This window comes from Spermophilus citellus (assembly GCF_964194105.1).
Source record: "Spermophilus citellus genome assembly, chromosome: 19".
Lineage (NCBI taxonomy): Eukaryota > Metazoa > Chordata > Mammalia > Rodentia > Sciuridae > Spermophilus > Spermophilus citellus.
The window spans coordinates 1,964,392-2,248,911 of record NC_138201.1 but is presented as its reverse complement, the minus strand read 5'-3'; the positions used below and the strand labels follow the sequence as shown (position 1 = coordinate 2,248,911).

The following is a 284,520-nucleotide window of genomic DNA, read 5'->3' as shown; positions in this document are numbered from 1 at the left end:
CACTGGATGTGGGTGTTGAATTTGGTGGTGCCACGGTGGACCTAGGGCACCATTAAATATCTGCACATGTGGAGCACACAATAAATACACTGGGCCTCCCTCATGTGACTAAAGAGCCGGGCTCCTGTCCCACCTGAGCTTCTCTGAAGTCTTCTTTACCCCATGATCCTTGGCACATTTACTCGAGACTAATTTGCGTCCAGAGCCATATTTATTCTTCACAGTCAGAGGCCGATCTTGCCAAGGTGCTGCCCTGGGAAACCAGGACAAACACAGGAGGCTGTTGAGGTCCATGGAGGGACCAAGAGGCCCCTGCAGAGGGATGGGTCTCGGGGCAGGACTCTCCCTGACCCTCAGTGCCCCTTCCTGCCACAGGCCCTGCCCCATCCACTCCCCTGCGCTGGTCACCCCTTACCTCTGCTTGGGAATTCAGGTGATTTCCCCACTGTTGATTCTCACTGTTGCCCTTAATCACAGCTCTGGGAGGGGACAGAGACAGGGAGTCCTTCCCTAGCAGTACTTAGTGCACAATGAGGATAACTGTAGTTTGTCCAAGGTGAACCTCATGTCACCTGACCCATGGCTGGAGAAGCTAGCCGAGTTATTTAAGGGAAATTCTTTTGTGGGGCTACTGAGGGCTGAACCAGGACATTACTCTACCACTGAGCGACACTCCAGCCCTTTTTATTTTTTCATTTTGGAGCAGGGTCTCGCTAACGGCTGGCCTCGGATGTGAGATCCTCCGGGCTCAGACTGCTGAGTACCTGGGACTGCAGGCCTGGGCCCCTGTGCTGGCTCGCTGACCATAAGTGATAGTATGCGAATGTGCTGGATTCTAAAGCTCCTTTCTCTGAACACACGCTTACTGGATACCTGCTCTGTGTCAGGCAGGGTGCTAGGTGCTGGGGCTGAATATGTCATGGTGCCTGGCCTTACGGAGCTTCGCGTCTAGGAGGGGCCAGAGACCTCTGTTCAATACACACAAATAAACATGAAACTGCCGCTCTGGTGAGCACCTGGGGAAGAGGCCTGTGTGCTGTCCCTGTGGAGGACATGGACAGCAGGCTGGCTGTGTGAGACTTGAAGGGGGTTGGAGGGGATGGGGGTGACTCCTGGGCATAGGAAGGTGAGTTCTGGGGAGCGGTGGGCTGAGCACAGCCAGGAGCTGGCGGGGGGCGGGGGCTGGCCAGCCTCTATTTAACTAGTGAGTCAGGATTCCCCAGGAACCGCATTGCAAAAGTGGCTTTTGAGTTTGGAGAACTGACCTCTGTGCAGAGCTGCTTGTGCTTGGGAAATACGCCCTGGGCAGCTCCTGTCGGCCCTGTGGCCTTGAGGGTCTGGCCTTGAGGATCGCTGAGCTTTGGGTTGGTGGCCTTGGGCACCGACTCCTTAGTTGCACGTGTGTAAATTGAGGTGAGTTTTCAAGATGTCTCCAAGCTCTCAAACTGTGCCTGGCCCAGATCCCCAGGGCCACCGGTGCAGTAGATAAGACTAGCTGAATCATGCCAGCAAGTGGAGGGCATGTGTGTCCACAGCCTCTCCCAGGCCACACCCTCTCCCAGCCACTTTCCCTGGGAGGAATGAGCTGGCCCAGGGACTTCCCAGCATGATCCTCAGCTGCTGACCCCGACTGCAGGGACAGGTGGCTGGGAACGGGGAGGGGGCCCCAGAGCTGATTGCAGGATGGGTCACAGTTGGCAAGTGGCCCCACCCCGATTCTCTCTCCCTCCTCCCGGGTCCCTTGGAGGATGTTTCTTCACCTCTCTGGGCCTCGGTGCTTTACTGCACAGTAGGGTTGATTCATCCTTTAAGACCCAGTTAAAAAAAAAAAGTGTGATGGAGCCTTGACCACTTCTGGAACCATGAAGGGTTCCACCAGAGTCCAAACTGTTGCAGACAGGAGCTCACCCATGATTTATCGGAATGGGGTGATTTACACCGGAGTCTCTTGACTCAACAGAGAACACATTGCAGGCTTGGAATTGCAGGAGGAGGGCCCGGGTCCTGCCCTCTCCTCCATGGACTGGCAGTGAGTGAAGCTCCTGACCAAGCGCAGTGGCCGCGTCCACAGGAAGGATGAGGCCGGGTTTATGGAAACTGCTATCCCTGACGCGCTGGGGGCTGTGTGGACGGGTGTGACCAACAGCACAACTGCGGCTAAAAGCCTCTCCCCCAAGAGCTGCGCCCCAAATTCCTGCCCTGGAAAATGGACTCGTGTGGTGTGTGTGCGTGGTGTGTGTCTGTATGTGGTGAGTGTGTGTGTGTGTGGTGTGTGAGTCTGTGTCTGTGTGTGTGGTGTATGTGTGTGGTGTGTGTATGTGTCTGCATGTGATGTGTATGTATATGTGTCTGTGTGTGGTGTGTGTCTGTGTCTGTATGTGGTGTGTGGTATGTGTGTGGTATGTGTGTGGTGTGTGTCTGGTATGTGTGTGGTGTGTGTCTGGTATGCGTGTGGTATGTGTGTGGTGTGTGTGTGGTATGTGTGTGGTATGTGTGTGGTGTGTGTCTGTGTCTGTGTGTGGTGTGTGTCTGGTATGTGTGTGGTATGTGTGTGGTGTGTGTCTGGTATGTGTGTGGTATGTGTGTGGTGTGTGTCTGGTATGTGTGTGGTATGTGTGTGGTGTGTGTCTGGTATGTGTGTGGTATGTGTGTGGTGTGTGTCTGTGTCTGTGTGTGGTGTGTGTGTGGTATGTGTGTGGTATGTGTGTGGTATGTGTGTGGTGTGTGTCTGGTATGTGTGTGGTATGTGTGTGGTGTGTGTCTGTGTCTGTGTGTGGTGTGTGTCTGGTATGTGTGTGGTATGTGTGTGGTGTGTGTCTGTGTCTGTGTGTGGTGTGTGTCTGGTATGTGTGTGGTGTGTCTCTGTGGTGTGTGTCTACGTATGTGTGTGATCTTGCTCTAGGAGCTCGCGGGCCCCAGGGCGTGGTGCAGTGTGCATTTCCCGTCTCAGGATGATGCTGCATGCAATCAGAACGTGGAAGAAAATCCAGTGGCTTGGCCAGTTTTTTCCATCTTGGAAACTCAGTTATTTCTAATCATAGCTTGCGGCTGGGCGCGTGGTGAGCCAACTCCAGCCCATAGGAGGCTCGCTCTGCTCTTCTCGTGAACACGAGCGACAGGAGCAGGTGGAAAGCCAATCTGGGATCGCATGAGTCAAGCGGGACTTTTCCTGTCCTTTGTCCAACAGACCCTCAGCCTAGATGTCCACTCTGTCTGTGCAGAGGGAAAGGGGAGCTTGCTGGGCAGGGTGGCCAGCCTGTCATCACAGTGACCTGGGGGGCTTAGGCTGGGGGATCTCCAGTGTGAGGCCAGCCTCAGCAACTTAGCAAGGTCCTAATCAATTTAGCGAGACCCCGTTAAAAAAAAAAAAAAAACACATATAAAAAGGACTGGGGATGTGGCCCAGCGGTTGGTTAAACGCCCTGGATTCAATCCCTAGTACCTCCCCGACCCCCAAAAAAGAAAGAAAAAAGGAAAATCTCGACATGGGTTTCATGACATCATCTTGAACGGTTGTTTCAGTGAGTATTCTGGAAAGACACCTGGGAGACGTTGGTGCCCTCCGCCAAGCAGCCCCTGTTTGCAGTTTACACAGAGGCTTCTCCTTGAACTCCAACCCCCCGCATTTGTGTTACCTTGACCTCTGCTTTACAGTACAGCTGAGAAACATTTCTAGGTCTTTGCCAGGTCCAAGTCGAGGCTTTTATAAAACGCTGTGTTTCTTTGTCATTTTTTAAAGACCAGGCATTTTTTAGGTATTCAGGTAACTCGTGACCTTTGCCAAACTATTAAATAAAAATCAGGAACTGGGAGTAACCCCTTGGCTCCCCTGCTCAGGACCCACCGCCGGGTTTTGGTCTCTTTGCTCTCTCCCTCCGTCTGTTGCGTGTAGGAGAGGGATGGGTCAGGGAGGCTGCTGGGTCTCTTCTGCTCAGGTTCCGGCCCCTGCTAATGAGGATGTCATTCCTGCCGTTTTTCAGGCCTGTTAGGAAATTTTTGTCTTTCTCAAATCAGTTCCAGGGTTATATCAGAGACAAGGTATAAACCAGGTTAAAATAAAATAAAATAAGACTAGCAGTGCAGCGGCCAGGTAGCCTGGGGTGATTCAGAGGTGGGAGGGAGGGAGGCGGCAGACAGGGAGCCCGGGGCGTGGGGTGTTGGGCATCCTGGGGGGCCACGTGCTGCAGGCTGGCCCTGAGAGGTTCTGCCGAGGAGCGGGGGCACTGGGTCTGGGTTGCAGAAGGCACAGCTTCCTGGTGGTGCGTGAGCTGAATCCCATCTTGGAGAAACGGGCAGGTAGGTGGGGGCCATCGTGCCTAGCTGGGTTGTGGGTTGAGGACTGGATGCTTTCTTATTTCAGTGTTCTCTTTAAGTGTTCACTTTGTCTCTGATTACAAAGTCGGATACCAATGAGAGCCGTTCCTCCTGTGGGCTGACTCCCCTGGACGATAACTCCCTCTCAGGGAGAAGAGGGATTGCTGTAGCCTAGTCACTGTCTTCCCACAGTATTAAGGACCCTTCAGCTTCTTAGAACCGCTCTGTGTACCGGAGCTGGGGTGTGGCTCATTGGTGGCACCCTGGCCTGGCCTGTGCCAGGTGCTGGCCTCCACCTCCAACCCTGCAGACGAACAGACGCATCAATCAATCGGTAACAACCGCAGCCTCTTCTTGACTCTTGAGTCGGAACTCGAGTGCTCCCTGGACAGGCAGGTTGTAGGTGAGAGCCACTCAGGCAGCTCGCAGAGAAACGCAGGCAGGTGGCAGTCTGCCCTGGGCCTCTGCTGCCAGCTCGCCCTAGAGAGGGTGAGGGCTGCGGCCGCGTGGGGAGCATGTGTTCCCTCTGAGTGTGAAGGCGGAAGGCGCTCCAGCCCGCTCTCGCTCTCGGTGGGGAGGAAACTGGGCCCGGAGCGCCTAGATCGTCTTGTTCCAGGAGGAGCAAGGTGTGCCAGGTGGTCTGGATGTGTTTTTAATACCTAGATGGGGCTTCAAGTACAAGTTTTAAAAAACACTGTATCGGTGGGACTGGGGCTGCAGCTCAGTGACAGATCACTTGCCTTGCATGTGTGGGGCACTGGGTTCGAATCCCAGCACCACACAAAAATAAATAAATAAAGCTATTGTGTCCATCTACAACAACAACAACAACAAAAAAAACCCCACTGTATAGGAGAAACAAAAACGTGCCTGCAGAGTGTATCTGGCCCCTGGAGGCCCTAGTGTGGCTGCTAGTCTACATTCAGCCAACGGGGCCCGTCCTGGGAGGACTGGAAGGTGCCCCGAGAGCTGGGAAGCACAGCGCCCTGCGTCCTCGGGCCGGGGGGGGGGGCCGAGGGGGGGTGGGCATGATAGCCAGGCACGCCGCCTCCCAGAGAGGCCTCAGACTACAACTCTGGGCCTCAGGAAGGTGGGGGCCCCTGGCTGGGAGCCCGAGGCCCGGCAGGGGGCTGGGTGTCATGGGTTCTTATTAGAGAGAAGTACTGACCGTGTCCACTCCACGAGGTGAAAGGCTAAGGTTCTGATTCAGGTGAAGGGCTGAGTGCTCCCCGCCCCCGCCCCCTCCGCTGCCCCCTGTGCTGGGCCCCTGGCTCACCCCCTGCCCCCGTGTTGCAGGTTCCTGAGCCCCTTCAACATGATCCTGGGCGGACTGGTGGTGGTGCTGGTGTTCACGGTCTTCGTGTGGGCGGCCCACAATAAGGACGTCCTGCGCCGCAGGAAGAAGCAGTACCCCACGGCCTTCGTGGTGGTGGTCATGGTGGCCAGCTACTTCCTCATCTCCATGTTCGGGGGAGTCATGGTCTTCGTGTTCGGGATCACGTTCCCTCTGCTGCGTAAGTCGGCCCGAGTTTTCCTTCTTTCTTTTTTTTTTATTTATTTATTTATTTTTTTTTGTGGTGCTGGGGATGGAACCCAGGGCCTGGGACCCCCGAGGCAGGCATTCGACCAGCTGAGCTCTGTCCCCAACCCCTGAGTGTTCTTTCTCCCACGTCATAAGGAAAAGGAGCACCACTGTCCCGTGGGGTCACCTAACCCGTGGGCCCACCCCCTCTGGAGGTTCCTACAATGGGACATCAGGGCCCAGTGGCTCCTTCATGCCACTAACACGCGGGGACACAAGAATAAACCACGCTCCCAGGAGCCCTGCTTTAGTCACCATTTTCGCTGCTGTGACTTAAAGACCTGACCAGCACAATTGTAGAGGAGGAAGGTTGATTTAGGGCCTCACGGTTTCAGAGGTCTCGGTCCACAGACAGCAGGCTCCGTTCCTCGGGGCTCAAGGTGAGGCAGGACCTCTTGGTGGGAGAGTGAGGCAGAGGGAAGCAGCTCACGTGGTGATCAGGAGGCAGAGAGAGACTCCACTTGCCAGGTACAAATGGGTCCCAAAGCCACACTTCCCAATGCCCACCTCCTCTGGCCACCTTCAGTGGCCACCCAGTTAATGCCCAGTCAGTCACTGATTGGTAAAGGCTCTCACCACCCAGTCGTTTCTCCTCTGAACCTTCTGGCGTTGCCTCAGGCATGAGCTTTTGGGGACACCTCCCATCAGAACCGTGACAAGCCCCGAGTCCTACAGCAGGACCTGGCGCAGCCTCGCAGGGCTCCAGGTGTGTCTGGTACTGCGGTCGGCCGCAGCCTGCCCACCCTTCACATTGGCCTGACGCAGCACTGAACATGCTTGTCCTGAGGAAGTGGATGACTTCCCCTCTTACTGAGATCAGTATATTAGTGCCCAAGGGTGGGTAAGTCCACGAGAATACTGGACCCAAGCACTCCGGTTCTGGGGAAGAGCACTCATCATTTTCTAAACTAGACGTGCATCACGTACTCGGACTCCACACACTGGCAGCCTGAGGTAGCGGAGGGATAAGAACCCTGTCTCATCAGCAGAAATCTGATGGAAGTTCTAGTGCATTAAGAATGGCAGGAACGTCCCCTGAACTTAAAATAGCATCTGACCTGTGCACCATGATCGGCTGATCTGGGGTTTGGTGAGGTTAAGCTCAGAGCATCTCCGGATGGATCCTGAACCTTGGTGGACAGAATCAGTAAATTCAGACTTTGTAAAATGTCTTCAGCTTTTCCTTCTGTGGTAGAGGCTCGTGGTTAGTGGTTGTGTTTGAACCAAACCCTCACTTTAGCACCCTTCCACATACGAGCCCAAGGCTGTGAGCGTGACCCTGGGGCTGGGATGCTGCTCAGTGGTCAGCGCTTGCCTAGCACGAGCCAGGTTCTGGGTTCCATCCCCAGCACCACAAAAATTAAATAAATATGATCCTACGTGGGTAGATTCTGGAGCCCCACCTCATTCTTCATTGGAATCTGGGGTGTGGGGAGTGGGGTTTGTCTGTCCGCAGACTCTGCCGTGCCTGGATGTGCAGGAACGTTGGGCAGCCACTGGTGCAGGTCACATGACAGCCACTGGTCAGATGGGCATTGCCTTAAAAGACAGGTTCCCTTAACTTCAGGCTCAGGGTCAGCAGGTCCAGGAGAGAAGCCAACGAATCTGATGATGCTCCTCATGCTCACCAGCCCTGGAAAACTGACCCCAGGAGACACCTGGAAGGCGGCTTGCCCTGTGTGCCTCCCCAAGGGGGCATGCGGTGTTCCTGAGGGAGCAGGAGTCCCTGTCTGGAACACCTCGGCCCGTGGGTTTCTGTTGGGCTGCATTCACGTTGAATGTCGTGGCATTTAAGTAGCGTCTGCAAGGAGAGGGTGTCCGGATGAAGGGAGCGGGGTGGCTGCCAGATGCTAGACCTCGCTACTGAATTCCAGGTTCTGCTGCACACGCAGAGATGGGAGCTGCAGGGAGTTGGAGCGCCCATGGGGGCTTGGCCCAGGGAGGGCTGGCTGCAGTGTGGCCGCGCCGTGGGGCGTGGAGCGGCAGAGGAGTGGCAGAGGAGGGCTCTGACTCTGTGCTGACCATGGGTCCCTTCTTCGCAGTGATGTTCATCCACGCCTCGCTGCGGCTGCGGAACCTCAAGAACAAGGTGGAGAACAAGATGGAGGGGATCGGTCTGAAGAGGACCCCCATGGGCATCGTCCTGGACGCCTTGGAACAGCAGGAGGAGAACATCGGCAAATTCACCGAGTTCATCAGCAAAGTGAAGGAGTAGCCGGGAGCCGGGCTCCGGGCCGCTGCCCTGGGCCGCAGTCCCCCAGTCCACGCCCGCTTTCCTCAGTGTCTCAGCAGGAGGTGCCCGTCTTACCAGCCAGCTCTCTATGGCAGCATGCTCTACGGGCGTCCTCCTACCAGCCCCGATGTTACCCAGGGAGGCTCTCAGACACCATAGAAAACCACCTTCCTGCTGGCCTCGGGTTTCCCGTGTGTCTTTGAAAGGCACCCGTGGACTCCACAGCAAGCCAGCACCACGGAGCGTCCAGACAGCCGGCTGACCCCGCCGGGCTAGCCTGTGTCCCCTCCCGCACCCCTCGAGAGCCCCCGGGATGGCCCCGTGTGGGGTGTAAACTAGCTTAGTCTGTATTGTTATTCTTCTGAAATCAGAGGTGATCTCTCTCACCTGGCCACCTGTTGGATGTGCAGTGAAGGCTGGTCAAGCCAGTTCTTTCTACTTTGTTTATGGATATAAAGATAGCTGTTCAGGATATTTTGTTAAAGTTTTGTAAAATTTTTTTGAAACGCTCGTCCTGTTTCTTTTCACCAGCAGGTGGTTGCTGCAAACTTAATGTCCTCTTCCCTAAGGTGGTTACCCTGGGTAGCCCGTGTCACCCTGGACAGACTTGTTAAAAGATACAATAAAACCGAACTTGGATTCTGTGTGTTGCACATTTTAAGACACAATAAAACTGAACTTGGATTCTGTGTGTTGCACATTTTTTTTAAAGAGAGAGAGGAGAGAGAGAGAGAGAGAGAAATTTTTAATATCTATTTTTCAGTTTTTAGTGGACACAATATCTTTATTTTATTTTTATGTGGTGCTGAGGATCCGAACCCAGTGCCGGGTGCATGCCAGGCGAGCGCGTTACCGCTTGAGCCACATCCCCAGCCCTGCACATTTTTTTTGTTGTTGTTATAACACAGAGAAAAAGATGCCCGAGATCATGTTTCTTGTATGTTTCCCATGGTTTCATTTCCAACTGGAACATTTAGAAAAACACACGAACGTGCATTTTTATCAATTCCCTGGGGCACAAAGAAGCCGAGGGTAACTCCTCTGTTTGAAGTTTGAAAAGCGTCTTCAGACAGCCAGGTGAGAGGCTTCTAAAAGCACGAATGGTCACTGGTTTCTGTACTCCATAACAATCTGGGATAGCAATCGTGACAACTGTGTGCTTTGACAGACATTAGGGGTAAGAAAGCGTGTGTCTGTGTGTCCCTTTACTGCCATGTATATAAACAGATCACGAAGGATGTGGGCTTACTGATGGGACAACTCCATCCGTGAAGCGAACCATGAGGCTTTCCTACCTTGGAACTGTGCAGACACGGGGGAGGCACTTGCTGGGGAAATTCTCTGCATGTCCTAGAGTAAAGAGCACTGGCATTTCTGCTCTGGGTTCTTCTTGCATTTTAATTTCTCAGCCATCCCGGAGCGTCTGCTTAGCCCAGTGATACCACTAGGATCTCAGATGCAGAACACCAAGACAGGTACATGGTGTCAGTTAGCATCCCACTTTAAAAGCAGGTTAAATTCTTCAACCAAGCTCTTTAGCCTGGGAATGGTCAGCAGAGAAACCATCCCGTGAGCTGCCGCTCCTCTCTTGCCAAACCTGGGTACTGAGGCAGGGGATCAGGAAGCTGGATCATCTTTTCTTTGAGCATCCTCGGGTTAGAATCCTCTTTCAGTACCCGTAGCCCTTCTGAAACTCTGGACCTTGCTGTGGTCAGCAGGCACAGAGGCTCCTAGAACTTTGCCTGCGACATCCAGACTGTTTCTAAGTGTGTCTAGAGGGCTGGTCCTCAGAGGTTCGCCTTGGTACAGAATGTGCCAACTACTTAGGAAGCATTATTTTTGCAGCCCTTTCTTAACAATCCTGTTAAGAACAATCCTGTTAAGAACAAAGCTGTGGGCTGTTGTCTATTTTAAGTTACATACTGGGCTGGAAACTATTTGAATTTGGCTACTTTTGCATAAATTATGTTCAAAACAGAGACCTGCTGTGTTTTTTTAATCCTGGCTCATCCTTCCAAATCACATGTTGTTTGCCCCCTTTGAAGCTGTCCTCTCCCACCCCACTCTGCCTGCTGGGCATCAGCCGTGACCCCCACAGGGGGAGGAAGGCTGTGCCCGGAGTCTGTCCACCCAGATAAAGAGCCGACTGATTCCCAGCTCACGTCAGTCCTATTACTATAGAGCCTCAGATTGATTCTACGCACCTAGTGACCAGGATGGACAGGTAAGGGCTGTGGGTATGGAGCTGGAGCATCCAGGGATGTCCTTGTGGAGGAGATCGGAACTGGGCACCAGCTTTGGAGACCGGATGGGGCTTTCATATGTGGGGGCAGAGAAAAGCCTTTTGGGGACCATCCTGTGCAAAGGTCCTGGAGCATACAGAGATGTCTTTACCAAGAGGAGCATGAAGGGTTTGTGGGGCATGAGACTGGTAGTCCTCTGGGGCCAGTCAAGGGAGCTCTGAAGGGTAGGTTGGGGAATTCAACCCGTCAGCTTCCTTCAGAAGGTCTGGAGGTGAGCAAGATCAAGTCAGACTCAGAGATGGAAGTTAAGACACCGGATGTGTGCATATACCTACAATAGCCCTCACCTCTATTATTCATCTCCCCATTTCTTTTTCTACAGAGCTGCAGGTTGTCCCCCGCTGCCCACGTACGGAAAGGCTGTCGGGAAGCGTTTTCACAGATGCAAGGGTTACTCTTAGTATTACTGTTTTGGTGACACTCGGTCCACATCCTCTGGCTTCGGGTGGTGCTCCTGAGATAGCCCTCTCAGAAGAACACCCCAGAACATGGAGGGGTCTCCAGGGGAGAGAGCCATTTCCAAACCTGGGTGGGCCAGGAACCCACCTGCCCTTCACAGGTCGGGGAGAGGTGGCCTCCTGCCTGTGTGGTGTGTGGCGGGTGACAGCACAGGGGCTGGCGGGAGGAATAGCGTGAGCACCAAGACAACACCATCGCCATATTTATTGTTATCGACCACAAGAAAGCGAATGTTTACAAAAACGTTTCAAACTGCTGCTTTTGGAAGCAAGTCTCAAATCCCGCCCCAGTCACCCGGGCTGATTGGCAGTAGAAAGCGTGGCCCGTGAGTATTAGATTCTCTCTCCGTCCACCCTCCTCTTCTGCCTGTTTCCTGCGTGGCCCGAGCTTCGCGTCTCTTACACAGGCCCCAGGTGTTCGGGGACACGCTCCCAGCTGTGCCGCTGAAGCAGCCCCCAGCTCCAACCCCACAGCCGCTGCTTCCGGCTCTTGTTCTTCTAAATCATTCTGTTGCCACTTACGCCAGTTCTTTTGGCAGTTGCACCTGTGATTGAAGCATTGGAAGGAAAGGGGGAAAGAATGAATCCTGGAAATTCAAGAAGTTCACAGCAAAAGCCACAAACCCATGCCTCCATGGATACAGAATGGATAAGAGATCCTGGCCCGAGAGCCCTCCAAAGTCACGATAGAGGGTCTGGGGACATGCTCAGTGGGTAGAGTGCCTGCCTGGCATGCACAAGGCCCTGGGTTCAGTCCCCAGCGCCACCAAAAAATAACAAGGAAATAAACCAAATCACGATAAAACAGCAGCAGCCTCGGCCACCATGCATTGGGCTCTTTCTAACAACTGGGAGTGTGTCCGGGATTTTGGGCACGTGGAAAATGTCATCACAGGAAACAAGGGGACCAGGGCTGGCCCGGGCCTCAGTTCAAAGGTGTCACCCACATTTACGGTACGGGTGGTGCCGAGTATCGATTTCCCTAGTAGTTGTTGTTTTTAATATTTATTTATTTATTTATTAATATTTTTTAGTTGCAGTTGACACAATACCTTCATTTTATTGATTTACTTGCATGTGATGCTGGGGATCAAACCTAGCGCTTCATGCATGCTAGGCAACCGCTCTGCCGCTGAGCTACAGCCCCAGCCCTCAATTTCCTGAGCGGTAAAGCGACAATAACTATCCACTCAGAAGGGTAAAGATTAAGTTACAAAATACAAGAGAGTCCTCCATAGTAACACTGACTTCTAAAAACATCTCACTACATCCTACAATAGCCTTGCACAGCAGGAAATGGCTCAGAGAAGAAAGTAACTTCCCTAAGGACACACAGCTAGGAAGTGCAAGAGCAGGATTTGGACCAACTCTGTCTATAAACATGCCGCCACAAGATATATTATTTGTCCTCTTGGAAAGGTACTCATTTGTCGCTCGGTAAAATTCTAAAATATTACAAAAATTCACAAAGAGCAATGTAAGTCCAACTGCCAACCTGCTTCCCACTCCTGTTTCCTGGAGAAGAACAGTGCAGCAGAGGAAAGGGCTTCGGGGAGGGAATGGGGAATCCCTGCGGAATGCTGCTGACTACATACTGTCTCTCACACACGTGTACAGATACGTCACAGCGAATCCCACCGTTATGGGTAGTCAAACTGCACCAATGAAGACGGGGGATTAAAAAACCTCACCCTTCTCAACTCCAGTCCCTGGTGATGATGATCGTCAGAAAGAGACAGACCCACGGGAGGCCCCACGTCTCAGGAGGGTGACTCATGTACATACCTTCCAGAAGATGCTAAGAGAAGTTAAGGGGACGCTCTGTGACCAAGGCTGTTTCTCTCTGGACGGTCCATCTCCACCCAGGCTCCTCCCGCAGCCACGTCCTGCCCACGACCTTGCCTAGGAGAGTTACCCAGCACCCTGCCCACCTGAGAGGAAGGTGCATGGGCTGCCATCTGCCCAGCCTCAAGCCAAGGGTCCCCTGGGTACTGCCGCCCTGTGCCCTTGGGAAGGGTGGGACTGGCTGTACCTGGCGGGGCTCACCCATGGAAAACACCGATCATTAAGAGCACTGAGCAACAAAGAGGTCAGGTACTTAACTATACAACATGGTCGTGAGGTCACGGTTGTCAAAATGGGGTCCAGGAAAAGGCTGCACCAGCATCACCAGAGAACCAGCGAAGACTGGGAATCCCCAGGCCCCACCTAAGGCCTACTGAATCCAGGTCTCTGGGGTGGGCCCAGCGATCTACTAAATTTTGAGCATCTCCACATAGACTTTAGAAGATTTTATATCAAAAACCTTTCCCGCTAGCTATTATGGGAAGGTAATGTCTGGTCTAAATGGTTCCTGGATTATAGATGTTCTTTTGAGGTGACCTTGAAATGTCACCCCCCTTTTTTTCCCTGCAATCTCCCTTTTTAAGGATCATAGCATTTTCACAGTCATGGTTCACATTCAGCTTTGGCTCTCGTAGTTTCTCCTGATTTCTGTTGTGGGGGCAGGAAAAAGGACTTTGGAGGTAACTCTAAGGTTTTAGATCTGAATGCAAGAGAAAATGCACACACCAAACATGGTGGTCACTGTGACCAAACACCTGGCAGAACAGCTTAGAGGAAGATTCATTTTGGCTCACAGTCTCAGGGGTTTCAGTCCACGGACAGTTGGCTCCTTTGCTCTGGGCTCAAGTGAGGCAGAATAAGGGTGTGGTCAACAGAGCTTCTCAACTCAGGGCAGCCAGAGAGCAGAGGGAGGCGGCCAGGGACAGGAGACAGTCCCCAGAAGTCCACAAGGAATGGATCTGCTGGTGAGGTTACAGCCCTCAGGATCTGGTCACTTCAGAAACTGGCTGCGTTAGGGACCATACTGTCAAACCTTGAGCCTTTGTGGACACATTGCAGGCTCAAAGCATGACACCGAGGAAATTTGGGAACCAGATACAATAACCAGGTCTAAACAGGAAATCTCAGTTTGGGGAAGCTTTGAGCAAGAATGCTAAGGGAACCTTGGGGACCTGCAGGGAAAAGGACACTGGGGACCGTCCCGGATGACGTGGTCCTGACACAAAAGGAGAAGATGGGGAACAAACGGCAAAAGGATAGGACCTCAGAACCTGCCAGGAGAGAAAGAAGATCTTACAAGTGAGGCGAACAAGGAAGCCCAGAGGCAAAGATGAAGGTTCAAGTCTAAAATCCTTTTTTTTTTTTTTTTTGGCTGGGGGAGGCGGGTACCAGGGCTTGAACTCAGGGGCACACAACCCCTGAGCCCCATCCCCAGCCCTATTTTGTATTTTATTTAGAGACAGGGTCTCCCTGAGTTGCTTAGCGCCTTGCTTTTGCTGAGGCTGGCTTTGAACTCACGATCCTCCTGCCTCAGCCTCCCCAGCCGTTGGGATGACTTACACAAGTCTGGAATCTGAAGTCAACAATCACAGCAGGTGCTCGTTCACCCTGGAGCCTTAGGGTGAGGGAGGCTGCAGGTGACTCAACACACTGCAGTCATTTTGCAGGGTCCTTAAGCCAATTGCCTGGGAGCAGTTCAGAGGTGAACTAGATACATGAGGCCAAAGGCAATTGAGTGAATGTCCTTGCCCCATGGAACCTGGGGGCTCCTGGCAATGCAAGTTGGCCTCAGGACAGGCAGTTCCTGCAGTGGGCTCTGAATCTCAGTGAAAGGTGCCAACACTCCTGGGGCGGGGCGGCAGGGGCTGAAGTGCAGCACGGTGAAGAGGAGGGGATTGCACTTTCGCCAGGGAGGCGCCCAGGCCAGCCTTACGACGCCTCGGCTTTGTGCTGGGGCCACAGTGACCCAGAGCTGTGGGCTCGCGGGCCATCAGCAAGGCCTGAGTAGCAGGAGCAAAATAGGAACTTCCACAGGAGCCAAGTAAGGGATGTCAATGAGCGAAGGGTGGAAGGTGAAAAGAGCAAAGAGCCCTCCTGACTCCACGCCACCTCTCTTCTCCCGGGGTGCCTGCCCCAGGAGGACTCAGGTGCCCTCCAAGACTCAGAGGGAATTCACGTCGGATTTAGAAAACAAAGGACTGGTCACTGTGCTTCTATAAGAAATGCATGTACGTGTGCATATGAATAAGCCGCAATTGTCTTTTTTGAATGCAGGGTTAGGGAAGTAACCACTGTCTTATGTTAGAATAGCTCTTTAAAGCAGAAAAAATACAAGATTGTCTAAAAATATAAGATTACCTAAAAATAGAAGAATGTATAAAAAATATAAGATATGTATTCCACATATCTTAAAAAAAAAACTGTGACCCTCTAGGGTGAAATCGTACATCTGACCTCTTGGCTAAATCACCTGCAAGATTTTGAAATAATACAGCTCCGTATCCGTCTGAGGAATGTTCTTCAGCCTCTGTAAATACCAGCATCATGACAAAAGAACTCTCGTTTGTGCAACCTCAGCGGCAAGGAATACAGCTTCTTCTCCTAGTGGGAGACTGAATCAGCAGACTGAAAAGCTGGTAAGATCTCCTGAACCTGCAGGGATTCACGGACGGCAGCCGAAGTTCACCGTCTCTGCCCACCCGACAGGGTGAATGCACCTGAAGTGGCGTCTCCCCATCTGTAAAAAGCATCAACTCTGGGCCTTTTCCCCTCGCTACCCTCAAGCCTGTCCTCATGTCCTCTTTGTGCCTCCCAGCAGGTCCTCGGGGATCTCTGTCAGCTCTGTGTTTGTACTTGGAGGGTTCACAGTAGCAGGGTGAATCAAAGCCTGACCCTGAACTCAGAAGGGGAGTGATTTCAAGGTCGGCTCTGCCACTTCCGAGCTGAACCCCCTAGACGGGCGCTGAGCATCTCTGAGCCTCCGTCTCCTCTTTATAAAGTGGGGAGGACAACGGCACCTACATTACAGAAAGAAGATGATTCTGTGACTCAGCTCGGGCTCATGGGAAGTGCTCTGTAGACAGAGCTGCTCGGATTCAGGTCCCCACAACTCATCCAGGTATAGTCCTGAGGGAGGGATGGTGCTTCAGACCCACAGGGCAGCCCCCTGTGCTCCCCAGGAAGTCGGGACTGGTGTCTGCGAGGGTGGAGATACCAGGGACGGGAGCTGGGGCGCAGGTCATGCGATGCTGGCTCACTGCCCCCCTTCTACTTACGGGTTTAAGGTAGGCGACGTTGCTGTGACGGATGTCATTTAGGAGCTGGTCTCTGGGCGTGATCTCCACCAGGGGGGGTGGCCGGTTTCGGGGCACAGGTTTGAGCGTCTTGATCACGTCTTTGAGGTTGGTTTTCTCGGGCGGCTCCTTGGCCTCCGGCATGCGGGATTTGCGTTGGATCCTCTTCAGCTTCACCACCCGGAAGGAGTCGGGGTCTGTCTTGTACTGCGGAGGCTGAGCCGGCTTTTTCGCCATCTCGTTTCTGCGGCCGAAGGGGACCGCGTGGGGACCGTGGGGGCCGTGGGGGCTGTGGGGGCCCGGAGGCCCGGGAGGCGGCTGGAGGAACTCCTGCATCCTAGGGTCGGGCATGGGCCCCCCCAGCCTCTCCCACATCCCTGGGGGCAGCCCCAGGCCATTCTCCAGCATGGCTATGAGCTTCCTCTGCTCCTTGAGCTGCTGCTGTTTCTGTTCTTCTTGCCTTTTCTGCCTCTGTTTGTCCTGGTTCCTGGTGAGCAGATTCGTGACCACCATCCGGGGACCCGGGAGCTCAAAGTGGTAGCCCACCTTGAGCAGGGTGTGGTTGGCCTTCAGCAGCCGGGAGATCTCCATCTCGGCGTGGTGGCCCAGCATGTGCCTCTGGTTGTGGAATCGCAGCTCCGTGAGGGTCTCGTTGAACTGCAGGCACCGCATGATGGCCACGATGCCCTTCCCCGTGATGAAGTTGGACTCGATGTTGAGTGTGCGGATGCTCCTGTTCTCCCGCAGCATGTTGGCCAGGGCGAAGGCCACGCTCTCATCGGCACCCACGTTGGCCAGGCTGAGCATCCTCACGTGCTTGTTCTTCTTCATGGCGTTGACCAAGTCCAGCAGCATCTCCCTGGGGATGTTCTCGATGTTGTTGAGGTTGAGCTCCTTCATTTCGGGGTCGTTCTGCCTCACGCGCCTCAGGCTCCCGTCCAGGTCCGTCTGGTTCCCGGAGGGCCTCGCACTGACCTTCAGGAAGCTGGTGTCCAGAGCCAGCTTCTTGGGATCCAGTTTGGAGACTTTCTTCTCACTTTTTTCCTGGGCTGCGGTTTGGTTTCCGTGTTCCTCCGGAGCTCTGGTGGCCGTCCGGGGGCTGCTGCTCTCGCCGTTTCCGACTGGATTCTGTGCTTCCCCCTGCTCACCGTCGTCCTCCTCTTCCTCTTCTTCCTCTTCCTCTTCATCCTCCTCCTCCTCCTCTTCCCCATCCTCCTCATCCGCTTCCTGCACACTGTCACTGCTGTCGGATTCTCTTTGATGTGCCGCAATTTCGTCATTGAGCTTTTCTTTCAGGAACCTGAGCACGTTTTTATTCCCTGGGTGTCTGGCCTCCTGCCGTCCTTGCGTGTTTTCCTAAGAGAGAGTTCACGTGGGTTAGAGCCCATAGCAACCAGGAAAGACAGGAGAGAGAGATGGCTCCGTCAGAAACCACCAGGTGAAACCCGCAGGACCACAGAGCGCTCAAACGGGGTTCTCTTGCCTGTGCACAGAGGCTTGTGACTGTAGGTAGAGCAACAGTCGGCGGGCTCCTAAGGAAGGGAGGTGACCGTGTAAAAAAACTCCAAGGAGGGGAAGCATTTGGGGGCCCTTCACTTTTACCTTGTATAATTCTAGAGTGTTTGAGTTTTCTATATAAAGAAACCTCACATATTCTTGGCAACCAAAACAAAGACCCATCTTCAGTGACGATTTCAGCTGTGTCTGTCTCATCTCCTACTCAGTGGTGTCTGGGTATCCTTCGGTGACCGACACCAGGGTTCCAGGAGGTAAGGTGCACGATCCTTTATACAATGGTCTAGTGCTTACACCTACCCTAGGCAGATCTTCCCAAGGACAGGCTCTTCACGTCCTCTCCAGGTTACTTATAATAACTAACACAACACAAACTCTGTCCCGGTTCAGTCCACTTGCAAAAGTTTCCTTGCTGTGGTGCTGGGGATTGAGCACAGGACCCGGCACATGCTAGGTAGGTGCTCTACCACCGGAGGATGTGGTATTTACTTTGAGGCAGGATCACATTAAGTTATCCAGGCTGGACTTCAACTTGTGATCCTCCTGCCTCAGCCTCTCAAGTAGCAGGTGTACCTGTGCCACCACATTTGGCTTCAATTTAAAAAAAAAAAATTTTTTTTGATCCATGGTTGGTTGAGTCCAGGAAGGTGAACCCCAAGGATAGTGAGAGTCCATTGTAATTAAAGTAAAAATAAAACCTAGCTCACTTTATTGTCAGATTTTTAAAAATTAATTTTTTATGGTTTTTATCTGAATGTGTGGTGCTGGGGTGTGTGTGGGGGGTCAAACTCAGGACCCTGTGCATGCTAGGCAAGTAGAAACGACAACCCCAGCCTTGTTTTATTCTTAAAGTAATGTTCAGTTCCAGAAGCAGTAAAGGTTATTTGTTTTGCAAACTTTATACAGCTTTTATCAACACATTGAAGTCTTTGTTTGACACATAGCTGAATAGGGTCTTTGTATTCCTCGACCCTGGGTTACACAGTAGTTTCCTTATTGCTCTAAAATTTACATGCCTAAAATGTCTGCAAATGTTATACAACGTGCAGATCCCATTTCCCTGAGACTATCACACAATGTGGGGTCACTGAGAACAGTTTGGCAATTTGGAATACGTATTTTTTTTTTTTTTGAAACCTTGATTTGGATTTCATCTGCTCAGCTCTGTGAAAACTGCCCTGGCTGTTCCAGAAACCGGCTCACCGCTCTTGTTTCTTTTGAGGAACAGTGCCTAGAAGGAAGAGTGTTGTGCAGAGAGCTAGAAATTGCAAGTTTGGGAAGGAAAGTAGCTGTCCCTTGTCAGTGTTTTTAGAGACTTATGCATTATTATGCTTTTCTGTACAAGATGTGTATCTCATGGGTGTCATTTTGACAGTGAGTGCAGCAATCAGAGATGCAGACTTCTTTGAGCACAAACTCCATCTCATGATATGTGGCCGGTGGGGATGGACCATTGATCCCTGCCCTTCACTACCTAAGGCCCCTTCCCCTGCACTTCTCGCCTGTCCCAGCAGGGGGAGCCACTACCAAGCCGTTTAAAGTACATCAGCAGAACCAACGGAGGTTGAAAGTCCTCCTTTTGTTCCCTCTAACCCAGGTGTTCACATAGAATCACCTCCGACGTAAAAGGTCTATGAATTTTATCTTCAGCTCTAACCTCATCAAGCCAGCCATGCATTTTCCAAAGCTGAGTGCGTGTCCAGGTTCTCCTGAATGTGAAACCCGTTGTCCACCTCCCTGAATGCCAGCCAGTGGGACAGTAATGTGACAAGACACGTCTCTGTCAGCCAGCACATCTAAAAGAGACTCCACCTGGATGTCCACTGTCTTGTTTCTGCCAAATTATTTTTAAGTGGAACTTTTTTTAAAAAAAGAAAATTATGCTAATGCAAAGTAAATTTTAGAATCAGTAACAGTTCCATTTTTTCAACCTAAAAAATTTTGAGAAAAAACTAGAAACAGCTTACTACCTAACCAGTTTCTAAGTGTCGTCACGGATACCCAGTGCATGGAGGGAACGTTACACGTTTTGGGTTGTTTCACTCGGTCACTTGCAGGGTATGGGCTAGACCTCTGGGGTACCGTGAGGTCTTTGACATTGTGTGTGGAGTATTGCATGGGTGAGAATATGCCAGAGAGAGGACCCAGCGCTCCCGTGAGCCCCTCAAGGGGGCCTGCCAGCCAAACAAATAAATTCAATAAAGTGGGTGCTCAGAACACCTGCTCCTGGTCACGAGTTGGGGCCCCTGAGCATGGGGGCCACATCCACCAGCCTTCCAGCAAGCAAAACCGAGGGGGGTCAATGAGAAATGACCCGCCCTCCCCTTGCAGCTGCGCCAGGGGTTTCAGAAAGTTCCAGTCTGCAGTGGGGTCGAACCTGACAGCACACGCTAAGATGTGGCAAAACCGCAGGACCCAACGCCAGCGCCCTGAGCAATCCCAGGGGAGACACAGACAGCGACAGCCGGCCAGGGGCCACCTGTCAGGACAGGTGCTGGTTACCTCGGACCGCACAAAGGTGACGGGGACGCGCTCATCTTCCAGCATGCGCCTGGAGGCCTTCTGCAAGTACATGTAGTCCACCAGGGACCTGTGGTCGAAGGTCCCTGTCGGTGGCTTCTCGGTTTGGTCCTTCTGGATCATTCCCACGGGAAGGTGGGGGTCCGGGGCCATGACTTCCATTTCCGACTGCAGTTCCCTCAGCTCTTCGGGGGACAGGTTGGCCAAGAGCTCATCCTCGTCCAGCTCACCCAGCTCCTCTTGATCTGAATTCCTGCCGTGGCCCGACATGGTCTGTTTTTTTCCTGTTTGTTTCTAATTTCACTAGAAGAGAAGAACCGATCAAAGCTGATTTCAAAAAGAAGAGGAACACAGAGGCACTCCAAGCAGCTCTGCTGGTGAACAGGTGAGCAGGTCAACCCACCTTGAGATCTCTCCCCAGGAGCCTCAGTGGGTTTGCCGAGCGGCGTGACTGCAGCTCAGCCCCGGCAGATCTATATTAAGCAGGGCTGGGCTGCCCGGGGTCAGTTGATGGGGTTACTACGCTGCTCTCTCTTGGGCAACTCGGTCAGCTGTGCAAATCCGTCTGACATTTCAGCACAGCTGCTTAAGCCCGCCACTGAGCAACTGGTCCACGGGTCTCTGCAGGAATAAGCTCCTCTCCCCAGGAGCCCTCAGATGGCCACAGGGGCTCAGTGCAGCTTCAGCTGCACACCCTGGGCCTCCAGGGAGCCCACTCCTCTGTATTTAAGTGCTGAAAACAACTCACAAGCTGTCCGAAGGGAAACCCAACTACCAACCTCAATTCTCCTGGAGTAGAAAATTCACTAGGAGGTGAATGGGGTCCTCGGGGCTGGGGCTTTGCTTCTGCCTGACCCTGGAAGCCGGGCAGCCTGGGAGAGTCAGCAGCTCTCCACCCCATGTAAGCTGAACCCTCTCGAGGTGTCCTTATTGCACCAGGATCCTGTGATCCAACAGATGCGGATAACCAGCGCTAGAATTTCCACGACCAGCGAGGAGTCTGATGTCTTAAATTATTTTTCTTATGCAGCATTCATGAAATGGATTGAAAGTGAAATGTAAAGAAAATCTCAGACAATTAAAATACTCCAAGAAACCAGGAGAACTTTTTTTTTTTTTTTGGTAACCTCAGGAGGCAAAGTTTATCAACATTGCCAGTGCACATTTGCTCTGACCCTGGAATTCTACCTCTAGAAACACAGGAGGCTTCAGGAGGCTCCCACCCACAGGAAGTGGCAGGTGTAGAAGTTGACACAATGTAGCACAGCACAAAGGCTTGTGTGTTACATGGTATTTATGTGTCAATGGGTAAAAAGGAGAATGTGAGGGGCTGGGCCTGGGGCTGGGGCTGGGGCTGGGGCTCAGCCATAGAGTGCTTATCTCCCATCTGTGAGGCCCTGGGTTCCATCCTCAGCACCATATAAATACAATAAAGGTATTTGTCACCTACAACTAAAAAATAAATAAATAAAACATATGCAAACACAGAAAAGACACCAACATAACACATCTAGAAGAGGTATGCAAAAAAAACCAAAATCTTTTTTGTTTGTTTGTGGTGTTGCTGAGGAGTGGACCCAGGGCCTTGTGCATGCCAGGCAAGCACTCTACCACCAAGCCACATTCCCAGCCCTTTATTTTAAAATTTTAAACTTTACTGTAAATATAGTATTTATTCAGAAATATGCATTTATTACACAGAAGTTAGGATAAGGGTAGATACGGAGAAAATGAAAGTTTCCCCTATCTCACTGCTGAGCCTACTGTTGACATTTCAGTTGATGATTCCAGTTGTTTGTTTTAGGCCAGCCAACTCTGTGATCCTCTATGTGTCTTTGTTTTGCTTTCTTCTGAAGGGCTGGGAACAGAACCCGGGGCCTCCTGTTTGCTTGGCAAGTGCTCCTCCACAGAGCTCACCCCAGCCCTGTCTGACTTTGACCAAATCAGGAATCGGCTTTCTACTACTAGTTTTTAAAATCTCCCTGTTTAAGGGGTTTTAAGAGCTATTGTTTGTAACTGCATAGTTTATGTGACCAGTCCTTAACTGTTAAATATTTAGACTGCTTTCATTAGTCACAAGCCTGGTTCTCTAATAAATATACTTGTAGCCAATATTTTTAAACATTCAAATTTATTTCCTTAGGCTAAACTGGATAAATGCCAAAAGGTGAAGTTGCTGGGTCAAAGAATAAGAACACTTCACACGTGTATGGTAAGACACCCTTCATGTTACTGCAACCCATCCCCAGGATGTGGAAATCACTGTGTACATTATACACACATTACTGTTCCAATATTATATATAGGCAGCCCTCCACACTAGAGGGGTCTGCATCCACCGAGCCAACCAAATACAATAAAAATTTATTTTGGGGAAAAAAAATCGCACATGTAGACTTATTTTCCTTGTCATTTTCCCTGAATAATACAGCATAATAACTATTTACACAGCACCGACGCTGTCTGAGGCCAAAGGGAAGAAGCACACAGGTCATGTGCAAGTGCTGTGCTGTCTAACAGAGGGAGTCGAGATCTGCGGACCCTTTGCAAGGAACCCTAGACCCAGTCCCTGTAGATACCCAGGGACAACTGCATTTACATAATCTCAAAACTTGCAAAAGTGAAAAAGAATGTAAGCAGTTGTAAGTGGATATTCTAATACCTCAGGGGGCAGGAAGGCACCTGAGTTTGTGGACTGTGGTGTAGACCATCATTTCACAGACTTGGCTCACAGACCGATGGTCTTGAGAGACCCCACAGGGGCTGGGGCTGTAGCTCATGGTTTAGAATACATTCTCAGCATGCTTGAGGCCTTGGCTCAGTTGCTAGCACCACAAATAAATAGAGGCTCAGCTGAAAAGAGATCTGGGAAATGTTATATTCTGGTTTTTGCATTTTAGACATTTGTAAAGTGCATTTGCATTTAGAGTCTCCAAGAAACCTTACACTAAAGAAACCCATGTGTTTAACTGATATTCCCAACCTTTGAAAATCATCTACTAATATTCCATGACATTAACTTTCCAAAATATCTATACTTTGGCAAATACTGATCCAAATAGAAATGAAGAGGACCTGGGGGGAGACCACCTGGAGCCAGATTCCAGCTCCACCTCTTATTAACCAACTTCCTGCTATTGAGCAACCTACGGGTCCATAGCTAATAATAATGTACACAATAAGGAGTTGTGGAGAGAATTAAATGAGGCAATGTATACACACACAATTAAGTAGGAGAGTGCACAGCACAGAGCAAGCTCTCAATAAATGTTAAATATTGTTATTCTCATAATTCAGGGAGAACCACAGAAGCATTTAAAGAAACACAAAAACAATTATTAAAAAAACAAAAACATTTCTGGGGCTGGAGTTGTAGCTCAGTGGTTGAGCGCTTGCCTCGCATGCATGAAGCACTAACATAAATAAATAAATAAAACAAAGAAATTGTTTCCATCTACAACTAAAAAAATAGAAAAAAAACATTTCCATGACAGAAACCATTTTATTAACAGCAATAAACAAAAGAATGTCTTAAAATCTTGAAGCTTTTACAGAAAACAGTCGAGGGGGCATTTGGAGGCAATGGTATATAAAGAAAATAGAAACCCAGGATGTGCATATAAATGTGAATCTTTCCCAAGAACAGCATCTGAGTGTCTGCTTGGGTGCTTTCGAATTCCAGGTCTGCTCTGAGGAATTGCGCTTCCTTAAGTGCGACCCTCGCTCCTGCGGGCCAAGCTGACTGGGGGAGTTTCTGCAAGGGTCCTGCTTCACGGGACCGCTTCTTGCTGAAGGCAGCTACGCAGGGCCAGTCTCTGCCAGCTGCTCTCCCTCTGCATCTCGCCTTGGTGCTGACGGGAGGCTTCGCTGGTGTGGTTAGCCTCCTTTGACAGAGATGATTTAGTTGTGCTTTCTCTTAAAGACGCTCTGTCGCTGCCGCCTCAGCAGCTTCTCCAGCTTCTCGCATCAGAATCTGGCTATGACAGCAGAAGGCAGTGGTGGGCTGGAGGACAGTCGATGGCAGGAATGAGGCTGGGAGGGTGTCATGGGTCATTGGGCTTCGTGCCAGAGTCTCTGGAGGAAGTTATAGTGGATCGACCCCCTGGGCCCACCCAGAAGCTACGGAATCATAATTCTCAACCTGGGGAGTTTCTGCAAGGGGTGCTGCTTCTCGGGTGCTGCTTTCCAAATATACAGAATCTGCATATTTGGAAAACTCTCAGGGGATCCTGATGTGTAAATGGGGTGTCACAGGGCTCCTGCGGGCCACTCATTATGGGTTGGGACTAGACAGCTTAGGAGAATTGGCATAGATTCCTTCATTCACCCACTGGACGGTGTTTGCTGAATGGGCTTGGAGCCCTGCACGGTGCCAGGGTAGGGCTAGGGGCAACTGAAACAGTCCCTTCCCATGAGGTGGCAAGCAGGGATGAGCTGCTGGTAGCCGGGACACTGAGATGGGCACAGCACATTGGAGAAGCGAGGACTGCAGCCCCTGCCAGGAGCCAGGGAAAGCCTCCTCTCAGCAGAGCGCATCCAGGTCTGCAAAGCCTTGGGATGTTCTAGGAGGTGTCCTCGAACTGGACTGCCCTGGGCCAGCAGGAGATGGGCAGGGAGGTGGGCAGAGCCAGTCAGGTGGGCCATCCTTTCCTGGGGAAGCTGAGTCTTTCTGAGAGTGGCTGGGACCCCCCAAGGCTCCTACACAAGCAAGCGTGAGTGGCCTTTCTGCAAGGTGGCCTTGGCTGCTGGTTAAAAGGCTGGGAAGTGTCGGGCGACAGGTAAGAATTCAGGGAGTAAGTGAAGACCAGGCTTCTGAAGGCTGTGATGGTCGTGCCAGTGCAGTGTGTGGTACCTCAGAGGTCCCGGCATGTCACTCTGCAAGGCACACATAAAGCTTAAAAATGGCTGATAAATCCCTGGTGTTTCCACCTAGAGTTCAGATCTGTGTGGATTGCTCTGCTTGCCACATCCCTCCTCCACACCCTCCCAGCAAGGAGTCCACCAGACTCACAGGAGAGGGAGAAGGGAGGTGGGGGGATGGAGGAAGGGAGGGAGGGGAGGGGGATGGAGGGAGGGGAGGGGAGCCATTCCACCTGGGCACAAGGCACAGGTCTGCAATCCCAGTGACTCTTGAGGCTGAGGCAGGAGGACCACAAGGACCCTGTCTGGGAGGTGGCTCCCTGGTACAGCACTCCTGGGCTCAATGCCCAGTCCTGGAAAAAAAAAATATTGGGGAAGAAAAAGAGAAAGAGACAGACTGGCCACCCCCTTGGGTTCTGAAAACAGCTGCCTGTCTCTTCTGCTCCGTGGGCCTAGGGCTTCCCTTGCTGTTGCACCTGTGGCCTGGTTGGCTGGTGACTTGCAGCTTGAGGGGGGTCCTGACGCCATTTGCTGCTCTGCTGAAGCCCCTTCAAGAGTTCCTGCGGCCACAGGGTCAATCCGCGGTTCCTGCTGTGGTTCCTGCCGTGGTCCCTGCCGTGGTCCCTGCCCTGGTCCTTGGGTTTTCATCAATCTACGTCACTCTTTCTGTCCCACCCACAGCAGACCTAAGGACTCCAGGGGGTGCCGCTCTCTGCCACGCCCAGGTTTCACGCACCGTCTCCCCTGGGTGGACCAACCTGTTGCCCTCCATCTTTCATCTGGCTCTGGAGTCGCCTCCTCTAGGAAGCCCTCCCTGATCCCGAGAACCGGGCGTGGGGTTCTTCTGATGTCCTTGCTGAGAACTGGGCACTTTCCCACGGTCTTCTCCCTGCCAGCTCCCTGGCCAATCTTTCCTCTCAGGACTGAAACTGTCTTAGGACAAGGGTGGCCTTGTTTGTCACTGTACTGAGGGGACTTCACATAGTACTTGGTGATAACAGGATTTTTTCAGCGAAGATCTAAATTTTCCACCATAGGAACATCCAAATTTTTGCACAAAACAGGAGTCGTTTCAGGGTAAGTCCTTTATCTGGTCTTGCCACCTGGAAACCGGAGACATGAGACGTCTGCTTCCCTCGGTCTTTGCCTTGGACGCCTGAGCTCAGGAGGCCAACAGGTCTTGGGAGTCAGGCAATCCGGGTATAAATCCTGGTGGCATCACGGATGGGGAAAACTGGAAGTTCCTCCTCCCCTCTGCCTCAGGTGCCCCACATGATCGGAGCTGGCAGCCTTGCCGGTGGTTCACAGGACGCTCGGGTTGGGGTGCCTGACGGCCAACGCCAGCACTGCCCTGTCTGCAGCGGGAATTGGGGTAGCCAGCTCTCTCTCAGTTACTACCCTGTAAAAATGAGGTAGGCGTGTTCTACTTCAAAGGGTGTTTGAAAAAACTGAATGAGATGATCCATGGAAAACAGTAAACATCAGCCCTTATTATACTTTCGTAAGTAATCATCTTCTTCTGCCTGAAAACGCCCAACACCAAATGATATTCAGAACGGGAAAATGACGGCTCTTCCGTTTTCTAAAACATCGTTGGCAGTGCGGGTCCAAAACAGGGGGCAGCTTGACCCACACAGGGAGGTCTTGGTGGGGAAGCAGGCCTCCTGGCTGGGTGCCCGTGGTTTTTCCACTTGTGAAGGGTGATCCTGAGCCACTCCGTCTCCACCTTCAGCTCCATCCACTGGCTACAAATGGACATGACGAGAACGGTTTCCAAATGGCACTGAATAAATCCGCTCTGTCCTGTTGGTGGCCGGCTATTCTCTTGTGCCATTCCACTTGGGTCACCACAGCTTGCCTCCTGGTGCCCATGGCCCGGAGGCTCCGTGAGTGTAGACCTGCCTGGCTCCCTCCTCAAATTCCCTGGCCGATGGCTGCAAGGCCTCGGGATGGGCTTTACGCCTGGCACAGGAAGACTTCTTACAGCCTGCGTACCCAGCCCGCCTTGCTCCCACCAGACCCCAGGGCAGCTGAGGTTGCAAGAGGATATTTATTATTTTACCTTGATTTGAAGGTCATCTCAAATTCCTTCAGTGGGTTTGATGTTGTTTTAACGTCAAATGCATTCATTGTATATGCTTCTGAGGGGTGTGAGGATGTTACTACAGTGCTCCTAAGACGGCCACGAGATCAAACACCAGGTCAGTGCCACACGTCAGCACCCCCACAGCTCGCTCCGCTGCAGCTGCTGCCGCTGCAACCACACAACCGCGGCAACTATTGCAACTGCTGCTCCTGTGCGTGTGGACGCCGCACCTGCACTGCTGAGGCTGACACCACAAAGCACGGGATGACAATTAAAAGTACGAACATCTCTCACACACACCTGAAATGCACGCCGTTGGTAGCTGCCTTTGGCAGGAACCAGAGGTGGGCCACGGGCATTTGAACTGCTGCCCCTGAGGTCCGTGCTCTTCATCCGCATCTTCCGTGGCTTCCCATCTGTCCAGTCCACACAGCGGCGTTTCGCCTGCCTACAAGCTGGAGCCACAAAGCACCTAATGTGACAGCTCTGCTTATTGGGGCAGACAAGAAGTGTCACAGGCCGGAGGAGCTGGAGTCAAGCAATCATCCACAGCGATGTTACCGCCGGTCGAAACCTCTGCAACTTTTGAGATATTGTCTCAAAAAAGAAAATGGGACTGGTAGGAAATGTTGTAAAATGTTAAAACCCCAGGGGAAGGGATTACCAACACTGATCTTGATTTTCCTCTTAAACCGATATTTTATTTTATTCATTTTTTTTGATGCACTCCTTCTTTGTGTTTCCAAACATTTAAATGTAGTTTACATTTTAATGCACAGAAAATAACCCCAAATGACCTTTAATTCAATTTCAGAATAATTGCCTTTTCTTACCAAATTAGGCTGATGAGCATCCTGAGAAAACAGGAGAAAAATCAATGCAATCTGATCAGATTTGCAGATTTGAATACTTTAGCCCTTAAATCTTCAGCATCTACTAAGACAACCCATGATGTTTCTATGACATTTGTAAACCCAGAAGGTAAACATCCAACTTTCTTTTTTTTTTTTTTTTGTACCTCAAGGATATGACAAACAAGGACTTCCCAGCTACTTGGACATCAGGTGACCTTCTCAAAGGCGGAGATGCTAAAATAGTTGAAAATGATATTTAAATGTTTAGCGAGCCTTTGACTTTTTGAGAGCTGTCCTAACACGTTTCACCAGGACGAGTTGCTTCTGTGGAGCTTCGGGATGAGTGTGCACTCACGTCTGACTCAGCAGGTGGCCGTGCAACCGTGCCAACGTACCTGGGGGCATCAGAAGAACCTGTAAGCGTGAACACCCAGGTGACCCACGCACTTAGAGGAACGCCCCGTTCTGAATGGTTTCACAAGCTGGCCATGCCCAGGGTGCTCACCACATTCACGGCAATGACCCTGGACGATGGTGGACAGGTGCAAAGAACCTCGTCCTAGTCCCTCCCCTAAGGCCCTGAAGTCGGCTGGTGACACTGATACCCAGCTTTACTTAGCACGAGATGGCACCTGCAACTTAAGTAAACATCGCTTTTTATAAAATGGGATATTTTGTCACAAAAATAAAAACAGTCTGTATGTGTTGATTTATGTCACACCTAAGACAGTGAAGGGCCTGGCAAACTCCTTAGCAGTGATCTTGGTTTTCCTCTTAAACCTTTTAGGTAATTTGGATATTTTTCTGATGGAGATGTGGTTTTAAGATGAGGAAGACCTGAAACCATATTTTAAGGGTGTGTGTTCACAGACAGGTGATATTACTGTAGGGACTGTTTGATGTTGTTAAAATGTAGGCCATTCTGGTGTTATGAGGGAGCTAGTGGGTTCTTCTATTTGTTGTCTTTTTAAAAAAAATCTTTTTTTTTTTTTCAGTACTGAGGATTAAACCCAGGGCTGCTGTGCCACAGAGCTACATCCTCAACCCTTTGAATTTTTTGAGACATGGCCTCACCAAGCTGCTCAGGTTGACCTTGAACTTGTGATCCTCCTGCCTCAGCCTCCTGAGTTGCTAGGGTCACGGTGTGTGCCATGGCACCCAGCTATGTTCAGTTCTATTGAGGCACTACTATCCTGCTTCAGACAGCTGCCACATCATTTTACATTCCTGCCAGCAACACCCCACCTTCCCAAGTCTCTACGTTCTTCCAATACTTGCTATTTTCTTTCTTTCTTTCTTTCTTTCTTTCTTTCTTTCTTTCTTTTTTTCTTTTTCTTCTTCATTTTCTTTTCTTTTTCTTTCTTTCTTTCTTTTTTTTTTTAAGGAGAAGATAGTAAGTAAGTGGATCAGGAGTTCAAATTATACAGTCACAAAAACTGATGATCAACAAAAACAGTATTTTTAGCATTTTAACATTTGCTAATTTCAGGCAGAACCAATTTGTACATTTACACAATTTTAAAACACCTCTGCCTGGTGATACCTAGACACCTTGGAGTAAATCTGCAGAACTTCCAAGCAAGCACCAAAGAGAAAACACATTTCCACAATATCAAGAATCTGAGCGGCAGCAGACATTTCACCCACAATGACAGACGAAAAGTCAACAGAAGGATATAAAAAGTCAACAGAGGGACATAAAAGGCCAATAGAGGGGCATAAAACGTCCACAGAGAAGCATGCAAGGCGTGGCACAGCAAGGGGCGGGCGGGATATCACCCTCACTGGGGTTTGTAACCCTTCAGACATAACTGAGCCCAGTTGGCGGGAGCGCAGAGGGTGCAGGCGCCCTGGACATCACTGAGGTGACTCTGCCAGAAAAACAAAGCATGAGGTTCCAGGTGCCCTCACAACCCCACTCCGGGCAGACAGCCCCGAGAGCTGAAGCCAGGGTCCCCAGCGCACACGCCCATGTTCCCAGCAAGTCATTCACAACAGCCAAGGGGCAGTGGCCAAGTGTCAATCAACAGATGAAGAGATGAGCAAAACATGCAGGTAAAGGGGATGGAATACGGCTCTGTCTCAAAAAGGAAGGTGACCTGTCACCTACCACAGCGTCATGGGTGAACGTGAGGACGTTGGGTGAGATAGACCAGTGGAACCCCAGATGGTTCCACGGGATCGAGGTCCCTGGAGCCGTCAACCACACAGACAGAAAGTAGCATGGTGGGTGGTAGGACGGGCAGCGGGGAGCTGGGGGGAAGTTAATGGGTGTGCAATTCCAGTTCTGCAGAAGGTTCTGGAGATCCAAGCACAGCGATGAGAGTGCTGGACCTGACACCTCTGAACTGTACGCTTAAGATGATTAACACAGGACCAGGGTGTAGCTCGGGGTTGGAGCACAGAAAGCACCTGTAAGATCCAGCACTCCATCCAATAAAAGGATAAAGGGCTGGGGTTGTGGCTCAGTGGTAAGCACTCGCCGAGCCCTTGGGAGGCACTGGGTTCGATTCTCAGCACGACATATAAATAAATAAAATAAAGGCCCACTGACAACTAAAAAAAATTGTTTTTAAATTAAGATAGTCCATTTTTTTTATTATGTATCTTTCACTGCAATTAAAAAATATTAGAAAAAGACGTTGAACAAAAATGATTGAAGCAGAGCCAGGTGATCAGTCTGCTTGTATAAATGAAATCCTATTCATTTTCATATTATTTCAGAATATAAACAGTCGTATAAAAATTAGATAGCATTAAGTCCATCAACAGAGGAATGGAGAAACCAATTGTGTTGTAGGCGTAAAAGGGCAGACTGCTCAGTGATTAAAACCAACCCTGGATCCGCAGCAGCGAGACGGAGCCAAGTCAGAGGCAGAAGAGCCCAGGCGGCAGGGTGTGGCTCAGGTGGAGATCAGAGCCGGCAAGTGAGACCCTGGAGATGGAGATGCACACAGCAGCTGTTACAGAGCTGGGATTGGCTGGAAGGTTGACATCTGATTGGGGCTTTTGGGGGGCACCTGCTAAGTCTTAACTGGGGTGCCGGCTGCAGCAGTGAGCACATTTGCCAGATGGATCTATGCACACTTGTGATGCGGACACGTCAAGCAGGGCAAAGGGACAATAAAACTGTAAACAGAAGGCGAAACTTTTTAAAAAAGTAGGCGATTGACAGGTGGAAAAAAGAACCTCCAGGCTGTTGGCACAGGCACCCAAGGATCCGAGGCAAGACTACTTCAGTGGACTGAAACAGAAGGAGAGGGCTGGAGCCACCCAACTGTGTTACTCAAGAAGCACCCAGGACATTGGAGAAAAGCCCGAAGCTTCTGGAAACTCTAGAAGAGTAACCTGACGCTTGTGCAGCGTCTCGGGAATTTTATCAAATCTTACCAACGGACCCATAAGCCTCCTCTGGTCCACTTCCAGAGACGTGGCAGAAAGATAAGGTCACCAGAGGCAAGCTTCTTCGGTCTTTCAAATAACTTGATTTTAAGTACATGTCATCTATGTTTATTATAAAAAAAAGATATCTTCTAATGTGTATAAGCAAAGAGGAAAAATTAAAATCACAAGAGATGCTCGCTCTCAGCCTGTTGGAGTGCTTTCCGCCACGCTCTTAATCAATGTCACGACTTTCTCCTTTAAGGTTGTTTCCAATCTTGTCCCCGCCCGTCTGTTCTCACTTTGGGGAACCCGTGGCCGTCTTGCTGGGAGGAGCGAGCGTTCTGACTCTGTAATTAATCCAGTTTGTGCACAGACCCATGGTGACCCCCCCCCAAGGGCTCTGCTCAGCTTCCCCTTCTGCAAAGATGAATCTGTTGTTGGATGGGAGAGACCAGACCTGGGTTTTCATTTGTGACGAGGCGCAGGTTCTATAAGCCCCAGGGATTGATACTTTCCTGAGGGTGAATTTTTCCATGGATGTGCTTGTGTGTGAAGCATGACCATGGATACCTGCAGACAGGAGCTTGACAGTCCACGTGCTGCAGAGCCCAAACCCGGCTGAGCTGCTCCCCTCCTTCTGTCGTGAGGCCCGAGAGCCACGCTGAGCCTCGGTGGTATATTCTGTTAAATATTCCCCAGAGGCTGTGGCTGCCCCAGGACATTGTGACCCCCAGTAACAATGTTCCCCGAAGGAACAGGCTCAAAGCGGATGTGTTGAAGGAACGAGTGGGGTGGATCTCCACTTCCTGAGGGACAACGGATGCTGACAGCACCTGTCATTTCCCAGTGTGGCTGTTCCTGTGCCTCCCTCCCACCTCTCTCCAGTCACAGTGGGGGCTCCTAAGTGAGGACGACAGCATGTGAGGCAAATCTGGGGAGCTGAGAGGATCCCCGGCAATGAAAAACCTTGGAGGACATGGTGAGGAAGTCCTATTGTATGCTATGTGCCACCAGAAGCCACCATAAGAAGCAAAATGATCCTGGTGCAGGGACTCATGCCTGTGTTTCTATCAACTCGGGAGGTTGAGGCAAGAGGATGGCAGGGTAGAGGCCAGCTTGGGCGACTTGGCCAGACCCTGTCTCAAAAACTAAAAAAATAAAGCGAAAGGGCTGGTGGTTGTGGCTTAGAGCTAGAGCACCCCTGGGTTCAGTCCCCAGTTCTACAAAAATGAACAAATCAGCCCTCGGCAGGGAGACAACGGGGCTCATGGGACCAAAGTGGAAACAGGAAGACCTTTTAGGAGACTGCTGTGGAGGCCGAAAGAGAGAAGATGGTGCCCCGGGCTGCAGAGGTCACCATGCCAAGGAGACTGGGCTGCTTCTGGGTGCCCTCAGGCAGTAGCTGACGGGTTCCCTGAGCCTGCCCAGCAAGCACCTGGGCATGGTGAGAAGCTACAGGTGCAGGTGTGACACCTTCAGGATGAGGAATCCCCACGGCTTTGGACTGGAGGAAGTCTTCTCTCTCGCCCTCCCCTGTCCATGCCTCTGGACTGCACCACACTGGTCCACCTCCCCAGGTGGCCAATCTGAATGTCATCGGGTGACCCAGGTCACTCACTCCCCAAGGAGCCCCCGCTGTTCTCCCACCCGGCAGCCTGTCCACTTGTTAGAGCAGGGTTTCACGGTGCAACTTTGTGGACGCGAGGACTCCTCTCGCTGACCGTTTTATGGGGTGTTGGTTCTGTCTTGGGGTTTTGCTGTTTTCTCTCACGTCAGTTTTGTCATGTTTGATGATTTCTGTGGCATGAGCTCTTAGCGTGGACTGGTGATCACCTCTTACCCAGCCTGACAGGGAGCCCTAGGCGTGCCCCTGGACAGCAGATGTTTTCTGAATAGTAGTGACTTCAGTGAACACATCTGCCCCGTTTCCTCACAGTGTAAAAGGAAGGAGAGACGACATTCTAACAATAGAAGAAAACGGTTAGCAAAACCATCTATCTTGGTCATTTCTTGCATTCTTCGCAACAAAAGATTTGCCAGTGTCCTAAGGACCCGAAGTCTTCGTAACAACGAGGGCCAGACCAGTTCTTTAAGTCTTTGCACAGCTCAGCACCTACGAAGAGTAATCCAGCAGCCAGGCCTGTCATCTCGGACGCTCGGGAGGCTGAGGCAGGAGGATCACAAGTTCAAGGCCGACTTGGGTAACCTAGCAACATCCTGTCTCAGAATTAAAAAAGAAATAATAAAAAGGGCTGGGGATGTAGCTCAGTAGTAAAGTGCCCCTGGGTTCAATCCCTAGTGCCAAAGAACAGCAGCAACAAGGTTGAACATGTTATAAAACTATCAAAAAATTAATTAAATATTCTGCGTGAGTAAATGAATGAGTCACTCAGGAGTTTTGGGGAGAAATGCAAGATATGTATAGAAAAAATAATGTGATAAGTTTGAAAATCAAGGCCGGGTGTGGTGGTGCACTCTGTCCTCCCAGTGGCTTGGGAGGCTGAGGCAGGAGGATCGTGAGTTCCAAGCCAGCCTCCACAAAATCGGGGTGGAAGCTACTCAAGGAGACCCCATCTCTAAATAAAAATACAAAATAGGGCTGGGGATGTGGATCAGTGGTCAAGTGCCCCTGAGTTCAATCCCTGGTACCCCGTCCTCCCCCCGCCAAAAAAAATGTTTGCAAGTTCATGAGGAGCACTAAGAAATCCACCCCTTGCATCAGCTTCTGCCCTTCTCAGAGCCCTATGGTGCCGCTGAGCGCACCTCCCACGCCATCCAGACACATCTTTTTTTTTTTTTTAATTATAAAAGTATTTAAGTGTAAAAATTCCAAAATCATCAAATCAGTTTTCTTAGATTTTAACAATTTAACATAATAAACTCTAATCTACACTTTAATATATGACTTTCCAAGGTCTAATTCAACATAGTCATTTTTAAATTTATTTCCTCTCAGGTCATACTTTTTCTCATAATATTAATTTAAAATGAGTGTATAGCACATATTTTTTTAAATTTTTTTAATATTTACTTATTTATTTATTTTTTCAGTTTTTGGTGGACACAACATCTTTTGTTTGTATGTGGTGCTGAGGATCGAACCCGGGCCGCATGCATGCCAGGCGAGCGCGCTACCGCTTGAGCCACATCCCCAGCCCTGTATAGCACATATTAAATAATATGACACAAAAAAACAAAAAATTGTCTTCATAATGCCTAATATCATACTAAAATAAACTTCATAATTTCTTACATATTGATCTAAAATAAAACATTTTAGTTAGAATATCTATTTTTAAACAAACTTTTTAAAATTTTATCAATATATATAATTAACAACAAACTTTGGAAACAGTAATATACAGAATGAAGAAGAGGGGAGGGGAGGGGAGGGCGGATAGTAGAGGATAGGAAAGGCAGCAGAATACAACAGACATGAGTATGTCAATATGTAAATCAGGGCTGGGGATGTGGCTCAAGCGGTAGCGCGCTCGCCTGGCATGTGTGCGGCCCGGGCCCGGGTTCGATCCTCAGCACCACATACGGGTTCGATCCTCAGTACCACATACCAACAAAGATGTTGTGTCCGCCGAGAACTAGAAATAAATATTGAAAATTCTCTCTCTCTCTCTCTCCTCTCTCTCTCTCTCTCCTCTCTCACTCTCTCTTAAAAAAAAGAATTTTTAAAAAAATATGTAAATCAGTGGAAGTGTAACTGATGTGACTCTGCAATCTGTATACGGGGTAAAAATGGGAGTTCATAACCCACTTGAATCAAAGTGTGAAATATGATATATCAAGAACTATGTAATGTTTTGAACAACCAAAAAAAAAAAAAAAAAAAAAGGTTATGTCTATAGAGCCCTGAAGATACAGGTCAATGAAGTCTCTTCCCATCCAGATTCGGTGTCTCTATGTTTCTGCAACTGGATACCAGAGTCCTTTGTCATGCTGATGACCTGCAAATGCATTACTCTAATCTCTGCCCACTGAACACATCCACCTGAGTGTGACCTGTAGATACTTCACACTCATCACCTCAGAGATTGAATTTGCTTTTTTCCCATAGTGCTGTTCTTCCTTCTGTATTCTCTATCTCAATTACTTTTACCAACAAGATAGAAACCTAGGAATCATTACTGTTTCCAGACACATCTTCACCTTGTAATTGTGCCACATGAGGAGCCGGTGTCGGCTTACACAGCGGGCGGGTGTGACCTCATTTAAACAGCTTGGACCCCACATAACCAATCAATGCCCCAAAATGCCAGCCGTACTGTATCGAGGCTTTGAGCTGCAAAAGTCGCGCTGGCTCACCCTGCGTGCTCTTATGGATCCAGATAAACTTGTGGAATTAGAGGTGACAAAATGCCACAGAGGAGAGTCCGAGCCCCTTTCCCTGTGTTCTGCAGGCGCAGACAGAAGGCAGGGTTATCAGGGAGCTTTCCAGATCTGCTGGCTCATATTACATGCCCCTGCCAACCAGTGGGCCCTGAGCAACTCTGACAACACAGCTCTCACCCTCTTCAGAATTCCACGTTTGGAAATGTCTGTTCTTTCTAGGTCAGACTTGAACCCTCCCAAGGAGAATCGGCAGGAGAACTACTGGAGACAATCAGAACCACAGAGTTATTTGTGGTCACCCCCCACCCCCACCGCCATTTTCTTTTTTCCTGTCACTGGGTCCCTGATCCTGTGACAGATGTCATTCCCTAAGTACTTTGCATAGTTCCTGGTTTCTATTTTTAAGCGAATCAAAGTGGCATCTGCTAGATGCCTCCAAACAAACTTTGCCCGGTTGACTTCAAATTTTCTCCCAGAAAACATCATTAAGAGATGGATTTATAACCCTCGCTTCCTGGCTTTGGTTTACAGACATGCCCTGACTACCCAGCAAAGGTTTCCAAGGAACACAAACTGGCGTCACCTTAAAAAATACTTATGGGTATGATGGAAGCTTCTAAAATTGAAAAAAAAAAAATCTGTGTCCAACTGCAATCCATTGAAATGCAATCTGGGGATTACAGAACATCAGATGGTATCTAGCAACCACCACCCAGCAACCAGAGAACACCCGGAGAGGCTCAGGGGAGTAGGGGGGGCCAGGACACAGGGTTTGAACGTTAGTGCAGATGATACTTGGGGTGGACAAATTATTCTGTGGTGGTTTTGACTAGAATTAAGTTTGGGGCTCTTACGTGTCAGAGCATGTAGTTGTCTATCATCATGATCGTCCTCTTTTTGAATCATGTTTCAAGAATGAAGAGAGATGGCATTCCAAAGTCTCGTGGAAACCTAAAAATAACAATCACGGGTGTGTTTTGACTTAGTGTAAAGCTCTTGCATTGGTCCTCAGAGTTATTTCACCTTTATTTATCTCAAACTCCTCTTAGGAGCCCAAATACACACGTATTGTCCAGTTATTTAAATCAAATATAATTCCAATCGGTATAAAATTAGTTCTTGTACATTGGCGAGATAGATAAGCAGCAAAACTACCCAACTGCTTCCAGAGTGTGTGCTCAGACTCCAGGGCCATGTCAGGGCATGACCCAGCAGAAAATCAACTGCCACCAGCGGCCGAGGCTTGTATTACGGATCAGACATGGAGAGTGCGGCACTTGGATTCCCGGGGGCTTCTGTCATGTCCGAGGCAGACATTTCCAATCGATCAAGGTATTCCCGGCTGAGGAGCAACCTCAGGTTCCTCCAAGCCTCCTGCCGGCAGCTACTGTCAATCAAGCTGGTGTCTGGGGTGAAGCCGGTCTTCAGCCCCATGAAAGCCATTCGTGAAGAGCCATAATGCAACTATCGTTGGGAGTTTGGGGTACCACTCACCCCTTTTCTCCTTTTAAAGTTCTGACCCATGGAGTACAGATTCAGGATCAACAGCAAGGAAAGAGCCAGTGTATTTATTGCTAGGTAAGAGCACCGGGCCCAAGACGAGGCCCTGACAGGTCCAGCTCAGGGCTCCCGACGCTCCCTCTGCATCTTGGCACCTCTTCAGAGGCTGGCTGTGGAGCGAAGAGAGGGGGGAGGTACAGGAAGGAGAAGAGGCAGGACAGGGGAAGAATGAGTAGGCAGGTCAAACCCCAAGAAAATTAGTTTGCTGCTTTCACCCCATCTCCTTACAAATAAGAGCACAACCTCTCCCTCTTCCTCCTCCCGCAGTGCTGGGACTGAACCCAGGGTGCTGTACCCCTGAGCCACATCTCCAGCCCCTTTTTATTTTGAGGCAGGGTCTTGCTGCGTGGCTGACGCTGGCTTTGAACTTGGAATCCTCCTTCCTCAGCCTCCGGAGCCACTGCACCTGGCAAGACGACTTCTTAACGCCTGCTGTGTGGCAGGTGCTATGCTAACAGTGATGCCATCATCTACTTGGATCATCCCAAATCCCTCTGAGGGACTGTGGCAGCTAAAAATAGGCAGGTGATGAACAAATCGGATCACCTTGAGGCAGAGGTGGGGGACTGGCACAGAGAGGTTCCCACCCGTTCAGACCCACGGGGCAGCAGGAGGGGGCCTGTGGAGTTCAGGGAAGGAGCTGTCACCCAGGAGAGCCCGTCTGGCCGGAGGTGTGGCTTGTGGTGGAGAGTGCGCCTGGGCCAGCCGCTGGGGGTGGCGAGGAAGAAGACCTTCTCCAGCTCTCTGTTTCTGCCACGTCTCCATGCACCAAACCCCCGTGGACGTCAGCAGGCACGGGCCCTTTGTCGTGGTCTGTAAAAGGCGGCCTCCTTGGGGGATGGGAGACTCAGGACCCGGGCTCAAGACAGAGCTCCACTTGGTGGGGCAGGCGTCCACCCAGGCAGGTGGCAAAGAACCCAAACCTCCATGACTTAACCGTTAGCAGAGCAGACAGCGAGAGCCGCTCACCAAGACGGATCGTCAGCCCTCCTCCCGAGTCTTCTCTGTCCCAAAATGTCAGCAGTTCTGGGAATCCAGAGGACACCAGGGGACACAAGGAGGGCGCCCCAGGGATTACCCAGGTACCAGACGGACAAAGGCAGCAGGTGACGAGGTTCCCCTAAGGTCTGTCTGGGAGAGAAGGAGCTGTGTGTGCCCATGCACCAGCGCACTCACCAGCAACTTTGGAAGTTACTAGAGCATGTTGGGTGCCATCAGGCAACTATTGGTCGAAAACCTATGGCCGTATGTACCCAAGGAACTCGGCAACGTTGACTGTACTAGACCACACACAGGTGGAGAAGTCAGATTGATGACAGCAGCTAGGTGTTTCCCTTGGATCAGCCATCTGCCACAGTGCTCTTGCTGCTGTGACTTTACAAAATCAAGATGCACAAGATTAGCCGGGCACAGTGGCACACGCCTGTAATCTCAGCCTCTGGGGAGGCAGAGACAGGGGGATCGTGAGTTCAAAGCCGGCCTCCGCAAAAGGGAGGCACTGAGCAACTCAGTGAGACCCTGTCTCTAACAAAATACAAAACTGGGCTGGGGACGTGGCTTGGTGGTTGAGTGCCCCTGAGTTCAATCCCTGGTACCTGCCTCCCCCCCCCAAAAAAAAAAGTTGCCCCAAATTTGATCTTTTCAGACTGGCTTTGTTGTTGATTCAAGAGCAGTCTATGCCAGGGAATCATTATTGATAAATCAGTCTTTAATAATGAATTCATAATCAGTACATGTCTCTTGATCATTGATACATTGGCCTGTTTAAATTGATACATGCACGTACAGTCTTTCTCAGATTATAAGAAGGGATAACAGTAGCTTTATTAATGAGTAAATTACTAATGAATGAACAAAGGCAGAGGGCCAGGTTGGAGCCATTGTCCTACTTGTTAGAAGTCCGTTGTTGAGGGCTGGGGTTGTGGCTCAGTGGGAAAGTGCTTGCCTAGTACGTGTGAGGCGCTGGGTTCAATCCTCAGCACCCCATAAAATACATGTACTTTTTAAAAGTATATTTTGGTCAGAATCTAGGGACTCTGAGTTTGGAACTCTTTCCTTTCTCCTTCAGAGTCTCTGCGATTAGCTGGCTAGTCTGTGCCAGGGTAGCTTTCAATACTGCCTGGCTGGGACGCAGGGCTCACCATGCTGCACCCGTTGAGAGTCTTGGTAGATGCCCAGGCCACTTTATCCCCCTGTTGAGACCGAGCCAGTCCTGTCCCACAGGAGATGTCCCATGACCTTTGAAAAGCCATCCCTTTGTGGCTGGGCTAGCCCTTTATGCATCTAACCTGTAAATGACCATTTGCTGAGCCAGGAGCTGGTGGTAGCCAGAGCTGGAACTGTTAGCTTTTTAAAAACATGGACTTCAGGGGGGTTTTCCAAATGGGACTCTAGTCAAAGGGTCTGGTTACCGTAAGTAACTAAAGAGGATCTTTAGAGGCAGGGCTCATTTTCTAAAGTGGCTGTGTGGCACTACCCCAGGGAGGGCAACGGTGGGCATGGGCCACCCGCTCTGTGTGGTACTGGACCTGCACGGTCCCTGCCTCCTTCTCAGAGGGACTGGCTTTCTCATTCCTGTCTGCAGGATGGGAAAGGGACCTCACAAGGCCTGAGTGACTTCACCTGTGAAGTGGGAGGGACGCGGTACCTCCTCGGGGAAGGGAGCCGTTGAAAGGAGAGCCGCAGCGAGCCTCTCTGCACGGCCAGGCTGACCCTCTGTGGTCTCCCGTCACCGTTTGGGCCACCTTCTCTCTCTACAGCCCAGGCCTCCACGCAGCGGGAACTGGGCTTTTCGGCTTTCCAGCCATTTGCATGTGATGGTCACACAGCTCAGCACGCACAGGAGCCTTTTCCCACTTCACAGATTCGACTTATTCCCACAATTCCCCTTCCGTCCCCCAAAGAGAAGAAAGCTAAAGGCCCCCGGTCCACTCAACTTGTGTGGTCCCTAGTCTGAGGAGGATCACAAGTTCCAGGGCAGCCTGGGCAACTTAGCCAGACTCCGCCTCAAAACAAACTCAAATAAAGGGCAGGAGGTGCAGCGAGGCGCAGAGCCGAGGTCTAGCATGTGCAGACCTGGGTTCCACCCAGCATGGCCCAAAGAAAAAACGCCAAAAGGTGCTGAGAAGGGGTTTTTACATAGCCAGATCCCGTTAGTCTACGACGTGAAACAAAGCAGAACTTTAACTTTGGATCCGGCAGCTGGCCAGGTGGGTCCTTCTGGAGCCTCGAAGGAAGGAGCCGTCCGACCTCTCTCTGCCTGGCTTTGGCTCACTCTCCACCAACCTCGGCACTCTTGGCCTGCAGGTGTGTCCCTGGTCACCTGGCTGTCCCTCTTCTGGAGTCTGGCTCTGTCACTCTGTGTTCCATCTTATTGCAGAACCTCAACCCGTCCTGTGGGTGTGGGTGTCTTTCTCCTCTGGGTGTGTGACAGGTTGAACTGTGCGTCCCCCAAAAGTTCTGCTGGAACTTAACAGATAAGAGGTCATGAGGGCGGGCCCTGGGCCAATACAACCCTGTCTTCACCAGAGGGGAAGCTGGGGCCAGGGAACAGGCAGAGAGGGACCACGTGAAGACAAGGAGAGAGGGGGTGCTCCACACCTAGGAAGACCAAGATGGACAGCCAGTGGGCGGGAGAAGCAGGGCGCCACCGAGCCACCTCAGCCCTCGAGGGCTGCTCTCAGGGCCTCCATCTCCACCCGCAATGCACCTGGTGCCCATTGCTGTGGCTCAGATCACTTGGTTGGTGGCTTTCTATCCACAGCAGTGCCAGCCAACAGAAGTAGCATGTATGACCCGTGCACTTCCACCACCCGGCTGGGCAAGGGATTCGCCCCGATTCAGAAGGGAACACGCATTTACATAGGCAGGTCACCAGTCCCTGGGAGCCTGGAGTCCTGTGGGGAAGGAAAACCCCAGGCCCACACCAGCCAGCTGAGAGTGGTAGTTGTTAAAGGTCGTGGTTGGTGCCCTGCGTCTGTCTATTCAGGAGCGACCTGGAGGCATCTCGCTGGGTGGACGGTTCGGTTCGGATCACCAACTACAACAGCTGCTCACATCGGGCAATTACCTTAACACCCATCAAACATGCGCATTAGGCTCTTCCATCATTCAAAAGCTAATTCCTCTCTCTAGACGCCATGGCACACACCTGTAAGTCCAGGAACTCGGAGGCTGAGGCAGGAGGATGGAGAGTTCAAAGCCAGCCTCAGCAACTTAGTGAGACCCTATGCAACTTCGTGGGACCCTGTCTCAAAATAAAAAATAAAAAGGGCTGGTGATGTGGCTCAGTGGCTAAGCCCCATTCCCCCCCCCACACACACACAGAGAGAGAGAGAGAGAGAGAGAGAGAGAGACACTAGTTCCTGAAATTTTCTCCAGTTATAGGAATTATTCAGACAGTCCTGAAATATTTTCTCCTCCGTCTGTGTGCAGCAGCATTAAGAAGAACAAGTGACTGACAGTGGATTCCACCCCCTGAGCTCCAAGCGCTGTGGCTTGCTGACACTTGGAATCCAGGTGGGCAACATGATCCTTAATATTTCCAAAGGACGGATTTCTCACGTGCTCAGCCACTCCCATTGCACCGTGGAAGCTAATCATTGGGGCTGAGAATATTGTTCTGCCAAAGAAATAATTGACGTTGCTTGGAGCTGAAGATCTCAAACTAACAGAACTTTGCAGGACGGCAGACCAGAAACCCTTATTTTATTCCAACTCGGACCTGTCATTTCTTACACCACAGCCCCTCAGCCAGGGCCACAGAGGGGCTTTGCCTTTAAGCCTAAAATCCTAGGGTGGTTTTTGACACGTGTTGACCCTTCCTACTCTATTAAAGCCGTTTATTATTCCTGACCCGTGCTCTGTGCAGCAACGGCAGCCTAATCCAGCAGACCCACACCGTCCTGAAACTGCAAGCTCTCTTTATTGTCATGTCTGGTTGCCTGGGCGATGGGGCAGAGGGGTACACTCCAACCAGGTAGAGCACATACATGGGACAGACACCTGCACTGTAGAAATCATTCACTGTCCATTTCAAGTTCAAATTCAACTGGGCATTGTTTGTTTTTATTTGCAAAACACAGCACCCATAAAACTGCCCCCTGGAATAGGGAACCTGACCATGGGAAGGAAGAGGAGCGTGAGCCCTGAGAAAATTGGCACCTGGAGCTGGCCTGGTCTTGGCATGTGGCCGTGGGCAGTGTCTAGGCAGCTCCTCTGGGCTCTGTCCTCTTCTGGAGAGACCACATGTGACACTTGTCCCCTCCAGTTGCTACGCATTAGCACAGGGCAGAGCCAACCGAGCCGTCTCAGAGTCTGAAGCGGAGGAGAAATCAGTAACCTGAACCTGTCTTCCTCCAACATTTTTCTATTCTGTTCATCATGGTCTTTTTTTAGGGTAAATTTGGATTTTCTAAAAGGTTCATTTTGCCAATGGGGGCATTTTTTTTGGCACTGAGAGATTCCCTCACCTCACCCGAATCTTTCCCTTGCCGCCCAATGACTATGAAATGCTATTAAAGTTTAGCATTTAAATCTCATTAGTATTTTAATTTGATACTGTGGCATATTGTGGTCCATTGGCTGGCTGGGCCACCTGAGAAACAGTGATGATCACACATTTCCCCGGGTTTCCTTTGTTCTGGGCGCTTGGTTAACCCCTGAAGCACCCAGCCACACAGAATCCTGTAATTCTATGAGATGGTTACAATTAGGTCTGTTTTATAAAAAATGCTATTCCTAAACACGGAAACCACTACCCCAAGAAGACAGCTGGTTCCGTGGAGTCGATGGGAATTAGGAATTGAGCTTTGTTCTCCCTTTGTTTCCTAAGGACTGTTGCTTTCGCACACAGCGTTGCAGGAGAACCAGGTCAGCCCAGCAAACTCCTGCCTGCAGTAACCCAGGACGGCCGCTAGGTGTCCTCCTCAACCAATTTTGCGGGCTCGGAGCTCGAGGCCGCCGGAGGCTGTCAGGAAAGGCTCTGCCACACAGCTCCTAGGACTTGCACCTTCTGTGCACGCTGCAGACCAAGCCCCGCCTGACCCAGAAGCTTCTGCTCCAAAGAAAGGCGGTGAGATTGAGCAGGGCCCATCTCTACGCACCTTTGACCCCCAGGGGCTTCTCTGGTGTGGACTACTGTCCCGGCTGCCCCTGCAGGGATCTGGCACCAGGCTCTCCCCGTGTCCTGTATCTACCAGACGTGTTTGGTCCCCTGCATGCAGCTGTTTTCAGGATGTCTTCAATGACCTGTATTCAGCTTTCAAATAAATAAACTATAAAAAGTTGGCAGTTGTAGCTATTTTCAAATTTAATTGGCCTCTTGCAGCTTCATTGGCTTATTCTGGCCAGCTGTCTATGCCACAGAAAGGCAGGGACTTGCCTTTGAGCTAGCAGCAGGGCTAAGCCCAGGGTGAGGCCAGGCACCCCCCAGGGGCCCAGCATGGGGTGTGTTCACTCAGGTTCTCCCAAGGACGCCTGGGCCTTGTCCTGGCCTGGAGGGGAGGTGTGGCCCAAGGGTCAGGAAAAGGCCTTGATGGGCCAGGGCTCTGCACAGCCTCCCTCCACCATGGGCTCCAGAGCAGGGACTCACACTCCACCAAGGCTCCGTCTGGTGCATGTGTGGTTTGGAACCCGGGCTTTGTACCTTCTAGCTATGAACTTGGGCAAGCAGCCGGAAGATCCCTGAGCTTTTGTGTGGAATGAATAAAGGCAAGACTGCTTCAAGAATTAAAAAAAAAAAAAAAAAAGATTCCAAGACCTATAGCGGTGTCTGAGACGCGAATCAGTATTGTCATGTCGGTGGTTAAGTGAACGCAGAGCAAATCCTTGACTTTCTAGATGGTGCTTACTTCTCAACAGACACGCCTTTTTTGTGTGTGTCTTTTCTAGTTTATAGCACGACACACCTGCCAGGAACCCAGTGTTGTGCAGTGTACACCACGCCCTGGCGAGGTGGGCAATAAGAGGAAACTGAGTCCAGGACAGGCAGGAAACCCGTGCTTGCTAGTGCCCAGCAAGTGGCAGGAGGCTGGCAGAGTCCAACCTGGCCGCCCGTCTCCAGGTCCGCCTGACTTCAATGCCACACCGCTAACCACTACTTTATGGAGAGGGCGACGTCTGCAGACACCGTCTATCAGCCGCCCAGAGGCTCTCCCAGGCTAATTGAAGGGCTGGGGAGATGCCCTTCCCAGATCCGGGCTGCCAGCGCCCTGATGGGACCCGTCTTGCCCCGGCTTCCCAGCCTTTGATCTTCTGGGGAAGCCAGTCTCCTCTGGAGAGGAGAGAGCTCTGAGCTGTGGGGAGGGAGGGGGAGGGGCCAGAAAGCTCCCTGGAGACCTGGGGAGCCCTCAGCACCTCCGCAGAGGCCACCGAGCCTTCTCACCCTCTGCCAGGGTCGACTCCAGCCCTTCATCAGGGGTCATCTCCAGGCCACACCTGATCAGGAACCTGCCCGAGTGGCACATCCTGAAAGCCCAGTGCTGCAGGCTGCCCTGGGCTGTCCTTTCTACCTGCCCCGGGCCTCAGCCCTCCCCTGGGCTGCTCTCCTGCGGACTCCTTCCCTCTTCATTTCCACAGGTTTCTATGCAAGAGAGGTAAGGTTTCCCCCTCCCTCTCCCTCCCTCCCTCCTTTCTCCCTCCTCCCTCCCCTCCTTCTCTCTTTCTTCTCACTGTCTCGCCCAGCTGGCCTGCAACCCCTGGGTCCAGGAGATCCTCCGACCTCAGCCTCCTGAGGACTGCAGCCGTGCATGTCCCACTGCCTGGCTGAGCAACTGCTTTGTGTACAATGTTGTGGTTCATAAAGAGCATCGATGTGGCTGGGTGCGTGACCACACCTGTAATCCCAGTGACGCAGGAGGCTGACTCAGGATATCACAAGTTCAAGGCCAGCCTGGGCAAGTTAGCAGGGTCCCGTCTCAAAATAAAATTGAAAAGGGCTGGGGATGGGGCTCAGGTAGAGCGCCTCTAGTTCCATCCCCAGCAGCCCCCGTCCCTTAAGAGCAGGAGATGTAGGGCCCAGAGACGGGGGTGAGTTTAGCTTTACAGTGTGTGTGTGTGTGGTCACAGAGTCCCCTCCATCCTGACGGGAGGGTGAGACCCCTTTCTCAAAGCTGAGGGACTGAATGAGGCCACAGGGGGCGACCCACCATCGGGACTTTGGAGACAGCGGCTTTCCCATGACCGGCTCTCCTTGACACAGGCAGAGCCTGGCCGCTGCTTCTCTGAGTTTCTAAAACTGCCAGGTCTCCTGCACCTACAGCCCTGGTGACATCCACCACTCTCCCGCCTAGAAAGCTGCTGTTCTTTTTCTGGATCAGCTCTTCCTTCCGTGGAGCCCCTGGTGTCTCCTGATTCCAGGTGTCACTCATGCCCCTTCATCCCCTGTCACCACCCAGAGGCTTTGCAGGTGTGTGTTTCTCCCTCCCTGGGCTGTGAGCTTGGGGAGGCTACCCAGACCCCGCTGCACGGCCCGCGAGCGCGGCGTCCCAGAGCAGAGTTCCAGGACAGCTTCTGGGGGCCCCGGGAAGCACGTCCTATTTCACGGCATCGCACTGCCCTGGGCAGTCAAAAGCAGGGAAGGATCAATGGATGGTTTCAGAGCTGACCAATACTTAGTTCATTCTGGTCATCTGTGATCGTAACAAGTACCTCGCCAGTGTAAGACATTTTATGGACTAGGAAAGACCTTCAGAAGGGTACTAGGTCTGCGGATGAGCTCATGCAGGAATAAATAATTCAGCTGAAGCGGTCACCTGGGCCTGGCAGCATCTGCGCAGGGTGACCTTGCTCTGCCCTTTGGTAAACAAAAGAAATCAGGGTCTGTTATCTTTAAGTGATGAAGAGCCAGGAGAGGTGGCTGAGCCAGCTGTCACTGACCCACTGAGAGCCCTTTCTGTGAGGTATATCACAGGTTCTTACCCAACACCAGGCTTGGGCCTAGCGGACAAGGGACCCGGAGGGAGGGCGGAGACAGGGCGGGAGGGAAGGGGGAAGTCCTGGGGAACCATGTGGGCCAGATTATATTGTGTGCATGGATGAATGCGTAACAGGGAATCCCACCCGCCATTGTGCTCAACTATAATGCAGGAAAAAAAATGAAACAAAACAGAACAAAATGCTTGGGCCAAGAAATGTCTCAGAGTTCAGATCTCAATTTTTTTTTTTTTTTTTTTTGGCAATAGCTGCGTATTCGTAATGAGATATCTTGGGGAGAAGAATGAAGACCAAACATGGAACTCATTTGTATTGTCTATATACTTGAGGGCCTCGCTGGAAAGTGATTTTATACCATTCTGAAAAACAATTTTGTGCGTGAAGCAAAGCTGCAGGGCTTTTCCCCCTGGGGCACCAGGTTGCTGCTCAGAAACATGGGGGTTGGACCCTCTTGGATCCCCCATCAGGAGCCCTCAGCCTGGGGCGGTTTCAGCTCTCCTTCCTCTTCTCCTCCCCACAGCGCTGACTTGGTAAATTGCCTGGCCCTGCCGGTTCCTGGATTTGGATTCTTTGCCCGTAGAGGGGGTTTGTAGCCCTCCACTCCTCGCTGGCCTGCTGCAGGGACCAAGTGAGCCACTACCTGCGAGCACCAGAGCACCTGGCCTGGCACATGCAGAGCAGGGCTGGGCATTAGCAGCTCTCGGGCAGCAGCCCAGGCCGCCTTCTGTCTGTCCCCGGGTGGACAAGGGTGGGCTAGAGGGGACGCTGAGGAGGAGGAGGAGGAGGAAGGACCCCGGGGAACCCGGAGGCAAGGCTGGCGAATGGAGACAGAAGGTGAGGGGTCAGCAGAGCCTCGACGGGGGGACAGGGAGTCCTCTGTTATCCTCTGGGCTCTGATGAGCCTTTTCCTTATGGACATCAGGGTGTCCCCGGCCCTGCAGGATTGCCAAGGACAGCCCCCAACTTGCTCTTACCAAGGGCACTGACCTGGGTGGACTTCCAGGCAGCACCAGCGAGTGTGGTCTGAAAACTTGGTTCCTGGAATTCAGGGTAAGGAAGTGCAGAAACCGGGGGAGCACCTCTCGAGTGCTTGGCAGAGTACTTCGATGTGGCGTCTGACAGACAGAAGTTGGTTTAATCACCATTAATTACCGAGCCACTTTTACTCTTTTCTGAGTTAACCTTTTTCCAAGTAACTCAGCTTATTTCACTTTTTTATAAAACAAGAGGTTCGCTATGCACTGGATGTTTTAAAACCTGGTCTCTCACCACTGAGAGTTTGAGAAGCACAGTGGGCAAAACCAACAGGGCAGAACCGCTCCGTGCTCCTTCCCGCTTACGACCTTTATGTTTTCATGAGTACAAGGGAGAATTTTTTCAAGTATAAGAAAAAATATAAATATAAGGGAACAGAGGCAATTTAAAAAAAATCCACCTTGTAAAACATAGAGCTTTCTGAAATAGCTCAAAATGTATTAATAGAGAGGCCCCAAATAGGGGGAAAACAAATTTCAGGAATGTACATACTATGATGCTAGATTAAAAAAAAATCACACATGGAAAAAATTCAATTTCATATATGATAAACGAGCCATTGCTCTTTTTGTTAGGCCCACACCGCACAATTGCCTTTTTCTTTTGTGTATTTGCTTTCAGGTTTGTGTTTGAGATTTACACCATGTGTATAGAACGTTTTGCAATGAATCGGGAGGTGTGTGTTGGAGAACTTGGCATTTGTCACTTCTTGCTCTTAATAAACTCATCAACGTGGTGGACACTCGTCTTTTAGAACAGATAGGGGATCCCCCAGCAGACTGTCATGCTTCCAATGCTACACCCTCTGGGTCCCCCTTTGGGACCCAAGTTCCGGTGCTCTTGCAAGGTGGGCTTGCAATTCTGACCCTACCACTGTTTGGACAGAAAAAGGTTATTTTCATGTAAGACATATGAGAAATAGACACGTCAGAAATATCAAGCTCTTCCTACAATCCATTTCCCGTTCTGACTATTCTCTCCACTGAGCAGGATAAAAAGATGTCAAATGCAGTGGTCTCTTGAGTTGATAAGGCTCATCTGCCAGTCTCTGAACTGAGTGTGAGTCACTTGTTATGATGTGACTCCACATGGCCAAGGTTGGGAAGCCTCCGCCCACTTAGTGTATCTCACGCAGGCGGAGACAGCTTCATGTCACCCACAGGGCTGCTCTGAATCAATACCTTGCTGCCGAGCCAGGACGTGCCACCAACCAGGGGAACCCTGCTTTCAGAGGTAAATACAAAGCCATGTGCACCTCAGGGTCAAATACTAAAAACCCCGAAATCCTGCCCAGCGTTGAAGTGGGGTGCGTGAAACTGCCTCAGAGGAGCCCCAACATACACGGAAGGATGCGCAGACATGTTCAGTAGCACACCTTGAGTTTATTGACCTACGTAAAAAAATAATAGGTCTTAAAAAGTCAGAACAGTAAAAGAATATGCAAAAGGGCATTTCTGCATCTAGAAGGCTCTACAAATATGAAAAAAGGAATAAGTTATTATTATTATTTTTGTGCTCATGTTTTTTTTTTCCTCCAAATTTTTCCCCCAAACTTCATTTCTAATGATACAAATGACTAAGGACCGGTTTAACAAATCAGTTTTAGGTATATATTACATGCTTTGGGAATATGGATAGAAAATTGTTCCAAAAAAGTTGTTCAGAAACGTTTCTATTCACAATATGAACAAGAGACTTGTAGAAAAGGGGAGGGTCCAGGAGCACCGTGGATGGGATTGTGAAGCACAGTAAGGGTGACGATGATCGCTCTGGAAGACGGAAATCATGTGTTCAACAAACCAGCCAACCCTACAATAAAACACAGCCAATCGGTTCTTCCTGGGAAGGTAGGAGGTAGATCTAGCCTCATGGTTCAATCTACGGCAGCGGCAAGGAATTTTTTCTTTCAGTGTCAACCTTGTTTGTGACACTGGGGGATACGGAACTGCGGGTGGGATTGGACAATGTTGAATTCCCTCAGGTACACCATCTTTTTTTTCTTTTGGGGGGTGGGTACTGGGGATTGAACTCAGGAGCACTGGACCCCAGAGCCACATCCCTAGCCCTATTTTGTATTTTATTGAGAGACAGGGTCTCACTGAGTTGCTTAGCACCTCGCTTTTTGCTGAGGCTGGCTTTGAACTCGTGATCTTCCTGCCTCAGCCTCCTGAGCCGCTGGGATGACAGGCGTGGGCCACCACGCCCGGCTAAGGTTCACCATCTTAAGGCACACGGTTCACCTACGATGATGTGGCTTTTTGTTTTGTTTTGTTACTGTCTGGGGCCCTTTCTGTGTCATTGAGAATACTTTTCAATCTCTTGATCATGAAGACGCTCCGCACGGAGTCTACTATTTCACACGACAGGCAAGATGGGGAGTCCCCCGCCCAGACAAGAAGCGCTCATCATGCCCGAGGAGGGGGAAGAAAACAGGTGCTCCGGGATGTGGTACCTTAGAAAGCCCTCGAGGCTGACTCTGGTGCTCAGGGGCCTGCTTCATCCCCCCGTGGCTACCAGAAGTCATCTCGCAGGATGCGACGGCAGTGTCTGTCTAGAACCCACGCCATGGTGCTTTGAAAAAGGTCACTCTTCACAACAGCCTAAACACATTTACACGCATTCGGAACTTCATGAAAACCCAGCTTCTCTTCAAGTAATTTTCCAATACTGTCTACATGGTTCATGTCCGTGTCCCCACGGCAGGCTCCTCTCCGAGGCTCACAAGGTCACGCTGCTGATGAGCCGCGCGCGGCCCCGGACACCCGGTTTCCCTTCCTTCTGCATTCTCCATTGTGCTCTGAAACCCTGGCCTGCCCGCCCAGGGGACGCCCTCCCTGAACACAGTCATGGTTTTGAGGTCTGCCTTCCACGATTTACTCCCTCCCGAAGTGCACGCCGTGGGAGGGCGTCCGGCGGAGTCCTGTCCTGCAGGGGCCCCAGGTGGGCCTGGACCCGGAGCAGGGAGCCTGGGCTGCAGAGATTTGCTTTGCAGGCAGCCTGGGCCCTCAGCCCTGGGCACCCTCGGGTCTCTGGAGCCCACAGCCTTCCGGGGAGACACGCACATCTTGCAAGGCACACCAGGGTGAGACGCAGGCTTGGCAGAGAGCTCCGACGGCAGGTCAGACTAATGTCCCAGGCTTTGAGTCTTCGTGCCAGTACAGTCTCTGCTCCCCACTCTCCAGGCCGCCCTCCAGCCCGGGCCCAGCTGCACCGTCCAGTTGGTGGGCCTCTGGGTACTGTCTGTAGAAGAACCAAACAGTTAGGACTTGTGGGCACACAGACGGCGGTACTCAAAGTCGTTAGTAGGGGGCACCACTGAGCAAGGTTTTCCAGTCCTGGGAGACTGAGACTGAGGGGGGACTGCAGCCATCTCCGTCATACTGGGACCAGGGTCTGTCGGGCCCACAAAGGGGGGCCTTCCATTCCTGGGACAGGTGCCATTGCTGGGCTTATGTCTACCATTGACCTAGACCCGGAGGGCATGGATCACACACTCACTTGTAGGTGTTTGTCAGGAAGAAGTGCAATCACTTCTGTGTGGTAGGGAAGACTATGGGTTACAGGTTTATCACCCCCTGGGATTTTAACTAGTTTGGGGTAACTTTAGTAGCCTTATTCCAGCGATGTTTCTTTCATTGTCCAGAATTCTCTTTGAACCAGCATGAACAATCTGCTAGCTCCATGACTGATGATAGGTGAAATAAATCTTGGACGCATGCTCATTTAAAACTTCAAGAGTCATATTTTTTTTTTAACTTTTTTAAAAAATGGGGGAATGTGTCTAAAGGCAGCAGAGGCACCTTGGGACCCTCTCTACCTCTCAGGGGGTTTATGGGTCCAGTACGACATGGCGGTGACCCAGGAAACCACATCACGTGGAAAAACCGTAGGCCCCTGTGGATGATATTTAGTCACATAAGCACACCCCGTTACACAAACCATTCTGATAAGCCAAACCACGTTACTGTAACGGAAGGTTAAAACAGGTTAGAGGGTTAGCAGGCTTCTACTTGAAATCTCAACATCCTTTAGTACGGGTGATAAAGTCTGGAAGAACGGCTTGGGAAACAAATGGGTTCCGTAACTGTACACATCAGAGCAAGCACAACACCAGCTATGCAAGCGGCCACACACACCGTCAGGGGCTGTACTTACTACCGCTGGCTACGCTTAGCAAGAGGGAATGCAAAACTGATCTCATCTCTGGAGACACAACCAGGCTCCGGGACAGAGGCCCTGGGTTCTGCCTAGTGGTAGGCAGTTAGACATGGCGGGGAGAGGGACAGGGAAACAGGAAGGTAAAGAACAGAAGTTATTCCCAAACACAGGGTGCAGTGAAGTAGCAGAGCCGAGGAAGTGACTGTATTATATACTCTTTCACACAAGATCTTCCAGCATTTCTGCCTGGGAAGGTTTATACCGGTGACCCCTGTACTAAGTCCTACTGGGCAGAAAGGGTGTATTGGTAAAGCTTCATAGCTTGCCGTAGGACTAAGACGTGGATACTTTGGGGGAAGATTCTCTAAATAATGCACTCCTGATTTATTTTAAAAAAACAAAACTGATATGTTGCTAAGTATTTCACACCGTTAGCTAAAAGGAAAATCTAAAGTCTCTCATCAGGATCTTGGAACTTATTACGTCTCTTATTTTAAAAATCACATTTTCATAAAAACAACACATACAATCACACCTGCTTTGTTAGTAAATTAAACTGATTGGATTGCATCCTGATTAAAAATCCTCCATAAACATGCAGGTTGACGTAGGGACTTCTACCTCTCTGCAGGTGGGAGGGGAAGTGGGCCAAACTTTCTGTGAATCTGGAGCTTAAAAAATACACTTTCCAGGGCTGGGGCTGTAGCTCAGTGGTGGAGCACTTGCCTAGCATGTGTGAGGCACTGGGTCTGATTCTCAGCACCACATATAAATAAATGAAATAAGGGCCCAATGACAACTAAAAAAAAAAAAAAAAATACACTTTCCAGTTTAACCCATTAGCTCTGCATTTGAAATGCTAAGGAAATAATCTGGAATTCAGACAAATATTTTGCACAAAGATGTTAATAGCAGCATTACTGATGATTGAAAAAGGAAGAAAGAACTAAGAAATACCCCACTGTTCAAAAATTTGGGAGCTTTTAAAGAAAGAAGGCTATATTCATTAAGCAGAAAATCATATCAGTATATAAAAGAAGATTTAAAGAATTAAAAAAAAAGTTATGTGATGATGTTAAGTTTAAAAAATGGGATATGGAGTTTCCTATGACATGTGAAAAATGCACCTACAAAATCATTTAATACCATGTTAGAACTGGTACAGAAAAATGGGAAAAATATGCCAAACAGCTGCTGTCTCTGGGTGGCGGAATGATGGATGGACGATTATCAATCCCTTTATTATGTGCCGAGCTCCCACCCTGAGCTCATGTATGCATACACACATACAATAGGACCTTTAAATAGCTCAGGGCTTCCTGTACATTATGAACTCTGAAAACAGGGACTCCTCCACACAGCTGCCTGAGACACAGAGGCAGACTTGGGAAAAACAGGGTTTTCTCTAAAAATGCTGAGCACTTCCTGAGTCCAGTAAAAGAGACACGAAAGACCGTGGGGCTGTCTTACACACTGGGTCAAGAGAGAAGATGGTAAAATTAGAGAAACAAGGAGACTATCTGCAACTGTCCCGCAACAGTGCTTAGACCTGCCCTGGGAAGGTCCAGCCCCAACATGGGCCAGTTATTACGGTTCTTGCTCCTAACTCCTGATCAAGTACTATGCAGACAAGCCCGAGCCACCAGACTGTCCTCTGAAGTATATTTTCATTAGCAGTCTATTTTGAGCACACCCTTTGTTTAAGCTGAGACAATTGGCTCAACATCTCAAGCCAAGAAAAACTCTCCCTGAATGTGGAGAACACAAACAAGGTTTGGGGGTTGAATATCTGCCGTTGGCTTGCCACCCTACGGGCCTTAATAAGAAGTAACCTCTCCAATTCCCCAGGACAGAGCCCTGCAGATGTTAAGGGTCCCTGCGAGTCTCTTCTGCCTGAAGCAGTCTTAAAAAAGACAAACCAAAGTTTCTGAAAAACCCCCAATGGGCTCAGCACTTCTTGGCACCTGGGTGTGGATTATAATTTGTGACAAAGAAGGAGAAATGACCTCTCCCAATGGAATTCGTCCTTTGCACATAGTAAGAATGGAAAACCATGGGATTCAGAGTGTGCAGTTCTTTAAACCCATGGTTCTTGGGTGCTTCCTCTAACATTTACCAAGAACTGCTTTGGAAGACCAATAGGACAGGGTCCGTGGCTTCTTGGAACACGGGTCAGACACTCACAGGAGTGAATGGCTGACATTCAGCTGACTATCTGTGGGGACCTTGGGATAAGCAGCCTTCCGGCAGAGTTACAGAAGAGACAAGTGGACGTTGTCACTAATACAGTTTCAAGTACTGCCTTAACAAAACCAAACCAAACCAAAAACCACCACCACCACCGCAAAACCCCCTCAGCCTCAGCATTTCACGTACAGACTCTAAGACCAGGGCAGCATCTGAATCAACCATATTGGTGCTCAGGATACTTTTCCTTGAAGGGGCCACATTTCTTGGCTTTGCTGGTCATATGCTGTCTTTCCGGGCTTTTCAGCTCCGTCCTTGCTATGCAAGAATGGCCATAGCTAACATAGAAATGAGTGAGCAAGGATACTTTCCAATAAAATGCCATCTTACCAAAACTGGGTTTGGCCTGCAGGCTGCACTTTAGCAACCCCTGAGTTAGGTGGTTTAACATTCACGAAGTGGGGTAGGATCCCTGGCTTCTTTTGAACAGGACCAGGCTTTTAAGCACAGCTTCTCCTTACCTGCTGGGCGAGGGCAAAGGATGGTACACCGTGCCATAGCAGCTGGTGTACGGATGGGTGGGAGTCTCATATTCCGATAGCCCTATAGTTAACTGGGTCCTCCAGTTCCCAGAAGTGTTTGTAGAAGACACTGGAAATCAGAATGGAAAAGTGATAAAATTAGTTGAAGCATTCACAGTGAAAACTGTTTGGGTCACTTAGAAGCATGTGATAACCAGCTGTGTGGAGAGTAGACATTGTCCACGCTGGGGACTGATCCCAGGACTTTGCCTGGGCTGAGCACGTGCTCTACCACTGAGCCACAGTTGCAGCCAAGCCAGAACTTGGAATCCAGAGAGCTCCTATTCTAATTTGGGGATGAAATGACCAAGTGACACGAGGCAAATAGCCTATCCTCTTTAAGCCTTAGTTTTCTCATCTGTGGAGTGAGGTTAATAACATATATTCAGTATACCTATCATACCATAATTAAATAAGATGATTATGAACATCTTTAGTGCACTGTCTGATGGCTACAGAGTAAGCACTCAGGAAATGATAACTATTTGGGGGCACAGTAGTGCATGCCTATAATCCCAGCAATTTAGGAGGCTGAGGCAGGAGGATCACAAGTTCAAGGTCAGCTTAGGCAACTTAGCAAGACCCTATCTCAAAATAAAAAAAATAAAAAGGGCTAGGAATGGAGCTCAGTGGTATAGTACTTGCTTATCCCAGGTGCCATCCCTACACATACACCCATACTCACACAAACACATACACACTCACACACATGCACAAATGATAGCTGTCAATAAAATCCTAAACAGAGCAATAACTAGCAATGAGATACAATCAATAACAAAAGGCCTGTCAAGAAAGGAAAGTCCACAGCCAAGTGGATTCTCAGCTGAATTCTACCTGACCTTTAAAGAAGATCTAATGTTCTTCAAATCACTGCATGAAATAGGCAAGAATGGAAAACGTATGAATTCATACCAAAACCAGATAAGGACACATGGAGGAATACATGACCAATATCCCTGATGAACTTAGATGCAAACATCTTTAATAAAATACTAGCAAGTCATATTCAACAACATAGTAAGAGGATTGTACATCATGACCAAGTTGGTTTTATCTCAGGGATGTAAGGGTGCGAGTATGGTAGCATTCACACATTGATAAATGTAACTCACCACATAAGTAGGATTAAGGACAAAAACCACAGTTATCTCAATAGATGCGAGAAAGCCCTTGACAAAACTTAGCACCCATTCATTCATGATAAAAACATGGAAGAAACTAGGGATAGAAGGAACCTACCTCAACATCATAAACATTATACACAACAAACCCAAAGCCAACATCATAGTGAATGGAGAAAAACTGAAATCGTTTTCTTTAAAATCGAGCACAAGACAAAGATGTCCACTCTCACCACTCCTACTTGATATAGCACTAGAAACTGCAGCCAAAGCAATTAAACAAGAGAAGGAAATAAAAAGGATAAAAATAGGAAAATAAAAAAAGTTAAATTAATATTAGATGATTTCAATACACGTCTGTGAACAACAGGTAGGTTTTCTTAGGCAAATGGGCAAATGAGCTAAACAGATGCTTCCCAAAAGAAGAAATACTGACGGCCAACAAATATATTTAAAAAACCTCCACATCATTATAATTAGAGATATGCAAATCAAAACCACACTGAGATTTCATCTCACACCAGTCAGAATGGCGGTCATCAAGAGTACAGATCATAATAAGTGCTGGAGAGGATGTGGAGAAAAAGGAACACATTTACACTGTTGGTGGAATTATAAGTTAGTACAACAATTATGGATGTCACTATGGAGGCTCCTCAAAAGGCTAGTTGTGGAACCCACCAGATGACCCAGCTGTATCACTCCTGAGTATTTACCCTGAAGAATTAAGGGCATCTCACCACAGTGATACATATATACACACACCCACGTTCACAGCAGCACCATTCATAAGAGCCAAACCACAGAACCAGCCTAGGTGTCCATCAATGGATGAATGGATAAAGAAAATGTGGTACAGATAACCAACGGAGTTTTATTCAGCCATAAAGAAAAATGGAATCATGTCGTTTTTTTCAGGAAAATGGATCTTGAGAACATCATGTTAAGTGAAATAAGCTGAACTCGAAAAGTAAGGCTCAGATGTTTTCTCTCGTGTGTGGACACTGTACTGAGGCAAGGAAAAGAAAGGGGAGAGTCCATGAAAACCAAAGGTGGGTCAGTGGAGGGATGAGGAGAGGGCAGGGGACTGATACCGAGCAAATCACATGGATACGCCGTGGGCACGTGAGACCACAAGTCCCACCATCTCATACAACCACAATGCACCCATAAAAAAACATGGAATAGATTTTCAATTAAAATATTTTTAAAAAATTAACCCAAAGGTAAGGGATAAAAGCCTCTCAGATATGGAGAGAATCTTCCGTTTGCAGCCTGTGCTGGTTCAACACAGGCTTCTGGTGTAAGTAAGAGGACGAGTTTGAATTTGTGGGAGGCCTTTGGGGAATAGCCTTCTCTGCCAGTTGACCTGTTGGGACCTGACTGTTCCTTAGCCTGAGGTGACGCTGGATGCCAGCAAGATCAAGGTACTTTCTTTGTCTTAAAAAGTGGGGGCCTGGCACTCAGAAGGAGGAGGGTTAGCTTCTCAGAAGGAGGAGCTGGAATATGACAGGGTATTTGGAAGCCTTGTCACTGGGCGATAGGGCCCCATGAAACTAGTCCTGCTCCCTCCCTGGGACATACGCCCTGGCCACAGTGCCTGGTCACCCAAGACTCAGAAGTCCAGCACATCCTGCTTGCTTCTGCTTTGGTTCCTGCAACTGACCTACCCTCTTCTTTCACACCCATGAAGCACCTGAGATAGACACCTCTGGGGCCTCCTCTGTGGCCCTGGGGGCCACATGGTTTTGACCGACAGATGGAAGACTCTCGGTTTGAACTTGCAAGAAGGATTCCAAACTCTCAGTGGAGGCTCTGAGGTTGGTGTTTACGCTGTCAGGCTGGGAGAACCCCTGGTCTGCCATGCACCAGCTTTGAGTCTTGGGCAAAATCAGACCAATACCAAGCCTACCTCTGCTGCACCCACGGAGGCGAGAGTATGTGAAGTGCCCAGGGAACTTCGAGGGGCCTGGAGGTACACCTGCGTCTCCCCGGGCAGCCCTGTGACCCGCGCCCGTCCCAAGTATCTCTCCTTCCTTGCTGGCTTTTGGCCTGTGGGACTCTGCCTAGGTTGGGTCTGGGGACCCATGTCACACCCTGAACGGTTTTCTCAGGCCGAGCCATAAATACCAAGAAACAGGAGAGGAGCCCTTTGATGTGTTAGGTGCAGTCAGGATGGGACAGCCTTAGCGGAAGTCCAAAGTCCTGCACAGACCGGAGAGCACTGGAGCCCGAGCAGACATCTCCATGGCAACACCTCTTGTCAACACACCTGGGAAACTTTTAAAGGTGCAGTTCAGACTGACTAGTCATCGGCTCGGGAATCCCCACACCGTGACGCACACAGGTGTCAACTTGGGGGAAAAGGCAGAACTCACGACCTCAGTTTTTCATGTAGTTTGAGAATGCACTCATCCCTTAAGTTTAAAACATGCTTGATTTTCCCACATTCTGCTGAGTAGGCTCCGAGCACCCCAAGGCCAGGAGCGAGCCCTGAGCACACAGCAGGTGCCTGCTCATTGCTGAGGGAGCCCTGCACCCAGCAGGTCGGTGCAGTGGGTCCTTCAGCAACATTAGCATAAGAAGCACCTAGGTCCCACAGCTCTAGGGTCTGAAGGGAACCTCTCCTCCAGCAGAGCTAGCCCTGAGATAGACCTGACCCAGTCTTAGTGGTGAACGGGGACGGATCTGAACTCCCAGTGTTTTCTGCTCGCCTGAAAGGTTCCCTCTGTTCCTTTTAAAATGCCCAACACCTTTAGAGATATGGGTATCAACGAAAGACCCAGGAGGGACGCAGGTGCAAGGCGTTCAGTAGGTGTCTGCTGAGCCTGCAGGTCACTTCATCAGGCTCAGGAGGGGACATTCCAAGGGGGCATTTCTCACAGTGGTTGCTCGGAGTGGTCACCAAGGTGTGACCCCCGGGGCGTGGGTTTCCTGGAAAGGAGTGGGTCAGGGTTGGGGAGCCTGGCGGCCTTGACCCAAGTGGCCTGAGCTCCCGCGGGCTCTTACCTGAGGTGTAGGACGACGCTCGGCTGCTCGGGGAGCAGGGCACCTGCAGCCCGGCGAAGCCCAGGCATCGCTGCGAGCCCTTGTCTGAGTCGAAGCTGGTCTGCGGGCTGTGCCCCGGATCCTTCTGCCCCGAGGCCCGCTGGTACCAGCCACGCAGGTGCTCGGCGACCAGGGCCTTGTGGATGTTCTTGGTGATGTGCTCGGACTTCACGGCCGCCTTCCTGGGCAGCCGCAGGGTGGCGTAGGGGTTGTGGGGCGCGCGGTCCGCCTCGTCCTCGTGGAAGGACCTGCAGTAGTCCCTCTGGCGGTCATAGCCGTAGTGCGCCGAGGAGCGGTAGGAAGGGTTGACGCTGTAGTGTCCCTCCGTGTCGTTCTCGTAGACACAGCCCGCGTAGTAGAGGTCGCACTCGGCGTAGGGCGCGGAGCCGGCCACGTAGTAGCCCGAGGGCAGCTCCTGGCTCCTGCCGTAGAGGCCGGTCCGCGAGCTGTCCTTTTGGGCCAGGTTGGGCATGCTTCCCGAACTCGAGGTGCACACGTGCTGCTTCTTGGACCTTCTCCGGCCCCGCGTGCGCGTGTCCAGGGTCTGGGTGGTGTAGTAGGGGCCCGTGGTGGGCGTCACGCAGTAGTACTCGGTGCTGGACTGGCTGGTGTGCGAGGACCCGTCGTCCAGCACCTCGGTGCTGCTGCTTCTTTGGGATTTGGAGAGGGAGAGAAACGGCTTGTCGTCGTCCGTCTCGGACAGCAGGTGGGATCGGGACTCGAGGCTCCCGCTTCGTAGGCGGCAGTGCTGAGAGGAAGATTCCGGTCTGGAAGAGAAGCAGGCAAATGGGTAAGAGAAAAGGGGCTCTGAGGCCCTGGCTGACCGCACAACAGAGTCTCCCTGGGTGCCTAGTCCACGGGGCCACACCCCGGTGCGTGTCCACAGTCAAAGGGGAAAGAGCTGCGGTGGGTCACTTGTGCCAGCCTGTCGCTCCTCAAGGGGAGGGAACAAGCTTCCAAACCAGAAAACACCCTTGAGGAGTCGGGGGAGGGCTCCCTTCTAACAGGACATCGGGGGAGGGTTAGACCAGCCGGGGACACACATGCCGGGTAGCAGGGTCCCCGAAGGCAGAGACATCGGAGCTGCTGCCTCCAAGCCGCATGAGCTTGGGCATGACGCTTGGCCCGCCCCCGTCCTGCTTCTGTCTGTAATGAAAGCCGCACCTAACACCACTGCACAATAGGCTCGTCGTGGAGTAGCTGATAACATCGCCCACGTAAGACACTCCGTAGGCACCCGGCAAACACTTCAACGCGTGGCCCCTATTTGTGATCCGTCTCCTCACCCTTGAAAAATGAAGGGCATTGTCTGCCGGGGAAATAAAAGCACTCAACGTCCAAGATGTGCATGTTCTCGGCTGACATAGTAGAGACCGCACATCAGCAGAAAACGTGGAGGAACGGACGAGGCCCGACGGCAGAAAGTCCTCCGAGTGATCAGAAAACCCAAAACACAGCAAGGCGGCCGTCACGGGCAGAGCCAGGGAGCAAGGCACTTACTCCAAGTGGGTGCTGCTGTAGGCATTGCGGGTGAGTACGGGCGTGGTGGGCATGCTGCATCCTCCGGGGGGCCGCCTCTCCAGGGTCTTGTAGGGGCTGCTCTGTGTGGACAGCATTTCTCTGCGATGATTGAAAGAGAATTGAAGAAACAATGAGCCTCGCAACCCCCACCGCCAACTCGTCCTGAACTGAAGGGACACTTCCTGGAAGCTGGCGGGAAGGGAGGGGGGAGGGGTGTCTACAGCCAGCACCCTGGGGGGCCCCGGTGAGCTGCGGGGGGAGCATGTACAGCCTGACTCTCTGGGTCAGGAATACCGAGGTGGCAAGTTCCAGCCAGCCTCGCCAACTTCGCAAGACCCTGTCCCAAAATAAAAGGGCAGGGGTGTGGCTCTGTGGCCGAGCATCCCTGGGACCACCTGCCGCGGTAAACAGACCAAGAGCCACCAGAGAACGGGCCAGGCCAGCTCCCAGTGAAGGCTTCTGACTCTGAAGCCCAGATGGTCCTCAATCAACTACTTACTCTATCCCCGGTACAAAAAGAACCACGTGTGTGTTCGAATAAAACTTTATTCCAACCAACATTTTATTCACAGACACGGAAATATCAATTTCATGGAATTTTCTCATCTCACCAACATGAATGCGTGATTCTCTTCCCCCAGTTACTTAGAAATATAAAACCTAGTCTTAGCTCCTGGGCTGCAGGACGGATGGCCCATAGGCTGTTGTACACTGGCCCTTGGAGTAGACGGCCACAACCTTGAATTACTATGTCCGTTTTCCAGCACAGCAAGGACACACTTTGAGGTTAATTTTCTGAAATTAAAAATGACTTTCAAGCTGGGCACAGTGGCACATGCCTGTAAGCCCAGCAACCCAGGAGGCTGAGGCAGGAGGATGGCAAGTTCAAGGTCAGCCCGGGCGATTTAGAGAGACCCGGTCTCAAAATCAAATCAAAGGGGCTGGAGACACAGCCCAGTGGCAGAGCACTGGCCTGGTCTGTACAGGACCCTGTGTTCAACTCCTAAGATGGCAAACCAACAAACAAGCTCTCAAAGGGGTGGAGGGTAGCTCAGGGGTCGAGTGAGGCTCTGGGTTTGATCTCCTCCAGCACCTGGGGTCCCCTCGCCCCAAAACACTTTCTGAGTCAAATCTTTCTTATTATGAAGGTAGGTTACATTCATTATAGGAAAGTTCAAGCGTACGAATAAAAAAAGAGAATTTTAGATGCCCATAATCCGACACCCGAGCAAAGCAGGAAATATGGCAGTAAATGATTTCATGTTTTTTGTAACAATATACACAAAGAAGCATCTGTAGTTTTCAACAACAAAAATGACATCTTACTATGTTTCCTTCTTCTCTTTCTTCTTTCCTCCCTCTCTCTCTCTCTCTTTTCCTTCCTCCTGCCATAGGAGATTGAACCTAGGGGTGGCCCTACCACCGAACGACGCCCCCAACCCTGGTCTTTTTTTCTTTTAATTTTTTTTTAAATAATTGTAAATGTACAGAACGCCTTTATTTTATGTATTTTCTTATGTGGTGCTGAGGATCGAACCCAGGGCCTCACCCATGCTAGGCAAGTCCTCTGCCACTGAGCCACCACCCCCCTCCCCCCAGCCCTGGTCTTAATTAGAAAAAAAAAAAGAAATAGCATTGATCCGGGTAACCAGATCTGAGAACCACACTGACGGGTCACTTTTTACAATCCTGGCCTCATTGCCCTGTAACATTTACGGAGAACTTTGGGAACAAAGCTATACTCTGCCTCACAGACTGAACACTAAGTTTAAGTGCCAGGTTTCCTGGCAGGACCACAAGCTGGTCTGGTCACTGGGCTTGGCAGAGCAGTACTGAATGACCACTCCCTCTGAGCATGGGTCGTGGAACTGGACACAGTCCCTGCTCTACCTTGGGTCTGGAAGGCTTGCGCTGGTCCCAAGGGGTACCCCTGGGAAGCCTGGAGATGACAGGAGGTGAGGCCCGGGCGTGTGCCCTTGGAGGGATACTGGACTCTCCTCACCCCTCTTTCTCTTGGCTTTCTGGTCCCTGTGAGGGCAGCGGACTTGTTCTGCCACATGCTGCCACCTGATGTTCTATCACCCCAGGTGCAGAGCCAACAGACCACGGACTAAAACTCTGAAACTGTGGACCCAAACAAACCTTTCCTCTTTATAAGTTGCTGAATTGAGGCATTTTGCCACAGTAACACAAAAGTCAACAATACGGAACCCAGATCCAGATGATGATCAATGTCCCCATAACTTAATATAAATCAAACAGACTTTAAGTGAATAGTTAAATGCTTTTTTGAAAAGATCTCTTAAAAACACTTGCACTTGTTGCCAACAGTGAATCTCTGGGTTAGTTTCTGTGCCTTGGTTTTATAAGAGAACACCTTTCGGAAGGATCAATAAAACCAGCCCAGGGTCAAGGGCCTCTCACCTGGACTGCCTGCTGTCCACAAACTGCTCGCCGAAGGACGACTTTCTGAAGTGGACTCGCTCAATGCCCAGAGACTTGGGGGGAAGGATCCTTGGAGAGTGAGGTACTGAACTTGGTCGCTGCCCAGAAAGCGTGAAGGCATCATTGGCTAAAATAGATGCATGAAAGAATCAATAACCCGGAGGGAGACAGACCAGTGAATTAGCACCCTGCCCAAACTGTGAGACAAGAACCCAAGGCCTGATTCATTAGGCGCTCTGCCAAGATGGGGTTTCTAGGCATACAGGACTGTTCAGAAGGTGATTTTTTTTTTTTTAAATCTTATACGCTAGAAAAAAGGAATTACTAAGCACTCCCCTTAGGCCTGCAGCAACTTTTGCGTAGTATTGCCATATTACATCTTCTAAAAAGTCTACTGAAGACAATCCCCATGTGCCAAAGGCCAGGGAGGACCTGGCTGCTCACTGAGTTCGGCTTCAAAGCCCTTAGGCCTCTGTGGCCGGAGCTCACGCTGCCACACGGTATCGTCACCTTCTCAGGGCTGCTGAGAACAGTTCAACGGGAGACCCTGTCTCCAAATAAAACATAGAAAGGGCTGGGGACGTGGCTCAGGGGCTAAGCACCCCTGGGTTCAATCCCTGGTTCCAGAAAAAAAGAAATTAAATGTCCGCAGTGAGGAAGCCTGGTAAGGAACTCTGCATTACAGTTCTCTGCCGGTCTACACTAAAATGAGAAGTTAAAAAACATTCCCCAGGGCCCTCAAATCCTTATCGAGGACCAACGCCTTCCTGTGGTGGTTTCCTGTTTCCCTGAAGGCCTGGGATCTGGAGGGCTCTGTGTTAAATGTGGAATTAACCCAAGTAGATGAGTAACCCTGTGCCTCCTTTCCCAACCATTTCGCTTAAATGAGTTAGTGTATTATAATTTTCCCAAAATAAAAACCAAGTAGGCTTTCTTAAATTAAAAAAAAAAAAAATCACCTTGATATTTTAGGATAGGCCATATTTTAAAAACAAGTGCCACTTACGATCGTCATAGGTGGTGGTGTCCGACAAGGAGCTGCTCTCCGAGGGGATGATGTCATCTGTGAACAGAGACACCTGTCTTTAGGATCCTGGGCATCACAGCAGGGGGAAGTTCCGCAAAGAAGTTCCGCGTTTGATTTTCATTGGGATCAACAGGACTGGTTAAAGCGCATTAGGGACACTGAACTGCTCTATGACTTGGTCCCTGCACCACTGGAGGCAGAAACATCTGCGTATCGTACAGACGGCACAATGGACTGGCGGGAGATGGGTCCCAGGACCCCAAGGGCGCCCAGACCCAGGGATGCTCAAGTTCCCACGATGAAGTGGCCCAGGGTTTGCACTTTCCAGGACCCGTCACGTCACCCAAGAGCTTGCTTTGGGAGCAGTTGTGACACTGGTAGGGAGCAGTGGCGGGAGGAGAGACGGCCCACACTCAGCACAGAGGCCAGGTCCTCCCCAAGGGTTTTCCCCCTGGGGCTGGGGGAGCCGCAGGCCGTATTCTAAACTGGGGACAGAGGTCCAGGGGGTTGGGGTTTTTCTCGTTTTCACTGTTTCCTCTCCATCCCGATGTTAGTGCGTGACAACTAGAAAGAAGAGCTGAGCCTTCTTGTCATAGGTGTGCGCGTCGGTGAGCCGCGTGCACCTCACTTCAGATGGCTCTGCCAGGGGAACTCGGTCTGGGGCCCTCGATAGACAAAGGGGCCTTTTGCTCACGTGGTGTGGGGAGCTCTCCGAGTCGAGCAGGGGTCCCCCGGGCGGTGCTGCTGGCTCCGGGCTGGACACGCTGCTTGGGCACCCTGCCCGCCGCAGGCTCCAGCCTCTGGCCCGGGTGTCAAAGGAACCCCAGCCTCAATTTTGACAACTGAGAGTGTCTGCAAGCACTGCTAACGACTGGAGGAACCTGCCCCTGGTTCAGAGCCCTGAGTCAGACAGACCTGGTTAAATCCTGGTTTCTGCCACTCTCTGCAGGGAGACCTGAGGCAGATCACCTACTCCCTCTGGGCATCATCCGGCTCAAGCCTAAACTGGGGACGAGGACACTGTCCGTGACACAGTGCCCAAGTGGCACCCTGAGTGACATGCTGACATAAAGACCTAAGCCCAGCTCCTGGCACGTAGCAAATCCTCAAAAAGTATCAACGAGGCCTCGTTTTTGTCACCTACTGCTGCGAGCTGGTTAGAAATGACAACCCAAATGCTCTGAGCATCACTGGTAGTATTAGCATCTGATATTTTGGGGTTTTTTTGGTACTGGGGATTTAACCCAGGGGCACTTTACCACTAAGCCACATCCCCAGACATTTCTACTTCGAGACAGGGTCTCGCTAAGTTGCTGAGGCTAATCTCCAACTTGCAATCCTCCTGCCTCGGCCTCCCGAGTCACTGGGATGACAGGCGTGTGCCACCGTGTCTGGCTCAAATGTGAAAGACTGTGTTGGGTGAAGAGAGACAGCACACGTGTAGATGTCCTCCTGCGAATCCCACCGCCGTCAGTCTCGAATGCTTTGGCAAAAATGGTTCCAGGCAGATGCTACACCTCAACACAGCTTCAAAGCCATCATGGAGGGATCGCTCCATCCGGCCACAAAAGCCAATTTCTAAGGCAGAGCCTCTTCATTGGCCAGCCGTGGAACTTGAGGGTGCGGTGCCAGGACCGTCAGCTGGTGGGCACATTTAACAAAAGTTTCTGTCTAATGGAAGCTTTGCCATTGGCACCATCTGCCCTCAACACCAGTCCTGATGGAGAAGAGTGCTGGCACCCTGTGGTCTGAGGATGAATGGGTGGTGACAAATGGCACGGCAGCTAAGTGCCTCTCAAGCACCCATGTCTGTGGGCCAGCCTGTGCCAACTGCCACGGCTGACCCGCCTGCACATTCCCAGCCAAGCCGCCTGGAATTCCCAGCTGTAGTCGGCCGACACTTGCGTGGACGCCTACACGTGTGCCAAACGCCGTGGTGTCTCTGCTGCGTCAGTCACAGGCCCTAAACCCCAGCACATTCTCCACCCAGTCACCACAGTTCACTCAACCTGTTGTGTCTCCGTGAAAAAGAAAATCCTGCCAATTATGATGGCAGCACACCGGCTAGATCCCGAGCCCTCTCAATCTCAGACATCCAAACGTGAAGGGAAAAAAGAATTCTTGGAATCAAAGAGATACAACCATCTTTCAGTTATCAAGACTAAAAACCGCAGCATATACATGCAAGGCCAGTTAGACTTGAAGTCTACCTACGTGGGACTTCTTGGTCGGCTTTTTTTGTGAATGTAAAAGTCACAGATGCGTGATGGTGAGAAGAAGCTGGACAGGGCAAGCGGATGGTAATTGAAATTCCACGGCTATTAGTACTTTGAAGTATCTCCCAAGTGGGTTCCGTGTGCCTGCTTACAGAGAGGGGACCCCACAGCGGTCACGCCCCTGCCTCTGTCCTTTCTGCACTCCATTTACACCGTCCCCGTTGGTCCCCCTCATTAAACAGCCTCCACCAAGGGCAGTCACCGAGCCCTCTTCTCCAGCCACACACAGGGAGGGGACAGTCCCTCAGGACGGGGTCTGCGGCACTGAAAACCTCTCAGAAACTCTGGGGTGGGTGAGGCCCCTGCTCTCTTGAGACCCTGTTGCCAAAGTATTTCTGGCCATGACCTTAGCCCAGTTAAAGGGGACGACGGTGTCTTATAATGAACCGATAATGCCGCAAAAGCCCTTTCTTTCTGAAAACGAGAGTCTCACCATGGTCTCGTGTTACCCAGCCAGAGAGCCATGGCACATCAAGTCGGCAGACTCCAGCACCGAGATTCCTGAGAAGCTGGCTTTCCACCCTTTTTTCTTTCTTCACTCTCTTACCAAAGGAGCAGGTGTGGAAACGAATTCCACACACCAGGGCGCTCACTGCCTGTGGGGCTCACGGAAACCTCGCGCCTCACTCACCGGCCACCGCGCCCGAGGCTCTCGGGCTGCCCTTCTTCCCGCTTCGGATGCGGTACTCGTTGATGGCATTTTCGATCTCCTGCAGCTTCCTCACCGCCTCGGTGTAGTCCTGCTTCCGTCTTTTCCTCACCGTCTTGCACAGGTCGGGCTCGTTGGCAAGCTTCTTCGCGGCTTCGACCAACTTTTGCTGTATCAGGAAGTTGCTCTCCAGGCCTTGCAAAGCCGGGTCCTGTAGACACACAACAGCACTTTTATCTTTGCAGACACACACCCTCGCTCTCTCATGCTGGATAATAAAGAAGACTTCTTGTGCCTTCCTGAATCACATGCTTTCTGGGAGCAGGATCTTTTGAAGTTTTAATTCATTGACACCCTCGGATACCTTCCGAGAAGACGAGAGACCCCCCCCCCCCCACACACACACATCTTAACTTGAACCTCCCATTAGTCCAACCTCTTCCTGTTGTAAGGAGGGAGGCGAACTTTGAATATGCAAAGCCTAAGAGACAACAAATTTGGGTTTGGTTCCTGGTGGTATGACCTGAATACTTCATTGTTTATTTTTTTTGGTACCAGGGCTTGAACTCAGGGGTACACAACCACTGAGCCCCATCCCCAGCCCTGTTTTGTATTTTATTTAGAGACAGGGTCTCCCTGAGTTGCTTAGGGCCTCACTGTTGCTGAGGCTGGCTTTGAGCTGACGATCCTCCTGCCTCAGCCTCCTGAGCTGCTGGGATGACAGGTGTGCGCCACCGTGCCCAGCTTGAATACTTTAATGTACTGAAGAGTAAATGAGATAATGTATGTGTACTGCTTTAGCTCAGGGCTGGGTACACAGGTGAGCACTCATTTGATAGCAAAGCTCTCCCTGCTATTGACAGGAACGGCTACTGGTTTCTAAAGCTAAGGTGGTTGAATTTCTACAAGAAACATGGGTAGGGACACATTGGTTGATGACCTGCACTCTGAATTAACTCACAGCATCTTTTAATCACACTGAGTGCTGTGCACGGGTCACCTCACGTGATGCTCACTGCATCCCTCGGAGGGAAGAGCCACCGTTATTTCCGTTTTTCAGAGGAAGAGACGGAGTTCCGAGAAGTGAGACTTTAGAGAGATCAGACTATGTGCCCAAGCTTCGTTTTAAGCCAAAGAATGAATCTTAATTCTTACAAAACGATTTCTCAACTTATAAACATTTGGCGTCCGTGGGATGTGACGAGGGAGGGAGACACTGAGAAACAGCCCAGTTTTAACGGGAGTACGCGGAAGTGCGCTGCCCACTTCCACAGCTGAGATGAAAACGTGCAGCAGTGGCTCGTGGTGGACCCGCTGCCCTGGGCTCACCCCAGAACCCCAGAGAAACAAAACAGAAGGCGGGGAGCACGGGCCCCGGAACCGCAGGAGCCACCCCGCCACTCCTGGCTGCGCCTACCTCCTCGCTGGGCAGCAGGCTGTCCTCCAGCTTGAAGGTGGTGCCCACACGTCTCCTGACCTGGGGAGGCTTCTCGCCTGCGTTCAGGGGATACTCCTTGGGCACTTTGCCCGTGAGCTCCTGCAAAACGGGACAGGGTCCAGAGCTGGCCGCGGGCACAGGCCCCCGAGCGCCCGCCCGCCCTAGCCACAGGCCCCGAGGCAGGCGAACTCACGGCCTCGCGCAGGCAGATCTTCCTCAGCTCCTCCACCTTCTTCAGGAGCTTCTCCTGCAGCAGCTTCTCCTTCCTCCTGAGCTCCAGGATCTTCTCGCGCTTCTGCTCCTCGCTGGCTTCGGAGTCTTGAGAACCTGGCGGAGGAGGCAGGGAGGTTGGCCCCAGGCACTGTCCTCCCCAGGCTGAAGGGCAAAGGGTGGGGAGCCCAGCTGGCTAGCAAGTGGGGGGCTTGGGTCTTTTCTCCTAGTTCACAACATCGAAAAGGCAAAGTGCAGGACGTGAGACCAGTCCTCTGGGTGTCAGAGCCTCGAGCATCGGCTCAGTCATTCCAGAAGCAACACAAAAGGCTTGTGTTTCAGACCCACCCAGAACCCTTTCCTAAGAGGAGCTAAGGGAGGGCCCTTCCCGCCGAGGGGCACTTCCAAAGCTCCTTTGGAAACGCTCTTTGCAAAGGAAGGCTGACTTTGGGCTCAAAGCCCCGATGGGATTTTTGTGGGAGGATCATCACGCGACCTCAGTGCTAGGAGATCCCAGACTGTCCACCCAGGGAGGGCCGAGGGGCAGCCATTATGTTCTGCCTGGGATCATGTTTGCATTGCATTTTATATTAAAGAAGAATTAGCCAATGATCTCCAACGAAAACTAAATAACGGGAGAAGGTGATGATGGAATTGATGGGAAGAAATCTCCTTTCAAGCCGCCCTTGGATAATCCCTTTTTTTGCATCTAGTGTTACTTACACAGCCTATTTTTAATTTAATTTTCATTATACTCTCCTAGACATCATTTGTGGAATTACATTCAAAACCGTTACACATTGAAGGTTCTGATATATTTTGTTTCCAAAACAATGGATTGAAACATACATTTAAAAATGGTTTATAACCCCCCCCAGGGCCCCCCAAAAAAGTTTCAAAAAATAAAAGATGGCGCTGTGTGTTTTCTGATCCCAAATCTCACCTGAGGATATTAGGCTGCCATTGCTGGCCATGATGAACTGACCCTTCGCCTCCAGGGTCACCAGTTTGGACACCCTTTGTGTTCCAGTGTCTGTCAAATCCATTGCGATGTCGTCTAAACTCCTGGCTGTAGGAATTTTTGCCTACAAGGTAAACCACATAAACACAGAATTAATGCAATCAAGCATATCTTGAATTAATAAAGTGATTAAGCAACCATAACCATGTTTTAATGAATATACATGATGCTCCAGGCACGGTTTAGCACCGACTTTAAGACATCACCAGCAACCTCACCAACGCACACACACACACACAGGCATGGGGGTCTGCGACCTCGTGACTTCCAAAGCACATATCCACATATCTAGGGGTATATGTATCTCCCACCCTTTAGGAAACGTGTGGAGAGCTAAAACAGGAGCCAGAAGAACACAGACGCGTGTGTGTGCACATTTCCTGGGACAGCTTCCTTTCTGAAGCCCAGCAAGATGGATGGACATGTCCCCCAAGACCTGTGCTCACCACTTACCTTGCTCTGCTTGCGGTCCAGGTAGAACTGGTGCTGACTGATGGCCATGACCCAGATGGACTTGATGAGGGAAGAGTTCGCATACCAGGTTTGCACAAAGAGGCCGCTCTGCCCAAAGGTCCTTCTAGACACCGAAATCCTGGAGGATTAAAGAAAGCACTCGAGCTATTTGCCTCTGGGCAGCACCACACCAAGGGCTCCCGGAACAAACGCCCTCCCCCCGGTTGCCCTGATGCACACCCGGGTGACGGGGCCAAGCTTCTGACTTTCTCCTACGACAAAACTACCCAGACCTGGGCAACATCTTTCTGCCTAGACAAGCATAGAAGAAAACATGGTGCACACACTCAGAAGTGCATAGGGAATTAGCAGACGAGAAAACATAAAGATGTGTGGCCATCTCAAGTGGTACAGGGTAAAAATGATTTTTTAAAAATAGTGTCTCACTAAGTTGCCGAGGCTGGTCTTGAACTTGCAATCCTCCTCCTTCGGCCTCAGGAACAGCTGGGGTTGCAGGTGTACAAGCACCTTGTCTGGTTTTAAAGGTGCTGTTTCATTAAGGACACAGCAACCCACCCCTGTGGGGTCAGCACCTGTCTCCAGGTGGACAGAAAGCCTCGGAGGAGGAGGTGGACTGATGTAACCTGAGGGTGGACACCGTCCACTGAGGATCGGCAAGCCTGAGGCTGGTCCAGAGTGCTGTTGGCACAGCGGAGGAAAAGAGGACAGCAGGATGGGGGGAGGGCTGGCCAGCAGAGAGCAGGAGGCAAGCGGAGGCTGGGGGTGGGGGGGCTAATGCTCTTTGTAGGAATGTGGTCACAGCCATTTCCTCCTATCCCTCTGACCCAAAACATCCAGGAGTGTCGTCTGGGAACTCCAAAGCCACCACTGAGGACTGACCAAGAAGTTCTCTTGAAGCGTGGAGAACCCGCATCCTGACCCCCACTCACCTTCATAACTGCACAGTTGTTGTTGTTGTTTTTTTTTTTTAATGACCATAAATAGCAGAATTAAAAATGAGCCAAGGGTTCCTTCTCCAAAGCAGTTACACAGATCACCAATAAGCCCACAGGGACACGGACGGCTGTCATCAGTAGGAGACAGGCACTCCTCCTCACCAGGACGTGCGGCACACACATGCCCACGTGCACACACACAAGGACCCACGGAAACCGGACCCACACTGCAGTGGGGATGCTGGGTGGCCCGCGGCTCTGGGAGAGCCCCCTCCAAGGCCCACCACCAACAGTCCGTGAAGGCTGGACTCACGCACGCACCTGGGCCCAGATGGCCACAGGCCCCCATTTTGCTAGGTGACTAGGGCCACGGAAATATCTCGTGGGCTTACCTTCGCGGATCGTGGACCTCCACGGCAAACTTCTTCTCACGGAAATACAAGTTCTCCAGCTGCTTCCACTGGAACAACTGAAACAGTTAAGAAAAGAGAAGAGCCAAGCGGCTGCAGTTGTCTGTCCCTCGACTGAGCTGCTCCTACGTCGCTTGGGAAGCGAACCATCTCACATTCCTATGAAGACTCACGGATAAGGCCGGGGGTGATTCACCTTCTCACAAAGCACCTGAAACCCTGGTGGTGGTCAAGGTCTCCGGTTCAGCCTCACCTCACAGGTGGGTAAGGGTGCCCTGAACCATAAAATCAGGCGGCTGGCGGCCGGCCGTGGGAAGCTCCTGGTGTCCTTCCTCTGACTCAGCTTCCTGCGCAGCTTCCAGTAAGCGCTCAGCCCCTCCAGCGCTCATTTGTGTTTCAATGGAAAGATACTCACAGGCGGTTTCCGAGGTTAGATTACAAGCGCAGGCAAAGTGAAAGTAAAAGAAGTCCCCACGGCCAGCCTCTCACCTGGCCAGTCCCCCCAAGGCCACCAGGTGCGTGGGGCCCAGGGCAAGGTGGGGTGGGGTTGCCGGGGACTGCCCCCGCTGTTGGCTGAGCCTCGGGTTGTGGGATCGGCCTCCCACCTCTGCTCTCCCACTCCTGGTGCTCTGGGGCTGGACTCCCTGATTTGCCCGTCATCAGGGCAAAGAAAACTCTTAACAGAAATTCGCACAGGAAAACCAAGTAGCCTGGCCAAGGCAGGTCAGGGCAGAAGAGCCTGTCTCACTGGGTTTTCTGGACCGTTCCCAAGCCCTTCCATCGAGGTCCCGTAGCAGCCTGCGCTTCCCCAGCCTCCCAGCTGGGACTCTAGTGTGTAATTCCTCCCCCCCCCCCCCCCCCCGCCGGCTGTCCAGGAGGAGGGCAAGGGCGGCACTTGGACCTTGTGCTCAAGACTCTTTAAAGAGCATTCCAACTGACTCCTTGATTAGCACTCCCCCGTCGCGCACCGGCAGGCAGCGAAACCATTTCCTGAAGTACAGCAACCGAGACTTTTCACAAACACACCAACCTTTCAGCAAAGGGGCAGAAGGAGCCGCAGGTGCCCCGCAGGGGCAGCCTGGGGTCGGAAGGCCAGCTGGACCCCGGGAGCATGCCCACTCCCTCCAGCACTCACGAGGCTCCAGGGGAGTCCCCGAACGTGCAGAGCTACCTACCAGCTTCGACAACGCCCCCAGGGCCCAGGCTTTCCCTTCTTTGGATCCAGAAGTCCAGAAAGTCGGAGAGAAGCGTGAGGGAAGACCAGCACCCTCCCCTGGCCCCCTCCCGCCGGCGGCTCGGCGATTCTGAAGCCAGTTCCCTAAGACCCAAGGTGTAACTGGGTTTCACAAGGCGGGCCTCCCACGGCTCTGACGTGACTTCAGCAGCTCTGCCCGGGACACTCCCCGGCCTGCAGTCCCCTCCTTCCTCCCACAGGGTGGACGGCAGGCAGAGTGCTCGCTGCAGATTCTCCCAGAAGACAGACTTTCCTAAATCTGGGCACCTTGCACTCCGAGGACACCAGCCGGGGAAGCGCGTTGCTTTGGATCGGGTGGGAAGTGGACCGGGAGGCCTCCGGGCAGCTTCGGCCGGCTGTCGCTCACCGGGGCAGGAACAGGTTGGACAGGAAGGGGCAGAGCGGCCCAGCTGTGTTTTCCTCGGCCTCCATTCCCACACACAGGAAAGCCCGGACTGCACTTGAAACCCGATCTCGGGAAGCCGCCACCTCCCCCCTCTTATCGCTTACAAAAGGGAAAGGCTGGCGGCTTTGCACTCCCTCCGCCCAGCCCGCCGAGGGGCCAGGGGTGAGGGGCCGGGCTTAGAGAGATGAAATAATTAGACGGCAGCCGGGTTTGCAGAGGAAGCAGCGGGGAGGAGACCGGTGGCGAGTCCCTGAGACCCCCAGGCACCTCCCCAGTGGGAACCTTTAAAGTTTATGCAGTGTGACTTCAGATGGGTGCCCGGTTCCTGCAGTGGCACCAGAGGACCGGAAGGACCCAGGCCAAATTGCTAACAGTGGCTGCCTCTGGGCAGGAGGGTAGGGCCACCTCTATCTCATCATCTCTAGTCCTTTGTTAATAAAGATAAGAGGGAGGGAAAGTGACATGGTTTCTCTGATTGTCTCTGATTGTCCACTTGAGCAGTTCGGTTCGGCAGGTCCTGAGGTCTTCTTGGCCTTCCTCTGTACTTATTTCTCCAAATTCAAATGATGGACGTCATGTCAGACGAACGTGAGTACATTACACAGGAGTGACCCCGGCTCCCAGACCAAGGGGAGTCCCCCTGGACTTGACCACCGTGATTCTGACCAACCTTTGCTGTAGCAGCGCTTTTTAACCTCTCTGGGCTGCTGCGTAGATGCTGGTTCTGTTTGTTTTTCCTCTGAAATGTCTCGGTTCCTAAATATCAGAGGCCACCATCCAACCTGGGCTGGGGAGGGGGAGACGGAGCGTGGACTTCCGCAGCCTGTGGGACACTCCTTTCCCATCCACCAGTATTTTCTGAGCCCCCTCTGAGTTGAGGTCCCGATCTAGAGCCGGATGGAGAAGAGTCCCTTCCCTTGTGAGGAGAACCGTGCAGGTGGCCCAGGTGACCTCTGGCTCCACTACTTGTAGTTAGTGGCGCTAAACTGTCCGGAGCCTCAGCTTCCTGTCTGTGTGATGGAGCCAGCGCCTGCTCAGCACCCACAGCGGGCAGCTGGGCTGGTGGGGTGTGACAGTGACTCTCGGTCCGGTCCCTGGCTCTCTCCCCTTATCAGACCACCACGGTGGTTTAGGGGCAGAAGTGGAACCGGCAGCAGCTATCTGACCCCTACATCTGTGTCTCCACCAGGAACAGCTGAGTGGCTCTGTTGACAGAGCTGTGTCACTCAGGCCGCCACCCTGGCGGGTTTCATGGGAGGCTTCCTGATCCACCCGGTAGGTAGGAAATCTGCGCCAGGGCAGAGGGACGAGCTGACTCTTTAATGCCCTGAGCAGGGACAGGGAAGGTGTCACAGAGGCTGGGCTTCTGAATCGCGGCCAACATTCCAGGTTAATCGTTTACCTGCAGATTCACCTGAAAATGGAGAGTTGGGACGGTGGCACAGAGCAGGAGCCACAGGACATCAAACAATGAGTCACACGGGGCAACCCCCTGCTATGACCTGAAGCAAAACAAAGTCATGGACTACTTATTCCCTTTTCATTTAAAAAGGTGCCCCCTGATGAGAAAACGCACCCTGAGGACCTTCTCAGTGCCACAAAGGAGGACTCTGGCAGGACCCTGGCTGTCAGAGCCCCGTTGACCTAGCTTCCTTCCAACCCTCTGCCCTGTCCATCGGATGTGATGATGACCATCCAGGCCTCCGCCCTCGAGGAGGGTACAGCAGGGAGTCAGACACGCAGGGCTCACACCCATGGTACGTCTGACACGCACCTAGTGTGCAGGGGCCACCACCACCCTGACTCACGCCTCATCCCGTCCAGGGTCCCCGAAGCAGCGCCTCAGCCCCAGCTGCATGCCGACGAGAGGTTCTGGGCGATAGGAAATGTGCAGCCTCAGATGTGACTTCTGAAAGGAAGCTTCTCACCCAGGTTTCCTCTGCGGCCAAATCTCCCACTTCCAGGACGGCTGACCACTTCCTGTGGCCCCCTGCAGGGCAGCGGGTGCTCCCTGCAGGTGTGAGCTGCTGGGGTTAGGGCTGGTGGCTGGTGCAGTGCTCACCGCCCACGTCCCTGCCCACGCCTTGCTGTGCAACCTCTTTATTAAGTATCTTCAATGAGATCTCTGTTTCGGGTGTATTCTTTATTCCCAGATGAACTGCCAGGTCCTTCACCCCAAGGGGTGTGACTTTTTGTTAGATGAGATAAGGAAAGGAAAGTGCTAACGGAGGGGCCCGTGGAAAAGCAACGGGGCTTCGTCCATGCTTTTCTTGGGAAAACACAAAATCGAGTCTCTTAAGCTCTATTGTTAGAAAGCTGTTTGTACTAGTAGATGAACTGGCTATCTTTAGCTGATCACAGAAACCCTGCTGTCAAACCAGACCAAGTCCCCAACCAGTGGGGCATGACGGCACATGCCCGCAACCCCAGGGACTTGGGAGGCTGAAGCAGGAGGATCGAGAGTTAGAGGCCAAACTCGGCAACTTAGCGAGACCTTGTCTTGAAATAAAAAATAAAAAGAGTTGGGGGGTGCAGCTCAGTGGTGGAGCACCCTGGGTCCAATCCCTAGTTTCAAAACCAAACCAAACCCCTCCTGGATCTCAGCAGGAGGACCCAGGAGACAAGCCCACACTGAGGGACAGCCTCTTGGCCCTGGAGCTCCTGCAGGGGGGCCCTCGCGGTTCTCAGGACACGTGGCCTCCCTCCCGTCAGCCCACCCTGGTCTCTGACTAGAAAGAGTTGCTCATTTGTGTGAGCAGGGTGTCCCTCGGGTCTCAGCTCACATGCACCTTTCTCAGAGGTCCTTTCGTGGTCACTCCAATGGAAGGGGATCTGCTCGTGAGTGAAACCCCCCCCACCCCGACCACGGGGTCCTCCCACGGCTCTGTGAGGTCCACCGTAAAGGGAACTCTTTGACTTTGACAGATGGGAAGATGAAGGCCCAGAGAGACCGAGGGGCGGCCCGGGTCAGCCAGGTGGCCAGCAGGAGTGCAGAGCAGGTTCTCTCTTCAGATCCACACAGGGCTGCAGTTCTCCTCCCACGGACTGAGCAGGGCTGAACCATCACATTGATTATTGGGGTGGCTCAAGCCTAATTATATACCCACAAACAAGACGGACTGGTCTCCCGGTGACATTTTGTGATCCATCTTTTCCCTCCCGCATCGTACTTTATTTTGCTCTGATGTGGGAAGTGTGAAGAGGCTTCTGGTCGAGGCCTGTGGTCGTCCGTCCGTGGTGGAAGGAGCGAAGAGAGCTTCAGACGGTCAAGATGGTAGGTCAAGGTGGTGGCGCTGCTTGAAAAACGAGGCACGTCCCTGCCTTTCAGTCACAGGAGCCCCGTCCCTCCAAGCCAAGGGAACAGGGAGGCTTTTGTGCGTGCTCCTGAACTCACCTGGCTCCAGGCGGCAGGGAATTCCAGCATTTTATAAAAAAGATCAGTTTATTGAAGGCCAAGAACCTTTCCCACCGCAAAGGCCCTGGGCGCTGGGGCTCCTGCCAGCCTGACTTCGCCTGTTACCAGGCCAGGGGACGTTGATCTGGAAGGACATGCGTGCCAGCGTGGTCGGCCCGAGGCACTCCAACACGCCACCTCATTCCCCTGCCCGTCTCCGACAGGCTCTGGTTGGCCCCAGTGACTGCTTGCCAGAGGGGTAGAAGTCAGTCCTGGTTCTCAGCCACGACCTGCCGTGGGTCTGCTGCTTGGGGGAAGATGAGACATTCTTCCCTGAACCCCAAATAAATAAGGAACACCTACAAGGAACACGAACTCACATCTGTTCCGACCTGAGTTCTCGTGTATTTCCACCTTCTACAAGAGTTTGTGGTGCTCATTTCACGCACAAAGAGGATGAGAAAGTAAACTGGGTCTGATCTGGATCTTTAATATTCGGGATCAAGGTCTTCTCTCCACCTGCTGGGAGTGGAGGCTCGCACCTGTCATCCCAGTGACTCGGGAGGCCGAGGCAGGAGGACTGCAGGTTCTAGGGCAGCCTCAGCAACTTAGCCAGACCCTGTCTCAAAATAAAAGATAGCAAGGGCTGGGGGTGCCGCACGGTGGTAGGGCACCCTAAAATCCATCCCTAGTACCAGAGAAAAGTCTTTCTCTTTGTGGGCCTCATACCTTCAGGCATTACGGTGAAAGAGTTGGGAGGACAATGGCTTGTAGGGCCCTCAAAATATGGACTCCCTACCTCACTAGGACTGTGGACTCGGGGTGATGCTGGGTGCCTCTGTAGCCAGTGATCCATCCCGTCTCTCAAAACCTCCTTACTGTCTGCCCCCCTCCCTGCCAAGGAACCAATCAGCTAGTGAGGACTGGGTACCAGTGCTGGTCGTCAATGTCCTCGTTTAGCTCTTACACACACACTCTCCAGAGCTGGTGGCATCTCCACAGGCAAAGGAAGGAGCCAGTGGTAGAGACCAAACAACAACACGCCCCAGGCCATGGGGCAAAGCCACGCCAGAGACAGTGCATGGGTGTCCCAAGCTCCTGCCCTGCACAGATGAACTGTCCCCTCTGGGGCCTCCCCAGGCTGCAGAACACGTTTAAATCTAAAATGCATGCAGAGCCCTTGCAGGGTGCTCTGGTAAGTGGAACAAAAGCGTCCCCAGGGTGCAGGGTGACAAGAAGGTGACACTGCCCAGGAAGGCTCGTGGGCCCTGCTGGAGGGTCTTGGATGGGCCCTTTTCAGACCAGCCCCTGCCGTCCCTGTCTCTGTTCTTGATCCTGCTCCTGATTTAAGCCACTGTCATAACAGGGCAGCATTTTGGCTCAAGGGGCTGAGCCTCTAGGCCTCCCACTGTAGGGTGTCAATTTGACCTTGATTCCTGCCCAGCCACTGGCTGCCAGGCCGGCGGGGCCAACAGCTGAGGCCCGGTCCTTCCTTTCTGTCCGCGCTCACAGCCCTGCATGCCTTCCGGCCTTGTGCAAACTGGGCTGGGAGAGGGACCTGCAGAACCTGCTTCCTCCTGCTGAACCCTGGAGCTGTTTGGGCACAGAAAACCCTAAGTGCACAGAGCCAAGACCCAGAGTCGGATTTTCACGGGAGAAGAAATGAGGAAGGTGGAGGGGCAGCTTCTGAAATACGGGAAAAGACAAGCCGCCTGGTGCAGGGCCCTCCCTGAAGTGAGTGGCCCGCGTGGACAACTGCAAATGGAAAGGGGAAGTGACCTCCGACCTGACCTGGGCGGGACTGAACAGCCAACCTGACCGGGTGGTGCCCAGAGCTCTCCCCGCTGCTCCGAAGGTGGAGAGCGTCCTGTGAGTCACAGGCACGGGAGTGGACAGCCCGAGAGACACTAGGCAGACTCTGCTCCATGACCCCTGGACAGAGCCTGACCACTGTTGGGGACGCACTATCGCGTTCTGTGGGGATCTGGTATTATCTGGGCACGGTGGCTGAGAAATCACTGAGGAGTTAAGTCACCGTGGATACTCAAGATCAGAAAACCCCGCAAGACCTCCGAAGGGTCCTTCGTAAAGCACGATTCAGGAGAAAATTAAATTAGCCAAAAAAAAAAAAAAAGTTAACATGGCGAGTTGTGCCCAAAGAAAACCCGACAGGCAGTAATTTGTGAAACCGAGACACTGACCGTTGGCCTTGGCTGGGCTGATCAGGCTCTGCACGCCCTCCTGCCGCCCACCCCAGGGTGCACACCGCGCTGCTCATCCAAAGGGGAGTGGTCTCATAAATCATGTATGTCCACGTAAGGGAACACCAGGTGGCCTTCCAAAGACCAGGAAGAAAGTGGTTTTCCAGGGAGCTGGGGAAGACAGCCAGGCAGGAGGAGGGGCAGCGGGATTTCTCTCTTGGTAAAGACTCGGAATATTCACCAACCAGGTCTGAGGGAAGCCGTGTCATGCTCTCAGCAGCCATTTCCACGGAGCAGGAGGGAGACTGCAGAGAGGCTTCCTGCCCCAACAGACGGGCTTGGTGCTGTTTGCTTTTTTTAAAAAAACAATAAAAACGTACGACTTGTTGTAAATAGGCAATAATCAATGAGAGTGATATGGGAATATCTGAGAAAATTGGGTGCCCTTCATTTCTTTTCCTTTTTTGCTACCAGGGATGGAACCCAGGGGTGCTTAACCCCTGTGCCCCCTCCCCAGCCCTAGTTTGTATTTATTTAGAGACAGGGTCTCGCTGAATTGCTTAGTGCCTCACTCCGTTGCTGCTGAGGCTGGCTTTGAACTCACGATCCTCCTGCCTCAGCCTCCCGAGTGCTGGGGTGACAGGTAGTGGCTTCTGGAGGGTGGGTGCCCTTCATTTCTAAGGCTAATACTTAGGAATTTGGAACTAGAAGTAAATCTTCAAACGCAGACAGGGACGATATCACGCGATGTCCCCCGGAAATAACGGGCTCATTCCTTACGTCCAACAGATCGCGCTCACGGGGCTGCGGACACAGTGCCGAGGGCACGGCAGCCTGCAGCTGTCCCCCGTCCCTCACGCAGGTGGGGTGGCTGGGGAATGAGGCCGTCTTGCTTTCCTGAGCAACTTCTGGTGAGCGGCCTCCATGGCCAGATGGTCTGGTCCAGGAAGTCTGGGTGGCATGGGAAGGGCCATGGCAGCCTCAGGACACTCTTCTGTGCCATCCATGTGAGTGTCACAACATAAATGGGGACAAGGCAGGAGCTCGATTTGCATAACACGAGGAGACTGTGACCATGGACCGTGGCCACTCGGGAGCTGAGGGCTGGGCCTGGTGACAGGGCTGCTTGATGAACACTCCCGCGAGACACAGACAGGTGTGACCGTGATGTCCGGTGGCGATAACAGGTAGGGTGACCACGGTCTGTTATTAGATGTCACTGTGTCACTCCTGCAGCCTCCAGGGATGGCAGCAGGGCCCCGGGAGGTGGCCAACCAAGGAGGTCAGCAGGGTGGGTCTTAGGAGGCCAAGGGCGGCTGAAGGGTGAACCACGTGGACTCGTCCACCCTTACACAGGCCAGAGTGGACGGCAGGCGTCTGCTCCAGTCAAGAGAAGCAGCTGCTCCATAAAGCCTGACGTGGAACAGAGCGTCACCAACTCAGCCTCGGAAGCCCCAAAGCCGGCAGGCGATGAGCCTAAGAAACCGCACGCGACCTATGTTTCTTTACAAAAAGCAAAAGTGTTTCCTGCAGAGAACTCTAAGTGAAGGTCAGTTAGAAACAGCGGCACCTTAGGAAGAAGATCACGCGTAACCAGTGGGAAACAGCGAGAACCCAAGACTTTGGCTTCCGTCTTCATAATCCTGGGACAATCCAATGCAGATACGTGTGCGTGCAGGTGTGTGTACACTCACACACACACACGGTAACACACGGCGGCCTCCTGCTCACACTAACCCCAGCAGAAATCTTATTACGGCTGCCGTGGACTGAGCCGTGGCCCACATCCTCACCACTCAATCATGGCGCACAGCTTGGACTGGGTGACCGGTGTGCGATGGTGTGCGATGGTGTAAAGGGTGCGTCAGCGAGTTACAAAACGAATCTCACACTTAGCTTCAGCCTCCTCCCAACCAAGGTCTCACTCAGCGGTCAGGCTGGCTACGCAGAATCCTGGCCTGAGATGCTGCAGGTGCCCCTTGCGGGGACACTGCCAGCTCAAGAGCTCCAGGTCCCCGTAGGCGCCTGGGGGACCCACACTCACCTTCCGCGGCTTCACCTTGTCCTGTAAGTCATACTGGCCGATGCCCTTGTAGCTGATGCCAAGCCACCAAGGAAGTCCCTGTTTATCCTGGGGACGGAGGAGAAGAGGCCTCATTAGGTCGGGGAGAGGCGGGCCACCCTCTCCCGCCCTCAGCAAGTGTCCACGCGTCACAACAGCTCCCCTGCGGGGAACGCATTACTCAAACGCTCTGAGGGTCTCTCCAGCGAGACGTGTACATCCATGAGGCCCAGACTGAGCTGTGAATACACAGTGACCTCCTGTCTGAGGGCTGGACAGCAGATGGGAGGTGAGGCCACTCCACCGAGAGCGGGTCCCCTGCTTGGCCCATGAACTAGAACAAGAGGCCTCTGTTCTCGGCGAGCGGCCAGCTGTGAGGGCTGGGAGCTCGCAGACCACAGGCACGAGGCTGCAGACCCGGTGTTTGGGACATGATGAACAGGGAGTGTCCACACACCCTCACGTGCAGGAACACAGGGAGGAGGGGACACGTGCTTTGTTCACAAACGTGTGCTCTCGTTGCCTCAGAGGGACAGGCGTGGGGACACACGGGGACAGACGCCCAGGCTCCCTCATGCTGTGCCAGTGGCTCAGTCTCAGCAGAACTCGAAGGCAGAGGCTGGCTCTCAGCTAAGTGTGCAAGTGTCCGTCACCTAGTTCCCCGACACCTTGAGGGGCAGAGGTGACAACGTGTCCTGACATCAAGTCACTCCAAGCCTGTCCCTGGGGTGGGGTGTAGTGGGGGAGCACTCGCCCAGTGGCCTGAGGCCCTGGGTTCCAGAACCACAAAATACACCCCAATAACCAACCGGAGATTCCTCGTTCTGCCCAGCCCCCCTTCTTGGGCACCCCCTGGCCCTTATCATTTTAATTTTCACTTCGTTTTATCTTTCCTTGGTGCTGGGAGGGGAGGCCCCGGGCTCCCGCCCACCAGGCAGGCACTGTACCGCCGAGCCACGCCCCCAGCACTTTTTATTTTTATTGTGAGGCTTGGTATCACTCAGCAGTGAGGCTGGCTTCAAGCCTGCCATCCCCCTGCCCCAGCCTCTCCTGTAGCTGGGATTAATAGTCTCTGTCACCATGCCCGGCCTTAAAAACATTTCTTATTTGACCCCTCCCTGATTATAGACATTGAAAATACTATGTAAATACAAAACACGCTGATGGTATGCCAAAAATGGCCCCCGCTTCAATCCCCAAAATGAGAGAGGGAGGGAAAGAGAGAGAATGGAAAGACCTGAATATTTTCAGACTAAAAAAAGGCCACAGGGAAGCATCTGAATGTGGCAAATATTTTGCAAATAATGTGCTTTGTAAAGATGACAAGATAGAATCAGGCTTTGGAACGTTAAGAAAATCCATCCTCTGGTACACAGACACAATGGAATATTACTCAGCTATAAAGAAGAATGAAATTGTGGCATGTGTCAGTAAATGGATGGACCTGGAGACTGTCCTGCTAAGTGAAATAAGCCAGTCCCCCCAAACCACAGGCTGAATGTTCTCTGTGCTATGTAGATGCTGACGGGAAGGGACAGGGACGGGAATAGGAAAGACTGTGGCATGATCCGACGTGGCTTCCCTAGGTCCATGTATGAACACACACCATGGAGCACCCCGAGAACGGGAAGTCAGACTCCATGCCCTCTAGTGTCCTGTGTAACTGAAAAGGACAAATTAAAAAATCTTGAAAAAAAAAAAGAAGAGGAGGATCCATCCTATGCGAAACGGCGCGATTCCTAGAGACAGATTCACATATAGACGCACGTTGCACGTGACTTTGGAAAGAGGATGTCATTCTGTAACTCATAGATATCCCAGGCGCCCTGAAGGCCTTCTCACGGGGGAACTGCTCACCTTTACTGCGTAGTAATGGACCCCGTAGGTGGGCAGGGCCTCCACGATCTTCATGTACCTGCGGAAAATGAACCTACGTCATAAAACAGTCCCTGAGACTGTCAACTGGCCCCGCAGGGACAAGCGATTTCAGAAACACGTTGGTCTTGACGTTCGTCATTTTAACCCTGACCAGGGTCTTCCACTGCAGTAGATGCAGATCAGACCATCAAGGGGGGGACATAGCTCACCCCTTACCCACCGTTCCAGAGTGTCCCACGGAACTGCAAAACCACACGACACGGTGTTTTACGAACTTTGAGACTCGTAGAAAGGCTGCACTACACACTCAAAGGGCAAGTTTGCTTTAAGGTAAGCACCTGATGATTCAGGCAATGGGAGCCCACTTTGGGGTCCCGCTGACGAGAAGTCCAACAATCAGCCATTTCACGTACTGATGGCGGTCAAGGGAGCCCAGGCGGACACTCACCCGTGACGGCTCTTAGCAGTGAATTCTTTTAAAAGGGCGAATTTTATGGCTGTAAACCTGAGTTTGAAAAATGCACACACCCGCCCCCCCCCCCAAATAGACACCACTTCTTGCTACTTTTAATTCGAGAAGTGTTTCCTGTGCTCTTGGAAGGCTTTGCTGTGGACTGGACTGGGCAGGACTTTCCCTCCTCCTCCAGGGAATGAGGTTCCTGCTAAATTCGAGTGGGTTTCCACGGGACATTCGGAAGATCAACTGGTCTGCACACAGTGATCAATAACTGGGTGATTTCTTTGAGCAAATGGCTCATGTGTGTTAAGTGCACATGGGAGGCTAAGGACACGTGTCAGGGTGGCCTACTGCACAAGCCAGGCTGGCAACCCAGTGAACTGCACTCCAGGGCCAGAGTCCCCAGCAGGAGAAGCCCGTCTCGTCTGGAGCCCCCTGGGTGTCCTGACGGAGGAGGGACAGGGCTCCTCGGTGAGCAGGGCTCCGCAACCTGCCCACCCGCCTGACTAAAACCCATCAGGGGTCCTGTCTGATTCCCTCCCTCCTTCTTCTTCCCGGCTCCCCAGGTCAGAAAGCAGGGTCAGAGCTCAGAGGTCAAGGACTCAGGGTCAGGACGGCGGGTTCTCATTTCTGCCTCCAGGATCAGGGGAGCTGTGTTAGGATAAGATCCAGATCAGGGCCAAGGAGCGGGAGGTGAGGAGGGACCCGGCCCGGGGGATGCCCCTACCCCACACTGCACACTGGGCAGCAGCTGCCTTGATTTACAGCTCTACGGCCTTCAAAGTCATCCTCCGCGTCTTACGGCAGAAGCGCACTTAAAAGTCACCGGGTGGGACAATCTCGTAAGAGTGTCACTTCAGGAGAACAGGGCTGATGGTCCATGATGATCCTGTGTGTCCTGAACCGCAGGAATGACCACTCTGGACCGCCCAGCACCAACACGCTCTGAGCTCCCCTGGAAGCAGCGTCCCCAACCCAGTCTCCAGCGTCTCGTTGAAAGTGTCCGAGGGTCTGGCAGCATTGAGCACGGCCGTGCAGTGACCTCGCTGTGCCCTCCCTTCACGACGTCCCCCTCTCCCCGCCACCCTCTACCTGGCCACGCTTGTCCCTTTTGTCCCCTGCTGGACACTGGTGGGCGCCTGGGCTGGTGACACTCTAGGACGCCTCCACCCAGCCGAAAACTGCTTACCCCACACGAGATCTCAGAAACTGTGCCCAGTGACCACCGGGCAGGGCAACGTGACAGTGAGTCTGAGCAGAAGCAGCACTTACTGGACCACAGCCTGGCCCCGGGTCAGTCCTCTGACCTTCAGATAGTGCTCGATGGCCCGGTCCTCACTGCAAAACAGGAAGGAAGCGGCTCAACAGGCGGCCTCGCGGGCCCACCCCCCACCCCCAGGTTCACGGCCGCTGGGCGCTGGCGGGAAGTCCCTGGCCAGAGGACACGGATCCCTGACCGTCAGACTGACTAGCACCGTCGCGACCCCGGCCGTTGAATACACGCACACGGCATGAAGGGCGATTCTTAAAACGCCTTTGCTGGGAAAGGACACAGCCCCGTTCCTCCAGTGGGGAGTCAGGGTGACAGTGCACAGGGAGGCCCCCGGGGCAGGTGGAGAATCCTTCCCTGAGACTCGGAGCCCAAGGCCTCCCTGCCTCTTCTTGGTTTAAAACGGGAGACCAGCAAGCCCTGGGTGTCAGAGACTCTCCAACAGGAACACGAGTCCGCGTGCAGTCTAGCCACCAGCCACTCACAGCCAGCGTCGTGCACCCGCTATGGCAGGATAAAGGCCCGCATGGCCCTCCTGGCCAGCAGCTGGACTGCCAGGAGGCTGCAGCAGCACCAGCCACCACGCCCCTCCTCCAGCCACATCGCCAGCACCACCTGGAAGACTCACTCCACCCCTGGATGACCAACAATCAGCCTTTAGTTATTGATTTTTTTTTTAAAGAAAATATCATTGGATGATGATTTGTTCAGAAGGTTCCAGAGTCAAGATGCAATGCAGCCTTAATCTCGCTATAAATTTGAGAAATATTCCAACTTTCAAATTGAGGCTAGAGGTTGAATATTTTATTCTATTTTATTTGGCACTTGGCCACTGAGCCCCATGCCCGGCCCTATTCTGTATTTTATTTAGAGACAGGGCCTTGCTGTTGCTGAGGCTGGCTTTGAACTCGTGATCCTCCTGCCTCAGCCTCCAGAGCTGCTCGGATTACAGGTGTGCACCATTGCACCGGGTGAGGTTGAAGATTTTATCATCTTTGCTTTCTCATGATTTAGAGGAAAGCAAATCTGTCTTCAGCATTTCTAGGCAGAAGCCGTGGTCACTCTGTTTAATGGACTCTGTGGTTTGGAAGAGAAAAATAGTTTTCCAGGAAAACTGTGGGATGGAAAATAGGTACCAGGGATTCATTTAAAATACAAACTAACTACCAAGATGGCTAAAACCGCCTGATGCTGTCCAGCTGTAGAGAAGACCACTGGCCGTCAGGGAGGCCGCCGGGCAGGGCCACCCGAGTTCTGGAATCCTTAACTCCGACACTGTGCCCTGCCAGGGGGAGGCTGGGCCATGCGAAGGCCACACATGCAGGGTGTGCGCTCCCCTGCACGTGCTCAGCACCCCACTCACCTTGAGGACAGGCACACAGTCCCCCTCTACCCGCGGCTGCCCACACGTCTTGGCACAGTGACCTCAGGGTCCTGGGCCAGGGCTCCTCCCCTCCAGGACCCGGCTCTGCCTATGGTCTGACGCGTTTGATGGACAGTTTGCTCCTTCTCTCACCCAAGTGCTGGTGAGCACAGGGTGCTGGCGGGGTCGGTACCGGGTGGGGCGTCCGCGGCTCGGGCTCACCAGTAAGCGAGAGATGGGTGCTCCTGCAGAGTCCGGGTGGGAAAGACTGCCAGGGCCTTCAGGTCCTTCCGGGCACTTTCGTCACTAGAAAGAAACACAGTTGGTGACGTCAGACACCGTACCTAAGAGGTCGTCCACGTGATCGCCCGAGGAATGAGACCCGAGAAGTGACCACTAGGCACACGTTGGGTCTGTGGGGACGTCCAGAGCCGCACACACGGGCTTCATGCTCAAGCAGAATCAGCCTTGGACCTGACACCACGTCACAGGACGTCACATTGAGGCTCATGTGCGTCTACGTCATCATGTGAGGCGATGAGAGTTGTGCGGTCCCGTGCTGTACGGTATGCAGCGCTCTCCACACGCCCTTGCACACCTCCCCATGTCCCTCAGCCGCCTCCTCTTCAGGGCTACGTCATATTCACCGCGGTTCTGTCATGAACACCCGTGACAGAACCGCTTTTCACCATCGACGTTGCAAGGAAACGGTTTACGCAGACCTTTCCGATTCACCTCTGTTGGCTCCCTACCACCCTCGAGCTACAATGGACGGCTCAGCCATCTCTGGAAACTTCGTCTCTTGGAAATCTCTGGGAGGGAAACCCACGGTGTCCCTCGAGTTGCATCAAGTGAACTACAAACGTCCCCATGCCAGGTGCTGCGTTCACAGGAGGGAGAATGTGAGCTGTCTAGACAGGGACGGTCTCTGTGGAGGTTGGCGAAGAGAGCGACTCTGGACGGGAGACCCTCCGACAGGCCGAGCATTTCAGGGGGGTCCACAAGGGAGCAGGCGACTCTCCAAGGAGAGAGTGGGTGAGCGGGTCCAAGGGCCTGGCGCCAACCGGACACCCTCATTATCGTCAGGATGGCGGGTGGAGAGCTTTCCCAGGCAGAGGGCACCGCTGGCCCCCGTGCCTTCCTGGGAACACACCCAGCGTCTCCCTGGGTCTCACTGTGCGGGACCAGGAGGGGCCGGTCCAGTGGGCTCCAGCGGCATGCTGCAGCTGGACCCCCAGACTGACAGACCCTGGACGGACGGTGGACATTCCACTCTGGGAAGGCGCAGCCCTCACCACCTACACCCCAGGACAGGCGCACTGCGTCACCATGAGGGGGTTTCACCCGCAAACCCCCGCTCCCCGGGTGCCCAACGGGGTGAACCCCACATGGAGGACCAAACCCTGAACCCGGGCAAAGGAGCTTCCAGCACCTGCGTCCGCGCAGCACCCAGACCCACGGCGGCCTGGGATCAAACACTCAGGCGGGCTCTGTCCGGCCAGCAGGCTGCCAGGCTGGGCACCGGCAGCCCCTCTGGGGCGCGATGGGCTGGGTCACGTGCTCCTCCTCCAAAGCCTCACGAGGGCTCCACAGGCAGCAGAGTGGACTCTCTGGGCAGACCCCTTCGCTGCCCGCCTCCCGTGAGGACAGAGCAGAGCGCCCACCACCTCGCTGCGAGACACTGTGATCTACACCCGTCAACGCTGAGCTTCAAAACCAGGGTCCGGGCCCTTCCTGCAGGCCAAGTCGGCTTTCTGAGTTACTACAGGAAGCGGAGAGTCGGAGAGCCGCTGGGCCCCGCTCTTACATAAGAATAATAAGTCTCCTGTCCTTTTGAAATCTGAGCAGCTCGGCTTAATCACACTGACAACCTTGGGAAACTGGTTTGGGCTTCCTGAAAATCAAAATATACCACAATCCAATTTATTCATATTAAAGGTCAGCTGTCAACTCCCAGGATTAATATTTATTTTTCTTAATAATATCTTTTGTGTTCTGAGCTTGAAGACCATTCTCTCTCTCTCTCTCTGTTTTGAAGTGCTAGAGATTGAACCCAGGGCCCTAGGCCTGCTGGACAGAGCCACATCCTCAGTCCCACTTGGCACTGGGCATGGTGGTGTGCACATGTAATCCTAGCTATTCAGGAGGCGGAGGCAGGAGGATTGCAAGTCAGAGGCCAGCCTGTGCAATTTAGTGAGATTCTGTCCAAAATAAAAATTAAAAAAAAAAATGGGGAGGATTGGACAGATATGGCTCAGTGTTAGAACACCCCTGGGTTCAATCCTTTGTATCCCAAGAAAAAAGAAGACAGTAATGATCTAACCACAGTGCATTCCTACAGTGGAATAGCATGCAGCAAAGAAAAAGACCGCAGCCACACACAACATGGGTCAATGTCACACACACCCAAAGACCCGAGAGACCCTGCGTAGGAAATGTATGACTTCATGGACATGAAGGGCCAAATGGAATAGAGACAATCTTACTTGGGTGTCCACAAAGCAGGAGAAGACAATGGGTGCTGTAGCCAGAGCCCCTCTAGGGGGGAGCTTTGTTGACCTGGGTGGGGGTTCTGGGGGGAGGTGCTCAGCGGGCTGTGAGTCCCCACAAGGTCGCGCCTCAGGCATGGGGCTGTGGACAGTGCCCTCTCACCCATGTGTGTTTTGTGCATTCCCGTGTGTGATAATGCACAACGAATCCAAATCAAACACAGCCCCTGTGGGGACGTGGGGGCCGAAGAGCGGCCGATGGCCCTGCAGAGGAGGACCGTGCCGCTATCCAAGGGAGAGAACTTACTGCCCGAGACAGGAACCACCGGGTGCTGGGATGGCTGGGCCTGGTGCTAGGGAGGGTTGACTGACCTTTGGAATTTAGGACCCAATGGGATTTCACGTTTGAGTGGACAGACGGGAGCTGAGGGTTTCTTTGTTCACCCTCCTGGGAGTCTGAGCCCCTGCGACCAGAGCCTGCGGGGGCAGCTGGGTCTGGCTGCAGCAGGAGGCCCCTCCCTGGCTGGCTGGCTGGGCAGCGTGGCTCCTATAAATCAGGATCACCCCAAAGCAGCTGGGGAGGCGAGTCGGCCCCGCCGGGACGTCTCTGCCTTACACGGGCAGTAAACCCTCGCCCGTCTGGACGTTCCTGACCTGGCGATGCTCCTGACCACAAGGGTCTGGAGGGACTGGTCTCTCCTGGTCCTCGCTGGAGAGAGTGCCCGTAAATCGACACCACTTGCCACTTCTCAGGGACCAAACCGGCCACCGCTTTCTCTGTCTTCGCAGCAAGAACCTGAGGTCCCCAGAGAGACCTGATCTGATCACCCAGGCTGCCAATCCCTAGGCACGCCGGACTCCAGCTTCCAAGACTTTCCAGGACGCCACCCAGACCCTCTGCTGGCACGGCCAGCAACTGTTCTCAGGGGGTGGATCCTGCGGGCCTTCCGAGCCCACCCTTCCACGGGCTGTTGTTTTTCTTGACTGACCTCAAAAGCCCTGCTGGAATGTACCCACCCCACTCATGGCGAAACCAAGGCCACCCTAGTGTGTGGGGCACGTGTGGAAAGAGCCGCCCGCGGCACATGTGTGCGCCTGCTGGGCTCAGTGCGGGCCGCCGGGCACCCCCACAGCAGCTGCCGGCCACCTGCCACCAGGGCGGAGGGCAATTAGCAAGCCGAGCCTGCTGAGGCTTCCCAGGGAGAGCAGACACTGCTGTCCACACCTGGGCTGGGGCCCCTCTCCGTTTCTAGAACCGTGGACGGAAAACACAGCACAACAAAAAGCCCAGGCCCCGCACTCCCCAACGCCCTGGCTCTTCCTCCCCGAAGCCCCAGCGAAGGTGCACAAGGAGCCACGTCCACTCCACTGACCGCCTGCAGACCTCTGCAGGAACCTCTCCCCCCAGAGACCTCAGCCACACCCCCAGACGTCAGCATGGACTGGAGTTCTGCCCGCACCTCCACACGAGCACCGTCCACTCCTTATTTCAGAAAGAGGTGGACGTCCAGAAGCTGCGGTTCAAGGTCCCACCCAGCCCGGAGGTCATCAGAAAGCAGCCGCAGGCCTGCACAGGAGTCCCTGGGCAGGTCAGCCCTCGGGGGACTTGCAGACCACAGAGTTACTCTTCTTAGAGAACAGAGCTGACCCCACACGGCCAGCGTCCCCCTGCCCTGTGCAGGCTGCAGGAGGCAGCTCCTCCTTCAAGGACCGTGCTAACCTGCCCAGGGTTTCCACCACCATGAAGGAGTGGACAGGGCTGAGGACCCCGACAGCCAGGGAAGCACATTTAATGTCCCGTGAACAGGGGTGAGAAGTGCCGCCTTCTAAGCCCTCTGAGCCGGACCCCGTATTTAAGGGTGACAACTGGCCCAAACGTGCGATTATTAAAAGGATCTCGGTTACTCTTAGAAACACCAATGTCACTGACCAAAGCCGGGCAGTCTCTGACCGCCGATGTTCACCTTATGTGGGCTCAACTTGCATTTTTTAAAAGTCTTTGGCACCGGGGGTCTAACCCCGGGGTTGCTGTGCCACTGAGCTATATCCCCAGCCCTTTTTATTTTTTATTTGGAGAAAGTCTCGCAGAGGCTGGCAATGACCTTGAGATCCTCCTGCCTCAGCCTCCCAAGTCGGTCGCTGAGGTTACAGGTGTGGGCCACCGCACCTGGCGACTTAACAGTTTTTCAGGGTGATGTGGCGTAAAAGTGAGACCCATTCAGCAGAAACCTCACTGTGGGTTGTGCTCTTTTCCAGGGCTGGGGGTGGGGATGGGGACATGTCACCTGAGCCCCTCGCAGTGGGCCAGCTGCTGAGCGGCAGGTTGGGCAGGAGAGCTGGATTCACGCAGTTTGACTTACACTTTGAACTGACAAGGGTTCATCAGGACATGCCCACCCTCAGCCAGCTAGCACCGGGGAGAATGCTCCAGAACCCCCAGACCCACTGAGTCAGGGCGCCAAGGGTGGGGCCCAGCCACGTGTAGTAACAAAGGTCTGGGAGCCACTGCCCTGGGGTGCACGTGACACAAAACAGAATTCCAAGACGGAGCTGGGAAGCCACCATCAAACCCATCACTGAAGATGGAGAGTCGGTCAGGGAGGCTGAGCCCGGCTGTTTGGGTGGGTGGGGAGCCAGATGTGGGTTTAGGACACTCTAGGTGACCTGAGGCTGTCACTCCCCAGGGGAGGTCTCTGTGGACCAGAGTTCCTGCTCACGGGGTTACGAGGTGGCAGAGACTGGCCACACCTCTCTGCACAGGGCCTTGGGCTTCTCACTGTCTGAATTCCTCTTCCTGGGATGTGAAAACAGCTTCCAGAGACGAAGTCACTTAGACTCCGCAGTGAGGAAGAGGCAGATGTGACTCTGAACCCTGCTATAACCACAGAGCCACCCCCTCCTGGGTCCCACGAGGGGGGACAGAGCAAGACCCTCGGCTTTGCTGGAGGACTCAGAGGGTCCTGTTCTGCTGGCCTCTGACTAACTCCACGAGAATGTGTGTTACTTGGGTGAGGACAGGCTGCCTTTCAACCAGATCAAACGGGATTAACTCAAACTGGATTAACTGCCCAAAGACTCCGGAGCGCTAACAAGACTTCAAGCGGTATCTTCCCTGACCAAGTCCCGCATCGCATCGAGCGGCACGTAGCTGGGCTCTAGGAGCAAAGCTCTAGTTCACCTTTAAAACGACAGTTTTAACCAGGCTCAGTGGCCAGGCCCGAGATCCCAGAGACCCAGGAGGCTGCGGCAGGAGGATCTAAGCCAGCCTCAGCAATTAGACCCCGTCTCAGAACAAAAACAGAGCTGGGGATGTGGCTTCGTGGTAGAGCCCCCCCTGGGTTTCACGGCCAGCACTGAGGGGCAGAAAATTTTAAAATGTACTCTACAACCAGAGCAGACTGCAGTTATTTGCAGCAGCATCTGAAAATGGGGAGTCCAAACTCTTCTGAAGCCCAGCACTGCACAAAACTCTCCAGCCCACACAGGGGTCCATCGGGCAGCCTTCCACACTGACAAAAAGCTCAAGGTAGGATCTCCACCCTGTGAGTACTCCCTGCTCTGGGAGGGATGGGGACCACCAGTCACAGTCCTCCGACAGCCAAGGCTACTCCTGATTATCTCAGCTAATTTAGAAAAACGGCCTATAAACAGAGCTAACTCCAAAATAGCTAACGTAGAGCACCCTCCTCATCCTCCGCCCATCCAGACCAAATTTCAAAGACAGCAGCTCCAGCCGGTCGGGTAGTGAGGGGAGCTTACGGAATGCACCCTGCTGCGTTCACAGACGGGGAACCCTGCCCTGGGTGTCCCGAGACTCACCGAAGCCTGCTGGGAGCTGCGGGTAGATCCAACAGACGTTAGACCAGGAGACGTCTCCGGGCCCCACAGGAGGGGGAAGGGGAGATAGTGGAGCGCTGGGGAGGAGCCGCAGCGCAGCCAGGGGCCGCACCGCCCCTGACCACACCTCCCCTGGCCGCAGGGTCTTCCCATTCCTGGAACCCTCCCCGCCCCACCTAAACATTTCTGGATCACACCTTAAATCCACTCAGCTCGCAGCTATTTCCAGAGCGTCGGCCATTCTCCTGGCAGGGTGAGCAGGGAGGGATGCAGCCCCCTCCCCACGGCTACTTCCTGCAAAGCGGGGGAGGGTTGCCCTTTCATCCCCACAACAGAAGCTCCGGACCAGGCTCAGGTGTGTGCACCCTGCTAGACTGGGGTTCCCCTGCCCCCCACCCCCAGACCTTCAGCTCCATCCTCACAGAAAATTTAAAAATAAATAAACAAATAAACGAAAACCTTTGTGCTTCTCAGGAGACCGTCCTGGGCACTCCCCAGGTGGGGCGAAGGCCCTGTCCTGCACTCGGTGAACTCACAGGGTCTCCAGCTGCACCCCACAGAGCCAGGGGCTACTTGTATCTATTCCTAAGGTGCAGATAAGGAGCCCGAGGTGTAAAGAGGCCCCCACCTGCCCTGCAGCCCAGGACACGGGCAGCCAGAAACCAGCCAGCCACTAGTCTGCAGTCACAAGGCTCACGTGGGTTCAGTCCCAGTCCCTGGCTGTCACTTCTGGGGTCTTAGATGGATAGACCTTTACCACCCAGGGTTCCTCATGGCAGCAGGGCTGGTGGGCACATTATGATGCACCACCGAGAAGACACCTGCTGGGTTCAGGGAGCCTGGATCCCTTTCCCATCACAGCGCAAGGACACCAAGGGTCTTACCAAACAGCTCTTCCCCCCAGTCACCCCCTGAGCCAGGCGGCGGTGGGTTATGACCCCCAGAAGGACCACCCGTGGGTGATGGAGGTGAGACGTGCCAGTCAACATTCAGGGCATGCTTACACAGAATTGTCGTCCTTGATCTAAAATCCTGGTTTAGCTTGGCACGTGTCTTTTCCTTTGCTAAACCTGGCGACCCGAAGGGTTCAGAGTGAACCCCGGGGGAGAGGACCTGGGGAGGCGCCGGCCAGGTTCCAAGTGGTCAGCCGCTTCAGGACAGGCTGGAGGGGTCTCAGTGGAAGCCTTCTCCCCAGCTGCGGGCAGCCTCGGAGCGTACGTCACACCTGGTCTCAACACGCTGCTCTGTCTGAAGCAGGGGGCCTGCCAGGCTTCTGAAAAGTTCAGTGTCCTGTCCCCTGAAATCCCTTTGCCTGGTCTTCCTGGTGACCGAGGACAACCTACGGCCCCTCTGCACCCGGATGGGGATCAACTGTCACGCTGTGCAGGAATTCAGCTCAGAATGGAGAGGCGATGAGAGACTCTGCTGCCCGTCAGCCAACTTGCTGACGACTCTGATCAGCCTCCCTGGAACCTGCAGCCCTTCTACCCTCTGCTAGAAGAAGCAGAACCCATAGGATGATGCAGGCTGCGAGGCAGATTCACAGGAAAATCTCTGATCATCCTATCCCAAGTACAGGTACGAAGACACGAAAATGAAAAAAAGTTTCACCTGGGCACCCGTGACCCCAGCCACTTGGGAGGCTGAGGCAGGAGGACTTTGAGCTGGGAATAAAGAGCCATTGAATACATTCAGAGTTTCAATTTTGCAAAATAAATAAGTTTTAGAGATTGGGTGCACCACAAGGTGAATGTGCTGTAGACCACTGACCTGGTTTTTTTTTTGTTCCGGGGATTGAAGATATCAATGATTGATTGCTCTGGGGATGTGCCTCCTTTGACACTGAGCCACACCCCCAGCCCTTTTTAGTTTTTCTTTTGAGACAGGGTCTCCCTCCGTTGCCCAGGCTGACCTTGAACTTGTGACTCTCCTGCCTCTGTTCCTGAGTGGCCAGGCAACACCTGGTTTCAGTTTTTGTTATTTTGCTGGTCAGGAAGGTAGTGATTTTTACAAATCAGGGCAAAGTGCATGATGCTTGTTCCAACCAAGGGGCCACGATGCTTGTTCCACCCAAGGGGCCACTCTCCAGCCACGTGGCCAAGACGGCAGGCTTCTGAGGGCCCCAAAGCTCACGTTTCCTACCCGTAAAAGCTGGGTAGGTGGTGGCACCTCTCTTCCTGAGCTGTTGCCAGGGCCACAATAATAACTGTCACCACAGTGACTGTGCCCGAGGGAGGACAGCTAAACCTCCCTGTCATCCACTGTGGCCGGGCCTGGGTCTGACCCCAGAGCTCCCACCCCCAGCACCTCCCCATTCCCGTGAGGACTGAGCACAGCACCTCGGCCCTGGAGCTGCAGCCGGAAGGGAATATCGACATTTTATAGCTGTGCGTGCTCCAGAGGGGAAGGACTCCGGGGCAGACTCCTCGCAGGCTTTGACTGGTTCTCCTCAACTCTTCTCAGAGCATCTCAAGGGGTCCTGTCCCACGGGAGCTGCTCCTTTTTATGACCCAGCTGTAAACTGGGGATGTCCCCTTCCCCTTGGAAGGCGATGGTAATGCACCCCGTGAGCCGAAGCCGACACCGTGGCCACCGCTTTCCCCTAGAAACAGAAGCACCCCAAGGAAGCGGTTACTGAGGACTCCCAGGATCTTAACGAGGCAGACAGAACCCCGGGCTTTGGCCACTCTCCATGGCTGCGGCTCGGCGATAAGGCCTGGCCTCCTTGCCTGGTCAGCGTTCAGGAATTCTGTTTGCCTGCGTCCTGTCAGCAGAGGAGCGTGCTGTCTCTGGAGGGCCCGGGCTGACTTGGAGACCCAGACGTCAGTTATTTAAAGAAGATGGAAGAGTCCTCGCTGGGCTCTGTTAGCTGACTCAGAGAGGCCACGGCTCCTAGTTATGGTGATGTCGACTTAAAATACTCTGAAGGAGACACCCAGGAAGCAAAACAGGAGAGGAGCCGAGGGTTGTGGCCTTGAAGGGCAGCTAGGCCGGCGCCTGGTGCAGGCCTGTCATCCCAGTGACTCGGGAGGCTGAAGCAGGAGGGTCCCGAAGTAGAGGTGGACTTAGTGAGAATGTCTCAGAATCCAATCAAAAGGGCTGGGGACGGAGCTCCGTGGAAGAGCACCCCTGGTTCAAGGCTCAGTAAAAAAGTAGACATGCTCAGAGCAAGGTCACGAGGACAGATTAGCACAGGGCAAGGAGGCTCTCGGGTGCACACACAGACGTTCACACAGGTCCACAGAAGGCAGGCTGAGAGCCAGGCTCGGAGGCAGAGGACAGGAGTGAGCTCAGGCCGGAGGGGGAACCCTTAGAACTCAGAGCAGGGGACAGAGTCCAGGGGAGATGGCAGGGAAACGCCAGACCTGAGGAGGGAGGAGGAATGTTCACAAGGAGCAGATCAGCGCTGCCTCGGGAACGAGGGGTTTATTCACCCTCTTACTTCACTTTTAATTTAATTTATTTTTGGCACTGGGGATTGAACCGGGGGCGCTTAACCACGGAGCCACTTCCCCAGCCCTTTTTATATTTTATCTAGAGACAGGGCCTGGCTAGGTTGCTTATGTCCTGGCTAAGTTGCTGAGGCCGGCCTCAAACTTGTGATCCTCCTGGTTCAGCCTCCCAGGTCACTAGGGTGACAGGCATGGGCCACCATGGTACCTGGCTTCTAACATTGTTTGAATCAAAAAAAACCACATTGCCCCTGCCTATGAAGGCGTTTGGAGACATATTCTGGTGGCGTTTACACCTCCACGAGATGACACAGTGGAGTTGTAAACTAAGAGCACAGCTCTCAACATGCAGGCCAACAGGAGGTACACCTGGATGGAGCCGGGGGTGGTGGTGGGGGGGCTGGATGCAGCCAGCTCCAGCTCAGGAGGAAGGCACCTCACACGGCCCACCCCTCCCCGCCCAGGCAGGCGCCCACACACCTCAGGCGTTGGGAGATGCTCACTGGGTAAAGCTGTGAATGGTCTAGGAGTCTAATTTAGGACCTCAGGACACACACATTCCAGGTCAGCCCCCCCCCCCCAAGGGTTTGCAGGTTCCTACCTGAGAGACTTTAGGTAAGAAAACTCACTGAGCTCACTGAGCGAAGGTCCCAAATACACAAACCCGTCCCAAATCCACAAACCCATTCCCCAGGCCTCCTTTGCATTAGCAAAAGGTAGGCAGCAACTCACACCTAACACCTGGTGAGTGCAAATCCCGCTCACCAAGCCCATGGGACACTGTGGGGACAGCAGTGGGGACTGTTCTAAGCTCTTTACAGTCCTGAGAGCAAGGCTGCGGGGCGGGTACCCTAAATGCCCCTCAGAGAGAGGAAGCGGAGGCCCGGAGGGGCAGGTAGCTTGTTCAGGAGTCCCCAGGGGTGACAGGCAGGCCTGGGGTCCACACGAGGCTGGCCCCTCAAGTCCCTGCTCTAACCAATGTCACATTGACCAACCGTATTCTATTTTGCCCAATTCTCTGATTTAAGGAAAAAATGACTCATTTTCTTAAATTACTTTTATAACAGAAATCATAAGCCAGGAGGAGATGGGGGGTGGGGGGGAGGCAAGAGGTGTCAGCAATGAGCCCAAGTTCTGATCCATTGCAAGACTAATGACAAATAGTCACACTTCAAAACCACGTCTCTCACCCTGATTGGTAGCATGTTTCATGTTTGTGAAACAATTCGTGACTTACAAAGTTCTTCCACCTCACTAATCTCCCTAAATACCCCGCGAAGAAGTCGATATTTGGGTTTGTTTCCCAGCACTGGGGATGAAACCCAGGGCCCTCGTCCCCTGAGACGCATCCCCAGTCTTTTTAATTTTTATTTTGAGACAGGGCTTCACTAAGTTGACCAGGCTGGCCTCAAGTTTACAATCCTCCTGCCTCAGCCTCCAGAGTCACTGGAATTTCAGGAGTGTGCCACCGCGCCTGGCTAAAGTCACCATTTGGATTAACCCCAATTTGCAGACAGGAGACTGAGGCGCAGGAAGGATACATGGCTCCGACAGGGTGATGTGCTCTTTTGCTAAGACCCAGCTCCATGCTCTGTGGACAGCTTCAGAGGAGTCTGAGACTCCTTCAGCCTCAGGCCTCAGCAAATGACCAGAACCGGCTGAAGATGGACTGGACTTGGCCACAATTAACTGGCTGAGTTGGAAGTGGGAAACCTAGTCATCTGGATGGGTCAGGGAGGGTCCCAGGCCTCTAAGATTAGTCAGGGAGGGTCCCCGGCCTCCTCTGCCTCCTCTGCCTCAGGCAAGGATCTTCCCAAGGCAGTGTGTGAAGCTCACCTTCTCCCTCCCTCCGACTAAGGCTCCTTCAGACCCACCAGTCTCCAAAGTGTCCTGAGAGGGCTGGCCACACACTCCTGGGAAAGCTCCCCCAGGGAAGAACCGGTGGGGACAGGCAGCCCACCTGGGACTGCTCCTTCCTCTTTTTCTTCTAGGAGATCTTCAGGGACTTTACTTCCAACTCTGGCCTCAGGCAACACTTCCCTGAAACAGAGTAGCTGCTGGGTTTCCCTTTTAAAGAAAATTGGTGTCTGATTTTCATGGTTATTTTGAAAGAATTTCTTTCTTTTCTTTTTCCTTTCTTTGGTGATACCAAGGACTTAACTTGGGGACACTTTACCACTGGGCTACACACCTGGCCCTTTTAGAATTTTATTTTGAGGCAGGGTCTCACTACCTTGCTGTAGGCTGGACTCGGACTTGGGATCCTCCTGCCTGGAGTCCCTGGGATTATGTGACACGGTGCCCGACTCAAAGCATTTCTTAAAGTTACACACACACACACACACACACACACGATGTGTTGGGGAACGTGACTCCACTACTGAGTGGACAGGGAAGGGGCCTGCGTAGGGTGCTGCTCAGTGACTTCAGGAGCACATTATTCAAGGCTCAGCTGGGAAGGAGTAGAAGGTGATTTGTAAATAATCCTTGGGTAAAGTTTACCAGAGTGGAACACTAACCTCCCCGGGAGGCCAGGCTTTCAGTGGTCACTGCTGCTTCCGACCAGAGGCCTGCCTCCACTTTAACCCTTCCTACCCAGCCTCCAACAGTGCAGGAGGAGGGACAGAGCAGGGCAGGTAGGGAGGGGACTCACACACAAACCCTGGGAAGCCTGGCCGGTTAGGCGGTTACAACCAGAGCACAATACAGCTGTCAGGTCAGCGGACTGCGGAGGAGGCCCGGGGCAGCTGCAGAAGAAAGCCCCCATTAATCCCCTCACCAAGCAGCTGATGCACTTGATCTTCGGGTAAGTACGTTACACAGGATCGTTATAAATTAAAAAAAAAAAGAAAAGCACAGCACAGGCTACGGGGCCTTTTTACGGACTTCTAAGGGTTGACAGGAAACAGAGATCTGGAGAGCTTCTCATTAAAACTCACCCTCCACTGTCAGACTCATTCACAAAAAGAAAGGCTCTCGGTTGGAGGAGGGACTGAGGGCCCTATCTGGCCTCAGGGCTGCTTTTGATTTGGCATCCATTGTTATTTAAAATAACACGTACACGGAGGGCTGGTTCACAGGGAAAGAGCAGGAGAGGTCCTTACCTGGTGTAGTCTCCCTTGGCTTCCTGGAAAAAAGAAAAAAACAGAGATCATTAGTGTGTATTTTTTTTAATATTTATTTTTTAGTTGGACACAACTAAAAAATATTATTGCTGAGGATCGAACCCAGGGTCTCGTGCATGCTAGGCAAGCGCTCTACCGCTGAGCCTCAACCCCAGCCCCCCCCCCCCCTCAGTGTGTACAGGAATGATCCATCTTGGTCATTCTCCCATAAAGCCCCCGAGGAACCCTTTCCTCTTGGCCCCAGAAAGAATGCGGCACTGATAAGGGCACCAGCGTCCAGGAGACCCCTCCTTCTGAGCAGAAGGGACAAGTACCTAGGAGGAAGCCCACAGTTATTTCTCCCTTCCTAAGTCTCCTCGTGGCCAAGGCACACATCCAGGGGTGAGACGGGCAAGCCTCTCGCACAGGTAAATCCACGAGTGCTCTTTGTTTTCTCTGAACTTTTTAAGCCAGCCGCAAACAGGCCTTTGCTTTTCAGCGAGTGCCTTTAAGAATTAAAGGGCTCTTTTACACGACCACAAGAAGATGTACCAAAGTTACCAAATTTAGATGGAAATCGCAGCTGTTCCCACAGCTGCTGCCTCCCAGGTTCAAGCAGCTCAGAACTCTCTTCCAGCAGAGAGGCTTCCTCTTTATTTTTCCTTGAGACGCACAGAACAGCACCACAGCTCGTGCAAACTCTTCTAACGCACGAGGCCCCAGCCCACAGTTTTCACTGGCAAAAAACTAACCGGATAAAAAAGCCACTGGACCCTGGCCCCGTGCAAAAGTTCCAGAGCTGCAGGCAGGTCATGCAGCTGGCAGGGGGCGGCTGTCATTCTTACCTGCAAAACCAGGGCTGCTAACTTGAAGAGGGTCTCGCTGTCCACTTCGATCTGTCCCTGTGAGTTCAAGAGGGAGCATCAGTGAGCAGAGGCCACCCCGGGTGGGAGGAAGTGCTGTGCTCCGCACCTCCAGCCTGGGACCCCAGGCGGAGCATACCATCCCCAGCAGGCGGGGGAGGCAGGGGTTCGAGGACACTGGCTGGAAGGGGGAGCCTCCCTGTGTTTTTACTAGCTGCAGGGAATTTGGTTAACAGCAGTCATTGGGAAGAAACAATGGTTTTGAGAATGGAAATCCAGGCCACTTGAAATGAATAGTTTTTTCTTTTCTTTTTTTTTTTTAACCTCTGCAGAATTATTTTAAGCTCTGCAGATTTTCCTAGGTTGGTGGTGGTGGGTTCTCCTGAGGTGTTTTCTCCCTTTCTGTCACAGCATGATTATTTCAGTATATATACACACAACACAAAAGTACTAAAGCATGGACTCAGTTCTGCGTCAGGGGCACGTTAGCGAGTTGATATCTGATCCATCCTGGGTAAAAGGGAAATGCTTAAAGATCACCTACAGCAAATGCGGAGGGGACTAAAACTCGGTTGCATTATATTGAAGTGTGATGAACTCTGTCATTTTTCCCATCATTTTATTCTATTTGTTTTTGAGGGTACTGAGGATTTCATCCAGGGGTCGCTTTACCACTGAGCTATGTCCCGAAATCTTTTTTATTTATTTATTTTTAATTTTGAAACAGGATCTTGCTAAATTGCTCAGATTGACCTTGAACCTGGGATCCTTCTGCCTGGGCCTCTGGAGTCACTGGGATCGCAAGTGGGGCCACCGCACCCAGCTCCAGGGATGATGGGGTGGCCACTCTGCCGGGCTCCGTCTTTTTATTTTTTCATACCTCATGAACCCCAAGATGAAAGAAATTCTGGGCCATGGGTAACAAGTGTCCCCCGCAACCCCAGGAGCTGGGGAGTATCTCAGTGTGTCTGAAAGAATGTTTTCTCTAGGAATAACAGATTTACCTTTATCTGTATCTTTAAAGGTTGCAACATGTGTACAGACGATTACCGCATCCTGTAAGATTGCAGCAATGAACTGGCAGAGAGGGACTTCTGTTTTAAAGGTCTTTTCTGGCCAGGTGTGCTGGTGCACCCCTGTGATCCAAGCTACTCAGGAAGCTGAGGCAGGAGGATCACAAATTTAAGGTCAGTCTGGGCAACTCAGTGAGATCCTGTCTCAAAACCAAAAGTAAGAAAGGTACTTCAGTGGTAGGGGGTCCCTGGGTTCCATCCCAAGTTTGGGGTGGTATGTGGGCTTTTAAGCACATAACCACATTTAACACATGCACACATCCCCCCAGGCCCCGCTTTGCCTAAGTCGGGTTTACTTGGTATTGAAAATGTGTAGTGCTCAGCAACGTGGAACCGGGGGCCCGTGTGGCCTTGCTCTCTTGCTCCCTTCCCCCTACCTGTTGGATCTGAGTGGGAATGGCCGCTAGTTATCCCAGGTCACCCCTGGGAATAATCAGGCGGTGGGGGAGCAGAGGTCGGGGGATCCATGCTCAGGGTTCCAAGTGATGTGCTGAGGATGTCCACCCAGCAAACTAGTGAAACTTCCTATAAAAACCACTGAATCAAACAAGAACCCCCAGGCACCACAGCGACAAGAGTGACCATTACTGGAGTTTCCCTTGGTTTACAAAATGAGAACAAATGAACTTCCCCTCCACCCGAGGCCTGCCTTCCCAAGCCAGGAGGCAGGAGATGTGTTTCAAAGTTCTTTTTTTTTGCTTCAAAAGCTGACAGAGCCTCAGCCTTGGAATTCAAAGCACACCTATAATCTCTAGAAACAGATCATAAAATCAAAGAGAAGCCAGAGGATGGATCAATTGATCGATCCTAGGACTCGATGGCCCTCTACCTTTCAAGCCAGAGACAGCGGGTTTTCTAGTCTGTGAAAGACAAGGAGTGGATGATCCCACAGGTGAGGTGGGTGCTGATGAGATAAAAGTGGAGAGAGGTCAGATTCCTTCAGTTCAAGGACTGAAGAAGGTGGCGGCTCAGAAGGGGACTCAAAACGAGGCTGGAACCCAAAGCTCAGGTCTCATCAGCCTGAATGTCTTAGAGACAAGAAAAAGTGCATCGTTGGGGTGTTAAAAAAACTGAAGAGGAATCTAATAAATTGAAAAGGACTGCCCACTGCTTTGCGCCTGTGACCCCTGTGACTTCTCCGAGCCTTAGAGGAGCCGTCTACACATCAACTAGCTCATCAGACAGATAAAAAGTTCCGAGGCTGCCAAACCACTGTCCACCTTGGAAGGGTCGTTAACTATTTAAAGCTGAAACAGGGAGCCAAACGTGGAAGGTACCAGGCTCAGACAGCTCCAGAGGCGCAGGAGGCGGATACCCAGCTCATGGGGGCTTCCCCACCTATTCAGGAGGCCCGGGCAGCCTGGTGCAGGTGGAGGAGGGTGGGCAGGGGGATGAGGGTGTGCAGGGGGACGAGGGTGTGCAGGGGACAAGGGTGGGCAGAGGACGAGGGTGTGTAGGGGGGACGAGGGTGTGCAGGGGGGACGAGGTTAGGCAGGGCTATGGTCTTTCCAGACCTTGTTCCGGGAAGAGAAGAGAAAGCGTGGTTTGGCCAACCCCCCAGTCTTCATGGTCCCCAGCCTGGCCTCATCCTCTGTTACAACCCTGCCTGGACGTCCAGGCCACACATTCCAAGTCCTAACAGCCATCGCCAGCGTCACTTGACTGGTCCTTGGTGACCATCAAGAAGAAGGCAATCTGCGCGGAACCTCGGCAGCCTGGTTGGGTGCGATTTAACTAAGACTTTAAAGCGCTCAGGAAGCCCCTGCCTGAGGGTGACAGCACTTGGGACTGCAGACCTGCCAGGACGGGAGAGATCTTTCACCTCCAGCCGTGGTGACAGAGGTAACCTTATAGGTCCTGGGCAAGCTAACACCGAGAGCAGCATCTCCTGGGAGCGAAGGGAAACAAGATCCTTCAGTGGGTTTCTGTGACGGTCAGGGTTGACAAAGGACCCAGAGAGGTGAGTCACGTGGCCAGCTGAATGCACCACCGTGAGCGGAGACCTCGGAGATGGCTCAAGACCCGCTCTGGCCGCTCGGCCAGCCCAGCTGCACCACGGATTCAGCCACCAGCACTGGGGACAGCTCTCTGAGCATGTCTTTCTTTGTCCTCATACTAGGGCTTGAGCCCAGGGCTGCTCTACCACTGCTGGGTGGGGACAGTTAAAAGTCAGATTGAAATGCAGAACTGGACAAGGATGGAGACCGGGTGCTCTCTAGGATCCCCCCATGAGTTTCCACGACCCAGCACCCAGGCAGGGCACAGACAAGGTCAGGGTGCACTGAGTGAGTGGACACAGCTGCCTGGACATGCACTAAGCCTTCCTGAGGTCACTCTGCTGCAGGAGCATGAGGTCTGATGGGGGGAAGCTGCCCGCCACCATCCAGGTGGCCTTCCTGGGCAAAGGAAGCCTCCTCCCTCACAGCCTCCTGTTCCCTGGGACCACTAAGCCCCGGGAAGGCTGGGCCATGGCCCTCACACCTGCAGCCCTGCGGCCACACCTGTCAGCTACGAGGGCCAAGGCTGCTCCTTCCCATCCATGTCAGTCATCAGAAGTAAAATCCATGAAGCACACGGTAAAATCCATGAAGGACACAGATGTGTCCTTCAATCTCATCTCCTTGACTCGTCCTCCTCTGGCCTCTCAAGTCAGATCGGCAGGGGACCCGCACCGGAGGATGCTGTGGGACCTTGGGACAGGCTGTCTTTCTAGAGCTCTTCCCTCATGTGCAGAATGGGAGGCGATAAGGTGGACTGCACGGTGACAGATGCAGGGCACTCACCTCGGGCCTGGCAAAGTCTCGTGCGCTATTTTCTGCAGTACTGATTGCGAGGTCGCTCTACACTCTGACGTACAACTGTCAATCTCTCTCCAGACTGACGACTCGGCTCAAGTTTCATGTAATTCCCTGACATTTGTCCACTGTTCGTCTTAATATCTAATAGGAAAAGTCCTTTAATCTTCCATATGAATATCTGACACTCCTTTCAGTTATTTTCAAATAAATTTTAGAATGATCTTGTCAAGTTTTCAAACCAGATAGGGTGATTGGGACCACAGCATGCCTGTGTTGAACGTGCTTAAGCGAGACCATAGAGACCTGGAGAGAGCAGACACCTACATCAGCCCGAACACTCAGGACTTTACAATATCGTCCTTGATAAAGGGCCTCTTTTTTATTCTATTATTTTTCTGTTGTTATCATTCTGTGGGATTATTATTATTTTTAGCATATGACGTTCCATTTAATTTCTTTGATAAAGATAACAGTGGAATAAGTGTTAGACAAGTTGTTTCCGTTTTCTTTTTCTTTCTTGTACTTGGATTGAACCCAGGGGCATTCCTCCACGGAGCCATATCCCCAGTCATATATATATATATATATATATATATATATATATTTTTTTTTTTTTTTTTTTTTCTATTTTGAGCCAAGTTGCTGAGGTTGGCCTTGAACTTGTGATCCTCCTGCCTCAGCCTCCACAGTCACTGCCACACCAGGAGTGCACCCCCATGCCCAGCTAGTTCATTTCCACTTTCTGTGGACAAGGTAAAATCGTCTCCAAATTGGGCTGGGGATGTGGCTCAAGTGGTAGCGCGCTCGCCTGGCATGCGTTCGGCCCGGGTTCGATCCTCAGCACCACATACCAACAAAGATGTTGTGTTCGCCGAGAAATGGAAAATAAATATTAAAAAAAAATTCTCTCTCTCTCTCTCTCTCTCTCTCTCTCTCTCTCTCTCCTCTCTCACTCTCTCTTTAAAAAAAAAAGAAAAAAAAATCATCTCCAAATAATATTCTGGTGCAGTTCTTTGCAGCACGAGGTGGGTCTGATGGCGCTGCTCGGCAGAGATGTTTTCCTTAACACATGTCAACCGTGCTCCCTGCTGGGGACACTGTTGGGGACTGTAAATTGGTGTGGGGCCACCTTTTTGGCAGGCTCTACCAAAACTTAACATAACTGTGCCTACGGCTCAGCAACCCTGCTCCTAGGTGTCGACCTCCCAGACAGGCGTGCCTGTGCCCACGAGGACCTGTGTGGCAGTGCCACTAAAGCAGGCAATCACTGCAAGCAGCCCACATGCCCGTGGCTGGGTGAACAGACGGGCACGGGGCACCGTGGGCCAGGATGCGGCAGTGAAGTGAACATTCCCCCGCGACCTCGCACAGCAGAAGGGAGAGTCTCACGGCAGCCTGAGCCAGACGCCAGGCATGAAAAGACACATACGGTGTGACTCCCGCACAGGGGGGCTGAGTCTGCAGGAGCTGGTAACTGCTGGTGAGGGGATGGTAGTGGGGGCCAATGGCTGCAGGAGAACATGTGAGGGGCTTCCAGGCGCCAACGATGTCTTTCCCTCGAGATCCACACTGGGTACACTGATGTGCTGTTCTGCTTCTGAAAGCCCCTGAGCTGCATGCTCGGCAATCCTCAGTATGTACATTTCACTTCAATATGAAGTTAAGAAACAGACGGAACTCCTCATGGCACCGGGGCCCTTCTTCCTTTTTAGTTACTGATAACTCCATCCTTAGCACCGCTGGGCTTGGAGTTGGGCAGTAAGCAACCTGCACCACTGTTCGGTGCCTCTATTTATGTCCAACACGTTATACAACTTATGTGTTTCCTTTATTGTCTGCTGCTCCACCTGCTGTTACCTGCCCACTCGTAACAGTCATGAGGGTGTGAATCTGGAGGCATTTTGGCCACAGCTGGGTCTCCAGGGCGGAGAGACTGCCTGACAAAACACAGAGGTGCTTGATGACATGTAGAATATCAAGTGAAGGAGGAATGAAGTATACAGCTGGTGGATGCTGACAGCTTTCTTTTCTTAAAGGGATGCTCCTGGTGGTTTTGATTCCCAGTAGAGTTGATTTGCCTTGATTTTCAACACTAAGTAAAACAAAAAACCTGCAGTCTTTTGAGTCCTGAGGATACAGGGATGGAGAGCATACAATGCAACTCTGGAAATGCCAACTTGAAACATGGTGCACAAAAAAAAAAAAAAAAAAAAAGCCAGAGACTCAGGCTGCACTGGATACAAATGTAACGCAGAATTGATACCATCTACCGCACACCTCATGGACTTAAGATTCTGCGGAAAAGCAAACAGTATTACAAGAAAAACAAACAAGTGCCTGTGTTTTAAGAAGTGCCTGGGTTTTGGTGGGTGTGTTCCAAAGCCAGGAGCCCCACATACCAAACCATCGGGCCAGACTGCTTCTCAGACACTTGACCTGAGAGGGAGAGGGAGAGGGAATTGGGCATCAGTGCTTGGCTGTGGGAGAACAGCACCGAGGAACACAGCAGCGTGGGAACGAGAGCAAGGGATGAGCGGCCACCCTGGCCCAGGTCCAGCTCGGGCTCCGGGTGTGCAAGGTACTTTTATTTTGGGGGTGGATAAATGGCCCAGAGCTTTGTTCCTGGGATGCAGTGCCAACTAATTTAAAAAGAAATTGCATGTTCGTCTCCAGAGACCATCCTCCCCTAAAGGAATCTAAGGCACCAAAGGAGAGTCGGGACTTGACTGGTTGGTCACAAAATAAGGAGGTGCTCAAAAGTGACAGGGACGAGCCATTGGCACGGCATCCACTTAAAGGGGCCCCCACTGGCCTGGGTGGGAGCAATCTGAGCGTCAAAACCAGTAGAGGAAAGGAGTGGGGTGGGGGAGGGGGACGAGAGGGGGAGGGCTGTATGGATGTACCGCGTGCACGCACAAAAATGGAACAACAGGTCCCATCAGTATATACGACTGTCAAGCACCCCCCAGGAAATGGGGAAGGAGGAAAAAAAACTGAACGACAGGAATCGATTATAAAACGTCAGATAAAAATGAACCCACGAGTTCATGCTGATCACTGAACAATATTTTTAAAGGCCAGGGATGGAGGAGAAAGGAAAGTTATTTATTTCCTAAAAAAAAAAAAAATGTTGAAGGTGATGGAATTAGGCAAGTACCATGCTTGGCAAGGTCACCTTCAGGGGCCAAGATGGTCGGGCCCAAGATGGCTGGGAAAGGGGATGGTGGGATGGCCTCCGTGTCCACTCCATGCACCTGCTCGACAAGAGGGAACAGATTGGCCGAAATCAAAGCTGAAGCTGTTGGTTTTAAGCAAAAGCCTGCAGAAACGTCTTTCCGTGGCCGGTTGCCCATTTCAGAACTTTGGAAACCCAATGGTCGATTCTTTAGAAAGAAACATCGGGTCATGAGCGGTAGATATGGTCGAATGCGGGGATTCCACAGTAATCCAGACAGTCCTTGTCTCTGGATCCCCACTTAGAATCATGATGCTCTTAAATCTATTACCAAAGAAGTTTGCTATAAGTTTTTCAACCAAAAGAATGACTGGGGGGGTGGGAGGAAAGGAACCAGTGTCTGATGCGGAGGGAAGTCCGGCTGCCCAGCTGACCCCACGCATGCCTCCTGGCCCCCTGAGGACACCCAGGCACAGAGGCAGCCCCGGGGCCAGGACATGGTTTGACCCGTGGTTCTCAAACCTGGTGCAGAAGCACGTGGAGGGGACAGAGGCTGAGCTCACAGGAGGGGGACAGGACAGGGTGGGGTGGTCCCGAGACGCGCCCCACACAATACCGTAGCACACTCCACAGACTGGCAGCCCCTCTCTCCTTTGGCCCAGACTCTTCAATACACCAGTGCAGTGAGGGCCAAGGGGGGACTCCCCTGTTCCTGAAAGTCGTGACAGCTAAATGCAAACCGAGACCCTGGACTGGACCCCAGGTCAGTAAAGGGGAAAGCCACAAAAGCTATTAAAGCAGGAGCTATCAGCATGCAGATAAAGGTGCACACCACACAGACACAGTCGTCGACCACCGCACAGCCTCGGGAGCTCTGAACCACTCGCGTCACTCAGGGCCACTCACTCACGCTGTGCCTACGGAGTGCCTGACACCTCAGAGGCACTCAGAGGCTGCTTATTTTTAAATGACTTCATCTATATATACTTTTTAAAGAAACTAAGCCTTTTTTTCTCTTTTTCCTTGCAGTACTGGGAACAGAACCCAGGGCTGCTCTACCACTGAGCTCCACCCTCAGCCATGTTTATATTTTATTTGGAGACAGTTCTCTCTAAGTTGCCCAGGCTGGCCTCAAACTTGTGATCCTCCTGTCTCAGCCTCCCTAGGCACCTCCCGTGGCCACTGTGCCCAGCTTAGCTAAGCCTTTGATGACGACATCCTACCAGGAGGTGCTGCAGGTCCCCTGGGGGGCCGGCCAGTCCTCTTTTCCTCCACTCCTGCCAGGGAGCTTCCCTCCTTCCCCATAAACTCAGGCAGAAGGGACCTCACACGGTCAAATGTCAGAGACAGGCTCCACCACCCTGCCAGCGTCTGGACCCTCATGATAAACCCCTGTGCCGACCCTTTCCAAAGCCAGGGAACAGACATTTATGAGGCTCCCCTGGAAACAGAGGTGTGATGGTCTGTGGCCACGTGTCACCCATGCAGACGCAGGAGCCTAAATAGGCCAGGCCTGCTAAAAAGCACCAAGGTGCCCGGGCACCCACGTCTGATGCCTACGCTGGTGATGACAGCCACGATCAAGCCACGCCCAGAAGCCGGCTCTCAGGTCGGTGCCCAGCCCAGACGGCTAGATGGCAGGCGCGGCAGGCTGTGATGATGGTCTCCCATGGCCAACCCTCCCTGCACCGTTCACGGGGATCAGAGTGTTCTGCTGGAGAACCAGTCATAAAAGACAAAGTGCAAGGTGCTTACGAGGTAATCAGGCGAGATGAGAGGGAGAAAGGACAAATCCGAGCAAAGCCAGATGCCGTCAGAGTGCTGGCATTGGGCCTCGGCCTCGGAGCCCGCAGGGCGTCCATGCCTGTGTCCTGCGCGTAGACACACAGGGTCCTTTCAATTCAGGACTGACATGCACCTCTGATTGGGGCTTCCTTTCATCACTTCTTGTTTCTGCAGCGATCTTTACGTCACCCTCGTGGTGGGGTTGGCTCAAGTACTTCTATCAGAAGGGCACATTTATAACCGTCCTCTGGGGACTTGGGGTAATAGCATCAATAGCAACAAAAGCAAGAGACCCTTCATTAGCGCTTAGATCTGTTCTGAGAGCATGACACGTATCACTCACTGAACCCCAGGGGCAGCCCGTGAGGAAGTGATGTTCTTGTTCTGCCACGTGGGTATGGAGGCCGAGCTTAAGGCAGGCAAGTCCTCCCTCTGTGAACGGGCAGCTGGGGCTCCCGTCCCCTCCTCTGTTGTCTGTCTCCCCAGTGAGGGCACAGTCTTGGCTAGTGGCCACCACCCAGAACTGCTGACTTCTTCCTAGCCCAGAGTGTCCTTGGTAGACCTGACGGGTACCATTTTGGCCTATTCAACAGGTGCACCTGAATGACTCCTTAGCTCCTTTCGGATCAATTCCCATTGCACAGGATCCCCCGTGTCTCTTAGGCCTCGTTAATTATGACACGGAAGCCTTGAATTTAATTTCTTCTTTCTGAAAAACAGAAAGACAACCCTTCAAATGTCTTCCACGGGGAGCACTGTGGAAAGGCAAAGGACGTCTGCTTCCAGTCGGGCTTAGAAAAACGGGTGACAGATGGGCAGGGAACAGACGGACGGATGGACAGGGACAGAACGGGTGACAGTAAGTCTGGTTTTGGAAGTTTCTTGGCCCTGTTTCTTTCAAAATACAAAATATGTCCTCAGAGATATTAACCTCCTAGTTTCAAAAGCAGAAAAGGTACAAAAGAACTTGACTTCTAAAATAATTATAGAATATCCTACAGACTCTTTCATCTGTTGATAATCCCAAGTTCCAAGACTGAAAGATTTTATATTTTCATCTGAATGGGCCATCTGCCTCCTCCTCTCTCTAGTATGCATCCTAGTATTTTTATATGACTGTGTTTCTGAGCCCCAGTTGAGCTCATTTCTGAGATAGTGGTGAGCACCGGCTCCAGTATCTCAGGATACTCCATATTCAACCAACACTGCTTAGAAATTCAGGTCTGGAGATGCAGAAGCCCTTCTCAATGCGTTCAGCAAATATTTACGCGTCTCCTGGTGCTGGGGACAGACCAGTGAACAAAGAATTCATTCCTGGCAAATCCGCTCTGGCTGGCGACAGCTGGAGGGCAGTCTCCTTGTCCTCCTTCAGGTCACTGTGGGTTTTTTTTTTTTTTTTTGCTGCTGGGCTTCAGTCTTTAATCAGTGAAAAGGGGAACAATTCTGTTTCCCTGCACCCTCAGGTCAGAGGCCAGGCCACAGCAGAGCTGCCCAGGCTCTGAGGACATGGGACTGAGGACAGCAGATCTTAAAAGCCACCACGGTGCAAGCTTCAGTTCCCACGAGGGCACGCGGTGGCATCTAGCTGGTGTTCGCCATCCAAACATACCAGCTCCATGTCAGGAAGGTACACACGGAAGACCACACGACTCAGGGCAGGTGAAACACTCATTGCAAAACTTTCAGCAGCCCTTTTAAATACAGAGTGAGATGCTTTGTTCCTGGTGGCCTGGCCTTCAAATCAGCTCTGAGGTTTAGTGCAGTGACTTGGTCTCACAAACACCGGTCTTGGGACGACGGCGTATTACGAGAAGGCCGGTTCACACATCTGCACACAAACTGAAGCCTGCAGAATTCTACTTCTGCTACTGATTCTTAAAATTATTTCGGAATCTTGAAATAAGCTGAGGGTTAACATACACACACATGAGCACACACATAAACATACATGCTCACACGTGCAAACACTCTCAAATCTCACACGCTAGGGCTCAGCCAGGTTATGAGATGGGCTGAGCATATTTTAGTGCAGCTATGTTTGCTGAGATACATGGAATGACTCCAAGACAGAGCCATGGATATGCTGCTGAGAGTGAGGAACCGTGACAGAGGAATTTGCTTCATGTTCTCTCTGTGTGTGTGTGTGTGTGTGTGTGTGTGTGTGTTTCAGTTCTAGTGATTGAACCCGGGGCATTTTATCTGGGAGTTATATCCCCAGCTCTTTCTATTATTTTGAGACAGGGTCTTGCCAAGTTGAAGTTCACCTTGAATTTGGGATCCTCCTGCCTCAGCCTCCAGGGTCGATGGACTCACTGGCATGCACCATTGTGCTGTTAGCTTCATGTTCTTTTAGGTTGAGTTGAGCTAAGTCCTCTATCTTCAAGCACTATAAAAAGGGACAGTCGCAGCACTCGCCATGAGTGTGAACTTTAGGAAAGTCTCTTAGTGCCGGGTGCTGTGGTGCATGCTGTAATCCCAGTAGCTTGAGAGGCTGAGGCAGGAGGATGGCAAGCTCACAGCCAGCGTCAGCAACAGTGAGGCCCTAAGCAACTCAGGGAGACCCTGTCTCTAAATAAAATATAAAATGGGCTGGGGATGGGGCTCAGGGGTTAATCGTCCGGGGTTCAATCCCTAGTACCAAGAAAGAAGAAGAAAAACAAAAATAAAAGAAAGTCCCTTTGCGGGCTGGGGATGTGGCTCAAGTGGTAGCGCGCTCGCCTGGCACGCGTGCGGCCCGGGTTCGATCCTCAGCACCACATACCAACAAAGATGTTGTGTCCGCCGAAAACTAAAAAAAAATAAATATTAAAAAATTCTCTCTCTCTCTCTCTCTTAAAAAAAAAAAAGAAAGTCCCTTTGCTATGAACAGGTATCTGGAACTGTAGCCGATTATCCCGATGTCTCTCTAGTTTGTGAAGCAGGCACATTTTGATTCGTCAGGAGCTGGCTACTGATTTTTGGTTGATTCATTTCTCCATCTCCCCCACCCCTGCCCATGGCTATCTGCGTGCTCATTTTAGCTCTTAAAAGAAGGGAAAAAGCCAGTCGGTCACATTTGGCTGGATGGCTGGAGTGGGAGAGCCTTTTAGAAGACCTGTCTAAAATGAGACTTCAAGATTAACAGGATCCTCTGGGTACATGCCCAGTGCAATCAAAAGTCAATGGCTTATTTCCTTGGAATTCTAAGAAAAGAAAAGTTTCAATCTTAGCTCTGAGAAGGGTGTCAGCCTAACTTTGCAGCTGAGTTTTCAGGGATTCTCCTAAATGTCTCCAAAACGTGCCTAAAAGAAGTGCAGAGGGAGGCGGGGCTGCCGAGCCGACCCTCCTGCACTCTGCAATCGGATCACGCAGTGCTCACAAGGTATTCTGATAGGTTCAGTGTATTAAATTTCAAGGTTACAAGTACAACCTCAATTCTGGAAAATTGAGTTTAGAAATAGCCATTCCATCTTAGGCAGTGAAAATAAAATAAGACCGAAAGCTGAAAATGACTAATTTTGATGGTGGTTACTCAAAGTGGGTTTTCAATTTGGCTTGATCTTTTCGCAAGCCCATCTTGCAAACTCCGATCCATTTCTTTGCTAGTGGAAACCACGCATCTCTTGACCGGTATTCACCGAGGGCCTATCATGTGTGCCAGGCTCTGGGCCAGCACAGGGAGATAAAGACGAACCCTCGTGTCAAAAATTAATGAAGTCGAGAGCAGAACGGCGGTCACCAGAGCCCAGAAGAGTGGCGGGGTGGGCAGGGAGAGAGATGTGAGTCGGTCCCGGAGGGCAGGTGGGTATCGGGAATGACCTCAACTGCCCTCACACAGTACCATGACCACAGCTGAGGACAATTAATGGACTATTTGAAAATGACTAGTAGGGAGGATGTCAAGTGTCCCCAGCACACAGAAGTGGCTTTGGTGACAGCTGAGCACTTAACCTGGTCTGGTCATCACACACGGCATGCATGTACTGAAATGTCACACTGTACCCGTGAATATGAACAATTACTATGTGTCAATTAAAATGTATTGAAACAAAACACGAGGCCAATGCAGGCGCTTGAAGGAATGATTCAACACAGCTGGACGTATTCAAAGGGTGCTCTGGGTGTTGGAAGGTCTAGCCCCTGCAGGAAAGGGTGGTGGGAGGCAGAGAAAGGACAGAATTGCATAAGGGGTGGGATGAGTGGAGGAGTGCGAGAAGGAAAAGAAGGGGCTGGGAGACCCTCAGCAGGGGACAAGGACAGAGCAGAGCCGGACTCTCTGCAAGGGATAAGCAGGTTCAAGACACGGAGCCAGCCTGGCACACCAGGTCATTTTGGAGGGAGCATAGGGCGAGTGTGGGGAGACGCGGCAGAGGGGAGCCGGGGTGGACATGTCCTATGAAGGGTCATTTCCTCTCATCTGAGGGCTCCCTATCCATGGTTTCAGGCACCTGGGATCAATCAGAGTCCAAAAATGTTAAATGGAAGATCCCAGAAATAGTTCACATGTTTTAAACTGTGGGCCGTTCTGAGCAGCATGATGAGTCATTTGGACACGAGTCATTCTTGTCCAGTGTGTCCATGCTGTATAGGCTACCCACCAGTGTTTACTTAGTAGAGGTGCCTGGTATCGGATTGGAAGAGAAAGAGACAGACACACATACGTATCACGGTCACATGACTTTCATTACGGCACATTTTACAATTGTACTATTTCATTATTTGATACTATTGTTAATCTCTTACTGGGCCTAACTGATAAACTGAACTTGATCACAGTTTTGTACGTACAGGAGAAAACATGGGGTATATAAGGCTGGATCTGTCCTTGGTTACAGTCATCTACTGGAGATGCTGAAACCTCCCCTATGCATAAAGGGGGACCCCAGTAGTAACAACAGCACAATAGCCGGGCCAGACACTGCTCTACACCTTTGCGTATGAGTTAACTCATTTATGGAGGTAGGCAGTACCACCGTCCCCTCCTCGTGGTGATGAAACACGCTTAACACGATGACATCCAGGTTGGGGTCAGGTGACTTGTTGGATCCAGGCTTCCCGGGTGCAGAGTGCAGACTCCCCACATCACACAGCCTCCTGCAGTTTTGGGGGCTGTCTACAATGGGGAGCAAGGGAGGCCGAGGTGCTGAGTTTCTCTGAATCTGTCTTGTTGGGTTTTGTGTGTGTGTGAGTGTGTGGTGCTGGGGACGCGGAGCCCGGGCCCCGAACATGTGAGGCGAGCGCTCTCCCAGGGAGCCCCTCCCCAGCCCCAGTTCTGCTGGCTCCACGCTGCCCTCCATCTGTGCGTCCACTCCTCATCACTCACTGGGTCACCCACTCAGCAACCCTTCGCCTAACACCAGAGGCCAAGGAATCCAGTCTCAGGAAACCTGGTGCCTGCCCTCGCGGGGCTGGTGACCATCCAGGGACATAAGGACGTGAATTTCCAAGGCCTCCTGTGCTCCGTCCCCTGCTCCACACCACAAGGGCACACAGGGTGTAGGAGGAAGAGAGGCCGAGGTCGGGTCAGGGTAGCTGAAATGGTCAGAAGTTAAAAGCCAAACAACCCCAACTCAACCAGGAAACATGCACAACAGAAAGAAGTGTGTTACCGTAGTGTGATGCAGGCTCTCGTCCTGGGTCACGGCCCTTCCTGGATTCGCTGTGCTTTTGTGCGTTTTTTCCTTCTGCCATAGAGGAGAGGCCCCCCGGCCTCCTGCGAGCTAGGCAAGCGCCCTACCACAGCACTACACTCCCACCCACGTCTGCATTGTCTGGACACACATTTGGAAAGGTGACGTTTAATGAACACCCTGATTATTTTTGTCTTTATCTTTCTGATTTAAAACTAACTCAGGCTTCCTGTTGAAGACACTGAAAAGCGGGTGGGGATGCAGCTCAGCGGTGCAGTGCTTGCCCAGCATGTGACAGCCCTGGGTGGCCTCCCCAGCACTGCAGGTGGAAGACAGTCGGAAAAGCATTACTCAGATAGCAAAAGCTTCTCCACATCTCCCTCTCCAAGATCATTTATACTCTGCCATGCATTTTCTAGTTTTTCCTATGAGTACGTTGGAAATACATAAATAAATAAAGACACCGAACCAACCATACCAGGTTCGCCGTTCTGTAACTTGGCTCTTTTCAAGTGCAACAACATAATCATTTAGACACGGCTGCGCATCGGCCAAGGAGGACAGCCCATGCTTTTTCATATCCTATCCTGGGAATGATCCGCCATTTATTGAATCCGTGTTCAAGACTATTTAAGCAGCTTCCAGTTTCCCACTATGAAAAACGATAATGTGAAGGTTCTTTTTTTTTCTCTTTTGCAGAGTATTTTTTGCACATCTTTTCCTACGTCCATAAAATCTTCCATAGCGGGATTCCTTCAGGGGGAGCAGAAGAGGGGAATGGCCAAACTGACCCCCAACCTGCAGGGGCCTTGAAGAGCTTCGATGCCTCCGGATCCACACGCTCAGATGCACATGACAGAAGGTCTGTAGGACCTTGTGCAGCCCGCCTGCTGCCCCCATGTTTCAGGAAGACTGTCACGGAGCCTGCTGATGAAGGGCACACCTGGCAAGCCCCGGTCAAGAACTGGGTGAGAGGGCTGTGAGAACCAACAGGGCTGCTCAGCCTCGCAGCGACTCTGTTTCCAACACGGTCAGGAACGTTTGGCTCCCTTGCCATTCCACGTCAATTCCAAGTACCAGAGACAGCTGACAGCAGAACAGGGTGCTCGGTGAGACCCGGTGGGCCTGGCTGCTTGGACCTTGTCCTGCCAATGTCTCCTGCTGAGCCACGGCCGACACGGTCGACATCTCCTGATGACCCCAAGATGTTTTATTTCAAGATCAGAAGAGACCTAGGTTTTGTCCTGGGCCCGGATCTAACACGGTGGACAGTAGTACACTGGGGTCAATATCCATCGCAGAGGTGCCGTCTCTGACTTCCTCAGTAAGACCCCCCCCAAAGCACAAGAAATAAAACCAAGCCTCAGTAAGTGGGATGCCATCAAAATACAAAGCTTGTGCGCAGCAAAGGGAGTGAGGAGAGGATCCACGGAATGCAGAGGGGAATCTTTGCCAGCTGCAGCTCTGCAGGGGATTAATATCCAGAAGATAAAGAACTCAAACCACGGAACACCCCAAATCCAAATCACCCAATCAACAAATGGGCAAAAGAACTCAACAGACAGTTCCCAAAAGGAGCATCACAAATGGCCAACCACACCTCTAGGCATCAGGGAAATGCAGACCAGAACTATACTGAGATCTCATCTCACTCCAGTCGCAATTGCGATTACGAGGAACGTAAAGAATGATAAATGCTGGTGAGGATGTAGGGGGAAAGGCACACTCACACACACGGTTGGTGGGACCACAATTTAGTACAACCACTCCTAGGAACAGAGCCACCATATGACCATGCTATGTCACTCCTGGGTGTTTATCCCAAAGAACTAAAGTCAGCATGTAGTCAGTGACACAGCACCTCAGCCTTTCTAGCAGCACACCTCACAATAGCTAGGTGTGGAATCAACTCAGTTGCCTATCCACAGATACATGGATGGAGACATCGTGGTGTATATGCACAGTGGAGATCTACGCAGCCATCAATAAGAGTAAAATGATGGCATTTGCTGGTAAATGTGGGAAGGTTTGTGGGCTGACCCTTGCAGTGACAGGCAGCCCTCACCACAGACGCTGGCCTTTAATAGGGACGCAGTGACTTCTTTACTCAAATAAAGACAAAGACCCTGGTTTCTGCAGCCAGAGCCCCTGGGTCAGATCACTCCCTAGTGAGATACTTAGCCTTGGCCAGTTACTCGGCCATTTGTGCCTCCCCTTTCCCATCTGTCAGGTGGAATGTGTACCCATGTTAATTGTCGTGAAGATTAAATGTGAACATGGGGACCTGCTGCCTGGCGAGCTCGGTGAACAGAGCTGTGTGTCGGTCTTTCCATCACTGTGACAAAGTACCCAAGATGAGCAATTTACCAAGAGGAAAGGTTCTTCCCTGGCTCCCAATCTGCAGATTCCGGGCCATGCCTGGCTGGCCTCCTGGCTTTGGGCAGGATGGTGTGCGGCAGAGCAGGACTGCTGGGGCCGGGACCCCACGATCCTCCTCAGGGGCATGACCCCATGATTGGAGCTCAGCCCAGCCTCCTAGAACTCCCACTGCCTCTCAGCAGCACCAGTGGGGAGTGACACAGGAGACTCTGGGGACCTTTGCCATGTCACCGGTCAGCTGCTGCCACTCCTGTGCAGAAGAGGGAACACGGTGTGCCTGGTCCCCACTGCAGGTGCCCAGGAGCCCCCTGCTCTTCCCACGCTGTCTTCCCACTGTGGTCACGATTTCACACACACCCAAGGGGATGGGGGACAGTACCCTGTCATTTGGCCAGTCTGTCTTCAGCTCATTCATTTTTAAAGCATCGTGACCTGGGGCAGGCCCGGGTTCCCCAGGTGACCACAGCTGCGCATGGCGGCCTCCAGGGCCCCGGGCCGGTTTCGGCATTTCCAGCTCATCACCCCCTGGCACAGGTGGTTGTTTTGGAGGCCAGGTGTGCCCCTCCGCGCCCTCGCCAGGGAGGCCAAACAGGTTCGGGGGCCCTCCCTTGAGTGCCGTGTGCATGCTCCCTGGGAGAGCCGGAGGGGAAGGCTTGGTTCCAGCACAGTGTGGTGCCCCTGAACTGCCCCCCAGGACATGCTTTGTCCGCAGCCCAGCCTGCAGAAGGCATGTGGCCCCTGACCACCCCGACTGACCACCACGCAGGTTGTCCACAATGAAGAGAGAGAGAGGCACCCATCAGGAGCGGCTGCCTGGGGGTCCACACACAGACTCTGGCCTCCGACTCACCAGCCACGTCACACTGTGGGGGCTACGTGGCCCCTGTGCCCGGCACCCATCTGTCCACTGGGTAAGGATCCAGTGGGGTCAGAGAGTGGACCCACCCAGGGAGCAGCCGGCAGTGCCCACTGTAAGCCGCGGCACAGGCGTCCCTGGGTGCCAAGTTACTGGCCGCACTTCCGTCTCCGGAGGGCCAGGGCCGATGGGAAGCTGAGTCCAACGTGGAACGCTGCTCAGGGCAGAGTCTCCTGCTGGTTTACCTGGCCGAGGTCACTGTCCACACACGCCTTCTGAGTACCAAGCCACTTCTAGACCCCTGTGGCTGCTCTCTGACTTGTAAGAAGGGACTGCCTCCTCGGGGCTCTCTGCAGGGTCGGCCACAGCGGGTGCACGGGAGGCGCTCGGAGCTGGGAGTGATTGCTCACCGTCTTCAGGGAGAAAGATCTATCCTACCCCCTTTTAAGCTGGTCGTGAAAACGAGAATTGAAAAGATTTCTTTCTAGAGTCCTGTCTCTGGACCTTGATTCATGTTTTTTTAAACCATGTTTTAGTATGTACTAAACATTCTGTGGTTTTAAATACCCAAAGCCCAGCATCTCTCCAGCTTCAGTGTGCTGAACAATCTTTTTCCCCCCTGCCAGAGGACTGGCTGGTTTTCACTGTCTCCACGACTCTGGCTGTGGTATAGGAAGGGGCAGAGAGGCAGGAGCCTGCTCTTTAAAGACGAGCATTTTCTGTGAATGTGATAAAATCAGCCACAAGTCACAGGTGAGAAACGCTGCCCCATCTCACAGTGTCTTTCTGAAACAGGAGAAACAGGCTCAGGGAGGCCAAGAACCTTCCCCAAGGTCACACAGCTAGCTCAGCCGGTTGTAGCCCCAGCCCTGAGACCTTCCTTAGAATTACTTTTTCTTCATCAAGATCAACAGCTGATATGATCTGTGACACACTTTCTCCTTGCAGACTACAGCAGGGCACGGGGGACAGAAACAGAGCAGCCATCATCTGCATTGTTCTACACGGACAGGTGTCACCAAGCCGGGCTCTGGTTATCGACCAGCATTCAGGTCCTTCAGATCTTCCATTAATACAAACCTTAACACAGTGAACATTCTTACCCATGACAAGGCTTCCAGGACAGAGGTGCACGGAATATTTATGTTAAATGTGTAGCCTATTGAGTACTTCTTTGAAGTTCAGAAGAAATAAATGACTTTTGCACGATTTACCACAAGCAAAAAAGTGACTACTAAGGTAGGTTTTTTTTTTTTCCCCTACAGAATGAATTTAATACTCACTGATGTTCAATTTGTGACTTAAAAATACCAGAAGACAATCCAGAAATGCTCTGTGTATTTCTAGACTGGCGGGTGGCACCCAGGATGACTGCAGGGCCGGGGCTCCGTGTGTACTTCTCCGAGTTGTGGCCGAATGTGCCCGACACAGAGCCTCACAGCGGGTGCCTTAGGAACTAGTTCTCTACACAGCAACAACTGACCTTGAACTGACACCTCAAAGACTGGAGAAAAACCAAAGGGGTGTTTGATCTTTCTTTTTGAGCATTAGACTGGTCGTGAGGTTCTCTTTTTACAGAACTGTTCACTTGTTTTTGGATGAACACTAACACTACAAAGTAAATTTTTGACCACCGCAGGTGTCCACTTTGACCCTAGGTGTACACACTGCCGGGTTTCCCTTGTTAAGGAATACGACTGTTGACTATTGTCTGATTCTTGAGGACGTCTCCTCAGGGGCCACAGCCACTCATGTACTGGGACGGTCAGCGATGCCCTGAGTGCCCCAGTGTGTCCCTGTGCACACAGGAGTTGGCTTTGGAGAAAACGAAAGGGAAGCTTCCTCCTCCCCCTTTCACACCCTCCTGGACACCCACACTCAGAACCAGGAGGGTCAGTTCTTTGCACACGCTCAAGGGTCTCCAGTGGTGTGCTGTCTGTGCAGAGCAGCGAGGACATTGACAAAACCATGGGGAACCACCCTGTGTGGCCGAGGACATGTGCGTGGGGCTGAATTTGGTGAGTATAAACCAAGTTCCCCAAATAGCTGTGCAGAGCTCCTGCAGGTGTATTAGACCTCTTGGCAAGTCACATTCCCTCCTCACAGGTGTGTAAAGGGACACGTGGCTTTGTCAATATTTGCAGGTAAAGCTCTCTTCCCCTGCGTATTTGCCTTCAGGGAACTAGAAGTCGGGGGAGCTGTTCCGAGGACAGGAGGAAGAGTGGGTCGGGTCTGCTGGAGGTGCTGCAGGTGTCTGTGCACCGTCGGATCCAGCAGTGAGCCCTGAGTTAACAGCTGCTACCAGCCTGGTGACTCACTTTACCAACCCGTGAATCCACCTACGTGTGACCTACAGCGGCGGCTGTGTTCTCAGAACTTACTGACTTGTCTGGCGATGGTTCGGATGATAGATCTGTGCAGGATGCTCTGAAGAAATCATTAAGAAGTGACTTGAGGGCCCGTTGCCGGATGAGCGTGAATTTGTTACATTTACCTGACTCTGTAACATCTCTCAGGATTGTTACGGCTGCCTAAATAGTAATTAGACACAAAATATCCCACTCTGAATCACTGCGGCTGAATTCTAAAAATTCTTATCAATGTCAGTCCAAACCACCTGTGATGTTTCGTAAGAGTTCTAAATTCTTCAACAAGCCACAGAAACAGCCATTTAGAAAGAGCTCCCTGCCACCGGCATTCCTAAGAGGGGCGGGACGTAAGACAGCTCAGCTTTTCATTTCTCTCTCAAGACCAGTGGAAGTTACTGGGCCAATGATAAGAGAAATAACATCAGCTAAGACCTGCGAGCCAACCTTGCATCAGCAACAGAGCAGTCGCCATCAAGGAGGGTTTTTACGGGACCACACCAAGCGCTCACTGTGTGATGAGCACCGTCCCTGGGGGCTACATCACTGGGGGTGATCACGTACCACTGGGGGTGAATCTGCCCCACCCATGAGACGCACCTCTGGGGGCAACTGCACCCCTGCCCAGCAGATGCACCTCTGTGGGTGATCGTCCCCATCCAGGGCACAAATATTGTAACAGGCAGGCAGGGACATGGAGATCATCGTAACTAGGTTTCATATGTCCAACAGTAGACACCTGAGGGGTAAAGAGCATTCAGGTAGCACCTCTACAGTCAGGGACTCCAGGGGACCCCCTGAGAATGCATATCAGAACGCAAAAGAAAAATGAGTGAAATCAGTCACAGCAGAGAAACTCTACCCCCCCTCCCCCACACACAAGCAGAAAACCAAAAGCAAACAGAAACCCCACCAAGAGCAACTCAATAAAATCCCAGCCCTGCCCGGCAGCAACTCCAGAGGCCAAGAACAGGTGCCCCCAGGCCCCACAAGCAGGGCAGGTGTGGAAAAGACATTTAAAGCCACCGTGTCTGAAAAATTTCCCCGTTTGATGTAAAGGGTAACCCCCAAATTCCGAGACAGTAAATGCCCATCATGAGACACACTGGGTCACGAGACACACTGGGTCAAGGAAGGCAGGGACTTCTTGTTAGCAAGCAAAAGACGTGAGCCGAGACCTCAGCTGGAGGAAGAATTCTGGATGCAGGGGTCTCTGCCTCAACAGAGGTGAATGGAGATGGTCCCAGACACAAGCTGAGAGGAGGGGTCTTAGCAAGTGCACAGGGAGAAGTGCCCACAGAGTCCTTCAGGGAGTAGCAGAATTGCCACCCAGGAGCACCAACCACACAGAAGGTGGAGGCCAGGAACAGTACCCACAGGGCAAATCGATGGTTTTAAAAATCTTTAAATATCTTTAAAGGAGATCAAAAGTTTACGCAAAAATAACAACGTCTCGTGCATCTGTAACACATCCCAGGGTGAAATGTACAACGTTAAACAGCAGAGAGGGGGAATTACCCCACGCACGCAGGGTGCTGCTCTCCACGGGAAATGGCGCAATGTCAAGTGGAGGCAGATTTGGTGAGCAGGAGATGTGCAGATTTGACCCCAAAGCACCCACGGAAGTCACAGGACAGCTGTAGCCCATGACCCAACAAGGGGACAAGAAAACACAACCCAGAGGGGGCAAAGAAGAACAGGCAAAACAGAAAGGTGGGCGAGGTGAGCCTGGTTGTGCCATGATCAACTTGGGGGTCAATAGAGGGCAGAGCCCAGCTGAAAGGCAGATGGTCAAACAGGACCCAGGAAATCAAGATGCAACTCCTACGCTGTGGGCTTCCGACAAGCAGACTGTCGATACGCAGAAACTCACAGGTCACAACAGAAACACCGGGCACGGTGGTGCACACCTGCCATCCCAGGGACTTGGGAGGCTGACGCAGGAGGATCGCAAGTTTGAGGCCAGTCTGGGCAGCTTAACGAGACCCTGTCTCAAAGTACAAAATTAGAAAGGCTGGGGATGTGGCTCAGTGGGTTCAATCCCCAGTACTCGGGGTGGGGAGGAGAAGATATCTGCTAATACCAATCAACCCAAAGAAACTCAAAGTGGCTACATTGATATCAACAAAGCAGTTTTCAGTGTCAAGAAAATTGCCCTGAGAACGTGAGAAAGAAACAGGAAACCCACAAGAACAGGCAGAGGTTAGAAAGTCCTCTGTCCATAACGGATGCACTGGAACCCACCGAGGGGGCCCGGATGACCTTCATGGGACATCCCATCAAGGACAGCAGCAAGCCCATCTTCCCAGTGCACAGGGGCCACCTACCATGACTGAGTGTATTCCAGGCCATTGTCCACAAACTCACACAAAGGGCACAGCCTGTCCAGGGAGGTTCTGGCCTGGGAGGGTTCAATCACCCTGGGCATTCTGTGTGTGGCGCTGGCCACTCCGGAGAACAGCGGTTGGGTGTCAGCGTGATCGCTCTGGGTGCCTGTTCCTACCCCTGGGCACTTGGGAAGGACCAGTCGCCACTTGGAGGTGGGGATTGAGGTGGGTAGGAAATACCGACAACAGGACAGTGGACTCTTCTTACTTTCCATGTGACCCCGCCCCCGATGGCATTCAGTGAGCGAGGCCAACAGGCAGATGGCCCTTACCTTGTGCACGCAGGCCTTGGCATTCAGGAAAAACAGCTCCACGGTGGTTTTCTCCCTTAGAAACGATATGCTCTCGATGTAAAACCTGAAAGACAGCACAGGGGATTGTTTCTTAGATTTATTCCCTTGTCATCGCAGCACGACTGTGTGGCCTCATGGAGCGTGCCCCTGCAGCAAGACAGAACTCGGAGGAACCAGGCAACCTGTGTGCTTCCCGTCCATCTGTACCACAGGTACCTGCAGATAGAATCATGCTTCTGTGGGTTGGACGGCGAGACCAAGGGAGGCTCAACATGCACCCAGCTGCCACACACCCGCGTGTGTCACGGATTCTCTGACAAGTGCTCTGGGGAGCTTGGAACACCCCGGAGAGCTTCACGCAAAGCCTGGGGTGGGGGTTGGGGTGCAGCGCTGAAGGTAGGAGGCCGAGCACACTCTGCACAGGGGACCCTCGAGGCTCAGAGGTGTCAGGCTGGGGTGGGCCCGGGCCCCCACTGCTCAACCCATGCTCAGAGAGCTTCAGGATACCTGGAGACCCCCCCTCCTCAGGCTCCTCCTAGACTTGGGTTTGCCCTGGCTGGGAGCCCAGCTCTCTGCAGCCGCCCATCTCGCTCTTTTCTCATGCAGATCAGGGTATTGAGGGCCTCTCCAGGGCCCCCTTTCTAGGATCTTGCCTGTTCATTCGGTGTCACAGGCTCTGTCCCTCCTCAGAGCTCTGACAACTCACGGTGAGGGGAGCAGCTGAGTCTGTAGGGACCCCTGGGCATGAGCTGAGGCCATAGGTTTTCCATGTGGGGAAACAGGTGCTCCCGCCAGCGCGCAGCTTGGGGCCTGGAAGGGCGCTTGCTCTGGAGCTGGAGAAAATGCAGATAACGCAAGGCTGGAGGGGGGTGAGGAATGGCTCTGGGCGCCTCTCAACAGTAATGAAACACAGCCAGCGATCTTATCACCGAGATGGTAAAATCATTCCAAAAACGCCAGTGACGTTGAATCATTAGGAAAATTCCACAGGGAGGAGAATAAAGCCTCTGCCTTTACTTATGGGGTTCACCCCATGAGGTGAGTGGGTGGGGAAGCCCCGAGGCGACCTTGAGCACCCCACCCCACCTCTGGCCTGGGGCACACCTGACTCACCTTCCAGGTCTGGTCTAAGATGGGTGTCAGGATCCTACTGACCTCATAGGAGTCCGGAAAGATCAGCTTTGATAACGTGCGTCAAATGCTCAAGGATCTTAACAGCAATGGCTCACAAAGCCTTTTCTCCCCTGGATCTAGAACTGGGTGTCACTGAGGAAGGGTAGTGAGTCCCCTGGCTTGTAAGGTGGAAGACAGTGACGCCTACCTGGGGGCTCTCGGTCAACTCTAATGGATCAGGTAAAATAGACCGTGCCCCACGAGACACCTGGGACAGGTGGGAACTGAGCTGGTTCTCACCACGGAGACCCTGTGATGTTGCTTTTGTCAGAAAGACCAGAGGAGGTGCTGGGATTGGCCTCTCTGAAGGCCAGGAGGACACAGCGTCTGCTGAACACAGACAGGTCCAGGCCGGGGGTGGTGTCTTTTCTGGACAACGTGCTGGACTTTCTTTCTTTTTAGATGATTTTAGTTGCCAATGGATTTTTCACTTTGTGCCTTTACATGTGGTGCTGAGGATTGAACCCAGTGCCAGGCGAGGGCTCTACCCCTGAGCCACGACCCCAATCCTACGTGCTGTACTGTCACAAGGTGGCTGTCACCAGGCAGAGCTGGCTGTCACCAGGGTCTCCTCCTTCCATGCAGGTTGCTCTACCTGGACCGCGGCTGCCTGGGCCGAGGACGGCGGCCCATCAGTGCCCAGGGCTCCTTCACAGAAGCCCACGACCATCCCAGACTCACAGGATAAAGGCCGTCTGTTGCAGCCCTTTTTGAAAACACACTGCTTGCTTTCTTCACATGCACTGGAGGGGGAGAGGGGATTTCTCCAGTATTTCGTTCCGTTGATGCCCAGGGTTAAATTTTCAGCTTTGTAATGAACCCAGAGGTGTGGAACTGGCGTAGGTTTTGGAGTTAAACTTCAAACAGCTTCACAAAGGATGCTTTCTGGGGAAGAGCGGCTGCTCCGAGAAGCTCTGCTGCCACCTTTCCGGCTCCTCCTGTGAGCATCTTCTCTCTTTCCTGATGGCTCACTTGACGGCCCATCAGTGGGTCATGATGGTGACAGCAGGCAGGCTGTCAGCCAGAGGACCGGACACGGCGCTCAGAGATCAAGCCCTGGAGTTGTTGTGGCAGGCTGTCCTTGGATTTAGGTGGCCAACACATTCACCTCGGTACCTACTGGAGGCCAAAGTCACCACTACGGAGCTGGGAAGAGTCATGTGGATCCCAGGCTCCGCGCTGGGGCCAGCTGCTCTGCTCTCTGTGTTCCTCTTACTCTGGTCCACGCCCCAGAGGAATGGGCGAGGTCTCCGATGTGCGGAACCTAGAGGGGCACACGGTTGAGCAGCCTGCGCTGGGTGGAGACGGACAGCGTACCCTTCTCACTCTACCAGGGGGACTATGATAAAATGCATGGACCCAGCCGGGAACCTCTTTAAAACTTGAACAGTAAAATCCAGAATGGAAACTAAGTGTCTTTCCTAGGCTCTTTGTCTGAAGGAAGCAAAGGCTACAAACGTATCTGTCTCAACACAGAACAGGACTCTCCTCACCAGGTAGGACTTCTCTGGTCCGCGGCTGAGCAGATTTCTTGGTCTTCTGGGCCTTTGAGCCCAGCAGAACTGCCTGTGCTCTGCCCTGGGGGCATTGCTAGGTCTGTGGGGCCTGACAAAGTCCTCTTTGGGGTTCCTCAGCCTGCGGGTCATCTCAGACCTGTGTAGATTGCTATCGCCCTGATCCCCACTCTGAGCAGGGAGACCTGCTGATCACTCATATGGGCTCCACCCCAGAGCCATCCTCGGTCTCCAGATCCACACAGGGGGCTGAAGGCCAATTCAGGTGGGTTCACCCTCCCCAGCATTTGGGAGTCCAGCGGATCCTGTCATCCCTGGGTGGACAGCAGTCTTGGAGAAGTCCTAATAGCTGCACTACCAGCTGCTCCGTGTCCCCTGCGGGCAAAGTCCTTCCCCCTGCCTGGGCTTCAGAGCCAAGGGCTATCTGCAGGTAGCCTGTAGAAGCCCACCTCTCCTGCCCTCTGGCTCCCCTCCCCCCTGGGAAGCTTTCTGAGCCCCGTAGAAGGGTGCAGGCCCAGGTGTGAGGGCCAGGAGAGGGACTGTCCATGCCAGAGGTGCCAAGGCCATGGGAATCCCAAGGCCCACCTCTTCAGAGCCACCAGAGCACAGCAGGGCTGGGGATGGGCGTGGGGGGTCAGTCCTTCAGGGAGGGGACAGTTGGGCATGGAGAATAATGGGGATCCAGGCTGAGGGCCTCCCCCCAGGACAAAGGAGAATGGGTCCGACCCAAGCCTGGTAGCTCATGATGAATGCTCCATAGCTCACATGGGTTCCTCAGAGGTACCACACCAGCTCGAATGTGTCCAGGGTGCCCAAAGCCATGTGGCTGAGAAGAGCTGGGCTTGCAACCAAGAAGGGCACCGAGGCACGGCTCAGTGGCCGGCTGGGGCTAGCACCGCGAAGGTGGCTTCGACTGTCAGGCTGCGGCCCGTTCCTGGCCTCGGTGGGTGGCACTGAGGGTGCTGCGGAATCCCTGCAGCCCAGCAGGGATCTCCACCACAAAGGAGGGCCTGCTGCCACGGACTCCCTGCCCGAAGGCCTCGCTGGAGAACCTGTCCTCTACCTTCTTCTGCCCCCCCATTACGAATCCTTAGGTCACCTGAGGCTTCCTGCCTCATTGCCCGAGACACACCCAGGCACACACACGTCCGTGGACCCCCAGGCTGTCTCCTAAAGCTGGAAATGACAGGAGTACCCAAGCGCAGGACCCAGGTCTCAGAGAGGGTGAGCACCTTTCCACACTCGGTTTCTGCCTTCTGACCAAGGAGCACAGTGAGGAGAAATTGGAGTCAGGACCGGGGGCTCTGTGTCTCTCCAACTCCCCAGGAGTGGACGCTCACAGGCGGGGGCTGCTCGCCAGCAGCCTGGACATTCTCACGGACATTCGGGGGCCCCCGACTGCATCCCCAGATGGAGCCCCCAGATGGAGTGCGGGGGAGCTCCGGCTGGTTCCCAGGGCCCCGGCAGGAGGAATCCAGGATTTCTCTGGGCTTTTAAATCACATTCCTCCTGAAAAGGTGAACTCCCCTGAGTGTGCCTATGAATTTTCTACTCCCTGAGAGCTCTAAATAACTTGTGACTACCCAGCCCTAAACACGGTATCTCATTCTTCTTTTATTACTTTTCACGCTGAATTGAAAATATTTACTCAAGTAATTGTTTTATTGTAGCAGAAAAAAAAATAAGCCAAAGAAGAAAAAAACAAAGTGATTCTTGCTAACATCTCAAACTTCTTTCTACATGTGCAGAGAGTTTGCAAAAGTGCCATCGAGCCGTGTAGCACTACCTAGTGGTCCACTTCCTTTACCTGGAATCTATCAAGATTTTTTTTTTTTTTTTTAATTTTTGGCACTGGGATTGAATCCAGGGGTTACTTAACCACTGAGCTACACTCCAAGCCCTTTTTATTTTTAATTTTGAGACAGGGTCTTGCTAAGTTGCTGCTGCGAGGCTGGCCTTGAACTTGTGATCCTCCTGCCTCAGCCTCTTGAGCTGCTGAGTCTACAGGTGTGTGTCGCTGTGCACACACTCCTATCAGGAGCATTACTACCTACGTCACTGAATTTTTCTTGTCACCCTAGTCTCTACCTGTTATAGATACATGGCTGTTGAAAAAAAAAATCTTCCTTTGACAAGGCAGCAGCAGTCTTGCCTCACATTTTCTCCTCAAATTCCCCTCCACGGTGGAGAGTTCTCTGCTCTGAGCCACCGAGGACAAGTGGCAAGTCACTACCATCCTAGGACACAGCAAAGGTGACTTAGAAAGGGGAGGAGGAAAGTTCGGGAGAAGGAAGACCAAAAAGAAAACAGGCGAGAGGCATTCAGAAGAGTTAACCCAGATCCTGCGGGGACGGAGCTGGGTGGTACCAGCCCAGCGGCCCCTGGCTGCCCTGCTCCGGGGCAGCGGGAGGTTTCCGACGAGGTCAGGCCAAGTCCCTGCACTCCTATTTCAAGCCTGCTTGTCACTCACTATCAAGCTTTTAAACGCTCACATCTGGGCTGCACTACCCAAGAGGCCGTGTGTTTGCCAAAGATAATTCTCCGCTGAAGATAACAACAGCCAGCCCAGAGAAGTCCCCAGGAGCCCGGGGGAGTCTGGGCCCACGTGGAAATGGAGAGCTGGCTAAATAAATTAAGGCCCATAAATAAATGACGGTGTGTCTATGCACATATCCCTTGCACACACACGGAGCACGTATCTTTGAGATTCTGTAACTGGAGGAAAGGCAAAGGCCTAGCGCTGAGTCAGAGAGGGAGGCCGACTCCTGCCTCGGCTTCTTTTCTCCCTGCAGAAGCCGCCCCTGTCAGAGCTGTGTCTGGCATCAAGGGGACGTGAGCCAGAGACCGACTTGCCCCTCGCATCTGTAGGAGCTCAGTGTTTAGGTCAGGAGTAAATGAGACGGTTCAGGTCAAGTGCTCAGCCGGTGCCTGTCACAGGGCTTCTGCCACATGTCAGGGGAGAGGCCACATCTCGGGGGCCAGCTGTAGGGTGGGTTTCTGTGCGTGCATCCTACGACTCAGGGTTTTCTTACGTTTCTAGAAGGTCTTGCACAAACTCCTTCTAGACTCATCTCAGGCCTGGACTGTTGCAAAAGCTTCTTAGCTCATCTCACGGTGTCCGGGACCCCTCCACTCTGCCCTAAGGCTGCAGCCAGCAGGAGGCTGTGTGAAATGGGAATTGCTGACCACAGGTCACAACTCACAGGCCTGATGCCAGGCAGCACATGCCTCCGTTTTAGGGATCTCTCCAGATGCAGGACGCCCAGGGGCTGTACACGTGACACGTTCCTGCCACGCAGCCTGCACACTGGCTCGTCCCCACCTGGAATAACCCTCCCAGAGATCTGCACAGCTCTGGCCTCTTCTCCCCGGGGTCTTTGTCCAACGCCAACTTCTCTGAGAAGCCTGTCGCAGTACGGAGACCCCGTGGCAGCCCGGGCGTCCCTGAGGCTCCCTGGCCCCTCCCTAAGGTATGTTTTCCGGAATCCCTTTCCTCAGACCACCTGCACATACACCTGCCTGAGTGCTGGCCTCTTCCCTCGAGGCTACAGGGAGAGCAGGGCTCAGTCACTCTTTGTCACCACGTCTGTGTCCCCAGCGTCAAGCACAGGGCCAGCTCCGTGGTAGGAACTCAGCAGCTACACGGCAGAGGAGCCCCTCATCCGAGAGACCCAAGGAAGGCCGTGTCCAGGAGCTGACTACGATGTGGGGGCCTCTGCCCTGCTCACTGTCCACCTGCCCACCCTGGCAGGGTGCCTCGCAGGAGCCCATGACAAAAGGGGTCAGGAAGAAGGGAAGCCCCCAGCCTGGGACTGCGTCTTCCAGATGTCATCCCAGAGAGGTGAAGGATGTGATCCGTCGTCGATTCATACGGGGAGGGGTGGGGAGAGGGTCCCGGGGACAAGCCCCCCCCCCCCAGCAGGCACTGCATCAGAACGTGGGCCAGGGTCCTGGGCGAGTGGGGGGCTGGGGCTGAGAGGGGGTAACTGCAGTTTGAAAAATTTCCCAAGATGACTCCATATGCCCTGGCGGTCCCTCTGAAGAACTCTGAAACACCAGGTCGTTTTCCATCCGGTCTCTTTTGTTGAGTGACTCGTTTGCTGTCAACGTGCCCTAACTCACTGTCCACCCCCACGGTGGACACCTGGGTATTTCTAACTGTCTGCACTAACAGCAGCAGTGACTCGCGTCCTTGCGATGGTGGGCGCCGAGGGAAGCCCTTTGTGTGCCTTAGCTTCCCAGTGGCCAGGCACTTAGGCCTGGGTTGGAGGGCTCCGTGCTTGCTGTTCCTGGGCAGGTGACAGTGCTCTCCTGAGGCAAGAGTATGTCGGGGTGACCCATCTCACAGAGGGTCCTCAAAGCAGAACCAAGTGACAGCTGCAGCTCTAGCTTCAGGGGCCACAAGCAGCCTGGAGGGGCCGTTGGTGTCTCTTCTGTCTTCTCTGCTTGGGAGGACGGAGAACCTCACGGGGACCCCGCTTCCCTGGGCTGTGTGACAGCCACCTTGGAGAGCCCCAGGTGCCTGTGGTCGGTTTGCCTACTTCTGTGGTGTGGGCTTTTGCTTTATCATGAATTTAATGGGGAGTAACGACCACAATTTAATTGGAATAATAACATGGACCATAATGATCTCATTATCTCGTTGGGAGCATGCACTCCCTGAAAAGGGAAGATCTAGATAAGCATCCAAACATGCAAGCAATTAAGGCGAAAGTACCGCGGGGCGATGGTGGGAGCCTCTGAGATAGCACTCGAGGACTGAGCTCTGGAACAAGACGCAGGCCCCTCTGGAATCCCGGGGCCCCGGTGGAAGAGACTCAGCGGCCCCCCGGATGACGGTCAGACCTGAGGTGGACCCGAGAGCAGCTGTCGAGAACTCGGGGAGAAATACGGCTACAAAACAAGGGAGCTGGCTAGGTCCTCCAAGGACACAGTGCTTTCCTTCGCCCCATGTCACGCTCCAGAAGCAGCACCCGTGTGCCCGCTGCTGCCTGACACCTGTGACTGGCACCAGCCCGTGTGCTGGGTAGGCGACAGGAGAGCAGAATCACAGGAGGGCAAACACCAGGGGTCTGGGAGCCCAGGGAGAGGTCTCCTGCAGGAACACAGTCCCCAACCACTCGTCCTGTTTGTCTCCATGGCGGGGCCAAGTGGAGGGGCCAGGGAAGGACAACTTGGACCCTCTGCTGTGCATACACACAGAGTTCCAAAAGTTGAGCACAGTAATGTGATTCTTTATGAAATAGCGTATTCCTCTTGTGCTGGACGGTGCTCGCCCCGCAGTGTGGGAGTGAGAGTTAGCTGTTCTCTGGCTCTGCTTCATGACCAGGTGCAGCGGTCATCTCTGGCTGGCTGCTGGCCTTCCCTTTCCTCCACCTCCAGGCAGCGAGCATGCGCCCCACGCCCTGTCCGGGAAGCTCATGCTGCTCTGATGATTTGTTCCTGCCAAGGTCAACGCCGTGCCACCTCCTTCCTGGGTTTTAAATATGACTTCCGAGGGGCTGGGTGAGGCTCAGGGGTAAAGCCTGTGCCCAGCACGCACACACCAGGCCCTGGGTTCTGCCCAGGACCACACACACACACACACACACACACACACACACACACACACACACACACCACAGGAAAGAAAAGACAAAGCACAACAGGACTTCCCGTAAGGAGAAAAATCCCAACTGGACTTTGGAAGAAAAAGAAAAAAAAAAACAGCAACTAGGGATTGTCAACAGCATCCGCTGCAGGAGGAGCCACAACTCCCCTACAATCACCAGCAAATCATATTTAAAAAGATATTCTTTAAAAAGGCGGGGAGGATAGATTATTCTCACACTTGTTGATTTCATGGAAAAGACTGAATAAACACAAAAAGCTATTTGTAAAAGTTCAGCGTGATTTTCCCAGGTCATTATAGTGAAATCATTTAGTAAAATAAATAAATAAGTATGATAAGGAAAAAGCGCTTCCACCATTATGAAATGGAGTGCGTTTGTTCCACCCCCAAATTAACACCCTCTCAGGATAGAGGACCATTCTCCAGGTTGACGCAGCTGAAGTAGGTTAGACTGATGAGAAAATGACCACCTTAGCTTACTTACTACTGACTTACTTATTTATTTTATCAGACTTGGCTTCAGACCAGGAAAACAAATTATCCTGAAGCCGTTTCATCCAACGTGGTTTGGGGGAGCAGCACCTGCGAAGGGGCTTTCAGCTCCACCATGAAGTTCTGTTTCCTAAGCTGGGCAGAAGAACTCGGGGGTGACTTCCTACCCCACTCTGTTTATCTTGGGTTGTTAATAATTAAGGGTAAAGCATTTGCAGGCTGACCGGCTGTGAGGAACCGTGGCTAGTTAAGTGCATCCATTTCACAACCCAGTCCAGGGCTGCGTCTGAGCAGAGCTCAGGGAGCCAGCCCCAGGTCTCGCTTGCAAACAGAATTCAGACCTCTGAGCTCTTAGGACAATTCCTTCCCCGAGCACTTGTCTGCACTGGACCTTCTGTTCCAATTAAGGCACGAAACTAAAAAATCCAGTGGTCTCCAGGTCTTCGGAACACATCCCTCCAACATACAATGTGACAACAAATGTTTGCCGTATTTCAAGTGATAAGAATCCTAAGGGATCTTGAAGAGGAAACAGGTTTATGCTGTAAGACACACCACTCATGTCTCTGAGGCTCAGTGTCAGTAGCCCTGCTAGCTCCGAGAGACCTACACCTTGGACACCCCCCTCTTGGAGGTGTCTTGATAGGTCTCTCCTCTTTTTATTCACCATCTCTGACCACCAGAAGTGTTCAAAAGCAAAACACAGACGCAGAAAAGACAGGAACCGCTGGCCACACATACGTACCTGACGGCAAACTGCAAGGCGGCTGGGCCCGGCTTCTTGGGCAGATCATGGTCCAGAACTCGGTGGTCCAACTGCAGCCAGTTCTGCTGACCCCTGTGAGGGCAGAGTGAGGAGAAGGGTCAGTGGAAGTTTCGGCAACATGGGGAGCCGGGAAGCTGACGGGGAGCTGCGGGCACTGAAGGCAGAGGCCAGCCCTGGCCCCCTGTGAAGGGCCGGCGCTTGAAAACCACGAACCCCTCTGCTCCGGCCCAGGGAGCTGGTCAAGGTTAACTTGTGCATTTGAAAAGTGGACCAGGTGTAAAGTCGCTCCCTGTAGCGTTATTTCTAATAGTAAAAGACCAGAAATAGCTCAAATGTCATACAGGGCATGGCTACAGTGGGTATCTAGAACCGTAGTGAAATACAACGCAGCACAAAGGAGCGGGGTGGGGTGCGGAGTCCGGTGACACACACACTGAGAAGAAACTGCAAGATACGATACTAAACAAGAGAGCAAGATGCAAGACCCTAAGCACAGTATAGTGCTATTTCTTAAAATCAATAAGAAGAATTAACATATATGTGTGCAGGCATGTATGAAAAATCTGTAAGAGGGTAAGAAACTGATTACAGTGATTATTTGGGGGAGTAAAACTGCCGGGCAGCATATTAATTTCTCGATTCTTATTAAATATGAAATGCAAAGTGTTTTAGTTAAGAAGGGCAGATTTCTGGTTTAATGAAATGAAACTCACAGCTAACAGTCACAGCTTTTGAAAATCTACAGGGCTGATTCTCCTCGGGTGCCGCTTCTGTGTACACACAGGGACTCAGTCATATTTAAACTGTGTTTATTTAATCAAGAGCTTCAGCAGGTTCGAGGGTAAAACAGGGCTCTCTATTGTGACCTCGCAGGGAGCCCAGGGCTGAGGATTGTTTATACGCTGCCAAGGTTGCCTGTCTAGTCCTCGCATTTGGGGACCTTTCCAGGTGTCCCCACAAAACCCAATTTTAAGAACACGCTGATGGTGCAGGGGGGTGTCGAACTGCAACAAAATCTATAATGGGCCTTCTTGGGGGGGCATCGCAGCTAACTAAAATACAAACCAGAAACTTCTAAGCTGTGTTCATTTTAAGTAGGTAGGAAAATTACACACAACAGCAGAATGCACTTTGACACCTCCCACACAGACGGAGTAGAACTTCTCCTTCTTCTGGTTGTACATGATGCAGAATCACACCTGTCATGTCGTCATGTGCACATAGAGTAGTGATGTCCCATTCATTCCACCATCCTTCTCCCCCTCCCCTCCCCTCCCTCCAGTCCTCTCTGTTCTTCCCTACCCCACCCCGATTATGAATCAGCATCTGTGTGCGTATCAGACAGAACTTTGGTTCTGTGAGACGGGCTCATTTTGCTTAGCATGACATTCTCCCGCTCCATCCATTCACCTGCAAACACCATCATTTCAAAAGTGTGACTGTTTCCTTGATTCACCCCCAAGGCTGCCGACAACTGTCCGAGATTTCCTTGGAAGAACATGCCGTGGGTAAATAAGGTGAGAGGCAGAACGTAAGCCACAGCTTTTATGAGTAAGGAAATAAAACAAAACAGAGGCCCGAGGCTCAGGGATTCTGACACTGTCTTCTGTCATGTTGAGGATGTCGTGATTGGAAGACACACTCAAATTTCAGAGCTGATCTCGTGTCCTCCTAAAACCCACGGGACGCCGTGTGGGATCACGTCTGAACGCTTTTCTCAGGGCAGATGCAGCAGGCTCTGGGTTGCCCTGGGTCCCCTCCCTGTGTGCAGCAGCTCACACGCTGCGCTGTTCTCACAAACCTGCATGAGTTATGTGCCAGGGGGAGGGACGTGGGTGGATAGTGCCACCAACACACGGCCAGCTGGCCAGCCACAGAGACACAGGTGGAAGGCCATGCAACGTCCAGAGGAAGCCGCAGCACGGGAGACAGAGCCCACGGCAGGTGCTGTTGCCCTGCGGGAGGGCTGCGGTGGGGGGTCCGCAGGGCCTGGCCAGCACCAGGGCATCGAGCATTTTTCCATGAAAAGTCACGTGTACGTAATGTAAAATAAAAAATTAAAAGTACACGTCAGAAATCAGATTTTTAAGGTGTACTTGTAATCTTAACAACTGGAAAACATCTTGAAGAATGAACAGATGAAAAGCACCCCCCAGTTCCACCCCCTGAGGTTATCAGTAGGGTCACGTACAGCTTCTAACCTGCCTTTTCAAGAGTTTCCATCAGCAATAGAAGAAATAGAGTCAACTTAAAAAGACAGGTGCGTCCAGTCCTCGTGGGTGGGCAACCATAGCCCAGTGCTGTCCTTCTGACCCGAATCCCTTCAGTCTCAGGCACGGCTGAGGGACAGTGACCAGAAGCCATGGTTGCATCCATCTGCCATCTCTTCACTCAGCCTTTCCCAGGGTGAGGAAGGACTGCCCTGGGTGCGGAGGGCCAGGCTGCCCTCTGGTGGCGGAGTCGGTCCTGCATGGCTGGCTCTGGGGACTGGGCCTCCCTCTGCGGGTCTGTGTTTGCCTGTCTGGGCTCAGGACCCTTCCACCACGCAGGGCAGTCGGCCTGCCCATCTCCCCTGAGCCAGAGCACTGGGTGCATACAGCAGCCAGTTCACTGACAAAATGCTCCTTCGATTCTATTTAAAGACGTTCACCAAAGGCTCCGCTGATGTGGCATCTGGGCTGGCAAATGGGCTCAGACGGTCCTGGGAGGGGCCCCACGCAGCGGTTTAGGGGGGTGACAGGGAGGGCAGAAAGAAAACGCTTTCCAAAAATATTTACCAAAGCTGCAGGGCCAGGCCTGTGACCCAGACGCTCCAGGGGACACCCTCAGACAGAAGCGGGTTTCTAGGCGTGTTCTCCAAGGAGGTGGAAGTGGCCAGCTCTTCCCTGCCCACCACAAAGCCCAGCTCTGAAAACAAGCAGCCCCAGAGCCGGCAGGCCCCTCCCCAGTGTGATTCACCAGCCCACGGTGCTGCAGCGGGACTCGGAGGACACGCTGGAGCCAGGGCCTGAGAGGCCTGGGCCTCCACTGCCGGAGCCCAGGCCGCACAGGAAGGGGGCCCGCAGGCCACGCTTCCCCAGGAGTGGCTGCAGATAGGGCCCGGGGACAGAGGGCGAGGCCGGGGCCGACCGTGGGGCCTGCTTTTCTGTCTAGGAAGCTCTAACGTGTAAAGGCTGCTTGGTCTCTGTCCAGCTGGCGTTCAGCTGAGCTTCCGAGTGGCTGGGACCCTCTTCTCCAGCACCCTGTGAGCCTGGGGCCCGAGGAACCCCACCCTGCCGTCACAGATCCTGTTCCCGCCCTGTGAGGCATCCACAGCACCCTGGGGTGCTCCCTGGGTGCAGCTGCGACCTGCTCCTCTTCCTGTCTGCACGCTGGGCAAGTGCACCCTGCTCGGGACCATGTCCCTGCGTTTACCCCCAGACGACTCTTGCCTGGGATGGTCCGGCCTCCCCCTCCATCTCATCAACCTGCCCCGGGTGCTGTGGGAGGGGTCTGCAATCCCAGCCACTCAGCACTCGGGGGGATCGCAAGTTGGAGGCAGCCTGGGTGAGACCCTGTCTCAAAATTTAAAAAATTAAAAAAAGGAGGGATGTAGCCTGGCAGCAGAGTGTCCCTAGGTCCAGTCCACAGCCTGGTGAATAAAAAGGAACAAGAAAAAAACAGAGTGCACCGGCCAGCGTGCCTCCCTAGAGAGGCAGGACGTCCTGCAGCCTCTGTGCAGAGTCCCTCTGTGATGGCTGAGGGTAGGACGGCAGCCCTTCATAGCCTGAGCCTCGGGCTGTGCACAGCCTCCTTGATTTGCTACTAGGATCCCCTGCCGGCAGCCTATCACGGGGCCTCCTGTGGCGCTCCCCTTATAGAGAGGATGATGAGGTTCCTGGTACAGATGAGAGACCTTGGCCTCAGAGCCAAACAGCTGCCCTCACACGCCTCATCTCATACCTTTCCCTCCTTCTCCCTCTGCTCTGGCCACACTGCCTTTTTTCTTTCTCAAAAAGCAAGCCAAAAAATAAATACATAAAACAAAATAAACCACAAAATGAGCTGCCCCAGGACCTATGCACTGGCTGTTTTGGGAATGCCTCTCCAAACTTCTGCAGAGCTGGTTCTGACTTTCCAGCCCCTGTCACCTCCTAGAAGGCTCCCAGGCCCCCCTGCCCCCTGCCTCTCCTGTCATGGCCTCTCACACTATGTTCCTCAAGTGCTTGAAGTTGCTGGAGCTTCCTCATCATAGACCTGTGTGCTGGTCCTGCCAGGAAGCCCCCAGGGCAGAGCCTTGTCTGTGTGGCTCACAGCTGACCCCTTGGGATCCAGAAGGGGTCAGCTGGGGGCTGGGGGGCACTCAAAGCCAATGAAGCCCTCCAGAACCGGTGCTTCGGCCTCGCCTCTCTGTGACCCCCACCTAAATGACAGTGCGTGGGGCAATCACAGCCTGTGCCGTGTAACTCCATCATTATGTATTGTGGCTTGGTCTGGGGCTACCGGCTGCTCTGTCACATCCAGATGCCACCTACGTGCCTGCATCGATCTGTCACCTCTGCTTCCCGTGAGCGGCTCTGGGTTTCCAGTGGGTGCGAGGCCCAGGGACCTCTGCACTTCCTACTTTGCCCAGCAGAGGGAGCAGACAGGCTGAACAAGTTCTTCCGGGGCTCCCGGAGGCGGGGAGGCCCAGCAGCTCTCCCTAGACTTTGCTGAACCCCGAGTCTAGACCACGTTTTCAGAATTTTCTTCATCTCCTAGATGGCCGAATCTTGAGGCTCCGTCCGGTGGTGCCGGAGGCTGTTGGCATTTGTGGGAGGTCCCAGGCCACCAGCCCACCCTGCAGGAAGTCCCTGGAGGCCTCAAGGTGTTCAAAGCAGCTCCTTGAGACCGTTCCCCGATGACTCCACTGAAGCACTGACGGGGACAAACTAGGCTGCCACAGTGCACGTGCACGCGCGCACACACGCGCGCGCGCACACACACACACACACACGCACACACACAGAGGGACTGGTAATTCCAAGTTCATTTGCTTACACAGTTTGGGATTCCCACCAGTGTACTCTACCTACAGTGCCTGCCTCATTTCAGAGAGGATTTAAAGTGTCCCCACACACACACACCGTAATGTGATAACTTAGTATGAAAAATGGGAAGTAAAGGGAAAAAGAAGGTTGAAAGTGAAAAGGGAACATAAAATGGACCTAGGCTGCAGTTAAAGTCTGTTCCACATTGAACCACGTCTGCCTGCCTGTCTGTCTATCTGGTACCGGGGATTGAGCCCAGGGGTACTTGGGTTCAATTGACCCCTCTAAGCTACACTCCCTAGCCCCTTTAATTTCCTTTTGAGACAGCGTCTCGTGTCTCCTAAGTTTCGGAGGCTGGTTGTGAACCTGTGGTCCTCCTGCCTCAGCCTCCCCAGCAGTGGGATCACAGGCACGCACCACCTCACCCAGCCTATATACATAGTTTTGAGGTGACTGTAAATTCGCCTTTTAACTTCCTTGCCACCAATACCAGAAAATCAATTCACTTCCATGATACAAGGGAAGAACAACCTAGTGCCTCTCTCTCCCTCCATGAACAAGTACATCTGTACTCAGAGATGGGAAGAGGCAGACAGCAATTAAAATCCACCAACACTTGACTACGAATTCCCAAATCCCTCAGAAGGATGCTTTGAATTCTTGAAATGGCCACGATTCCTTGTCTAGAAGAAATCCTGCACGAGGAGTCCTTCAACCAAGCAGGACATGCTCAAAGGCTTGGGTTCTCTCCCCTGTCCTTCATCCTGACTGACCGCGAGCAGGCTGCCCGGGCAAAGGTCAGAAACGAAACCCGGAGAGGCTTACGTGTCGTCTGTGAACGTTATTCCAAAGTACTCCTTCTCCTTCAGGTTGAAGTGTGAAGCCACCAGGTCTAGCAGCTCTCTGGACAGAAGTTTGGGCTGTCGAGATAAAAACCGGATCAGAAGCTGTTTGGTTAGTTTCTCCCTCTCATTGGTACCATCCTCTTCAGCCCTGGATAGTCCTGGGCAGCCTCAGCCTCTGGGTTCTTAAATATCTGCTGGCATTGGCTAATAGGCTGAATCTACCGTAAGCCACTCTCTAAGAACTGTGGGAAGGAGAGGAGGTGGGAGAGGGGACATCCGTGAGACAGTGTCATTGCTGTGTGTCTGCAGTTCGATGGAGGACGTACTTTACTTTCCCCCTCGAAGGTGACAGTGTGGTTACCCACGCTAGTGATCAACATGGCGAATACCAAACGCCTCACTGCCCAGGTATCTGCAATACTATAAAAGATGTGAGATTGATTTTGCCTAGTGCTATTAAAAAGCCTCAAGGCCCAAGGAATGGCGGCTACAGAACTAACAAATAATAACAACAATGCCAATTACCACTCATGGTGCTGAGCTCACTTCAGTTGTAAGATTTGCGTGGTCTTTTCTATCAAAGCTAAACACGTCTACTGGAACTTGAGTGTCACATTTATAATGCAGCCATCTTAAGTCAGGGAACCATGAGGCCAGAATGGAGCCATCTTAACTTAGGGAACCATGAGGTCAGAATGGAGCCATTTTTAAATTCCCTAACAGGTATCCAATCAAAACTGTCGCTCTTTCCTGTGCCCGCCCCAATTTTATATTAACTAATCAAGTAGACTGTATCTCCTGAACTCCACCCATGAGGAGCAGGGGCAGTGCTTTGTTAGGGATAAATGCTGATGGACTGCCTTCCCAGATGTGCTTGCTGGCTGGATCCCCTTTGGGGGCACCCCCTTCTGCAGAAGTACATTCTGCCCTTGCCCACCTACTTCCCAGTATGCATTTGATTTCTTGCAGCACCTCGGTATTTCTGACAACCTCCCTTTTCTCTTTTTACCCTTACCATCAGCCTAGGAGGTGGGCTTTGTATTTTCACCACTTAGGTGAGCGAGCTGAGGCAGAGTGTCACTCTCTTGGGAAGGACAGGGATTTGATCCAGTTCTGCCTGCTCCTGAAGCCTGAGCTGCCATTTCTGAGGATGGAGTGACTGCTCCCTTCCTACTCAGTATTGTCACCAGAGTGTACAGAGGGAGACCCCGTCAGAAGCCAGATCTGATCCACGGGCTTGGGGGGAAGCTCCAGCTCTGCTGGAGGGCAGCTCCGTGTGGACTCCACCCGTGTCCACATAATGACTGGTGCTGGACTCACGGGGCCTGGGGCAGGAAAGGGGCAGGACAGGGTGGCACTTGACAGATTCTGGGTGGAGCCACTTGGAGACACTAGCGTGGTGTGGAGGTTGGATGTTTGCTATTGGGGAAGGAAAGTGGTCAGGGCCTCAGGTGACTAGGAAGTCAGGCATGGGCTGTGACAGCATGGTCACAGCACTGTCACTCACAGAGTGCTGACGTCGTCTAGCTTGGTTGGCTGTAAGTCCACCGCCCGGGCAACCGTCACCCGGGTTCCCAGCTGCGTGTGGAAGGTGTGCCAAGCCAAGCAGCAGGACGTGGCCTCACTGCGTGACCGCCCTCAGAGGAGTGTGGTGGCTCCTACTTACCAGCCAGAAGTTGAGAGAAGCTGAGACACTGGCTCAGGGCACACAGCCACCGAGTGCCAGAGACCCCGTTGGAGCTCAGGAGTCTCCAATTCTCTGTCCCTGGTGGCCATGGCTTTATAGGCCGTGTCCCCCCCCCCTCCCCCCCGGTCAGCCCGCAGTCCCTGGCTCGGCTGCACACGTAAGCCAGCCACCTGGACGCGGACCACGAGGCTCAGGACAGAGCCGGGATGGACTGCCGGGCGGGGAGGCACCTACCTGAACCAGCAGCTCCAGCCTTCTGTCATCCAGGAGGTGCACCTGGCAGTGCCTGCCCTCTGTCATCTGTGGGGACAAGACGGCAGCGTGGCATTAGGTGGGGCTGGCCAGCAAACCCTCAAACTGGCTGCTCACTTCCTGCTTAGGACATGTGCTCAGCCTGAGAGGGGCTGCGTTCTGTCCCTCAGTGGGCTGGGCCAGAAAAAGATCTATCACCAGCCTGACCTTGGATTTAAATCAGAGTACGAAAAGCAAAGACTAAATGGCATTAGTGTATGGGAGCCCAAACAATGCCCACAAGGTTACACGGCGGAAGGTACAGGTCCTTCCCAGGTGAAGGAGCCGGACTCCCTGAATCCATGGTTTGTTTCTCAGATAGAGCATGCTTCCGATTTGAAGGCTTTGCCCGTAAATACAGCATGTGCATAAGTAGGAGAAACACGTGATACTCAGGATACAATGGAAAGTCTCCATTTTTAAAATCATGCCCCTCTGGCTGGGCAGGGTGGCATTCACCTGTCTTTTCAGTGGCTCAGGAGGCCGAGGCAGGAAGATCAAAATTTCAAAGCCAGCCTCAGCAATTTAGCAAGACCCTGTTTCAAAGTAAAAAAAAAAAAAAAAAAGATGGGGATGTGGCTCAGTGATTAAACACCTTGGGTTCAATCCCTGGTATCAAAAAAAATTTTTTTTGCCCCCCTTTTATTATATTTTTTAGTATATCACCATTTATAGCTAAGACACATAGTTAAAAGCAGTGTGACATATAAATTTCCAATGATATGTGATTTTTCATCTTCTAAAATTTCAGTACTGGGAGATAGTGTTCAGAAAATGTTTCAATAACACATGGAGGGGCTGGGGATGTGGCTCAAGTGGTAGCGCGCTCGCCTGGCATGCGTGCGGCCCGGGTTCGATCCTCAGCACCACATACCAACAAAGATGTTGTGTCCACCGAGAACTAAAAAATAAATATTAAAAATTCTCTCTCTCTCTCTCTCTCTCTCTCTCTCTCTCTCTCTCTCCTCTCTCACTCTCTCTTTAAAATAAAAAATAAATAACACATGGAATGAAAGCCACCTCCTTGACTAACTCTTGCTCTGAACCGCCGTGTCTTTGGGAATCACACCTCCTCACAGACTGCTTTTGTGTATATTTTCAGATACGTACAGATACGTTTTTTTTTAAAGAGTGTTCATATAAGGGCTGTGCTTTAGCATTATTATACTGCACACACTGTTCTGCAAATGAAGTCCTCCGTACCTTCCCGATGAATGTGGCCACCCAGAAAGCAATACATACAAACCGCTAGAAATACCCAGGTGTCCCCAAGCAATCAACCACGGGCTCGACAGCGGGTGGCAAGCAACTCTTTACTCTGTGCTGGGCCTGGCTAGCAAGCTCCTGGGCAGGCAGACCACCTGTTGATACATGCCACCGCAGCGCTGCCCTTGGCCCCCGCTGGAGGACTCAGGGGTACCACCTATGCGATGGGCTAATTTTAAAATTGGGGTGGGAAAAAGGGAAGGAACCAATTAAGGCTAAATACGATATCCTGGAAATGGCCACCAGACTTTCTGTCTCCCACAAGTGCACACTTCTCCTCCGGGCTGCTCCGGTGTCTGGCTGACTGACGGGAGCAAGGTCAGGATGAGCTGTGCAGGTGTAGCTCTGCCCACGGCTGGGGAGTTGCTGGGTCACCTTTGAGCCAGGAAACACCTAACCCTGCCTCTGAAGCTACTGGCTTCTGCTTCCCCCAGCAGGAGTCCCTTCCTCAGACCCGTGGCTTCCGCTCTCTAAGGATGGATGGCTACTCGCCACCGTAGGCTGAGACCCCAGGTCGGGCCACACCAGGAGAGCAGAGAGCCACAGAGGTGTGCCTGCCACACCAGGCCCTCTCCTCTGCAGGAGGCTGGTGGCCCCGGGAGGCTGGGGACAAGCTGAGCCTCACTTGCTTGTTAAGGGGGATGTGGGAAAGTAGACGCACGCAGTTTGCTCTTCAAAACCAAGCTTGTGAGTGAATCTTAGTCAATGCTGTTAGAAACCAGGCGATGCTCCGATAAAAGTTCAGTGGAGAGCTGTTTCCTCACATGGTAGGGCCTGGAACAGGGGCCTGATTTGGCCAGGCACAGCGGCTACCCACTGGGTGGGTTTGTGGTCTCTGGTCACCATGTGTGTCACCTGCCAGGATCCATGGAGTCCTGCCTTTGAGCCAGCAAGTTCACGTGGCCCCAGGGGAGAGAGACAGGGTGACAACAGGGGCCCTGATGGACAGCCACATGCCTGCCACCTAACACCATTCTGAATAGATGCCCAGCCTCTGCAGAAGCTCCTGGGGGGGCGCCTGGTCCTCACAGGCACCAGGAAGCCTGGGCCCTGGGGGCTGTAACTTGCCCAGGAGCCCCCAGCCACACAGACTGGTCAGAGTCCATCACGAGGCCTGTTACTAGAAGTGCCTCAGCCTTCCTTTGCCTTATAAGAAATGTCCTTGCAGCCTTCGGTCCGGTACCATAGGCGTGAACAGAACCCCATCTGAGGTCCATAATACCACAGCCCCTATTTGTTTGAAAACTGACAAACAGGAATACTTTTTTTTGTAATCTATAAATGTTACTTTTTAATAAAAAGCTTATTAACGGGAAGAACATTACTGACCCATGATAAAGAGGACAAGCGGCAGGTCCACTTCAGCCAGTTAACCAGCACGTGGCAGAAAAACCTCCCAGAGTTGAAGTGGCAGGAGTCAAGACAGAAGGGACCGCTGGAATCCGTGGGCCTGCCCTGGGTCTATAAAGTCCCCTGAGCCCTGTGCCAGGTGCTTTACTGACCATCTTCCTGGAGGAGCGTCTGTTACCAGGCCTGTGTTCCCGGTGGCTCTGAAGGTGGAGTGTAAACAGCAGGTACCTCCATGGAGAACAGAGGCCCGGCTCTAGGCACACAGAGCCACGAGGGGCACTACCTCGGCCACCCGGCAGCTGACCCAGGGCCCACTGCCCAGGGGCTACCCACATGGCTGGGGAGGGATGACCGTCTCACAGGCAGCCTGAAGCTCATGCTGCTTCCAGAGAAAACTAACTGCGGGAGAAGTAGACTCGTGACATTGTCAGAGAGCACGGGTTAGGAGCCGCTCCCTTCAGATACGGGGAAGTGGAGGGACGCCACCGGGCTCCTGAGAACGTAAGAGCTGGACTGAGACTGAGAACTCTGTCCCCAGGCCACGCTGCCGGTGATGTCCACAGGCCACCTGGCTTATAATCACCATCTCATCCAAATAAACTTTTTTCCCAACAGGTCAGTTTTTTTCTTTTTTTTTAAACTTAAAAAAAATAATGGAAACAAACAAACAAAAAGACAAAAAGAAACACCCAACAAGGCATTTCTTATTAATTTTAAAACATGACTCTTGCCGAGTCCCATCTTCTAATTTCAACAACAGGGACCCGTACGTGAAACACCGTGGTCCTACCTCTGAGTACAGAATCACTCTTGTCTTCTTGTGGTGCTGGGAATTGAACCCAGGGCCTTGCACATGCTGAGCGAGCACTAAGTCCGCTCCCGCCCCTTTTTATTTTTCATTTTGAGACAGGGTCTCGCCCAGTTGCTGAGGCTGGCCTTGAACTTGTGATCCTTCTTCCCCAGCTTCCCAAGTCACTGGGATTTCAGGTGTGTGACACCACGCCTGGTTACAGAATCACTTTTGAACCCCACAGGGACCAGGGGGGCATTTCAGAACTGACTGCTACGTCAGACCAGCCTGGATATCGCACTCCCCCCGCCTCCCGCCCCAGGAGAGCCCCTCACCCACGCTCCACACTGCTTCCCCACCTCCTCCCACCCAGCGCCGGGAACTCGGAGGTTCGACCCCGCACCCTGGGCTGGACCTCCCACCTGGCTCCGTGGTGCCCTGCTTGCTCCCCGGCTGGTAGGATGGGTCCTCGGAGGGTAAGTGCTGTCGGGCAGTGGAGAGACGGTCCAGCTGGCCAGAGTCACGTGCAGAAGACCCAGGGGGAAGTGAGAGTATGCCCCAGGCCTGACCTCTGGTGGACCGAGTGGCCGGGCCGGGGAGCAGCTGGCCCAGCAGGCCCTGGGCGCCATCCCTAGGAGGCCAGGGAGCAGAGTGGGTGGTGGAATGCCAAAGGGGAACTCGAGGCAGGGTGGAGGACGGGGCAGTGCAGGGCCACTGACAGCCACCAGTCAGCCGAGAAGCCACAGAAAATGACAACTGCAGAGAAAACCCAAGTCCCTGGCTGGAAACGCAAAAGGCTGGTGAAGAAGCAGCCAGCTCCCCGCGAGGGCTCCTGTTGGCCTTTTCTGAAGGCTCAGCAGAGGGGGGCGGCCTCCTAACAAGGACTGTTCCCGTCCACGTCCATGGGGAGCGGTCACTCTCTCCAGGGCTTCCCTGTCCTCATCTGTGGGGAGCCGCCACTCCCCACCAGGGCACGCAGCCTGTCTCCTTAACAGCTGGTGTTCCTGACCCGGCTCCCTGCTGTAGGACAGGGACCTTCCTGTCCTGCTCCCCGTGGCATCCTGGGCTCGTGAAAGGGACAGAGTCTGCAGGTTCCTTCCACAGGAGGGAACGCCTTCACTGCTCAGCACTGAGCCACTTCCACCCTGAAACACACTCCCAGATGATTTAAGGTGGCCGAGCATGGTCCAGGGGGCCACTGTCCCAGACAACTCCCCTGCCTTGGCCCAGAAAAGGGGACGCGTTCCAACAAGCCCTCTGCCCGAGGAGAAGGTGAGCCGGTAAGTCCTCATCGGACCAGATGTCCTGCAGGACCTGGAGACGGAGAGCGCTGTACCCAGGATGCTGTCACTCTGGGGCCTATTGAGTGGACAGTGCTATGTTTCTCCCGGGTGATGTCAGCCCCGGCTGCACAGACCCCCTTTTGTGCCAGCTCTGGGTGGTGACACCGTTCCGAGGATGGCCTGGCCTGACACCCGGGTCTCCAACAGTCAGCTGTGACTCCCCATCCAGCTCCGTGCAGCCTGCTGCCCCCAGCGGGCCACCGGCACGTGCTTCACGTCACGTGGGAGCTGTGTCCTTCACAGATGCCTCCTCTTCCTGGCGGCCAGCAGCCCTGCCAGGAGGAACCCGGCTACGGAGGCCTTACAGACAGAGGGCCGAGGCCCAGAGGCCCAGCTGTCTCTGGTCACACTGCTGGGAAGTGGGTACAATCTCCGGCTGGACAGCAGAACCAGAGGAGGACAGTCCTGCCCGTGGGGAGTGGAGAAGGAACAGGACACCAGCAGAGAGGAGGGACAGAAACGATGGGAGGTGGAGGGGGAAGAAGGTGAGACCTCATTTACCAAAGATAAAGTTGAGCCACCGAGTCACATGGCTCGAGAAACCGGGTAGCCAAGCTGAGGCTGCTGCGTGTGCCCGGCCCCCGTCAAGGCCTTCATCGAAACGAGGGCTCACAACACCTCTGAGGGGGCTGCCTTTTCCAGCTGCATTCAATGGATCAGCCAAGGCTCGGTGAGACCCTTACCCCAGGGTCACCGAGCAAGGAGACCCGGTGGCTCTGGGTCCAGGACCCCACTACCAAGTGTCTGCACCTAATACACATCTGGGGCTGAAGGCCACCGGGAGACACCGACCTGGTGTCCAAGAGACGTGCCCGGGATTCAGAGTGACAGGCTCCTGTGTGTGTCCCAGGCCTGCCCTTGGTCTGGGAGTATGGCCCGAACATTGTGGCATCTCTCAAACTTCTGTTCTGCCCCCGTGAGTGGAGATGATCAGCCTCAGCCTCACCCAACGTTTTGTTTGCTCTCTGAGGCTGAGACTGACCTGGCCTTGGACGTGCTGGACATGAGCTCTACGGAACGACCCCTCCCTCTGGCCCCGTCCTGCATTTCCTTACTTTCCTCTCTTTCCCACCTCCCTCCTATCTCCTCCTTGGACTCCACGGATCCTTCCTCTCTCTATGATATCGGACCCTCTGCCCCACATTTTATTCTACCTCCCATGTATGAGAGAAGTTTTCTCCCTTGGCTTACTTCACTTAGCATGATGTCATCCATTTACCTGCCAATGCCGTCATTTTCCTCCTTTTTGACGGAGTGAAACCACACACACACACACACACACACACACACACACACACCTTCTTGCTCCATCTATCTATTGATGGGCATCTGAGCTGACTCTACAGTTTGGCAGCTGTGGACGGTGCTGCTAGGAACCCTGAGGTAGCTCTATCACTATCGTGTGCTAACTTTAGTTCTTTTGGAGACCTGAAGAGGGGGACAGCTGGGTCACACGGTGGTTCCATCCCTAGTCCTAGGAGGGGTCTTCCCACTGCTCCCTAGAGTGGTCACACCAGCCTGCAGTCCCACCAACAGCGCAGCAGCGCACCTTTCCCCGACACCCTCACCAGCACTGATCGTTGGGGTGTCCTTGCTGACGGCCACTCTGACTGGCACAGGATGGAGTCTTGCTGTGGTTTTGATCTGCATTTCCCTGACTGCTGGGGATGCTGAGCATCTTTTCATGTTTGTTGGCCATTTGTTCTTCTTGTTTGGAGAAGTATCTGTTTGGTTCTTTTGCCCATTTATTGATTGGGTTATTTGTGTTTTTGTTGGAGTTGAGCTTTTTGAGTTCTTGATGTCTTTGGATGCTAATCCCCCATCAGAGACACAGCTGGCGAAGATTCTCTCTTCCTGCAGGCTCTGTCTCCACGCTCCTGATCATTTCCTTTGCATACTGAAGTTTCCTGGTTGGACGGCATCCCACTTACTGACTCTTGGTTTTATTTCTTGTGCTTTGGGGTCTTGTTAGGGAAGTCGGTGCCTGCACCCTAGGTTTCAAGGTGGGCTGAGCCCAGCTCAATAAAGGGCTCCCCAGGTGACACGGTGTGAACGGTGAAGCCAAGGGGTCGATGTTGGGGAGGCAGCAGTGCAAACCGGGGTTCAGGTAGCTGCCCTTGTCCACCCAGCAGCCACAGCAGGCACCGAGAGACTTAGCGCTCACTGTCGCAAACCCACAGGATATTTCTGCTCTTCTCCAGAGGGAAGCATCCTCCTTACTGGAAACCAGTCGTTGGGCTCTGTTTTCAGACAACATGATACAGTATCAAGGAGTCAAAAAAACGGAGACCCAGACATTGTAGACAGGAAAAGTCGTGAAAATGTCACCAAGAAAAGCTGATGCCTGGCTGGTGGTGGGTTTTTTTTTTATTTTTGAGGCAGTTCAGGTTTAAGTGGAATGAGGCTGTGGAAAAGAAAGCGGGTGGAAAGTGGGGCTTCTGGCTTTGGAGTTGACGCGAGCGGCAGACGCTGTGGTCTGGAGGCTTTCGCCCGCCCACCTTCGCCTGCACCCGTGAAAAGCAGCCTTGGGAAGGAGCAGGGGGCTGCGTTCTTCAGACACCCTAAAGACCCGCGCGCAGGGCTCGGCGAAGGAACTTTAAAAATAGATTGCGGTGCTGGTCACCGACCGACGTCCCGGGCACGGGTACTAACTACTGTAGGGAAACCCTGGACAAAAGCCACCAGAGCCAAGAGCAGTCGGGCTGCCCCGAGAGCCTGCAAGTTAACGAAGCCTAATTACAAAACCAGAAGTCGGCTGGGCTCTGACTTCGCAGCGCCTGACTGTCGGCAGAGTGTTCGCGTCTCCGTTCTGCATCTCCTGTGTTGGGGGCTTGGATGGACGCTTCTCAGGGCCCCCGTGCTCCATGACCCCTGTGGAGGAGCCCTCAGGGAGTTTATAGTTGATGAAAACGGACAGCACCGGGCCCAGGGTCCTGCCTGTCCCCTGGTTGGAGAGGAGATTTAGAAAATCATTACCAAACTGAGAAGGCAGAGAAGGCCAACTCCTCTTGTGTTCGCTGGCCTTGCTGGGACAGAACCCAGAGCCCAGGCTGGCCTGGCAAGTGCTGGGCCACTGAGTGACACCTCGGCCAGGAGATGCTCCTTCCTGCTGACCAGGAGTGGCACCACTACAGGGGAACCGCTCCCTCTCCCCCGGGGCCTTTGAGTCACCGGAGTCACCGAGCTTCCTTGCACCGTCTGCTTTCAAAGGCTTCCAGACTCAATGCGGGACTCAGGGAGGAAAAAACCCAACAACCTGTGAGGCCCCGGGTCAGGGAGCAGACAGAAATTGGAAGGAGCCACAAAAAAGCAAATAAATGAATAAAAAGACTTCTAGGCAACGCGACTGGGTAATGGATCCTCCGGGAGAGAGAGGGGTGTCGGGGCCAGCTCTCGGCAGCTGACGGGAGCCCTGCATCCGCCTCCACGTGGTCATCAGGCACTGGACATTCTAAACCAGGCGCACACACGGCTCACCGTGAAACACACAGCCCTTAAAGGCAGTGGCCCCAAGGTCTTCAAGTCCAGACGCCCACCTCGTCTGTCCGTCCTCTTTGCTCTTGGAGCCCTTCCGTCCACTGAACCTGGGTGGCAGCGGCTCAATCTCAGGATGTCAGCGTTTGCACCACAAAGATGAGCTGCACGGCCGGTCAGCGGCCCTGTCCAGGGGAGCCGGGTGTGAACCCCTGTCCCACGTGCTGCAGGAGGTGGCCGACTCCGTGTGGAGGCCCCAGAGGGACTGTGAGAACAGGAGGGAAGATGAGTGGCCTCGCTGAGATGGCCATGTTCAAGGCCCAGCTCGGTGGCCTCTGAGGGGCTTCAAAGTTGGCGTCCTGGAACCCTCCTGCGAGGTGGCCATGCTCAAGCTGCAGGACAGAGCTGCCCATAGGCCAGCACAGAAGGGCACCATGGAGACGCTACTGCACCTGGGCTCTGCTGACTCCGCACTGTGACTCACGTCCACTGCTTCGACTGTTGCCCTTCCAGGGCCCCTGCCCCACGGAACGTACCCTCCATGAGGAGAAGGGTGCGCCTCACTTTCTACAGCTTCCCCAGCCCCTAAGAGGGGGCCCAGCTCGGGATGCTGGCGAACACCTGAGCAACGAGCCGGGGAGTGGACGTCCCTGCATGTCCCCCGCCGGGGTGGGGTGGGGGATGACGGCCGGGCCTTGGCCTCCCAGGTGGAGCTCACTGCGCAGGCCGGCAAGGCTCTCTCTGGCCTGCTCTTAGTTCCGCTCCTCCTCACTGAGAAAGGGTCCCAGAGAGGAAATCTCACCCCCACGTGGAGCGGTCTCCAGGGAACCGCGTGTTTTCCCCAGGGCCTTCTCACCCTGGCCCTCTGCAGCTGGGTTTCTGCAGGAGGAAGGGTGGGGCCGGGTCACTCCTCTGTCTCAGAGGCTGGACCGGGGAGCTCCCTGGGCAGTCTCTGCGTTCTGCTATTCACCTGGGGTAGGGGACAGTGCAGGCTGGGCTCGCCCTGTCCTCTGTGCAGGGTCGCAGTGGGCCCAGGACCTCTGAGGAAGTCCCACGGTGTGGTGTCTGATCCCGGCCTCTCTCCGACCAGCTGGTGACTTTAGGGAAGTCAGTGCCCTGAGTGGCCGCTGGGCCACAGGGGTCACTTTTCCTAATGCATCAGAAGCACTACCTCTGAAGAAGCTCCTGCTATGTTTAAAGCCTAAGTCACTATTTAAACAGCCCAAGGTCAAGGGCACAGAGGTGGGCATCAGCGCAGCTGTGAGAGTCTCTGCCCGGCTTGAGCCCTTAACTCTCTCGCCGAAGCTCGGTGCTGTGACCCTGGGCTGCACCTCCCACCCCTTCTACATTTTGAGATAGGGTCTCTCTAGGTTGCCAAGGTTGGCTTCAAAATGGTCATCCTCCTGCCTCCGCCTCCCCCCGGCCCCTGAGTAGCTGGGTTAATAGGCGTGTGCCACCACGTCTGGTCATATTTAAACGGGGTCGTGATTTTTCTTTGCCCCTCAACGACTGGTTTTCACTCCCAGGGGTCGAGTTGCCCGTGGAGAACCCACAGGGACAGCACAGGACACAGGGCCAGAGAGCCCACGGGGGCCTGGTCAGTGCTTCTCCGTGTAGGTGCCGACCAGCAGCAGCAACCGGAGCCCGTCTGAGATTCAGGGTGCCTGAAACCTGTGTGTCTAGCCTTCCAGGGTGCCCGAGGGCACTGAAGTCCCAGACCAGGCTGCTGGGACGTCCATCCACGGCGGCCATGGAAATGAGACTGGGGGGCCCTCATAGGCTTTGAGGTGCGGCAGAGGGTTCTGGGCCCCTTTATAAGGAGTGTCCTGGTCGTCGTGAGGTGAGGTTGGAGCAGTTCGGGCAAAGCTAGAGGAGCCGGGAAGCCTTTTCACTGCTTTTCTGCAAAATGGGACAGAAATACGTGACCACCTCAGAACCCGCTGGGCCACACCCTCCCCCTGGGTGAGTAGTGGGACGCCTGGATGACGTCTCCGTAGAGCTGTGCAGAAGACAGGGGGCTCCAAATGTGAACAGAAGTCCACGTGAGCTCCATAAGGGTGCTGTGGAATTAGACCAGGGATGCCTATCGAGATCCTGGCTCAGCACCCAGCGCAGACGGTGCACCCAGTAAATACTGAAGCCACTCTGTGTCACCCCGATTCTCTAAAGAAGGGAGTAAAACAAGGGAAGGCACAGTCCAGCCTGCCGGGCGGCTCACTTTGACTCAAGAGCAAAGAGGAGCAGCAGAGAAAAGGTGAAGCCGAGAGAGACCGGCTCCCCCTGATCTCAGCCGCGTCTGTGGAAGTGCCCAAGAGCTCCCCTTTCTTTGTGGTCAGGGAATGACGAAGTGGCCGCTGGCCCAGCCAGATGGCACTCACAAAGAGGAACACACGGCTCACCATACTCCGCCTTAGCTTTGCCACATAGAGAACGACGTCACTTAGGAAGTCTCAAGTTTTCCAACATTAAGCAACAGCGTCTTAACAGGGACTTCCGAGAATCTCACTGGAGGAATGGCTTGGGACAGGCCCCTGGGAGCCCCCCAGCCTGTGAGCTGTGGTGTTTACCTACAGAACCACCACTCGTGACGAGACCCGGGACTGTGAGTTCTCTGTCCTGCATGGCTGCCCACTGTCTTCCGCCAGAGGCTGGAATCCATGCCCGACAGGAAGCGGAACCTCACCCTGCTCCCTAATGTCCACCCCAAGGTGCAGGCGCCCGTGAGAAGGCTCTCTTGATGCCCGAAACACAGACAGCCTGGAGGTCCGGCGGAGCACAGCAGCGGAGGACACTGCAGACTCGAGACTCGGGAGACCCTGACCTGAGGCTGCGCTCTGTCCCCTCAAGATGCGGAGTCTTAAGGGAATCCCCCGCGCCTCTGAATTTTGACCTCCTGAGTTCCAGGATGAGGTGATGGACAGTTCTCCTCCCACTTAACAGTTGACCTCCAAGCCCTGCATCAGGACAGCCCTGAGCACTCCCCACCAGAGGGACGCAGCAGCTGTGGACAGGAACCCCTGAAGGACTTCCCCAGTCCCTCAAATGCAGGCCAGACGAATGGCCCACAGGAATACCCAGAATGCACTTTGGAGTGGAGCCGGTGTGTCTGGGACTATTACAGACCCTCTGCCAAGAGCACTGGGTTCTGATCCCAGGAAGGCCTTGCTTCTGAGGGTCCCCCCATGTAGATCCCGTCACGTGAGTCCCCAGGGTGGCTGCAATTCTGCTCTGAGAATCCAGGTCACCAACGGAAGCTGGGTGAGACTCCTCTCCACCCCTCAGGCCTGAGACACCTGGGGACAGGCTGCTGCTGAGACCAAACGTCCTGCTGCCTTAGCACAGGGCACACCGGCCCAGGCCCTGCGGTGGGTGAGGTCTGTATTTCCTGGACATTTCCTCTCTGCCCCATCCTGCCCACTTCCTCTGCAGACTTCCGTCCATCCCCAAGGGTTCTGCCGTCCACTGGATGAGATAATTTCCTCTGCTTTCTGAAGTGGATGCAGATTCCCACCCCCCCCCCAACACCCACCCATCAGGGAAGAAAAATGGACGCCCGGCGTTGGACTTAAGGAGTCTGCCATGACCACCTCACCAGGAGGAAGAGCAGTGAGTGAGGGTGTAGGACTCCTCTGACCAATCATAAAGGGCTTATTGATTGACTGATGGTCATCCCTCAAAGTGGTGTCACGGCCACCCTCTCTACCTAGAGCTGCTAGATTCTGATCACACAGAGGCGCCACCTCAAACCTGGCCCAGACTCGGCGCCCCCGTTGCTGGCCCCAGGCCAAACGGGGATGTGCATCACAGGGCCCTTCAAGAGCGGCCACTCCCGAGTCCTAGGGCGCCAGGGTCCGTCCTGCCAAGTGCCCACGGACACACAGAGCACGCCCCAGACATCTTGCTGATGAGACGTGGACCATCACAGAGCCCGAGGGCTGTGCTGGCTGCCCACGGCCTCCCCCGCTCAGGAAGTGCCAGTCTTTAAGATCAAAGACCAAGGGAAGGGGCGGGGGGCAGGGGGCTCAGCGCAGTTCATGGCCAGTGACCCACACTTGGGAGCACATCCACAAACCTGCCCTCTCCGACTTTTCCAGGAGCCAAGACGCATTTCAATCACAGGAAAACCCAAGTCGGGCATCGGGGCTGACCGTCCCCAGGGGGCCCACCGGAGCCCAGCGGAGGCTGCTGAGCCGTGGCACTCCCGGGACAGAGTGGAATAGCGATCCCCTGCAACGTCCGGCTCTGAGAGTGGCCTCCTGAAGAATCCCGGAGGAGCCAACCTGCCCGTCATGTGAACGTCCGCCCCAGGTCTTGCCAGCAAGTGCTGGTGGAGGCTGGAGAGGCCCCTCACCCGGCCTGCAGCGGGACAGTGACCCGGGGGACGTCCTTACCTCGGAAGCATGGTCCCGGCTCATTGACGGGCTGCGGTGTGCGCGGCACGAAGGACCCGGGGGCTGGGTGTGCTCCACAGCGGGCAGCTGGAGTGGGGATCTAGGGGCCTCCGACGCCTTCCGCTGCCACATAATCTCAAGGAAATGACCTTACGGTTTGTCGCTCTGATTAGAAACAAAGACTCCCAACGTGAGTCAGGGGAGCCAGGGGAGGGGGTGGGCAACCGCTTCAGCGTCTCCCGGGCCTGCTGGCCGCCCAAGGCCCTCTTCATCACACCCTGAAACACAGGGGAAGTGTTTCCTGTTCCCCGACCCCCCGACGAGGCACCAGGGGGCTGGGAGCTCCTCGGGAGCAGGCCCTGGGCCACACCAGGCACCATGCCCAAGCCCAGACGCAGCTCTCCCCAGGCCTGTCCTGCAGGAGGCTGGGAACCTGATGCATGGGCACTTAATTCACCAGTGGTACCATGGACACTGCCCTTCAGCCACTGCTGCCCGCAGAGAGGCGCTCAGAATTCCACCGACACCCCCGGCAGTGTCCGTCAGCCGCAGCATCACCCACTGCTGGAACTGCTCCAGGGGTGGACATGATCGGAACACAGCGCGCTTCCAGGTGAAGCTGAGAGACAGATACCCAGAGTCCAGGGAGGGTCACCCATTCCCTTGTGCCTGAGAACAACTGAGTAAGGACTTGGGACACAGTGTCCTGCTTCACCACCTGGTGAGGAAAAGAACCTTCTGGAACTCAGTGTAAAGAGGGGTGGAGCCAGGATCCTGAGCTCCGCAGCGGGAGAGGCTGGGTGAGCGGCAGCCGTAGGTGCTTGGGACAGCTACTTGATCTTTGTGGGAGCCTGTTCCCTCCTCTGTCAAATGGAGACAAAGGTCCCTATGGCACACAGAAGGGCTTGGGAGGAATTAAGTGAGACAATGTGCAGCATAGAGGGTGAAGAAGGTGGCGGCACGTACCTGTCAGATACCTAGACAGCCCCAGGCAAGGTGCCATGGTCCCAGCTACAGGAGACGTTCATCCCTCAGAAATCAGGGGGGGGGGGGACCGATGACCAGTCCCTCCACAGGCTGTGACTACCTGGGGCCACAGGATGCTGTCTGGGAAAGATGCAGCCTGAAACAGCCTCGTCCAGTGCCAGGTTTGCACACAGAGAAGGGGCACTCCGGGCGAGATGGGTAGAAACGGTGGCCAAGAATTCAGTCCAGATTTAGTGACCGTGTGTGGGTGTGTGTCCCACGAGGGGAGGGGCTGACGTCAGAAGAATGAGTGACCGAGACATCACTGAGAAAGGCCACACACAGGCCCGCTGCGGAGACTCTCACACATGCATGAAGGGGACAGGAAGAGGTACACCTTGAGGGGCACCTGACGTTCCCCACGAAGCCTCAGGCGTGGAGATTCAAAAGGTGCTGCAGCTCACACACCTGGGCAGAAGCAGTCCTAGAGAAAGGCGGGCCAAAGGGCAGAGCGGGAACACCACCTTGAGCCTATGGCACTTTCAAACGGTCCCTGCCGGCAGCTGGGCACCAGGCAGGACTTGACCCGGCCCCCAGCAACGTAGACTTAGGAAGTGCTGTGTAAGGAAACATGGGTCCATTTTGTGTCACTATCACAAACCATCAGGGACCAGGTAATTTATAAAGAGTAAAGGTTTATGTCATGGAGAATCAAGTCCAAGAGCCTGGCACTGCACCTGGTGAGGCTGCATCATAACGGGGCGGAGGTCTCACATGGTGAGGCAGAGTGACTGTCCCAGTGTGGTCTCCCATCCTGGGGACCCTCCCATCCCACTCACCCCCAACACCTCCAACACCTCTGTTGGCTGAGCAGATGGGGTTTCTGGCACATGGACCCTGGGGGTGAACCCTGAAGCCCCGCAGGGTCCCTCCTGGAGTGGGTCCAGGGGGCGTGAGCGGGTGTGGACAGTGACTGTGGACTACGGACTGGGAGACGGCAGCCTGTGGGCTTGACTTGGGCTCTGGTGACTCTCCAGGGCCCTTCTCGGCTCTGGTCGGAGGATGAGGGAACTGCACCCCAGGGTGGGAACCGCACACAGGGGCCCGAGGTGTGGGAAACAGTCCCAGGGCTCTTAGCGAGCTTTGCATTCCTCACCAAACATTGTCCCTTCCGTCACGGTTCCTTCCCTGCCACACGGAGGCCAGACCCTGGGGAGTCCAACCTGGGCCACGAGCTGCGGCTCTCCAGAACCAGGGGCCCTACCCAGCTCTGAGCTGTCCACTGTCTCCTAACTGGGAGAGCTCAGGACCGGAGGTCACCTCCTAAGCCTGGAGGTCTGCACAGGGACCCTCCCTCCCCAGCCGCCCTCCTCTACCTGCCCCTCACGCCCACCTGGTCCAGTTCAACACACGCAGCCGCCCACAGGGACGTTGAAGATGCAAACATCGAGTTTCCACCCAGAACCACTTACAGCCTGGACCTCCCAAGGGTAGGGGTCACTCTGTCACCATGATCTCCGCTCTGCCGCTGGGAGCGGGGCTTCCCCTCCTCACACCCCTGGCTTCCGTTCCTCGTCTTTCATCCATCCACGTCTGAGCTCCGTGGACACCTGGTGCTTTTTCTTAGATTGGCCTTCCCTCCGACAATGGTCTCTTGGGGTGTCTGCATCCTGGGGCACAGCCCTGTGGTCCCCCAGGACCTCAGGCTCCGAAGGGGTCTTGGGTGCTTGATTAAACGCTCTGCTGCCTTGTTACTGTTCTTACCAGTTTAGGGCAAGGAGCCCCTATTTTCACGTTGCATGGGACCCTGCAAACCATGTGGCGGGCCCCACGGGGCAATGGGCTCCATGATGGGGACACAGTGGTAAGCAGGAGAGAGACTGAGAGGGGACCAAGAGATAAAAATAAATAAATAAATAAAGCTTCCTACAAGGCAGTTTCAGATGAGGGTAAGGCCTAGGGAGCAGATCAAGTGGGTCATGGAGGCACAGGTGCCCACCGGTGGGGACTGGGCACAGGCCGGAGGTGAAGGAGCCAGCTCCGGGAGGTGCCCGGCTGAGCTCAGAACCCCCCTGGCCCTGTCCAGGGCCCCATCCAGCACGGCACCTGGGAAGCTCACAACTGCTGTCTGGAAGGAGTGGAACTTCTGTTCACAAAGGAAAATCACCAAATACAGAGAGCTCCCTTCCATCCACCAGAGATGGGAGGAACGATCGGGTCTCCCTGAGATCCTGCGGCTCAGTGGCCTCCGGGTACACCACGTCCAGGAAAAACAGCCCCCGGAGAAGTCCGTTACTCATGCTCCCCCCGGACAGGAGGACGGGGAGTCCTCTGCGCAGGGTGGACGGGGGACACTCTGGGTTGCTCAACCACAAGTGGAAAACCAGAGGGGGAGGCGGAGGGAGGGGACATGCTCTCTGTTTCCCAGGCGTGGACCGTGGGGTGGTGGACGCCGACTTCAGACCCAATCTCGTCCCTGTGTGTGGCCGAATACAGACAAAAATCCTTTGACGTCCATTTCTGAATTCCCTGTTTCACACAAGGCGCTGAGGCTCAGAGAAGCCAGGACCCAGAGCCTTTCAGGGGACAGAGCAGGACTGGAACCCAGAGCCGCCCGTCTCCCCGCGGCGGTCCTTACAGCGTGGCAGACAAGGGGAAGGGCGTCCAGGCCCACACACGGGCGCCCTGTCGGATTCCCTTCCTGTCTTTTTGGAATCCGGTTTTCTGTTTTGCTTCATTCCCCCTCTCTCTTTCCCTTGGCATTCCTTTAGTAACGAAATCGAGCATTTTATGATGGAAAACTGGAGTCACACACAGCAAGTGAGTGACCAGGGTGATGACCACTGCGCAGCCACCTTCATGGGGCTGATTCTGTGGCTCCGTCCGTTGTCCCTCCTGCCTTTTGTCCTGCTGGGTTGTCCTGAAGCAGGTGTGAAGCTTCCAATCATGTCACTGGTAAATCTCTCAATATAACAGACCCGGTCCCTGTTTGAAACACGACCCCAAGTCAGCCAAAGGAAGAAAAGTGACCATCATTCCTTATATCTTCAGGTATCCGGCCGGAGTTCCGATGTCCAACGGTCAGACTAATGTCTCTCTTCCCAGTTTGTTGGAACCACGATCCAAAGGGAGGAAAAGTTCACGCTTGGTGACTGGTTCCTAGTTCTCCGCGGTCCCTGGTCACCTACGGCCCCTTTCCGTCCACTCTTCCTCTTCTCTCTCCTTGCAAATAAACCGCACTTCACTGTTGCCCAGGCTGGCCGTGGACCTGCGGCCTCCTGCTGTGGCCTCCCGAGTCACTGGGATGGCAGGGGCAGGGCAGCAGGCTCCTTCTTACTGCCCGGCTCGGTCGAGGTGGGGGGAGGCAGGGCCCCAGCCCAGCAGCTGTGTCCTGCCCCTCGCCTCCCTGGTGCCCAGGACCCCTCCCTCAGCCGCTCCTTCCTGAGCTCTCGTCACGATCCAAGTCACTGTAAAGCAATCCTGGTGTCCTGCCTTGCAACCCAATGACCATGCTTTCAGAATCACATGGCACCGTCTAGGTGAGAAGCTGAGGCACTGGGTGGCCCTCCCTGATCACGTAGGCAGTATGGGATGGGGCTCGGGGACAGAGACACACAGACCCCAATGTCCTGCACAGCTGCAGGGTGTGTGCCCATCACTTAAGGGAAACAGAGCTGCCGATCCTGGACGCCATGCATTCGACACCCGCGCAGAGAAGAGCCCCTGGATTCTGGCTTCCGCTCTCCCCTCAAGCCACCCAGGGCCACCGCGGGCCACCGCCTTGTCCCTGGACACCACTGCATTTTGAGTGAGCGGCTGCAGGGCTTTTCACCTGACATCCCCAAGCCTCGGCCACCAGTGGCTGCTGAGATCCAGACAGTGTGTGGCCAACCAGGGCCGGAGCCCCAGCACCTGCCGCTCTCTACTCCCTCCTGGGTCCTCCTCTCCCCCTCTTCCTCTTGGTTCTTCTTTTTAACTGATGGACACGGACAAAGCCATTCACCCACTTTTGTACCTGCTGAGCTTCATCAAAATCCGACACTTTTCTAGAGCCTACACGTACCGTGGAGTCTTCTCGTGTTATTGGTAACCTGACCTGTGACTTCAGAGTCGCCCTGTAAATGTAGGAGTGGTGCAGAAGGCGGGAAAGAGAGCCCCATGCTTAGCGAACGTTGCTTTCTGGAAAAACCCCAGATTCCCAATACATGCATTCAGGCTTCACTCACATGTTCATATGTGACATCCATGGGATTTACATTTGAACAGGAGTGACTCAGCTCACAGAAAAAAAAGTACCAAAACCGCAGGAGAAGAGACAACAGGAAGACAAACACCCCTGCGTGTGTTTTATCTGAGACACACTCTGTCCGTACCAAGGTGGAGCCGACGTGGGCTCTATTTGTAACCTAATGTCCTGTGTGAGCTTGAAAAAACACGAAAACGGACGTCACTGGCTGGTGGATAAAGGGCCCTGTTCAGACTCTGGAACTTGATGCTCACTTTTTTTAACGGAGTTGGCTTCTGCAGGGAACTAAGGGAAAAATACATTCACCGAGAACAAATTCATTTTCATAAGGAGTCGAAAGCAAAGTTGGATGAGCTTGGCTGGAGCTCTGTCTGGCACCCGTACCTAGAAAGCTTAATTTATAAAAATCCTAGGGAAGAAAGAGCCCTTGGAAGAGGAGCCCGAGCTGACAGTTGGGATGCTTCCTGCCTGGGGCCAGATTGTCTTCATGCAATTTAAACTGGCACCCGCCTGTTTGTTAAAAGTGCATCGTTTTTCTCTTCAGGAACTACGTGGGACTAGTACTACGTTTTGTTCTGGGGACTCTTGTCATTATTGGGGGATGAGGATGAGACACAGTACCTAGAGGGTCAAACGCTCTTGATATTGCCTGTGCTTGCAGGATTTACAAAGTGTGCATGCAGCCAGAGAGCCGGGGGAGCAGCTGTTCATTAAACACTCATCGAGACCAGGAGAAAAGAGGGTTGGTTTTGGCTTTTGCTCCTAAGAATCCCAAGGGGTCCTCCTGTCCTGTGAGGGTGGGAAAGACCTGAGACGAGGTCCAAACGATACACGATGCCCATCTGACGTCCCAACCTGCCACGAGAAGAAAGAAACGCTCTCAGATGTCCGTCGATCCTGGTCAGGAAACCCAGGGCACCTTCCCGAGCCGGCCGCAGGGCTGGGCCAGGAAATAGCAGTCACTTGACGTTCACAGCTTACAAGGGCTGCAGAAACGGCCAAGCTCCCCGCCCGGGGCTGGGCACGGCGGGTTCCTGCAGCCGGAAGGCCACAAAACCTGGGGTCCTAGTGAGCCTCTTTCTACAGACTTGAATTTTTCTACTCTGCCTTCTAAAAATGCTGCTTCCCTGGTGGGCACAGCCCAGAGAGGCCAGCGGCTGTTCTCAACCACCTTACCCTGACCTGGGGCTATTTTCTACCACGAAAAAGCATCAACCCATAATGCAGACATCTATTTTGATGGGCTCCGCCTTTTCCTGTACAAAGTTTCCAAAACTTTACAGGACGCCAACGTCCCCTCTGGGCAGAGTCCCACGGAGGCTGCCGTCTGGCTCCCTCAAAAGCTCAGCGGCCCCTGAGCCAGGCGCTGCCCTCTCCCAGGCCCCACGGTCTCTGCTGGCACGAGAATCCGCCTCCCGTCTGCCTCACCCCTCCCACGCAGGCCCTAGACTGACCAGAGCGTGTTTCTTAAAATGGAAAGTGGACGCGTTGGGTCATTTGTGCGACCAGCCTACAGGAGCTCCTACCAGGCCTGGTGACCCACAGTGGGGTCCCCATACCCCTCCGCTAACATTCTGGCCTGGGAGAAACCAATCCGCACATCAGCAAAGATGCTCATAAAGCTGGGAGATACGGTTATAGCCGAAGATACAGCAGCTAAGAGAATGGGCAGGGGTCGCCTCTGGTTGAGTGGCATCTGAAAAGAGACCAGCAGGAGGTGGGGGGAGGCAGAGGACACCCCAGAGGCCAGGGGCAGAGGCTCTGACCCAGGAACGTGCCGTGCAGCCTGAGAAAGACTCCGGGGAGACGGCATCAGCAGCCCACTTCGCAGCTACGACAACGATCCAGCTAAGAAATCAGGGGTCAGCAGGTGGAGGAGGAGGGGACGGACCTGGCCACCAGGGGCTGGAGGGTGCTTGGGTGTTTGCAATTAGACATGAACTTCTTTACCAAAGACTTTGCCATCTTTTAAAGAAATAGAGCAGCGTCTCATCAGCCCCCTTCCCTACAGAAAAGTTTCTGCATCTTTCAAATGGGGCCCATTTATAGCTATTTCATGTCCTTGTTCAGAGAATTAAGTAATGGTCCATAAACTGCTTAGCACTGTGTCTGGCACCTAGAAAAATGTTCATTAAATAAAAATAAATCCAGCTAACATTTTATTAAAAGGCCTTTGGTGAGCCAAGCACCCTTTTGAGATCTACATTCACATGACCTTGTTGGTCCCTTCAACAATCCTAGGAGGCTGGTGATGTTAAATCTCCATTTCGTGCCCAAGAAAATGAGGCACAGAGAGGTCAAGCAACTGGCCCATGTCACTCAGCTATGAAGTGGAAAACTTTGGGCTCAAACGGTGCTCAGAGTTTGCACATTAGGGGGATCAGCTTTGGCCTTAGGATCAACTTGGTGCAAGGGGTCTAACTTTTTACATTTGAAAAGATACTACTCTCCTATCCATGTTCTGTATGACCCTTCTGCCAAACATAAACCACAGGTTTTATTTTACCTTTTGTGTTGGCAACAAAACAGAATGAATCACAGGCTCCCAGGACAAGTAGCGTGGTCAAACAGCACCCAGGCAACGGGCAACGAGACCGAGTTCCAACCCGGCTGACGAGCCCGTTCAGCCGCCCCGCTCTGCCAGAGCCTCTCTCTCTCTCAGATAATAAGCAGATGGCCACATTATAATGAGGCAGACCAATTTCTGTAAAAACATTCGCTGGCTTCACTCCCCAGGCTTGACCCAGGGCCTGTAGTAACTAGGTCTCAGGAGCTGCCCATCTAGGGTCGTTATAAGGACAGCTCAGAGAGGAGAAAGAGGGGGCACCAGGGTGCCGGGGCCAGCAGGAGAGAGAACTGGGAATCTGGTCCCTGAGCAAGAATCCAGGGCTGGCGGGAGGAGTCAGAAATAAAGCAACTAGATGTGGGGAAGCACTACCCTGTACTGTACTGTCATACAGACCAGCCGCGAGGGCTGGTGTCCACCAAGACCACTGGACACGATTCTTCACCTGGTGACGGGAGAAAGGAGGGACCAAGTCTCCTGCAGACTTCAGACACTCGAAAGGTTCATGTGCATAAGGAGTTGAGAATGATGCATTCACGAAGATGGTTATTGGACAGGCATCTGTGTAAACATCCATTCATCTGTCCGTCCATCCATCCACACACCTACCTATCAGCTATCCACCCTGCCATCCATCTGCCCAACCAAGAATCCACCCATCCACCACTCATCCATGCATCCACCCACCTATCATCTACCCACCCCATATCATCCATCCACCTATCTATCTAACCAACCATCCATCATCAACCTATCATCCATCCATCCATCCATCCACCCACCTAGCATCTACCCACACTAACATCCATCCCTCGGTTCACCCATCCATCCATCCATCCACACACCTACCTATCATCTATCCACCCTGCCATCCATCTGCCCAACCAAGAATCCACCCATCCACTGCTCATCCATGCATCCACCCACCTATCATCTACCCACCCCATATCATCCATCCACCTATCTATCGAACCAACCATCCATCACCAACCTATCATCCATCCATCCATCCATCCATCCACCCACCTAGCATCTACCCACACTAACATCCATCCCTCGGTTCACCCATCCATCCATACATCCACACACCTACCTATCATCTATCCACCCTACCATCCATCTGCCCAACCAAGAATCCACCCATCCACCACTCATCGATCCATCTACCTACCTAGCACCTACCCACCCCATATCATCCATCCACCTATCTATCTAACCAACCATCCATCATCAACCTATCATCCATCCATCCATCCATCCACCCACCTAGCATCTACCCACACTAACATCCATCCCTCGGTTCACCCATCCATCCATACATCCATCCATCCACACACCTACCTATCATCTACCCACCCTACCATCCATCTGCCCAACCAAGAATCCACCCATCCACCACTCATCGATCCATCTACCTACCTAGCACCTACCCACCCCATATCATCCATCCACCTATCTATCTAACCAACCATCCATCATCAACCTATCATCCATCCATCCATCCATCCACCCACCTAGCATCTACCCACACTAACATCCATCCCTCGGTTCACCCATCCATCCATACATCCATCCATCCACACACCTACCTATCATCTACCCACCCTACCATCCATCTGCCCAACCAAGAATCCACCCATCCACCACTCATCGATCCATCTACCTACCTAGCACCTACCCACCCCATATCATCCATCCACCTATCTATCGAACCAAGCATCCATCCATCCACCTACCCTATCATCCATCCATCCATCCATCCATCCATCCACCCACCTAGCACCTACCCACACTAACAACTATCCCTCGGGTCACCCATCCATCCATACATCAATCCACCCACCTAGCATCTACTCTACCTACCACCCATCCATCTGTCCATCTATCCATCCATCCACCCACCTACTATCTACCCCAGCAAGCATCCATTCATCTATATCCCCACCTATCATCCACCCACCCTACCACCCATCCATCCACACACCTAGCATCTATTCACCCTGTCACCCATCTGTCCATCCATCCACCAACATACTATTTATCCAACCAAGCATCCATCCATCCATTACTCTTCTGTCTGTCTCTCCATCCATCCATCCATCCATCCATCCATACATTTAACACACTGTTTCAGTGCTTCTAAATTTTGGTACATTTAATTTCTATAATAATCTCAGGAAAAAAACCTCTCAAGGTGGGTACAATGATTGTTCACATTTTACAGAAAACAACCTACTTTCAGAGAACTCGCTTGGCTAACAAAAGTTAAGGTCTGAACTCTCAAAGTGTGAGTTTTAGATCTTGTTTTGAAGCACTGGGCTGTTTCCCCCAATATCAGTTGAGTGAATGAATAAGAGAATAACTGGGGGCTAGGGATGTGGCTCAAGTGGTAGTGCGCTCACCTGGCCCCAGGTTCGATCCTCAGCACCACATACAAACAAAGATATTGTGTCCACCGAAAACTAAAAAATAAATATTAAAATTCTCTCTCTCTCTCTCTCTCTCAAAAAAAAATGTTAAAAAAAGAGAACAACTGATAGGATTTGATCTTTATATACTATTTAGCTTTTAACTAATAAAGCAGGTTGGCGGGAAGAGGCTGAATGTGGCTTGGCTAGTCACATCCCAGTGTGTGGGGGTGCGTATCAGCTGATACGTTCACTAACCAACAGGATGGGGTGTGAGATAGCATCTTGACAGGGAAAAGAGAAGGCACAACATCCAATAGTAATGATAAAGTCAAAAAACCTGCAACTCTCTTTAATTCCTACGACAGAGAAACTCTTGCCTCATACGTATGAGGAGTCAAGCATATGAGTCTTCACTACGGTTCTTACGGACATTGAAAACCTGGGACAATCTGAACACCCATCGGTGAGAGCTTGGTTTATTCTTGCAGTGGAATACGGGGTTAGAACGAATTTAGAGATGAACCCCAAAACTGGAGAGACAAATCAGGAAGCAGACTCACCCTCCCACACACACACAATTTTACAGATGCACAAACTGGTGTCCTTGCTTACAGACAAAAGCAGATGTGCTTATAAAATAGGTGATTATAAAACATGCCTGGGATGGAAAACCTCTAGGTGGGATGAGTTCAAGGGAGAGGGAGGAGGTACTCGGGAGGTTTCCAATATTCTACACAATGTCGTTATATTATAAGAAACTACCCAAAGCAAACATGGCAAAATATTAGCAAGGCCTTAACCCTTAACCCTGGGAGCTCATCATTCGTTGTTTTGCATGTTTTACTGGATCCCTGAAGGTGTTCTTAATCCTGTACATGCACAGCCAGGTGCAGGGCCCAGCCCACAGAGCCACTTGGCCATCAGTAACCACCAGTCGAGGTCAGGCGGCAGGGGTCCACACAAGCAAAAGCAAGACAGCTATTTAAGTAAAAAGCTTCCCCCAAACATGAAGTTCACAAGCTGAAAACAGTTAGAACATTAGGAGAAAATGGGCCTATTCAACCCAGCGTCTTCACCAGCCTCTCTCATGTAAGTGTACTTCAAGGATGACCACATGGCTATGCGTGAACACACACATAACAGGCGTGTAATTTCCCGTGGACGCTGATTCTTTTCCACCAGGGCTTGACCTTTGCCTTCACTCCAGGCTGTCCGTTGCAGGGCTCTGTTTATGAAATTTAGAGCCACCGTTCTTATTCCTCATTTGAGTCATTCAAACTTTTCCACCACAACCAACCGGGACACCAGAATACAACGTTCCGCACGAACCCAAGTTGGGCAAGCACAGAGGCTATTTTGTGCTCAGCTCCACCAAGAAAAGACGGAATAAGAAAACAGGGCTGTCTGGAAGGGCAGCGGAGCCCATTCCTAACCTGATGTTTTCCAAGCTGCACAATGAAGATTCGCACACTTGTCAAAGACCCTGAGCAGGATCTGAGGGTCCCTAAATGACACCGTAGTTATGTCAAGTGGTGGGCTAAACACCAAGATGGTACCATTTGGGGGGGTTGAAAAGGAACCCAGCCTCTCGGCTCCCGGCTGTAAAGGCCAGGAAGAGTGGAAGAGGAATTTTCCCAGTGAGAGCTGGATCCTTACCTCGGGGATCAGCCACTTTCTGTCCTGTGTGTCACTCAGCACCCATGGTTGAGGGCAAGGCCACTGGACCTCCTCAGCAGGGTGTAGGACCCAGCCAGGGGACGGCTCTCAGGGTCACCTGCCTGAATTTAACAGCTAAACTCTGTACCCTCCCTCCTGCTCTCACTCGCCCCTCCCTGCCCGCTGGCCGTGACCTGGTTCTGGCCTCAGCCCAGCACCTGGGTTGGCATCTGTGGAAGACGCTGTGATGTGGTGCCCCGCTGTCGGGAGAGCTCTGGGCCCACAGTGCACAGGCCCCCTGGGCACTGCCCTCTCTCAAGACAGCTGCCACCTCAGACGACCCCCTCTCAAGAGTGGCCACATCCAACAATGGGCTGAGGGGCTAGGGGAAGCCCAGCCCTCTTGTTCCCACTGAGGATATCTCTGGCCTCAGAGTGCCTGGAGGCCAGCTGTGACCTGGGCTGACCTGAGCAGTCGCCCAAGGGCCCCCTGGACTCAGTCTGCTCCTCAGCTTCCTGCTTGCTCACCCACTTCCAGGCTGCTCCCAAGCTCTGTCTGCCCAGCTCTCCTCCTGTCTGGCCCCGTGGGTGGGCCATGTGACCAGCTCTGACGGAGGACTTATGCTCTTCACTATCCGCCATGTTCAGTCTCTCCCCAGCTTCTACAGACCCCGCCTATCACCGCCCCCAGAGTCCTGCTGCTCCTGGTTATGGCTAAGGATAACCAAGTGAAGGGACCCACCCATAACGCCAATCATCTCCCGGTACTAGGAGGACTGAGTGAAAGCAAGCTGAGCACTTGAGTATATCTCCTGATTTCCTAGTGACTGGGCTTTGGATGAGAAAGTTCTAGATTCTTTGAAGCTCTGCTTATCTAGGATGGACTGGGGACTTTTTCTTCCTGTAACCTTCTCCACCCACATTGTATTTTTTTTTCTTCTTATTCCGTGGACTGGCACACATTTACTGTAACGGGACAGAGTTAAAATGTTCGGTTTTGGATCAACTACTCAACTCTAGGTACCTGAGTCCCAAGCATTGCCCTCTGCCCGGCAGGCCGGCAAGCAGTCAGGCATGCAAGTGAATGGGCATGGGTGTGTGCCAATAAAACTTTATTTACAAAAGCAGCCGGTGGACCAGTTCCCTGTGGAGGGTGCAGCTAGCGCCGGTCCATGCTTGGAGATGCCCCCAGATCACTCCATGCTGGGTGGACAGTCGACCTCTGGGACCTGGCCTTCCCAAGCATAGTGGTGAGATGGAAAGTTCAAAGGTCACAGGTCATCTTGGACCCAGAGAGGATTCCTCGGAAGCCCCAGGGCCAGATGGGCTGAACTGGAACAGGATATGGGTCTATGGAGGGGAATGAACCCAAGTACCCCAGGTCTACCCTGCACATGCTGCCTTGGGAAATCCCACTGACTCTCTACAGGAACATCTGCCATGTCAAAAGGGAACTTGATTTCCAGAGAAGTGATCTTGCTCATAAAAACAGTACCCTTGGCTACCTGGTATGGTGAACCGGGTCTGGGCTTCAGTGAGGGGTAACCTTCGTAGGGCACTGGCTTGCACCAGCACGGTGCTAAGTTTTATCTCTGTTACCTCCTGAATTTGTCACCCCACCTCACCGGGCAGCTTCGGTCGCCCTACCCTGTTACCCAGGCCGGGGGAGGGGAAGCAACTTGCTCAAGGTCAGTTTGCTCCCAGGGAGCTGTAGACTCTCTGCCTCCCACACTGTCTGCTGTGCCCCGGCTGCCGGCTGCCCGCCTCGGGGGAGCTGGCCCAGCCTCTTCTGGTCACTAAATCCCCCAGATTCTGTTCAAGTTGCCTCCTTTGGGCAGCAATGACTCCATTCAGGGTTTGCAAGAAATCCTACCTTTGGGACACATGGGCGAAGGAGGAAAAACCCAGCCCAAGTAATAAACAGAGGGCTTTGTTAGGACACGCCACACTTAATGAAAACCTAGAGGTGCGGGACTTTTTTTTTTTTTTTTCAACAGCATTCTCCTGTCATTTCCGTGTCCCTCGTTGGTTGAACCTAATTAATTGCTAGAATGCAACCCACCCAAGGAGGAGATGAGCTGGGAAGGCCTGTGGCGGGCAAGTCGCTTTGAGCTCAGAGGTTGAGTTCTCACGACCACCCCTTGAGCCCACCTCTAGCCTTGGCCCAGAGGCTGCGTTTCTGTTTCCCATCCAGCCCTGCACTATAGAAAGGCCATCTAGCCGGCATCTTAATTATTCATGGTGTGTTGGCAAATGAAGTCACTCGCAGTTCCAATATCCAGAAGTGGAGGAAGCGTTCAATTCCAGAGAAGTGTCACCTCCCTGGGCTTTGCTGGCCGGGCAATAATGCTGGGGTCAGATCTCTAGTGAACAGGCGGGAGATCCGCTTTCACTCAGGGTGCACGAGTGTGCACAGCCCCCCTCGGCTGCCCGCGGGTGCCAGGAAAGGGCGTCTCCCTGCCCTGACTTCTCTCAACAAGACCATTCAGATGGGAAGAAAAATGACACCTTTTTAAAAATCAACAAGACGATTTTTTAAAAAAAGCAGTTCCTGTAAAACACGGAACTCGCTGGTGTTTCCAGTTCACATGCCAAAAAGCTGGGCAGTGCCATGGAAAATTCCCCTTGAGGTCTACCCGGAGAAGGACGGGAGCGTTACCAGCGTCCTAACGGGTAGCCCCCATGCCTTCCCCTCAGATTACCCTGGCAGAATACGAGGAAAGCTATTTCTGTGCTAATCTTTGCACTTACCTTGAAAAACAACTTTTTTTCCCCCTGCAGAGAATGCTAGATTTGAGATTCTAACAGTGCAAGGACAGGGCGGCTGCTGAGTTTCAGATGGCATCTTGCTTCCTTATTGGAGGACACGGTACCTGGGTGGGCCCAAATGGGCCTGTTCCTTTCAGCCTAAGCCAGGCAGGGCCAGCCACTGTTCCCAGCCACTGCCTTCAGTATCACCCCTTAAGGGGCACGTCTTACACACCGTTTGTTTTCTAGTGACCCTTCCTCATTTGAATGCCACAGATATACTGTGCTGGGTTTATGCACCATATGTCTGTACTCTACACCTAAGCAGGAAATTTATTGCCACCCTGAGTTCTCCACCCCTCAGAGATTTGCTCCTTCTGGGCCACATCCCTCCCATTCAGAACCCCTAAATTGTGCTGGGTGTGGTGGCACACACCTGTAATCCCAGTGGCTCAGGACTGAGGCAGGAGGATCACAGGTTCCAAGTCAGCCTCAGTAGTGAGGCCCTAATGGACTCAGCAAGACCCTGTATCTAAATAAAATGTAAAAACAGGGCTGGGGATGTGGCTCAGTGGTTAAATGCCCCTGAGTTCAATGTCTGGTAACCCCTCAAAAAAAAAAAAAGAATTCCTAGATTGCAACCTGACACTCTGTGCCAATTAGTACCTGGCATTAGAGCTGGGCATAGGCCCCACATGCACACCCAGAGTATCAACTAGGACTTTTGATAGTTGGGAGATATAGAAAGTTCTCTTTCTAGTGAGGCACCACGGCACATGCCTGTAATCCCAGCTGCTTGGAAGGCTGAGGCAGGAGGATTGCAAGTTGGAGGCCAGCCTCAGGCAACTTAGTGAGGTCCTCTGAAAATAAAAGAATAAAGAGAAAAATTCTCTTTCTGGGTATATTGGTGTGTGGTCTGAGGACTGGCGCTGCTGTGACTATCTGCTGTCCTCAGGGCAGAAGCCAGTTGAGGACAAAGCCCACACATGAAGTGGACCAGGTCAGAATGAATTCTGCACACAGCATTGTGCCCCAATCAGAACCAGGCCTGAGTTTGCTTTCACCACTGGAACGTTAGCCTGGGTGAAGTCACTTCTTTTCACTCTGTGGGTTCGGTTGGGTTTCCTATTATCATAATTTGGAACATCCGACAGAACAGGTAACATGCATCGCGTGCTTCCTAAGATCTAAGCCGTGTGCTAAATGCGCTGCACGTCAGGACATTCTCTTACACAGCTCTGTGATTACCTGCACTAATCCCCCACTTCAGAGATGAGGAAATGGAACCTCAGTGAGATTAACTTGGCCATGGCCACACACCGGCGGAGACTGGGGGCCCTCACCTATCTACTGTGGAATAGATAAGAGGCCCAGGGGAGAAATCACTTTACTTCTTTTTCATTCTAGACAATTCAGTTCACCACTTTTTTGCTCGATATTTGAAAAGCATCAACAATTTTTATTTTAGTTGGAACTCTTTTTTTTTTTTTAAAGAGAGAGTGGGGGAGAGAGAGAGAGAGAGAGAGAGAGTGGGGGAGAGAGAGAGAGAGAGAGTGGGGGAGAGAGAGAGAGAGAGAGAGAGAATTTTTTTAATATTTATTTTTTAGTTCTCGGCGGACACAACATCTTTGTTTATGTGTGGTGCTGAGGATCGAACCCGGGCCGCACGCATGCCAGGCGAGCGCACTACCACTTGAGCCACATCCCCAGCCCACCTTTGTCTTATTTATTTATTTTTATGCTGAGGATTGAACCGGTGCCTCACACATGCCAGGCAGGTGCTCTACCACTGAGCCACAACTCCAGCCCCTTGAAAATTTTATTTCTTTTTTTTTTAATATTTTATTTTTTAGTTATCGGCGGACACAACATCTTTGTTTGTATGTGGTGCTGAGGATCGAACCCGGGCCACACGCATGCCAGGCGAGCGCGCTACTGCTGAGCCACATCTCCAACCCCCCTTGAAAATTTTAAAAATTTCAACTTTAAAAGGATCTTTCTTTGCAAATGATTTAAGCATATTGTGCCATTAAGAAAACTATTGTTCTAAGGCTAAAAAAACCAAAAGTGTTTAAAATCTTATTTCTCCAAAAACTCAGGAAACTTTAAACCTGAGCCTCATTTTCTTCTACTTGTGACTTAATACTCACAAAAGTCTTTGTTATTTTATTCATTTATTTATTTTATTATTATTATTATTTTTATTGTGGTGCTGGGGATTGAACCCAGGGCTTTGTGCATGCAAGGCAAGCTCTCTACCAACTGAGCTATGTCCCCAGCCCTCTTGGTTATTGTAAATACATGTTCTGATCACAAGAAGGTATTGACTCCATAGGTGTTCATTTTACAGAGGAGAAAAATGTGTATTTCAGTAGCTTAACCTTTCAAACTGAAGTTGTGCCTTAAAATTATTATTGACCAAACTGATAAAGAACTCACAGGCTCCGGGTTGCTGAAACCTTCGTTTTTGAATTGGTCAGTAACAGCATTAGAGATAAGCCATAAATCCCCTGAATCCCCTGGGAGAGAGGCACAGAGGCTGTCTGGTTGGCCACACTATTTGGGTCCTCTTTTTGAAAATTTCCCCAACATCAGAAAGAAAAAGCAAAACTACATGCGGGACACATATCCTCTAAACCAAACTGAACAGGGATTTCCCAAGAGAGAGAGTGGAAAAAAACCCTGAAAGACAGACACACTTCTGGCTCCAAAAGCCAGGGGAGCGTCTGACGCGGCCAGCTGGGATCTATCCAGAGTTCCCTAATACGCTCAAACCCCCACGTGCCCCGGTTCTCAGCATGGCTTTGGGATTCCACTTCAAAACGCTCGACAACAGAGACAGGTTTCGGAAAGCAGGAGCCATGAAAGCACAAATTAAAATGTTCCTCACGTCTAGGCAAGGATGACCGGGGGTCAGGGACCCTTCTAGACCTCTACTGGCTGACCTCAGAGGCTGCCTTTTCATTCTGCCTGGTGGACGAAACATGGTGGCTTCTCTAAACCAAGTGCTCCATCACAGATGGGACAGGATGTAATGAGCTACAGATTCCAGCCGTATCAGGAATGGGGTGGGGGAACCCAAGAATGGGCAGCAGAGCCCTTCCACCTCACATGAAAGAAGATGGGGTATGGCCCTCCCATAAACCCAGGTACAACTTTCCTAATTCAACAACACAGGGCTCTTAGCCTCAGACACCCTAACAACCAAAGCACACAAAGCACTTTTGAACCCACAAATCACTGTTTAAAGCAACCCAGCCAAGATGCGGTTTCAGAGCGGAGGGAGGGTCTCCTAGTTGAACAAACTTGCTGCACTTTTTTGTCTGCAGGATGGGACCCAGCACAGGCAGAAAGAGGCTGTGCTGTTACAGGGAGTGATCCCAGCCAAGCACTCCCAGGTCCCGCCAGGCCACCCTCGGTCCCCACCTGCCAGCCTCCCACAAACTGTTCACCATTTGGTGTCCTTCCTTCCAAAGGCCGGAAAGGCGCAGACTCAGCTTTTCCTGGCTCTGCCTTGCAAGTTGGGGTTACCTGATGGAAAACTGAAATAAAATCAAAAGGAGGCCAGCCAACCCAGGAAGGGGCCCTGGACAGAGTGTGAAGCCATCTATTCTAAAATGGCCAGGCACCCCTCTGCGATGCAAAGGAAGGGGTCCTCTGAATGTCAAAGTCGCTCCCTGGAGGCCACTCCACCGCTGTAACCCACGTGTGCAAATGCTGGAGGGCCTCGCCGGTGCCCCCGCGCCCGGCCAGGAAGACGCGGTCACCCAGAGCCGCTGAGCATTTGACGCCATGGCCAGGCCACTGGCTGGGAGTTTAGAAGTCACACAGGTGGGCCCGGGCGCGGCTCACCTGGTACACGTCGCGCAGCCCGCACCACGTCCGCAGCACCTGGTGGCAAGCCCGCAGCCGCTCCGAGGACCATCTCCGCAGCGTGGTCACCGTCAGGTTCCACACGAAGCGGCTGCCGGCGAACAGCAGGTCCTCCACGCCGCACATGAACACCGAGGCCATCCTGCGGGCTCGGGCGCGGGGTCCCCGCCGCGGTCCCGACGCCACCTCCGCGGGCAGCGGGGTCAAGCCTGCCGCCCGGCTGGTCTGCAGCGCGCGCCCCGGCCGGCTCCGGGCGGCAGGCCCCGGGATTGGGCCCCGGCCAGCCAACGGCCGCGGCTGGCACCGGCCGCCCGCGTGCGCCCCGCCCGCCCGCCCGCAGCGCCGAGCCGGCTGCGCTCAGCTCCGCCAGGCGGGCGGGCCGCCCCCGGGGCTCGGGCGCCCTGGCCGGCGAGGACGGCCCCCGGCACGCCCCCGGGGCGCGGCCGCCGGAGGCCCGGGCCGGGCTGCAGAACGGAGCTCACGCGCTCCCGCCCGCCCCGGGCCGGCCGCTGCACGGCCGGGCAGCTCCCCCCTGCACCGCGGGGTCTCCGCCTGCCATCTCGCTCGTCCACACCGTAAACACCTCCGCGGAGGCCACAGATGCAGCAGGCAAAAAAATCCTCCGAAGCATCCCTGTGGACCTCGGCCCCGGGGATCGCCGAGTGTTTCCTTGGTTCTGCGGGAGCCTGGAGATGAAGACCGCAGCAACAGCTGGCCCCCGCTCCAGGGCCGCCCCGCTCCAACCCGAGGGTCTCCGGGAAGAGGCCCACCTGCGTGTCAGCCGGAGGGCGGGCTCCCTCACACCCTGGGCCTCTAGAACAGTGCAGCAGGTCTGGGCAGGACAGGACACAGGGACACAAGGGGGTTTCAAATAACAACTGCAGGTCATTTGCTGAAAAACAGCTGCTCATAAGAGGATTCTTGTTTTGTGTCCAGAAAACTCAGCCTCTGGACACAGGTAGCTTCAGCGGCTATCACAAATCTCCATGGGTAGTTTATTTCCCACTCAGCCAAAAAACAAAGTCACCAGGTAATTAATCACTTTTAAAAGTTCTCCCTCAGGAATGGATATCGCCTAAGGCATTTGGAAAGGGGATTCAGAAAAACCCCACATACCACCAGTCTCTGTTTTCCTTCAGAAGGCTGTAAACTCCAGTCCGGGATAATCCCGTTCCATTTCTCACAGGGACAGCACTGGGGCAGATGGAGGGGTGGGGTTTTCTCCTAAACCCACCTGTGGGACAGTGAGTGGCCTGGCTTTACTGGTGGTTCACCCCTTCCTTATTTTTGTTAGAGAATAGACAACTCAGGCTCCCTTTCTCCCTAGCTAGACGGGGAGGCTGCAGAACAGCTACCCACAAGCAAATCAGCTTCATTTCAGGTTTCAAATGTGCTGTTGGAATCTTCATTCAGGCGAAACTCAATCAGTCCACAGACGAGGAACACGAAATCTGTTCTCAAGATCTGTCCTCACAGTGCCTGTGGTTTCCAAAGGAACTGTAATCAGAACACTTTTAAATGCCATCTCTTTCAAAGTAAAAAAAAAAAAAAAAAAAGAAAAAGAAAAAAAAAAACTACCTCATTTTTTGTTGGATCACTTATTAGGACACAAGGCCTACTCCAAGATTTGCTGATCTTCTTTGCAGTAGATCTCTGTGTGCATACCTATTAACATTCCGACAGTATTTTCCAAGATAACATTGTGGTGTTTACACAGAATCTGAATATACGAGGTTATACTGAGTGCAAAGAAAAAAGTGAAGTATAGTTTGGAAAAGGAGCATCATCATGCTGATGGAAAACTTCTGAATTTCAAAAGGGGCCTATTAGTAAGAGTGACTGGTAGTGGTGTGTGTGTGTGTGTGTGTGTGTGTGTGTGTGTGTGTGTGTGTAATTTTTTTTTGTCTCTTAATGATGCAGTTTGCGTTCTCGGAAATGTCAGGCAGCCTTGGGAATACCAGAATAACACCTCCAACAGGTCAATTACCTGTGCCCCATGGCACTATCCTCTGGGATGCTCTACAAACACCTTGGCAGGCAGTGATCTGTGCGTAGGTCTAATGTCAGCGGTCAGTTCCATCAGCTATTTCCACTCATGGTTACCACACCAGTCCTTGCACAACTTTTCCAATTGTGGGATGTGGGATAACAGGGGTTCTTAGAACATGGTCCTAGGCCCAGCAGCACCAGCATTGCCTGGGAACCTGCTAGGGACACAAGCATTTGGGCCACCCCAGAGTCAGGCACCATGGGGACGAGATCAGCGATCCGAGCTAGACCTGTCCTGGGCGGGGGTGGGGTGGGGTGGGGTGGGGGGGGTGGGGGGGGTGGGGGGGTTCTGACTCATGCTAAAGTTGGAGAGTCATGTAGGTGGCACATGGTGGCTAGGCACTAAGTCACCTAAGGGAGACACCCCTCAGGATCCCCGGCACCTTGAATACACTCCTTAAACCAGCGAGGTCTTGATGTGTTCAAGTAGAAAATGGGGAGGAGGATGCCCATTACCTCCGTAAGCTTTGGGCAAGATGAGGTGGAGTGTTTCCTATGAAGTGTTCTGCAAGATGGCTGGCAAAGATCGGCACCCCGAAAAATCCACCACCCCACCACCCAAATCAGGAATCCTTTCAATTTTCTATGCTCAGATAGAAAAGTACAATTTAAATGTTCTTTTGTTTATTGATTTTGACTGTGTATACCTGCTTCACTATCTCTTCCTGTTTGTTGTGGGTAATGTTTGGGGGAAACTTTTTCGAGGAGAGCAATCCTGTTGCTTTCGGGTTCCTCAAAAGTGTTTTGAAGGTGGACCTTCGCTACCGGAGCCAGCTGTTCCGGAAGATAGTCTAAAAGCTCCCTGTGGAAAGAAAGCTAAATCAAGCTGGTTTCAAATTTGTCTTGTGTTCCTTTTTTTTTTTTTTTTTTTTTTAATGGAGTGTCCTCTTGCCCCAGAGTTCCCCGAAACCCACTGCCATTTCCTGCAGCTCTCTGCACTGCTCATACACCTGGGAGTCCTGCTGAGCATGTCAGAAAGAAAGCCTAACCCTGAGCTCCATCAGGGATCTGCTACCCACTACCCACAGCAGGAAGGAGAGCTCGGTGTCCGGAGGGCGGCACGAACTGCCTGCCCCACCTCTGGAGAGAGCCAGGGAGTGGGTACTGCCGAGGTCCCCCTGGGTCCCTCTGCCCTCAGAGTCCACTGACATCCATGGACGTATTTCAGCTGCTTTCTGTGCATACGTGAGAACAGCGTGACTGAGTGCCGATGGCGCAGGGATTGAGGGGCTCGCACCAGGGCAATTTTGCATTGCACTCTAGAGGCATTTATGGTGGTCAGACTGAGGGGTCTCTGGAGTCCAGGAGGTAGAGGCCCAGGGTGCTGCTGAACATCCTGGGACGCCCAGCACAGCGCCACCACGAAGGACCCTCCTGCCCAGGACGTCCAGGGCACCGAGGCTGGGACCTCAGTCTAGCCCAGGGCTGCTCTCCTGCTCTTTCCTCCTGTGACCTTCAATTTGCAGAAGTGCGCTTCCCTCTGGACCCATCTCCCCAGAAGGGGAAGAAGTGAAACTGTCACTCTGGTCAGCTGGTGCACACACAGAGCCTTCTGAGGAGGAGGGGGATGCATTTCCCTTTCATTTCTCTGACTCTTAAAATATTTATGATAAAAAGGAGGAACAGTTTTCACCGTCAGCTCTAAACTATCTGGGCTCTATTTATGTCATTTCATTTGAGCTAGAGCTCCTGGGGAGGGGCAAAGCCCTCCTTGCCATGTTGAAAGCTGCCCACAGGGTGGCCAGAAGCCCTCACCTGCCACCAGGGCCCTGAAACTCTGGCTGTGCCGGTCGGGGGCACTGAGCCTCCAACTCGCCTTTCTCCACTAAGCTGCAGGCTCGCAGGGGCCCCCCAGGCAGGCGCTGTGCAGGCAGGCTGGCTGGGGCAGTTGGAAGGCGTCAATGACCCTGGGCACTGTCCTCCACATGCCCACGGGCCCCAGTTGGCTTGACACAGAGGCAAAGCTCACAGGTTCCTGGTGCGCCAGGTGGGGTGGCACCCAGCCCCATGAGAAGCCATGGCAGGGCCGGGGAAGGGCTAGGTCAGGACGGCTGTCCAGGGGCTGGCACAGAGCTGCGGTCAGTCCGTGTATGTTGAACTGAGCAATGAATGGCCATCGGTCCCAACCCAACACTGTCGCTCCTTAAAGAGTTACGTGTGCATGGTGTTGGCATCAGGCAGGGAAAGAGGCGCTCAGAGGCGGTGGCAAACCCGACTCGTCTAGGTGGGTCTTGGGGGCGGGTGGGGACGTCTGCACCGGGGACAGGAAGGATCGGGTGCTGCGCTGGGGGTTGTAGCTGACGTGTGATGGAGGATGGTCAAGGAAGGCCTCCCTGAGACTCGGGGGCCGACTTCGGGAGCTAGTGACAGAAGGCGGGCCCAGCAGTAGCAGATCACGTCACAGGGAGCTGTGAGGACCAAGGTCCCCAGCAAGCAGCAAAACACGGGGGGGGGGGGGGGAACACTTGGGACGGGGCCAGTGAAGCCCGAATTAGACAGGCCGTCGGTGGAGAGCGGTGGGTCAGTAGGTGGGGTCTAGGAGGCCAAATTGAGTGGGAAGTTGGAGACTGTCCCCTCCCTGAGAGATTCAATGTCAATTCCCTCAGATTCCTTCCTCCACCCCAATCTAGAACCTGCCCCAGCTCCAACCTGCTGCCAAGGTCACCTGTCCCAGGACTGGCCCCTCCCTGCAGGGAGCTATGGGGCTGTTAATTAATGTGTCCTTGGTCTCCCTCCTGCCCTTCCCCCTTCAGCCCACCTGGTTCCCACCGGAGCATCCCTGGGCCTCGTCACAGGGAGGAGAGAGATGGGGAAAGAGGGCAGAACTAAGGAAGCCCAGGACGTATAACTGGGCAGGACACCTCGCTTCTGGGGACACCAGGACACCAGCTGTGGCCCCGTCTCCCTCCCCGGAGGAGGCTGTGTTACCGCTTCTTAAACAAACACTGCTTCCCTGGCTCGCCTCAGGGGCCTCTCTAACGTCCTACTTCCACATGTGGGGAGCAGGGCTCGTCACCCATCACCGGGGTCTTTCCAGGGAGGCAGGTGCAGAGTCAGGGTGTGGAGAAAGGGCTTGAGGGGTCCAGACGTCTCCCAGGACTAGCGGGAGTCCACCTGTTTCCTCTCCGGGGCTGCACGCCCGCCTCGCTCCACTGCCCACCCAGTGGGGGCTGGTGGGTGACAAGGGCGGCCTCCTCCGTGTGGGTGTGGGCCAGCAGGTCCTGCTGCTCCCGTCCCTCCGGAGCTCTTCCCTCTTGTCCTTCAGAGGACTCAGGGTCTTGGCGTCCGGCAGGGGCACAGGGAAGGAGTCCTTCAGGGGAGGGGTCCCAGGGCTCCATGGCCCTCAGCCCAGGAGCACAGGTCTGCGGCTGCCCTCGTGACGTGAAGGGCTTTTGCCATCCCCAGGACAAAACGCTGCATGCTGAGGAGCGCTGGGCACCAGGACTGCTGAGCCCCTAACCCTTGGCAAGCTCATGCTGCTGCTAGGAGAAGCCCGCCCCGTGCTCCTAAAAGTGTCGCGGATCACTCTATGAAGTCACACTTTCCTTGCTCAAAGAGGGGGGAAGTTCCCTTCCGGAATACGAAGAAGTCTAAAAGAGGAAGCAGTGGCGCTGAGGGTGGGCCGCGTACCCAGTTTTACTTGCTAAGCCACCGATTGGATACAGAAACGGTAGCCTGCTCTGATTTTAGAGGTCATCAGTGTCACTTGACCCGTGTGCTGGTCTCAGGGAAGCCCACGTCCATCAGATGGGAGGGGCTGGCCTTCTTCAAAGAAGAAAGTGTCGATCTGGTGACTGACCTCCCACGCCACACTTTGTCACTTTGTACTTACACCTACTTACAGGCACATTAACAATGACAAAAATAGAATTGTCATAAATTGGCCTACAGAGCACACTCCCCCCCCCCCCGCCCCACCCAATAAATAAAGGCAACTTGACTTCTATCATCAATTGATTTTCACAGTATTTTCCCCAAGGTCAAGTGGAGAAGGGCGTTTGGGTACCACTTCAGGGATAAAGAACCTACTGTGATCGGTCAAAGGTGAGCGGAAGAAGCATTTGGAAAGACCCTCCTGTAGGGTGCGGCTGCAAGTTCCTGGTCCTTCTTCAAGAGAGAAAAGGACAAATTTCCTCTGTAGTTGGGTCATAATTGACCTTGGCCTCACACTAAAACTTGCAGGTGTTTGTCTTGGTTCAGGCTTGGATAGCACAAGTCTCAGAGTCCGGGAAGTCTAGGGTCCGGGTGCAGCCGGGGGGTTCTGGTGAGGGATGTGTTTTGGTTTGCACGTGGCAGAGAGCGCGCTGGTCTCTCCACCTGTCATGGGCACCAGTCCCATCAGGAGGGTCCCTTCCAAGTGACCCTATCCAAACCCACCCCTTCCCAGGGCCCACCTCCATACCACTGCAGTGGGACTTCAGAGGGTGACCAGGGACAGCACTCAGCCTGTAGCAGCTACGGACGCCTCCAGGGTGGATTTTATTACTCTAGGAACTGAATATCACGAAAACTCACCTAGGGGTTTGTTTACTCCGTTTAAATAAGAACAAACTAGAAAATCTACCGTGAATAACATCTCTTAAAAAAAATGGAAGAGGGCGGTTCCTCAAAACCCAAAGAGTCTTCAGTCCTGTACAATAAAGGGTAGAAGAAAAACCCAAATAGATACCGGCAAGCTCTTGATTCTTCAGACGTATATCTGGACCTACCTAGGTGCAAATAGCTGCAGGAAAATGAGAAGCAGAAATCGGCCAACATCAAAGGCTGGGGGTGTAGCCAACACCCCCAGGGCCACGTACATCCTACCCTCAAACAGATGTGGGCCACAGATTGTCAAAACAGTCGGCTTTCCCACTGCCACTAAAAATACAGAATCATTTCATAAGATTAGGGGCAGGAATTTCAAATATTTGTCCCTCAGCAGTGAGAGCAAAAGAAAGCCAAACTAGTATCCCCCCAAAAAAAAAAAAAAGAGCATAAAGTATGCTTGCCTCTTGCCTCTCGCTCTCCTCAAACTAACTTTAGAGTTGGTGGCAGCGACGTGCCACTCCTAACTCCAAATTGGACTGTCTGTGAGAAGGGACAGCCACAAAACCAACCTGCTGCAGGCCATCGGGCCCAGGGGTGTTCCCTAAATTGTAGAAAACAGCCCGGTCCTTCTGACCGCACACCAGGGGGCCGCGGGAAGAACAGGAGAGGGCAGCGCAGGGGACTGCGTGATCTGCACCCGGTCACTAGTAGAGAGAGAAAAGGGGGATTTCACTCCGGAAGGAAATTAGTACTAAGAAAATTCAATGCAGACTTGCTTATCCTAAGAAGGTGCCATTATCGTCAGACAAGATGGCACAGTGTCATCCCAGTTACTACGGAGGCTGAGGCAGGAGGATCACCAGTTCAAGGCCATCCTGGGAAACTTAGCAAGACTCCATCTCAAAATAAATTCCTTCAGAGCCCTTCCTCCACCCTGATCAAGAACCTGCCCCTGCCCCAACCTGTGGCTAAGGTCACCTGGCCCCCAGGACTGGCCCCTCCCTACGGGAAGCTATAGGGTTGTTAATTAAGGTGTCCTTGGCCGCTCCCTCCTGACCTTCCCCCTTCAGGGCTGGGATGGAGCTCAGTGCAGGGCAGGTGCCTGGGGTGCTTGGGGCCCTGGGTTCCAGCCCCAGTACCACAAAAAACACAGCAAACAACCCAAAACCAGGAGCCCTGAGCATCTCAGTCTGATGGACTTACAGAATTTTTTGGTTTTGTTTTATTCCTTGTCTGTGTGTGTATTTTTCAGATACTGCCCCAGGCTCTCATGTTGAGCCCCCAAAGCCATGAGTGCCCGTTGCAGCAGCTGGGACCCCTCTCCTAGCACCCATCACCCTTTAAACTGCCTGATTCTGACACCAGGCCACAAGCTCCCCGAGAACAGGGAGTCTGCCCTTGCTTAGCACCGTGCCTGGCCCCTCATCAGTTCTCCAAAACCCTATCTTAAGGTAAGATATTTGCACTGAGATGTAGCACTGGCTGAGGAGACGAGGGGGCTGCCTGTGAACCCTCTTGATCTTAATTCGACCTCATTCGGATCCTGACAGCAGCCGCAAGGATTATCTGAGACACAGTTGCTCCTCCTAAGTGGCTTAGCGTCGTAAAGCCCCTTCCAGGGGGCAGGGGGCCAGGCAGGAGCAAGCCCTGCTGCCAGCACAGCTGTGCGAGGAGCCTCGTGGGTTTGTTCTTGTGTCTATTTCTGAAATAGAATACCTGAGTCTGTGACTGGGCTGACCAGCGGAGGGCAGAGAAGGTCCCCCATACGGGCCTTCTTCACCTCTGTATCAATGCTGTTTTCCTTACACGCTGCAGTGTGGTGTAGGAGAGGATAAATAATTAAACACTTTAAGGTCTGCAGCACAGAAGCAAACAGCATCTACACGCTAAAGCCCGACGACGTGAACATCTGGCCAAGGCTTAGGCTGGAGAAGAACTTTCAGAAGCCCTCAAGGTGGACAGGAAAGCATCCAGATTAATTTCCTTCTTACAGCAGGGAAAATACATAAAGAGAGGGCCTCGTCAAGGGCTCCGTCCACCTACTGTCCACGGCAAGAGGAGGCACCGTGAACCACCAGGGCCCCGGGAACGTTCCAAAGCTATTTTAGCATCAGAACTTAGATTATCTAGTTATTTTATGAAGATTCATATGGCATTTATATTCTTCTTCATAACGTCTTTGATTTTCTTGCTAAAAATGCATTATTAGAACTTTTGCGCTGGGGCTGGGGCGTGGCCCAGTGGGAGAGCAGTGGCCAGGCACGCGGAAGGCCTGGGTTCCATCCTGGTCCTGGGGGGCTGCTGTGCGCACAGGGGCCATGTTTGCGTCTGGGTTCTCCTCATCTCCCGAGTCTCTCCATCCGGGGATGAGGGGAGCGTCCACCACGGAGGGAAAGACGTGCAGAGGGAGGCAGGGGCTCCGACCAGGTGACCCGTGCAGACCTCAGAGCTGCTCTGAGTCTGGCAGGCAAAACCCAAGGCTGCCTTCCACAGCAAGGGGTGGACGCAATGGCCAGTCAGGACAGGCCTCCGGAGGCTCACAGAGCTCCTGCCGCAGCTCACACCACCACTGCTCCTCTCTCGCGTCCCCCGACTGCGTGGTCACCAGCCATTGCGAAGCATCCACTCTACCCACGCATGATGATGAGCCGGCTGTGGGAACCCAGATCTCCTGGCCAAGTGGCTGGCGCAGGAGAGGGCCAGGAACCTGGGGGAAGGCTGCTACGGAGCTCCCGGGAAGCCTCCCGGAATCCCACAGAGACACCTTACCACCAAGGGAGCCAACGCGGAGGCTGCTTCATTGACCACAAGAAGGGGGCAGGGCTGCACCCCAGGACCCCTGTGAAACACAGTATGGCTCCAGGGGCCTCCACGGACACCCCCAGGTGCCTCAGGACAGGGAGAAGGAGTGGCTCCCAGCACCCTAGAAAGCAAGCTCTACTGTGACCGAGGGAACTGGAGACTATCCCGGTAATCCCCCAAAGCCAAAGGCCAGATGTTCTCTGCCACATGCAGATGCTGACGCACAATAAGGGGGCGGGGAATAGAGGTCACTGGATTAGACAAAGGGGCCCGAGGGTGGGAGGTGGGGACAGGAAGGGAAAGCAGTGGACATCACTTTCCTGCACTCAGACACGCACACAGGGCTGGTGAAACTCCACATCGTGTACCAAGAATGGACCCTGATTATGATGCTCTGCTCCACGAGTGTAATAGGTCAGAAACACGCCCCTGTCACCTAGATCTAAAAGGTTCAAATAAAAATCAACTAATTAATTTAAGAAAGACAAGGAAAAAAAGCTCAAGTGAGGCGTGACATGGGGGTTTCACCGATACCAGCCTGCTCTGATGTCCCCACTGCACAGCGCAGTCACCACCCCCACTTCGACACCCACCAGGGGATTCAACGAGTGCCAAGTCCACGGAGCCCGGCTGGTGAGGCAGAGGGGCCGGATGGCAGGACCCCTCCAGCACGGGAGGAGCAGCCCCTTCCTGCCACCGCTGTGACCAGAGACTGCAAAATGCCAGGCACTGATCCTCCGCAGGCGGGAGAAACGGGTGGGACAGGTTCTCAAGTGCAGGAGCCTTAAATAGGAGCCCAGAGCAGTCGGCCCGAAAATAAGGACGTTGGAGACTCGGAGCTCGAGGTCCTCTGGGAAGAGGGTCTTCTCCGTGTATCACAGCTGTGCTCCAGTGCACGTGAGCTCACTCTCACACAGACACACAGACATGCACATGCAGAGACACAGACATACCCACTCAAACATGCACACACAAACACCCAGAAACATGTGCACATACATGCACACGCAGAGACACACATATATGCACGTGCCGAGACACACATACGTTCATATGCACGCACATAGACACATGCACATATAAACACACACATCCACACACACACATCCACACATACATGCACACGCAGAGACACACATATACTCACATGCACCACATAGACACACATGCACACAGAGACTATATAAACACACACACACACACACACACACACAGGCCTCTCTTGGTCACTTTATTCTAACCAGAAGCAGAGGCAAGTCTCCCCCTAAGGACATCTCCTGGGCAGGGCAGCTCTGGCCGAGTGGCTGGTGCAGGAAAGCTCTGCACAGAAGCCTGTTGACCTAACTCCACTGGCACCCAGGTCGGTGGCCATAGGGGCAGACCCGGGATAGCCAGGGTGGCCAGCTGGGTGCTGGTGGAGTGAGGCCAACAGGTGGTCAAGAAACACCAAGCCAGGGTCAAGCACGCGGTTTGGAATGAGGTCACCAAGGAGGAGCAGGCCTGGGCGAGTGAGGGGTGGCTCAGGGCCGAACCCCACAGACAGGAGGGACGCAGGGGGCCTGTTGCCCCTGGTGTGGCTGGCGAGGGCACAGGAGTGGCCCGACCTGGGGATTCCCTGCGTATGGCGGGCACTCCAGGTCAGCTCGGTCCAGTGGGTGGGGCGGGACTTGGTCCAGCAGCCTGGAGAGCTATGGGTGCCAGGGACTCAGACCCTGCAGTGTCGCCAACAGAGCTCTGAGATGGCAAGTGACGGAAACGCCCCTCGAGAGAATTGGGCAACATGGGGTTTATAGGCTTCACCACCACAGGAAGGAAGAGAAGGGCCAAGCGGCCTGTGGGTGCCAGGAGCGGCCCTCTCCTTGCTCTCGCCAGGCCCTCTTAGAGTGGCTCCCTCAGTGTCCCCAGAGGGGTGCTCTGCACGTCTTATTCCTGCCACTAGGTGGTGCTAGCGCACTGAGGGCACCTCCAAGTTCCCGACCTTGGAGCCTCATGGTCAGGGAGGCCAGAGAGCTCCTCCCCTTGCCCACAGGAGAGGTCCAGGGAAAGGGAGCTGACCTACAGGCACGAGCAAGGTGGCCATGGTGGAGGACACAGGTTTGTGAAAGTAAGAGGTCCAGGAGGGCAGGTACTGCGACTGGCAGCTTCCTGCAGGACAGCGTGGTCAGTGGTCAGGAGGGAGTCCGGAGGACCTGTTCCCTGAAGAAGGGGGCAAGGGAGGCCACGCAGCCGGGAGTGGACGCTGCCTACAGGGCTCCTGCCCTGAAGCAAACAGATTCAGAAGCTCAGGAGCAGCACTGCCAAGCCCGGCCCTCCCTGTTCTGGGAGACACCAGGACATCTGGTCACTGCATTCTGTGCACTGTCCTTCATTGGTGCCAGAAGTTAAATAGCCCATGGCAAGAAGGCTGGGCCTTGCAGGGTGTCTCCACACAAATCCAGCTGTTCTTAGGCAGGGCTGCAGGCACCCCCCACTGTAACAAGAACAGCCCTGTAGTTAATCGGATTTCCAATAGTATTTTTGGATTTCCAACGACTGGGTCACGATACTTACTAAGTACGTGGCACCTTGGGTATGATGCTTATTAGGTTCTTCCACTTGTTGCAAAGCAAAGGGAATTTTTGCCCAAAGAGTATCAATCATACCCGACTCTTAGTTTTATGGGGGCCCCAAGAATCTAAAAGCTTAGAACAGTATTAAAAAGGCCAAACAGGAAGGGTGTGTTTTACTCTCTTTTCCATAAATCCAACATGAGAACACACAGAGCACCCTCAGCTAAAACCTCCCAAAGTTGGCTTTGTGGTTTGGAGTGGCCATGGGCACGCTGGCCCTCAGTAGCCCGTCCCCGAGAGCTGCAGGGTGGAGGACAGCAGCTCTAGACCCCCCCCCAACTGGATCCTGCAGACTTGCACACTCACGTGCTGCTGTGACATCGAGGTGCCAGCTGGCCCCGGTTCCCGCACGGCGGACTCCTAGGTCAGCGGTCACTGACTGCAGCTCAGCAGTTTCCGGCCAAGAAGCAGAGCCAGCCCATCCCCCCACAGCCCTGCTGTCTTCCTAGCAAGACGCCTCCCAAGGCGTCTTCTGCATCCTCAGAGGAAGTGGTCACCGGGCTTCCCGGGCACACGGCCCAGGGCAGGTGCACGGCTGTCAGCACGTGCCCCCCGGGGCCAGTTCTCCCTCTCCCCGTTGCTGCCCAGGGGTGGAGCAAGACCCGGCAGCAGTATTTGAAAAGCGTGTCTTTTGGGGTCTCCCTGAAATCTGCACAAGCCAGAGTCCAGGGGGAGTGTGGCCTGGCCCATGGGACGGTGGGAGCAGCCGCTCTGTCCTTGGCCACGCTGCTCTGTCCCCTTGTTACCTGGTGTGAACTGAGCCACAGGCACTGGGAGGGGACCAGGTTGCCCACCCGAGAGAAAGAACACAAGGACTCTCCATGCCCACGATGAAGCCGCCCGGAAAGCGTGAGCGTTGGACGGGACTCCAGCAGGTTCTCAGGGGCCATCTCCTGGTCTCTCCTGGGGTGAGCTCCTCAGAGCGGCACAGACCCACGCTCCCGAGAGAGGATCTGACATACGGCTTCTCTCCGTGGCCCTCAAAGAAACAGGAACATAAGCGAGGTCTTGTTGGTGGTGGATTCACAGGAGAAGCGATGTGTGCCTCGGACGGATGGGACGATCCAGGGACACTCACGGGTGGCCCTATGCGTGATTGCTGGCTGGCACGCTGCTCTCCCCTGATGGCATCTGCCAGCCGGGCAGAGAAAGCAGTTTTGTCGGGGAGTGGAGAGGGTGGTGGCTGCTGGGCATTGCTTTGAAGAAAGGCTCTAAGGCTCAGGGGAGCGGGCGGGACGGTGCTGTGCGCCAGGCCCAGAGGTCACCGCAGCAGTGCCCCCTGCCGCTTTCCCTGCCTGAAGACGGGGTGGGCTGCTGCCCGACCTTCGACCTTCGCTCCTGACAGGCAGCTGACTTCTCTCTGCCATAGCCCAGGTGGGGACTGAGGGCCTTGGCTCCTGCCCTGTGGGGGGGGAGCCAGGGGGTCGGGAGGTGCCTGTGAATGGAGGGCAGCGCCGTGGTGACGCAGGACACGGGGCGTCTGAGTGGTGAATGGAAACACTGCAAAATGGGAGAAGGAAATCAGCAGAGAGCCGGGCTGGCCGCACTGTGGCCCAGGAGGTCTGGCTGGCAGGGGACATGGGCAGTGTCCTGAGAGGGGCCAGCAGCACGTGGGGACAGCCACATGGAGGGGTGGAGCAGGGATGGCCACGCATGGAAAGAATTTCAGGTAGAGAAGGCAGAAGAGTGGCCCCCACCACCCCCGGGGGTACCCCAGGGAGTGCTGCTTAGAGGGTGTCCATGCCGATTCTGTCCCCCTCTGGTAGAACCCCACCTCACCCTCACCTGCCCTCCTGAGGCTGTGGTTGGTTTTCTGCAAAGGCCCACACATACACCTCTGGACAGTGTCTAGGGTACAGCGTTGGGCCCCCGGGGAAGGGTCCTGGGTCATCATTGGCCACTCAGGCCGCCTCAGCAGGACCCCGGATTTTACCAGACTCAGCACTTGGTGTAGCAGCGGCCGGGAAAGCAGGAAGGAATGGGCCACCCGTGAACTCTCCCTTCAGTGGGAGAGGCAGGTCCACTGGGCTTCGGAGAAACCCACGAATTCCCGAACATGGAAGCCGAGATGCATAGGGAGATTGCTGGACACAGCCCAGTTCTCTGTGTCCCGCAGGAGGGTGATGGTGGGCAGGCAGGAGGAAACCCGGCTGGCCTGGTCCAGTGGGCACACGCGGGGACCTGGGACGTGGAGGGAGCGTCAGAGACTCTCAGCTCCGTGGGTCCTAATCCTGGGACATGGGAACCGTCCCCTGTGTGTGTGAGGGTAGAAGAGGGAGGTTCTGGGGACCATGTCAGTAAAGTACCAAACAACCGTGCAAGAAACCCGCTCTCGGTCCCCTGGGCCGGCCTTCCTTCACTCATTAAGGCCTAACTCACACCGCCACAGGCACCCTCCCTGGGTAGTCAGAGGGTCTGAGGAACGCATGCGCCCAAGTGACCACCACTCAGGATAGCTCTGTCCTCCCTCCTGGAAGGCTTCCACCTGCTCCTGGGTGGTCAGCCTGCCCTGCGCGTCTACCTTTTCATGATCACCAACTCTGACCGAAATTCAGCTCTCCCCCAGTTATGAACATAGGTAACACCTCTAGAAATACAGGTGGTGCCATCCAGGGGGCCACCACAGGAACCCCAGCTGTTCCCGTGTCATATCACGGTGGTCGGCTATGTCACCAAATATGGCTTATCCCCCGGACACCTCTGAAAGGACAACAGCTGTGAACAGACCCATCACCAGGATGTGCTTATTCCTGCATTAATAAATAAACACCCTGTTTCTATGTCTGACATCTTTAAACTGTGGTGCGACACACGTTAAATCCAGCCTTTGAACACGTTTTTCCCCAGAAGGGGTCCGCAGCTTTGCCAAGGGGAGTCTGCTGTCCCGAGCACCGTGTTCAGATGAAGTGGATCACCGCTAACTCATGCCATCGTCCAGGACCACAAAGACAACGTGCAAACATGCAAAACTCGGTTTTGCAGTTCACCAGACCAGCTTTCCCGTCGAGCACATGATACCCAGGTGGGTGAGATTCCTGCTGCCCACACAGAGATCGGGCAAGCCTTGGAGCTGGGCGCCTTGGAGCTGGGCGCCTCTGCGGGGAAGGTCGGCTGTGCGACAGCACCCCCTGCTGCCTCTGCGGGGCTCTGCACCCACCCCAGAGAGGCGCTCCCCAGCCCTCACCTCCTGCCCAGCCCCAGGAGGAGGAACCAGCCACCTGGGGGCCCCAGACGGACCCAAGAGGGGTGGACACCTGGGTGGCTCATCAGCCACAACACCAAGCTCAGGACCAGGCGCCGCTGAGCATCCCTGTTCTGCAGCTGTGTATCACAGAACGAGACCACGGATATGAGGTCCGAAGTGCTCCGAGACCTGCTGCAGGCTGAAGGGAGCCACCGTGGAAAATTCCACCCCAGGAAACCTTGCTTCAGACCCAGAACCACAGACCGTGCTGTATCAGTGACCTGCGGGCAGGCTGCCTAGGGTGCACGTGAAGCACAGCGAATTCTGTGTTTGGACCTGCGTCTCATCCCAAGAGACCTCATTATCATCCGCGACTGCTCCAGAACCCAGGACCGGGGACGTGGCTCAGTGGTTAAGGACGCAGCCCTGGGTTCAATCTCCAGTGCCAAGAAAAAAGAAAGTTCTTGCTTTGACTTCGACTTGAATCTCCATACTGGAATTTAAAGGGGTCAGCACATTCTTAGGTCAATTCATTTGTCTTTTGAAGGTAATCTGGCCTCAGACTTGATAAGGAAATTAAATGCTTTAAAAAAATTTATTCAGTGTTCATTTTTGATCGAAGGCAGGGAATCTAAGGAATATCCCATCCGTGCATTGGGGATAAAGGATATTCCTCCCGTGTCTATGGTCAGGATTGTGTAACTGAAGGCGGATCACTTGTCCCTCAGGATGTCATCACCCAATGAAGATCTTCTTCCTTAACCTATTAATGTAGGGGATGGGAATAGGCGATTTTCTTGAGAAATGGCCGATAAGACTTTTTTTTTTTTTTAAAAAAACAAACCCTGACTTCAATAAAAAATGAACAATGAACAAAGGATAAGCATTTAATTCCCTTATCAGGTTGTCAGAGGCCAAATTACCAGTTACCTGCAAAAGACAAATGAATTGATCTAAGAATGTGCTGACCCCTTTAAATTCCAACATGGAGATTCATAGTTGAAATAAAAGCAAGAACTTTTTATTTTATTTTTTATTTTTTTCTTGGTACTGGAGATTGAACCCAGAGGTGCTGGCTTAACCCCTGAGCCACATCCTCAGTCCTTTTTATCTTATTCTGATACAGGGTCTCTCACTAAGTTGCTGAGGCTGGCCTTGAACTTGGATCCTCCTGCTTCAGCCTCCCAAGTCCCTGGGATTATAGGTGGGCACTCATGCCCTGTTAAAAGCGACTTCTTTACAAGTAAACAGATGGATTCAAAATTTGCTGGCGGCGGGGAGGGGGGGGGGGTAATTGCTGAAGATAACCTCCAGGGGCAAGGCTAAAAGAACGGATGCAAGATTCTAGAACACAAATCACGAAGCAGCACCGTGCTGTGGACAGTGGGTTCACTCTGTGGTCACCAGGACCTGGACTAAGGGCCCTTGACTTCTGCCCACCCCATCCTCTGCATACTTGGGTCCCCTTCTCTCTCCCACACTGTGCAGCAGGTGGGGCAGCCGAGGGAACGACAGGCGGGGGCCAGCCTCTCCCAGTGGGCACCTGGCCCCTCATGAACAGCATTGCCATACCCAAGACCTGGGTCCCCTCCTCCTGACACTGTGACCTCCCCAAGCTCCTCTTTTCCATTTCAAAGCCTATTGGTGGAGAGGACAGTTAGTAGATGTCCGTCAATCGCTGTCCTCTGTGACCGTCCGGCGTCTGCCCCCCGGCGTGGCTGCAGCGGAGGTCTCATAGGAGCACAGGCTGTTGGCAGGGCACCTCCCGCCATGGGCTCACAGGGACCTGCCAGGCAGAATGGGCACAGGCCCTGGGACAGGACATCCATCAGAGGGTCCAGAGGCACAGCCCGTGGCACCTGCCCGGATGGAGCAGCACCCCTGTTCCACTCAGGTGTGGCACCTCTTGTCACTCAGGTGTGGCACCTGTGCGGGGCACCATGGCCCAGGTGGCTGGCAGGAGGCGGGCGGCACTGTGGGTCTCACTTGCGAGGAGGAGGGTAAGAGAGTTAAAGAGAGGTCAGCTTCGCCTGCGGCAGTGACCAGAGGGGGCTCCCGAGTGGCAGGAACCTCTTCCCAGGCTGGCAGGAGAGTCCCCACTGACAGTAAGGCCAGGCCATTGGCGAGGCCCGGAGAGGACCGGGCCTGAGCCCCATAAAGACAGGGCTCCGGGCCGACCGGTCTCCTCTGTCCTGGCATGGCAGGCGGGAGCAGCAGGAGCCGGTGCTGACCTGCTGCGGTCAGGACTGGACCACGCACAGCTCAGAGGAGCCTCCTGAGCAGAGGCCCTGAGGGACCTGGGAGTCGAGTCAGGGAAGTGACTGAGCCCAGAGAACGGGGGCCTGAGACCTGCCCCGGGGAGGGGGGCGGCTAAGATCATCCACCGACGCTCCTGGGCCGGGATGGCAGGAAGGCTCATGTCCCATGATGGAACTCCTGTGTCACATAACATGCCACCGTGCCTCACGTAGTCAGCAGGCCCACCATGACCCTGCCCTGCCGTCACAGCGCTGAAGTCCAGGAATTCCGGCCATGAGAAACCTTCCCTCCCTTTAATGCAACATTCCCTAAACTTGAGCACAGACAGACTCTTTTTAAAAAATAATCAGCCTCACATCCCGCGAGACAGGAACCTCACACATTGGGATGGATCATGAGAGGTATTCCCCGCTAGGGTGGAGGTTTCCTTCCGGAGTCTTCTCTTACGACCTCTGAAACCCGCACCTCCACACGCAGCCTCCCCTCACCCCCTTCCTCACCAGTATAAAGCTGGTGTCTGGCGGAAGAACATTTCCCCAGCTGTGAAGACGTCACTTAGACACCCCCAGTCACAGGGTCCTCCTGAAGAGAGGCTGACGGCTTTATCAACAGCTTGAGGTTTTGGGGTCCTGACTATGCAATGGAAATCAGAGATGCCACCTCATCGACAGGCAGCTCTCTTGATTTGTAAGTGCTTCAGACCTGGGAGGTGGTCAAACAGTGGCTCAGGAGCTATCTTGCAAGTCGATGTACAGCCCTGCCTCTCAGTAGAGCTGTGTGACTTCGGGCACGTTACATAACCCCTCTGTTCTCAGCCTCCTCCTCCGACATGGAAGTAACATGATCTCCATCACTTAAGGATTAAATGAGTCCCTTCATGTACAGTGTTTCACAGAAAGAGTGGCAGTTAGTGATTTGTGCTTCTATATTTGCACTTCTCAAGTTAACAGTATGAAGCATCACTTTAGAGGGAAATAATAGGGTTTTTTTCCCCCTCTTAAAAATATTGCACGTTTGTTTTGGGGTCATGATATCGTCAAGCAATTTTGGTTATCACTAAAAAGTGTTAGGGTGGTTTTTAAACTAGTAACGTTAGCCAGGCGTGGTGGTGCACGCCTGTAATCCCAGCATCTGATCTGGGGAGGCTGAGGCAGGAGGATCACGAATTCAAAGCCAGCCTCAGCACAAAGCAAGGTGCTAAGCAACTCAGTGAGACCCTGTCTCTAAGTAAAAAAAAAAAAAAAAAAAAAACCAGGGCTGGGGATGTGGCTCTGAGGTCAAGTTCCCCTGAGTTCAATCCCCGGTACCTCCCCCCCCCCTTCAAAAACCTAGTAACATATTTTCTTTGGAAAAACTTAGGAAATTTTCCTTTTAACCTTTTTTTAAAATCATGGTTTAAAAATATGTGACAAAAATGACCATTTGAACAGTTTTTAAGTGTGGAGTTGAGTGGTACTAAGCACACACACACTGTTGGGCGCCCTAGGACGATTCCACATGGACCCTCCAGGGCCTGAACTGACCGCACGCCCCTCTCCATGGCCCCGGGATCCCTCTGCATCTGCTGTGTCCTCGAGCCTGTCCACGCCGAGGACCTCACAGGAGGGGGACCATGCAGCACTGTCCTTTGCAGTGCTATTTCTCTATCTGTGACTCTCAGGGTCCGTCCATGCTGTGGAGTATCAGAATCCCCTACCTTCTGAGAGCTGAGCAGCGTCCACTGCCCGTCGAGGCCACACTGCTACCCGCTGCCTGTCCACAGGCACCTGGATGGGTCCACTGTCGGCCTGGGTTCACACTGTGGACCCTGGTGCACGAGAACCTGTCCCTGCCTGCGGTGGTCAGCACTTCCTCGCCATGACCGGAAGACCCAGTGGGAACCTCTCAGAAGAGGGAAGGTGGCTTTGGGCTCCCTGGATGACCTGCGGCTGCCAGGCGGAGAGCAGGGTCCCTGCAGGAGCGGGCTCCGAGGCCCTGCAGTGGGGACTGGTGTTCAGAAGGAGCGAGTCGAACACCAGGCTCTGTCTCATGAGGAATCGTGATCGCTCCTCCGCCAGGCCCACTCGGCCAGCGCCCCAGCCTCACTCTGCCACCCCACCACCCAGCAAGTCCAGGACGCACTCCTACGAGCTCAGCCCCTGCTGGGCCCATCCAGCACTGGGCTGACCCCACCGTGCTGACGGCTGTGGATGTTCTGACCTCCCGGTACCCACGAGCGTCCACTGTGGGGCCTCTGGGTTCCTGGACACCTCGTCCTGCAGATCCTCTGCTGTTCCCATCGCTCCGAGAGCTCGTGCCCGAGGGCAGGGCCCTGACTCCCTCCTTCTCTTCCCCTCCCAGTAGGCACACCAGGCAGCATGGACAGAGCCATCACCGGCCGGGACCTCAGAATGTGGCCGTGAGGAGGCCAGGCGCTGTCCCGGGCTCGTGGATCTCACCCACCGTGGGTGGGAAGTCAGCGAGGCCAGATGGTGAGGATCATCCCCAACGCGGTGAGCGGGATGGGGGAACGGCAAGACCCTGCAGGTGACTGGGCCACTGAGCCCACTCCTGTCCACCATCCTCCTCCTCTGCTCCCCACTCAAGCTCTGAGCAGGACAGGGCGGTGCCTGGACACTGCTGGCCGCAGGGAGTCAACACACCTGCTCCCGTGGGTGCTGGGGAGGGGTGCGGGAGGGGTGGTACGGAGGGCCCCTTCAGGAAGTGACCGAGGAGGGAGGGGGAGGACCCTCCCGGGGGCCGCACATGGACGTGAGCTGCGTGTGTCAGGGAGACGGGAAGAGCAAGAGCGGGCGCAGGGACCAGGGCTGCCTTGGAGGTGGTTGAAGAGGACCCCGTCAGAGGTGCCTGACATCTGGGTGCTGCAGGGCTTCTCAGGCCTGGAGGGGAGGAGGCGGTCTGAGGTCTGGGCCCAGGCTGAGCGCTCTGTTGCTCCCTACCACCGGGTGCCCTCAGCTCCCGGGATGGCAAAGGGACAGCAGGAATGTGACCACATCAGCACTGGCCCTCACCCTGGCACAGCACAGTTCATACCGTCGCAGACTGCAACACCCTTCAAACCACCTTCCCAAGCAGGACCTTTGGAGATCAGCTGGGGAGGAGAGGTCTAGACTTTGCAGGGCAGAGCCACCTGTGCCTGGCAGTTGGGTTGCTAGAGGATGGTCATAACCATGCACGACCACTCGAGTACCCCGCTCGCCTCTCAGTGCGTCCAAGAAGCAACCAGAAGCAGGTAAAAAGCAAGTCCTGGTTTTACGGTCACAAAGTCACCCTCCCTGCAGTCAGCCAGGGGCTAGAGGTGTGGCACCTGGGAGGAGACAGCTCAGGGCTCTGCTCACCCTGCGCTGGGCTGACGCTGGCGAAGCATCAGACCATGAATAAAGACAATAATTCCACGAATGTGCACAGAGACTCTGTCTGAGGTGCAGGACAGCTGGGACGCGGTTCTTGTGGTGTTTGTTTTTCTCTCTGGAGGGAGGCGCTGTCTACAGTGGGAGTCTACCATTGGCTTGTCCACGGTCGGCTTTGTTTCTAACCCTATTTGAGGATTTCCCTCCTCTGTGCTGTGAACACAGATGTTCTCACTGCGTGGCCACATGGCCACCTCCTGTCCCACTCCCCTGTGGCAGGTGTGCATGCTCCTGGGCGCACCCACACAGCCCCTTCCCGTCCTGGCCCTAGGGCCTGGCCATCCCGGGGCCTGGCCATCCCGGGGCCGCCTTGCCTTACCTTTAGCGAGCGCGCGTCCCCCCGCCGGCCCTCCTGGTGTGTGCCGCGGTCTCCGGGTGCCGTGGGCCGTGCTCCGACGTCATCTTTTCCTGGTGCGCATCCTTCCTCTGGCTTCCTGGTCAGAGCCTGCAAGAGGGGAGCAGCCCCTTCATCCCGGGCGGCGGGAACTGGGAACCCCGAGTCGGCGCCCAGGGGTTCATTTCCGAGTCCCCCCCCCCCCCCCGGCTAGCCTCGGTCTCATCCCAGTTCCAGGACCCCCCTCCTCAGGACAGACCTGGGGTAGAGCCCTGTCCACATCCAGATGCCGCCCAGCGATTCCTTACACCCAGGGCCGGGCCACCTGGCTCCCCGAGCTGTGGCAGGTGGCACTTGTCCACGCCAGGGAACCCCCCCGGCGGAGAGAGAACCCACGGAGATGTCCCCTCAGGACCACAGGGGCCAGGTGGCATCCAGAGTCTGGTCTTCAACACATGCCAGTTGTGGCCTGACCACAGAGACGGGTGGAGATGGGGCGTGTGTGCCAACAGACGTCCTCACTCACAGGGACTTGTCATCGTCCCCACGAAGAAGAAAACAACTTCCCCAGAGGCTGAGCGGCAGTCAGTCCACTGCAGGGACAAACCGCTTCATGCACAAGGTCACAGGAGGACAAGGAGAGCAGCGGCCACCAGTGTGGCGGTCACTGTCCTACCAGGTGACTGCTGCAGGAGCCCAGGGTACTGCCACCTGCAGACCTCCCAGAGCACACCCCCCGGAGGTGTCCCTCCAGGGACCTGCGTTGCCCAGGCTGATGGCCACACCAGCCCATCGCTCATGACCCTCACTCCATCTTGAAGAAGCTCGGCTCTGCAGAGAGCCGTCTGAGCGGGGGCTTCCTGCAGCCAGTATTTTCCAGTTTAGGAGGAAAGCAGAGATGGTTCTAGGAAACACAACAAAGGAGTTCATCTCCACCTGGTTTCCCACGGCAGACAGACGCTCGCTTTATGTCCTAATGAAACATCAGATTTGGGTCTCCGTGGTGAGAGCTGGTGTCCGTGAGGGGGCAGGCACCAGAGGGCCCAGGGCTTGGACCGCGTGAGAACGCAGCCAAGAGCTCTCCATTCCTGCGCTCGGTCCTCGGGATTTCTGCATGAAACCCTGGGCTCAGAAAGCCTTCGCTGGAGACAGGCTGAGGTCCACGCCCTGCCTTTCAGACCAAGATACGGAGGCCAGAGAGAGGGAGGAGGCCGCTGCAGGTCTGCAGGGGCCTGGAGCCGGCCTGGACTTCAGCCCACGTCCACCAAAGCTTCTCCAGGGGTGAAGCCTGGGGGAGCTGACACACCGACAGCACCAGCATCACCTGTGAGGGACAGCGTCCATCCTCCCTCTGTGACCCGACTCCGAGGCTCATGCCAACTCGGGTTCCCAGGGCAGAAGTAAACAGACACTTCCCGATCGCCTAGCACAGCAGCCGCTTACGCCAGCCGACCACAGGCTGCACGGAGCCAATCACACCCCTTCCACTCCACGGAGGCTTCTGGGAACTCCAAGAACAACCCAGTTGTGATCACATCTCGAGATGAGGAACTAGACGCCTGGTCTGAGGGTGCCCACAGCGAGTACTTGTCGGGTTCCCCGGCCCCCCCCACACCAGCCTCCTGCCTGCAGCGAGAAGCAACATAAACCCAGGAAACGCAGGGCGAGGTGGTGCACATGTGCAGCCGCAGAGGCTGAGGCTAGAGGATCTCAACTCCGAGGCCAGCCTCGGCCACTTAGTGAGACCTACACAACCCAGCAAGACCCTGTCTCAAAATAAAGGGTAAAAAGAGCTGGGAAGGAAAGAAATGTGGGATCCACTGCACATGACAGCACTGACCACCCTCTGGGCGGGCTGTTAACAAAACCACACAGCAGGCCCTGAGGAGAATGTGGGTTCATCAGAACTGCTGTGCAGTGCTGAGAGGAACGCAAAATGGTGCAGTTGCTATAAAATCAGCTTCCAGTACACCACGGTCTAACACCTGCATCTCTGGCATATGCCCTGGACAGGTGGAAGGAAGAGCTTCCACACCAACATCAATGTTGGTGACTAAAATAGCCAAAATGTGGACATGACTCGAGTCCACTGATAGCAAACTGTGGCATGTCCATTCAGTGGAGCACTATACACCCCTAAAGAGAGGGACTTTCTGACACATGGTAAGACAGCGATGGATCTTGAAGACACTGTAAGTGAAGGATCCACGTGCAGCAGGATAGACGTCCTATGACTCCATCTCCGCAAGTTACCTGGAGCAGCAGATTCAGCCCTGAGGCAGAAGGGAGGCTTTCAGGGGGTGCAGGGCTGGGGAATGGGAAGTAACACTGAAGGGGTGTCGAGTTTCATTTTGGGACAATAAAAAAGTTCTGGAGATGGACAGTGATTATGGTTGGATGATATTAATGCCGCTGAACTGTGCCCTTTAGAATGGTTAAAATGGGAACACTGCATATATTCTACCACAATAAAAAAAAGTGTTCCGAAAAAAAAAAAGCCCAGGAGGGAACCTCATGGAGAGGGGGCCGAGGACCGAAAGCCTTTGCGTGGGTTGAATGTGTCATTCTGCTAAAAACCTGGCAGCTGACAAACTCCTGGCTTCCTGGGGTGACACTTTCGTAGCTTGGAAGGCAGAGGAAGCAGTCTGGGGAGGTGTCAATCAAGGTGAACTCTGGGTGACAGACGGTGGAGCGTACTAGTGGTTGCACCCGCTGGAGTTCAACGCGGGGCCTCGCCCAGAGCCCATCTGCTCCAGACCACCTGGGCCTGCCCACGCCCTGTCCACCCGCTGTCCACTCGGCAGCCTGGGGGAGTGAAGGCCCAGCAACACCCCTACAAACAACTGTCACTCAAACCCCGAGGCTCCTCCGCATACTGTCCCCACCCCCTATCCGCACAGAACTGAAACCGCTGTGTGGCTTCCTCCAGAGAGGCCACCACTACTAGGAATCCGGTAGACACAGCGTGTGCGAGTATGTGTGTGAGTGTGTGTGCGAGTGTGTGTGTGTGAGTGTGTGTGTGAGTGCGTGTGTGAGTGTGTGTGAGTGTGTGTGAGTGTGTGTGTGTGAGTGTGTGTGCGAGTGTGTGCGAGTGTGTGTGTGTGTGTGAGTGCGTGTGTGAGTGCGTGCGTGTGCAAGTGTGTGAGTGTGTGTGAGTGTGTGTGAGTGTGTGTGAGTGTGAGTGTGTGTGTGTGTGTGAGTGTGTGTGTGAGTGCGTGCGTGTGCGAGTGTGTGTGTGTGAGTGTGTGTGTGTGTGTGCGAGTGTGTGTGTGAGTGTGTGTGTGTGAGTGCGTGTGTGAGTGCGTGCGTGTGCGAGTGTGTGTGTGAGTGTGTGTGAGTGTGTGTGAGTGCGTGCGTGTGCGAGTGTGTGTGAGTGTGTGTGTGTGAGTGTGTGTGAGTGTGTGCGAGTGTGTGTGTGAGTGCGTGTGCGAGTGTGTGTGCGAGTGCGTGTGCGAGTGCGTGTGTGAGTGTGTGTGTGTGTGAGTGTATGTGTGAGTGTGTGTGTGAGTGTGTGTGTGAGTGCGTGTGTGAGTGTGTGTGCGAGTGTGTGTGCGAGTGTGTGTGGACAATGGTCTCATGGTTTCGTGGCTTACGAAGCTCTTATGAAGCGTGTCATGCCGTCTGCTTCTTCCAGCACCATTCTGGGGACATCTTCACTCTGTCCCTTCAGATCTAGGTCGGGAGTTGTTTGTGGTGCTCTGTCCCCCAACCACCTCACCGTGCAGCTCTCCATGATGTCCAGGTGACGTCCAGGGTCTGTCTGGTCCTAACGGAGGCTAGGACAGTGCACACTCTTGGTGCCCTCCTGTGCAGGTGACCTGCTTCTGAGTACGTGGCCACACTGTGTGCACACGGGCTGGGACTTCTCCTGGCACGCCCCCCCACCGCCCCACCTGGGCCGGTGCAGCCCGGCCAGGGATTTGGAAATGGGGTAGGACCAGCAGGGACAGGGCAGGAGAGTCCTGAGGGACAAGACCTGTCCCAGGGAACCGCCCCAAGCCCCAAGAGCAGGTGCTGATCTAAGGAGAATCCTTGGGCTGCAGAATCTGTGCATTGGCAAGTCAATAAGAGGAGGGGACTGCTCCCCAACGGGCCACCTGCCACCGCCAGGTCCCCGTCTGCCTTTCAAACGTGGGAAGGACTGGGAAGGGATCCAGCGCAGCCGCTCTGGGGTCCTGAACTGGCATCTGTCAGAGGGGTGGAAGCCCTTTTCCTGATCTGACTGCGCCTCCCCCTCGGAGAGGGACCTGTCAATAAGGGTCCCTTTTCCTACCGCAGAGACTGGATTTTCTTTTTCGATGTTGGGAGTCATGCGAGAGCTTTGGGTGACGGTTTGAGGTTGCAAATGCCTCCTGCCAGCTTGTCATCTGCTTTGAGTCCGAGGGTGACAGCTTGTGCAGAAGTCACAACTTCAGTCACCGTGAGATCCATTCAAGTCTGAGGATGTGTGTGTCTCCTGTTTACAAAACCCACTTTATTCAAACAGAAAGCTGTCTTCTTCTTTGTTGTTTTCCCCCTCCAACTAAGGGTATGCATTTTTCATTTCTCACATTTGCATTTTCAATCCATCCCACAATTTATTTTTGTCTAAAGGGCGAATGAAGAATCTGATCATTTTTCTTGTAGAGAATCAGTTTTAATAGCACCATTGACGCCTGATACTCTGTATTTTCCACTTGGACGTCGAGTGCGTCCGACATTATATAAAAGGTCCATGTTTGTTGAGTCCATCGCCGGCCTCCCTGTCCCATCATTGGCCACTGGACTCCCTGTCCCCTTCCTGGGCTCCCTGTTCTATCATTGGACCCTCTCTTCTGACTCACTGATCTATTTTTTAATTCCTCCCCTTTGGTGTCGTTGTGTCTTAATTAGTATGGCTTTATAATGAATTTTGATAAGTGAAGACCTCGTTTTCTTTTTCTTTTGCAAAACTCTTACCAAATCCTTGAACGTCTAACCTTTCCACTCACATTTTAGAACGCTGCTGGGATTTTGCTGAGAATCGCAAGGAGTTTCCAAACAGTCCGGAAGGCTCCGCATCTTAGGATACCCACCTCTGTCCTGCCTGGGTGGACCTCGCCAGGGCTTTTTTTCTCCTTGGGGGGTTCCATAACCTCGTACATCTTTTCAAAGTCGTTCTGAGTTCCTGCCCAGTGTCCAGTGCTGCAGTGAGTTTGAAAACCCCTGCCCTGAGGGGGGATACTCGTCCCTCCCTGTGTGGAGGTGAGGTTCCGGGCTTGGCCCTGTCCACTCTGGGCCTTTATCTTGCATGTTCATCTCGCCTCCCTGGTCTTCTTTATGGTGACCACTGGATACCGGCTCTCCTGTGAGCCTTTGAAGTGGGATACAACGTCTGGTGAGCATACTCCCACCCCCAGGCCCCTCTAGAGCCACCGCCCTGCTTCACAGAACCCCAGGCCTGTTCTCTGCAGCAACAGCAGGGCCACATGTTCACTGCGAGCTGCTCCCTCCTCCTCCAGGTCCAGCAGACTCTGCCCGCAGGTACCCAGCCCCACTGTGGGAGGCTGTGGGAGGCTGTCCTGCCTCTGGCTGGCGTCAAAGGTGGCTCAATAAGCCCCCCATTTCAGGGACCCCTCACCCACTCTTGGGAGTGTTGGGTCCAGGTGACACCAGCAGGATTTCCCAGCTGAGCTGACCGCTGCTGTCCCAGGGCTGAGCTTACCTGTCTCCACCAGCCAAGGGAAGTAGGAGACCCCGGCACACGCCCACCCAGCGGACAGCTTCCAGCCACGGGAAGATTTATCCTGTCGGGCAACACTGGGTATGCGACTTCAAACGAAATGGCAAATGGCTCAAGGATCCAGTTTCAGTGAAATTCTCAGACGGCACAGAGAAATTAAGCGATTCTTAAATATTTAATAATACCCTGTGATTTTTTTTTTTAGACTCCTGGGCTCCAAAATTATTGACAAAGTCATTCCTAAGCCATAATTAACAAAAGCAGGCACCCTTCCAAGAAGCTGCCCAGCGCGGGAGGGAGCTCCTGGGACGCCCAGGCCAGCCGGCTGCCTGGGAGGGCCACACCCACAGTGTCCTGCACGGCCGCTGCTCTGCCACACCCACAGGCCAGGTCCGGTCTCTCTCCTACTTACAACTGCGATGCCTTCTGTCTCACAGGGACGTGAGCTGAACCCCAGCCCTGCAGCCTGGGTTCCGACTACCCCTGCGTCTCGAGCGGGTCTCCCCCTGGGCCCCCGACGCCCCACGCTGGGCCCCTTTCCTACCATCCTCGGTGAAGCGCGTTCTCACCACGGCCTTTGGGCTGGCTGACCCGGCTGCCCGATCACCGTGTCTCTACATCTGCGCCCCGATGACTCCATCTCACTCTCCCAGGTAAGCTGACGTGACCGTCCCTGAACAGGACACCCACAGTCTTCAGCCTGCATCGGTGTGGCCCTCCACCACGTGCTGACCTCTCCCCCACCAGGACACCAGCTTCAGGAGGAGGGCAGGGTGCTTCGTCCGGCCAGCGCAGAATCCCCACAGCCTGGGCAGCACACACGGCACAGCCCCAGGGACCCCTCGTCACTCCAGGGCTTGTCCCCTTGAAGGCTAAGCCACGGATCCTTCCCCGTTCAGAGTGGACACTCACCCTGCCTGAAGGCAGGTCCTCGTGTGCAGAAGAGACACGTCTTGCTCTCTGAAGAGCTGCCTGTCACCCCACGGCGGAGCTCGACTCTCTGACACGGAACTCATTCCTCAGAACCCACAAGTTCCTTGGAGACACGGGACATTGAAACCCGGTTGACAGGCAGAGATGCCTGACCTGCAGGAAGGTCACGTGGGCTGTCCCTGCCGGGCGGGAGGGGCTGGGTCTGGGGGTTGATCCCGTGGATACGGCTGTGAGGGGCTCTTAAAGGGTATTCTGCCGGCATTCTGTGCCAGCCGGGCGCTCGGCCCACGTGGGGTGAGCAAGCAGAACGTCAGGCTCCTGTTCTCAGGGGGTCTCATGCTGAGGGCCATTGCCAAGTAGGAATGACGCATCGAAATTTCCTTGCCAGCATACCCCATGTTAAATGGACTTGCCTTGGAATTTCGCTGTTGACATTGCATGTCAGGTGACCTTGCTCAAGGACCAGGGCGGATCCGGGTTTAGAGCTGATCAGGTTTGAGGAAGTATCCCGGTCCTTGGGTTTAGGGCGTTCCCGGTTTAAGACAATAGAGGTTTTAGGGAAGTTGGAGGTTGAAGATTATTGCTGCTGGAAATAGGGCGTTCCTGCTACCTGAGTTCCCGTTGAGTTCTCGGGAGATTCAGAAAGTATTTTGGAAAAAAGCCTCGTGAATTGGGCGGCGGCAGAACTGGGATTTCCCCAGAACGTGTGTAGAGGCCGGTGTGAGTTCGGGAATAAAGAATTGCTGTTTGAATCTACAAGGTGTGTGGGGGCTCGTGATTCAGTGCCCAGCCAAGACATTGGCAGTCTCATACCAAGGTCCTTGTCCCGACCTGCAGCGTGAAGTGGAGCGGGCTGACGGCCCACCTCCACGCCACCTTCTGGTTTACAGACCCTTTCACCGGCTCCTCTTAGGGGACTCCCCGAGGTTGGCCCCGCGTGGTCACAGCTGCGGTTTGCACCTGAGCTCGGGTCTGCAGGTGGGCAACAGCAGAGCCTTGAGGAGAGTCAAGGTCTGAGAGGGTCAGCTTCCAGATGCCCGGGACCCTCTGAACAGCGACTCCAGGGGACCATCCGACATGCATGTTGTGAAGGGTCCCCTGCTAGGAGTGCACCTCAGGAGAGCTCCACAGCACTCACCTCCCGGGCCTGTCGCTGCAACCTAGACACAGAACACGGTCACCCCGGCGAGATCCTTGGCATCCCTTCGGATTCCATGGCTGGCTCCAGCCCTGCCCCGGGCAGCCAGCCCTCTGCTCCCCATCCCATCGCGGTACCCATTTCACGTGGACGGAGTCTGAGTTTTTTGTGTGTCTGGCTTCTCTTGCTCGGTACGATGCTGTGTTTTATAAACTCTCTTTTACCCACGGATGACGTCTGTGCTGACCTTTGGGGTACAGCATGACGCGTGTGCATGGTGCGTTGTGACCTCAGGGTACTGAGCACCCGCCTCCCGCCATGTTATCACCTCCACATGCTGGAACTCAGGCCCCTCTGCGTCCTTCTGGAATATGGAATCGCCTGTTCCAACCCACAGCTGCTCCGTTGGACTGTGTTCCTTGTTTCTGACTGTTCTGTGTCACGGAGCTCCGCGCGGTGGCTTGGACACAGTTTCCTCATCTATCCACCTGGCGATGGGCATTGGAGAGTTCCTGGTTGCTGCGTGAAGGTAGCTGCCGAGAGCTTCTGGAGCCGACGTCCGTGTGCACCCACATTTCATTGCTCTTCAGTGCATACCTTTGAGCTGCATGGAAAGGTCTTAGGAGGAGTGTTTGGATTCTGTGAAACAGTGGAAACCGTGTTCTAAAGTGGTTTTCCCTTTACGTTTCCTGCAGCAGCGTACGAGAGCTGCAAGTGGCCGGCCCTGTTCTCCGTCTTTAACTGAGCATCTTCCCAGGTACCAAGGGACTGACTGGCCGTGACTGCGGTTGGTGCTTCCTTCCTGACCAGTAACGCTCTGGCTCCTGGAGGTGCTCAGAGTCACTTTCCCGACTGCTCCAAAGGGCAGTGAGGGGCAGAAACACAAGTGATCTTAGGAAAAGAAAGAAAGAAAGAAAGAAAGAAAGAAAGAAAGAAAGAAAGAAGGAAGGAAGGAAGGAAGGAAGGAAGGAAGGAAGGAAGGAAGGAAGGAAGGAAGGAAGGAAGGAAGGGACAAGTAATCTTGCATCCCCTGTGCAAAATCAGCTTCATTTTTTTCATTAAAAAATTTAAAAAAATGCTACCTGGAAGAGGATTCATAAAATATGGAGACTATAAAGATCAAATATATTTAGAAGCCAAATTAAGGGAAAGGAAATGATATTTGCATTTATTTCGTGTAGGTTCCTCACACCCTCTCGTACGGCCAGCCCCCCCACACCTGCAAATTCCACATTCACACACTCCACCGCCGGCGGGGCTCACACACTGCACCTGTGGGGAGCTGCCGCTGGCTGTCCCCTCACGGTGCAGCATTCAGCTCCTCACACAGCACTTACACCGTCTGTGGGGAATGGGCCAACCCTTTCCACTGTACGGGGTTCTCGAGCAGTGGCCGGTGTTGGCGTCCCCGGGGTCCTGGACCGAGGGAAGACTGCATGTGAGAGGAGGGGCCTGGATTTGCAGGATGCGGGGAGAGCTGGATGAGTCTGATCTCAGCAAAGTCGGGGGAAGCTCTGCCGGCTTCACTTCCCATCGCTGTGTCCCTAGATGTCACTTCAGGGAACGTGGGCTGAATTATTTACAGCATCTTTTTATATCCAGCCTAGTAAAACTGCAAGGTGAATCATTAGGAAATTAATATTCAACAGGCTTTATATAACTCTCCTCAGTGCCGTGCATGACTCCGGTTTCTCTCACCCCCGGGGCCTCTCAAGGTCTATAAAGGAAGCCAACTTAACAAGACACCCTGCCTTCTAACTCTGCATGACCTCTGCCATCCCCCGGCCCCCCACCCAGCCACCCCATCTAGAGCCGGCGGCGTGACTCAGACGGGCTGTATGGAGAGCCACAAGCCCCACCAGGACCGTGTCCCAACGACAGGGTTCCCAGAACCTCCCGGTGCTAATGGGGTGTGGCTTATTCTGCTTCCGGAACCACCCCATAGGAACCGCCACAGAGTCACACCACATAACACAGGAGTTTCTGACTCAGTCACCGTCGCCTACCTCTCAGCACACGTGGGGGATCTCCCCGGCTCCGAGCAGCCTCACAGATCTTGAGGGACAGTGGCTGCATTTGATAGGAGAGGAAACCTCAGAGGGGCCCAGAAACGTGGAGCCACCCGCCGGAGGCCAGACGGTCCGTGGACAAGAGCTAGCTGTCCACCAGGGCTTCCGCCGGGAGGGCTCTGAACTCTCATTCTCTCTTTTTAAGATTTTCCCTCCCATTTCCATCAGGTTCCGTGGAGACATTTTTTAACACTCGGGACGTACAGAGAAAAGCTGCTGAATCACTTTGTGAGGCCAACTTGGGCTCGGACAGAAGCCCTCGGGGGGCAGGTGAGGAAGGCGGGGAGCTGCCCCGGGTCGCCTGCTCGGGGGCATACAGGACCCTCAGGCGTGGATACCCTGGGACCTTGGGGGTTCCTGAGCCTTGTAGCTGCCGTTCCCTCGTCACTGAAACGGTGGGGCTGTGGTCAGGTGGGCCAGGGTACCACCGTGCTTCACGAAGCACCAGGACCCTGGGGACGCCAGCCATCCTGCCGCGCCCTCGCAGGAGCCACCCCGTGTACAAGCTCCCTCTTTTGGACGAGTCAGCCAGGGCTGGTAGTGTCACCCAGCAGTGGTGTCGCTGAGCACCCAGAGGCCCTGGGTCCCATCCACAGCCCCAGGAAGAAAAGACAGAGAAACACGCCACTTCTGTGCCTTCTTTGCCCCGACAGGACATCTCCATAAAGAGCCATTCTTGGAGGCCTTCCCACTAAACCAAGTGGACAGAAGGCCAAGTATGAACTGTGACCGGGGCAGCTGCATGCTGGGTTCCAATGACCAAGACATCCTCGCAGCCCAGCCCACATCTGTGACCCTGCCACCCAGTGCCACCGCACAGGACCAGGGCGGTGACCTCAGGTAGAGAAGGGAAGGTTTTTGAGAATAAAATGTGTTCACTTTTCCTCCCACAAACACACGCTGCTCCCTGTATCCATGGGATCCTGAAAGAAGCACCGTCCGGCCCTGGACAGAGGCTGAGGGGAAGGGGGCCCAGCAGTGGAGGGCTCACCAGGTGGGGCCCTGCCTCCCACTGGACGGCACCTTGTGATGGACAGGCAGCGTCTGTAGTGGAGGATGTCCAGGGCAGTGGGGAAGGCAGCCGTGAAGCCGTTCCTCCGGACGTCCTCACCGTACAGACATGAAAACTAGGTCCATGGCCAGCAAGGATCAGGGCTCACCCAGAACTGCAAAGACCGAGTGGCATGCTGCGAGTCCATGGCTCAGCGTCCCTCCCCGCGCCCGGCTGCCGCTCTTCTCTGGTGGGCTGGACGGCTTCCCGTGCTCTGGCCATGAGGTGGCCCTGGCGGTGGCAACCCGTTGGGATCACTTCTGTGATGGATAAATTATGCCAAGTCAATTAAAAAACACCCACCCCAGCTCTGCAGCGGGGCTAGCGGGAGCCAGCACCCAGCTGCTAGCGGGAGGCACGGTCCATCCTGACCAGACAGCTGGCAGGTTCCCTGACCTCGGTCCAGACACCGAACACGCAGAAGAGAGACCGTCGGGAAGAGCGGGAAGGGGAGGTTTCTTTCCCTGACGCCCACCAAGTGGGTTTCTTCCTGGTGTGATGGACCCCTAGGTGGGTCAGGTAGGAAGTGAGAGTGCACGGTATTCCAGCTGCTGGGAAAGGGCTGCAGAGTGTGTTTTGGTCCAGTGCAGGGAAGTGGAACTCACCCCGCACCTTTAGAGGGGTGAGAAAATCCATCCCCGGGTCCTGCTTCCCACCTGCCACGGGCATCCACGGGGGGCAGGGCACGTCAGCCCCCAGGGGCAGCAGGCGCGTCCTCACATGCCGTCCACGGGAAAGGGGGACTTCTGAGCGTCGAGGCAGGGGGCTACAGGAATACAAAGGCATCTGCATGCTCAGAGGACAGAGCGCTGAATTCTGCTCACCACCACGTACCCCGAGAGTGACCTGGAGCCACTCACGCCCACTCTCTGCTCCCATGGTCGGTGAGACAAAGACAAAGATGGCCACCCCGCCAGGATCAAGTCACAGCTCACTGCGGTCCCAGGGAAGCCTGTGTGGCCCCCCACATGTGGTCCAGGCGTGGTCAGTGGGTTTTGGGTCTTCAATACAAAAGGGGAAGAGCCCCCGGGTGGAAGCCTACGTGGAGGGTCCTGGCAGTTTGGCCGCGTCCGGCAAAGGCCTTGTGACCCAGCTACTCCACTCTGGGGACTTTGGCCTAAGGAAACAGGTGGTCTTTCATAAAAATGCAGGGTTAAGAAGGTTCCCGGCAGCGTGGTCTGCAGTAGGGACAGTTGGGGGTTAGATGACTGTAAACGGGGGCTGGGTGCTCAAGCTGAGCTCTGTGGCGGTGGTGATGTCCCTCCCCAGCAGCCCCCACCCCCTTGTTTAGTTTCTCGGAGCACCGACTATGCTAATGGTGCACACAAGCAGGGTCCTGGTCCATCTTGTTGGACATGGTCAGCCTCACCCCGTATGAGCCGGCACACCACAGGCACCGGTAAATATTTAAATATACACGACAGCTTACATACAGCGATTCCATTTTGATGGGGAAAATACACGTATGTCTGGAACTGTGCTGTTTCTGCTCTGGTGAAGTCAGGGTCAGGGAACTACGGTCGCTGGGCTGCTAAATACCGTTTTACTGGAACAAGCCACACTCCTTGGCGCACCGTCCACAGGGGCAGAGGTGGGTGGCACAACAGAGACCACGTGGCCTGCCACGGAGCTGAGACTTCCCAAGTCTGCTGGCCCCTCTAGAAGGTGCGAGTTCTTTGGGGGGGTTCCGTCCCCCACCCAATACACACGCACGAGCACACACACACGTACATGTTTTTTCCTACAATCAACCTGCGCCACTTTTATGAAGTTAGACAAACTTTTACAAACAAAACAAAGGAACAAAGAGAGAGAAAGAATTCTTTACTCATGTTTACCAACCTAGAAAAATGCCCATAATCGTCAAAAACGTTAAGAATGTTATGAAGAAAACGGTTCTGTTTTTGTGATTTCTAGACAAAGAACTGTAAAGAAAGGTACAAAAAGACTTTGGTGGTTCTCTTTGGAAGACGAATATATGGTTTTCTTTTAAATCTTTTTTTTTAAATATTTATTTATTTATTTTTTTTTAGTTTTTGGCGGACACAACATCTTTGTTGGTATGTGGTGCTGAGGATCGAACCTGGGCCGCACGCATGCCAGGCGAGCGTGCTACCGCTTGAGCCACATCCCCAGCCCATCTTTTAAATCTTTTAAATGTATTTTCTAAGTTTTCCAGAATGAATCTGCTACACTTTTGTACTAACAATGAGATAAATAGGTGACGTTAAAGAGAAGACATCAGTGTATGTGAATACAGCAGGGTTTCTGTGACCCTTTGACCTCTAAGCATGGGCATGTCCACTGGGGTCCTAAGAGTGTGCGTGTGTGTGTGTGTGTGTGTGTGTGTACAGGGGACTGTACCCAGGGGCACTAAACCACTGAGTCACATCCCCAGCCCTTTTTAATATTTTGCTTAGAGACAGGGTCACCAGGATGACCTGCAACGATCCCGCACACTGTTCTGTGAAAGTGGAGGACAGAGAAGAACTCAGGACAGAGGACCCCCACCTGGGACGCACCTGGGCTCCAAAGTGGGCCCTGGACGGAGAGCCAGGAAGGGCTGTGCTGCTCCCTCTGTGTCCGGAGTCTGAACAGGTAAGGTGTGTAGGTGGCGCACTGATCAACCGGGTGAAGGGCTCGACGGTTGTGAAACCTACAGCTCACAAACGCACCCCCTTCACGTCACACGTGTTACATATCCCAGGAGCTGACTGTGCTCGGGTACCACAGAGGGGTATTCGGGACTGGGAAGATTGGAACCTGCCTGGGGAAAGCCCTCACCCTCAGAGCAGGGAGCTGGAGGACTCTGCGGCTAGTGGGGGAGAGCGCGGCTCCTCCCCGAGTGGCTCCAAAGCACTCTAACCTGTTTCCTGCCTGCTGACCCCCGATCCTCCCACCCTCAGGGCACCTGCACCTCGAGACTTGAGCCCCTCGCCTGAGCCCCCTCCTCCCCAGCCTGTGCCCCTGCGCGGTGCGTCCTGTGCTGAGGAGATGCCGTAGCCCGGCCCTGGTGTCTGTGATGGACGGCCTGCTCTCCTGCAGCCATGGTGTGGGGGTGGGTGTCCTCTCTCCCTGTCCTCACGGCCGGCTGATTCTCCAACACTGGAGGGAGTTAGGGTCCCGGGTTGCCACTCCAGGATCGTTGAACTGATCCGACGAGCTCCGTCTCATCATGGCTTCTCACCTCTCCTGTTGGATGGAGCAGGGTTTGGGCTGAAGCCCTGGGAGCGGCTCAACCAGAAGGAGACAGCGAGGACGGTGAGGCAGCCCCACCTCGCTCAGCTGCACAGACCCGAGAAGAACGGCGGGCGAGGGGGGTGTCTGTGTCTTCATGAAGTCCCCCCTCCTGGAGCTCGGCCCCCTGTCACGGCGCTGTGTGTGCCGGGCACCGTGGGACGGCAGAACGGCTCCTGGCACCTTCCTCCCTCAGCAACCCCCTGTTGGGGCAGCAGACACGGCCGGGCTCTGGAGCCAGCCGGAGCCCAGCTGTCCCCCGGTGCCCACAGGGACCGGTTCCAGGATCCCCCGATGCCCAAGCCCGTGTGTCAAGCGGAGCCGTGTTGGCGTGCCATCTCTGCACCTCCTCCGCACTTGAGTTTTGTTTATTGAACGCTCCAAATCAGGGCTCGCTGTGCTGCCCAGGCTGGCCGGACTCCAGGGCTCCAGCAGTCCTCCGGCCTCAGCGGCGGACCGAGGAGCTGGGACTACGGGCACCACCACCACCCGGGCTTTGTCCACCCAGGTTCCCCACTATCTCTAGACTGCAAGGCTTAACACGGTGTCAACCCTGGGTCAGTCATGGCCATGCCACCTGTTTAGGGGATAGTGACAGGGAGTGAGAAGCCCACCCCCATGAGGCTGGCTGGGCATTGCCGTTGATCGAACGCACAGGGAGATCACCAGGTGTGCCACCCCGGCTTCACCACGTCTTACCCCAGGACCTTGGCATGCCCATTAATGAATCTGTGCCTCAGTTTCTTCTCCTACAAAGGGGCCTGAAGATAGCGTCTACCTCCACGAGACTCTGGGACATTCAGTGCGTCCTTACAATCCAGGCCAGGGGAGGACTCTTGGTGACGGAGCCTCTGTGGGCTGCTGGTTTACAGCCAACCGCACAAGCACAGCTTTCTCTCCCTGTCTGCTCCGCCACCTGCTATCGACTATTTTCTTTATTTATTGCTTGCTCCTCCTCACACTCTAGGACCCGTGAAGACAGGGTTTCTGCTGGGCGCGGGCACTGCGCTGGCTGTGGTCACGGCAGCAGCGGACCCTCGATGAAGGAGCAAACGGGGCTCCTTCCTGACACGTCCCCGGCCCACACCCGGCTGGCCCCTCTGCCTTGGAGACCCCCTCGCGCCTGTCTATCAAGTGCCATTTGTTGGAAATTCCACGTGGCTGTGTCTCCAGATGGTGCCGTGACAAAGGGAGGGTTGGGAGGCCAGGTGACAAGCCAATTCACCGCCGCTTCTCGCCAAAAGCTGTTGGCCAGAGAAGGGACTGTTGTCACAGAGCCACACAGAGGTCCGTGGAGTGGCCGAAGGCAGCAACACCAGGAGAGAGGATGGTGTGACGGGAAGACTAGGGGTGACCATGAGGCGCTCCCCAGCCCCGTCCTGGCCTCGCCACACCCCAGGGCATGTCCCTCAGGGGGGCCTCCCAGCTACTGCTTTTGCAAACAGAGCACACAGACTCCCTCGTGTCCCCAAACCTGATGGTGCACCAGAATCTCCTGGAAAGCTTTCCGACAGATTCTTCCTGCCAGCAGTCTCCTCTTGTCTGGGAAGGGCCAATACTAAATATTTCAGGCTTTGCAGGCCATGAGATCTCCGTAGCAATCACTCACGCTTCACACTGCCACTGTGTCCCCAGAGCAGCCACAGAGGCGGGCAGGTGCGGCTGGACTGGGCTAGCCGGCCCAGAGGCCACCCCAGAGGCCACCCTGTGCTGCCCTTCCATGGGTCACCCGTGGCCTCCCGGCCTGACTTACAAAGGCTGTTCCAGCTGACCTGGGCAAGGGACGCTTGGGAGCCAGCAGGTCAGCAGGTGCCTGCGGCTCCTTCCAGCTCCCATTGGAACTGAGACTCTGCAAGTCTTATGTTTCACAGAGAAAAACGACGGGGCTCCTTCAACAGCATCTAGACAGCAATTTGGATGATCTTTCCAATGCAGTGCCTTTGGGTGTCAGCTTTAAAAATTGCCCCCTCTCCTCTACCAGAATCCTAAGTCGTTCTTTCAACTGCGTCTCAACCTAAAGCACCTCCCCGCGTGTTGTCTCCTGTCGGTTCTTCGTGACGATTTCATGGCTGTGTTGCAAATTATTAATTTAATGTCACCTTCTAGACACGAAAGCAACACAATCCAGGAGCACCTCCACTTGGAGAAGAGAATACACGGAAAGGAGGAGACAGATAAGCCGAGGGGTGCTGACGGGGGGCCTTTCCTCTCCTTGGGGAGCTCTGGTGCCATTGAAGACAATGACTGCCGAGTGACAATACCCTCCAGAGCAGCCCCGGGGGGTGCACAGCCCTGTCTGCAGACAGCTGCGGGGGGGGGGGGGGCGCGGGGTGTAGGCAGCTTACAGTCGGCACGTGGTAAGGCGAGATCTTGGTGTCTGCACGGTTACTCTGCAGTTTCCCCTAAAGCACGGCTCAGACCTGCCTGCGCCCTCATCTGGGGTCAGTTGAGCACAACTTGGGGACAGGGCATGGCCTGGCTTTCTGGGCTGAGAGGCCCTAGTTCTGGCTCGCCAGGTTCCGAGGCCATCCAGCCGGGTGGCCATGGCCTCTGCCTCAGCCAGCCTGCGAGGCACCTAGGACAGGAGATTCCTCCCAACCGCAGAGGGAATGGCAGAGGACGTCTACCCCTCTCTCCCCAGGACTCCCCAGAGACACAGCCATTTCACAAAGCTCCTCGAGACATCGAGAAGGACACCAGGAGCCAGAAAGCCTCCCGGGGCCCCTTCGAGGCCACCATCTGTGGATGAGCCTGAGGCTGGTAAGAGTGTCTCCTTTTTCTTTTCTGTAAAATGGGAAACTGGGACTGAAGGTCCCCACGGCGCGGTGACTCCGTGGGCAGTAGACTGCAGAGGTTCTCCGAGCAGACACCTTTCTTACGGCACCAGGACCGTTCTCGCTCACACAGGAAGAAGGAAGGTGGAAGTCGAAGAGGACCACTTTTGCAACCCTAATGAATTAGCGGGCCCGTCCCTGACCGCCCGTCACAGAGGGACGGACTGCCTGGCGTGGTTCCTGAGGGAACAGCACAGCATCCAGAAGCCGTCCCAGGGAAAAACAGAATTGAAACTGAACCGGATGGAACCTGGGATTCCATCACCAGGGACCAGCAGAGTGGCCACAGAAGAATACGGCAAACCCCACCAGGAGGACAAGGTCAGCAGAACCCGAGATGCCAAAGAATCCTGTGGGCTTGGACAGGGAGAAGCCGAAGAGGTGCAAACGTACAGCCCGAAAGCGACTCGGACGTGCCACCAGCCCAGTCCCGGGAGACGTTAAGGTTCGGCCCTGGGACATCATTCTTCAGTCTTCATAGGGGTGAGATTGTCTTTGCAGAAATCCGGTCCCGTCTTCTGGAGATGCTCTCTGGAGTGTTTATAATATGATATGAGACCTGGGATTTGCTCCAAAATAGTGAGTGGGGAAATGGGACCAGTTCACCTTGAAGCTGGGGCTGGTCTGGGGGTGATCTTCATACGGTGGGACCTTTTGTTATATGTTTGGACTTTTTTTCCATAACACAAAGCTAAACCTACAACAGAAAAGTGGCAAACTCTTTTGAAAAATGAGACCTTCCATAGAATCTCGGTCTTGGAAGGAGGCTTTGAACCGCTGCTCCTCTGGGCAGAGGGTGAGCAGGAGAGAGGGACCAGATCCACGACGGCTGGGTGGGGCCAGCGAGCCATGGAGCCGCACCTGGATCTGCACCTGGGAAAGTCGCTTGGGCCTCTGAGCTCAGCTTTTCCCAGCTCTGAAAGGAAGCCGTGGTGATGACTAAGAGAGCTAGCGGCTGATTGATAAGGGCCATGATTTGGACCCAGATCCCTCTGACTCCAACCTTCAGAACCATTGCACGACACCCAGCCTTCAGCAGTGAGGTCGCACCGTCTGTCACGGGGCTATGGAGAGGCGCATGGGCCCTGTCACCCAGCGTCACAGTAAGCCTGTGACTCAGAACCAAGCTTCTCAGGTCTCAGTTCCAGCTCTCCCCGACGGGCCGTGTGATGGTGGGCAAGCCACTCGCCCCCGTCAAGCCTGGGTTTTTAATCTGTAAAATGGGTTGACAGAAGAACATGCCTCGGGTTTTGATGAAGAATGGACGTGGTGACCACATGGTGGCGACAGCCACAGTGCGGGAGCCCCTCTCCATCCAGCGTCCACCAGCAGCTGCAGAGGATCAGCACGGCTCCTCCGTCAAAGGTGCACCTTCTCCTGCCTGTGGCTGCCCCAGGTGGGGGGACGGATCCGCCCCAGGTAAGTGGAATCCCAGCGCAGACCCCGCGGGGGCAATCCACCACAACAGCTCTCTTTCCTCTCGCACGTCTAGGGCGGGTCAGCCGGAGCAGTGAGGCCCTGCACAGCGAGAGCCCAGCAACATGGAGAAGGGTCCCCTCCCGGGCCCGGCAAGTTCCCATAAATGTGGCCGCTGGCCTAAGCCACCCTGAGCCGATTAGTAGTTTGGCAAAGAGCAAGCGCTCGGTGAAAACATTTTTTAACGTCACTGCCAACATGAAAACAGACCAAAGTTCAGCATTCATTGCTTCTTCTGCGGCTTCGCCTGAGTAATTCATTTTCTATTTAAAATGTTAAGGAATCACTGATAATTTCAACCATCTGTGAGTTTCAGGCCGTGGACTTGGAGCACCCCGCCTTCTTCCTGCCCCCCACCCCGCCATCTTGTTCTGAAGCAAATCCACGATCCGTGTCTCCTCATGCACCACTCTTTCACCTCCCTCTAGGAAGTGGCCAGAGCCCCCTGGGTGGCCTACCCACCGCCCACTGCCTCAGCCCTCTGCCCAGGGATGAAGTCAACATCACGGTGCCCCTGGGCCCCTCCCCAGGCAGCCAGAGACGTGGACCCCCTCCATCCCCGAGGTGGGCCTGTCTGGTCTAGGGGCAATTTCATTCCCGTGTTGGGAGCGGGGCCAGGGAGGGGGACACTTCTGGGAAGACATAGGGGGACGCTGCTAGGGAAGGGGACACCTGCAAGACACCGGGAGACACCTTTAGGCAATTTCTGCTCTCCCAAGAGGCAGCCACAGAGAAACTGGCCTCTGGGTTTTCTGGGAATGCCGTCCTCTCTGGAAATGACACTCAGAACCCCAGCCATCGTCGGATGTGCCACCCAGGACGGCGGAAGAGCGGGAGGAAGCTGAGACCTGATGGTAACACGGAGCCCCCGGAGCCAAGGAGGCCAGAGGCCCGCCCTGCCTCTAGGTCTGCTTTGGGCATCTGTCCTTGCTGCTGATACACCCAACTGTGCCCTCAGCACGGACCCCTGGGCTCGGTGAGCCAGCCTGGGAGGATGTCAGGATCTTCCAAGATGGCTTCGACCAGAGAGATTCTGACTTCCTCCTCTGGAAGGTTGCACAGTGGCCCCGGGCAGGCTGGGCATCCCACCAGCTTCAGGGCCGTGGCCTCTGCCACCTCTAGTGGGCACTGTCTCTGTGCTCATCTCAGACAACTGTCCTGGCTCCTACCAGAAAGGATGCATTCAGCCACCAGCCACTCACGGGTGGAATCTGGGGAGTCGTCACGCGCGTCCCGCCTCATTGGCCAGACTCTGGTCACCTGGCACCAGCCACTGCAAGGGCGGCTGGAAAGCATGGCGTATTCTGGATAGCCATGCGCCAGTTCTGTTACTGCAAGGAACAGGGGAAATAAATATCGGGACCCAGCTAGCGGCATCCACTGAGGAGAAGCAGGTTTAATGGACCCTTTTTAATCAGAGCAACTTCAGATGCAAAGGAAATGATCATCAGCCTCCCCCAAATGATTGAGCAGAACCCATTCACCTAGAAATGCAAATATCCCGTTCAGCTCTTCTTTTAAGGTGGATCCCGGAAGGATCCCCGAGATTAGTGATGCATCTTGGGGGTAGAACTAACGACTGAACTCGACCGATTTCCCTCCATTTAACGGCACGAGGGTGGTTTAATTGTATTCTGCTTCATGATCACCAGGATCCCGTAGCAAGCTCCTATTTCACAAGATTATTATTATTAATCAGAGTAATCATGCCATTTATGGGGAAATGAAGACAGACAAATAGAGCAAAGTGATAGAGCACACACACACACACACACACACACACACACACACACACGGGGAGCGCGGCCGACATGGCTGTCGATAAGAGGCTTATGCCACGAAGGTATGAGCCAGACTTTGATTTAGCAGCAGCAGGTTTTAAATGATGCATGAGAAGCCACCAGAGCGAATCCTTTCTCCACACTCCCCTCAGGGTCAAGCACCGTGTTTCAATTATAATTCCCCCAAATTGCTGTGTTGTAGAGCAAATGCTCCACATTAAACAGCAGCCCAGCGCCGTCCTCCGTGGGGCAAGAATCAGAAAATCTAGATCAGAGGCTTGTTGAAATACACCCCGAGATACCCAGCTGCAAAACACATTAAAGACTCCAACGATGATGGGAATGTTTCTGACGCCGGAATTCCCCAAAGAGGCCACTTTTGCAGAAAACAAGTTTATTATTTATAGCGGCAAATAAGGTTTCTCAGTGCAGCCACGGAGGCATCTTGCCATTAGAGGAAGGAGGCTCCGTCGCACAGCCCATTATGAAAATCATATTTACATTAAGGGGCCCGTTTCTTCCCAGAGTGTGCTCCTGGTGGGCGCGCAAGGAGATACGGAGATGTTCAGTCTGGCCTTTCATTTCAAAAATGGCGCTCTGCCTTGGGAAAAGGTTTTATGTACAAAGACACCATTTTCCAAGTCCTGCTTCAAGCTATGGGTCAATTTTAAGAGGGTTCTCAGAGGGGCTGGCCATGAGTCTCAAGGGCGTGCGATCGCCACACCAGAGAGTTGCAAAAGCTGGAAAGTCTCACTGAGATCCGTGACCACATTACATTTGCAAACCTGGAGGGGGTCTTTGGCTGGAGAATTATATTTTCTGCTAATTCCCTGTGCATGCATTATTCTAAAGAGAAAAGAGTGATTTGGGAGCTACTTTCCACCTGGCGGGATGCTGACTGACCCAACTCCTTTGGATTCAAGCAGAAGAGAAAGGACCGTCCTCGGAGGGACGAAGGCGGAAGGAAGACCCGGAGCCAGCCCCTCTGCAGGCGTAGCTCCTGGGAGGAGAAGGGGAGGGACCCACGGCTTTCCTGACTTCTCCAGCACTGCACACCCGTAGCCAGCCTGTCCCCCACCCTGTCCCCCACCCTGTCCTGGGCTTGATGGGCTGAGGTGAGCTGCCGTCTTCCTGTCACTCTGCCAAGTCGACACGTCCCTCTTTGGGGCTCACAAGGTACTTCCAGGGCTGGAGCACAGTCCAGAGCCCCCCGAGTTCCCACACCAGCTAAACCGCAGAGTCTGGCTCCAGGGGCCAAGCAGTGCCCGTGGGGATGCCCGCCCGCTCCACCTGGACTCCGGAAGGACGTCACCTGCCGCAGGCCCCGACACCTGCTAGGTGCCGCACCGTCTGGACATCTTCCTCTCCTACCACATCCACCTTCGGCTCCAGCCCTCTAAGGCCACGTATGTCCCCCAGTGCTCTGTGCCTCTGTGTCAGCTGAATATTCAAAGGATGTTCACGATCCACCGGCACGGGCAGAATATTTTTGATAATGAATTTCATACAAGGAGTGTGATTTATGAAGACCTGTCGCCGCTAAATGTGACATGGAAACTTAGGTTATAGACAAGTTAGCCTTAAGCCAGGGGCTTGAAGGGGGGATCCCATGCGGGGTTATGAAAGAGAAGAGCCACCAAACTCAACAACAGAACTCTGCCCCTCCCTCCCCACCCCGTGCCAAAGGCCACCTCAGCAGCCTGGCCTTCTCCTACCCTGCCCCGTGACTTGGCTCCTCACCGTGTCCACCCTTCTCAACACAAAGGAAAAAATCAGAGATTTGCTCCGGCCACCCAAGCCCTCCTCTAAAATGCAGACGCCCAAGAAATCGCGCAGCCCACCAGTCACCTACCCAGGGGCCTGACGTGCTCACGCTCCAGGTCTCGTGACTCAGCGTGACTCAGTTCCTGCAGCACAGGTCATTGATCCAGTGTGCGTTCAGGGGGAAAGGGGAACAGCTCTGTGACGGACAGGTGTCCCAAAGCCAGGGGTTCACATGCCACATTCACATTACAACAGACATGTCCAGAGTCCCCGCTGGAGGACCCACACGAGGCTACGGCCCTGGTCACCGGTCACTGCTGCAGAGCCCACATGCCACCCATGTCCCCGCCGCCCCCACTTGGGCACAGTGAGCACAGCCTGGGGAGGGACAGGCCCTGGCCTTGGCAGAGGGCAGCCCCGTGGAGAAAGAGAAGCAGGGGTGGTAGCGAAGGCCACGTCCCAGCGGTCCAGGTCGCCCGGGTGCAGAGGCTGTGGAACGTCCCCCTGGACCCGGGCCTCTTTTCTCAGCCTTTGGTTGCTCTCTTAGGGGGTGGGGGAGGGGAGGCGAGTGACAGGTGCTCTGAGAACTGGTCTGAAAATACCCGACGCGCACCACGGCCGAGCGCGTCTCTGGGACCCTCAGTGACCCTATCAGGGGCTGGTGGACGGGGGATTGTGGGCCAGGCCCTGGGGACCCCAGGAGTGTGTGAGCCTGCAGGTCAAGGTCAAGACCACACTGCACAGGGGCTGTCCAGTGAAGGTGACTGACCGGGGGAGACAGGGCAGCGGGAGAGGAAGAACAGGAGGGGCCGGGGAACGTGGGGGAGAGGCGGGAGCTCAAGTCCACCCAGACCCCGGTGCCACACCGTCACCCCTGGAAAAGCAAGTTCTGTGCAAACGCTCCACACGGCGGAGGTTTTTCTGGACGTTTAGTTGTCACAAAATGGTCTCCCTGGTGACCAGAAGGGTCAAGGCTTTTGCCAAAAGACAGCAGCGTGGATCCTGGGCCCTGCGCTTCACACGGGTGGACTTCATGACCAGGAGGAGGCCCAGAAAGCCCGGAAACTTCTGGGATGCAGGGGGATGGCCAGTATTTCCTAAAACACATCAGAGGAGGGCAGGAGGCGTGTCCCTGTACGGCGGGCACCAAGGTGTGGGGCTCATGCCACCACCCCAGATGACCTCAGGTGACCCCCAGAGGGGCCCCTAAACCACAGCGTCCTGGGGAGAACTTAGTCCCTGGGTTCTTTTGGTCCCTCGAGGACCTACTCATTATTAAATATTTAGCATCTAAGTCCAGCTCTGCCCTCGAGGCCACAGAGAAGGAGCGGGGCCCGGGTTGGCAGGTACGACGTGACAACATCAATGTCGCCGTCATGTTCAACTTCAGGCAAGGAGCACTGGGCTTCCTTCACAGGAGCCGGGCAACGTGACCCTTTGAAAGGTTTGGTATATAAAGTCAGCCACGTGGGAGAAAGCTACCTGACGTCCTGGTCCCACAGAGCTGAGACGCCGGGAGGTGGGCCAGCCCTGAGCAGGGGTGCGCGGCAGCCCCTGGGTCCGAGAAGACCCCAGCGTCCCTCCAGCCCAGCCCTGCAACTTGCCGACCACACGGGGGACACCTGGGATGATACCTTAGGACCCCAAGAGACTTGCTCCTAACCTCCTCAGTCCAAGAAGGGACCCGGGGGACAGCGCAGGAGGAAAACACAGCCTGGTTTCAGGTTCGAGGGACAGTAAGTTTGATGGCAGAACTGCGTGGCCTCCTGGGAGCGGCAAGACCCTGGGCCCAGCGCTTCATGGGGGGTACTTCAGGAGCAGGAGGAGGCCCAGAAGACCTGGAAAGTTCTGTTGGAGAAAGAACACTGGGTCTTTGGCCAGGGCCTAAAAATACAAGGCAGTAAGTGGGACCCAATGTGGGCCCAGAGGGTAATTTTTAAAATCAGCAGAAATAGAATGGAAGACCTGATTTCCATTCTGATGACCTTAGCCAAAGCCCTCCACTATTTTACTTGAAAAAAAAAATGCAGTTTAAAAATAAAACCCCGGTCTCATCCAACTCATAAATCAGGAGCCAGGACAGTCTCTGCTGACGGAGGCTCCTGCGGCTGTCTCCCCGGCCCGACCCCCTGGGGACGAGATCCGCTTTCTCTCCCTTTAGGGAGAGGCTCAGGAGCCTGGGCATCACCTCTGCCGGCTCCCTGCCCTCGGGTCCTGGTGGGAGTCTCTCTCCTTGCTGCCTTACACCACAGTAAGTCAGCTCATGGAGCTCCTGGGAGACGCAGGCCCTCCCCCCTGCAGAAGGAGCACGTTCGATTGGGAGGTTCAGGTCCGAGTCCCTCGGGGCTGGCGGGGACACGGCGAGGGGGCGGCCCTGCAGGGGGCCGGTCATCAGCCCCACCCCGGGCACTGCCGGGTAGCACTCAGTCTTTGCAGGTGGCCGGAAGCCTGCAGCTTGTGTTGCTATTCATGTCCAACCTCGGGTTTCCAACCGTGGGGATCATTTTCCAAAACCATGTGCACAGAGGCCAGCGTATCTGGATTCAGCCCTGGACCGCCAGGTGGCCGCCTGGGCCAGGTGACTCAGCCGTAGGGCAGGGGCTTGAACCGTTACCTCACCTGGAGTGAGCACTGGTCGGAGGACAGGCATGCAGGCCCAGGGCAGGAGAGGGCTGCTCACGGTGGCCCGCGGAGAGAGGGAGAGCGTGACAGTCACTCGAGGTGGGGACAGGCGAGAGCAGGCAGCGGAGGACACCGAGGCAGGAGGCTCCCGGTCGTACTCAGGAAGCTCTGGACGGCGAGGCTTGGCCGGAGAAGTCGGATGCAGGGAGGTCAGATACAAGGCGCGCAAAGCAAGTGAGGGTCGAGAGGGACCGAGGTCTTGACTAGGAACCTGAGAAATTTTTTATCTCAGGGAATGACCGTCTGGAGGGCCCGGGACAGGAGTAATGGAAGGTCTTTCCAACCAGCTAATCCAGGTGCAGGGGAGGGGAGTCGGAGGGGCCAGGCCTGGAAAGCCGGTGAGACCCAGAGCAGCCACAGGGCCACAGCGTGCTGCTGCCGGAACCGAGCAAGGCAGTGCCATGCCCTTTGACCTCCAGAGCTGTGAGCTAAGCATACATCTTTTCTTTACAAAGTCAGCCTGCCTCAGGTATTGCGTCACAGTAGCAAGGAGGGGTGAATGCAGAGACTGCAAGAACATGACCTTTCTGGGGTTTTTGCCCCTGGCTAAAGGAACTAAAGGGAGAATCAGAAGAAAGGAGAGGACACCTGCTTGGAATTAAAAAGACTCTACCTAAAAGCACAGGTTCCATCCAGAGCTTCTCTGTGGCGAAAGGGAAGCTAAAGAAGAAGACAAGGAGAGAGTGGTAAAGTCGTGGATGCCAAGCCTTTCTACCCGGCGTGGCTCCTCGGGAGCCTGGATGGGGCTGGAAAAGAGGCAGGCGGCCCCGAGTTACCTGCCAGGTCCGAGAGACAGCTCCAGATCCCCCGACGTGCAGGGCTCCGGGCAGCTGTGCCGGGCGAAGGCCGAGGTCCTCACCAGCACACAGCTCTGCCACCGGCTGTCCACAGCGGCCAAAGACCAGCAGCGGAGCCTGGAGACCACTCAATATTCAGGCCACCGTCAGGAAGCGCCCGCCTGCTCCAACCCGGGGACAGGGGAGATGACGCCAGGATCCCTGCACCTAAGCCCCACTTCCCCTCCCCCGCTCTGCCCCCACCTGTCCCCCAGTGTCCTGCCAAGGACAGGCTGGGCCTGGCTTATCACAGGCTCTGGTCTCACCGGCCATTCCGGCCTGCTGGCAGGAAGCGGGACCGGGCAGTCGGCACCTCCGTCTGTGCTTGCTGCATCCTGTGGGCGGCAGAGTCCGGGAGCCGCTGCGGGCACTTCCTGGGTGGGCTGGCCGCCGGCTGAACCTGCCAGGGCCTGTCCTCACAGGCGAACTAGGCCGGCCCTGTCTAAGGGATAGGAGCAACCACCGCTTCCAGCCCCCCTGGCTGCCGAGGGTCAGGGCCAGCCTCTTCATAGGGGGTTCCTGAACTCCCCAGCATTGGAGGGGTTCACGCAGCCTGGGCACAGCAAAGGCCCAGGGGCCACAGGACCAGAACAAAATGAAACTGTGTCCCCCGACTGCGTTGGTCAGATTCCCCTGTCGGGGCCTCAAGATGCCCTCGCATTTAGAACTGACCTAATGACCACTAACAGCCCCTTCCAAAGGAGACACCAGGAACTCATGGGACAGTTGTATACGTCCCCGAGCAGAAGGCCACCCACACAGAGAGCAGCACAGGGGTGTGAGGGTCTGGGTGTGAGGGGCCCTCGCAGCGACGCTCAAAGGTGACAGCTGTGACCTAATTAGTGCATCCTGAATGGACTGACGCGGTGGCCACTGAGGAGGTGGGCCACGGGGGGCTGCCCTGGACGGTGCATCTTCCCTGTTACCCCCTCCCCGCTCTCTCTGCCTCCTGAACCCACCATGAGCCCACAGCTCTCCTCTGCCACGTCCGGCCGCCACGATGTTCTGCCTCGCCTCCGGCCCAGAGCCATGGAGTTGGCCCACCGTGGACGAAGCCTCTGAAACCAGGAGCCAGAACAGAACTTTCCCTCCGCTCAGCGGCGCGCCTGTCAGGGATTTTGGTCACGGCCACACAACACTGAGTCACGGGGCAGGGAATGGCCAACCTTGTGAGAATCCCCAGGGAAAGTGCGGGTGAGGGTTTGCATTTCAATAAGGGACCAGCCCATCAGCTGGCCTCAAATGAGGATGCAGACCCTGACCAGAGGCCACTGCTGGCGGTCACCTCGGCCCCAGGAGAGGTAGCAAGCAGGTCAGAACCTCTCGTCCCGTGACCTGGATCTTGACCATCCTCTGGGCTGGAGAAGTACACCAGGTCTAGGGCCGGGCTGCTCAGATCCAGATCCCCTGCTGCGGAGGGCTGCGGACCCTGGGGATCGCTCACTCCCCACAGGGGGTCACCACCCAGGGCAGCCTTGCAATCCCCGTTCTCTGCAGTCCATGACGTTTCCTTGACGAAAAAGAATTCTCTAGTCTAGAGAACGCATCCGGCTGTGATTTGGGCCAGACGCTCTGACGATGGGTTCAAATCCTAGCTCTACACATCCTGGCGGTGTGGTCTGGGGGACTCTCTAGACGGTCCTCTGCCTGCTTCCTCTCTGTGAAACGGGGAGACAGCAGTGCCCGCCCCCCGAGATGCTGTCCATGAAGTACTTGGTGGATGACCGGCACCTGTGATGGACGGTGCTGCAACCGGCCACCCTGCATTACCCCTGGGGAGAGCCAGACGTCACAAAACAAATGACCTGATGTCTAACAAATTACCTGCCCGTCCCATGACGTCCCCATCGTCATCGGGGCCTCCAGGAAGTCTGCCCCGCCTGGTCTGAGCATGAGCCCTACTGGAAGAACTGTTGTAAACATGCAACTCAAAATCGAAACCACACCCGTCCTTGCACACACACACACCACACACGTGTGCAGAGAAATGTGCATAGACCATCCTAGACCTGGGACTCAACAGCACGTCTGGAGAGACTCTCAGAGGCCACACACGGTAAAGGGAGATGCACTTCTTATCGGGTAACTCTGTGCTCACGTAAACTCGTTAGTTCTTATAAAACAAAACCAGAATACAATGGCCACCGGAAGTTCATTTTCATTGTACATTTAAAACCCAAAACCCAGTCTTCAGAATGCCAACTGGTGATCCCCCCGGGTGGCACTTACGGTTCACGCATCTTGGGGTTCCACAGCGGACGTGCCTGCGGCAGCGTCTCTGAGAAGGTCTACAACCGGGACCGGGCGGAACCCGATTCAACCCGACATTCCCTACATTTGTTGATCATGGAGCAGCCCCCCACCCCTGGCCTTTGTTGTAAGATATTGTCTCTGAAAACTGCACATGGAAGGTCACACCACCTCCGCATTTATTTTAAAAGGCTTTGGCTGCCACCGTGGGCACTGTGTCCATCTGAGGGGTCAGAATTTCGCTGCAGGAAAGCCTGGGTCTCTCCCTTAGGAACTGATGTCCACCCTCAGCGCATTCAACGTTTCGTCCACTGTTTCAGCTCCATCCTGCCTCGGCTCTCTTCCCTGAAATGGGCACAACAGCCGCGACCGTGTTTGGTGGGTTAAAACTGCATCTCTGCAGAACGGAGCTTCGTCACTGACCCGAGAGAGGACAGCATCCCTGCCAGACATGCTTCTCCCTGCGCTGTCCCAAGAGGAAGCCCAGGAAGGACGGAGCCCACCAGCAGCGGCTCTCAGGACCATACTGGGGGAGCAGGGGTGCTCTGGGCACGAGGGACAGAGCCTGCTGAGCACTCCATGGCTCGTGACCAGACACATCGGTGGAGGGAGAGGCCCGGCTGGTGGCGAGGACCCAAGAAACCTGCCCAGCCTGATGCAGGGCTGTGCTGGGGCTCGGGAAGGAGCCGGGGCAGCGGTACAGCTCCTTATCTGCCCGGGTGGTTGCTGCAGCGACCGTCCTGTTCGTAAACAAGGCCTGGACTGGCGTGGGCACCGCTGCCTGCCCCTCGGGGTCCTTCACATAATAAAGATGCGTGCGACTGGATTTTACCCAGGAGGCCACCCCAGAGCTCAACAGTGAAGCCGGATTGAACCCACAGTGCACAGCAGCACACTCCACTTAGGTTCCAATCCTCCGGGAGGGGAAAGGCCCATCCTCTACGGTGCGTTTAAATAAGTGAGACCACGGCCTGAGGGTGCCTACTTCCTGGTGCTGCGAAGCCTTGGGCTGAGCTCTCACTGACACTAAGATGACTTTGCTGGGAATCAACCGCGTCATGGAGGTTGGAGATGAAAATCAGACGAAGCTTAGATCAGGGGCGTCTGATTCCCCAGGTCTGGAAATCGTGTCATCCTCTTTGACCCGGCCTTTCCAAGCCCAGGATTGGGCTCAGGAGCTCATCAAGATGCAGGCAAAGAGTAACCTGCACGGTTGTTCCTGTAACCAGCTATAACCAGCTATAACCAGACACCCACCACTACAGAAAAAACCGTGAGCTATGAATACCTTGGTCTACACCAGCCTTCAAAAGGAACCAGGTGCTGACGGAGCGTCTCATGCACACCCCTCAGCACCCCTCCTGCCCACCCATGTGTATGGCAGCACTGGTCGCAACAGCCACGCCGTGGACCAGCCCAGGTGCCTCAACAGAGGAGAGGACAAAGGACACGTGGTCTATACGCACAGTGGAGCACGACTCAGCCAGAAAGAAGAGTGAAACGCCGTCATTACAGAAGTGGAAGACATCAGGTCAAAGGCACTGACTCAGGAGGCAGATGTCCCAGGCTTTCCGCCCTGAGGAAACCACGGGGAAGGAAGATGGTCTGACAGTAGGAGAGTCTGGGAAGGGGGTCGGCGGGGAAGAGGGGGAGTGAGTGAGGTGGGGAGGGGGAGGGGGGCTGGTCAAAGCTCCGTCGGTGCCGGTGTGGGAAACCACAGCCAAGACCGAAGATCTGCACAGTTAGTAGGTGTTGATCCCAGCAACACAAACAAGCAGATCTCCAAGGGGAGAAGTGCAGCCACACCTGGCTCAGCAGCAGGGATACAGTCATTTCTTCACTGTGCCAAGGTCCTGGAGTGTCTTAGGGACCCCGAGACGGCTGTGCTGTCCCTAGGTGATCTCATCTTACAGGATCACCGTCACACCTGTGGCCTGTGGGGGACTGAAATGTTATGTGGTGCATGGCAATAAATAAGTACACAAATTTGGTGTTGCCTGGGGTTTTAAAAAAATTTTTATTTACTTATATTGTCAGTCCTGGGGAAGGAACGCAGGGGTACTTTACCCCTGAGCCACATCCCCAGCCCTTTTATTTTTTATTTAGAGACAGGGTCTTGCTAAATTGCTTAGGGCCTCACTAAGTTGCTGAGGCTGGCTTTGAATCTGCAATCCTCCTGCCTCAGCCTCCAGAGGTGCAGGGACGACACCATCATACCCTACTTGCCTGGTTCTTTTAAACTGGTAAGATAACCAAGAATATTAATGCTTAAACACACCAACACTGTCTCCAGGATCCCAGTAAAAAATTGAAAGTTGATCTTTAGGGGAAAAGGGGTATGTGTGTTGGGTGCTAATCAGCTTTTGGATGCTATGACCTCCTCTGTGGTCTCAGCCCCTGCTGGGGGCCTCCTCTGTGCCCCCAGCCAACCCAGCTCACGCAGCCACAGAGCCTCCCTTGCCTGCTTCCTGCCCAGGGAGGCACAGCTGGCCCTCCTGCTGACCTGGGTGGCTCCCCATGCCCAGTGAGTTCCCGAGCCCCGCCCACACCTCTGCAAGGACTTCCTTCCTTGATTCTCTTATGGGAACCAGCCGAGGTGACCCTTGTCTCTGTCCAGGATCACGGCCGAGTGATACTCTGCTCTGTGCCCAGACATAAAGACATGGCAGGGTGTCTAGGACCAAGGATGACCAGCCGTTTGTAGAGGTCCCACGTCCACCTCATGGAGAACACATCCCCGGGCCTCTGTGCGACTTCGACCTGGAGATGACCACTGCCCAGCACGGCCGACCTTGTGGTATCCCTGCTCCTAAGTCCCGATGGGGTTCTGCCAGAACCACATGGGTCGTGTCCACCACGGGCCTGACCGTACTCTCTCATCTGAAGCCAACTCCAATACGGCCAGGGGACAGCTCGCCCCGCCCTGTGCTCTGTCCAAACCACAGTGGTGACCCGGCTCCTGCAGCCCTCGGGTTCCGGGGCTGGGCCTGCTCTGGCTGCAGAGGCAGGGAGCCAAAGGGACCATCGGATGCCCTGGACTTCGTCCAGATCCCCTGCAGGAACCCCAGCTGTCATCACGTGCTGTCAGGGCACACAGACAGAGTCTCGGCCACGTCATGAGGCCAGACACAGGAAGCCAGCCACAGACCAAGGTCAACAGGGGACGAAGGCCGGTCAGGCTCCCTGTCTCCTGAGAATGCAAGGAGCTGGACACTGAGACAGGCCATCATCGGCAGAGCCGACGCCCATAGCTGACCCTAGCTGCCAAGGAGCTCAGATCTGCGCTGTCAGAGGCTTGGAGCACACAGCTGAGTTGCTGAGGCTGGCCTTGAACATGCGATCCTCCTGCCTCGGCCTCCTGGGTGACAGGGATGACAGGCATGTGCCACCGTGCCCGGACTCCAGACAATATTTCTAATGCCTCACCATTCTCACATTCTGGTCCTTTCCTTCCACACACCCAGGTGCACAGCCTTCAATTCATTCTTATCTTTCAGAAAACCTACTTTTACCCATTCGAGGAAACTTGTCTAAATATTCCTGCTGCGACACCCCCTTGCCTTCTCCCAGAATTCTGCATGGTGGGTTCCATCAGTGAAACGACCTTTGCCCTGTAGCAGAGCACATTTACCGCACACCCTCTGTACCTGGAGAAGGACGTCCAACACCACCCGTGGGATCCTGTGGCCCTGACTGGACGTCCAGTCCACAGGCAGCCCCCCCTTTCACCCGAGCATCAGAATACACAGCAAGGCAGAGGTGGGGGGCTCTGGGTCCTGGTAGATCCCTCGACTCCAGCTTCTTTGCAGCTTCTCTGGGCCTCTTTGCAGCTTCTCTGGGGCGGAGATGCCATTTTAAAAGCCTGGTCCCAGGCGCCTCCTCCCAGAGAGCTGTGTCTTTGGGAATGGAGCTCTTGCTAGTTAGGCCTACTGCGGGCTCCACCCCAGGGAGCCCGATATAGAAGGACCAGAAAGACCTATCAGGGCACTTTGTTCTAGACTGATAAAAATGTCATTTACTGAGTATTTGGCTGTGTGTCCTCCGCTGTGTTTGATTCTGCATGAAAAAAAAAAATTCTCCGAGGGAGATATCACTATTGCAAGGAGGATGTTGGGGCTCAGAGAAATCCATCAGCTGTGAAGCCACAGAGATAAAGCTCACGTTCTTGGCCCCTGTGTGGAGCAGGACCACCCACACTGTAGAAGGGGGAGGCAGCCGTCACCTGAAATTCACTTTGGTAACTTGCAGATTATAGACAACATTGTAGGTGCTCTAGGCGGATCCGTCTTTAGAAACTTTGACAAGTACTCCAAAGGCAGCAAGTGCATGAGTCAGCCTCTGTGAGGTTGTGCTTCAGTAACAAAATATCAGTGGTTTACAACAAAACCCCTCATTGCTTCTTTGTGTTGCTGTAGGCCAGCTGAGGCTCTGTTCCGAGCATCTTCTCCGTTCTGGGGATCATCTGAGAGGCGGTGGGCACGGGGCAGTACATTTTAAAGGGACAACGAAGAAACTTGCGGTAGCTCTGAAACTTCTGCATGGAGGTAGCACATGTCATTTCCTCCCACATCCTATTGGATGAAGCCAGTCCCCAGGGCAAACTTGACGTCAATGGATAAAGAAGTTCCCTTCCTCAGGGCAGGCAATGCCCGTCAGGTGGCAGAGGGTGGGGAAGGAAGCTATTGCTGAAGAGGAGCAAAGAATGGGGAACAATGGTGTGGTGAGACCCACCATAGCAACTGCAGGCAGAAACTCCAGGGTCAGACATGGTCCACCTCCCACCTATGTGAGGGGACAGTAGCTACAAGCAACAGGGAACTCAGCCTGGCTCAAGCACAGAGGTAGAGCTTACCGGCTTCGTGAAAGACGCATGAAGCTTTGCATGTGGCTTGTCCTAGACACGCCACAGAGGCCACGCAGACCCTTGCCTCCTGCTGGCTTCACTCTTGAGTAGATGGGTGCCCACCCTGCAGGACTTCTAGGCTCCTGACTCCAAACCAGCACAAAGGGCGAGCGTCTCTGACAGATTCTGCACACGCCCAGGACTGACCCTGACTGGAAGGGTCTGGGGGCCAGCCCCTCTCCACCAAGCAGCAGGTGGAGGGCTCAGTGCTCCCTCGGGCCAGCCTTGGGCCACACCTGCAGCCAGAAGGGGACCCTCCTGCACCCCCATAAGCTGAGAGCCTGGGCTCCTCTGAAATTCCCAGAAACCCCAAATCCCTGGAGCGTTCCAATGCGTCTTCCCAGCATTCACACCAACTCACAGGAACAGTCGAACAGACTCGAGAGTCTGGCACCTCTGCCGTGTTTACCCCGGCCACCATCTGCACGGCTATTTCCACTCCTCCTTTACAAACTGAACTCGCCTTCGCGACAGATGATGGCTGAAAAGATGATGTAAGAGATCAACATTTACTGACTCAAACAGAGGAAATGCCAGAAATGAAACAATTCTCGAATGGGAGCATCACAGAGCCTCCCCATGCAGGTCAGGTCCCGTGCCTTTTCTGCCCAGGTTACAAACCAGATGCTCACAGACCATGTCCACGCCGTAGAAGCTCGGCATACTGATACGGGTGGTGGTTTTAACGAGGGAAATCTGTGCTGTAAACTACTGGTAAGTTTTAAGTAAAATGGTCCTCAAGGAAATGCACATTTCAGTCTAAGCAGACGGCAATAAAATACTTTGCATGTCCATTTCACAGGGTTGGTGACCACAGCCCCTCTGGTGTTCTTGTGCTACCTAGAGTAGCACTTGCTGCTGCAACAAATAGCCCCCAGGTTTAAATGGTGCGATGCAACAGAGGCTTGTTTTTCATTCAAGGTAGTTCTCCAAGGTTGGAATTCCAGGTTCCCCCGATGCAGCGACGCAGCCTCCCATCTTGGCCCGAGGCTCTCCGCCCAGGAGGACAGGTGTGTCTTCAGTCTCAGCTCACGGGGCCCAAGTGTACCTGACTGCCAGGCTGTGCCGTGCGCTAGGATGTTCAGCAGAAGCCCTGGTGTCCTCCCCGTAGCCCCCTGGCCCCAATGCCTCTGAGTGCCCTGACCGAGGCACAGCCTGACCTTGGGCCCAACACTGGGTGACCTTGGCTGTGTCACCATTTCCAGGTGATTCCGACACGTGATAAGGGTTGAGAACCGAGGCCCTGGTCATCTACCTCTTGGAGAGAGCACGCTGGAGCCACAGCCCTGCCCAGAAGCCTGGTCAGCGTCAATGCCGATAGCTTCCACTCTGCCTTCGACAGGAGGAGGACTGGCCACAATGCCCACCACCCACACCACAGGGGCAGGAGCGCTGGAAACCTCGTCCCTGGGTGAGCAACTGTGGCACACAGACGGGAGCACCCACATGGGTGGACAGAGGAGGACTGGTCACCAACCTGTTTTCCCCTTCGGCTGCAGGACCCACCCCTCACATTGGTGGCAGCTGTGTGGCTCACTGAAGTGACAAGTATCCTCCCTGTGGACACTGTCTGTAACCAGAAGTGGTGGGGACTCGGTCCTTCACCCTCCTAAGCCAACTCTCCAGAAATGGGCGCCACGGTCAGTGCTTTCATCCTTGAAGTGATCTAAAAGTAGGTGCTTAGGACAGAACGGTTTCTCACGGGTCACCCTCGCTCCCTTCCTGTCTTTCCAAACTGCGAGCAGAGCTGGGCACCTCCCAGCTGCATGACCACCTCTGCCTTAGACCCGGGCCCCACCCAGCGGTCACCACCCCCCTGTGGCTGACCACCTGCTGTGGACATGACCACTTTATTCAACAGACACATCACTACTGTCCTACAAAGAGCTGGGGGTGCGGAGACAGGGGAGAGGTGTCACAGGGGACAACACACGTTCCACCTCTTGCTCCTCCACTGGACAATGTCACCAGGACCAACCATGTGCCCGGCCCTGGCTAGAGCTGGGGATCACCGCCACGAGCCAGAGGCACAGCCGGCCTTGGGAGGCCATGGAGTGAGGACGCGGCCACCCAGAGGAGGTCACCCAGAAACACCGCCCCCCCCCGAAACTCACACACAAAACACGGGATGGATGTCACACTCCAAAGAGCCCGGCCAGGGGAGGGGGAGCATGCTGAAGTCCCTGGAAAGCACCTGTGAGGACAGAGGGGACCCTGCAGGTTGCCGGAGGAAGAGGCCCCATGGACAGGGCTGGCCAGAGCGCAGGACTGTGGAGATGGAGCACTGGAGTAATTACAGAGGAGTCCTCCCTGCACCCAACCCTGAAATTACAGTGAGGTCGACCAGGAGGCGCGTTTCCGGACACAACGGTTTCCCGCAGGGTCACGGTAGGGACGGCCACGTTCTTACTCTCCGTGAGCCAGGTCCTGGGTTTCCTGGAGCATGTGTGTGGGCAGTGGGCATCCTCCACAGCTTTTGTTCCGGAAGCATCTACCAGCGCCTCGAGTGATCCGGCCATGCCATCCGAGGGTGTGACACAAGGCACTGGTCACCTCTCAGGAGGGCCAGCTTTCTGATCAGCTAAGATTCCCACCTCACAGGGACTCCGCGGCCTTCCGACCAAGGCCGCCCTCTGTGAGAGGTGGTTACGGGGTTAAACTGTGCCGTCCCCACGAAGCACTGGTGAGCGGTGACTAAAGGAAGGGCTGTTTTGCTGTGGAATAAAAATCCCCGAGAAGTCAGATGCCACTCGCATCCAGGGATGGCTCCCAAAGCCAGGGCCGGATGACCATCCGAGACGTCCTCGGCCCAGAAGTCTACCTAGAAAACAGACAGCGGCGCGTCGGACGGGACCATTTTACAGACAGGACGACGGAGCCGTTTTCACTGGGGGAGTTAAAGAAGGCTTGAAGTTTGCGTATTTCTGAAATTCCAGTCGAGGGACAAGCTGGATCGAAGTCTCTAACGTTTGATTCCCGAGCACCGCCGGGCTCCCGAACCAAGCTGCCCGGGGAGGACGCTTTCAACAAGATCTAAAACCACACATGGGGGGCCACGGAGCTCACAGAGGGAAAGAAGGAGGGTTCCAGGTGGGCAGGTCCACACAACTGCCTGGACCCTCTAGGCCAAGCACCTCCAGACCACCCACATTCCCACCTCGAAACCAAACCCGTGGAGAGGAGCGTTTCCACGCAGGCCCGTCCCAGTGCCCAGTTTCCACGCCGCCCCCTCCCTAGGCTTGAGAAGACCCTCCTGGCCGCACTTCAAAGCACTGGGCTTGGGAGGACCATCTAGGTTTTTACAGTCGGCCAATAAATCGGACCTTTTGTTTTTCCCTGCAGACCCATAAAGCCTTTTATTTCCATGTGGGGTCATTTATAAATAGGACACTTTATTAAACTCATAAAGACGTGTCACAACCAACACCATCTTTCCAAGGGCAATGAATGAGTTCTTGGGTTCAAGGTCTGCCTGGGATGAGCCAGAACCTGACCTGAGCGGGCGCCACAGGACCTGTCTCGTGACCGTTGGTCTGGCCGGCATTTCTTACTCTTCTGCTCTCTTCCTGGCTCACATCCCTTTCTGAACCGAGAAGGAAAAGAATTTTTAAATAATTTTTTTTAATTTAAAAAGAATTTAAATTAATTAAAAAAAAAAAAAAACCTATCCAGGTGGCCTTTGTTTAAAACATGCCAGACCTTGCGCAGTGCCCTGGGGACACCACGCACAGCAGACAGTGCCTGCCCTGACACTGGGAGAGCAGAGGAGAAGCAGGAGGAAGGCCAGTCAGTGCGTTCAGACGAGGGTGGACTGATGGGGACATGGGTGTTGTGACCCAGTCATGTAACCTCTGAACACTCGTGCGTTAGCACAGGAGCCCAGGGGGACATTTCACATCCACACCACAGTGACATGGACGTATCCTGTCAATCACTCGGTGGTGACGGATCACGGTCCTTCCTGGTGAGGGTGAGTCCTGGGAGCACGAAGGGGGACGAGACGGGGACTTGTCCTCAGACCACCTCCTGCAGCCCTGGCGTTCCTGCTCCTTGGAGGCTGTCCGGAGGCGTGTGGGTCTTGGAACGAGTTCTAGCACTGAGTGGGGGCTGTCCGTCAGGCAGCGTGTCCTCTGCCAAGCAGAAGAAGTGGCCTGTGTGCTGGGGAGGGCCGGGTGTCACCGTCCTCTTTCTCGCCGGCAACCCCTTCAGGCCTCAGGACCCAGTCGGACCTCTGCAGCTGCAGTTGGGTTTGGACCGTCCCCAGAGGCCCTGTGTTGGAGGCTGGGTCTGGGGTGGTGCTATCGGGAGGTGGGGGACCTGTAAATGGTGGGACCCATGGAGGGTTAGGGTCACTGGGGGCGTACCCCGGAAGGCCCTGTGGGACCCACGCACCCTTCTCCCTTGTCCCCCGGCCCCCCGGTGAGCAGCCCTGCTCTGCCACACCCCTACCATGTGCCCTCGGCCTGGGCACCCGAGCGGCACCACCTCCCGCCCAGCAGAGGCGCATCCCCTGGGGAGGGGCTGAGGCAGGCTCCTGGCCCTCCAAAGCCCTCCACCCGGCCTGTGGGAGGCTCTCCACCAGCCTCCGTGTGGGTGCCCCGGCCTCTTCCCTCGTCGGCCACTTTCTCGGAGGTTGCACTCCATTCACAGCTTCCCTGTTTCACACCAGCCGAAGCCCAGCGACGGGGCCCTGGCCAACCTGCTGCTGCTACTCCACCTGTCCCCAGCCAGCCGTCCCAGGTGGCCCTGCATGGAGTGTGAGCCAGCCGCCTACCTTGTAAACCAGCAAGGCTCCCCGACTCCACCAGCCACCCTCCACGTCAGCTGGCCTCACCCCTCTCCCCAGGCACGGGAGCCCAGCCCAGCCCCTCTCCATTCCTAACACCTCCTGAGGTGCCTCACCAACTCGGGCTTCCTGGGAGGTACAGAGGGTTCCTTGGCAGAGCCCCTGACAAAGCGAGCTTCGTTGTGCGAATGTGGTGGTTTCCCGGGGCGTGTGAAAGCTACACTGGCACCGTGCTAGTCTATTAAGTGTGCAACAGCGTGATGCATGAAAGGTACTGGACGAGTCTTATTTTAAAAATATGTGGTTGCTAAAAAATGATACCGAGCCTCTGAGCCTCCAGGGGGTCTGCAGCTCTTTGCTGGCAGGTCCTGCCCCCAGGCTGATGGCCGCTGCAGGCTGGGCACCCGAGACAGTTTCCTAGAATAAGACGACAGAGAGGTTTGTAGCGCAGGTCGACTGTCACGAGAGATTTCTCTGTGGTGTACGAAGCCACGTACCCATGGTGGGCCCTCTTTCCAAACTGGGGCCCATCTCCTCCAATCTTGCTGCTTTATCAGCTAAGTTCATGTTGTCTTCTAAGTCCCAGTCGTCATCCGGGCAGGTTCCCCATCTGCCACAAGAAGCAACGTCTCCGCGGTTAAGGTCTCACCAGGAGCCTGCAGCACTCCGCGGTGCCCTGGGGTCCCAGGGCCAACTGCAGTCCCCCTCTATTCCCTCCACATCTGCATGGGCTTCCTGCACCCAAGCCTTGACCCCTGGACGTCGACCACCAGGGCTGGACCCGCGTTCTTCCAAGCTCTCCTCCAACTCTCCGTTGTGACCTGCTCCACGAAGTCACGAAGGTTCCGGGAGGCGCTGGAATGGTGAGTCCTTCCTGGAAGGCTTTCGATCAACTCCGTCCCCTGGGGAATCGCCGTCTACGACAAGGGCACCTTTAGGAAATGCGCTTCTTAAAGAATGAGACTCGAAAGTTGAGATCACACCTTTACCCACGGGCGGCAGAAAGAGCACCAAGCAGGGATACAAACAGCACGGGTGTCACAGTGTGTCCCTCAGAGCTGGTGGGCCACCAGGGGCAGGCTCAACAAGCAGCAGCCGGTTTAAAGGGATCTCTGAGCAATGGGTGTCCACGTGGGCTTCAGGTCTGCAGGGAGCCCTGGGAGCCGCCGTGGGCCAGCCTGGCTCGGCCACTCCGTCCCTGCAGCCTGGCACACTGGATCTGGTAGACGTCTCGAGGGCCCTGGGACTCCTGAAATGGCAAACGGGCACTGGCTTCAACTTCAAGGCACCAGCACCTTCGCCCCAACCAGAGAGTCCGCCTGTCCTCTGAGCTCTGAGGCCAGGCAGCGGCTTCGCTCCATCTTCTCTCCATGAGCGTCCTGAGGTGTCTTCCTTCGGGGACCAGGCTGCGTCCTGCGCAGGGCAGGTTTCAGGTGCTCTCCCCGGGGCCTGGCTGCCGCGGGTCCTTCAGCACCTGCCACTCTGCCTGCACCTGTGTCCTGGAGACGCCGCCTTCCCATGATGCCCCCGCTGACCTGGTCACGGGCGTCCTCATGGTCGCACAGGGTCACCTTCTGCTTACGAAAAGCAGCTCTCTGTGACACAGGAGGCTACGTCGGTGGCAGACGTCTCCTGGCCACGGAGAGGCCCCACAGACAGCTCCTGGGCTGGGGGAGGATGGAGGACATGCTGCTTGGACCCTGTCCCTAGTCAAGACTGAGTGCTGGTCATTCAAGTCACCTCGGAGGCCAGGCCTACACTTTCCCTACTCTTCAGGAGGGAAACTGAGGCACCGGGGGCTTTGAGCCGTACCTAGAGTCACCACAGGGGCAGCTGGGGGACAACCCCGGGCAGTGTCCCCTGAGGCCATTGCTCCCCACTGCCCCTCAGCAACCGCCCAGTCAGACTTCATAATACTGTGGCTGGTCATTTTTCTATTGGAAGGAGGAGGCAGAGTGCAGCCCCAGGGGCCATAGCTGCCCACCGCCTGGACTTGGCCACAGCCACGACTTCAGGCACTGTCTGTGGCTGAGCTGAGTGACCGCGGCGTAGGCCCTGTGGCCTGAGAGGATGAGCAGGTTCAGCCTCTGGCCCTGTGCAAAGTCTTCTGGCCCACCTCCGGATCCTGTGCACGCCTCTCCCGACATTCCCTGCCTGTGGCCGACCCAAGAGCCTGCCATCCTGCCACAGCCTTCGCCTGCCCCCTGGGGCTTGCAGGGGACACTCCAGGAGCTCAGCTGTGCAGAGGACGCCCAGGGTCCCAGGGGTCAGCCCAGGTACCCTCGCAAGGCCACGTGAGGAGAAAAACCCTAAGTGCGGCACAGAGAGGCCCGGGGAGGGTCTCAGCCCCCCCCCCAGGCGAAGGTCTTCAAAGTGGGTGCAGAGACAGGAAGGCCCCCCGGGAGGAGAGGCTGGGAAGAGAGCCGGAGAGACGCAGTGGCTCCGTCCACAGCTGAAACGGGCAGGCTGCCAGCACAGGCGTGAGCCAGCCCCCACGGCCACCTGCCACCAGTGTGCCAACCGCCACTTTCCCACTCTGTCAGAGGAACGCAAGCTCCTTCCCAGAGCGCTGGGCGGAGGAGCGGGCGCCGAGTTCTGAGCAGGCAGCCTGGGTGCTGCCAACCGCTCCCAGGGGCTCTTTAGAAGGACCAGTCACAACTACAGGAGGACCAAAGCCAGTGATAAGGCCCTGAGGCACCTCAGCCCCAGAGAGCCACGGTCCAAGACGGACAGCACGTGGCCAGGAACCCAAGGTGCATTTCTCAAGAAGCGCCCAAGCACAGGAACAAGGGAGCCACTTGGACCCTCTCCAAGTAAAGAACGGGACGCCCAGGATCTCGAAGTGACTTCCAAAGCGGAAGCCGTGATCTCCTGGGGGGCCTCAGTCAGGCAGGCAAATCGCCCAGCCCTGGGCCAGCCCCATAAATGACCCTGTGTCTACGCAGGAGGAGCGCTCCCCATGCAGCCGCAGCCCCATCTGCCTGTCACTAGATGGTGACAAGCCCACTGTGTTGTGGGAAGGCTCGGGACACCCCGTCGGCCTCAACATCCTGTGCCATCACTGTCCCGCGGCTTTCCTGAGGTCCACTCGGGACCCAGAGGCTTTCAGTCCACCTCTCCAGCCGTCAAGCCCCGTCTGGCAAGTCCGCGAGACCCACTCCTGACCCGCGTCCAGAGCCGCAAGTCCCACCAGGAGCCCTCTGGCTCCTCCTCTGTTTTCCTGGGACCTCTGATGGGCAGGGACCTGCACCCGCACTCTGTGGGTAGCAGAGTCAGCTGCCCAGCAGCACCGAGGGGCAGAGCACAGCAAGGCTGCTAGTTCCTCTTCAAGCACAAACGGAATTAATTGAACACAGTGGGAGTGGACGTCCACGCGATGTCCTCCACTGGAGCCTTCCAGCCCTAGGGGATGGGGTTCCGTTCCCAGTCTCGGCACCTGGTTTCCATTAGTTTATCGGAATCTTGGTTCTTGGTTTGCACGCCGCCCGACTGGATGCCATTAGTCCATCTGCCATGGCCTCAGATGCCCTTATCTTTCCTGAGTCATTAAAGAAACCCCGCTCTGCTGTTTGGAGATGTGTCGACGCTGGCAGATTACGTGATGCAACGTGTTACGCCAAGCCCCGTTTGACGGACGGCACAGCCTGTGATTTCACGGAGACTCTCCACCCCACACTCTACTGTCGAGGAAGCCCTTTCCAGTGCGCTTATCCGGGATTTTTAAAAACACCGGTCGGGCGGGAAAAGCGCACTGCGGCAGGTAAAGTGCAGGGCGCACAGCAGAGGTGTTGGTGTGCACCCTGGACTTTGGCCCTAGAGGAGGAAGGACCTCTGTGTCACCACCCATGGGGACATCAAGAGACTAATTGACATGGCTTACATCACTCTGCCGAGACCTCGGCCTCCCTGGCTCTCTCTCTGCCCAGGGCCAGTCCCTCCCCAGCCCCCGCTCCACCCCGCAGAGCCTCTCCCGTGCTGAGCTCTGATGAAGCAGGGCCAGAGCTGGACGCCCTGCGTTCAGGTCACAAGAAGCCCCTTCTGCTCCTGCTCATTGGCAGTGACTGACCTGATGAGATGGCCTCGGTCAGGGGCAGCAAGGGAACTCGGAAACAATCCTGAGCGGCGTCCGTTGGGGTCACCGTCTGTCGAGGTCACTGCCTTGAGCACCAGCGGAAGATGGGCACCTTCTGAATCAGGAGGGGCCGTGGCGTCCTGTGCTGGGGCAGAGGCGTGACGATGTCCAGCCACCGCTGTCCAGGCCACTTGGAGATTTGCAAACCCAAGCAGCTCCTGGCCCCAGGAAGGCCATCGGGGGGCAGCTCGGTACCTGCTTCCTGAGTCGGTCGCCGTGCTGAGAGCTCTGCTGTGGCCAGCTCCTCAGCCAGGCAGAGGGTCACCAGGGGGACAAAGTCTCGAAAGCCCACAGCTGGGCTCGGGTCTGTCGTGGCCCAACAGCGCCGTTGGAAATGAGATGGCCAGCTGCTGTCCAGCGAGGAGAGGGGCCAAGCTCAGGCAGAGACTGCGGGAGGCCCTGGGATGAGCCCCTGCTCTGTCACCCACCAGCCGTGCGTGGGTAACGGGTCTGAAGCCGGCCAAGCCTGGGTTCACCCTCAAGACGCAGCTCCTCGGGACTCTGCAGAGGCAGACGGAGGCCGGGGAGGAACACAGCGGGTGTGGCACTGACAGGCTCCATGGTGGGCTGGCATCGCATGGGGCTCCATCTTTGAGGTGGGGTTATTCTGGTCGGTGGTCCCACCCTGGGTCCCTGTGGGGGTCAGATGGGTGCTGAATCCATGTGGGGGGTCCAAGGCCTGTGTCTTGCTTTCCGGAGTCTTCTCTGCTCCTTTATCCTCCCCTCCCACCCACTCAACCCTGCCTGGACTCCCCCTGAGTGCTGCAGACCACAGGGTCCCAGTGAGACCCCAGCCACCCACCCCCTCCTGGTGGCTGCAGCGGTGGCCTGCCTCTCATGCCGTGGGGGGCACTGGACCATGCTCACCTCCCGACTCCCATCTCCTCTCCACGGGCTCCTGGGAGACGGACAGGGCATTTCCTTTCATTTCCCGTTTCCTCCGCAGCACCCAGCACAGGGGTCCTCTGATCCTGTGCTTCCCGCAGCGTGCCCCCAGACGGGCACTGGGCACCTCCTGGTCCGACCCAGAGCCACCTGGCCACGTCCCACAACCCGGCGGTTGATGTGTGTGAGCTTCAGGAAGCCCCGCTCATCTGCCAGGTCTTTCCCAGACCTCGGCCCTCCACATCCTTCCCGGGTAGCTTTTCCACGTCCAATGCCACGGGCACCACCCTGTGCCATGATGGATCTTCACCACACACTGGCACTCCTCCTCAGCCTGGTCCTGAGTACTGACACCAGATGCATAAGGAGTTTGACAAGGCAGAAAGGAATGTCGCCCTTTGTACGATTTGAGGGTCTAGGTGACAATTGTTTTTTTCTGGTACACATCAAAATAAATCGCCATTAAAGTGACATGTTTTTCCATGTCTCGTCTATAACCAACTGGGTGCCACCAAGGCACGCTGGGGGCACGTGGCTGTGGACCTTCTGAAGCTGGGTTAGAAGGTGTCACCCAGGTGCCCAGTCATGTCCCTGAAGGGCTCCCACCAGCACAGTGGCCCCACAGGGTTATGCATTAGTCCTCAGAACAGAGATGGTCATGGGTCTGTCCCTGCACTGTTCCCTGATAACCTGCTGAGTCACATCGCCTACGGGGGGGCTCACTATGGTGGGCTGGTGAGCTCGCCCGGCTCCGTCCCAAGTCAAGCAAGGAGACAGGAGACCAGGAAATGAGCGCAGAGGCTCTGGAGGCGATGGCCAGGGGCTGACATGAGGCTCTGTTGAGGGCTAATTCCATTACAGCTCATTCTCCCTCCTCTTTAACCCGGGAGAGAACAGGAGCTTTACACCGTCTCACAGCTCTGCAGGAGGACAAGAGCGCAGGGTAAAACCTGCCCACAGCTGGGGCTGGATGAGGATAAAGTGGCCCTGCCCGCCCAGCCTCCCCAAAACACCGAGGACAGCAGCAGCATGGGGAGCGTGTAATATGCGGAGGGCACCGACCGTGTGGGAGGACTGGGATTTGGTCATTTGATCCTCACAGTGACATGGTAAGAGCCATCTCCATCTGACGGATGGGGAAACCGAGGCAGGATGGAGACGCTTGCTCTGAGCACCCCTCAGTGGGAGGAGCCTGGGCATGACGCAGATCCTGTGGTCCTAGAGAGCCACGCGGGGCTGCGGCCACCCACCCTGTCCACAAAGCCCCACGTGCAGACTGGGCCGCTCTGGGCCATGCAGGGCCCTCTGACGGAGACAGCCTCAGTGTCCTTGGATGTGCAGGGAGGGGAGGTTTTACAGGCCTGTTTCCGGAAGGTTCCACCACCTCTGTACACGGTCACCCTGGCAGTAGGCTTCTGGGGTCTGAGTCCTTGGGAGTCCCTCAGACCCCATGGAAGCAGTTAGGCCACTGGGGTCATCACCTGGAAAGGAATTGGTACTGGCCTTGAGGACCAGTCGGTTTCTGTGAAAACATGTTGTTTTAAAAACTGGCCCCTGCCCCTGTTCTCTGGCTTCCTGCCTGGACAGCTGGTCTCTCCCTCGAATACACTCCCCCCATGATGCCATCTGCCACGAGGCTCCACCTCAGCCAGGGGAAGCCCACCCCATACTCCTGGATCTTGAGAACTACCAGCTAAATCAACGACTTTTCTTCACCCAGTACCCAGCCTTGGGTATTTTGTTATAGCAACAGAAACTAGTCTAATACAGGGGTAAGAGTCCTCAATCCTGGACAGTGGCCAGCATGGAATGAGGCTCCTCATTCCATCAAAGAGGAGCTGAGCAAAGGTGAGCACCTGGGACCAGCAGCTGCTGTCACCAGCAGCGGCTCTGCTTTTTATTGAGTCTCTGCGTCTGCCCGAGACACCAGCAAGCATGGGAAGTTTGATCCTCCAGTTATACGAAGCACGTCTGTGTTTTTTTCCAAATGTTTTTGTTTAAGCACACGTGAGACATAAACAAAACGTACACACAGCTCAACAGCAACCGCAGAGGGAATGCCGCTCTGCTGCCCCCGGAGCCTCTGAGCACTGCCCTCCCTGTCCGTCAAACAGGGCTGTCGTCCTCGGCACTGGGCACACTGGGGCCTGGGAGTGCTCTTAAGAGGCTGTCCGGTGCCCGGTAGGATGGTCAGCAGAGATTCTTGGAGCAACCATTTCTCTGGACATTGACTAATGTCCCTCGTGGGCACAATCACTCCTGGAGGAGGACCAGTGTGCATCTTGACCATTCTGCTGGTCACCTCCTGACTTCCTGGAGACTCTTTCCACCTCAGCACGTACCCCTCAGCATTACCATGTAAGTTTTCCTGGTGAAAGGAATTCTTTATCAGATAATTCAATCTAGTCAATAGAACCCCCAGTCATGGCCCCCTAAAATGGCCTTTATTGGTGAGGTGACCATGTAAGTAACTGTCCAACCTGGACAAGACTCATCCTGGCAGGCAGCTCGAGCACCCTACTCCTAAGGAGCTCTGTTGTGAGTGATCATGCCCACAGCCACACGGCTAGGGGTCCCTTCCCACAAGCTACCTGTCCCTGAGTGACCGAGGACCATTAAAAGCAGCACATCCAGCTGGGCATGGTGGCGCTGCCTGTGGGCCCAGCGGCTCGGAGGCTGAGGCAGGAGGATCCCAGGCTAGAGGCCAGCTTCAGCAGCTTACCCAGCCCCATCCTGCAGTCGCACCCCCCAAACTTCCTGAGAGTAGCTCACTGCAGGGTACGTGGTACTGCCACCCCAAATGTATGTGTGTGTCCACGTGTAGGACTGCCTCAGGGTTCAATGGAATGCGAGCTCTTGTCACTAAGGCACGATGACCCACTATCTTCTACCTCACTGTATATGCTTCCAATACCGGCCGGGACTCGCTGAATGGATTTTATGATCTTCGTTTTGAAAATGCTACTCTGTGAGATCAGGTTAAAAATGGATTTCACGAGGAAGAAGGAGATGCAAAATGATGTGATCATTTCAGTAAACCAGGTTATTGAGGAAAATGGGTTTTGGTCCCAAGATTACCTAGATAGTTTCTATCAAGCATCTAACAGCAGGAAAAAAACAAAAACAAACAAACAAACAAAAAAAAACCCCACTGTTTTACCACTTCTCTCTGAATGCCCAGGACCAAGATGAACCAGAGAAGGAGGAAAAAAAATCTTAACAGATTAAAAATAAATTAATTGCCAAAAAAGACATCCACCTTCCAAAACCAAATAAAAACAACATAGAGGCAGACAGACAGACAGACACACACACACACACACACACGCTTAGGTCCTGCTGATGAGCTGAGTTTCATTATTGATCCATAGAGCTATAGACTGAAGCGATTCACATCAGGAACCTCGGTAAGAGCTGAGCAGGTGAGATGGTGCCTGAGATAAGAGCAGATCTCTGGGGGCAGGTCTAGAGGGAGGGAGGGAGAGGGGGAGGAGACAGAGAGACAGCCGTGGCTTTTACTTTGGTGTGCAAGGTAACTAGACGATGCAGACGATCACCGAAGACTGGAAGGGGCAGCTGGGGTGTCTCACAGTACTCCATATCCCTGTGTGTTCTGTCCTGTAGCCAAGACACCCTTTCTGTCTGCTCCAAAGCACTGCAAGCCTTCATTAAGTCTGCGGCATCTGACAGCCATCTTGGGTCTCGGGCTGGTGGAAACTGGCCTTGCTGTATGCACACTCAAGAGTGCTGTGGGTGGACTCCTCCCAGGATCCTCCAGCCAGCTAGGCTCAAGGTCTGCCTGTTGTGAAGCCCATTAACTTTTCCTCCACTCAGAGGGAAACATGAATTTCAAAACAGTGAAGCCTCAGGCAGGCACTAGCACGCCCAAGGGGAATTGTCTTCTGTGAACTTTCCCAGCAATACCAAAAACTGAACCTCGCGATAATACTGTAGGCAGGTAGATTTCTCCATTTCCCACCTTCATGCTGTACAGATACACGCCGCCTGCATTGCTGAATTTAAGCCCAGTGTTTGACTGATACATACGGCTTCACGAAGAAATCCTACACTCCTCCTCTTCGAAAAGTCCTTGGAATGGCCTGATTCTTCTAGGAAAGGCAAGCACGACGCCCACGGCTTATGATGTATGTGTGTGTGTGTGTGTGTGTGTGTGTGTGTGTTATTTTTCATTACTAATTTTTCAGACTCATAAAATTTAAAAATTGCAGACTCATCAATACCCCCCCCCCATACACACCTACTTTCTGACATTTAACAGTACGTAAAGCTCCGTCCCTGTGTTGGCCACTCTGAGACACCATCTCATTTAAATTGATGAAAACCGTAGGCAGTGGCTATTGCTATTATCATGATCTTCATCGTGGTCCTCACTGGTATTCCTTTTGGGGGACTCTGTTCTGGTTAAGAGCATCTGACATTAGACCCTATGTAAGCCATCGATCCCTGGTGAGATCTAGAGGAGTCACTTAGCCGCCCTGGGGCTTGGTTTACCACTCGACTATAACAATGCCCCTCAAGAGCCTCCCGAAGGCAGACAGTGAGCTGGCCACTCTGCTGGCAGCCTGCAGGACGGCGCGGCTCCAGGTGAAGTGAGGTGAAACTGCTCCAGACATTTGGTTTGGAAGCTCCACAGATCCATTCCGCCTAGGACAGGAAAGGGCATGCCAGGGACTGCCCTATCACCTGGTACCCACCCTGGGGACTGGCTGGTAAGTTTCGGGCAAATGTGAGCTAACCGGGAAGGCTCAACCAGCTCTCCTGAAAGAGCCTGGGTCTGCACTCCCCGAAAGGGGCCACATTCCAAACACAGCCGTCTGGGTACCAGCAAACAGAGCCCGTCAGTCCGCAAAGTTGCAGCAGTTGGCTCTGGTGTGTTTACAAGTCCTAGCAGATCGCAGGAATGCTCGGGATCATTATCACCCCACCCAGAGGCGCTCAGCAGCCCAACCCTCTCACATCTGGAAGATGTGAGACCTCCAGCGGACACACAAAGGAGAGTGGAAGAGAGATCTCCTCTTGCTGCTGATTCTTGGGCCCCGGCAGGATTTGAGCCAAGGGCTCTCCTTTTGTGAGCCGGAGCAGCCTGCTCAGGAGCATCTTTCAGAGCCCAGGACATCCAGGACGAAGGGGGAGATTTCCTCTCGGCCAAACGCAGCGGCACGTCTCAGGATAGGAGCTAACTACCATCTTTATTCTCCTCTCTCCAGATGAAAATGGAAAGTGAAATACTCTGGAGAATAAACAGGGAGCGGTCCGCGCGCGCACACAACCTCTTGGACCTCGGAGAGGGTTGGATCCGAGACGCCTGTTTTAGAAGGGCGACGGAACCGAACCCTTAGCATCCTCTGCAAACGCAGGGGATCTCTCCCACCCCCCTCAGTGCCTTCTGAAACTGTCTCCGGGCCGGCGGATCTGGGATCCATCAGCTCTTCCCTCTACCTCCCACGGACGCACGGCCACCGAAGCACATGGTCCCACCAGCGCCCACGCCTCCAAACCGCTAAACTTCCTGTCTCCGTCCCACCCAGGCGACCCGAGCGCCGTGCCGAGTGCCCCAGGGACTCCTGCGGAGGCGGCCGCAGCCCCGGAGCCTGGGCGGGTCTTCCCGCCAGCTGGAGCGCGGCGACCCGCACCCCGGCCCGCGCCTCCACACCTGCGTTCTGCACCCAGGGGGCTCTGGGGGCGCCCGCCCTGGCCGCGCGGTCGGGGGCCCCCGGGGCGGTCGCCCACCTACCTGCTCGGCTGCCTCCTCCCTCGGGCGCGCGGGGCTGTCGCTGCCACTTTATTGTCTGCGCTGCGCACCGCGCGGGACCCGGGGGCCGGGCTCTGCGCCAGTCCCGCAACTCCGCGGCGCGCGGCGCCTTCCCCGGCCGCTGCCTCCCGCCGTCTCCCGCTGCGGTCCGCCCGGGCGCCCGCTGGGCACGCGGCCCGACTCCCCGGCTGGCGGCGCGGCCGGCGCCCGCCGCATCCCCCGGCCCCGGGCTGCGCTCGCCCCGCGTCCGCGCTCTGGTCCACGCTCACGGCGGCGCCCGGGTCAGCCTTCCGCGCGCGCTTCCGTCCTTCCGTCCTGCCCGCTCCTCTGCTGACAGCCGCGGCCGCCCGTTTCTCCCCAGCTGCCCCCGCCCGCCCGCCGTCTCTCCGGGGGCCGGGGCAGCCGCTGCCAATGAGGCTCTGCTGATGCGCTGTTCCGGCCCAGTCATTGTACCGGGAGGGAGGGGACGGGCGGGAGGGAGGGAGGGAGGGGAGGAGACGGGGGAGGGAAGGAAGCAGGGACGGAGGGGAGGGGGCGCCCTCTTCCCCGCGCTGCCCGGCTGCCGGCCGCGCTGGCCTTCCCCGACAGAGAAAGGCGCTGGGCCTGGGGCGCGTGGCCTGCCATCCAAGAGGAGGGAGAGGTGGTCACCCGCTGCGCCTCTCCTGGTCCCCGGCGGAAAGCTCTGGGCGGGACTCGGTTCCGCCTCCGGGCTTCCAGCATCCCGGGCATCCAGCATCCAGGCAGGACCTTAGGAAAACGGGAGCCAGGCACCTGGGGCTGAGGGAGGCGCAGGCTGGATGCTGCGAGTTTGGCCAAAAGACTTGACGTGAGAGTCCCACCGACCCAGTGGATCTGCTCCTTGAAATAGAAAGAGGAGGGGCGGTGTCCCTCCCAGGGGCTCCTACCAGGAGCTCAAACAGCGTTCCCCAGACCTGGGAGTTCCCAGGCTCAGAGAGGTTGACTCAAAATAGCTGATGAGTGACAGCAGACACCAGCAGACACCACCGCTTGATGTGGCGCAGAGCATCATGTAGCAATTGGAGCAGGAGGGAAGGGAGGCAGACCCTGAACCAAGGTTTTCTCTGTTCTCTCCAAATGAGCTGAGGAGCCGGCCCAGCCCCCTGGGACTGCAGGGAGAAGATAGTCCACAGGCTTCACATGACTGTCCCTCCTGCCAGGCCTTACTTCTCTACAATATGAGTCGATTTGTTTTTCAGAGTAATTCCATTTTCTAAAGTAATTATCTTGTGACTACACAACTATATAGCCGTGCATTTCACTGACCTGTTGATTGATCCAATGTCAACAGTCTAAAGCAACCGTTTCTATGACCCAAGTTGGACCCTTCCTTTCTCCTCCTCCACCTCCTCTTCCTCTCCTCCTCCTCCCCTTGGGACAGATCCCCAGCCTACAGAAGCCATGGATCAGGGGCTGGTGTGACTACTACCTAGTGTCCCAGGCCCTGGTGTGCCGACTAGGGACAGGAGGAAGCCAGCAGACAGCCAGGTGTGAAGTGGTGACAGCTAGAGGTGGCGTGATATGTGGCATTACACGTGTGTCATGTGAGGTTAATTAAAGTGGCTTCTGGTGTCGGACCGTTTGCTTTCAATTAAATAGAATATATGGGATAACGAGCTAGCATTTATTGAGTGGTAATTGCACCCACTGAGCTAAGTCAGCACGGCTCTCGGCACCATCTCACTGGCTTCTCCTGAGAGAAGAGGGAGGGCCCGCAAGCCCCTCGTGGCCAGCGTCCACCTTGGCTGTTTGGGCGTCTGGCCTGGTAGTGATGGCTCATTCAATGTCAGTTGATCCCTGTCTTGCTGAGGAGGAGCATGAGGCTCAAGGAGGCTTGCTGCTGGCCCGAGAGTGTGGAACTGTGGGCAATGCATGTCTGAACTCCCTAAGCATTGCACAGCACTGCCTACGTCACGTCTGTGACAGCGCATGCACAGGTCAGGGAGCAGTACGGAGCAGTGGCTAGCTCAGCCTCACCCAGGCACACAGTTCTGATCCTTGGCAGGGTCACTAGGGAACAGCAGGAGACTATAGGGCAAAAGCGGGCAGCAGAGGGACGGATCGGGCAGGCCTGTCATCTGACTAGTGTTTGGTAAAGGTGTGGGGGAAGAAACCAAATCTACATGCAGAAGATAACATGAAAACACCAGAAAGGGACATCAGTAGGTGTGATCAGGCTCCGTCTGACTGACCCAGAATTCTCTATCAAGTGTGGGAAATTTCACGGAGGTTTTGTGGAGCAAGGACGATTCGGGCTTAAAAATGGAGGCTCCAGGGCAGACCTGCCTGGGTGTGAAGCTGGCTTTCTAGTTACTCTAGCTCCCCGGGCCTCACATGCTGCTTCTGCTACACAGACAGGGACAGTGATAGTAATCATGCTACCTCTTAGGGTTATCCTAAGGGCGGAATTGGCTGCTAGTGGAGAGCATTCCGCATCCTGCCTGGCCCACGGCAAATTCTTAATAAACATTAACTACGGCATTAAATGCAGGGGTGGCTTCCTTTCCAACCTCAGTCTTCTGATAAACAAAAATGTAGTGAGATACCCCAGACAGCAAAATTAAAACCACAACTCAGTTCAGCTCGAAAAATGTGTTATTTTTATCCTAGTAGAGAATGCTTAACTCTGATTCCATATTAGAGTTTTCAGAGATTTAAAAAAAATACTTAATAATTATATTAGAATCTCTGAGCATGGGGTTTGGGCATCAGGATTTTTTTTTTTAAACTCCAGGGGTAAAATTCATAGACCGTTCAATTTCGACTCACTCAAATGTCACTGTGCATGGGAACCACCTGGAGCCACCTTCGGGCCACCCACTTGCTTGCTCTGTTGTCGGGAGGAGCCACGCCAGGGGGAAACAGTGAGGGCTTCCTCTACTTTCCAAGGCCTCACTCTCGGCTGGGCAGCTTTCAAAAGAACTCTGCAACCAACGAAATCAGGGAAACGGGTCCTGCCCTCTAGAAAGTCAAATTTTAGTTCATCTGAGACAAACGTACATGGACAAAATGACACCCAGGAGCATGAAGGGGGACAACTCCACCCCGAAACGTAGAATTTCCAGGTGAACATCAGGCCTCCCTCCCCAACTGCTCTTTCCGGGACAGAATGTCTCTGATGCGAGACGGTGTTTAAAAATCCCTGGACTCCGGCTTCAAGCCCTTGGTCTCCGTTTGGCACAGTTAAAGGAGTGGTGCGGTTGGGGTTGGGCACCCGAACTTCAGCTCCTGTGTTCATAAGAGCAGGCGGTGTAAACCTTTATTTCCCAAGTTCACGTTGTTTCATGTGTGTATTTCCTTATTGGTGTAAAGATGGATATCAGATCACCAGGTGAGTTTTGACAATACAGAATACTACCTAAGGCAGAAATGGAGCAGTCCCCACAGGTTCGCCTTCCTGCCTGAACCCCTTGATGGTGCACACTCCCACCTTTGAAAGCCACGTGCAGATTCGTTCCTGGTCGTCTGCGATCCATGTACTGTAATGTATTCGCTTAAGCCTGTGAGGTTTCCTCGACATTTTTTTTTTTATGTACAGTTTTAAAAGCAGGGTCACAGAGAGGCCACGCCATTCCCACAGCACTGGGTCTCCTAATTTCAGCAAGCCGGTGCTCTCCAAGGATCCCCACGGAGCGCTCCAACGAGGAGCGTTCGGATGGGCTGCCCAGCGGTCACTGATGTGGCAGACCCAAGTCACCGTGCTCAGGCTCGCTGTTTCACGTATGTGGCCTCCCTCACCCAGTTGCCGGAGGAAGGCACCCGGTTTCCCCATTGCACAGGAGGGACGGTGACATCCCCAGGGCGGTGCTCTGAGTCACCCTCTGCCTTAGCTACTAAGTCAGGGCGACAGCCGGATCCCAGCCCTGCCCACCTGCCGGGAGACTCAGCCTGGTCTGCCACTCTTGTCATGAATGCAGGGGCCTTGGTAGAGCTCACTGGTTTCTGAGTTCTCGGGAGGGACCCGGACAGAAATCAAATCCCAATCGAGGTTGCATTTCCTTTCTCAAGCACGCATTAGGCAGCTAATGAGAGCAGGGGCCGGCCGGCCAGCCACACACTCAAGTGACTCTACCTTTCTTAGAGACACCATGGCACCGTGCATTTCCGTGCAAGCTCTAGACACACTCCGCACCCGGGAGACCCCCAGTGCACTGTGATTGACAGAGAGCTGCCGACCTGTCATTTGATGGGCTCCGCAGAGATGGGGTCACCGTGAAGCCTCATGATCTCTCCACCTTACCCCGGGCCTTTTCACACACATTGTGATGAGATTAAAACTCCTTTCTTTAACCGAACTGAAGCTGCTAGGTTTTACAAGCATTAAAGTATCGGGCTAGCCTATTTTCTCAGATCTTTGGTTTGTCACATGATGCCAACCCCAAACAAGTGTGTTGTTTTAAGGGCACAAAGCATGATGCCCTGAGTTTAAAACGGTAAGAGAGTTCGAGGAACGGCATTTAAACAAGGGCTGGACTCAGGCAAAATCCTAGGAATTAGTTGTTCTGTGGGCCAAAGCTCAAATGTTGGGGATGCCGCTCGATTCAAAGCTGTGCTGATGGTTAGCTGTGAAGAAGAACTGTGTTCCGAGGCTGATTCGCTCGCTGCCGTGTTCCAGAAGCAAAGTAACCAACTGGGCCTCGCACAAGGACACACGTAGCTGACTTCTCAGGGCACATCACTAAGCCTTTCGTATGTGTAAAAGTGCTTTTTAATAATGTCCTCTTGGCACTTAACAGGCTAAATCACCTTGGAGAGAGGCCAGTGCTGCCGTCCACCCCTTAGTGGATGGCCCCAGCACTGCTCCCGTGGAATCTTCAATCAGAACATTGAGAGGGGGGGCCACCTTTCCTTCCAAAGCCAGGGCAGGCCAGGAGAAACAGAACGAGGGCTCTCACAAAGCCCCCCACCTGGTCCGCGGGAATAACACCGCATTGACCTTGGGAAGGACGCTTCTCACTGGAGAGGTTGCAAACCAGCAGGTGTGTGGGCCTGTCTGGTGTGGCTAAGTGGCCGGGGTCTAAAACTTGGAGACTTTAACAGAAATGGGGGTGTGCGTGTAGGTGTGCTGGAGTGGATTTGGAGGGAATATTCAAAAATCCAGGCTGCAGCTGGATGTCATTCCATTATGTCTAAAGAGGAATTTTTTTTTCAATTTTATTTTTAATTGACAAACCATCATTTCACAGTTTCATTGGGCACAGTGTGACATTTGGATACGGGTGCCCATGTGTCATGATCATCAGGGAAGGGAGAAATCCGTCACTTGGAGCACTGATGGTTTCTTGGTGGGGAGAACACTCCGATCAATCCTCTCTCCCAGCCATCTTGAAGTGCATGATACCTGACTACTGACGGTGCTTATGTACGGTGCAAGAGCAGACTGGAACTGAGTCCCCTAATGGTAGCAGTACCTCCGGCCACCTCCCCAGCCCTCCCTCCACTCCCCAACCTCCTCCTCAGCCTCCCTCCCGCTCCCCAACCTCCTCCCCAGCCTCCCTCCCACTCCCCAACCTCCTCCCCAGCCTCCCTCCCGCTCCCAACCTCCTCCCTGCCCTCCCTCCAGCTCCCCAACTTCTGCTGACCGCACGTCACCCTCCACTGCTTTGAGATCAACTTTATTTTCCACCCTGGGGTGAGAGCCTGTAGCACTTGTCCTTCTGTCCTGGCTCCTTCACTCTCCAAGACCCATCCTCATGGTGGCAGACAGTGGGTGTGGGGGAAGGAGGGCTAGTGATTGAAGGCGGCACGTTGGTGGACAGTGGTGCGAATTCTCTCTAACGGGACACCCTCTAATAGCTAGCCCTCCTTTCTATACCTCGGATGATTTTATCCAAAATCCACGATTTCCAAGAAGAATGGATGAAGCACCCAAGCAGCAGCCCCACTCTCCTGGCCTCCGGACGGATGGGGCCCGGTTGCCTGCTCCAGTTTAGTACCGGATTGACCTTCTGCATCATCTTCTGCTCTTAGCATGAAGATGTGATAAAACCAGGAGGGTTTGGGAGGGTTTGGGAGGATTTGGGTACAAGTGTTACCAATTCCTATGCTTCGAGGGGCCGGGTAAGAGCATCAGCAGGTTTGGTGGATCAGAGGTAGGAACGCAGGGAACATTGGTGACGGTGGCAAACTGGAGAGCGCATGCCTGTCCCAGGGGCCCTACCACTCAGTAACAGCCCACTGTGCAGAATAGTCTTGCCAAGTTTGCTTTTCAAGAGAATCCAGAAATCCAAGTTTTTAATAAAAGTTCTTGATTATTAAATGTTAGGAACCCATCTTTTCAGATTTAAAAATATTCAGCCAAAGAAAAGCACGTGTGCAGGGCTGATGTCACTCCAGGGCGCCCCCCCCCCCCGCCCGGGTTCCTGTGGATCCCTTCCAACATCCTCCTTGTGCGGATCAGGAAACTGAGGCTCAGATAGCCAAGGTGACTTTCTGTGACCACCATAGCAGTACGGGGAGAGCGAAGCTTGGCCACCAGCTTCTAGCCTGGGGCTTCTCCATGCAAACATCTGCTTCTGTTTTCTTGCTCAGATGTAAGAGATGTTCCTCATTGCACGATTCCCCACGTTGTACGTTGTTAAAAAATAATAATAACAATACCCACCAGCATCCGGAGCCAGTAATTTACAATAAGTGACTCTCCAGCCACATGATCGCATGATCTAAATGGGTTCCAACATTTGTCGGGCCAGTGCAATTCGACGTCTATTTGTGTATTGAGAAAGCTGTCTTCTCTTTCTCTACACGTCTTCTCCACTTTCAGAGAAATTTAGAAAGAAGTAAAACATTCAGGAGGAGCCAGGCCGACCGCTCTACCATAACCAAGAGCAAGGTGGGCAGAAAAAGGAAAACCCGTTTGTGAGCCGGCCACTGTAGAAGCTGAGCCATGCTCACCAAGCCTGTCCAGCAGTTCTGGTTTAGCCAAAGCAAATAAAACACAGCAAACTAGCAAGGACCCCGCACACTTTGGAGGAGAGGCAGAGAGAATCTTTCTAGAAGTTGCAGCAACTGAAATCCTCCCCTAGATCTGAGATTGCTTTCATTTTTCCTTTTTCAGAAAAAAAAAAAATTATAGAATGAGAGCAAACACCCCGACAGCTACTACTGGCCAGTGCCTTTGTGCTTGTGGTTAACCAGGATGAAACAAAACCTTACGGAGAAGTCAAAGCTCCCTGGCTCCGTTTCCCAATCTCATTCTTATTTCCAACTCTCCAGAAACAACCACTGTCATAACTTTGAATAAATCCTTCCAAACTTCTGCATAGAGTCACGTGTCCACAAATCCCATATAACACTCTGCTCTCTGTGCTTTTAAATTCACGTGCTTACGTGGCCTAGATGCAAGGTACGGCAGCCTGTGTGGTTCATTCAATAACAGCTTTGCAAGATGCATCCAAGTTGATGGCTGTGGGTCCAGTTCATTCCTTTTAAACTACTCGATGATACTCCACGTCTTTTGCTCCTTTCTCAGGTAGATGGTTATAAGGTCATTTTCAATAATTGAATTATTTTATTTTAAACTATTCAAACTAGGGCCGGGTGTGGTGGCTCACACCTGTGATCCTGGCAGCTCAAGAGGCTGAGGCAGGAGGATGGCAAATTGGAGGCCAGACTTTGTAATTTAGTGAGAACCTAAGCAACTTATGGAGAGCCTGTCTCAAAATAAAAAAAAATAAAAAGGGCTGGGGATGTAGCTCAGTCATAAATCTCCCCGAGCTCAATCCTCAGTACCAAAAATAAATAAATAAATAAAATAAAATATTCAAATGGGTTAGGGTCAGGGCTCGGGTTAGGGTCAGGAGCTACTTTTCCTGAAGAGAATGACAGCCATAGTGAGCTTGTAGTGTATGTAGCGTGCTGTCCAAGGAGAAGGTGCAGAGCAGCCCATGTTCTTCTGAGCCAGGCGTCCTGTCCCTCCAGCACTGCCCGGGCCCTTGGCCTGGTGGGTGGCATTTTTCTGAAGGGAGGACCCAAATCTCCTGTGAGGGTCTGCAGAGCTGTCTATGTCACCCAGAAGGACGAAGAGCACCATTTTTATTGGGCTCCCACTGACCCGGGGAAGTCACCTGTGTCTCTCTGCAGGTGAACCGCTCACCACCACTGTTTGACGACGGGCTTGCCATCTTGTGTTGTGGTCGACAACGAAATTAAACTCAACGGTCACGGAGCAAGGGTTCGTGGGATGTCAACAGCCGGGACACGTGGCCGAGGCAGGGAGAAGAGCAAGTCAAGAAGGGACCCAGCTTTGCTTAACTCGAAAGCCTGCCGAGGAAGGTCCTCTGCAAGCCAGGGCGAGTCCCTCCGTGTGGCCTGCTGACATTTCCCCAGGGTTCATCCTGGGGCTGTTCCATGCCTGGCCAGATGTCCAGCTCCCTCCCTGTCCTCACTGACTCCACGCACTAGCCTCTACCCCTGAGTTGTAACCACCAAGAATGTCCCCAGACGCCCTCCACTGTCCCTGGGTGGGTCCAATCTACCCAGGAGAGGCCCACTGGCTTACAGAGATGAGCAGGTGTGTGGATTCGGCTCTGGGGAACGCTGGCTTTAACACCGGCTGCCCAGTCAAACGTCCTGTTACTGAACACTGCTCTACGGTCTAAAGAAAAACGCACCCTTTAATGGACCACCTGTGCCAAACGAAGGCAGGGTTCCCACCGAGGGAGAAGCCCTGCCCCTAGACCCCGGAGGAGGAGGGTAAGTACCGGAGACCTTGGACAAGTCACTTAGCGTCTGGGGCCTTCGTTCCTTCTTTGGTCATCAGGGTGGTTGGGCATCTCTAGGCTCAAAGGCTGAGTCCTTGCAGGACTTTGAGGATGGGTGTGAGGAACCGGCATTCGGAAGCTGCTACTATTTGGGGAAACATAAACACAGAGGAAGCACTCTGCTAAATATTGCATGTCCCCCAAAGCAACTTTTTATTAGAAAACATAGCCTCTGGATGTGTTTGCCGCATTGCTTCTTTTTAAACGATCTTGCCAATTGCCTTCCTCATTATAAAGCAATCTTGCAGATGCTATTAACAGGAATCGCTGGCTGTTTATCTCGCTTGTAAATTTGATCTTCAGGAAAGGGGGCCAGATTGACGGCCGAGGACGTGTTAAGAGTTCTTTCTTTCAGCCACAGAACAGACATGAACCATGACAGTTTCTCAGTCTGTGGGATCTTGGATGAATCGTCCCGGAGAATACGGTGTTGCCAGTCCCACTGACAGTCCCTTTGACGGCTGCCGTGTCAGTGGTGATCCTGGCACACGGCCATGTGTATCTACGTGGGTACCACAGAGAAGCACCCCTAAAGCAACCTCTTAGCCATTGGCCGGCTCCGGTTTTAGTTCTCACCTGCACCGTCAGGATTCCAGGCGGCTGGCAAGACCTGCCGCTGGACATTTCCAAGCTCTCCCGGGTGGTGACCTGTGTTCCTGCTGCCATGGCTACAGCTGGCTGCAATTCGTGTCTCCCAGTCTTTGCCTGGCTCAGGGACAAAGCCACAAGGTCCGCTCTCCAGCGAGTACATCCCTGCTCACCCCAGATGGAAGAGCCCTCGACCGTCTTCCGTGGTAACTAACCCGTTTTCCGCTGACTTCCTCAACCAAGAGAAGCTCCGTAAATAAGGGATTTTCTTGACTTATTTATTGCTATGTTGCCTGAACCTAGAGGAGAGTTGGCGCACAGTAGGGCATCCACGAGGCCCTTCGTGGACGTAGTGCTCGAGTCCCTTCTCCTGGCTTAGTCAGCGTCTATGAATTGTTGGGATCCCAGCTCAGATCAGGGCTTCAGAGAAATCCTTCCCAGTGACTCAGGTCCTGTCAAGTCACTGGGATAAAACAGGCATCTCGCTCTCCTGTTGGCAGCTCCTTGGTTCTCGACGGGGCGTGGTTTTGCCCTCCAGGGGACATTTGGCAGTATCTGGAGACGTTTGGGGGCTGGCAGTGGGGGAGGAGGGGTGCAGTGGTTGCTGCTGTGACTGAGGGGTGGGGTCCAGAGACGCTCTGACATATGGCATAATGCACAGGAGGACCTGGAATGGCTCTGGGCCAAGGTCGAGGGATGCTGCTCTGAGCAGATGGGTGATGATAAATCCGCGTGTGTGAGTCTGTGCTTCAGGCCTGTCTCCCCTGAAAGACTGTAAAATCATGAGTACAACTTGGGACTCAAAGCCCATCAAACCTCACCCGGCCACTCCACTGTGAAGACCACCCAGCTGCTGGATGAGCTGTGGGCCTGGCCAGCTCCTCGGTGGAGTTGAGGACGCTTCACACTAGGAGAAAGTCAAACGTCAGCCCTCGTCAGGACGGGCAGAGCAGAACAGAAACGTGACCGTTGAACCCCAGTAACCAAATCCAAGAAGCAAACCCCAAAATGCAAAGAGCCAGGCTCAGAGAGGATTCAAGTATTAATCAGCAAAAGGGTCGATCACAGGAAAGTGAATTTCTGGGTGGCCTTGTTGTAAGGTGGGCCACAGCCATGGCTTTGGGCGCCTGCAGGGGAGAAGTAAGTGGTCTTCCATACCGACCTGAGATGGCACATGCACAGCATCAGCAACTGGGTGTTCTATGCATCTGAGAGAAGAACGAGGTATGGCTAGGAACAAGCGTTCACCTTCACCCAGGGCGACCGCAATAGCAAGAGAGAATAGTTATGTAAGGACAAAAGGGAGCCTCGTTAAGAAATAGTACCTTTCTTTCTCTTTCCAGGGCTGAGGATTGAACCCAGGGCCTCAAGCATGCTGGCCAAGTACTCCACCACGGAGCCACACCCCTATCCCTTTCTGAAATTGGAGACAGCGTGTTACTCAACTCACCATCACTGTCACCAAAAGACCCAGGAAGGACACCTTAGAGGAAGAAAAGGTTGTTTTGGCTCACGGTTTCAGAGGTTCAGTCCCTGGTTCACCAACTCTGCAGTTCTAGGCCTGAGGGGACCCAGGATGTCATGGTGGAAGGGACCTCGGAGGCAAGGAGTTCAGGACTCGGCAACCAGGAATCAGAGGGCCGGGGAGGGGGAGAGACAGAGAGAGACGGAGGGAGCTCTGTTCACCAGGGACAAAATATGAACCCCAAAGTGCACCACGCCCAGCTCTTTAATACTTGCAATGATGGGAGAACGTTCTCCTTTTTTAAAGTTTTTGATACCAGGAATTGAACCCAGGTGTGCTTAACCACTGAGCCACATCCCTAGTCCATTTAAAAAAAAAATATTTTATTTTGAGGCAGAGTCTCGCTGAGTTACTTAGGTCTTCAATAAGTTGCTGAGGCTGGCTTTGAACTCACGGTCCTCCTGTCTCAGCCTCCCAAGCTGCTGAGATTACAGGCATGAGCCACCGGGTCCAGCCTTCCTCCTCTGCCATTTCTGATGAGTCTAGAGAGGATGACCTGGATTGTGTGTTTCTACCACTAAATGGATCAACATAAAGGAAGGCGAGATCAGAGGTCTTTCAGATTATTTCCTGAAAATTTTAATGAGAACCCAAGATGCCTAGAAATCATTCTGGGTTCCATGTTTTTAATCATGAGATTTTGTCTGGGGCCCTGGAGGCCTGGCATAGGACCACTGGGTGGGCTGATGACATCGCTCAAACATAAGCCACAAGACTGCGATACAAGCTTCAAGCTGGATTTAGAGAGATTTAGTTATATCCTCAGCGCCTTTAAAGTTTCCCACGAAGGCCTCCTGACGGGCTTCTTTAAGAATTCAAAAGACTCCGGATCTCCGTCTTTCTCCACAAATGCACTGATTCAAAGTGAGAGACTCTTAGGAAACAGATATTAGAAGACATTTGTTTATTTTCTTCTTTATTTTTGATTTTAACTTTCCAAGCTTCCAAGGACTCAAAACAGATGTTTGTGACCTGCTTTTTTGTTTTGGTCAGTCAAGAGAGTCGAGAAGCTGACCTCAGCTCCCCGAGCCAGGGGGAGAAATCTGTTTCACCCACAGTGAGACTGATCTGCCCACTTTCCAGGTGACCCTTCAGCCACGCGGGGGCAACCCACGGCACAGAGTTCTGAAGAATCCTCTTTCCTCGGTGGACTCTTTCTGGGAAGGAGAAAACCGCCCAGGACCACTCTCAAAGCTGACATCCTTCTCCACTTGGTGCTGATTTCTGGAGAGTTCTGTGAGCCCCCGGGATCCATAAAGACCCAGGTGTCATCGTAGCAGCTCTCACCCAGGGACAGTTCCGTCCCCAGGAGACCTCTGACAGTGCCTGGAGGTAATGCTGATTGTCACAGCCAGCTTGGGGGTCGGGTGCTGCTGGTGTCTAGTGGGTGGAGCTCAAGAGGCTGCAGAGCACCTACAAGGCAGAGGGCAGACCCCCACAGCAAAGTGCCCGGCCCGAAACGTCAGGGCGTCCATCTGAGATGCTCATCACCAGCCGCAGTGAATCCAATGCGCACGTGCCAAGAAGTCGGTTTTCAGGAGAGTATTTTTAAGACAAGACTGGCCCTTACTTTCTTCTCTTGCAAGCAGGTTAAAATATTAATGGGGAAATCAATGATTTCCTCAATTACGCTTCCTAGCATGAAGACTCCATTATTGACCTTTCAGAATACTCCTCTATTTTGGTCCCCGGGAAAACCGTGTAATTATAGCTCACAGAAGGTCCCCCGGAAGAGGCCCCAAGGAAACCCAGAGCTGGCACCTTCTCTGGGGCTCCGGAGACAGTCTACTTGCCACCTCCGGGCCACGCACGGTTGTGGTGAGCTTTGTCTAAGAAGCACAGTGAGCAAGTGCCAACTCGGACGGTGCCCAGTACAGTCACAGCCGCTCTGTCCCTTGCAGTGTGGGCCAGAGGGAATGAAGGGCAGTACCCCAGGGGGTTCTGGCTACATCGGTTACCCTGACCTTAGACTGGATCTTCCTGAAGACCTGGGGCCAGGAACGGGGTTCCCCCAGGACATACTGCTGGGGTGGGGCAGATGGGGAAGGGACACATCCTCAGTGCATCCCAGCCGCAGCCTGGACCCTGAAGGGAGCTGTCCCACAGGGGTTGGTTCTTATGCTCCACACCAGACAGGCGCTGGCCTCCCCAGTGACGGGCGGGAACTTCCAGACACTGGATTTCCCTCCAGGGAGGGAAGGGGCTGTGGTTCCTAAGGGCGATCCATCCTCTTGAAAGGAGGTCTCCCTGTGAGGAGCTCGCTGCCCGGTCTGGAAGTGGGCAGGGCACGTGGATCACGGCTCTCAGACACGCCCTCCAGGAGTCATCCATTGAGCAGATGGGAACTGCATTGCCACCCTCTGCCGTGACTGTCGTGGATGGTGACCGCGAGGGGTGCACCGCACACAGGCTACGCTGGCTGGTGCTGGGGTGGCCAGGCTAGCCTGCTGCGGGAGGGGAACAGCCCTGGAAGAGTCCAAGTTCCAGAGTCGAAAGCTAAGTGGGAGCTCCCTGGCGAACGTGTCCAGAGTTGAGGGTGGGAAAGCAGAAGATCCTACCCATGTGGCCCAGCTGGAGGACATCCCCTGGTCAGCAAAGTGCTAGCTCGTATTTGCGCTGTGAGTCCTCAGCAAACCCTGACGGTGCTTTGCTCCCGGAACCCAGGGCCATGGCCCTAACATCTCCTGGGGACATCATCTTTAGAAACTCAGCATCTGCATCAGAGAGCTCTTGAGAGCCCTTGGGTTGCAGGATTGACCACGGGGGTTTCACCAGCAGTCTGGAACATTGCAGAGGTGAGATGCCCCGGGTAGACATAAGGGGACAAGCAGGTTCCATCTGAGCTGTTCCTCTCTGCTCACCAGCTGAACAGTGTTTGTGGGCAGCCACCCAGGAGCAGGGTCTCCAAGGACCTCTGCTAGCACAGGCCCTCAGCTCTCAGGCACTGGGTCTCAGGAGAGGGGCTGCGGTGGCCGTGGGCAGCAGAGCACACCTGGGAGTTGGGGACAATGACTTTTGACCAACCAGGGGATAAGCATGTCACTATTTTAGGAACTGGAAGGGCCCTGTGAGTTTCTCCCAACTGGACATGATGTGAGGGGAGGGAGGGGGATGTAAGTTCTGTTTCAAGAGCCGAATCCTGCAGCCATTTCCACTCTTGCTTTGGATAGAGACAGGGTAGAGGAAACCTCATTTCCCCTCATCTGTAAGAGCAGTGATAACATGAGCGCCACACTCCTCACACACGTGGTAGCAGGTAAAGGCAACAGTGCTGCTCACAGGGTGAGGGACTGAGGTGAGCAGCAGAGGCCAGCCAGGGGCCAGGGGGGCCAGGAGCCCAGTCTCGCCAAAACTTCTGAGTTTTCCAGGGAAGCCAGAAACTCCATTTTTAAAAATACATTTTAAAGACCCAGGTTTTTAAAAAGCAGCAGCCAATTCAGAACTAAGTATTTGTTTTGACACCACATGAACCAAACAAAACGTGTGTGGGCTGGACGGGGCCTTTGGACCACTCTGGCTCTCCAGGGGCCAGGTTCAGCCCGTCCTGACGCTGGTCCCCTTCTCCCACTGTCTCGTCCCTGGTTCCTAGAATTCCAGGGTGGACCGCCGTTTCTTAGGTGGGGGTTGTGCTGACACAGGGCTGGGGACACTTCCAGTGTGCATTCGGTGGCAGAGGTGAGAGTCTGCCTGTGCCAGGGTTCTTGAGAGGCGGGACCCGGGCTGGTGCCAAAGCGGAGTGGAAGGCCAGGACGGCTCATGGTGGAGTTTATTACACACAGTTGGAACATTGTTCATTCCAAGTTATTAGGAACGGCAAAAACCAATGAAGGAAGAAAGCCAGACCGAACGCTGGTGACCCATAAGTGGCTACGTGGCTTGATTGATCAAGCTGCTCCGTCAGGTCTTTCCCCTCTCCGAAGCGAGGTCAGAGCAGAGCTGGTCTATGAATGTAGGTCGCAACCTGCCGTAAAGCCAGCATTCAAAGAACCCAGAGCTACAGCACCTGGAGTCCCAGAACACGGTGCTCAGGGTCACACTCAGGTATGAGAGCTTGGCCAAGGGAGAGGCAGCCTCTAATCCTCTGAGCCTGGCCTCCACTGCATCTGGGGTAGAAAAGCCAGGGCCAGGCCACAGCAAGAAACCGACAGCTCATGCTTGGGATCTAACGGATTGTGGTGGGGAATACTGACGATATATGGATAGACGTTTTGTGCCTATTTCTTGACTTTCAAAGATGTTCTCCTTTGAGAAGAAAATTACTGGTAAAAATTAAAATAAGTATAGCTGCAGTACCTGTCCCTCATCCAGTGTCTTTTCTGTGCCAAGAATTGAGCTAAACCCATCAGACTGTGAAGTCATATCCATTAACCTAGTTAATCTCTCAGCCAGCACTCCCACCGTGCCAGGCGCAGTAATCATTCCCATTTTACAGACGATGAAACACAGTCTCATATGTAGTAACCAGTCTCAGGTCACATAGCCCAGGTGACAGAGTGAGGCTCAAACTCAGTGCATTAACCTAAAAGCCTACATTCTTTGGGAGAGTATTAGTGCTTACCCCTTTGCCCAATGGGGCAAGGCTTGTTATTTGTTCATAGACAAACCAGTGTGCATTGGGTACGAAGTGAGATGCGGTTGGCCACGCGGAGTTTTTCAGCTTGGTTAAAAATACAGATCTACAAGCCAGTGTGGTGATGCACGCCCATAATCCCAGCAGCTCGGGAGGCTGAGGCAGGAGGATCATGAATTCAAAGCCAGCCTCAGCAACGGCAAGGCACTAAGCAACTCAGCGAGACCCCGTCTCTAAATAAAATACAGAATAGGGCTGGGGAGGTGGCTCAGTGGTCAAGTGCCCTGAGTTCAATCCCAGACCTACATAAATGATTACAGCACAAAACGGGAGCAGAATTCTCCCCACAGAAGAACTTCGAGCACCTTCTGCATGTGTCCTGGCAAATGCTCTCAGCCCCTGAGCCGTCGGCAGCTCCCTGTTAGCCCCAGAGTCTGATGGAGCATCTTCAGGGCAAGTCACACCTCAGAGCAAGGCCGACCACACCCGCTCGCCCCCTCCTGAGCCCTCCCGCCCTCGCTCACTCGTTAATCCTTGCCAAGTCTGCAACTTCAGTTTCTAATTGTCCTGACATCACCCGCACATTTCCTCCTGGGGCAGGGTTTCCTGACTCCTCGCTCAGTTCAAGTCCAAGTCCCCGTCACCAGGGAGGCTGACAAGCCCCAGGCAGTGAGGGAACCGGAGGCCCCAAGGACGGTGGCTCTGGCTTCTCTCTGGAGCCTGGCTGTGGGTCCAACAGAAGGGAGGGAGCAGCCTGCGGGGAGCAGACAAAGGCACTGCAGATGCTCTCAGACCTGGGGCTCCTTACACTAGGCGGACCCTGAAGGTCACCTTGGTCCCGCCACGGAGGGCCCAGGTACAAGCAGCCCTCAGCAGACAGGGAGCTGCCAGCCCTTGATCCTGGACTCCCAGCCCCCAGAGCAGTAAGAGAGACATCTCCACTGCAGACAAGCCACCCGGCCTAGGGTACTTATTTATTTTATAGCAACCTGAATAGACTAAGGCGCTGCCTAAAGGTAAACATAAGCAAAACCGATTCTTCAACACACACACACACACACACACACACACACGGAGGATCCTTCTGTGTGGCTCATTTGCTGAGTGTTTTTCCATCACCGTTTTCAAACACTCCAAGTACTGAGAGGAAGAGAGTGATGCCGGTATTCCCCGGAGAAGATGGTTTCCTGGGAAGTGATTCCTCCTGAGGGACGGCCAGGCCGTCTCTGATCTGCTGTGAACCTGCCTTCACAATGGCTCGAGCACACAGCCGTAAAGCCCCGAAGACAGGCTGGCAGGTGGCCTCCCGGTACCGAGCGCCACAGGAAGAGCCTGTCCAGCCTCCGGGCATCTGATTCCCATTTACCGCAAGAGCCATCATTTTTTGAGCACCTACTTACCTCTCTCCCGGGCTCTGCCCGGTGAGATTGGTATTCACGATGTCTGATCAAAAAGAGAGGCCACGCTGTCGGAGCTCCACCCAGCTGCGGCTCTCCCCAGACAGGCCCTCCCAAGGAAAACAGCATCGTCTGTCCCCAGAGGGTGGAAACTGGTTTAGGGAGGCTGGGGTCTGCAGGAGGACCTGGTCTTGGTCTGTAAGAAGCAGAGATGTCCGTAGAGGACCTAAGCACACACGTGTCTGGGCGTTCAATTTTTATTGGGGGGGGGGGCGATGAGAGAACCAACATCTAAAAGAAAAGCCTCCTGAGGAGGTAGCAGTGAAGACAAGGTTGGTCCTCCTGCTTCGAGACTGGACACTCCCGGGATTTGGGGGTCTCATTGTGTCACCAACTTGGCAGGATTCTCAGCTGTTTTGATGGTGGGACGATAAATCTTGGCTTGAAGTTTTTTAATCTGTATAGCTCGTCTCATATATTCTCTTTTATTTCTTATGGGTCCACCTTAGCTGTCTGTGACAGCAGAACCCACTTTGATATGATGGTACAAGCATGGCACGCCCACGTGTCTTCTTCTGGTCAGAGTCCCCTCCGTAAGATGAACGTGGTCCTGGGAATCACTTGGCTTTCATACAGGGACATGGGCATGATTCCTTATATTCTGTGTTCAAGTTCCTTTATGTTTTTGGGAAACTATGTCTTTCCTGGGTCCGTGGGACTCGGCAGCGGGTGGGGGGGGCACCTTGTAACACACAGGGTGCAGCCCTCCGCCTTCCCACCCCACTCGTGACTCAGGCCCCCTGATGCTCTCGAACAGTGCACACCCCCGGGGCAGGAACCTGCCATTCTCCTTGTACAGGTGAACAAACAAATGTTTGCACTGTTCATTTCTCTACTCCCACAGCCAGGTCGTGGTGGACTTGGGATGAAAACAGAGTTCTGGAAAGATCCAAAGCCCATGCATCCTTAGTCTACTACCGTGAATTCTTACAATGGTGGCCATGGGTGAGTCCACGGTGGTGGTTAGTTTTCTGATTGACTAACTCAGTGTGAGACAATGCAGAAATGTTCTGAGGTGAAATTAGATTCTGGGAGTCTTAACCCACTGATGGGGATTACCTGGGTGATAACTGTCAGGTAGGGTGTGGACTGAGAAGTAGGTCCCTGGGGGCGTGCCCCTGGGGTTTGTATTCTGTTCCTGGTGCGCAGAGCTCTCTCTCTGCTTCCTGGTGGCCGGTGGTCCTGGGCTGCTCTCCTCCTCCGCACCTTCCTGCCTCATGTTCTGCCTACCCTCGGGCCAGAGCACTGGTGAGGGTTAGGGTTAGGGTTAGGGTTAGGGTTAGGGTTAACTGTGAGCCCCAAATAAACTTTTCCTCCTCTAAAACTGTTCTCATCAGGTCTTTTGCTCAGAGCAGGAAAAAAAAAATAAAAATAACAATAAAAATAGCTGACCAGAACAGCATCCTTCAAATAGTTCAATCTGTTGTCAACCTTCTAAAACGGAGAGCTCTTTCCACGAAAAGGTCTGGATGCCTAACTTCTCTTTCAAAGTTTCGAGACAGCAAGTGACTACATGGCAATGACCGATTGCGACTGAGTGGCGGATAGGATAGTGTTTAAAAGGGCCGGGGGCACTCCCGTTAGCCCGAGACCCTGCCCACCCTCCTGCCTTCCCCGGAAAGCCCTGCACCCAAAGGCTCTGAAGACATTGGCCTCTGTGACCCCCGCCCATGGAATCTGGTTCTTTTGGCTCCAGTGTATTCTAGTTCTGGGTGTCTCTCAGCACCTTCCCTTCTCACCCATCCACGCAGGAAGGAGGGACTAGGTCTGGGTGTGGCGGAGCCGGCCTGTGCACCCAGCTGCTCGTCAGACCCAGGCAGAAGGAGCCAGACCGGGCAACTTGGCAAGTCCTGTCTCTTAAATAAAAACAAAACAAAACAAAAAGGCAAATAAATAAATAGGGCTGGGAATGAGCTCTGTGGTAGAACACTCCTGGGTTCAATCTACAGTATTTTTTTAAAGTAATTTATGAGTTCAGTTTAATTGAGTACTCTATTCTTATTTTCTAGATTTTTTCTACTAGACCAACTTTTACAGCTATTTTCAACAAGATGAAACCAACTTTTCTTCTTCTTTCAATAGCTACGTGATATTTCATCTGGAAAAATCCTCCTTAATTCGTGGCTTATTTCCTTAGGGTCTCCAGCTCTGAAATTCATACGCGGCTAAGCCTGAAAATATCCCGTCTCTGCCGGCCTGCGGTGGGAGCCACTGTGCCAGGGCACATCCATCCGACTTCGCAGTTCAGACTCTGGAAGACGATCACGGGAGGGCTTGGCCCCGGACCTTGTATGGGTTGGACTGAGCGGAGGGGTTATATAAAGCTCTCGGCTCCTGGATTCTTTCCTGCCAGTCTCTTTATCTTGCCTTGTGGTACTTGGTGGATTTTAAAGCAGCATGTCTTCTAAAGTTTTGCTGCTGGACAGTCCTTGGCCTTTCTATGAGGTGTTATGATATTACCAGGCAATAATTTGAACATTAATCCCAATCTAATGATTCCAGCCCTCGACAGCCCTTCACCCTTGGCTGCCTTGGAAATAGTCATTGATCCACGTCTCCTTGAAATTCTTAAACCTGCCTGATTCCCCTCTTCCTCTCTGCCCACTAGCCCAGTCCCGCTTCGTGATGCCCTTTCTCGTCCTTTAGACCCTGTGGTGCCCCAGGCCCGCCCTGCCCAGCCCTCCCTCCCACCCTCTCTACCTGGGTGATCTCATGCTTCTGTGCATTTCTGCTGACGCCCTGGAGCTCAGCCACCTCTCTCTGGAGCCCTCCGAGGTGAGAGCTGGCCCAGTCTCCACCCCGTGTCCCCTCACGTTCTGAGGTCACGTCCTGAGGGATCCACTTCTGCCTTCTCTCCGCCATTCCTCATCACAGACTCTGTCTCCCCTCCTCAGCCTCCCCGTCTCCCTGGCTGCAGTCTATGCCCAAGCCCATGTCCCTCTGGGACCCACTGTCACCTTCAGGGTATATTCGAGTCCAGGGCAGACAAGCCTCCTGAAGGGACCAAACGGTACTTTAGGCTTCGTGGACCTAGAGGTGGAGCTGAAGATTCCACCTCTAGTAGAATCTGCAGACTGGACCTGCAGGACCTGGGTGGCCCTGGCTGGTGTAGACTCTCTCCTCACTGTACCCATGCTCCTGCGTGATCTCTGTCCTCCTCTCTCACCTCCTCACCTCCTGTTCATGGGGTGGCAGAGCTGCATGGCTGAGAGGGTCACACTGCACCTTATGTCCTGTCCCTCTGCCTGCTGGATGTCCCTTCCCACCAACTCCAGTTCCTACCCACTTCTCGGGACTCAGTGAAACTGCACATGCTCTTGGACAGATTCCTGCACCCGGTGGCAACACAAGGCTTCCCTCTGAGCCCCACGATTCATTGCGCGAGTCCCACCACTGCCTGCCTCCGTGGCAGCATGACTAGTTTTTCAAGCACAGACGGTGAGTTCCTTCCTAAGCCAGCTGAGCCTCATCCACCCTGTGCCCTCGGGAATTAGCACAGGGCTGGGCCCCGAGCACACATTGAATCCACGCCGACTGGCACTTAATTACGGCGCCGTCTATTCTTCACCAGTGGTGACGCAGCAGTGTGTCCTAAATAAGGTCCTGCCACCTAAGCACCTGTGAGGTCAGCGGCCTGTTTCCAGCTTGGGGGAGCTATGGCTGCTAACAGCTGAAGGTCGAGTAGGGATGGCTGCTTCAGGCTGGGGATTCGGCAGCTATTGAGTGGAGAGCGCCTTGCTCCACCGAGTGACCACGGGCTCGTCTGCAGCCCAGGTGGCTCTTTTGCAGACTGCAGACACAGAGTCCCATCACACGCGGCCAGGGAGAGGGGTTCAAGTCACACGCTCTGCGGAGAACACAGAACACAGAAAGGGAAACGGAACATGTAGAACAGGAGAGGGGACAGAACTGGAGAAAGCGATGCAGCCCCCATTCCACCCACAGACGCAGCCACCCTTACCCACGTGGGCGGCGGTCTTTGCAATGCAGCCTCCATTCCACCCACAGACGCAGCCACCCTTACCCACGTGGGCGGCGGTCTTTTTTTTTGTGATGTTCTTCATTGCCGTTCATACAGTGTCTTGATTCTTGATTTTTCCCCCTACTTAATATTATACCTAGAGAATGATTCCAGGCCCCCCAAACCCTTTGCAAGTGCTCTTTTAAGTTATTGCTTAAAATTATTATTATTATTATCATCATCATCATCATCATCATCATCATTATTATTATTTATTACTGGTACCAGGGATTGAACCCAGGGACACTTAACCACTGAGCCACATCCCCAGCCCTTTTTATTTTTTATTTAGCGACAGGGTCTCACTGAATTGTTGAGGGACTTGCTAAGTTGCTGAGGCTGGCTTTGAACTTGTGATCCTCCTGCCTCAGCCTCCACAGCCGCTGGGATTGCAGGTGTGGCCTCTGCATCTGACCGTTCTTTAGCATCCTACCGGATGGCCATGCCATGATTGACATCTTCACGGGCCTTTGGTGAAAATGGTCCTTGCACCTACAGTAAAGGAACGTATCATGAAAGCCTTCGTTGGTTCTGATCCTCTGATTCTGGATTAAATATCAAATCTATTTCTTTGTAAACCTTGTTATCAAAAGATAGCATGCAGCCCGTGGAGTTGAAATTAGGACTGAAACAAAGGAGGAGGGCCTCCTCCCGCCCCCTGCCCAGGTTCTCATGACCTGGCACGGCACCCACTGATGCCTGGTTCACAGGCATGAGCTGCCATGGTTCCTGCCCCCCGACATCAGCTTGCCCCCCACATCAGCTTGTCCCCCCCACATCAGCTTGTCCCCCCCACATCAGCTTGTCCCTCCCCACATCAGCTTGTCCCCCCCACATCAGCTTGCCCCCTCCACATCAGCTTGCCCCCCCCCCATCAGCTTGCCCCCTCCACATCAGCTTGCCCCCCCCACATCAGCTGGGGAACTGCATGACCCTGGGACCCTGGAGCTTCCGGGCACTGCCACCCAGAGCCATGTGTGCCCTCCTGAGTCTCTTCTGAAGGACTGCCAGCCTGGGGGGCAGGAGTTTGTCTCTCCCGTCCTGCACTTGCGGCACTGGTTGGTCTCCTGAGGGACGGACCTTTGACCCCTAGTGAGGCCCACATTGATGGCTGTTGCTTCATCTCGCAGGTCTCCGCAGCCAGGGTGGATCCCACCCATCCTTGTTGGGGAGCAACTGCTTTGGGTCCCTGTCTTGAGTGCCAATGTTGCTGGTGGGGTCTTCTGGGCTTAGCCCCATCACAACGGCAAGATCCCCCCCCCCCCCATCGCCAGTCACCTGCTCGGCCGACATGACCTGATTCACCTGCTCAACTGACGTGATTGGAGGAAGCGTCCTAAAAATAGTGAAGGAAAATTGGTATGCACTGTTCCGATCTAAGCTGTATGTTACGGAGAACTTCAAACACATTTCACTGTCAGCAGCATTTGTCGGGAACCCTGGTCCACTCACCCTCAGCTTCCAGAGCTGCCAACTCAGAGGGCCAGGGACACGGCTCGGGGTCCTGCTCAGCGTGCCCAAGGCCCTGAGGTCCACCCCAGACACACAGGGCAACAGAACCTCAGCCGATCTCACTTACTTCTACCTACGTCAACTTAGCCCCTTCCATGGGAGAAGAGCAGGGTCATGGCTCCCACTCAGACACAGAAGGCACCTGGGTGAGTCCATCCGGAGCCTGGCAAGTGTTTGAAGGACAGTCCCAACAGCATGATTGACAGGAGCGAATGCATACTGAATCCACGCAGAAATGGAGCAAAACCAGCTTCTCTAGGGTGGAAAGGAGGGACAGAACAGATCACGTGTTGAGAGCCGAGAGTGACTGCTCATTGCCAAGGCACAGTGTCACCCCATCACCTCATAAACCAGAACCCCACAGCTGGGCGTGGGCTCCAGGGTCCAGGAGGCCCACCATTCCCCTAAAGCACCAGGATTCATCCCCTTCCCCCTGAGGAGCAGGACACTGATGCAAGAGAGGAGGGGCCAGCACCCAGATCCCGAAAGGCCTGGGGCCAGCTCAGGGACCTTGAAGGACCACCGGAAGCTATGGGAAGTGTTTGAAGCCAAAGAGAGGCACACCCTGTTGGATAAGGACCGCGTTGGCCACTGAGTGAACAGGAAGGGCATTCAGTGTCTGGAGTGAGTGTTAGAAGGCAGTTTCAAAGCTGCGTAAAACCATGGCTCCTTTATACAGGTGCACACTGGCTGAGGAGTTTATTTAATGTATTAATGAACGAGGGCAGCTATGGGTATGCCGGCGACAGACGAGGGTGGCGTGTGGGTGGTGGTGCAGATGGGGCGGAGGGATGCATTTAGGATGAGCTGCAAGATCCCAGCTGAAGGGACCAGTTTCTATCTGGAGACCTTGTTGTGACCTTGGGCTCCCCCACCCCCGGGGCTGGAAGAGGTGTGTGTAGCGGTGTAGACCTTAGCTGGGATGCTGGGGGCTATGGTGCCTTATTTTGAGCAGGGGAGAATCGGAAGAGCACACAGCCAGGCCCCAGGGGTGTGTCAGGAAAACGGACGCGTGGCTGATGATGAGACTGACCATCTCCCTTCCAAAATGCCTAGCGACCGAGGAGCGTTCCTGAGGGCTGGGTTTCTCTGGATTTGGGAATATCTGCATACACATAACAAGGTATTCCGGGGATGGAGCCCAAGTCTAAACAAGAAATTCATCTATGCTTCATGTACACTGTATAGACATAGCCCACTTTATGCAATAGTTTAAATAATTTTGTAAGTGAAACCAAGTTCTGTGGAGTGGAATTTTCCCTTATAGCTTCCTGTGGTGCTCAAAAAGTCTTGGATCTGGGCACCTTTAGGAGTCTGGGTGTTCAGGTTAGGTACGCTTCATCTTAACCCTTATCTGTACTGAATGGCTGGTGGGGAGACTCCACCATACACAGCTGCAATGATGGTGAGTTCGGCTGGCTCCGCAGGGGGAGGGACGGGAGGGCACCTGCCTGCAGGAGACAGGGCTGCAGCCCAGGTTAGTCCTGGGGGCTCATCTGTAGGGAGAAAGCCAGCCGCACCCTCTCACCAGGGATGTACCCACAGGGGTGGCCTCAGGAGGCCAATTAGGGAGTCCTGTTTGGGGGCCCCCTGGGGGAGTTCTTTCATCACAGTCGCCCAGCCCTGGCTTGACAGATGCAAAGAGCAAGTCCTGAAAAGGCTGAAAGATGGTGAATACCACAGAGGGTGGGTGTCTGTCTCACTCTCACGGAGCTCCCCTGCCCCACCCTGCCCCCCTCCCCCGGGGGCCAATTAGCTCAGGCCTCCAGCTCAGCTCTGCCTGGAGCTGTCCAGAGCCGCTCCACCACGGCGAATTGACTCCTAACCACACTGTCCCACTCATCAGCCCCGAGCCATGGGCAGAAACGGGCTTGAAATGAGTCTGTGAGGGACTGAATTTTTAATGGAACTTAATCATGTTTAAATTCAAGTGGGGGCGTGCAGCAGGGGGCAGCCACTCAGACCAGGAGCTCCAGCCAGGGCACGCTGCAGGTCTCCCAAGAGGACTGCCGGGCCTTCCTGCACCCGCAGTGTCCGGCCCTTCCTGAGTTTGAGCAGTGTGCTCCATGGAGGGTTTGGGTCTCCCTGTGGGGAACCCCAGGTCACAGTTTCAGCACCCCCCACCCCTTGTGCTGCATGCAGGCCTGTGACAGAGGCTCCCCCACTCTGACCCAGGCACCCGGAGGGCCTGACCCAGGTGAGAGGGTGGCAGGTTCTCCAGCTTCCAATAGCAGGCCTACAGAGGGCTAGTGACAGCTTCAGGCCAGGCCCCAACGTAGGCAGGGAGCCCTACGGAGGCCTGACCCAGGGGCAGTGCACTGCTATGCCCCAGAGCAGGATGCAAAATCACAGGATCTTGCTCCTGAGTGAACCGTCCAGACCATATCCTTGGGCCAACCAGAGACGCAGTGAGTCACCAGATGTCCCTCCATAACCTGTATCTCTGCTTAAATGAGGTACGAATATGTCCAATGTTTACAAGAAAGTATTCTGACTGATGATAGCAAAAGAAAACCTGCCCAGGATCTTTTCACCGACAGGAAAGAGAGATGTGTCAGTCAGGCAGGCCGAGTTCAGCTGCAGTAACAAGCAGCCCGAACCCTCAGAGCCCTCCCTATGCTCCCACAGCTTCTTTCCCACTCACGCCATGTGTGCTGGTCAGTGCAAGGTGTCTACAGTGTTCTGAGTTCACCTTTGCTCCAAGGTGCAAGCTCTTGCAGCAGACCTGACCTGACGTGTGCATGGCAGCACAGGAGAGACACAGGCACAGGGATCCACGGCTGGCTCCGAGTGTCTTCTCCGACTCAGGGTGGAAGGAGGTCCCTCGTCCACTGTGAGTCAACAGAGTTTGGACAGATGAACGTTCCCAAGTAGGCTTAGAGGAATTTGAAGAACAGTGGGTCCTCAGTGGTGTACTACATCTACGAGAACCCAACACGCATCTGAGCTTATTTTCCACCAGCCAAGGAGCTATGTCCTTCATATACATTATCTTTAGTTTCATGAAGATCAGTTTTTGTTTAGCTCTGTATTTTACAGGTAAGCCAAACGGAGGCCTAGAAAATCAGGTGTGTAACCCCAAGTTCATAGAAAGCTGCCGAGGCAGGAATTGGAAGTAGTTTTTTTTTTTTTTAAAGAGAGAGTGAGAGAGGAGAGACAGAGAGAATTTTAATATTTATTTTTTAGTTTTCAGCGGACACAACATCTTTGTTGGTATGTGGTGCTGAGGATCGAACCCGGGCCGCACGCATGCCAGGCGAGCGCGCTACCGCTTGAGCCACATCCCCAGCCCCGGAAGTAGTTTTCTTTGATACCAAATTTGTCTCTAAATTCAGCTTTTATGTTTTGTAATGGTGGAAGGAATGACCGTCTCCTGTCTCCTACCCCAACATCCATTGTTGACCCAGAGGAAACGCCAGAGTAGCTGGGCGTGTGATATATTTATAAGTGCATGATGTATTTATAAGTGCATGTACCCTGTTTGAAGAACTCTTAATAATCTAACTTTACACACGTGGGATTATAGTATGCCGCAGCTCTGTTCCTTAATCTTACCGTGGATATATACAACCTCGTTCAAACAAACCGCCTGCTTTCACCCAGCAGAGTTGGACTCGTAATTATCTCACAGGCTTGTCCCCCACCCCGCCAAGCTCTCCCCTCCTCCCTGCTCGCCTGGTGAGCCCCCAGCGGAAGTCATTTTTCTCCTGCGGATGTTTTATTACTGGAACTGCTTCATTTATTCCTGCCTGGAGCCGGTCTTGACTGTGAGGGAAGCTTTTTAAATACGAATTATTCTGTTCAAGGGAAAAACCGTGAGGCCCCAGATGGGCAGATCAGCAGTGCCTTCCTGCAAACTCTGACCGTGCCCTCTGCACAGTCGGGGTGAGGGAGGCTGGGAGACTGACCCGGAGAGGCTGCCCGGTCCTGTGCAACACTGTGGTCAGCCCCGGTTCTGTGCGCAGAGCTCTCGTTGGTCAAGTGGCCTCCGGGGGCGGCCAGCGTGCCTCAGGTGCTGTACTGGGAAACGCCACACCACCGAGCAAGGAAACGTAGATCCAAGGTCAGCGAGTGGTCAGCGAATGGTCACTGCTCACCAGGTCCTCCCTCTGCGTGTGCCTTCGATTCCACTGGAATAGTTCACTGGGCGGCCACTCTGAGGGTTCCTGCTCATGTGTGCAAGAGGCTTTTAAAAATTATCTATGTCCCAAGCATTTAATTTTAAAGGTCCCCAGGGGAGGGGTGGCCTCTGTGAGGTTGACAGCTCAAATGTCCAGGTTCAAGAAAGACGCGAGGCAGGGCGCAGGCCACAGACCCGGATCCTGCAGGGCCCTCCCTGGGGACTGTCTCAGGGACCCAGCCGGCCAGGCTCTCTGTCACGCTTCCAGAATTAATCACTCACACAACTAATTAAGAGCAGTCTTGAATAATTAACATCTGTGCAGCCAGACAGCTTTGCCTCGGGACCATTAAGAAGCAAATCCCAAAGTGAATAGGGCACAGGGAGTGGTGGGTGCCCCAGGAGAAGCCCCCGCCTTGGAGCCCCTGGCCGACTCGTCCAAGATGCTCTTCCTGGGCCCTGGGGATGGTCTGCAGGAGCTGCCTGGTCACCTGGGGCAGGGAGGGCAGCCCTGGCCCGGCTGTACCATGCCTGTCCCACCTGCTCTCTCTCCTTCCGCCTCACTCGGCTCCCTCCTGGGATCACCCCACACACCTGCACACACACCTCACACATACACACATGTACACCACACACCTCACACACACACGTACACCACACACACACACACACACACACCTCACACACACACACGTACACCTCACACGCACTCAGTAAATAAGTACATATTTGCAGATTGTCTGCTGGTCATCTAGGTTAGTTTCTTTGACTTCTTTTAATTACAGAGTAGGAAATTTCAGGTTGCTGAGTTACTATTGTTGGCTCTAAATTGCCCTTCTCATAGTAATGCATAACAGGAGAAATATAGATACACACACACACACACACACACACACACACACATAGAAACCCACCATATAGATACGTTTCTTCTAAACACACAGGAGTATGCGTTGCAAAGCTTCACCCTCATTTTTGGTGGCTGTGTTAGTGAAAGCTATTTTGCTAGTAAATGATTCAAATATGGTGCAACCTAATATAAACCAAAGAAAGACATTTTTTTGTGAAAGTACTGAGGTGACTCATTGGAAGTCAACCATCAGTTACAGCAGCTCCACAGAGCAGGGGTTTGTTCCTCATTCAGGGCACAGACCCATGCGGTCTTCACCAGGGGCCTCGACAGCATGGTCCAGGAATTTAGGCTTCTTCAGGCTAATGGCCCCCCTGAGCTTTGGCTCCTTGGCTGGATGCTGTTGAGGGTCAGCCTGGGAGCCCCTGGTGAGCCACGGTTGGAGGTGGGGCCTGTCACTCTGTGCACACTCCTGGGGCCTGAACTCAGCCCCATGGCTTTGCTCAGCTGCAGGGGAGGCTGGGTGGGCAGCCTACTCTGTGCCCTAAAATAAGAGAACACGGGCTCTGGGGAGAGCCAGAGACCCTGCCGCAGCAGGAGATGCAGGTTGGCCGAGAGGAACCGTGAGTCACGTTGGTGGACTAGCTGTGACAGTGTGCCCCCTCTCTCTGACAATATGGTCTATCTTAGCTTCTCTCTGAACAATGAATCACCCTTCCTCTGTCTTCTTCCTTCCCCCTCTCAGTGGACTTCAGAGAGGGAGTGCAGTTGTGTCCACTAGACACTGCCTGCTGTCCATAATAATACCGAATTCTATCAGCAATCCACGGAGAGGGTCCTGCCTGGGTGACGGTCTCTCTGAAGGTAACCTTAGACTGAAACCTAAGGGACAAGGAGGAATGGCAGGGTGCGACTGGGGCCCTGCAGAGTTGGGACAGCACACAGCCCTCCTCGTGTTGGTGGGGGAGGGAGGGAGGCCTGTGGTGCTCCCCAGGAGGGGGGCCAGGTCTACCGAGTGGAAACCGGCAGACCCTGATAAGAATTTTGGATTCTTTTCCTCGGGACCTAGAGATTCAACCCCTTCTCTTTAAGTGACCATTCCTTAGAATAAGGACCACGTGAGCCCTTGAGTTTTTCTTCAAAAGTTAGCTAGGATAACACAGTTGTCAGAAGAGGGTGGTCAACCACACGTTTCATGTAGCCAGCGGAAGCCAGCCTTAGGGAGACCCAGCCTAAAACAGCTACTCTTAATGCCCCACAGCCACGGACCCTGTTCTCCGAGTAGTTAGAACAGTTGTCCCTAGAAAGGGGAACGAAGCCATTGAGGGTTAAAACCCTGGCAATGCCTTTTAAAAACGTGTGATTGGGCTGGGGATGTGGCTCAAGTGGTAGCGCGCTCGCCTGGCATGCGTGCGGCCCAGGTTCGATCCTCAGCACCACATACCAACAAAGATGTTGTGCCCGCCGAGAACTAAAAAATAAATATTAAAAATTCTCTCTCTCTCTCTGTCTCTCACTCTCTCTTTAAAAAAAAAAAAAATTAAAAAAAATAAAAAAATAAAAACGTGTGATTGCCTGAAAATTGATAAATGCAGCAAGAATCAGGCAAAGATCAAGCAGAGAGATGACCCAGGCAACCTGGGCCAAGGTCGCGTCTGTGGTGTTTTTTTTGGGCAGCTGCTCACTGGCTGGACATCCTCGATGCTGAGTCTCCCTGCATGGCCGACTCCACAACAGGTTTTTGTCCTGGAGGGAAAGTTGGGGGGAGGACAGGTGTTCAGCGATGGTCGGCATGGGGTTACCTCCCTGGCAAAGCACGGCCCGGAACATGAGGTTTCCTCCTACCAGTGCAAAGCTCAGGATAAAAAGGTGTCCCACCGAGTGACTGTGAAATTCTTAATGGTAATAACCACAATACAAAAATCAGCATAAAATTACGGGGAAGAGCTATTCATAACTAAATAAAGGCTGGCCTCACACAACCTTAGCAAGAATGCAGCTAAATACAGCTGCCAATAATGCCATAGGCTGGGGCTCGAGTTAAATATGAATAAGCTACAAAATAAAAGCACTTCACATCATCACACAGATTCTACCATACACTTTAGTTTCTCTAACAGTTTTCTCACCTGCAGTCCAAGATCCCCAGTTTTCTGGGTGCATGATCTTGGGCAATTTATGTAAGCTCTGAGATCCTCCGTTTTCTCATCTTATTCTATCCGATTCTGCCAGCTTGCTTTGAAGAGCCATTGAGATAATCTGTCTAAAGCACTGAGCACAATTCGTAGCAGCCAATAGAAGTCACTATCCCATAAAAGATACTTATTGCCTAATAAAGAGTCCTCACTGCTTGAAAACCAAGCTCCAAGTATTCACTCAATAAAACATAGCTTTGAGACACAACTAGATACTTGGAGGTAGACACACAAGGAAGTACTAACGTCACCATTTATACCTTTAAAGACGTTCCTGGGGGAACACACCCAGGTGAGGCTCAGCACCCTCTGTGACGTCATAGACTGGTGTTTTTGGAAATTCAGGCCTTGCCTAAAGATAAGTGTCCTCTCAGACTCCCAGGATTGACGTGGATTATTTTCAGTATAATGCTATTTAGATGCTAAGGAACACAGAAGCACGTGTGAAAACTCTGTATTGCTCTTCAGTAGCTATAAGACAAAAGCAGATTAAGAAATTCAATCAATACGATTTGAACAGCATTCATTTAATAGAGCCTGTAATGCCGTCTGCTGAGACCCAGGGGTGTTGTAGCAGATTTGGGGACGGGAGGCAGGTGTCGGAGGACTGATGGGTGCTGGTCACCTAGGAGAGCAAAGGAGGTGGAGGATCAAGGAACGTTCCTTCTCTCTGGGGAGGAGCGGGGCCACCTGGGAATGGGAGCGGCAGTGAGACAGAGCGAAGGAAAAAATAAGGGAAGGGAATTCTGCCGAGTTGACAACTTTTTCTTTCAAATTGGGGTATCTGAGCTTGCTTGCAGACACCAAGATGGATCCGACTCTCAGAGAGAGATGGAGAGCACCCAGGAAAAGCAGAGGGAGAGAATGTCGTCCTGGGCAGTACTGACTTCTCCTCCCTTCGGCAGGTTCCCGCCTGTCTTTAGCAGAAGCTAAAACAGATTAAATAAATGAAAAAATTAAAAACAAAAAAAACCAAACAGCCCAGGGGCTGGGATTGTGGCTCAGTGGTAGAGCACTTGCCTTGCAGGGGTGAGGCCCTGGGTTCGATCCTCAGCACCATATAAAAGAAATAAATAAAAGTATTGTGTCCACCTACAACTCAAAATATTTAAAAACAGCACAGATGTCCGGGTACGGCCATCGGAGCCTACAGGCTAAGCAGTGGTCCGGTCCTTAAATCAGCAACAAATAAACAAAGGCAGGAATAACAAAAACCACCAAGGGAAGATAGAATCCACTGTTACAAGTGGAGATTATCTAAAATATCCAGTTTCCCACAAAACCATTCCAAGAGCTAGAAAACCAAGAGTGTGATCCATGCTCAGGGGAGAAGTAGCCAGTTGGAACTCTGTGGGGGGTCCCCATGTGGGACTTAACAGAAAAGGCTTCCAGGAACCTGTTAGAGGCAGGTTGAGAACGGGGAAGGTAATCATGTCTGCAGAAGAGCAGCCGCAAACACGAGGACAAGGCTGCAGATGGTGGGGTTTTATTTTTTACTTTTGGGAGAGCTGGGGATCAGACCTGGGTCCGTGGGCATGTTAGGCATGCACCCTACAACTCACCTCCAAATAAGGGAGTGCAGCTAAAGAAACAGAATCTATCAAAAGGACTCAGATGAAAGCCCTAAAGTTGAAACCTGGGCTAAGAGGGGCTTACAGCTGCATAGACTGGGAGATGGATCAAGAGAATGACTCAATATAAAGGATGACTAAAAAAAGATGGCAGAAAAATTAGAAATAGAACTACCATATGACCCAGCAGTTCCCCACTGGGGTATAAACCCAAAGGAAATGAAGGCCAGATGTCAAAGAGATATCTGTGCTCCATGCTCCCTGCAGCCTCACTCATGAGAGTGAACTTGGAATCAACAAGACTGTACACGGAGAGATGAATGGATGAAGAAAATGTGGGTGATGTAGTCCATATATGCAATGAAATATTTTTTTTGGCCTTAAAAAGGGGAATCCTGCCATTTGTGGCAATATAGATGAGCATCAAGGACACAATGTTAAGTGCAATAAGCCAGACAAACGTAAATAATGGACGATCTCACTCATATCTGGAACCCAAAGAAGTCAAACTCACAAAAGCACAGAGTAGAATGGCAGTTACCAGAAGGTGGGGTGTGGGGCTGCCATGTGGGAGACATTGGTCAAAGCATACAACATTTTATTTTTTATTTTTTAATTTTTTTTATTTTTTTATTTTTTTAGTTCTCGGCGGACACAACATCTTTGTTTGTATGTGGTGCTGGGGATCGAACCCGGGCCACACGCATGCCAGGCAAGCGCGCTACCGCTTGAGCCACATCCCCAGCCCCAAAGCATACAACATTTTAGTTGGAAAGAATAAGTTCAGGAAATTGTGCAATATGATGACTATGATTCATACCACTGCATTACACATTTGAACATGGTGGAGAGAGCAGAGTAGACTCCAGCCATGTATAAAAATAATTGCACAGCATGATCAAGCGGAATGCACCCCAGGCAGGAAAGGTTGGTTTGACCCTAGAGCACAGCGTGGGGTCTGCCACCAGGTCACTGCAGCTTGATGGAAGAGTGGGTCTCTCAGTGCTCTTGTTGCAGTGCGAGCAAGAAAAACCAGGTCTGGATTGCTCAGATGAGGAAGACGCTCACCAGGGAGATAAACAGATCATTGAATTACTTGGGCAGAATAAGATGCAGAAGACAGGCTCAGAAACTCAGGAGTTGTGGGGTCTGAACCACCATAAAAACCACACAGGATCAACTGGATGAGCCTGTGGCTATGTGCCACTCATGTTAACAGTGGCCCAGCCCCACAGGTGCCTGGCTTTGGTCACTGCTCTCCTGGGAATTGGTACTAACCCTCCCACAGCGGGCACCTGAGTCAAAGGCCAGAGAAGGAGCCGCTGATTGGCTGACGTGAGGTCGATGTTCCTCCTACCAGAGTGAAAAGAGTCAAAGGCTTGGGTCTTTGGGCTGAAACCATCAAGGCAGCAGAAACCATGCTCTGGGGGTTGTATACCTGAAAAGAGGGGAAGCATCTTCCCACACCACACAGGCCACCAAATTGCTAGGAAAATAACCGCCATCCTCTTCAGAAAGGGGAAAGCCTGTCTCTGGGTTTCCACCACGTTCCTCTCCAGGAAAATGCATCCCATACTCATTACCTGGAGCAGTGGGGACCCCGTCCCCGCGGCACACAGGGTGTCACAGGGCTCGTGGGGGTCTCAGCTATAGCAGGTTCACTCCCGATCCTTCTCCAAGATTGCTTCTGTCCAACGTGTTGTGCCCTTGTCCTTGGGGTCTGCGGATGACCAGGCACACACTGAATTGCCACAGGGGCTCTGTCCTTTCCTTCCGAGACTGGAAGAGCATCTCAACCTCATCTTCCACGTTGGGGATTATACCTGAAGACCTTAATTCTTCCATTCCAATTTTGAATTTCTTACTGTCACCCCTAAGCCCACAAATCTCACTTTTCACTAAATTCCGTCAGAGTTTTGTTTCACTTCTATTCCTCACGGTTTCCTCCTATGGTCGTAAATTCCTGCATGCAGTACACCAGGCAGTTTTCAATGTGCCCCCTTTTTTTGTGATGGATTATTTTCTGAAAGCTAGTTCATCTGAATCTCCAGGGTAAGATTTCCCCCCATTTCCTGCTGTATTTCATCATACATTCTGCATTTCCCTGCTTCTTCATTTAAAAGAATGAGTCCACCTGAGTTGGTGCTTGCTATCCACGGCTGTAGCCATGTTCAGGTGTAGCCCTGTCCCTGGATCCACATGCTATTAACACCTACGTTAATGTCATTGAGGCTGCACATGCTGAGTGTCTCACGTGCAGCCTCAAAAAAGGACGGAGCTATAACCTTGGGGAGTGAACTCCTGTGTAGGGTTCTCACCTCCTTCTCAGCATCTCTGAGCATCTCTGCCCACTCCTCTGGCCTGGTGTGATGGATTCTGCTGCCACCCCCTAGCATTTCATGAAAGACAAGAAAAACTACAACTCCCAGCATGCACCAGAGGCATTTCCTGCACCCAGGCAGTCCCCTGGGCCTCCTGTCCCTTGGATTTCTGTGAGCTTTGGTGTCTCTCCTTAGAGCTTGCTGGGATAGATGGGAAGGGAGTGAGGGTGTGAGGGGAGAGGACACCCTGAGCCTGCCTGCCGCAGGGCAGCGGGTCCTGCTACCAGCACGGCTGTGGGGTCTGACCCGGAAACACTCTTCTGCTTCCTGTTAGGTAGTCGTTTCTCTCAGTGGGAACGGATGCAGCATATTGGCCCGAGATTGAGCGCCATTTTGGATTACTGCTCCAATATTTCACCGCGGGATACATCAGGGTTGTGATATGAAGCTATTCTAAATCAGAAGCCAGAGGGAGATTTTCAGCTGAGCACTTCCCCCAAATGATGATGAATGTCAGGTCGGAATCTGAGAGATGGCGCTCCTATTGTACCAAAGCAGAAAAATGACCTTTTCTAATTGAACAAGGTCTCGGTGTCACAGAATTTATTGTTTTCCCTCCTTAGAGAAAAAAAAAAGAAAGAAAAGAAAGAAATCTACTCATAATGAATTCACTGGTACTTCTAGAGTGAGAGAAACCTCATTTTTTGCTTTGCATTTTATTATGCTGTGGCTGTTCTATAAATTAGAAGTGATCGTGCCACCAGGAGAGTTTATGGATGCCGTATGCAGGGAGATGACTTTATGGTAGCATCATGCGTTTCTCTCCTGCAAATTCCTTCATGTTTTTGATTCTCTGAGAAGAGATGGAAGATGCCTACAGTATGCAAAGTTTTAATCAATTTATTAGCCCACATTTTAAGAAAAATTTTCAACCTTTCTCTCTTCTCCCCTACTAAACTCACAGACATCCTTAGTGTTGACGGCTGCACTTCACAGCTTAGATTCTAATTTTGTTTGAATGTTTTATTATTTTAATAGAAAAAGCATCTTCAAATGTTTATGGTAAAGTCAGGAGAAATAAACAAGGTCGGCAAAATGGGAAAAAAAAAAATCCCACAAGTTTTCTGGGACTGTGTGAAAGATAACTGGAGGTACGTGCTGTGGAGGTGAGTTTTGAAGGTGGTTCTCTCTCTTGTAACCAGTCGTCTCAAAAAAGAGTAGTCAGACTCGAAACAACAAGTCTGCACTGGAGAGGGGAGGACAGAGGTGCCCGGCTGTGGTTTTCCAAATTATAAAGCATTGACTGAGTGTCGACTGCCGAGGAACATTCTTCATAAACCTTCCCTCGGACAATGTGAATTCTGAATTCAAACCTTTCCTCCAGGTTCCTCCCTCCCGGGCTCTCTCTTCCTTTCTCCAACTCTTTGTAGGAGATGGGGGAGCTCATTTTTCACGGGTTGGCAGGAATTCAGTGACTCATGAAGGAAGGGTGATTTATGAAGGCAATTCACCCTCTCATCTTCCATGTGCATAAATAATTGCAATTTATTGTCATGATACACAATGACCTGTTTTCAGGTTACAGCTTTGGTCCCGGGAAAAATTAAGTGCCACATAATTTCCATCTAAAAAGATCAATTTATGGGCCACCTGTCTTCGGAAGGGTGCCTGTTTGGAAGCCATAAATATACCAGTGAAAGGCCCCGTTTCTTTGTTTTGGAGACAATACCAAGCTCCACCTGATGACATCCTCTCCCGCTCTCTGACAAAGACGAGAGAATGATTTCAAGAGTCATCACTAAATGATTTCTTCAGAGCAGAGTTCTTCTTGGTCACTATTTGTCACTTCCCCACAAAGTCACGTGCACTTTTTATGGAAGTGTGAGTCTGAATTACATGATGCGTCATGGGGACCGTCTCGCTCCAGCAGTGCAACCCAGCACGTGGCTCTTCGTGGAAGTTCTATGGAGCAATGTGCTCCTGGTGCTCGGGGAAGCGACTGCACCAACTTTTTGGGTCAAATCTTCTGTCGATTCCGCAGAAGTTCTCTAAAGCCGAGCTGTACTGTACGCCGGGCGCAATGGCCTGATGAGTGCGCCACACGGCCACGTGGCTCTGGGTAGTTCCCTGAGCGTCTGCCCAGGGCACAGCCTGTGCAGTTGCTCACGTGGCCTGGCCAGGAGGACAGTTTGACTGATTTCTTTCCTTCCATTGTTCTTGGACTGAATTGGGCCAAATCGATAGTGTCTATGGGTGTTTTTCGTTGTTGTTGATGTTATTTTCTTTTGCTGTTTGTCTTTGGATCCAATAGCGGCTAGGTTTTGAAAGCGACAGACTCTTCTGCACAGAGGCTCGGGGAGAGCTTTGTTCTCTTGGGGGAGAGAAGGTGGATCCATTTGTTCAGGAGATGTGCTCAGCATGTACCCATGCAGGGCCATGACAGGAGGTCGCAGCTCAGAGCGGAGGTGGACCAGGACCCAGCGAAGGCCCAGAGGAAGCCAGGGAGACGCTGGAGGAGCCCAAGAGGAGACACAGGCCAGCCAGGGAGGACTGGCAGTGCTGCCCGGTGAAGGGAGGCAGGGAGGAGCAGCCTCCGCAGAGGCCCACAGAGGTCGGGCAGCACCCGGAGCCCTGAGGGTGCACCCCGAGCTGGGGAGAGGAGCCGTGCCGTGAACCCCGAGCCCTAGAAAGGCCATCCGTGAGGATCTCTGGGAACCAGATGTCGATTCCTATCCTGCCAAGACACGGACCTTGGTTATGAGTCAGAACATCAGGAGTGGCCCGAGGCCAGTTAGGGAGAAGGCCTGGGGACAAGAGACAGAGAGCTGCACATCGGGAGGACCAGGGCCTCCCTGGGACGTCTGGGGCAGAGCCGAGGAGGGTCCAGACCTACCCCAGACCCAGTACCTCTCGTTTTGGAGTACGGCTGGAGGCCTGTTTCTTTTCTTTTTTTCTTTTGAGACGCTAGAGGAAGGTGGCTGTGAGAAGCAGGCAGACCCTCCCTGGCTGGCAAGCTGCCCGGGGCTCCGGCTGCCACACCCCGCTCCTCTGCAGCACTGACCGTGGGAGACCTTCACCTCAGCCGTGAGGGTGGCTGACAGCTTAGAGCCCGGGACGTTCGGGAAGGGCCCTCCATTCTCCACAACTCAGAGCCTGGCATCCACGGCAGAAATATGTGATCTCTGGAACCGAACGGGATACTCGGGTTTTCATCAGCTGCTGATGAGGTGCTGTAGGGTTTATGGAATATGCTTATGAAGTCGTTGATACTAAATAAAAAGTTTCTCTGCTGGTCCGGGGACGGTTGGAATCACATGAGGTGGCTTGGAGCAGCCGTTCTCAGATTGAGGGTCTGGGGAGCCCTTAGGTTTCTTTGGTGGTGGGGACCCTGAAGAGCCTGCCTTGGACAATCCTGGAAACCACCAGCTCATCGTACCTAAGCCTGGAGAGAAACGGCACCACCGCGAGTCCCGAGCCTCTAGAAAGCTCCGCTGTACACGGTGAGAAAACAGGACAGGGCTGAGAATGTTCTATTATTACACTGCACATGGTTTTCATTTTTGGACTCTGAGGAAGAGGTGTAGGAACTCCTGCAGGGGGTTCTAGGACCTGAGAAAATTTGTTCCATGTCCCCTGAAATCCTGGAGTCCAAAATTAAAAAGCCAGAACATTCTGTTTTCTACAGGATAACTCTGGTCGGGGGGGAAGGTTGGAAAGTCACGTCGCAAGTGATGATTGCGAAGCAATGTCACTGACTCAAGAGAACTAACAGCATGGAGTTGTTTAACCCCAAAGCAGCTTTGTGGGGTTTTTTGGGGGGGTTGGTCTTGGGGATTGAACATGGGGTGCTGTACCACTGAGCCACACCCCCAGTTCTTTAGATGTTTTAGTTTGAGACAGGGTCTCGATAAGTTGCTGAGGCTGGCCTCCAACGTGTGATCCTCCTTGACGCAGCCTCCCAAGTCACTTACAGGTGTGCAACTGTGAGCCACAGTGTCCAGCCCCAAAGCAGCGTTGTGATGTCCAGAAACGCTTTCCATTCCAAGGCTGTGTGTGCTCTGGTATCCGCCCTGAGGGCAAAGGTAGCGGTTCATATCCTACAGGTGCAAATCCACCTGGCTGCTTTCTGTGCTGAGAGTGTGACGTGCGTTTCCTGTCTGAGATGAGACCCGTACCCTCCCAGCAGACGTGCAGCTGGTGGGTGGGCCGTAGCTCCTGAGCTCTGACAGCGTTCCTTCTCCTGTTTTGACACGTCTCCAGGCTGCACACTGCAAACAGAAGGAACTTCACACCTCGTATGCAGTGGGCAGCGGGCAGTTTACACTGTAATTAATACTTTGGATCCTTGTTCACTGCTTTGGCAAAGAAAAAAGAGTAGCCCGTAACTGACAGTTGTGCTCCTGAGTGGCCAGCCCCACTCGGTCGTCAGAGAATCTACTCCCCGGCAGGCGATCCTGCTGACAGTCATGGCGAAGTCTTTGCTTCTTGTTACGTCTGTTACTGGAACGTGTCAGCTCATCCCTGCAGTAGCCTGGCCGAGACCCACTGCAAAACGCCAAACAAACAGCAGGACGTTTTCCTGAGAGTTCTCAGTAGAGCTTCTGTGTTTATGTCCTGGAGTCTGGCTCCACACGGACAAGTACATAAATAGGCAGTAGGAAAGGCAGCAACCCACTGACTATCAAAACCCTTGACTCTGTAGTTGTTTTTCTGGTAAATATCCCCGTCCGGCTTTGTCTCGGGGAGGCTGCTGGCTTGGAGGACAGGCCGAGGCTCTGCAGCCCAGCAGACGTGTGTTCAATGCTGGCTCCCCACGTACCAGCCGCGCGCTCTGACGCGGGATTCTCGACCTGCGCAGGCCTGGTCCCTGCCCTCAGGGGTGAAGGCTGAGTTCAGCACTAAATGCTGTGCGCCTGGCATCTAGCTGCTGCCCCGCAGACGTCCTCCCCCTGGATCTGGGTCATTTTGGAGAACGTCCACACTCAGGGGCACGTTTTTGGTGCACCCACTCTTTGTGCGTAGGTCTGCCTGTGAAGGGCCTTCAATAAGGAAGGCTGTGGTTTCCACGCAGACGCGGTCAGTCACTGATGAGGAAGGTTGGAGCCTCTGGCTCTGTTGTGTCCCACGTCTCCGTGATGCTCTCTCCCTCTCCTCGTCGCTCTTCCGTGCAGACAGCACGCCTGCAGCAGCTGCGGAGCTCTCATTTCTGCTGCCCGTGGCGAGATCTGTTCTCTTCACAGTCGACGCCGGAAAGAGCAGTGACCTCCTCCTCTGCCCCATTCAGGAATATCTGTGTGTGTGTGTGTGTGTGTGTGTGTGTGTGTGTGTGTGTGAATGGACCTTTATTTTGCTTATTTATCTGCAGAGTTGAGACGTGAACTCAGGGCCTCCCACAGGCTAGGCAAGCGCTGTTCCACTGACCACACCCCAGCCCCAGCTCTGCCTGTCATTTGGTCACCGACCGCGGCTGCTATTTGCAGGTCACCAGGGCAGAGCCGTGGGGGTTGTGGAGCCACCGAGGAGTGAAGACCCTTTGTGCTTCCCTGTGGTTCTCCCACAGAGCTGTGTCCCTTGTCCCTCGGGCACGACGCAGGGCAGCTGGGGCATTTCTGCCAGGCTGAGACCGAGGGTGCGCAGACCTCACTCCGCTCAGCTCTGCTCAGCCCTCGGCAGGACGGGAGGAGCCCCTGCAGGTGAGGAGTGGGGTGGTCCCTGTGTCACAGACACCAAGAGCCCCCGTTTCGAAGCAGTGGATCTTCTTCCTTTGTGCTCCCCAAACAGGCTCAAGAGGGTCTTACGGGGGCTGCGTGTGGCCCGGACCTCTCTGGGGAGGAGGGTGAGGGGCACCGAGGGAGTGTTCCGAATGTTTCAGCAGCCGGTCAGCACGAGCGTGGCTCTCACCCTCCGGTGGCAGCTCTAGGTCTCCCTCAGTGGGACGGGTGCCGGAGAGGGGACCTTTCCTGATCTCTTGTGCAGAGAGCAGGACATCTACAACCTCGCGGGCCCAGGCGGTTTCTCAGTTTCCGCAGCAGGATTCTGAAATCTCCCCCTGGGCAGGGAGGCGGGCAGACGTCCAGGCCACGGAGACTCTGGTCAGACCCCGGCTCTCGCCACTTGGTTGCCCGATGCTTTGGCAGATCATTCCCCCCAGACTTCCTACGCCTGGAGCCTGGGAGCCACGTGACTCTAGCAATGATGTCATCAGTGTCCTCGTATGGAGCCACCTGACTCCAGCAACGTCGTCATCCGTGTACCCAGGGTCCTTTCCTTGGGGCATCTCTTCCGACCGAGTTCACAGGATTCAGGAAGCGCCGACCCCAGCGTGGGGTGGAAGTGGACGCGACCTTGGCCAGAGGCTTTGTCTTCCGGCCCCTGTCATTAGTTCAGGAACTGACCTCCAGTCCAGGCCAGGCCAATCCCCTGGGAAATCTCCTGCTCTGGGGCTGCGTGTGGGATGACCACCTCGCTCACATTTGCCTGGAGCTCTCTCAGTTTTGGCACAGAATGTCCCCCACCCCAGAACCCCCCCAGGCCTCAGCACACGGGGATGGGGGATCACCCATGGCAAGCTGCCAGCTGTCTGCGGCATGCATCCAGCACCCAGAGGCCAACAGAATTAAGACACAGAGCAGCCAAGAGCACGTGGGGATGCCTACGAGCAAGTCTACGCGGTCAGATTTCTCCTGGGAATCAGGAGGCCTCCAAGTCGTTGGCAATCGGGGATAGTGGCTGGGTTATCAAGACTCAGCCTGGTCGAAGCAGAGCACCTAGCACAGAGAGAGGCTCTAGGGTCATCTGCACAGCTCTGGTCCGTGACGAGCTGACCTTCCCCTCCTCCCCGTGTCCATGCCCTTGACCACATCACTCTCTTGACCTCCCCCATGACTTGCCCTTTCTTTGGTTCAGTGAGACATTCGCAGACATGATGCTGGTGCAGGAGGAGGGGTCAGACTGGCTCTTGCTCCTTCTGTCCTTCATCCCCTTGAGACAGCTGTGCCTGCATCGTCTGTGGGGGAGGAGACCCATGGGACAGAGCCGAGTCACCAACAGTCAGGGGAGTCCCACAGACCCAGGAGGCCAATGAGTGTCTGTTAAGCCTTGCCTAGGGGTTTTGAGGTGGTGTACCCAGCCCTATTGTGCCCATCGATCGCTGAAAAAGAGCTGACCATCTTGGATTTTTTACCATGTGCTGCCGCCGGACCTCCGCCTGTGCAGGTTCTGTGTCCGTGGACTCCGTCAGCTGCAGATGGAAAATACCAGCAGAATTAAGTCTGTGTGGACAGGACAGACTCCTCCTCCCCATTGCTCTGTCGACAATAACCACCATCTGCGGAGCATTTACACGGCATTCAGCATCATCAGTAATCCAGAGACCATCTGAAGGACAGGAGGATGCGTGAGTTATGGGCACGTCACGCGCCCTCCTCTCTAAGGGCCTGGAGAATCTGTGGATCTCGTTATCCAGAAGGGGTCCTGGAACTACTCTATGGATTCTGAGGGACACGTGTCTATCATTTAATTCTCCCAAACCCCCGAGGGATGATTAATTCCGCCTCAGAGACCAGAACACGGAGGCAGGCGTGGTGCCACAAGGAGACCCCTGGGCAGAGGAGTCGGGACCCGGGGGGGCAGCCGGTCTGACTCCAGATCACTTCCCACCCAGTGCCAGAACCTCGGCCCCCACCCTGGCCACCCGTGGACAGTGTGAATCAGTGCTTCTGGGCCTGCTGGCCACGATGTGTCAGTGGTCACGGACTGGGTTGAACAATCAAAGTGTCCTCCCTGAAGTGGGGACCCGTGTTTCTGGGTGTCCTGTGCTTGTGCACCCTGAGTGGGTGTGAGATGCACCTCTCCGCGGGAATCCTGTCCGAAAGCCGGCAAATCAGTCCCTGCACTAGTTCTCAGCTGCTCCCACTGTGACTCACAGGTGACATCACTTGACAGTGGACCCTTCATACCAGGGTGGTGGGCACCCACTCCCGCTGGCCCACACCTGGCAGGTCCTGCAGCCCCGACCCCCTGGAGCAGAGGTGGAGGGTCACTCTGCAGGTGTTCCTGAGCCGGCCTCCCTCTTCCCAGAGACAGGAAGTCCTGCTGCTGTGTGCCCCAGGAGGTGCCTTCGCACCGCATGGCTCTCCTCCTACCAGGTCCGTGACCACAAGCCAGGCAGGGGCACTGCCCCGCGAAGACCATGAATCAGCTGGGGACGGGAACTTTCAAAGGAATTGAAGTTTTTGGGTTTCTTTTCCCCCTCGAGAACCTCCTGGTGGCTCCAAGTGTCCATCAGTCAGGGAACTTGGTCACTGAAATGACATCCAGCCGTCCCCACGCAGAGGAGTCGATCGATGCTTAATGGACACGCTGTGAAGGGCCATTGGGGCCCACGATTGTGTCCACTTACTCTCTGCTAATAGAGCCAACCAAGCAGAAAAGAGGGAAGGTGAAGAATCGGACCATGAATAACTCTGCTCCCCGGTGGTGGTGTCGGCCATTCCCTGGACACCACGGGCCACGGGTAGCACTTTTTCTCTTGGTGGATTCCTCCGGTCCACGTGGATCTAGGTTTTCATAGGTCCACCTACACTTTCCTGTCGTGGAAACCTGGAATGCAGTCAAGATGCTCTCCACATGGGAAGTCTTCCAGGGGACGCAGCCAGGGGGCTGGGTCAGAGGAAATCAGTCGGCTTCCCGGGAGTGGTGTCGGCATGGACCCTGAGAGCTGCGTAATGAAGTACTGGGGTTTGGTGAGGATCCAGGAGGCACCCGGCCCTGCAGGTGCTTGAGGTTTGATGTCCTAAGAGGATTGTCCCTGCAGTTCCGTTTGGCCTGGTAATGGGGTCGTCTTCCTCGGGCACACCCAGCGTTGAGGGCTCTCTCGACTTTTACAACACGCCCGACGGACTCCCTCCGCTCCTCGGTTTCCCCGGAGTCACCTGAATTCACCCAGAATAACTGCTATCGAGGCCAACAGGTAACGTCCAGCTGGGTATTCCTGTCCTGGTTTCTAACACACAGAAGTACATATTATACCAAGGTCAAGAAAAATAGTGCCAGGCATCCCCGCAGCTAGGGAGGCTGAAGCAAGAGGATCACAAGTTCAAGGCCAACCTCAGCAACTTGGTGAGATCGTCAGCAACTCGGCAAGACCCTGTCTCAAAATAAGACATTAAAAAAAATTTTAAAGGCCTGGGGTTGGGGCTCAGTGGTAAAGTGCCCCTGGCTCAATCCCCACTTCAAAAGAGAGAAGAAAAAAGAAAGAGAGAAAAATCGTATCATGTCGACGTCCCCTTGAAACGCGGCTCGTCAGCCACAAGGCCCAGTGTTTGCCCAGCCGTTATTGAGGCCAACGCCAATTTTGCTTCCAGCCCGGAGCAGATGGCAGCTTCCGCGGCTGAGAGCAGATGGGTTGGCGTGTGCCGACGGGCATGTTGCTTGAGAAACACATCCCTTCACACCCCAGAGTCACACCTCAGGACAAGATTCGCACTCCCGGGGGGCCATGAGGGGAGGGGACCAACTCACACACAGACTGGTGCCTGCCGCCCGCCCCAGACTGAGCAGCGCCCATCATTAGAGAACAGCTCGCTGCCCATCTCTCCCTGGTCCAGCTCAGCCACCACATGCTGCTGGCCCAGACGGTGTGGCAACTTACCTGAAGGGAATCAGAGCACTCCATATGGCATTGGGCGGGTCGGGGTGGGGTGACAAGGCTGTCACCTCCATGCACAGCCTCAGGAGTGTCCGGTTAGCATGCTGCTCTTTCTGTCCCCAGCCCACAAGAGACCAGTGTGCCTTCGACATGCTCGGGGAACCCCCTTCTGCTCAGTCTTCATTCAGCCCAGACTTGGTTTTCGGGTACATCCAGTGACGTCCCAGCAGATCAGCTCTCTGGGCAGTACTGAAGCCATTGTTGGTAGCGGTGCGGATTCTGCAGTACAGATGCCCCCAGCAGGGCTGATTTCACGCCGTCCACATGAAGCCACTGGGCATAAACTTTAAAAGAGTTGAGCAGAGCCGAGTACAGTGGCACAGACCTCTAGTCCCAGCCGCTCGGGAGGCTGAGGCAGGAGGGCCACAAGTTCAAAGCCTCAGCAACGTAGCAAGGCCCTAAGCAACTTAGAGAGACCCTGACTCAAAATAAAGAGTAAAAAGGGCTGGGGAGGTGGCTCAGTGGTTAAGTGCCCCTGGGTTCCATCCCTGGTACCAAAAAAAAAAAAAAAAAAAAAAGAGCAAAATCCATTCTGTATAGTGGCCTCCCCAGCGGCTTCTGGCTTCTTTTGTCCTGCTGCTGCCAGAGGACACGTGTCCCGTGGTCCACTATGGTCCACTCTGTTTAATTGCCAGAACCGCATGGGACTCATATTCTAGATACGGGGTGCAGTCTCACAGATAGGCCCAGGGTCTTCAGCAGCAAGTACAGTCGGACGCCCCAGCTCAGTCCTGGCCCTGGGTGGCTTCCGGGAACAGAACCGTTTGCTCTTCCAGATGTTCTGACGTGGACCTGCGTAAGCCCGAGTGGCACGGCCGGGCTGGCTGCTGTTGCTAGCAGGCTTCCTCCTGGAGCCCGGGGTGGGGGACCCCAGAAACAGCCTGAAGGGACACCACCAGGCGGTTGACATGGCCACTCCTGGCCTGAGTGGCGTCTGCTTGTGGAGGCCCCTCGGGGGCCAGGGTCCTCTGTGCCAAGGCGGGAGTGGTCACACGGCAAAGCGGTTTCTTTCCTGGGTTGCAGATCCCGGTTTGTTTTACTGATCAGCTCTCTCTCCCTGACTCTCTCTGGCAGCCAGGAAAGTGGTTGCGGGTTCCCACTCGGCTCTGAGTAGAAGAGGCAGCTCACTCTGGACCCTTCGCCCATCAGACAGTACCCAAGCTTGTGTGTCAGACGGCTGTTCTCCAAACAGCCGCTCCCTGTGGGTTTGGGATGGCAGAGTGGGGATTCGGCAGAGCGTCGTGCAGACAGAGAGGTAAGTCTGCATAGAGCCCAGCGTTCTGAACACAAAACACAGATTAGGGCCCGTCCTGGCTTTGTGCCTCTGTCCCAGACTTTCTCCTTCTGTCCCTGTGTCTGCTTATCTCGTGGTGTGCTTCAGGGACACTAGGAGTGAGCAGGTTAGAGTTTTTTTTCTTTCTGTCTGTCTCTTTTCATAAAAGGTGAATGAATAAGTAACTAGGTGACTGAGGACAGGTGCTCTCTTCTGACTGTGACAGTAGGTGCCATTTAAGGGCAAAACTGGGGAACTCGACATGTATCAAGTGGATCATCATCAAAGTCAGTCATGGTAACTAACAGCTGGTCCAGCTCTAGCGTGGACCAGGCACAGTCTGGAGCAGGCACCTTCCCTGGCCTGCAGGCCTCTCCCCAGGCTCCTCCCTGCCATCTCCCCGTCCTGCCCGCCTACACCCCGTCTTCCATCATGTACGTGATCCTGGGAGTGTATCCCAGTCATCCTTCCTGCCCAAACCACAGTTCTGCCCAAACTCCAGGGGAGGGGAGTGCACAAGGGGGCAGGTCATCGGGGGCCACCCTAGTGTCACCACATACAGCTGTGCATAAAACACACTTCTGATGACGGTTGAAGTTCAGGGTTAGGGACCCCTATCCCGGACAGCCTGAGTCAAGAAGTCTAGGGTAGAACCCAAGAAACAGCGTGTCCCAGGAGCATTCTTGGTGGCTGTGGTCTGCGTGGGCAGGAGTCCACCCACGGAGAACAAGGGAGTACCTGGCCCCAAGTGCAGGCTAGTGATCAGCCTCTCCTTTTCCTTCTCCTTAGGGAAACATC

At 53.8% G+C, this 284,520-nt stretch overlaps 3 protein-coding genes across 12 annotated transcripts in view; 1 reads left to right on the top strand and 2 right to left on the bottom strand.

Moving 5' to 3' along the window:
- Positions 1 to 8,818, top strand: part of ARL6IP5 (ARF like GTPase 6 interacting protein 5) — a 16,706-nt gene extending 7,888 nt beyond the window's left edge. The window contains exons 2-3 of the mRNA XM_081276290.1: positions 5,611 to 5,828; positions 7,939 to 8,818. Coding sequence (XP_081132416.1) covers positions 5,611 to 5,828; positions 7,939 to 8,111 — 391 coding nt within the window. The 3' untranslated portion in view covers positions 8,112 to 8,818. The remainder of the gene's footprint in view (positions 1 to 5,610; positions 5,829 to 7,938) is intronic.
- Positions 8,819 to 11,075: 2,257 nt separating this feature from the next.
- On the bottom strand, positions 11,076 to 20,961 carry LMOD3 (leiomodin 3). Of its 6 annotated transcripts, XR_014019871.1 has the most exons (6): positions 20,467 to 20,622; positions 20,046 to 20,366; positions 16,011 to 17,384; positions 13,953 to 14,006; positions 13,462 to 13,549; positions 11,874 to 12,688 (listed from the first exon to the last, which is right to left on the bottom strand). XR_014019871.1 is itself a non-coding variant. In XM_081276075.1 (5 exons), exons 2-5 carry the CDS (start codon positions 20,331 to 20,333, stop codon positions 13,526 to 13,528), a joined length of 1,740 nt encoding a protein of 579 aa, XP_081132201.1. In that variant the 5' UTR covers positions 20,334 to 20,366; positions 20,467 to 20,622; the 3' UTR covers positions 11,874 to 13,525. The 6 variants fall into 6 exon arrangements, 4 of the variants coding, with proteins under 4 accessions (XP_081132202.1, XP_081132201.1, XP_081132200.1 ...); XR_014019870.1 differs by having other exon boundaries at positions 13,462 to 14,006; XM_081276075.1 differs by having other exon boundaries at positions 11,874 to 13,549.
- A 27,536-nt stretch (positions 20,962 to 48,497) lies between these two features.
- On the bottom strand, positions 48,498 to 239,576 carry FRMD4B (FERM domain containing 4B). Of its 5 annotated transcripts, none has more exons than XM_081276147.1 (24): positions 239,213 to 239,576; positions 190,985 to 191,110; positions 138,687 to 138,752; positions 136,746 to 136,840; positions 130,891 to 130,983; positions 121,335 to 121,419; positions 98,617 to 98,673; positions 97,772 to 97,794; positions 85,112 to 85,195; positions 83,529 to 83,594; positions 81,779 to 81,836; positions 79,904 to 79,990; positions 70,607 to 70,683; positions 69,259 to 69,397; positions 68,728 to 68,869; positions 67,768 to 67,901; positions 67,554 to 67,673; positions 66,119 to 66,347; positions 63,191 to 63,247; positions 62,164 to 62,311; positions 59,719 to 59,838; positions 58,180 to 58,985; positions 53,987 to 54,116; positions 48,499 to 50,360 (listed from the first exon to the last, which is right to left on the bottom strand). In XM_081276147.1, the coding sequence occupies exons 3-24, from the start codon at positions 138,750 to 138,752 to the stop codon at positions 50,240 to 50,242; spliced, it is 2,937 nt and encodes a 978-aa protein (XP_081132273.1). In that variant the 5' UTR covers positions 190,985 to 191,110; positions 239,213 to 239,576; the 3' UTR covers positions 48,499 to 50,239. The 5 variants fall into 5 exon arrangements, with proteins under 5 accessions (XP_081132270.1, XP_081132272.1, XP_081132273.1 ...); XM_081276148.1 differs by lacking the exon at positions 239,213 to 239,576 and adding an exon at positions 216,442 to 216,595; XM_081276144.1 differs by lacking the exons at positions 190,985 to 191,110; positions 239,213 to 239,576 and adding an exon at positions 169,802 to 170,169 and having other exon boundaries at positions 48,498 to 50,360.
- Between the last annotated feature and the right edge of the window lie 44,944 nt (positions 239,577 to 284,520).

Excerpts from the sequence above, each read along its gene's own strand:
- LMOD3 (XM_081276074.1), bottom strand. The coding sequence starts at position 20,333 with ATGTCGGGCCACGGCAGGAATTCAGATCAAGAGGAGCTGGGTGAGCTG. Across the intron at positions 17,385-20,045 it reads TCACCTTTGTGCGGTCCGAG|GAAAACACGCAAGGACGGCA; the intron begins GTAACCAGCACC and ends ACTCTCTCTTAG. Across the intron at positions 14,007-16,010 it reads ACGTCGCCTACCTTAAACCC|GTTCTGAGGTCCTATCCTTT; the intron begins GTAAGTAGAAGG and ends CTCTCCTGGCAG.
- FRMD4B (XM_081276144.1), bottom strand. The coding sequence starts at position 169,963 with ATGGCCTCGGTGTTCATGTGCGGCGTGGAGGACCTGCTGTTCGCCGGC. Across the intron at positions 85,196-97,771 it reads GCCAAGGGAGACTACACCAG|TGACGAAAGTGCCCGGAAGG; the intron begins GTAAGGACCTCT and ends GTTTCTTTCTAG. Across the intron at positions 79,991-81,778 it reads TCCATTACTACGCAGTAAAG|GATAAACAGGGACTTCCTTG; the intron begins GTGAGCAGTTCC and ends CTCCGTCCCCAG.